This window comes from Oryx dammah, unplaced genomic scaffold (genome assembly GCF_014754425.2).
Source record: "Oryx dammah isolate SB20612 unplaced genomic scaffold, SCBI_Odam_1.1 HiC_scaffold_24, whole genome shotgun sequence".
In the NCBI taxonomy this organism is placed as follows: domain Eukaryota; kingdom Metazoa; phylum Chordata; class Mammalia; order Artiodactyla; family Bovidae; genus Oryx; species Oryx dammah.
The window spans coordinates 60951105-61239462 of NW_024070208.1; the positions used below are offsets into that span (position 1 = coordinate 60951105).

A 288358-nucleotide genomic window follows, 5' to 3' on the forward strand; every position below is an offset into this window, starting at 1 on the left:
CAGTGAGCAAAGAGGATGGGCATTTAGCTTAGACACAATCTAATATTTACAAGTCTAGTAAAGGAGGACAGAGAAGCAAGAGACATTGAGAATGAACAGCCAACAAAGTACGAAGGAACCTGGAGTTGATTGTGCTCTAGAAGCAAATGGAAAGGTTGTTTCTTAAAAGGGAAGGAATGATCAAGAGTATTAAATACTATTGCAAACTATGGTAGATGTGGAATTAATTAATGACAATATGATAATCATTGATGATTATGCCAAAAAATGCATTTAGTGAGTTATTGGAGGCAAAGTTGAGTCTAACTTGATGATAAATGATTAGAATGTAAAACATTGGATATACATAGAAATTACTTTGGCTGGGAAAGATATGAAATAGTAGTTGCTAAAAGAAAACTAGGATTAAAGGAACAATTCATTCTGTCTTTCCATTATCAACACTGGTAACCTTGAAATATGTTCACATTAGAGTTCTCATTTTGATTGCTCACATTAAGATACACTGTAATTCAATTTATGAGGACTTGGGGAAATTAAACAGATAGCAATCACAGAATTTGTCAGAAGTGATAGATTTTGACATTTTAAATGAAGGGAAAATTATACGCAAAGTGTAAAGTGTGGTATGTTCATAAAAATTAGCAAATATTTATTAGTAATATATTTTATAAATATAATAGCATAAAAGGGGCATTCATAAATTACTCAGAAGTATGAAAATAAGTTTTAAATTAATAAATAGATTGGTTAGTAACATGTTTTAGATTTATTATTTCAATATATATCATTTATTTGTAAACACAGTATGTTCAAGTCTGTGTGAATAACTAGAGAATAAAGGCTTTTTTCAGGAATATTTTGTTCACTTCCATAAATAAAATGCTGAACTGGATATGTGTATTTTAACAAGTGCTATGCAATATCTTTTACTGAAATTGGTTTTATTTCCTTTACCAAGAGAAAGGGTGATGAAAGGATGTGCTGCAGGCAAAGGCGATGTCAAGAGAAGACAGATGATCACCACCCAGAAAACAAGTGGACATTTTCTTGTTGACTTTTGTCTCTTCTGTCAGAAAAATTCCACTGAGGTTTGAGACTTTCAAAATATTCAACACAATATTTTCAAAATGGCTAACAGTGACAGAGAACACAGTTTAAAATATGAAATTTTTCAAGTTTCCAATTTTTATATCTCACTGTTAACTTTGCTCACTTAAAATACAAAGATGATTGCCTGACTTGAATATTCTTCTGAATTGTCATTTTGCTTTAAAAATCAAACATGTTCCTCCAATTAAAACATAAATTAAAATAGGAAAAAAAATAAAGTTATTTCACCAAGGAACATCAATGTGTGATAAGCATAGCAGATGGAAGTGAGGTAGGGAGCAGTATATTTATATACTCTCCAAATACCTCCACACAAATATTTATTAATTACAAAGAAAAAAATAGGAAATTTATGGTGGAGAATCCTAGCAGGCACCATCTTTCTCAAAAGATCAATGTTATCATCTGTAATTTGACTAATAAACATCACGTGCTAGCCAGCAGAAGACCATCCATAAAAAGAGCACGTCACTAATGTGATATCCCAAATGTGTACATCTCAAATCTGCCCATGAGGAAGAAGGGGCAAATCTATTTTGGGGGGCTCCAAAATCACTGCAGATGGTGATTGCAGCCAGGAAATTAAAAGACACTTACTCCTTGGAAAAAAAGTTATCACCAAACTAGATAGCATATTCAAAAGCAGAGATATTACTTTGCCAACTAAGGTCCGTCTAGTCAAGGCTATGGTTTTTCCAGTGGTCATGTATGGATGTGAGAGTTGGACTGTGAAGAAGGCTGAGTGCTGAAGAATTGATGTTTTTGAACTGTGGTGTTGGAGAAGACTCTTGAGAGTTCCTTAGACTGCAAGGAGATCCAACCAGTCCATCCTAAAGGAGATCAGTCCTGGGTGTTCTTTGGAATGACTGATGCTGAAGCTGAAATTCCAGTACTTTGGCCCCCTCATAGGAAGAGTTGACTCATTGGAAAAGACTCTGATGCTGGGAGGGATTGGGGGCAGGAGGAGAAGGGGACAATAGAGGATGAGATGGCTAGATGGCATCACCAACTCGATGGACATGAGTTTGAGTGAAATCTGGGAGTTTGTGATGGACAGGGAGGCCTGGCATGCTGCAATTCATGGGGTCCCAAAGAGTTGGACTCGACTGAGCGACTGAACTATACTGAACTGAACTGAAGCTAAGGCACATTCTACAAAATGACTGCCCTGTTTCCTTGATCTTCAGGAAAGTTAAGGGCATCAAACTCAAGCAAAGACTTAGTAGCTGCTCCATGTCAAGGTTAGGAGAAAGCTATGGCAAATGGGTACAACTTATGATCCCAAATGAGGTCCTTTTGTTACAAAGACCATGTCTGGGGCATTTGGCAAAGTGGCATGGGATAGCTAGGGGAAGGGTATGTAGGGATTCTTGCTACTTTTCTGTAAGTTAAATAAAATCTTTTTTTTTTTTTAAAGAAAAAATTAGTCAAACATATACTGTTCATTTAGTTCTCTGACAGCATATGTCAAAGATCTTATTTCAAGATAAAATACATTAATTTTCTCTGTTGTATGAAATATTTTAGATTTTTAAATTTATCTGAGGATTACTTGAAGTGACGTCGCTCAGTCGTGCCCAACTCTTTGAGACCCCGTGGACTGTAGTTTACAAGATTCCTCTGTCCATGGAATTTTCCAGGCAAGCGTACTGGAGTGGGTTGCCATTTCCTTCTCCAGGGTATCTTCCCTACCCAGGGACCGAACCCAGGTCTCCCTCATTGCAGGCAGACGCTTTACCATCTGAGCCACCAGGGAAGCTCTGAGGATTACTTATTGATCTCAAATAAAGTGAAAATTGTTTTTAAAAACTGGTTGATTGTCTAATAAAGGTCTTTGCTACATTGGTTTCTGTAAAAATAATCAATTCTATACCTGTGGTGGATGCATGTTGATGAATGGCAAAACCAATACAATATTGTAAAGTAATTAACCTCCAATTAAAATAAATAAATTTATATTTTAAAAAAATAAAAAGATATATTTTGATATTTCTTATTTTTTATATTTTCTTATTAAATGTTTCTTTCTATGATTATTTTGGAGACAAATATTTGCCAGTTAATCTCTAATGTAAAAAAGTTTTTTACATGATAAATAGGTGAACATTTTTTATTAATTTTTAATCAATCAGATTAATGAAAACAAATACAACTTAATATTAGGGCACAGAATTATAAATTGCTTAAATTTTAGCCTGTTCTTAGAATACTTAAATGTAATCTTGAAAATAAATGTCAAAGACTTGTGCAAAAGTCAATTAATTTTAACATCAACTTTTCTTTTTTTTTGGCAGCACTACATGGCACATAGGATCTTAGTTCTCCAACCAGGGATAGAACCCATGTACCCTACATTGGAAGCATGAAGTCTTAACCACTGCACCACCAGGTGAGTCCCTAGCACCTACTTTTTAAAATGTTAAAGCACTTACCACTCTAAAGTACCATCTATATATCACTTATCCTCTGCATTTATTGTCTGACAATTAGTGAGAGCTTTGTCTTTCCTACCAAATCATGAACTCTTGATCTTCAAATGGGTTCTAATGGGAAATTTTTGATTCAAGGAGGTATAGTTAGCAGGAGAAAAGTCATTTCTGGGCTAACTCTTATTTAAAACCATTCAGAATCCAGATCTAAAGAATCTGGATAACATTGTTAACTAGAATAAAATATTTTAGTTTAGTATTTTGAATCACCAAAGGAGTACAGATTGAGAAAATGTATGAGTGTTTTACAACTAAGGGCTTTTTGGTTTAAAAAATGCATTTGCTAGATTAAAAGGACCCAGAAGGATGGTACGGGGAGGGAGGAGGGAGGAGGGTTCAGGATTGGGAACATGTGTACACCCGTGGCAGATTCACGTTGATGGATGGCAAAACCAATACAATATTGTAAAGTAATTAGCCTCCAATTAAAATAAATAAATTTAAATTAAAAAAAAAAACATGTAAAGGCAAGTTATGGGTGACTGAATTCCTTGACTTAAATAATTTGGGGGCAATGGAAATTTAGTATAATTTTACTTTGGCTATATTTGTTTTGCAATATTATATTGGTTTCATTTGCACAAGAATTATTGGAATCAGAAACACAGGTGGTAATAATTCAAGCATGATATGTTGAGGTTCCAAGTCATCATGAATATATAAAGATTTCATAATGTTTGATAACCTTGAATTGAGCAGGGTAATTTTAAAAAAGGAAAATATTGCATGGACAGCCAAAAGTGTTAAAGGTTTTAGCAAAAAGAAAATCTAAGAATGGTGGTGTCATTATACTATGGAAGAACAAATTGGATCTTTGCTGACTAGAAAGTATGGAAATGACATATTTCTGGATGAAAGGAAACTAAATAATCACTATCTGCTTAACAACTGACAAGCATTTAACAAGTATCTTAAAATTATAACACTGTGTTGGCTCTATGGAGGACAAACTATATAAAATGCACTCATTTTAGAGTTAGGATAAGCAGGAAAATTAAAATAGATTTAATTATTCAGTGAAGACTTATTGAGAGCTTATTTTATGTTATACTATCTATTGGCAAGGATCTGAACATTACTGAATATATTCATTTCCATAAAGTGCATCAAGTTGAGTAAAGGATATAAATAAAGTAAGAATAAGTATATAAAAGAGGCACAAGGACTATTATAGTAGACAAGGTAAGAAAGGACAACATCAGGGCAGAAGTAGGGTATCAAAGTTATCACAATTGCTATCAGGAAGAAGCTAATTCATTCATTCAAAATGTTGCCTATTATCTATCAGACATTGCATTAGAATTATATTTAACTTTCTAGTTGTCTCAGACTTTATAGAGTTTTCACTGCGTTAGTTGCTCCATATTCTTGTCAACATTTGGTGCTGTTAGTGTTTTGGAATTTGGTTATTCCAATAGGTATATAGTGGTATCATCTTACAGTTTTAATTTGCAATCTCTAATGACTCATGTGATGCTGAACATGTTTCTGTATGCTTTTTTGCATCTGTGTATCTTCAGTGAGTTGTTTGGCCACAACTTTTCACCTCTGCTCTTATGCAAAAAATTAGCTATAGCTTGGGTTCCAATAAGACTTTACCTACAAACACTGAAATTTGAATTTCATAAAATTTCTATTTTTCATTAAGTATGGTCCTTCGATTTTTTCCCCATCATTTAAATATATATATATATATATATAAAGACTATTCTCAGCTTTCAAATGGAACAAAAGGAGAACTGATCTCTGAGTCTTAGTGTGCTGAATTCTGGCCTTAATCATTTATCTAGACAACAGCTAGAGGCAGGAAGAAAAAAAAAAAGATTTAAAAGATAGTAGAAAAGACGGTTACTCCAACAAGTGGTCGAAGTAGGTGGAAAAGTAAGAATATTTAAGAACTATAGCCAGCTATAACTCTTATTATTCTAGTTTTAAAATATTTTTTACTATGCTATATCATATGATAGGTCCATTACACACTTGATCGAGAAGTATTAATATAATAAGCAGAGTCTGAAATAGGTTTGGATATATAAAAGAATAAGCTGGAAAGAGAAAGCAAGAAAAAAATACAAAGGATCTTTGGAAAATTTAAAGAATAATCAAGTATTAATTTAGATGGTATTATTTGTAAGATCCTAGGATATATTACATTGGAGAAGGAAATGGCAACCCACTCTGGTGTTCTTGCCTGGAGAATCCCAGAGATGGGGGAGCCTGGTGAGCTGCCGTCTATGGGGTCGCACAGAGTCGGACACGACTGAAGAAACTTAGCAGCAGGATATATTATGGAAAAAAATAAGTGGAGAAGAAGAATATACATAAGAAATACAATAGAAAGTCTCAATATTTCATGATTTATGGGATTGTAAAGGATGGTGGAATTTTGTTATGCAGTAATAGAGGAAAACACTGTAGATAAAGACAATTCCATGAATAACCATGAGAGACTATTAATGTGCATGTATGTATGTTAATGTGAATTAATCTTGTTCTTCTGTTACATTTTACAGTCACAGCCCTTATTTATAATTAAGGATATGGGCTCCCTAAATGGTTGAGCATTAATTATGTTTATATTCAGTACCATGACCAGGTGTAATCCAGTAAATTATTGAGACTTGCTGCTGCTAAGTCGCTTCTGTCGTGTCCGACTCTATGCAACCACATAGATGGCAGCCCACCAGGCTCCCCCGTCCGTGGGATTCTCCAGGCAAGAACACTGGAGTGGGTTGCCATTTCCTTCTCCAATGCATGAAAGTGAAAAGTGAAAGTGAAGTTGCTCAGTCGTGTCTGACTCTTAGCGACCCCATGTGCTGGGGTCCAGCCCCAGTGGATCCAGGGAATTTGAAGGGGAGACGGATAGGCGAGGAAAACTTATGTATTTAGAGATATAAGATTAGATTAGGAAGAAATAGTGTAGTAGGAAAATTAAGTGGAGAAAAGAGGCTGAATAACTTGGTATGTGTGGAAAGCCAACAAAGTTCCAGACAAGGAACTTGCACCATCTATGTTAGGCCGCTGGTGCCCATTTGAATATCGGAGAGTGCCCTGCCTTGGGCTCTGTCTCTTACGGATCTTAGAACCTGGGACAAGTAAGTAGACATGGTGAGCCTCCACACCCCAGATGGGAATTCAGCCAAAAAAGGGGAGAAAAGAATGACATGGGGAAGCCCAGTATCAGTGCAAGACTCCAAAAACTATTTTTCAAAATCAGCTTATATACCCCAAGTTGTACATAAAGAAATAGTGGAATATGCAGTGTTATGCAGGGGCAGCAGTTCTGACCCTCATTGAGACAAAGCTTTCTTTTTGCATACCCTCCCATATACAAAAGGTCTCAGGTGGTTTACATTATCTTCTGGCCAAGAGGCCTGTTAACATTTTTTATGGCTCTCTTCCTGGATAATTGTCTATCAACCAGAAAACTCCTTTTCCCTAGAAGAGGTTTTTCTTTACTCTGCATCACCCTCAAAGTACTAAATAAAGTTACATTCCTGTAGAACAAAGGTGCAGTGGATTATAACAAAGAAAGTACTTAACTCAAAGATCTAGTGTTGCTAATACCAGATCTACTACCTGTTTTTCTATATACCAACTATATCTAAAAATAAAAGATATAAAAATTTGGCAGCAAGTATTGGCTCCACAAATGAAGCCTTTAATTAGTCCTATTCTAACAATTTTGACTCCTTGGAAGTCCTTACATTCCTAGGATGTTTTAAGCTTCCTGTGCCTCCTGCAGTCAGGAGGCCTCAAACAATCACATGCGCAGCTGTACAAGTCCTGCAGGCAGGCTAGAAAGCCATCAGAGGGGTTTTTGGATTAAAACACTCATATTAGGCAAAGGAGATTTATTATCTAAAAGCTCTAATTTTTTCCAGAAAAAGGTGGTGGGGGGACAGCCCCCTGTTAATGACAGAAGAGTAGGTGGAAAGCATAACACAGTAAGGCAGACAGACTCTGGTCTTGGGGGGTGGATGCTCAGGAAATTCCAGGGGACACCCCTGAAGTCTGATCATGTCCTTGCATTTTCTCAGGCTTCCTTCCGTATGACCTTGTCTCGGGCGGGATTCCTCCCGCTGGCCCCAGGCACCCATGGACTGCAGCCCACCAGGCTCCTCTGTCCATGGGATTTTCCAGGCAAGAGTACTGGAGTGGGGTGTCATTGCCTTCTCCTTATTGAGACTTAAGTAAATTCAATTATTTTAATATGTTTTTGTGAAGACCCTATTATAAGGCTGGTATGTTTTTCATTATTAAGTTACAGATAGAAGTACATAGTCTTGATTTCAGAGTTTGCAAACTATCAGAAGTCAGAAGACCTTAAAGTAGAATGTGATTGATACTAAATCAAGAACGTGAATAAAATGCAACATGGTCAATGAAGAACAGTTCTGTTCTAAACTGGGCAGGGGAAGGAGGTAGAAAAGTGAAACTGTTGGGCTAATGATGATACAATGTCTGGAAGTGATTTAATATTGAAAGTAAATATGGACTTCCCTGCGGGTCCAGTGGTTAAGAATCCACCTGCCAATGAAGCAAACACAGGTTTGAGCCCTGGTCCAGGAAGATTCCACATGGCCTGGAGCAACTGAGCCCATGTGCCACAGCTACTGAATCCTGCACACTCTAGAGCCTTCAACTACTGAAGCCCACGCATCCTAGAGCTCTTGGTCTGCAACGAGAAGCCACCACAGTGGGAAGACCATGCACCACAACTGGAGAAAGCCCCCATGCAACAATGAAGAACCAGTACAGCCAGAAATAGATACATAAGCAAGCCACTAGATTTTCCAAAGCATTTTGTCTCAGCTCTACTCTGTAATTATGTTCATTACGTAGAGTGGAAAGTCATTTTACATTTAGGTCAATTAAATGGCATTAAAACTTTAATTTGATACCTCTACTTACAGGATATGAGATGAATTTCTCCTGATTCTTTAACTCTTAAGTTATCATCTTACTGAAGAAAAATTATTGCCTTTGTGACGATTCTCTTTCTGTTCACTACATGGGAGAAAAATGGGATGCTCCACATAATTATGCCAGCACATACTTCAAAGCTTACACTATATTTCAGTTCTATAGCTTGTATAATTGCTTCCAATTTTAAACTGCTTAAGGCCAATTAAATGAATGATTATTACAATTTTATTATTTCAATTAACCTTTTGTAAACTTTCAAATATCTAAATTTTTCTTTATAATCCCTGATGATAGTAGGCCCATGTGAGCCTAATTCTAACTTAAGTTTTGGGGAGAGTTTAAAAAATGTATTTGTGAAATAATGTGTATACACACACACACACACACACACACACACACACACACACACACCTACTTCAATGATAACTGGGATTAAAGTGCTGTCATATTGTATTTCATAGATGCTTGTTTTGTCTTTTTTACAAAAATATATATCTTTTTTTGCTATGTTAATGCAAGTAGGCAGTTCAAACCTAAATGAAAATATGCATTTGCCATTAAAGAAAATGAAGTCCATCCAATTTCCACGGCAGTATGAAGTAGGTAGATGAGCTGCGAGCTATTTAAATTTTTAAGGTTCTTTCCAATTACTGTGTGTGTGTGTGTGTGTGTGTGTGTGTGTGTGTGTAGAGGGTGGATAATATTTCCTTAGTGTGTGGTTAAGACTGAAACTGTATATATCAAAATCATAATCATTTGCTTCTTTAAAAAATTTAAGCCCTGATTATTTGGCTCCTGTCTTGCGAATTTGTTGATAGAAACTAATGCTATACCTTCCGTAGACTTCATAATACCTTCTGCCTTCTAACTCCATCCAGCTTATATAGTTTTAAACATTATATTAAGTGTATATATATATATATATATATATACACACATATATATATAATACAATGAGTATATTTATACATATATATAATATCTTACAAATCACATGATTTAAATTAAAATTGTTTTTAAAGTTCTAAACATTTTCAAAAGAGAAGGGGTTAAAATAAACACACACACATATATATACACATATACATCCCTAAATTGAATATTTGAATTTTGAAATTATATTTGCTTTCTCTCATTTATCCCAAATCACAATCCTATAAAAACAAATTATGACCATTTCAATTCTTATTAAAAATGCATTTTTGTACTTTTTTTCTTGTGAAAAATAAGTTTCTAGTGATTAGATACACTTCCCACTAAAAAATGGTGAAAAATATAATCTTATACTTCGATTTTTCTCATAATTCAACGTTTAGTGCACAGCTTTCAAAGTAATCATAAAGATGTAGTTAGAAATTTGGAAAAATCTCAGACATAAGTGATCTGTCATTATCAGAATCTGAGTATTGGAAATGTGAAAATTAAAAACATACTTTTGAACAGAATTGTTGAATAATAAACTCTAAAAATAAATAAACTGTATAAGCAGTAAATACATTAGAATGTAAAAATATGCAAGATTGAAAAGTGTAGCAGTTATGTAGTGGCATCACAATAGAAACATCAAAATATATGTGCCTAAAAGTACAAGATAACAGAGGACTAAATTCAGAGCTTAAGAGTTACTTCCATGAAAAATTAAGGTGAACAAACCATCTTAAAAGTTAACCAAACCAAAAGTTAGCCAAAAAAAAAAAAAAAAAGGATAAAAAGCAGCAGAAAAAATAAACTCATCAAATGCAGATAGTTAGCAAATATTTATTAGAATAGTGGAGGTTTTGTGCTCAAATTACCACACAATTGCACTCATCTCACATGCTAGTAAAGCAAAGCTCAAAATTCTCTAAGCCAGGCTTCAGCAACACGTGAACCGTGAACTTCCAGATGTTCAAGCTGGTTTTAGAAAAGGCAGAGGAACCAGAGGTCAAATTGTCAACATCTGCTGGATCACAGAAAAAGCAAGAGTTTCAGAAAAACATCTATTTCTGCTTTATTGACTATGCCAAAGCCTTTGACTGTGTGGATCACAATAAACTGTGGAAAATTCTGAAAGAGATGGGAATACCTGACCTGCCTCTTGAGAAACCTATATGCAGGTCGGGAAGCAAGTTAGAACTGGACATGGAACAAGACTGGTTCCAAATAGGAGAGGGAGTACGTCAAGGCTGTTTATTGTCACCCTGCTTATTTAACTTCTATGCAGAGTACATCATGAGAAACGCTGGGCTGGAAGAAGCACAAGCTGGAATCAAGATTGCCAGGAGAAATATCAATAACCTCAGATATGCAGATGACACCACCCTTATGGCAGAGAGTGAAGAGGAGCTAAAAAGCCTCTTGATGAAAGAGAAAGAGGAGAGTGAGAAAGTTGGCTTCAAGCTCAACATTCAGAAAATGAAGATCATGGCATCTGGTCACATCGCTTCATGGGAAATAGGTGGGGAAACAGGAAACAGAGTCAGACTTTATTTTGGGGGGCTCCAAAATCACTGCAGATGGTGACTGCAGCTATAAAATTAAAAGATGCTTACTCTTTGGAAGAAAAGTTATGACCGACCTAGATAGCACATTGAAAAGCAGAGACATTACTTTGCCAACAAAGTTCTGTCTAGTCAAGGCTATGGTTTTTCCAGTGGTCATGTATGGATGTAAAAGTTAGACTGTGAAGAAAGCTGAGCGCTGAAGAATTGATGCTTTTGAACTGTGGTGTTGGAGAAGACTCTTGAGAGTCCCTTGGACTGCAAGGAGATCCAACCAGTCCACTCTGAAGGAGATCAACCCTGGGATTTCTTTGGAAGGAATGATGCTAAAGCTGAAACTCCAATACTTTGGCCACCTCATGTGAAGAGTTGACTCATTGGAAAAGACTCTGATGCTGGGAGGCATTGGGGGCAGGAGGACAAGGGGACGACAGAGGATGAGATGGCTGGATGGGATCACTGACTCAATGGACATGAGTTTGAGTGAGCTCTGGGAGTTGGTGATGGACAGGGAGGCCTGGTGTGCTGCAATTCATAGGGCCTCAAAGAGTCAGACATGACTGAGTGACAGAACTGAACTATACATACATTTATTATCTTGTCGTTTCTGCAAATAATGCAGAGACCTGCTTAGGGTCTCAATAGGAGGAAATCAAGTTTTCATCTAGATGACATTCCCATCTTGAGTTTCCAAGCTTGTTCACATTATTGGCAAAATTCGGTTCCAAGAACCTATAGAACTGAGGTATTTTCTTGCCAGCAGTCATTCTGGGTTTCTCTCAACTACCAAAAGCTGCCTTCACTACATAGCCAGATGGCCCTATCACAAGGAAGCTTATTTCTTCTAGGCCAGCAGGAGACTCCCATTTCAGTTTGCTATGAAGATATCATATAAGACCATTTAATCATGAGAACAACTATCTCATCACCTTTGTTACACAAGGTAAAGGAATGAAGTAAGCCACAGTCCCATCATATTCATAGGTCTTGCCCACCCTCAAGAGAAGGATATTAAACAAGGTGCATACATTAGGGGCTAGAAATCTTGGGGACCACCTTAGAATTCTGCATACCACAGCTTCATGTGTGGACCCACAGTTCTCTCACTAAAATGCAAAACACTGTCATCTCTTTCCAAAGTTCTCAAGAGTACAATTCTGTAAGGCATCAGCCCAAAGCCTCTGTCATCTCCTTCTATGCAACCAAATCTCATCATATCATCAGTACAAAGTCCAAAATCTAAATCAGATCCAGATGTGGGTAAACTCCAGGCTGTAAACTGATATAGGCTAGTTGATATATTACAAGTTCTCACTCTGTGGAACTGTGAACCTGAAGAAACAAGTTATCTACCTGAAGCTGTCCGAATAAATGGTGGAAAATTGGCTCTTTCTTAATTAGGTTTTAAAGCCTGGAAATACTATTTCATTAACTCTTGACTCTATCCTCTATGTTATCTTTACTTGCAAAAGTAAGTTAGAATGTGTTTTCAATAAACTGGAGTGTCTGACAGGCTTTTGCATTTTTTTTCCTGTTTCTGCATATCAACAACTTTATTTCTAAATTTCACAAACTTCAATCAGAATACTTTAAAAAATATTATTTTGCATGCACTTAACAAATCTGACAGAGGAGAAGGAGCATGTTAACTTGCATTATGCTATGGAGTTTGAACTGAACAGCCAATGAACACATATTTAAAATCATTAGGTACAGGTAACCATGAACACTTCACTGCATTAATCGGATGGCATCCTACCTCTTTGCACACGTTCATGTAACACTAATTACCCTGCAGCAGAGGCAAAATGGAGATGGAATCTCCCTAAAAAGCAAGTTTAAGGGATTAAATAGCATCATCTTCATCATTATCGTCACTACCAAGAACAAAGCTGCTGCCTGTGGACAAGGGCCCTTCCTCCTTAACATTCCCTAAACCACCCACAGTCCCTCTGTCATCAGAATCTTCAAACAATTTGTCACTGGAATCATCATCAAACAACTTCTCATTGGAATCATCATCTTCAAACACCTTTTCACCTATGTCTTCATCTTCCTTTACATCTCCATCTTCCTCATCTTCTTTTCCGTCTGAATCGTCAAATACCTTTTCATCTGCGTCATCTTCTCCATCCTTTTCATCAGCATCTTCAAGTTCCTTTTCTTCTGCATCTTCTTTGTCCTCTTTCTCATCTGACTCATCATCAAATACCTTTTCACATGCATCTTCCTGTTCTTCCTTTTCATCTGACTCTTCGTCAAACTCTTTCTCAGAGCCTTCTTCATCAAACACTTTTTCAGAGCTGTCATCTTCAAATTCTGATTTTTCAGACTCATTTTCTTCTAACTCTTTTTCTGGAATGTTTTCATTAAATTCCTTGTCAGAGGCATCTTCCTCAAAACCTTTTTCAAGGCCATTTTCTCCTAACTCTTTTTCAGAGCCATCTTCAAACTGCTTTTCCAAGCAGTCTTCAGACTTTTGTTCTGAGTCGTCATCTTCAGAAGCCACCTTTTGGGGGCTGGCCTCCCCCTCAGACTCCTTGCCAGGGCCTTCTTCTTCAGACTCCTTCTCATGGCCGTTCTTGTCAGGATCCGTTTTGAGTTTCTTCTCAAAATGGATCCATTTTTTCTTTTTGGATTCTCTTTCAGAGACAGTCTCTTTTGACTCTTTGTTAGGATTACCCTCTTCATGCTCTTTCTCAGGGCTACCTTCTCCAGACTCTCTCTCGGAGAAGTCTTCTTCATGCTCTCTTTTGGGACAGCCTGCCTTAGACTCTCTTTCAAGGCAGCTCTCTTCAGATTCTTCTTGGGGACCTTCAGCTTCTTTTTCAGGGCCACTTTCTTTAGCATCTTTTTCAGAAGAGGCTTCTTCAACTTCTCCCCCATCTTCCATTTTTTCAAATTTCTTTTCATCTATAGGTTCTTCAAATGCCATTTCCATTGCGGCTGCTTGAACATTTGTTTGAGATGTGCCAGGGTGCTCAGAAAAATGACTAACTCTAGAAGGCCCTGCCCTTTCTGGAGCACGGATGGAATCTGAACGCTGCAGGCCTCTGTTGGCCTCAGGAGCATTGAGGAAAGCCTCCCATCCTCTCAGCCTTTCCTCCCTCTCTCTTGTGGTCTCCTCCACCTGACAATCTGTAGTTCCATCCCATGCTTGAGCAGTGATTTGACGTCCACCAAACCACCTTCCATTGAGGGTTTGAATACAATAATCAGCTTCCTCTGGATTCCTAAAGGATACAGAGGCCACACCATCAGGGTGTCTATCAAAGACAAGGAGCTTCCTAATTTGTCCAAACTTTGAACACTCTACTCGAAGGTCTTCTCTGATTTCATTCAACACCAGTGGATCATCCTCAAAATCCATTGGATGAAACATGTTTTTGATGATGACAACTCGCTCATGGTGCGTTCGGGATGGGCCAGCTTGTCTCTCAGGTCTCCAATCCAACTGCTTTTGTTGCATAGACAGCTTCTTCTTGTAGTCTTTGCCCTTCTTCTTCTTCTTTGAGGCATCATATTCTCCCTTCAACTGAAATTTTGCCACCTCCACATGTAATTTGCAGCCTCTAATTTCATCTTCATCCAAAAGTTTTAATGCCAGATCCACAGATTCTCTCTTCAAATAACAGCAAAGTCCATCTCCTTTAAGATTTCCTTGATTATCTTTGTAAAGCTTGACCTTAAATTCTCCTGTTTGAGGATCTCTCATAATAATGCCAAACTTCGACATGAACTGTATAAATTCATCCACTGTAATGTCTGGAGGCAAACCAGACACATAAACATTTGTATTTCTGTCGTCTTTAACATGAAACCATCCTGGTTCAGTCTTTCTCTTTTCTCCTTTCTTTTTCAGATCACTGGGATCAGGGAGTTGTCTTTGCGGAGGTTCTTCTGCAGTCCTAGCACTGCCATTTTGGACACTTGCAGTAGAACTAAATGCACCAATGTTAGAAAAGCCATAATTGGCCTGATATGTAGCAATGAAATCTTCAGTGATCTTGGGGAACCAAGCCTTCTTGTCTACGTCCCACTCGTACGGGATGTCAGTCGGCTGATGTCCGAAATAATCGGTTTCTACACCAGGATCTTTCTCAGTGTCGTCTTCCTTGGTTTCTCCGAACAATTCTTGCATTTGCAACTGCTCATCAAACTCGTCGTTCGCATCCAAGTTGTTGCCGCTCATGTTGCCCACTTAGCCTAGAGGCAAGGTCCGGTCGAGCGAAGAGGCCGAGCTGATGCTGGAAAGGAACAGAGAAAAGGAGGTTGGCCACACTGAGCCCACTCCCCATCTTGCCCCACCCTGGCCCGCCTCCCCACGGCACCCCAGCAGCCCCCGGAGAAGTCAGAGCCACTCGCCGGCCGCACTGCCCCCCACCTCGTCCGAGGCCCAGGCTTTTGCATTTTATATTCCCTTTCACTTCAAGCCAACAGTGTTTCTGTCAATATAATTTTCTCAAGAACTTTGTGTGTCTTGCTTGCATTTTATTGAGATTCTTCACATTAGAGAAAATCCACACCCACAGATAACTTTAACAATCATTTCTCAGAAATTAATTGAACTTATATGCTTAGTTTTATTTGGGGGCTGTCTATTCTATTCCACTGATCTATGTGTCCATTTTTATGCTCCTTCTATGCTGTTTGGATTACTGTAGCATTATTATATAAAACGTTATACACCTTAAATATATACATTTTTACAAAAAACAAATGAAATGGCTGAGATAAAATATTCTGAAGCTTCCTAGAGCCCTCAGATTTGGTTGAGAAAATCTGTGAATTTCACCCTTAATCTCCTGAAGGGGCATTTTGATTAAATACTCGTGAAGTTTTGAACTAATGTTATATAGTAGCAAAAAAAAAAAAAAAAAAAAAAAAATAATAAAAAACTAATTTTTTTTTTTTTTTCTCTCTCTGCCCTTTTAGCACCATTTCTGCCTTGAAACATCATCTGGGAGGTTGAAACTTTTCAAAATTACCCACTACAGGTTCTATTTTGTTTAATGGTTATTCCTTCAGTTTATTTCTCTACTTTCACATTTTATTATAAGCAGCAAGAATAAATCATGCATCTTTAACACTAAACTTGAAAACTCTCTAATTATCTAAGTCCATTGTATACAAGTTCTGCTTTCCACATAATTATAGGACATATTTTCACTAAGGTCGCCATCACTACATCACAAGGATCCTATCTTCCCCTCTCTAATAATGGATTGCTTATTTTCTTCTCATCCCTAACCAACAGCATCTTTAAAATTCTTATTTCTACCAACAGTATATACAAGGCAATTTATTTTTTTACTTATTTATTTTTTTACTTTATTTTACTTTACAATTCTGTATTGGTTTTGCCATACATTGACATGAAAGGCAATTTAGATTTAGTCTATTCTGCTTCTCAAATTTCTTTCAGTATGTACCTTCTGCCTGCTTCCAGTTCCACTTAAGACATTGCTAGGTAATCATTATGGCAGCTTCCTACTTCTATATACTACAAACTTCACTGCCTAAAACAACATCAGTGTAGTATCTTGCATTTTCTGGAGGCTAGAAATCTGGGTGTGGTATAACTGGGTTCTCTTCTTAGGGTCCAGATGGTGTTATCCAGACTGAATTTTCCTCTGGAACTTAGGTCCTCTTCAAACTTATTTAGGTTTTTCACAGAATTCAGTTACATTTGGCTCTAAAGCTCTACTTTCTTGCTAGCATGAGGTTTCTGTCAGCATCTGGAGACCACACTTTGGTCCTAGCCACAATCCTTACTAAAACATGGCAACTTTCTTCTTCAAAGGAGAATCTTATTCCTGTTTACTCAGAGGAGTTATATAGTGTATTGCAATCAGGGGCATGGCTACTCAATAACCAATTCCACATATGTAGCCCATTCAAGAGAAGACTATCCATCATATTGATAGGTCCTGCCTATACTCACAAAGAAGAGGTTTTATAGAGCACAAACAATGAAGGATAGGAAACTTGGATGCCATCTTGGAATTTTGTCTACCACAACATCTTAAACTTTTTAGCTTACCTTCAATTAATTGTACTACTTAAACTCTAGAATAAGAACCTTGCACTAGTAATGTGTATTTTTGTGTCACTGGTGTATGCATTTTAGTATCGGATATATTACAAAGTCCACTGTGCACTGTATTACTTTTGCTTACCTGTCAATTGCATTTTAAAGACATTTAAACAATAAGAACAATAAATAGTTTCTATGTTTCCACATATTTCTGACTTTTGCTACACTTCACTTATCTGCATCAGATATCTATCTGGTATCATTTCTCTTCCTAACCTTCCTTGTTGTGCAGGTATTCCCTTCAGTAATTCTTTCAAGATTTGTATGCTGAAGAAGGCTTTCCTTAAGATACTATCTCTGAGTGTAGGATACAAGTAGCCCATTTTTTGTTTTCTATCAACATTTTAAATGTGTTTTCTGCCTTGCATTGTTTCTGAGGAGAGTTCTGCTTTGATCCTCATCTTTGTTCCCTTTGATGTAATTTGTCTTTATTTTCTGGCTACCTTTAACATATTCTCTTCATCATTCATTTAAGCAATTTGATTTTGAATTACCTTGGTAATAGTTTTCTTCAACATTTTTGTGTTTGAGTTTTATTAATATGCTTGGTTCTATAAATTTATAGTTCTTACCCACTTGGAAAATTCTTAGACAATGTTATTTCGATTTTTTTCTTGTTATCTTTCTTTCTCATTGCAATCCTTCAGGGACTCAAATTATATTTGAAACATTTAAGTATATTTAAGTATTTCAGTCTACTTAAAATTTCCCAAAGTACGCTAGAACATTTTTTCAATTCTATTTTTTTATTCCCAGTTCCAAATTTGATTATTTTACTTTGTCTTCACATTAACTAATTGGACTACAATGTCTAATCTGCTGCCAATAAATTTCTTTGCATTTGTCATCTTAGAAACTATATTTTTTATCCATAGAATTTCAGTTTGGTTATTCTGAAAATATCTATTTCACTACTTCATGTAATAAATCTATACTTCTCTGCCATTTTGAATATATTTAAAAGTTATATTAACTTTAATATCCTTACTTACTAATTCTATTTTCTGTGTTAATTCTGGATCTATTTCTATTTCCACTGATTTTTTAAGTCTTCATTATGGGTTATATTTTCAAGCTTACTTGCATGCATGTTACATGTTATTAGATGCAAAAAACTGAATTTTCTCTTTTTGGGTTGTGAATATTTTTATATTCCTTTAAATTTTCTTTAGTTTGTTCTGGGACTCAATTAAATTACTTGGAAACAGTTTGAAACTTTGAAGTCATATTCTTAATGATGTTAGGCAGAACCAGAATAGACTTTAATTCAGAGCATGCAGTGAACAGGAAAATGAAACTTTGGTGGGTCCCTTGATTCACAGGAGCTGTTTGATGCAGGACGTTACTTATCTCCTAGACTCTATCACTCAACTGTGTGTGTGTCTGTGTGTGAGTGAGGGGATGTATACCATCCCTTTTCCTAGTTCCAAATTCAAGCTGGTCTTCAGACCCAAAGGGATGGTATATGTCGCATTATAAAAGCTGATATCAACCTCTTCTTATCCACTTTTGACTTTTTTTATGTATAGAAAATTGAATTGCAAAATTATGTTTCTTCAAGTATATATACATTATTTTAAATTTCCTACGTCTATAGATAGAGATAAACATGTAATAAATAAAATGTAAATTTTTTATATTAATCACATTATAAATTGTCAGATAATAGACCACATCCAGTTCAGTTCAGTTGCTCAGTCGTGTCCGACTCTTTGTGACCCCATGGACTGCAGCACGCCAGGCTTCTCTGTCCATCACCAACTCCCAGAGCCTATCAAACTTATGTCCATAGAGTAGGAGATGCCATCCAATCATATTATAGACCATATTATCATCACAAAATTGTTTCAGCATAAGGCATTAACATAAGACAGACAGGGGTAAACTGTGTAATTATTCATCAGATTAGTAAAATATTCATATCTAGATTTTTAATAAGTTAATTAGTTTAGCATGATATTTCAACATTATCATTATTTCTTAGACAGTGGAAATATGAAGACTAATATAAAATTTTGAAAAGCTACTTAATATATTCAAAGGTTAAAACCGTTAGTGTATATGTTAAACACTGCTTAGTTTGCCTGTCAGTCTTTTTATTAATTCTTACATTTCAAGTAAATTCTCCATTGTTCCTTAGTACCTGTATCAATAGTCTTGAACTATAAAGTTTCTACACATTACTTTGATTCCAGTTAGTAACTGGGACATGTAAAGAAACTTATTATTACAGAGTCCTACTGTTATTAGTGGCTTTCCAGGTGGTGCTAGTTGTAAAGAACTTGCCTGACAATACATGAGACACAAACAATGAGGGTTGGATCCCTGAGTCTGGAAAATCCCCTGGAGAAGGAAATGGCAACCCAGTCCAGTACTCTTGCCTGGAGAACCCCATGGACAGAGGAACCTGGCAGGCTACAGATCATGGGGTTGCAAAGAGCTGGACAGGACTGAAGTAACTTAGCATGCATGTACTGTCATTAATAAATTTTCAGTCTCTGATAATAGAGTTAAATGAAACAATGTTCTTGATTTTAGGCATAGCATGTTTTTATCTATGATTTAGACTCAAAATAAAGTGTTTATTTATCTTATCAATGTATATTTACTAAGAAAAGTATTAATGAACATTTTTTAAGATGCTAAATGTTAGATTCTGCTTGAAAAGATATTCATATTTGAAAGCATCTTATTTTCCTTTTATGTAATAATTAATGTTTCAAACTCCAGAAAAGAAAATAGTATCCAGTGAATAATAAAATATTGCAACTTTCAAACAAAGTAGTCTGACAGTGTACTTTCATAGAAACAACTGAATATATTCAAAATTTATTACTCTCATGAAAGTTAAATGTTTCAATAGCACCAACTATTTTAAGACAATATATAATGTGGGTTTTTTTTTTCAATAAGTTTGACTGCAGGAGATTCTGCCTAGTTTATTACCCTTTTTATACAGTCAATATCTGTGGTGCTCAGTTCATACACATAAATCTTATATTTTATTCACATTTCTATTCCAAGACCAACTAGATATACTTTTTAATATGTCAATATATGTTTATGTTTGTCCATATTTAATAAGATATGCAAATAGCTGAAAATGCATACATTTTAATTTATCACACTTTGTTATAATCAAGAAAATATATTAATGGGAGACTTCTTTAATAACATTTAAAATATTTGTTCTTACACTGAAAAAATAAAATAAATATAATTTATTATCCATATTTACTTATTAAATGTGTCAAATAAATAGAATTTATAATTCATATTTTATGTGATATCAAAGTTATTTCAAATTCTATTTAAAAGTGAGATTTTTATCTTTTGTTGTTTTTTTGAGTTTGATTACCTTCCATTTCTTAAGACTCTTAAAAATTCTGATATTGAAAATGAGAGAAAGTGAAAGTGTTAGTTGCTCAGTCAGGTCCAACTGTTTGCAACCCCATGGACTATAGCCCACCAGGCTCTCTGTCCATGGAATCCTCCAGGCAGAAATATGGGAGTGGGTTGCCATTCCTTTCTCCAGGGGATATTCCCCACCCAGGGATCTAACCCAGGTTTTCCTCATTGGAGGCAGATTCTTTAACATCTGAAAGAAATGGTGCTATATGTTGTATAATACCAATCAGTTCGCTTTTCAAACAATGTGTCTATAATACATTGACTAAAAATATTTGCTTCTACAGTAGCTCAATATAAAATGTTTTGAATGAATCAATTTACTCTCTGCTTACCTTGTGGCTCAGCTGGTAAAGAATTCACCTGCAATACAGGAGACCTGAGTTCAATCCCTAGGTTGGGAAGATCCCCTGGAGAAGGGAAAGGCTACCCACGCCAGTATTCTGGCCTTGAGAATTCCAAGGACTATATAGTCCATGGGGTAGCAAAGAGTCGGACAGGACTGAGCAACTTTCACTTAAGCTCACTTAAGCTTATCATTTCATAAGGACTGAAGATATTCCTACATAGATCAAAGGAATAATTGTACTTGTTTCATTTGTCTGTGAATTATAACAGACCTTATAGACAGCTGATAATATACACTTTCAGTTTCATGCAGTTTGCTGCTGCTGCTGCTAAGTCACTTCAGTCGTGTCCAACTCTGTGTGACCCCACAGACAGCAGCCCACCAGGCTCCTCCGTCCCTGGGATTCTCCAGGCAAGAACACTGGAGTGGGTTGTTTTTCTCCAGTGCATGAAAGTGAAAAGTGAAAGTGAAGCCACTCAGTTGTGTCTGACTCTTGGCGACCCCATAGACTGCAGCTTACCAGGCTCCTCCATCCATGGGATTTTCCAAGCAAGAGTACTGGAATGTGTTGCCATTGCCTTCTCCATTCATGCAGTTTTGGTACATGCTAAATTGTAAACTATATTATGATTGGCCATTGTGGAATTTCTAACAACATAGCTCACTTAAAAAATACCTTGTTATGATATAAAGGCATATTTTATTTTACTTTTGTCATTAACATAGCCTACTTTAATGCCATATCTAGGTATTTATAGCCTGAATAATATTAGAAATGTAATTCTCATTCTAGCAATTAAATTACTCAACTGGTCATTTCAAATATAAAGTTCTAGTGTAATTGAAATAAATTTGGTGGTAAATCTCAAGCCCTCCTATTGTGAAATATTCATGCAACATATTTATGATCATAGTTGGAGCTATGATCATAATCATTTATGATTAATAGTTGTATATTAATGCTGGAAATTATGAATAGGAGACTGTATAATTACTTATTACATAAAAATATATTTCTGACTCTTGTACCACTCAGGAAATCTTGATATCATGGAAATATATGTTTACTTATTTCTTATTATTGTTTAGTTGCTAAGTCATGTCTGATCCTTTTGTGACCCACCTCCCAGCCCCTGCCCACCCCACTCCATTCCACTGTAGCTATCCAGCCACCCCTGTCCATGGGTTTCCCAGGCAAGAATACTGGAGTGGGTTGCCATTTCCTCCTCCAGGGGATCTTCCTGACCCAGGGATTGAACCTGCATCTCCTCTATCTCCTGTATTGGCAGGCTGGATTTTTTTGTTTTGTTTTGTTTTTTGTTTGTTTGTTTTACAGCTGAGCCACCTAGGAAACCCTTAAACCCAGTGCAAAACACTTTATAGGCATGCAAATACATATTAATATTACATATTTATTTTAACATTATGTAGTAACAATTTTGGAGAAGGCAATGGCACCCCACTCCAGTACGCTTGCCTGGAAAATCCCATGGACGGAGGAGCCTGGTGGGCGGCAGTCCATGGGGACGCTAAGAGTCAGACATGACTGAGCGACTTTACTTTCACTTTTCACTTCCATGCACTGGAGAAGGAAATGGCAGCTCACTCCAGTGTTCTTGCCTGGAGAATCCCAGGGACGGGGGAGCCTGGTGGGCTGCGGTCTACAGGGTCGCACAGAGTCGGACACGACTGAAGCGACTTAGCAGCACCAGCAGTAACAGCAGTAACAACTCATTACCTTTGGCCAAAAGTAGTGGGCTTCTTAAGGGAACAAAACTGTTAAGAGTCTTTCTCCTATTCTTTTAAAATTTTAAACCTCTAGGAAATGTAAATGTTTCCCAGGATACTGTGAAAACCCACATGTTCTGGCACCCACAAAGTCCTCTGGGGTCCAAAGGAAAAATGAGAGAACCTGGGTGATAAAGGTCTTACCTCTTCCTCTGGGGTTAGTCTAGTTTCATTTTCCTGTCACAGACAGTGAGCAGAGGCCTCACACCTAAGACATGGGATTAGTGTTCCCAGCAAAGAACCACTTCGAGCAACAGAGCACTTTGGCCAGCTGCCTGGTGGAGATACGCTGTCCAGGACACGTCAGCTCAAGATGGCGATGCCGACTCCACGCCAACGCTGTGCGCAAGGACTCTGCGCTCCTCACGTCAGCCTGAAGCTCCGTGCGCAGCACAGCTGTGCTCTGACCCCCTGACTCGCGAGAACTCTGCCCCGTCCTCCCTGACAGGAACACTGAAGAGCAGCCCCACCGCCGGCACGTCAGAGAGAGCTGTGCTCTAGAGTGGGAGTTGGTACCTCTCTATTCCTTGATGAAAGAATAGAGCTTACTTTTGCTTCTGACGGTAAAAGCATTTGCCTACAATGTGGAAGACCCGGATTCGATCCCTGGGTTGGGAAGATTCCCTGGAGAAGGAAATGGCAGCCCACTCCAGTATTGTTGCCTGGAAAATCCCAGGGACAGAGGAACCTGGCAGGCTGCAGTCCAGGGGGTCTCAAAGAGTCGGACACGACTTTACTTTCACTTTCACTTTTGCTTCTGAACTGAACTCCAAACACCCGCTAAGGGCTCAAAAGACCTAGGACACAAGGAGGCTTATTTGGGGCTGACTCAGGAGGTGACAGTGAGAGGTATGGTATTTTATAAATGCTTAAAAGAACACCATCTTGTAGAAACAGAAAATAATTTTTATAATCCTCTCTTGTAAATTCAGCATTTTACCCACAAATGTTTCTGAATGAAATAGGTTTTTCTATGACAGCCCTGGTTGCTCCTCTGCTTTATGAAATTCAAAGGATACCAAATGAAAAAGACTTTGTATAATGATTGAAGCTGTGCTGGTCACTGTCATTCCACAGAGTAAGCCTTCTGATAAGTGTTTCACTTTAGCTCTTAGGAAAAAGTTGTACTGGAAACAAAGAAACTCATGACTTTACAACAGGCTTCCCTGATGGCTCAGTTGGTAAAGAATCCACCTGCAGTGCAAGAGACCCCGGTTGGATTCCTGGGTCAGGAAGATCCACTGGAGTAAGGGATAGGCTACCCACTCCAATATTCTTGGACTTTCTTTGTAGATGAGCTGGTAAAGAATCCGCTCACAATGAGGGAGACCTGGCTTCAATTCCTGGTTTGGGAAGATGCCCCAGAGAAGGGAAAGGCTACCCACTCCAGTATTCTGGCCTGGAGAATTCCATGGACTATATGGTCCATGGGGTCGCAGCAAGTTGGACAGACTGAGAAACTTTCACTTTCACTCCTATTTTATGAAGTAAAACAATTGAATCCCTAACATTTAGAAAACGAAGATCATGGCATCCGGTCCCATCACTTCATGGGAAATAGATGGGGAAACAGTGGAAACAGTGTCAGGCTTCATTTTGGGGGGCTCCAAAATCACTGCAGATGGTGACTGCAGCCATGAAATTAAAAGACGCTTACTCCTTGGAAGAAAACTTATGACCAACTTAGATAATACATTCAAAAGCAGAGATATTACTTTGCTAACTAAGGTCCATCTAGTCAAGGCTATGGTTTTTCCAGTAGTCATGTATGGATGTGAGAGTTAGACTGTGAAGAAGGCTGAGCACCGAAGATGGATGCTTTTGAACTGTGGTGTTGGAGAAGACTCTTGAGAGTCCTTTGGACTGCAAGGCGATCCAACCAGTCCATTCTGAAGGAGATCAGCCCTGGGATTTCTTTGGAAGGAATGATGCTAAAGCTGAAGCTCCAGTACTTTGGCCACCTCATGCAAAGAGTTGACTCATTGGAAAAGACTCTGATGCTGGGAGGGTTTGGGGGCAGGAGGAGAAGGCTGGAGGACAGAGGATGAGATGGCTAGATGGCATCACTGACTCGATGGATGTGAATCTGAGTGAACTCTGGGAGTTGGTGATAGACAGGGAGGCCTGGCGTGCTGCGATTCACGGGGTAGCAAAGAGTCGGACACTGTCCATCACTCCCAGAGATCACTCAGACTCATATCCATCGAGTCAGTGATGCCATCCAGCCATCTCATCCTCTGTCGTCCCCTCTCTTCCTGCCCCCAATCCTTCCCAGCATCAGGATCTTTTCAATGAGTCAACTCTTCGCATCAGGTGGCCAAAGTATTGGAGTTCAGCTTCAGCATAAGTCCTTCCAGTGAACACCCAGGACTGATCTCCTTTAGGATGGACTGGTTGGATCTCCTTGCAGTCCAAGGGACTCTCAAGAGTCTTCTCCAACACCACAGTTCAAAAGCATCAATTCTTTGGCGCTCAGCTTTCTTCACAGTCCAACTCTCACATCCATACATGACCACTGCAAAAACCATAGCCTTGACTAGACGGACCTTAGTTGGCAAAGTATCTCTGCTTTTGAATATGCTATCTAAGTTGGTCATAACTTTCCTTCCAAGGAGTAAGCGTCTTCTAATTTCATGGCTGCAGTCACCATCTGCAGTGATTTTGGAGCCTAAAAAATAAAGTCTGACATTGTTTCCCCATCTATTTCCCATAAAGTGTTGGGACCAGATGGATACCATGATCTTCGTTTTCTGAATATTGAGCTTTAAGCCAACTTTTTCACTTTCCTCTTTCACTTTCATCAAGAGGCTTTTTAGTTCCTCTTCACTTTCTGCCATAAGGGTGGTGTCATCTGCATATCTGAGGTTATTGGTATTTTTTCCGGCAATCTTGATTCCAGCGTGTGCTTCTTCCAGCCCAGCGTTTCTCATGATGTACTCTGCATATAAGTGAAATAAGCAGGGTGACAATATACAGCCTTGACGTACTCCTTTTCCTATGTGGAATCAGTCTGTTGTTCCATGTCCAGTTCTAACTGTTACCTCCTGACTTGCATATAGTTTTCTCAATGGAGCCAGAAATCTATCCTAATTCTTGATTGTGGCAGATACTGTCTGGAAACACTACATCAAGTTCCTTAGCATATCTAGTGTAGGATTCTGCTTGAATACCCGACCCAGCAAATCCTTGTTCAGTGTAAATCTGAGTTGTGCATTGACTTTGCCAACTGCCAACTTAGTTGGCTGCATTTCCTGGGCTGCTAATGCAGTGACTGACCATCTAAGCATTTGCTCTTTAACCTCCAAAAGTTTCTCTTCCATTTATTCCCTGTTTGTCTTTTTTGCTTGCTTCCAGGTTCACACCTTTAAAAAATTATTTAGTGGAATTTTGGGAGAGTGTGATAAAAATGAGTATAGTATGTTTAATCTTATCCTTTAAAATCAGAAGTCAGCAGTGCATTTTATGCATTTATACTGAGGGAGACAACTATTTTTCAGGTAGTATTATAATGGGTAATTTATTTCACATTAGAAATGAATGCAAATGCATATCTGAAAGACAGAATAGAAATCCAACATGGAATAAATAAGATTTTCAAATTAAAAGCAACAGGAGGGTTTAAAAATACTGCAGTACTTACTAAGGTGAGCATGCTTTTTATTGCTCCCTTAAATGTTCATACTCATTAATAGTTTTATCATGGAATTCTTTGGTTCTCATTTAGTTTGCATTATAATTGATTTCTCATTCAAGCAGTACACAATATTCATTCACACCTTGTTATGACTCTGTCAAATTAACACCTATTAAGTGGAGCACAGATTGCTGGATGGTGAGCCATGGTTCAATAACAGACTGCAAGAAAAACTGAAATGGAGATGCTTATTACAAGTCCTGGAGGAAGTGGCCTTACAGGGCCACACAGGGTAGTCACGGCAGGGTACAAACAGACAGAGTCAGCACCTGGGGCACATGCTTTCATTAGAGTTCTCCTGTGAAGTAATTTGGAATTCCCAGGTTAGGGCCAGAATGGAAGATTCAAACCATAGGAGTGGAGTTTGGGTAAGCATCATGGAGGTCTTATTTAATGACATATAAAGGGAAGGTGTTACGAGACTGGGGAGCTTGTTGATCACAAGGCCTGTTGGGGAAGTCCCATCAGGGATTTATAGTTGCTTGTGACTCTGCCACTTGCCTGCTATCTAAGGCATGTGCTTGCATGAGAGAGCTAATGTCAGTTTAAGGTCCCCCAAGCAGTTTGGCCAAACATAACAGATGCCAAGGCAGCAATGCTGGTGAAGCAGCTTAGCTAAATTCTTCATACACCAGCTGGAAGAAAAGGTGACTGCTGTTTTTGTCTAAGGTAGATCCAGGGATTGTCAACCTCTGTGTAAATCCATAGATCAGTACTGTTTCCCACTTACTCATTTCCTAATCAGAAATATTCAACTTACATATTTTTTTTTTAACTTTACAATACTGTATTGGTTTTGCCATATATCAACATGAATCCGCCACAGGTGTACATAAGTTCCCACTCCTGAACCCCCTCCCACCTCCCTCCCCATAGCATCCCTCTGGGTTATCCCAGTGCACCAGCCCCAAGCATCCTGTATCCTGCATCGAACTTAGACTGGCGATTTGTTTCTTATATGATATTATACATGTTTCAATGCTATTCTCCCAAATCATCCTGCCCCCTCCCTCTCCCACAGAGTCAAAAAGTCTGTTCTGTACATCTGTGTCTCTTTTGCTGTCTCGCATACAGGGTTATCGTTACCATCTTTCTAAATTCCATATATATACGTTAGTATACTGTATTGGTGTTTTTCTTTCTGGCTTACTTCACTCTGTATAATTAGCTCCAGTTTCATCCACCTCATTAGAACTGATTCAAATGTATTCTTTTTGATGGCAGAGTAATACTCCATTGTGTATATGTACCACCGCTTTCTTATACATTCATCTGCTGATGGACATCTAGGTTGTTTCCATGTCCTGGCTATTATAAACAGTGCTGTGATGAACATTGGGGTACATGTGTCTCTTTCAATTCTGGTTTCCTCAGTGTGTATGTCCAGCAGTGGGATTGCTGGGTCATAAGGCAGTTCTATTTGCAGTTTTTTAAGGAATCTCCACACTGTTCTCCATAGTGGCTGTACTAGTTTGCATTCCCACCAACAGTGTAAGAGGGTTCCCTTTTCTCCACACCCTCTCCAGCATTTATTGCTTGTAGACTTTTGGATCGCAGCCATTCTGACTGGCGTGAAATGGTACCTCATTGTGGTTTTGATTTGCATTTCTCTGATAATGAGTGATGTTGAGCATCTTTTCATGTGTTTGTTAGCCATCTGTATGTCTTCTCTGGAGAAATGTCTATTTAGTTCTTTGGCCCATTTTTTTATTAGGTCGTTTATTTTTCTGGAATTGAGCTGCATGAGTTGCTTGTATATTTTTGAGATTAGTTGTTTGTCAGTTGCTTCATTTGCTATTATTTTCTCCCATTCCGAAGGCTGTCTTTTCACCTTGCTTATAGTTTCCTTTGTTGTGCAGAAGCTTTTAAGTTTAATTAGGTCCCATTTGTTTATTTTTGCTTTTATTTTCAATATTTTGGGAGGTGGGTCATAGAGGATCAACTTACATATTTCTTAAAGCAGATTAATCCCAGTTTTGACTGATAGTTTAATGAAATCGCACTATAAGGATTTTTATTTTATCATTATAATTGCATTATGATTGCATTAGAAGGATTCACATATTACGAACACAGATATTTGGCTATGTGATTTTTAAAATAATAAGTAAAATGATTTTTAGATAAATTTAAAATTGTTTTAAAGGAGCAATTTTATAAAAGATTATATAATTCAATTAAACCATATTTGAAGAGTATTTCTAATATTTGAATTTCCTATATTTCCTTCAATTTTTCAAAACATAAGATTTGTTCATAGTTGTTTGTGCTTGCAGTATTCTTTCCCTGTGACTTCTTTTCCTCTTAAATTAGGTCAGTGGATGGAAGGAAGAAAGAAGACTTCCATCCCCATCACAAAAATGCAATTATAACAGGGTCAGATGGAAAGTTAGTCAGAGATGTCCCAGTTTCTTGACTAAAAAAATTGGTTCTTTATACAATAGCACAATTTTCCTTAGAGGATTCATCACCAAAGAAGGATAGCTCTCCTTTTTGAGACTTTCTATTTAACATTTGTAAGGTCATATTTTCTATCAAACAACAAGAGATCCAATAGTAATTGTTTTGTCACTCAAAAAAATGAAATTTCTAAAACTATTTGGCAACACATAGCCACAGGGTTATCATAGCAAATTAAAGCTATTTCTGTTCAAGTACAAATACACCCAATCATTCAATGACAAATCTGCTTTATATCCAAATGGGATTACTCTTTTTAAAAAGTTTACTTCATATAATCTTGTTTTCATTACAGTGACTGAATCATTTTACTCTACCATCGATTTTACTTATCAAAAATAGTTCATTAAAACTTATATTTACACAAATTAATATTAAAATATTATTCTTAATAACAATGCAATTACTTATTAACTAATATTAAATATAAATACAATTCACTTAAATAATTCCAACTATAAAATATGCATTCCTAGTAAAATAATGAATGCATTATCCATATAGGTGAAGTTATTAAATTAAATCTAATTTAATACCAACATTAACACTCAAGCTTTCTTAATTGCTTGATAAGAGACTGTTATTTTTCCTGACAAAACTTTACTTATCTGAGTATATAAGGAGCCCATCAAAGAAAGGGATCATTCTCTCTAGAGAATATCTTTGATAAAATTTAGCCTGATATTTTATCATAGCAAATATGCAGACAAATGAAAGAAGATAAATTATTATAACTTAAAATAGCTGAATTTTAAGATGATGTGCTCTACAAAATTTTTGTGACAATAGCTGACAGACTAGGCACCAGCACATATTTCAGCCATAGATTCTCCACTTTAATACCTGTGTTTATTAGAATTCCAAAAAATTTCTTCAAAATAAGATACTGCTCCTTAAGGAAATATGAAACCATTGCTTTATGTTATGCTATAATTAACTCACTGCTACATCATGAAAATGTTTATCATGTTTACATATTTTATTTTTATCTATATTTCTCTAAAAGCTATAGAGGCTATAAAAAACTAATTCATAAACAGTTAAAGTGTTGCATAGATATTTTAGTGGTCTGTACACTTAAATATGCCATATCACTAAACTGCAAGAAAAAGCAGAGATTTTTGTGAGTAGAGAGGTAAATTTTGCCTAATTGTGTTTCTAAGCAGTTTATAGGAAATATGTGGAAACTAAAGTATGCAAAAAATCATTTTTCATTGATTAAAATGTGTATTGTCATTAACACAAATAAGCACCAAAGACCAAAACACAGCCATTTCTAAACTACTTTCCATAAAACTATGTGAATAAAGATACTCTCCTCTTAATTTAGTAATAGGAAGAGACACTTGAAGAAAAAAATTATTTGCAAACTTTTCTATTCCTTCTTCTTATGGCTGAAATATTTATTTATGGGTATAACCATAGCATCATAATACTTTTAACATTAAATAAACATTTAGGTTGAACATTATATAAATAACATTAATATTCCCCAAATAACCAATTATTGATTTAATGTATTCAACTATCTACTGAAGAAAACTCCAAAAGTAACCTATCATTGTCTTCTAGCAACTAGTTGACAGAAATATGCATTATTTGCTCTAGGATATGTTTGTACCTGTAAAATCTGTCAAAAGTTTTTCTTCCTCTTATTTAAATGTATAAATTATCTTTAGAGTGAAAACAATAAGTTTCTGCTTTCTCACGACTTGCCTGATATAGTCAAGGCTATGCTTGATTTTAATAATGAATCTCTGAACACTGCTAGCATCCACAATTTGGTTAAATACACATTAAGAGATCTAGCACTCTTTGAATTACTGTATATGCAAAATTAATTTGCATTTTTTATGAAACAGTTATGAAGCCCTTCTTATGACCCAGGTATTTTTAACTACTTGCAAATATTGACTTATTTAATTCATTTGCTCTTCCCAACAACCCTCTGAGTATTAAGAGTAGAAATAATTCAATGAATTTCTAAAAGTAAATGATATGAAGTAAGCCAGAAAGAAAAACACCAATACAGTATACTAACGCATATATATGGAATTTAGAAAGATGGTAACGATAACCCTGTATGCAAGACAGCAAAAGAGACACAGATATATAGAACAGTCTTTTGAACTCTGTGGGAGAGGGAGAGGTGGGAGGATTTGGGAGAATGGCATTGAAACATGTATAATATCATATATGAAACGAATTGCCAGTCCAGGTTCGATGCATGATACTGGATGCTTGGGGCTGGTGCACTGAGATGACCCAGAGGGATGGTAAGGGGAGGGAGGAGGGAGGAGGGTTCAGGATGGAGAACACGTGTATACCTGTGGCAGATTATGTTGATGTATGGCAAAACCAATACAATATTGTAAAGTAATTAACCTTCAATTAAAATAAATAAATTTATATTTAAAATAAATAAAAGTAAATGATAAAAAAACACCAGGAGCAATGATAATTTCTGACTCTTACTTGGATCAGTGTCAACACTCTTTCAGTAAATTCCGTAGAAATAAATATTTCCCTGGTGGCTCAGACAGTAAAGAATCTGCCTGCGGGAGATTCTCCACTGTGGGAGACCTGTGTTCAATCCCTGGGTTGAGAAGATTCCCTGGAGGAGTGCATGGCATTCCACTCCAGTATTCTTCCCTCTAGAATCCCATCGACAGAGGAGCCTGGTGGGCTACAGTCCATGGAGTCACAGATTCGGACACAACTGAGCAACTAAGCACACGGCAAGCCATAAAGTTTCTGTGGCAACTAAACTAAAGTCTACTTTAGTTACCACATTGCAGACTAAAGCAGCTGTAACAATACAGAAATAGATGGGCATGGCTCCAATAAAACTAATTTTTGAAAATGAAGTAATGGACTGGGTTGATCCAGTGGGTAATAGTTCGGCACTCCTAACTTAGATAAGTATTGGATATGATTCAGGTCATATGATTATAAGGGAAACTGATAATGCTTGATACTAAACACTCCAAACCTTGTTTCCTTGAGGCGTTCTCCTTTTTTGTTGTTGTTCAACCACTAAGTCATGTCCGGCTCTCAGCAACCCCATGGAATGCAGCATGCCAGGTTGCCCTGTCTTTCACTATATCCCAGAGTTTGCTCAAACTCATGCCCATTGAGTCAGTGATGCTATCGAACCACCTTCTTTTCTGTCACGCTCTTCTCTTGCCCTGTCTTTCTCAGTATCAGGGTCTTTTCCAATGAGTTCGCTCTGCATCAGGTGCCAGAGTACTGGAGCTACAATTTCAGCATCAATCCTTCCAATGAAAATTCAGGGTTGGTTTCTTTTAGGATTGACTAGTTTGATCCCTTTGTAGCCCAAGGGACTGTCAAGAATCTTCCCAGCACAATTTGAAAGCATCAGTTTTTCAGTGCTCAGCCTTCTTTATGGTCCAACTCTGCTCCTCTTTGGGGAACTATAAAAGCAATCTGTACTCAGTAAAAAAAAAAAAAAAAGGAAATGTGTAAAAGATAAAACAAAATCATATATGGTGCCACAGCTGAATATAACATTTAAGTCATTTTATTTTTGTATTATGTGAATTTAAAACAAACACTATTTGCAGTATATGAAAAAAAAAAGAAATGAAAGCTCATTTTGAGAAGAAGTTATTTAACAACAAAGCATTTCCACAGATCATACCTCTGATTATACACAATTGTTTTGTCAGGATGTTTGCTGGGCTAAGACTAAGTCATTGATAAAAGTAAAAATATCACCACAAATCTTTTTCTAATCTTGAATCTTAAAAAACACGATAACTCAAAATGGTAACAGCAGGGCTGTAACACTGCTTTTGTGTATAAAAGAGATCGCATTGTCTCCTTATTGATGAGTAATTTATGACTTCTGATATATTTGGCTAGCAGAAAGGAACTGAACAGCATGGCTCTGGTAGAAAGAATTAAATGCATCAGTATACTTATTATGCCAAGTAAATGGAGCAATTTACAGATTGGGAGCAGTGCAAAGTGTTGTCATTCTGGGCAAGAGTAACATCTATCATTTCATACAGAAATAGAACACTCTGTTCAGCTTGTTCCAGCCTTGGCTTTCAATTCCCAAGATAAATCTTAACCCAGAACAAGTCAGTGATAGGATACAGCAGAGAGCATAATAGAGAGCTGACAATGCAGTGATTAGTTAATTAACCTGGGTACTCAGAGACTATTTCATATGAGAGAATGTACAAAGGAAAAAAAAAAACCTGAATATATAGAAGCTTCCTATATTTGTAATGATTTAAATTCTGAATATAAAAAATAACTCTAGTGAGTTACATAAAGAAAAATAAAAAATTTATACGATCCCTGAATATGGCATTTTAATTGTGAATAGTTTGGGTCAGATTTTTTAAAAGTTACAAACTCCAATTTACTTGTGAAAAAATGAAAAAAAATAGATTGTTCATTTGACTCAATAACTTCTATGTGACCAAGTAATAAATTTTCCTAGGCTTTAATAAAACTTTGTTAACTCAGTTAACAAAGATAACCTCAAATTGGTTTATAATTAATTGTTTACATGCCTTTGTCCCTAGGAAGAACTTGAGCTACCTGGAGATACAAATTATATGTTTGTATTTGTATACCTCATGCCACAGTTGGCATGCACCCAGTATTCAGTAAGTAATTCTTTAATTACGTCAACTGAATATAACATTTTCTTGTTGTTTTGGGGATGGTACAGCGGAATATACACAAATCATTCTTTTCCTTCCCTTTCTAATTCTGACTTATTTTTAAAAGTTTACCAGTTTGATCATAAGTCCTTGACATTCAGATGTGTAAATTATGAAATTTCAGGAACAAGAAAAATTCTTACTATCTGCATGATGAATAATATAAAATAAAAATATTTGATTTAGGCTTTTCCTCAAGGCAAAAAGTGTTTTATTTTAAAACATTAAATTCACCTGAAAAAAAATGTATTCTAACAATCAGAGAGCAAGTATTGTAAGTTTGAGGAAATAATTCACTGAAATAGATGCATGAACCACAAGATGCATATATAGACCATTTGTTACAGTAGTATAACATTTTAGAGATCATTTGTGCTGAGTTTAATGTACATTCTAGTAAATAGAATGTTACTAGCATAAACAGCACAACTGTCTTTTGTTAATTTTAAACATAAAGAGGATAATGGAGAAAAGTGAGTTTTTAATTGACTGATAGTCCTCAGATGATCATACTTGATGGTGGCAGCATTCAAAAAGTACCCCCAGCAGAGAACATGAACAGACATTTTTTCCGAGGAAGATATAAAAATAGCCAACAGGTACATGAAAAAATGCTCACCACCATCAATCATCAGGGAAATACAAATCCAAACCAAATGGCTTATCGTTTTGCATCACACACATTAGAATGGCTATAATCAAAATGAAAAGTTACAGCAAATGTAAGCAAGGATATAGAGTAAAGAAAAAAATGTGTGCATTGTTGGTGGGAATGTAAATTGGTGCAACCACCATGAGAAATATTATAGAAGTTTTTCAAAATATTATTCAGACATAAAACGAAAGAAATGCTGTCATTTGCAGCAACATAGATAAATCTTGAGGGCATTTGACAGTGTTGTCAGTCAGAAAGAGGAAGTGTATGTGATCTCGCTTTTACAGGGAACCTAAAAATAGCCAGACTCATAGAAAGAGAGTCAATGACTGGTTATCAGGGACTGGAAGGTGGAGGAAATGGGGAAATAGTGGTCAAAGAATAGAGGTTTCCAGTTATAAGAAAAATGAGATTTATGGCTTAATCAATTGCATGGTGATTATAGTTAATAATACTGTATTAAATACTTGAAAGTTGCTGAGAGTAAATCTTAAATATTCCTTCCACACATACATAAAATTATGTAATTATGTGAGATGATGATCTTTAATTAACACTGTTGTGTTAATCATTTCACAATATAAATTTGTATCAAATCACCTTAAACTTATACAATGTTATATGCAATTACTCTCAGCAAAACTGTGGCAGAAGGAGTCACCAGAAACATGGGACACAGAGAAAATGCATAATGCTGTGAAATGATTTCAGTAATTTTTTTTTAGTTTTGTTTGATGGTTAGATAATACTCTTGGTTGGCTCACAATTAAGACAGACAAAGGTATACTAATAAATAAATAAACTATATAAACTCACAATGTGTGCTAGAAAAGCCATTAGCAAAAATCAAAATGAATTTTTTTGAATATCAGCAATCAAAACAATTTTTAATATAAATTTATTTATTTTAATTGGAGGCTAATTACTTTACAGTATTATATTGGTTTGTGCCCATTTTATGATCTTTTCTGAAAATATTTTCATAGGCAATATGAAGACATGAAATAAGCATTGACCATAAGTAATGAATCAGAGTGCAACTCTGCTTTCCACTACTTGCTATGTATATAAACTTAGGCATATTATATTATTTAATATCTCTGAGCCTGTGATCCCTAATACATGAAAATTCAAAATAAAACATTTCCTTTCTTTATGTTGCAATATTTAGCAAATGTATCACAAAACATGTACAAGGTACTAAAATGGTAGCCACAATTAGTTTTAAAATATTTTATTGATACCTTCATAACAAAACATAGCAAGCAGATATCATCAAAATCAAATGACTTGGTGTTACAATCCAAGTTATGACTCAAAAATTCATTAAAATACTCTGGTACTAAAGTAAATGTAGGTTATTGGGCCATAAAAGCATAAAAATCTGTGAAATAAGGTGCTAAAAATATAGTGAATATCAGATATGGATGCATACTTGATAAGGAAAAAGATAGTATAAAAATTTTGTGAACCTGAAGTAGAGGATCAGCTGATGGAAAGCTAACTCACAGTTACAACAATTAAGGAAAAATGATGATGTAATTGCATAATTACATTTGAGATATTATGTAAGGGTAGTAGAATTTGTTGGGAACAAGATATAAGGAATAGGATAACTCCAATATAATGAGCTCCCTGAAAAGGGGATTTTCTTAAGGAAACGGGGTAAGATATATGGAAAACATAAAGCAAATAAATGAGTTATTAAGTAGACTTTTTCAGGGTTGGGTCAGATCCAGCATAATTTATCTGTTTATCCATATTTCTATCTAAAACAATGGATACATTCAGAGGCCAAGTTTAGAACTATTCAATAGAATAAAACAATTAAAAAATTAAGCATATTGAATACCATTTCAGGTTTTCATTTTCTATGCATTAGTTTTCACTATGTTCAAATTATTGTAATCTAACTTGAGACTTTTATTTGTACCAAATAAAATATATGCAGCACATTTTTGTCTGCATCAACTCTGATAGGCTAAAAGCACAAATGTAGTAGTTTTGCATCCTCAAAAAATGAAGGGTAGATTTTTGTTTTCTGTTACTCCATGTGAAAGAGAAAAGAACTGCTAGTGGCTTTTATACCATAGTTTCAGATGACCATTGAACATCCTCTATCACTTAATTTATTCTCATTGCTTCTGGCCTAGTTCTGTCATTGACTTGAAAGACTTTTCTTATAAATGACGTTAATGCTCTTTCACACTGAGTGCTGGCAGACCACATAGGAACTGCATCTGAAAACTTTTTATCAACTTTCGAATTGTTTGTAATTTGCAAGTGAGTTCACTATGTGCTATCCTTGAAGTCTGAGAGGAATAAATCAGATTAATCACAGTTGGAAGAAAAATCAATATACTAATAATTAATATAAATGGTTTAAATGATATTAATATCAATATGATATTAATTGATAATATTAAAAAATAATATACATTATTAAAATAAATAATAAAATTAACATGAAATTTTTCTTCCCGGGAAAATCCCATGAGCAGAGGAGCTTGGTGGGCTACAGTCCATGGGGCTGCAGAGTCACTGCAATTAAGCACACACACACCCAGAGTAAATATTCAACATTGTACATGGAGGACTAGTTGTACATTACAACAATCTCTGAATTCCATCATGTGATTCAACTAGATAAACCTTGACTTCTATAGAAGTTCCAACCATTCACAATCATCTCCATTCAAAATTCACCCACAAATGGGTTATTTCCATGTCACATCAACCATGTAATTGGATCAGCTGGTCTTTTGCTAACTGCCATCTTAACTAATGACTGTTTCTTCTGTTCACTCCATCAGTTCTTTCATAGTTCCACTATGAATCTTATCATCAAATAAATCAAATTCTCTTTAACAATATGCTTTGAAATATCTCACTGTTTATACTATTCCTTTTGGAATAGTATACTTTGTCAGCTCTTTTATCAGGTTACTCAAGTCACTTTATCCAATTGTACCACTAAATTTCACAAGAATCACAACGTATATTTTTACTGATTCTAACACCTTTTTTTCCCCAAATTAATATTATACTGTTTTTTTCCCTCTATGTCCAGACTAAAATTGGTAACACAACAACAGTTATTTGGCTGAAATTATATGAATTCACTTATCTCCCTTTTCCTCAGTCACCACTGAAACTCAGCCTGTAGATAAACTCTATAATTTACTTTGTCTACATGGCCATTAAAATGAAACATCACAGAAAGCAATCAAATATGTTAAAGTTTAAAGTTGTAACTTCAGACTTCAATTTGGACTTCATGCTTTTTTTTTCTTTTTTTTTTTGGCCACAATGTATTGCATGTGGAACTTCCCCCACCAGGGATCAAACCTGTGTCCCCCTGCAGTGGAAGTTGCATGGGAACAGTTAATTCCCCACACTGGAGCTTACTATTAAGCTTTGTTAGGCAATACCAGAAAATAATTTAGTCTAGGCTAAATCTAAATATTCTACTCAATAAGCCTTGAATTATATACCATTCTACTTTGGCTGAGAGGAATAAATGCTGTTCATAGTTTTTTACAAATGCATATGATGGTTCTCTAATCATTTTAGATGTTCTTCTCTTGGTTTTGGGTGATTTCTTCACATGATTGTATGATAAGTACTTTGCTGAATTCTGGAGGGCGACCATATATGGATCTCCAGATTTCTCTCTTTGTACAAATATCTTCTTTTTATTACTCTGCTTTCTTTATAAACCTTAGTCACCCCAGACCTTTATTTAATCTGATTTGGTACTTATCTGGGTTTATCTAATGTCCTGCCTCCTATGCTATGGTCAGCAAATTCTCTCAGAGCATCGGTGCCTGTGCAATCATAGGGCTCACCTTGTTTGTTTCATTGCTCTTTGCTAACCAGAGACCAATGCCACAAAAATCATATATTTTGTCCAGATTTTTGTTCATATCATTCAGGAAGACATTAATAAATTTAATCCCTTTTATCACATGTTGGCCTGAAGTGGTACTCTAAGTCCTTTAAATCTATCACTTTAGGGTTGCAACACATATGTTTCACTGTTTTGTGTGTTGTTTAAATGACATGTGTGCTGTGCTGTGCTGTGCTTAGTCCCTGTTGTGTTCGACTTTTTGCGACCCCATGGACTGTAGTCCACCAGTCTCCTCTGTCCATGGGGATTCCCAGGCAAGAATATTGGAATGGGTTGCTATGCCCTCCTTTTAAATGATGTATCAGTTAAGCTCAGTCTCTCAGTCATGTCCGACTCTTTGCGACTCCGTGAATCACAGCACGCCAGGCCTCCCTGTCCATCACCAACTCCTGGAGTTCACTCAGATTCACATTCATCGAGTCAGTGATGCCATCCAGCCATCTCATCCTCTGTCATCCTCTTCTCCTTCTGCCCCCGATCCCTCCCAGCATCAGAGTCTTTTCCAATGAGCCAACTCTTCACATGAGGTGGCCAAAGTATTGGAGTTTCAGCTTTAGCATCATTCCTTCCAAAGAAATCCCAGGGGTGATCTCCTTTCCTCACTAAATTTTAAACTTAATTAGATAACTTCACTAGATATCCATTGATTCTAATCAATAGTTTACACATATTCGGTGCCTGGAAACAATCTCAACCTGAACATCTCTTTTGCTTCCAGAATTGAAACAAACTTAGGCATGAAACAAAAATGAGGAAGTATTATTCAAGTTAAAGAATTAAAGAACACAAAATAAAACGGTTTAATAAGGACAATTTAAAGTGTAGTTGAAATTATCATTGATGTAACTTTTGGAATTAAGTAGAACTCTGCAAGAGTTGATAAATAATGAGTTCATTTCCATTTCAAAAGAAACAACTCTTAATACAGCCCAATTGTGAAAAGACAGTCTCATGCTGACAAAGATGTTTTACACAGTGCATCTTTCTTGTCATCAGAATCAAGTAAGCCCAGATGGTATGTGTACAATTATTCTTTAATATCTGAGTTTCCCAATAGGAATAGTATGAGGGAAGTGCTGAAAGCAAGAGCTCATGGAGTATTTTCTTATCAGTTCAGTTCAGTTGCTCAGTCATGTCTGATGCTTTGTGACCCCATGGAGTGTAGCACACGAGGCTTCCCTGTCCACCACCAACTCCCAGAGCTTGTTCAAACTCATATCCATCAAGTCGGTGATGCCATCCATCCAACCATCTCATCCTTTGTTGTCCCCTTCTACTCCTGCCTTTAATCTTTCCCAGCATCAGGCTCTTTCCAATGAGTCAATTCTTTTCGTCAGGTGGCCAAAGTATTGGAGCTTCAGCATCAGTCCTTCCAATGAATAATCAAGACTGATTTCCTAAATTGGCCATCTTTTTTTTAAATCTTGGGGCTTCCCTTGTAGCTCAGTCAGTAAAGAATCTGCCTGTGGTATAGGCGACCCGAGTTAGATCCCTGGGTTGGAAAATCACTGAAGAAGGAACTGGCAACCCACTCCAGTATCCTTGCCTGGAAAATCTCATGGACAAAGGAGCCTGGTGGGCTGCAGTCCATGAGACCACAAAGAGTCGGGTACGACTGAACGACTAACACTTCAGTTCAGTAAGTTCAGTTCAGTTGCTCAGTCGTGTCCAACTCTTTGCAACCCCATGAATTGCAGCACGCTGGGCCTCCCTGTCCATCACCAACTCCCAGAGTTCACTCAGACTCACGTCCATCGAGTCTGTGATGCCATCCAGCCATCTCATCCTCTGTCGTCCCCTTCTCCTCCTGCCCTCAATCCATCCCAGCATCAGAGTCTTTTCCAATGAGTCAACTCTTCGCATGAGGTGGCCAAAGTACTGGAGTTTCAGCTTCAGTATCATTCCCTCCAAAGAAATCCCAGGGCTGATCTCCTTCAGAATGGACTGGTTGGATCGCCTTGCAGTCCAAGGGACTCTCAAGAGTTGTCTCCAGCACCACAGTTCAAAAGCATCAATTCTTCGGCACTCAGCTTTCTTCACAGTCCAATGCTCACATCAATACATGACCACAGGAAAAACCATAGCCTTCACTAGATGGACCTTTGTTGGCAAAGTAACATCTCTACTTTTCAATATGCTATATAGGTTGGTCATAACTTTCCTTCCAAGGAGTAAGTGTCTTTTAATTTCATGGCTGCAGTCACCATCTGCAGTGATTTTAGAGCCCAAAAAAATAAAGTCTGACACTGTTTACCACTGTTTCCCCATCTATTTCCCATGAAGTTGTGGGACCAGATGCCATGATCTTAGTTTTCTGAATGTTGAGTTTTAAACCAACTTTTTCACTCTCCTCTTTCACTTTCATCAAGAGGCTTTTTAGTGCCTCTTCACTTTCTGCCATAAGGGTGGTGTCATCCGCATATCTGAGGTTATTGATATTTCTCCTGGCAATCTTGATTCCAGCTGTGCTTCTTCCAGCCCAGCGTTTCTCATGATGTACTCTGCATATAAATTAAATAAGCAGGGTGACAATATACAACCTTGACATACTCCTTTTCCTATTTGGAACCAGTCTGTTGTTCCATGTCCAGTTCTAACTGCTGCTTCCTGACCTGCATATAAGTTTCTCAAGAGGCAGGTCAGGTGGTCTTGTATTCCCATCTCTTTCAGAATTTTCCACATTTTGTTGTGATCCACACAGTCAAAGGCTTTGGCATAATCAATAAAGTAGAAATAGATGTTTTTCTGGAACTCTCTTGATTTTTCAATGATCCAGCAGATGTTGGCAATTTGATCTCTGGTTCCTCTGCCTTTTCTAAAACCAGTTTGAACATCTGGGAGTTCATGGTTCATGTATTGCTGAAGCTTGGCTTGGAGAATTTTGAGCATTACTTTACTAGCATGTGAGATGAGTGCAATTGTGCGGTAGTTTGAGCATTCTTTGGCATTGCCTTTCTTTGGAATTGGAATGAAAACTGACCTTTTCCAGTCCTGTGGCCACTGCTGAGTTTTCCAAATTTGCTGGCATATTGAGTGCAGCACTTTCATAGCATCATCCTTCAGGGTTTGAAATAGCTCAGTTGGAATTCCATCACCTCCACTAGCTTTGTTCGTAGTGATGCTTTATAAGGCCCACTTGACTTCTCATTCCAGGATGTCTGGCTCTAGGTGAGTGATCACACCATTGTGATTATTTCGGTTGATGACACTTACTTACTTTTAAATCTTCAAGTCTATCGCCTGAAATGTACTAAATCAATTTCTTAGTTGACTAATCTGTATAAGCTATATCTCTGAACAGCACTGTGTACTGGGTACTTAATGAAGTAAGTACCAAAGATATAGAAGCAGATGATAGCTCCAGCCTTGGGGAGCACATCATAGGTTTGCTGAGATACTCTATAGTAACGTCCATAATAGACATGTGTGCAGTGGGTAATGGGAAAAAGTGATGAACAATAAATTCATCCTAGAGTAACAGTGCCTGTTTAGCAATACCTAAAACTGCCTCAGACAGTTTCATTTCCTAATATACAAGTTGGTTGAGGTTCAGTGAGTTTGCCCTGGCTAATATGCAGTTCCATAGTGAGAAATAATAATTTTAGCATCTTTCTGAAATTTACCTCTCTATCAGAGGTGAAGGCTAAATTTATGTAGATTTAGTATTTGTATGGATACAAAATTATACAAAGTTGTCCATTGGTTGCTCTTTTTAGTAAGCTCTTAAAAAGATGTGACTATTAATTTGTTTAAAAAATAGGATTGTTTGGTATAAATATATTGTAGCATTTATTTTTGTTATTGTAATACATTGGAGCAGTTTATGCCATTAAAAAGCAATTCTAATTGAAAACATGTTTACATTATGCCTTCTAAATCAAACTTGCAGCTATTTTATATATGCTAAATTGCTTCAGTTGTTTCTGACACTGTGCAACCCTTTAGGCTGTAGCCTATCAGGCTCCTCTTTCCATGGGATTCTCCAGGGAGCAAACATCTGCATCGGCAAGGAGGTTCTTCACCAGTAGTGCCAAATATTAGGTACTAGGAGAAGGAAGGAGAAAGTAATGTGGCACCCCACTCCAGTAATCTTACCTGGAAAATCCCATGGACAGAGGAGCCTGGTAGGCTGCAGCCCATGGGGTCGCTAAGAGTCGGGCATGACTGAACGACTTCACTTTCACTTTTTACTTTCATGCATTGGAGAAGGAAATGGCAACCCACTCCAGTGTTCTTGCTTGGAGAATCCCCAGGACGGGGGAGCGTGATGGGCTGCCGTCTATGGGGTCACACAGAGTGGGACACAACTGAAGTGATTTAGCAGCAGCAGGAGCAGGAGAAGGAAACGGCAACCCACTCCAGTATTCTTGCCTTGAGAATCCCAGGGACAGAGGAGCCTGGTGGGCTGCCATCTATGGGGTCATACAGAGTGGGACACAACTGAAGTGACTTAGCACCAGCAGCAGCAGCTAAACCAAGTTACTAAGCTTCTGTCTCTCCCTCCCTCTCTCTCTACCTCTCTCTCTCTCAGGCACACATTATATCCATGCTGATGATGTTAATTTAAGTGACTTAAGCCACTTAAGAGGAGTTAATATGTAAGTCAAAGAACTCATACTTACAAATGAGCATGTGACTTGTACTTGAACAACTTGATACTTCTGGTTAATGTTTGAAAATCTAAGAAGTTAATTAGCTAAAAAACAATAAGTGAGGGAGAGAAGGTGGGTACAATGTACACAGCATATACTTTATAATCCACTCTACATATCACTGGGAAATAAAGATGCACATTGATCAAGGTGCTGACCTGACACCTCTGTTCTACTTCTGCCACTTACCTTGGGTTCTTTCCAAGCCAACCCACATTCTGAAACATTCCTCCTCTCTCTATTTTTTTTTAACTATGCTATGTATGCAAACCCGGGAGCCATAGGCTGCCAGTGAAAGTGATTCCCTCATTATTGTCCTTTCATTCTTTTTATGAGAATAATCAAGCTTTTCACCTGGAGCAATAACATGTATCAGCTGGAGGTCTGTCTATGCCATGCATTGAATTCAAATCATTTATTCCTTAGATACCCTGCAGGATCGATATATTTTTTTTTTTCTGATTTAAAAGAAATCAAGACAGCAGGGAAAGAGAGAGAAAGGAGTGGAAAGAAACAAAATGAAGTAAAAACAAAGAGCAAAAATAAAAATACAAGACAAAATCAGCTCCAAGTATCTTCTCAATTTGCTTGCTGCTGCTGCTGCTACCAAGTCGCTTCAGTCATGTCTGACTCTGTGCGACCCCATAGACGGCAGCCCACCAGGCTCCCCCGTCCCTGGGATTCTCCAGGTAAGAATACTGGAGTGGGTTGCCATTTCCTTCTCCAATGCATGAAAGTGAAAAGTCAAAGTGAAGTCGCTCAGTCGTGTCCAACTCTTTGCAACCCCATGGACTGCAGCCTACCAGGCTCCTCTGTCCATGGGATTTTCCAGGCAAGAGTACTGGAGTGGGGTCTCAATTTGCTTAAAAGTAAGCTAAACCTTAATACTGATTTTTTTTTCAGATTTTGATATTATTATCTATGCAGTTACTTTCATAACATATGAGCTACTTTCCTCTCTCCTTATTGTAAAATAAATCTTTATTTCTTAGAATACAATGACAATAACTAATAATTAACTGAAAATTTACCTTTATATTGGGAAAACACTTTATAAACATTGCCTGATTGAAACTTTGGGGGAAAATAGTAAGGAAGAGGTAAATATTATATTATTGATGGAGTACTATATATTATATATAATATTAAATAATAATATTTAATCATTAAATATTAATAAATTATTAAATAATATTATTATATTATATTATAATATTATATATAAATCAATATTATATTATTGATTTTTATATATTAAAATTGGAGATAATATATGGGTAAATCATAAAAATTACACAATGTAGGCCATGGGTGTAACCCAGTGTTACAGAATCCCCAGTTATTTGAACAACTATGTTGCATGGTAAAGAATACATCTGCCAGTGCAGGAGATGGAACAGACGTGAACTCAATCCCTGGGTCAGGAAGAGTCCCTGAAATAGGAAATGGCAATTCACTTCAATATTCTTGCCTGAAAAATTCCATGAACACAGGAACTTATGTTTAAACACTACATTCATGTCATCTATATGGTTTCCAATTAATTATCTGTCATGTATTAAGAATTTATAATGGCCACACATATTGTTGAGAATAGTTATTTGTCCCTACTGTATATTAAGTGCTTTTGTAACTTTGTAACCTCAAAGAAAGACAAGGCAGATGGCAGGTTGATCTCAAGGAGCATGTGGTTTAGCAAGGAAAAAAAAATCACAAATGTTTTAATTTGTCAAAAGTCAAGTAGTGTAAAGTATAATGACTGTTTATGGGTTTAGTATAATCAGTAAAGGGATGCCTGAATTAGTAAAACTTCAAGTGAAATTAAATAGGGAGTATAAATAAATTGGTGAAAAGAAAATTAAAAGCATTTCAAAGTGGGGAAATATGCAGTTATCAGGGCTGGACAGAGCTTAACATATAAGTAATCAGAGGTCCAACTGAGAAATTGTCCTGCCAGATGATACTAAGTACACATTTTATTAAAAGGAAGTGGTTTACAGCTTAGTACAGGATACATCGAAAGTCTTTAAGAAGGATAAACAATTTTTAAAGGTATTATTTTGAATGCAAAATATTTTATATTTAGGCAATAATGTACTTTTTAACTGGATCTCATGGGAAGAGATTCACAGCAAACCAGCAAAGATTTCATCTAGGTGAAATTTAAAAAAATAACCAAGATGTATGTGATTTTTTTTTCAATAAATTTGTGTCATCAGAAGGGAAAACATTGAGTAAATAGAAATTACTATGCATATGTGCAAAGTCAGTATAGATAAACATTATTTTGTCGTGAACAATGCCACTGTGTTCTGAAGTGTTCTGTGAGGTAGGGAGTGATTCAATCGTTTTTTACTGGGTAGAAAGAGTTGAATTTTAATTTCACATTTGTAGTTTCCTTCTCTGAATAATTCTAGCACATCATTATAAATACATTTTGTCTCTGAATATCAAAATTCATTTACAGAATATCACAGATCTTTGTCTCCATGAAACTGTGAAACACTAGCCAAAAGTATATTAAAGGAAAAGGGAGACTTCTTCTTAACCATGAGGCTTGTGTTTAAACTGGATATACATGAACTTACAAAACATTTTAACAAAGTTGGTTTTAAGCAATAAACTTGATATTTCTAAGCATTAGTTACTTCATTTGTAAAACCAGGTGCTAACAATACCCACTCCATATGTATTCTACAAGAATTAATGATGCTATATGCAAAAGCACATAGGCATGCCTAAATCATATTGCCAGATAGGCAAATCCAAATCTGACTTAAAACTTTTTCTTAGAAAATGTTAAAAAACAATATCAGGAAAATATATTTGAGAAATGAGTAAACAATCTTCAGAATTATTTTTAAACTACTTTAGTATGTCATAATAAAGTCAATAATTGATTTAAGAAACTTGTTTAGTCACTAAGTCATGTACCATTTTGTAGCCCCATAGACTGTAGCACGCCAGGCTCCTCTGTCCATGAGATTTCCCAGGCAAGAATACTGAAGTGGGTTGCCACTTCCTTCTCCAGGGGATCTTCCTCATCCAGGGATCAAACCCACATTTAATAAATAGCCATTGACTGTGTATTTATATATATATATATATATATATATATATATATTCTTTTATACAGTGAAATAATGAGCTCTGATACCAGGGAACTACAGTCAAAGAGAGAGAGGGATATAGACTCTCTTGGATGAGGTATAAGTGATTTGTTATTTCCCTTTTCCAAGAAACTGGCAGTAGAATTCATGAGACTGCTCCTGGAGTTATCTCAGCATTTCTGATCCAGTACTGATGCAGGGCTTCTCTGTTCCATGTTATTTTTCAAACTCTTACCCACATGCTAGTCATCTCATCTGCTGTGCCTCTGCACTTATTCTCCAATAAGTCATGTTCTTTATAAAACACATGGTGTAAGTGAAGAGGCATTGCCTGTTTTCTGGAGAAGAGTGATTTTTTTCCCAACTGTGATAACATGTGGTTGGTTGGTTGATTTAGTTGCTAAATTGTGTCCAGTCCTTGTGATCCCATGGATTGTAGCCCGCCAGGCTTCTTGGTCCATGGGATTCTTCAGGTAAGGATACTGAAGTGGGTTTCCATGTCCCCCTCCAGGTTGACCTCAAACTAGGGATTGAAACTGCATCTCTTGGTCTCCTGCATTGGCAGGCAGATTCTACAATACCACCAATCCCCCGAAAAATAGAAAAATCAAGGTAAGTTTATATTACATAATTTGCTTTTCACAAAGACTCTTGTTTATAAAAAATCTCCCTTTTTGAAGGGCAGTGTAATACCTGACTTTAGAGCTCAACTGCTCAAATGATTCTTTTTATACAATTAATTATTAAAATTTAGAAATAGATGTATATAAAGTTTTTAAACAGATTTTATTTACATAAACTTCTAATTCTGTGACTCAACTTTTCTGATAATATTTTAGAAAATCCTCAGAATTTTTTTTCTAAAAGCCAAAGTAAGTGAAGTTTATTACAAAATATGGACCTGCCTCAGGTTAGAAAATACACAAAAAATTAAAATCATCCCCTATATGTTTTATTACAGTGGATTCTGAAGGTATTAATATAAAAAACTAGTTGTACTGAACAATATTTATTGGATTGTGAATAGCTTGTTTCTTTTCCTCTTGAACGTCATTTAACTCTTTCCCACTCAATTCTAAATCTAGACAGAAACTGGTTTTGCATACACCTTCGAATTAAGGAGATTGCAGTTAATAAACTGCTTAACCAAACGGAAGCTACATCATCAGCCATGGCATTAAAGTTAAATTGACTGAACATACCAGGCAGTAATACACCACACATTGCCTATTTTCAAGGTTTAGTTCAAAATATATATTCCCAATTACAGATTCAGAAACCAAAGCCACTATAATTACAGCAGTTAACTTATAAATCACATTTGCAGAGATTCATTCACTTACTTATGTATTTGTTCATTCTTTCATTCTTCAAACATTTGTTCATAATGCAAAAAAATCAGAGTACAATTTATTGTAATAAATAACATGTGTGGTGTAAGAGGGGCAATAGAACATTTATAACAAAAGTGAGGGATTTGGGTTTTTTTTTTCATTTAAATTATCTATTGTATTTTTACTTCTAAGATAAGAAAGAGAACATACACACACTTTTACATATATGAAAATTGCATTCTAAACTCTAAGTCTATGAATAGATTAATTATCTTATAATTATTGTATCTATCAACATAAAAAGTAAATATAGATGTTGACAGTTGCAGAGAGGGGAGATGGTTGTTATTCAGGGCCTAATATATTGGGATATGTTAGAATTAAAAGGTTGTATAATCATTATACAGCCTATGATATTATCCCTTCATCACTTTATGGACATTAACCTGACTCTAATAACAGTCATATAATATTTTAATGTATTTATAATACATACATATAATATTATTAATACATCTTACTTTTGGTTTGTTTAAAGCAAATTTCCCTCATGGACACCAGTTCAATTGGGAACTTCAGTGTGTTGACGCTGTGTGAATTTAAAAAAAGTGCCAAACAAGCTGTGGAAAATATGTGTAGACTTGCTTTAGCCATTGCCAAAGGCTTTCTGTGCCTGCCTAACTCCTAACCTCACTGAAACACTCTCCTTCTTCTGCTCCTTTACTTTCACTTTTCACTTTCATGCATTGGAGAAGGAAATGGCAACCCCCTCCAGTGTTCTTGCCTGGAGAATCCCAGGGATGGGGGAGCCTGGTGGGCTGCCGTCTATGGGGTCACACAGAGTCAGACACGGCTGAAGCGACTTCGCAGCAGCAGCAGCAGCACACTTGCTGTAGCTTTTAGGGCTTGCAGTTACTAAGGAACACTTCAGCCAATTCTTTCAACTGTTGACTCACTTCCTCACCTGAAAATAATTGCAGTTGTTTTCATTTTCCTCAGAAGCAGCTTTATAAACTCAAATTTCTGTTTTTCTGATTCTCAACATGTCATTCATGCTTTTCATGCTTCTTCATTTTTTCTCCATCTTTTACTCTCTGGTTTCCATTGCGCTGCACACATAGACTATAATCTACTCCCTTTTTTAAATAAAAAAAATTGTATTACATCACTGGAAATTAGACTTTATGGTCATTAAAATTTAGTTTTTAATTGTAATTATTTTTTATTGTTTCATCCAACTTTCCTCATTTGACACCTGAAAGTCTTTTTCAGTTAACCTTTTCCTAAAAGCCATCTCGGTTTGAAGCACTTGTAATACAAATTCTTAATAGTTCAGCACATAGATTGGAGGTTCTTCTTGCTTCCCAATGCAACTCCCAAGTCTTTACCTGCCCCACTTCTGGTAAATATCCCTACTGTCCAGAAGTTCAGTTCATCTCCAGTATTAAACTACTCTCCCTCTAGCTTTGTCATCTTCTCCTATACTGCTTACTTCCCACATCCACTGGGGAATATTTGGATCACTCTTTTCTTTACTGTGCCAACTGTTGACATTACCAAGAAGCATCAGTTATTATATCACACAAAACACACTGGGATATGGATTTCTTTATCTCTTTTCCAGTAATACCTTTATTAATTAACCCACCTCAATTCAGAAACACAATGGATCTCACCATTACTTACATTAAACATAAACTCTCAAGGGATCGTAGTCTGTTATTACTTCCTTTTTTATATTTATGTATTATCTGCTTATATGTATCTTCTCAAAATTTAGTATTGCCTACATCTATATAAATATATTTTTAACAGCATTTTTCAGACTTTAGTGTGTTCAGAACTTCTTGGAAAACTTCTGAAAACAGACTGATGGGCTTAATCCTCAAGTTTTTAATTAAATGAAAGTATGTTGCGTGCCTGTGTGCTAAGTCGCTTTAGTCATGTCTGACTCTTTGTAACCCCACAGACTGTAGCCCTCCGGACACTTCTCTTCATGAAATTCTCCAGGCAAGAATACTGGAGAGGGCTGCCATTTCCTTCTCCAGGATATTTTCCTGACCCAGGGGTCGAACGTAGGTGTCTCACGTTGCATGCAGATTCTTTACCTGAGTCACCAGAAATCCCTTTAATTGAGTACATACAGTCAAGTGCCTCTAGGAAAGCTTTCCTCCCTCCTCTTCCTCAGTTCTCACGACCTTCCCAATGTGCTGTGTGTTAGCCTCCATGCCCAACACTGTCGTGAAGGGACTCTTGCTAACATTAATATTGACGACATATTGTTGAGTCTAATCATACTTCTCTTCTTGGTTCTCAATTACTTGAGATCTCTTTACCTTTCAAAAGAATTGAGAATGTCCACATCATCAGGTCATCTTTTTCATTGACCTCAATGACAATATCCTTTTCAATCACTTTCATTTTTAAATATCATTTGCAGGTATAGTTGACCCTTGAATAAACAGGTTTGTATGGGTCTACTTACACAAAGGTTTTATTCAATAAATATATACTATATAGTACTACATGATCCACTGTTGTATAGTGAATGAATCTGTGAATACTGAATCATGGATACGGAAGGCAAACTATAAAGTTGTAATCCAATTTTTCACTGGCTGGAGTGATGTCACCCCTACCTCCCATATTGTACAAGTACAGAATCAACTGTACTTGTATGTCAGATGAAGTTTAATTTTGAAATTGCTGTAGCCTGTCACTTGAATATTTCTCTTATATAATTACTCTTTGGGGAAATACTTTCTGTAGGCTATGTTCTTAAATAAAATGAAAATTTAGAAAATATAGAGAAAGAAACTGGGAATGGTTATGAAAGGTGAAAGTAAAGTATGTGCTTTGAGATTATAAAATTTTAAATGGACCTACCACACTGAAATTGTGCATCATTTAGTAGGTGTACATTTTAATATTATTCATATGTTTAAATTAAAAAAACAATGGTAATTAAAGCATGTTGTCAAGACACCCTAGTACTTCTCCAACTATTTCCCTAATATAACAATTCTATAAGTGCAATAATAAATAAATAAATATATATATATATTTGTATTTTAAAATATGCAGTCCTAAAAATATATGATATATATTTTATATGGTTCAAATATGCTATTTATATCAAATTCCATAGACCATGAAGCAAATTCCTTCCTCCACTGAAAATATTATTGTTGTTCAGTTGCAAAATTGTGTCTGACTCTTTGCAACACCAGGGACTGCAGCATACCAGGCTTCCCTGTCCTTCACCATCTCCTGGAGTTTGCTCAAACTCATGTCCATTGAATTGGTGATGCCATCCTACCATCTCATCCTGTGTCATCCCCTTCTCCTCCTGCCCTCAATCTATTCCAACATCAGGGTCTTTTTGAAAAAGTCAACTTTTTGTGTCAGTTGGCCAAAGTATTGGAGTTTCAGCTTCAGTATCAGTCCTTCCAATGAATATTCAGGTTGATTTCCTTTAGGATTGACTGGTTTGAACTTCTTGCAGTCCAAGGGATTCTCAAGAGTCTTCTCCAACATCACAGTTCAAAAGAATCAGTTCTTCAGTGCTCAGCTTTCTTTATAGTTCAACTCTCACATGCATAATAACTACTGGAAAAACCATAGCTTTGACCAGACATACCTTTGTTGGCAAAGTAATGTCTGTTTATTAGTATGCTGTCTAGGTTTGTCATAGCTTTTCTTCCAAAGAACAAGCATCTTTTAATTTCATGGCTGCAATCACCATCTGCAGTGATTTTGGAGCCCCCAAAAATACAGCCTTTCACTGTTTCCATTGCCATGAAGTGATGGGACTGGATGCCATGATCTTAGTTTTCTGAATGCTGAGTTTTAAGCCAGTTTTTTCACTCTCCTCTTTCACTTTCATCAGGAGGCTCTTTAGTTCCTCTTCACTTTCTGCCATAAGGGTGGTGTCATCTGCATATCTGAGGTTATTGATATTTCTCCTGGCAATCTTGATTTCAGCTTATGCTTCATCCAGCCCCACATTTCACATGAAGTACTCTGCATAAGTTAAATAAGCAGAGTGACAATATGCAGCCTTAATGTACTCCTTTCCCAATTTGGAACCAGTCTGTTGTTCCACACCTGGTTCTAACTGTTGCTTCCTGACCTGCTTACAGATTTCTCAAGAGGCAGGTAGGTGGTCTGGTATTCTCATCTCTTTAAAAATTTTCCAGTTTATTGTGATCCACACAATCAAAGGCTTTGGCATAGTCAATAAAGCAGAAGTAGATGCTTTTCTGGAACTTTCTTGCTTGTTTGATGATCCAGTAGATGTTGGCAATTTGATCTCTTGTTCCTCTGCCTTTTCTAAATTCAACTTGAACTTCTGGAACTTCATGGTTCATGTACTGTTGAAACTTGGCTTGGAGAATTTTGAGCATTACTTTGCTAGCGTGTGAAATGATTGCTATTGCGTGGTAGTTTGAACACTCTTTGGCATTGCCTTTCTTTCAGATTGAAATGAAAACTTACCTCTTCCAGTCCTGTGGCCACTGCTGAGTTTTCCAAATTTGCTGGCATATTGAGTGCAGCACTTTCACAGAATCATCTTTTAGGATTTGAAATAGCTCAACTGGAATTTCATTACCTCCACCAGCTTTGTTTGTATTAATGCTTCCTAAGGCCCACTTGACTTCACATTCCAGGATGTCTGGCTCAAGGTAAGTGATCACACCATCGTGGTTATCTGGGTCATGAAGATCTTTTTTGGATAGTTCTGTGTATGCTTATCACCTCTTCTTAATATCTTCTGCTTCTGTTAGGTCCATACCATACCATTTCCTTGCTATCAAATAAATTTGATTCATACTTAGCCATATGTTTACATTCACTTCACTTATTGCTTAATAGTGAATTATATTCATAATCCACAGCTTATCTACCCTCCAATGAGAAATTCTTAGGTTGTTTCTGCCCTGGGAGGATAGATGTTGTGCTGTAACCTATACTTCTTCATATATACCCTAGTTCATGGGTTCCTTCATGGTTAACCCACCTAGATTTGGGATTGTTGGAACAGAGTATTTGTTCTCTCACTTTTTCCAGGTATTAGCAAATTTCATTTTAAAATATAATTTGTACTACTTCAAAAAAATAGTGCATCCATATTGTGTTAAATTTTACTTCCAGAAAGTTTTAATTTCTTGATAAATAGTGAGATTAAACACTTGTTAATATATTTATTTTACAGACAAGTCTCCATATCTGTGAATTACACTTTATTTTGAAAGCATACAGGTAACTGTGCAATTTTATACAATTAATTATGTAAGGTTCAACCTCTCCACCCAGTGGCAAACCTCTTGACAAAAGCAAATTTTCCTGTTTAGAACTTCACAGTTTAGCAACTAAGAGTCAATGTCTCTCTTACTCTCACTGTCTCTCTCCTTATAAATGATTATGTACACATATTATTTATTACACAAGTGCAAAATGAATAAATATGAAAAGTCAGATTAAAAATAAAGAGGAAAATAGGGATTTGCATGATTTTAAAGATATATAAAAACCAGAGATCAAATATGTTTAATTAAATTGATAGAAATGAGCACTGAAATTGAGTCACTAAGTTCACGCTTAAATTTAATCATTAGGTTCAGTTGATCAATTGCTCAATTATATAAATGGTGTCACCAAGAAGTAGTTTTCTAAATCATATTATAAGTAAGATGTGAAAGATTTTATTGTGAAATTCTAAACCAAAACCAAGAATTTGACACTGTACTACAGATATGTTAATGTTATGGGGTAGAAATTTAATTTGAATCAATAAATGTTGAATTAAACACATGCTTGGCTAGAAAGATATAAAATTCAATCAATAAAAATATAATACAGTAACAATTAAATTTCTACTGTCACTTTATTTATGTAGGAACCAAAGCCTTTGACTGTGTGGATCACAATAAACTGTGGAAAATTCTGAAAGAGATGGGAATACCAGACCACCTGACCTGCCTCGTGAGAAATCTGTATGCAGGTCAGGAAGCAACAGTTAGAACTGGACATGGAACAGCAGACTGGTTCCAAATAGGAAAAGGAGTACGTAAAGGCTGTATATTGTCACCCTGCTTATTTAACTTCTATGCAGAGTACATCATGAGAAACGCTGGACTGGAAGAAGCACAAGCTGGAATCAAGATTGCCGGAAGAAATATCAATAACCTCAGATATGCAGATGACACCACTCTTATGGCAGAAAGTGAAGAGGAACTAAAAAGTCTCTTGATGAAAGTAAAAGAGGAGAGAGTTAAGAAGTTGGCTTAAAGCTCAACATTCAGAAAACGAAGATCATGGCATCTGGTCCCTTCACTTCATGGGAAATAGATGGAGAAACAGTGGAAACAGTGTCAGACTTTATTTTGGGGGGACTCCAAAATCACTGCAGATGGTGACTGCAGCCATGAAATTAAAAGACGCTTACTCCTTGGAAGAAAAGTTATGAGCAACTTAGATAGCATATTCAAAAGCAGAGACATTACTTTGCTGACTAAAGTCTGTCTAGTCAAGGCTATGGTTTTTCCAGTAGTCATGTATGGATGTGAGGGTTGGACTGTGAAGAACTGATGCTTTTGAACTGTGGTGTTGGAGAAGACTCTTGAGAGTCCCTTGGACTGCAAGGAGATCCAACCAGTCCATTCTGAAGGAGATCAACTCTGGGATTTCTTTGGAAGGAATGATGCTAAAGCTGAAACTCCAGTCCTTTGGCCACCTCATGCGATGAGTTGACTCTTGGAAAAGACTTTGATGCTGGGAGGGATTGGGGGCAGGAGGAGAAGGGGACAACCGAGGATGAGATGGCTGGATGGCATCACGGACTCGATGGACGTGAGTCTGAGTGAACTCTGGGGGTTGGTGATGGACAAGGAGGCCTGGTGTGCTGCTATTCATGGAGTCGCAAAGAGTCAGACATGACTGAGTGACTGAACTAAACTGAACTGACTATTTTAATACAACTGAAAAAATTACTCCGTATAACATTTGCATAAACATAAATGACATTGTGCAAACAAATATAATTTGTAAACCAAATACATAATAACAAAGTGAATATTATTACTAGTGATGAATGTATCACTGTAAGTTTGTAATTGTTAAAATGTAGTTGCTTTGGGTACATAATTTAAACTCTCTAAGAAACAATCTGCTCATACTTCAAAGGACTTACAAGGAGCAACTAACAGGATTTGTGACTTAAATTTAGAAACAGATATAGTAGAGAGAGAAACATTCTTGGTGATAACAATAAAAAAGCCATGTTTAATGACATTATACTCAGCATTTATTTATCTAATGGAATTCAAACCATTAAAAAGAAATATTTATAAATAAAATGAGTAATCACTGATTACACAGCATCCATTTGATCCAATTTAGTTTTTATCTGGTTTACAGTTAATACAATTCTGATGATTCAATAAAATAACTATGATTTTAAAATTCATTTTTCTTCCCTGGTGGCTCAGACCATAAGGAGTCTACTCGAAATGTGAGAGACCTGGATTCAATCCCTGGGTCCAGAAGATACCTTGGAGAAGGAAATGGCAACCCACTGCACTATTCTTGCCTGGAAAATCCCATGGACAGAGGAGCCTGGTGGACTACAGTCCATAGGGTCACAAAGACTTGGACACAACTGAGCGCCTAACACTAAGATCCATTTTACTGTGGCTCTATTGGAAAGAAAGAAAGACATAATGTGAGTACTTTTTACTACATTCACTTTATCTAACCGTATTAGCTGGACTGCTGCTGCTGCTGCTGCTGCTGCTAAGTTGCTTCAGTCGTGTCCAACTCTGTGTGACCCCATAGACAGCAGCCCACCAGTCTCCCCCATCCCTGGGATTCTCTAGGCAAGAACACTGGAGTGGATTGCCATTTCCTTTTCCAATGCCTGAAAGTGAAAAGTGAAAGTGAAGTCGCTTAGTCTGTCCAACTCTTAATAACTACATGGACTGCAGCCCACCAGGCTCCTCCGTCCATGGGATTTTCCAGGCAAGAGTAATGGAGTGGGGTGCCATTGCCTTCTCCAATTAGCTGGACATATTCAAGCAAATTTTGACTACTAGTGACAGGAGATAAAAGCAGTTCAGTTCACTTGCTCAGTCATGTCTGACTCTTTGTGACCCCATGGACTGCAGCACACCAGGCTTCCCTATACATCACCAATTCCCAAAATTTGCTCAAACTCACGTCCATCAGATCAGTGAGGCCATCTCATCCTCTGTCATCCCCTTCTCTGCCTGCCTTCAGTCTTTCCCAGCCATCAGGGTCTTTTCTAGGGAGTCAGTTCTTTGCATCAGGTAGCCAAAGTATTGGAGTTTCAGCTTCAGCATCAGTCCTTCCAATGAATACTCACAACTGATTTTCTTTAGGATTGACTCGTTTGATATCCTGGCTGTCCAAGGGACTCTCAAGAGTCTTTTCCAACATCACAGTTCAAAAGCATCAATTCTTCAGTGCTCAGCTTTCATAGTCCAACTCTCATATCCATACAGGACTACTGGAAAAACCATAATTTTGACTAGACGGACCTTTGTAGGCAAAGTAATGTCTCTTTTCTTTAATATGCTGTCTAGGTTTATCATATTTTTTCTTCCAAGGAGCAAGCATCTTTTAATTTTTTTGCTGCAGTTGCCATCTGCAGTGATTTTTGAGCCCAAGAAAAAAAAGGCTGTCATTGTTTCTATTGCTTCCCCATCTATTTGCCATGAAGTGTTGGGACTGGATGTCATAATCTTAGTATTTTGAGTGTTGAGTTTTAAGCTGACTTTTTCATTCTCAGACTATCACTTTCATCAGAGGCTTTCAGTTCTTCTTCACTCTTCTGTCATAAGGGTGGTGTCATCTGCGTATCTGAGGTAATTGATATTTCTCCTGGCAATCTTGATTCCAGCTTGTTCTTCATCTAGCCTATCATTCCACATGATGTACTCTGCAAATAAGTTAAATGAGCAGAGTGACAGTATACAGCCTTCACGTACTCCTTTCCAGTTGGGAACCGGTCCATTGTTCCATGTCTGGTTCTAACTGTTGCTACTTGACATGCATACAGATTTCTCAGCAGGCAGGTAAGGTGGTCTGGTATTCCCAGAATTTTCCACAGTTTTTTGTTATACACACATCAAAGGCTTTGGCATAGTCAATAAAGCAGAAATAGATGCTTTTTTGGAACTCTCTTGCTTTTTTGATGATCCAGTAGATGTTAGCAATTTGATCTCTGGTTCCTCTGCCTTTTCTAAATCCAGCTTGAAGATCAGGAAGTTCTTGGTTCACATACTGTTGAAGCCTAGCTTGGAGAATTTTGAACATTACTTTGCTAATGTGTGAGATGAATGCAATTGTGTGGTAGTTTGAGCATTCTTTGGCATTGCCTTTCTTTGGGATTGGAATGAAAACTGACCTTTTCCAGTCCTGTGGCCACTGCTTTGTTTTCCAAATTTGCTGGCATATTGAGTGCAGCACTTTCACAGCATTGTCTTTTAGGATTTGAAATAGCTCAGCTGGAATTCCATCTCTTCCACTAGCTTTGTCCCTTGTGTTGCTTCCTAAGGCCCACTTGATTTTGCATTCCAGGATATTTCTCTAGGTGAGTGATCATGCCATCATGTTTATCTCATCATGAAGATCTTTTTAATATAGTTCTTCTGTCTATTCTTGCCACTTCTCCTTAATGTCTTCTGCCTCCATTAGATCTATACCATTTCTCTCCTTTATTGAGCTCATCTTTTTTTGAAATGTTCCTTTGATATCTCCAATTTTCTTGAAGAGATCTCTAGTCTTTCCCATTCTATTGTTTTTCTCTATTTCTTTGCATTCATCACTGAGGAAGTCTTTCTTATCTTACTTGCTATTCTTTGGAACTCTGCATTCAAATGGGTTTATCTTTCCCTTTCTTCTTTGCCTCTGGCTTCTCTTCTTTTCTCAGATATTTGTAAGGCCTCCTCAGACAGCCATTTTGCCTTTTTGAATTTCTTTTTCTTGGGGATGGTCTTGATCACTGCTTCCTGTTCAGTGTCAAAAACCTTCATCCATAGTTATCAAGAGATAAAATAAGTCCTGTCAAATGCACTCTTGCTTCATGTACCCACATCCTAAACTTCAGAAGCAACTTATATTTATGATTATTTTTATCAGTGAAACAGACATATTCACATTGCTCTCTATCACTCAGATTAGTATTTTTGTTTGTTGCTTAGCTCTGTAGGACTCTCTGGAACCCCACTGACTCTAGCCTGGCAGGTTCCTCCAATCATGGGATTTCCCAGGCACTGGAGTGGGTTGCCATTTCCTTCTCCAGGGGATCTTCCTGACTCAGGGATCGAACCCTGGTGTCCCACATTGCAGGCAGATTCTTTAGCATCTGAGCCACCAGGGAAGCCTTCTGTTGCTCAGAGATGTGAGACAAAACTAGGCTGAAGTGTAAAGTCATGTATTCATGTTTTCTTCAAATGAGAAGCAAAATAGGTTTAATGAAAACTTAACCTCTTCTTATTCATAATGTCTTTGCTTTCTATATATCAATTAACACCATTTTATAGGGGATTTCTCTGGAAGGAATGATGCTAAGGCTGAAGCTCCAGTACTTTGGCCACCTCATGCAAAGAGTTGACTCATTGGAAAAGACTCTGATGCTGGGAGGGATTTGGGGGCAGGAGGAGAAGGGGACAACAGAGGATGAGATGGCTGGATGGCATCACTGACTCAATGGACATGAGTCTGGGTGAACTCCGGGAGATGGTGATGGACAGGGAGGCCTGGCGTGCTGTGATTCATGGGGTCTCAAAGAGTCAGACACAACTGAGCGACTGAACTGAACTGAACTGATAGTAACTTTCAATTTTTATCACTGATGGACAGGGAGGCCTGGCATGCTGTGATTCATGGGGTCTCAAAGAGTCAGACACAACTGAGCGACTGAACTGAACTGAACTGATTGATCTGTATCCACCAAGAGACCGTGAGCTTCGTGAAAGAGTATGTATGATTTCTCTGAGATCACTCAGAAAATTACCCTTTATTTCTATAGTAGAATAAATTAAGGGTTTATTTTGAGTTTGCATAAAACTTAAGAATTGGCAATTAAAAAAAAAATTAAGAGTGTAGTATGACCAGATGACTATTTCCTCAGAAAATGTTTAAATGTAGGTTGTATTGAGATATCATGTTTTATATTATTGTGTATGCTGAGTCTTTCAGTCATGTCTGACTCTTTGTGACCCCATGGACTGTATCCCAACAGGTTTCTCTGTCCATAGGGATTCTCCAGGCAAGAATACTGGAGTAGGTTTCCTTGCCCTCTTCCAGGGGATCTTTTCAACCCAGGGATCAAATCCAGGTCTTCTGCATTGCATGCGAATTCTTTACTGTTTGAGCCACTTTTATTCAATTATGTTTCAGCTTTATGAAAGCAAGGACTATGTAATATAATATATCTTTCTTAATTTTAGTTTTTATTTTATATTGAGGTATAGTTGACTTACAATGTTATGTTAATTTAAGGTGTACATTAAAGTGATTAAGTTACGCATATACCTAATATGTCTTACATTTTGTTTTTGTGTCAAGCAAGTAAATCTAGTGCACTTGTTTAAAATTATTTATTTCCGATATTGCTATTTGCCTAGCATATAACAACAAACGTTCAGCTCTCATCTATATACAACTAAAATATGAAATATTCAAAAAGTATGAAATTATTTAAACCTAATTGTGCTATTATCTGCTTTATTTGTAATATCATTATTACACTCTCTTAATTTAAGGAAGAGATAATTTTCAAATTTTCTTACATTTTATATTAGTTTGACAATTATCTCATTCTTAAAGAGTAATTTTCTCAACTACAAATATGACATTAACTGCTTGATTTTATTAATAAGAATAGAAGAAAATTTTAAAGGATATTTAATATTTCACTTGGTAGATAATATTAGTGGTTTATTAATTAAAAGCTGTTAATTATTGAAAATAATTGATATTTTGCATGAAAAATGTTTAGATCATATAGAAAATACATTCAACAGAATGGCCAAAACAGGTCAAAATTTCTAAGGAAAAAATATTTCAATTAATGAAAATCCTATTTATCTCTTTCAATGGAAAACATATATTATTGCCTTAAAAACAGCTTAGGTATCGAGAATATAATTTCTCTAATAATAGTTCCTTAGCATCTTAACATCAGGGGCTAATAAGCCTGACAACACAGTAAAAAATTAAGCTGCTTTGAAAATTCACAGAAAGAGGAGGCTAACAAAATAAATTATATTTTTAAAGAAAATCAGTTATCTGATCAAATTTCCTTGATTGTTTTAAGGCATTTGGATTGAAGTTGTAACCTTTTAATCCTTTGTTTTTATCTTTTTCTTTTAAATCTAACAAAAAACTAAAGTGATTGAAATAAACAGCTAATTCTGTCTCTTAAAAATAATTTAAGTTACAACAATATATCTCACTAATTCTTTAAAACTTAAACATTTTAGAGAAAATGTAGCCAGAATGAAACAAAGGCATGACTTAAACCATGTAATGAATTTAGGGAGTATATATTTTTATGTATTGCAAAAATATTTAATTCAATGACTAACCTGGTTGTAGACATGCCATCTATAAAACTTACACCATCCAATAAAATGCAATACTTAATCATAGGTTTTAGCAATGCCTATAGAATTTTACTCCCAGTACTAAATATATTAAGGTGTGATTGATATACTTCAAGCATAATATTTGTTTTAAAGATATTATTAATATATTTTGCAAGCATCTTCTGAATCCCAAATAGTTTCTATTATGCAACAAATGCTTTTGAACTATGGTGTTGGAGAAGACTCTTGAGAGTCCCTTGGACTGCAAGGAGATCCAACCAGTCCATTCTGAAGGAGATCAGCCCTGGGATTTCTTTGGAAGGACTGATGCTAAAGCTGAAACTCCAGTACTTTGGCCATCTCATGCGAAGAGTTGACTCATTGGAAAAGACTCTGATGCTGGGAGGGATTAGGGGCAGGAGGAGAAGGGGACGACAGAGGATGAGATGACTGGATGGCATCACTGACTCGATGGAAATGAGTCTGAGTAAACTCTGGGAGTTAGTGATGGACAGGGAGGCCTGGCGTGCTGTGATTCATGGGGTTGCAAAGAGTCGGATACAACTGATCTACTGAAGTGAACTGAACTGATGCAACAAATAGTAGAGAGGTATCTTTCAACTTCTTCAGTGTTGTTTCTTGCATTCAAGACAGAAGCACCAACTTAGGTTCGATAAACTGATAAAGAGACTATGAGGAAGCATGCAAAACATATATCTAACAAGGACTTTTATTCACAATATAGAAGGAACAGTTCTAACTCAAAAATGAAAAGACAAAAAGAAACCAATTAAAAATGAAAATGCTATGAATAAATAATTTTTCAAAGTAAATATATGAATGGCTGGAAAAGCACATACAAATACACTCAACATCTTTAGCCTGTCAATGAAATTCATCTCAAAATTGTAATTGAAGAGTTCTTTACTCTATTAGGATGATGGTCATAATAATCATCACCAAATTACGACAACAATAATATAACAAGTGTTGGTGAGAATGCGAGAAAATCAGAATCCTCATGCACTGATGGCAAAAAATGCACACTGAAATGCAACCACTTTGTTAAATAGTCTTGTTATTTCTCCAAATGTTGAGTAGAGTTACTATGCAACCCAGTAATTTAACTTCAAGGTTATTTACTCAAGAAAAATGAAAACTATATTTACACAAAAACCTATTCATGAATGTTCAAAGGTGCATTATCCATAGCAGCGAAAATACAGAAACAACCCAAATGCTCATCAAATGATGAAGGGATAAATCAAATCTGGCATATGCATATGATGAAATGTTATTCAGCATTAAAAAAGTCAAATGCAGATATATGCAACTACATAAATGAACCTTGAAAATATTATGCTATTGAAAACAACAGTCAAATAACTGAAGTGAAGGCACTCAGTCGTGTCCGACTCTTTGCGACCCCATGGACTGTAGCCTACAAGGCTCCTCAGTCCGTGGAATTTTCCAAGCAAGAGTACTGGAGTGGGTTGCCATTTCCTTCTCCAGCGATCTTCCCAACCCAGGGATTGAACTCTGGTCTCCCTCACTGCAGGCAGACGCTTTACCGTCTCCATTTGCATGAAATGTCAGGATAAGCAAATCTATAAAAAAGATTGCTCTTTCCTAGAACTTGGGGTGTAGTGGAAATGGGTATGAATTGCTAATAGTGTGTTTCTGTTTGGAGAGATTAAAACATTCTATTTTTTTAAAATATAAATTTATTTATTTTAATTGGAGGTTAATTACTTTACAATATTGTATCGGTTTTGCCATACATCAACATGAATCTGCCACAGGTGTACGCATGTCCCCCATCCTGAACCTCCCTCCCTCCTCCATCCCCGTACCATCCTCTGGGTCATCTCAGTGCACCAGCCCCAAGCATCCAGTATCATGCATTGAACCTGGACTGGCAATTCGTTTCATATATGATATTATACATGTTTCAATGCCATTCTCCCAAATCATCCCACCCTCTCCCTCTCCCACAGAGTCCAAAAGACTGTTCTATACATCTGTGTCTCTTTTGCTGTCTTGCATACAAGGTTATCGTTACCATCTTTCTAAATACCGTATATATGCATTAGTATACTGTATTGGTGTTTTTCTTTCTGGCTTACTTCACTCTGTATAATCAGCTCCAGTTTCATCCACCTCATTAGAACTGATTCAGATGTATTCTTTTAAATGGCTGAGTAATACTCCATTGTGTATATGTACCACAGCTTTCTTATCCATTCATCTGCTGATGGACATCTAGGTTGCTTCCATGTCCTGGCTGTTATAAACAGTGCTAAAATATTCTAAGGTTGATTGTATTCATGGTTACATAACTCCATAAATACACTAAAGCTCATTGTCTTGTACAGTTTAAATAGATGAATTGTATAGAATCTGACTTACATTTCAACAAACAGTATAAATTTTTGAACAATTTAATATACAGTGGTCATATTCAATGCCTAAATTGAAAGCTGTAAAATACAAAATGAAAGAAAGTATAGTGTCATATTAGGTAAGATTGTTGCCAATAAATAACTAAATTTATTCACTTGAAATACAATATCATTCAGAATACTATATATATATAATCTGCATGTGTGTATACACACAAAAACACATGTATACTTCTGTTTGCTTTGGGGACATTGTTTGCAGTGACCCGCAGAGAGGTGAATGAACAAGTCTTAAAGTATACATTCTATCCATTTCTAAATGCACAGTTTTGTAGTATATTTAACCAATTAACTATTTTAAAATATTTACATAAGCTAATGCAATTGTGATAGTCAATTTTTTCAAGTGAAATTTGTGACTCAGAGTGTATTTAAGTAGTATCTGAAAAGGTACAAAGCTAGTCAGAAGAAAGCTATGATTAAACTTCAGTTCAGTCGCTCAGTCGTGTCTGACTCTTTGCGACCCCACGAATCGCAGCACGCCAGGCCTCCCTGTCCATCACCAACTCCTGGAGTTCACTCAGACTCACGTCCATCGAGTCAGTGATGCCATCCAGCCATCTCATCCTCGGTCATCCCCTTCTCCTCCTGCCCCCCATCCCTCCCAGCATCAGAGTCTTTTCCAATGAGTCAACTCTTCGCTTGAGGTGGCCAAAGTACTGGAGTTTCAGCTTCAGCATCAGTCCTCCCAAAGAAATTCCAGGGCTGATCTCCTTCAGAATGGACTGGTTGGATCTCCTTGCAATCCAAGGGACTCTCAAGAGTCTTCTCCAACACCACAGTTCAAACGCATCAATTCTTCAGCACTCAGCCTTCTTCACAGTCCAACTCTCACATCCATACATGACCACAGGAAAAACCATAGCCTTGACTAGACGGACCTTAGTCGGCAAAGTAATGTCTCTGCTTTTAAATATGCTATCCAGGTTGGTCATAACTTTTCTTCCAAGGAGTAAGCGTCTTTTAATTTCATGGCTACAATCACCATCTGCAGTGATTTGGGAGCCCCCGAAAATAAAGTCTAACACTGTTTCCACTGTTTCCCCATCTATTTTAGTTAGGTCTTAATCTTATGAGCTTTTTGGTTCTCTTAATTGCACAGATAAATTAATTCATAAAATTATTAATAATTTAAATAATATTTAAAATTATTAAAATAATTATAATTAAAATAACTAATAAAATAATTCTTCTTTTATTGAACATTTATGAATTTGTAAATTATTCATCCAGATCGATTGAAAACCATATGTTCCTGCTTCTTGTTATTTAGGTTATCTTTTTCAAAGCTCAAAATCAAATCAGTAAAGACACTTATTTGTTCTCAATTTAATATTCCCTCAATAAAATAAAAATTTTTAATACCCTAAATTGGTTATTTTAAAATCCTTTCTCAATGATTAAAAGGAAGCAAACATACATACAAAAATAAACTATTAGCACTGTAATTGCTCAAGGATCAAATGGTCAAAATATAAGTTTTATCTATTCAATTTATGACTAACACCAATATAGCTCTTTTGATGCCCTCTTAAAAATCTTCAAGTTCTTGAATCTCAAAAGGAAAAGATTGTATTATTTCAATAACATTTAACTTTATTTTGCTGAAGCAATGTTATTTTTAACTTTAACTCTGTAAAGCTTCTGATTTATTTAAAAAAAAAAAACAAGTAAGATAAATTCCTCCCTACCTAATACATACGAATGTTTCAGATTTTAAACTCTATATTTCTCAAGTCATGACTTTAAATAACTAGATATAGGAAGATCAGGCCTTTTAGTTGGACTTAAATAACATTAATAATTTACGGGTATGCAATTTCTTCAGATTGACCTAAACTGGCATTAAGGACATTGTCTAACCACTGTGAAATAAGTTTTCCAAAAAATGACATCTTAATTTTCATGAGTTAATTTTAATTTTCACAATATTTTTCTGTGTATCTAAGATTTCTGGATCATTCACTTGATATTTCAATCAACCTTGGTTTGGCAGTATTTTGATAATAACAACAGACAATTTCATAAGTTTTGTGTCATTATATGCAAAATAGATAGGAATATAGGCATAATATATGCTCAAAACTACAAACAACTCTGTTTCTTTTTGTATTTGAAGTGACATTTTACATTTGCTAATAATATTTAGATAGAAAAAATAAAAAATTATTGTACTTTAAAAACAGTGAATAGTATTTATGTCACTTTTATTTTAAGTAGATTACACTTCCATGTGTATCCATTATCTATCATCATTGATCTTAACATGTTTTAGTTTTAAGAGATATAGCAGTGTATAAAACAAAAAATCTTGATGTTAAAGGTGAAAGTCTCTCAGTTGTGTCCAACTCTTTGCCACCCCATGGACAATATAGTCCATGGAATTCTCCAGGCCAGAATACTGGAGTGGGTAGCCTTTTCCTTCTCCAGGGTATCTTCCCAACCCAGGGATTGAATCCAGGTCTCCCCATTTTAAAGGTGGATTCTTTACCAGCTGAGCCACCAGGGTAACCAAAGAATACTGGAGTGGGTAGCCTATCCCTTCTCCAGGGGATCTTCCCAACCCATGAATTGAAGCAGAGTCCCCTGCATTGCAGGCAGATTCTTTACCAGCTGAGCTACCAGGAAAGCCCCCTTGATGTTCAGTTCAGTTCAGTTCAGTCGCTCAATCACGTCCCACTCTTTGCAGCCCCATGAATTGCAGCATGCCAGGCCTGCCTGTCCATCACCAACTCCCGGAGTTCACTCAAACTCATGTCCATCGATTTGGTGATGCCATCCAGCCATCTCATCCTCTATCAACCCTTTCTCCTCCTGCCCCCAATCCCTACCAGTATTGGGGTCTTTTCCAATGAGTCAACTCTTCACATGAGGTGGCCAAAGTATTGGAGTTTCAGCTTTAGCATCAGTCCTTCCAAAGAACACCCAGGACTGATCTCCTTTTGAATGGGCTGTTTGGATCTCTGTGCAGTCCAAGGGACTCTCAAGAGTCTTCTCCAACACCATAGTTCAAAAGCATCAGTGCTTCGGCACTCGGCTTTCTTCACAGTCCAATTCTCGCATCCATACGTGACTACGGGAAAGACCATAGCCTTGACTAGATGAACATTTGTTGGCAAAGAAATGTCTCTACTTTTGAATATGCTCTCTAGGTTGGTCATCACTTTCCTTCCAAGGAGTAAGTGTCTTTTGATTTCATGGCTGCAATCATCATCTACAGTGATTTTGGAGCCCCCCCAAAATAAAATCTGCCACTGTTTCCCCATCTATTTCCCATGAAGTGATGTGACCAAATGCCATGATCTTAGTTTAGCTTTAGGCCAACTTTTTCACTCTCCCCTTTCACTTTCATCAAGAGGCTTTTTAGTTCCACCCTTGATGTTAAGGAAGCTTATATTCCAACTGGGCAAGTCAATCTACAGAGAAGTTTCAGTAGATAACACATGAACCATATTTCAACTAAGAAGAAAGTGATTGGCATTCAGGCCATTTCAAATAGTTTGAAAGAGGCATCTACTCTGAAGATGTGAAGTAGGTTAGACCCTTCAATAATAGTCATTGAAGATGTATAACTAGAAACAGGAAGTAAATATCACCAAAATTTAGCAATATTTTAATTCCTGAAAGATTGGCAAAATGGCTGTTATACTTGGACAAAGAGGAAAGTGGTGAGAAATAAAGAAAGTCATATTCACTGAGATCTGGTCGTTTGAGACTTTAAATGTCATGGTCACAGGTATGTAGCTCAGATGGTAAAGCATCTGCCTTCAGTGAAGGAGATTCAGGTTTGATCCCTGGGTCGGGAAGATCCCCTGGAGAAGGAAATGGCAACCCATGCCAGTATCCTTGCCTGGAAAATTCCATGGACAGAGGAGCCTGGCAAGCTATTCGTCCAAGGGGTCATAAAGAGTTGGACATGACTGAGTGAGAAACACACAGGTAATACCATAATCAGTGGAAACTGGAAAAATTTTAAGAAAAGTAATGCCATGTATGGTCTGAAATGTGTTTACTAATTACAGTTGGAGGGAAGTATGTTTGAAGAGGAATATTGAAGGCATGAAAATAAGAGATTTTATAAAATCCTAAGAGAGTCTTATGGTCGTTCAGAGCAGTGTGATAAAGTGGACTTGATAAAAATTGCTTCATATCTAAGGGCAGAATTAAGGGGAAGAACTCATAATAAAATGTGCAAGGGAAACAAATGTAAGGTGATTTATTTTCTTTAACCCAAGTTACATATATTTTCATTTACTAATATTGAGGATTAAAAAATGGAGTTTTGAAAGGTATAGGAAACATAATGAGTCTAAAATGCTTATTAGGAGTATACAGAAAATTATAGTGATGTGGTATTTGAATATTGCTTAGTTTTTATTTAAATAAAGGTGTGGACTATAGGTAATGAAGGTCATATAAAGTTTCATAAGATAATGACACAAAAACCTCTTTTTGAAAATATTTATGGAAAGTACCAAGAAGAGAAATCAAGAAAAAAGTTATTGATACATAGGAAATAACTCTAAAAATGACTCAGTAATGTTTATATTCTAAAAAATTCTAAAATCCGATTACATACAATATACGCACTGCACACACACAACCAAATGTATATACATACATACATGTACTAAAATTTGTATACAGAAGACACCAAAATAGGTGAGATTTTAGGTGTTCATGTGAAAGTATTTATGGACATAGAGGGGAAAACAAATAACTCAAAATAGTTCTTAAGGTTAATCTTCAATTAAAAAAATAAACATACAATGTTCCCAACCAAAATAAATATAGTCAATAAAAAAAGACAAAGAAAAGCAAAGCATGGTAAATAAAAAACACAATAATAAGATGCCAAAATCAATCCTAAATTTTTGTGAATGAATGACTGTGTGAGCCAGCTTAATTGCCTAGATCAGAAAGAACACACTACATATTCCAATTCATCATACTCACATGATATATTTATCAAAAGCAAGTAATTTGATGTGATTAGCAATAATCATGTAGACAGATTATGGCTAATTATTATAAAGTAGATATATTCTTGGGCTTTGCTGGTGGCTCAAATGTTAAAGGATCTGCCTGAAATGCAGGAGACCTGGGTTTGATCCCTGGAGAAGTGAATGGCTTTTAGGGGTTTCCCAAATTGGTGCTCTTGGTAAAGAATCCACCTGCCAATGCACGACACTCAAGAGGCTCTGGTTTGATCCCTGGGTCAGTAAGAATCCCCTGGAGAGGAAATGGCAACTCACTCTAGTATTCTTGCATGGAAATTCCCATGGATAGAGGAGCCTGGTGGGCTACAGTCCAAGGGGCTGCAAAGAGTTAGACATGACTGAGCCTCTGTGCACACCATCTGCAGATTATATTCTTAAGGATATGCTGATAAGCAAAGGCATTTGTGTTTTAAAGAGCAAATGTTGACAAACAAGGGTATTTGGTTTTTCATTCCATAAGTATCATTATGTCTTTGGGGAAAATATAAACATTTCACTTAGGATATTTCAATTATCCATGAATAAGATAATGAGCAAAGTATTTGAGACAGAGGTAAAATATTATATACTGAGGATAATTTAAGGAGCAATTGACACTATGAGCAGTCTGATTAAATGCTGGCAGTATAATAGATGGGAGACGATTAATTATTCATGTTTCTTCTTTAGACTATATAACATGACATTAAATAGATTAGAGTTTCCAGAAAACCCCTAAAAATGGGTGAGAGAGGCAATTTCTCATTGCTGAGAAATTAAAATTCAGTTTGGGGCATGTTGTGAAGCAAACAAGTATAGATATCCAATATAAATGTAGTATTTATGTCTTGATCTCAGAACAGAGATCACAGCTTGTGATTCAGATTTGAAAGTTGTAGAAGTTAACATTTGTTTGCCCAGATGTTTTTGTTCCTACATCTTTGATAATAGACCTTTATGATGGGAAATGTTCTCCTCTGAATGCACAGATCCACACCTTCACCCCCGACATATATATGACAAATTCCAGACCAATTTAATTATTTCTGCTAGAAACTAGGGCTTAAGTGCTGTAAGTCATTCTTTTAACCTCTTTGGAAAATAAATTAAAGTTTCTGTTGCTTAAATCTGCAAACTGCTTTTCCAACAAATCTTATAAAGGTCTGTGGCTAAGGTCTTCCTTTAATTCTACAAACTATTTCCATTTCTTTTTGCTATTACTGTTGGTTTCTGAAGCTGGAAAACAGAAAATCCAATAAATTATTGAAATTGGTTCCAAAAAGTGAGCTATAGGTATTATTCCCTGTGGAATGATGTGCTTGGAATTAAACACTGAGCTGCATTTCAGTGAATGGCAATAAGCTTCTGGTTCATATTTTCAAAATGTTAAAAGAACAACTTATTTTAGGAAGTTGAGAAATAGTTGCTCAAACAATGGTTGTGGTCATATAGGGCCATGAGTTTATTGAAAGAGATGCTCTGAGCCACAAAATAGTTTCTGCCATAGAATAACTTCAAAATTAGCATATGTATTGAAGCCTTGCTTTAAGGAAGCTAACTTGACATTACTGAAAAGCACAGTGAGAAATTTACACATTCACATATCAGGTGGAGAGCCTGGCTCCAGGTTAAAAATCTGGAGTTTTTCAGGTCTAACTGTAGGCAATGATAAGGACTTCACCTAGCAGTGTTATGCCTGCCCCACATCCCGTATAGTGCACAGCCAGTGCATTGCAAGTGTCTAAGGGGAATTACTGTCAAGAAGGCAAGGCCTCTAGCCAGTCATTTTCTTGGCTTATTTGCATTCCTAGCCCAGGCACCATTATTGCTAGGTTTCTTTTTGTGAATTCTTTTGGGGAAGTCTTCAAGTACCTCTTATGAGACCTTCCTATAAGGAAGAAGACAGAGAAAACTTCAACACAGGTTTCCTCATTCTGACCTGGTTCTTTTCCACTCCTGTCCCTTCCTCTCACTCCAGGGTTCATTAACCTTCTGGAAGTTGGCTCAGAGTCCCCCAAAGAAAAAGAAAATGCCCACCTCAGTACTTCCACTGATCTATCTCACCCTCAACCCATGCACTCTTCCATGAGAAAAAATGGAACAGGGATAGTCACCATTTTCTCCAGTTTCAGACTCTTGATTATAGCATTGCAGTAAGTGATTAATAAGTTTAACTCTTTCATTTTTGGCTGGTTGCTTTAGTCATCATCTCCCACATCTGGCAGCTTAGCTCTGTCCCTTTAGCTCAACAGAGCTCCTGACATCAAGATGCTCAGCACAAGACACAGAATGAAACCCAATGTTTTTCTGTATTCAAACTGAAAGATTCTATTATTGACCATGACTCTGAAAGTGAGATCATTTATTGGCAACCTAGATGGCTGATTCTGTAGGTTGCTACATTATAATGTCAGTTGAATTTACAACCTGCTGTTTCACTCTGTATGAACTTGAAGGCACTGAGTGATACTGAATAGGATATGAAACTTTAGAAGATCGCTATCATGATGAATATGAAAAGCTTGGAGAAATGTCCATACTGTGGAAACCTTGTCTGACAAAGCCATGTTCACTTGCAAAATAAAACTAATAATGGTCAAAGTCATAATTTTATAAAATTTACCTAAAACCTAGGATAAAAGCTCTATAATCTTTTGGGGTTTGGAGGTTAAAAGCAAGAATAACAAAGAGAAGGATTTTATTACAGAAAATCTATAAATTTAGCTTTATATAAGAAATCTTACAAATTCATGGATCTGCTTTGCAAAAGTAGATAAAATTATGGATATGAATTCATTCATTAGGAGATTTACATATACAAATCTAAGTTGCAGTATATATGCCCCTTAAAATATCTTTGCTTGTTTTTGGATTTATATGCTGAGTTCTGAAAAGAAAAGATTTAGAGTAGTAAGAACATTTGGTATAATATTAAAAAGATATCTGATGGTTATAGGCTAAGACATTTAGACTGGATCTATTATAGGCATGTGGCCAATGACCTGCTTAATTTGTCTACCTCAGATTCTGGTCAACTGCTTATTCCTTCTACATAATATTGAAGAAAGTCAGAATTTTTAAAACATGACAAAATCAGCAGGCCAGGAATGTTACAGGTTGTAGTAAAAATTGGAAACTCAATAGTGAAGATCAGAATAACTCTGGATAACCATGTTCCTATGGATAAACATGATACACAGAACCATATGATAGGAAACATTTAATCAGATATCAAGAAATGAAAATACAGGTCAGTTATATGTCTTACTATCTATGTCTAGTTATTTGACTTACATCAAATATAAAAACCAACAAATAAAACAGCTCCCATCTTACCAATACTAGTGAAAATAAGCCATGTTGGGCCATCATATTAAAAACTTACAGCCTTTCACTGAATTAGAGATTCAGTCTTTTGCCATATCATAACCGTAGAGCTGGTGGTAGTAGTAACACTAACAGTTATAGTAGTAGCAGTAGACAAAGCAACAGTAGAAGTTAAAATATAGTATCCTTGAAGAAGCATGTTATAACATGCTATATGTATTTCAAAGGCCATTGCAATGATTACCATTACCATCACCATCAAACACATCAAGGATATGGGTCAATCCTAGCACATTATAATTTAACTTGCCATGTTCAAAATAATAAAATATGTTGATAAAAAATTTTTTGGATACTTGTTCCAGTTATATTTGCTTTTCCAGATGTTGTCTCCCTGTTGGGGAAAATAAATATAATCCTTTACATTTGGAATAAGGCTACAGGTTTTTCAAATGCATTTCTCAATTCCAAGAAAAAAATGAGAAATTGAAAATTTTAAGATATAAAAATATCTACCATGACTTTTCAATAAGTTTCTAAAAGAAAGGGGAGACATGAACAGATTGTTTATCACAAGTAAACATGCAGTTACAAAACATACTTCATTTTATAGCCATGCATATAATGTCAAAAGAAAACTCACTGTCTTAAAAACAACAGAAGGAAAAAGTCTCTGCCATATACACGGGTCTGCTGCATGATTCTCCCATCCTTTCAGGAATGAGACCCTTCTCCCCACAGGTTCTGAAGTTGTGGGGAATGAAGACTCTCAGCTGAGTCTGGGGGTCACTTGATGTCATCACTTTCCAGAGCTACCAATATCTAGTGACTGAAATGCCAATATCTTATGACTGAGAAGCAAAAGGAAAGGGAGAAAGGGAAAGATATACCCAGTTGAATACAGAGTTCCAGAGAATATCAAGGAGAGATAAGAAGGCCTTCTTAAGTGAACAATGCAAGGAAATAGAGGAAAACAATCAAATGGGAAAGACTAGAGATCTCTTCAGGAAGATATCAAGGAAACATTTCATGCAAGGATAGGCATGATAAAGGACAGAAATGGTAAGGACCTAAGAGAAGCAGAATAGGTTAAGAATAGGTGGCAATATACAGATGAATTATACAAAAAGGTCTTGATGACCTGATGGTCATTAAGAGGTCTTAATAATCACAATGGTGTAGTCACTCACCTAAAGCCAGACATCCTGGAGGGTGAAGTCAACTGGGTCTTAGCATTACTTTGAACAAAGCTAGTGGAAGTGATGGAATTCCAGCTGAGCCTTTTAACATCCTAAAAGATTATGCTGTTAAAGTGTTGCACTCAATATGCCAGCAAATATGGAAAACTCAGAAGTAGCCACAGGACTGGAAAAGATCAGTTTTCAGTTCCAAAGAGGGGAAAGGCCAAAGAATGTTCAAACTACAGCACAATTGCACTCATCTCACATGTTAGGAGGTAATGCTCAAAATCTTTCAAACTAGGCTTCAAAACAGTATGTGAACCAAAAAATTGCAGATGTACAAAGTGGATTTAGAAAAAGCAGAGGAACCAGAGATGAAATTGTCAACATTTGTTGGAGCATAGAAAAAAGAAAGGGAATTCAAAAAAACATCTACTTCTGCTTCATTGACTATGCTATAGCCTTTGACTATGAGGATCACAACAAACTGGATAATTCAAGAGATGGGAGTACCATACCACCTTACCTGCCTCCTGAGAAACCTGTATGCAGGACAAGAAGCAACAAGAAACAGACATGGCACAATGGACTGGTTCAAAATTGGGAAGGGAGTACAACAAAGTTGTATATTGTCACTCTGCTTATTTAGCTTATATGGAGAGTTCATCATGAGAGGCTAGAAGAAACACAAGCTGGAATCAAGATTTCTGGGAGAATGATCAGTAATCTCAAATATGCAGATGACACCACCCTAATGGCAGAAGGTGAAGAAGTTTAGTTTTTTAAACTAAAAAGCCTCTTGATGAGGATGAAAGAGGAGAGTAAAAAATTTGGCTTAAAACTCAACATTCTAGACTAAGGTCAGGGCATCTGGTCCCATGACTTCAAGGCAAATAGATGGGGAAACAATGGAAACAGTGGCAGACTTTATTTTTGGGGGCTCCAAAATTCTGTGAATGGTGACTGTAGTCATGAAATTAAAGGCCACTTACTCCTTGGAAGGAAAGCTATGACCAACATAAACAGCGTATTAAAAAGCAGAGACATCACTTTGCTTAAAAAAAGTTCAGTTTAGGCAAAGCTATGGTTTTTTCCAGTAGTCATGTATGGAAGTGAGAGCTGGACCATAAAGAAGACTCACAGCTGAAGAACTAATGCTTTCAAATTGTGGTGCTGTAGAAAACTCTTAAGAGTCCCTTGGACTGCTAGTAAATCAAGCCAGTTAACTCTAAAGGAAATCAATCCTAAATACTCGTTGGAAAGACAGATGCTAAAAGCTGGAGCTCCAATAATTTGGGTACCTGATGCAAAGAGCTGACTCAATGCAAAAGAACTTGCACTGGGAAAGATTGAAGGCAAAAGGAAAAGGGGGTGGCAGAGGATTAGATGGTTATATAACATCACTGACTTAGTGGACATGAAATTGAGTAAACTTCTTGAAATAGTAAAGGACAGGGAGGCTTGGTGAGCTGCAGTTAATGGGGTTGCAAAAAGTCAGATATGACTTAGTGACTGAACAACAGCAACAACTGGTGAATAGGGTGTTTAATAGGCCCAGCCTGGTTGCCTCAAGACAGTGCAATTGTTTGGTGTATACTGCCAGATTTTCTGAGGTCTCTGTTGCAACCACATTACAGTTTTCTCATTCTGCCCAGTTCTACTTCCATCACCGTCAATCATTTTTTTTTTTAAGTTGGAGGATAATTACTTTACAATTTTGTGGTGGCCTCTACTGTACATCAACATAAATCAGTCATAATTATATGTAATCATTTGTATCAGTAGATAGCAATAGACAACCCAATAAACTTCCTAGATGCAAATTTTCATCCCAGAATCTTCTTCACAGACACATTAACTCAAGATTTTGGTGTGAGAAGTAATCTGAGCAATCACTTCTAAAGAATGAGATTTGGAACCTGACTGGCTAACGTTGAAAGCAGATGAAGCATGAAAAGTCCTTGCATGGTGTAATGGTACAGCTTTTTACTGGGACACAAAAGGAAGTGAATGTACTGACAGGTGCAGTGTTCTAAGCATTTGAGAAGATTTGGCAGAAGTAATAGTTGTAAAAAGCAAGAAATTTTCTGACTGCCCCTGGGGAAAATTCACAAGTTTGAGAAAAGCAATGAGATTCAATCCATCAACAATTGAAAGTGAAGCATTAATATAAAAGTTCTACACCTTCCTTGACTCTTATCTTCTGTGATCAGAAGACAGAGCATGAGGTCCAGGATATATTTTAGAGTATCAGAGCTTCAAAATAGGCTGAATTCTCAACCTTGAAAGCTCTGCTATGCCAAAGTCAGAAATTTGATAGGGAATAGTTGGGTTCCTGGGACATGGGATATATAAGCAGATAAATAGAGCAGTGTTCTCATTTGCAGAGTCACTACTTTTATTTGTTTCCTATTTTAATGTAGAAGACATTTAAATATGATTTTAATAAAATACAGTTACTACCCCACTCCAGTACTCTTGCCTGGAAAATCCCATGGGCAGAGGAGCCTGGGAGGCTGCAGTCCATGGGGTCGCCAAGAGTCAAACACGACTGAGCGACTTCGCTTTCATTTTCACTTTTCACTTTCACGCATTGGAGAAGGAAATGGCAACCCACTCCTGTGTTCTTGCCTGGAGAATCCCAGGGATGGGGGAGCCTGGTGGGCTGCCGTCTATGGGGTTGCACAGGGTCGGACACGACTGAAGCAACTTAGCAGCAGCAGCAGCAGCAGCAGCACAGCTTCAACATTTTCAAATATGAGAATAACTTTGTATTTGCCTTCAGGCCATACACTCTACATACAGTAATGGTTGTTACAGGAGAATTTATATTTAGTTGGAGCAGGACTCCGGAGAAGGCAATGGGACCCCACTCTAGTACTCCTGCCTGGAAAATCCCATGGACAGGGGAGCCTGGAAGGCTGCAGTCCATGGGGTCGCTGAGGGTCGGACACGACTGAGCAACTTCACTTTCGCTTTTCACTTTCATGCATTAGAGAAGGAAATGGCAACCCACTCCAGTGTTCTTTCCTGAAGAATCTCAGGGACGGGGGAGCCTGGTGGGCTGCCGTCTATGGGGTCGCACAGAGTCGGACACGACAGCAGCAGCAGCAGAGCAGGACTCAAATACCACATTCATTAATTCCAAACTAAGGTGCTTTGGACAAAGTTTCATAAACTTTTCAACCATTTATATCATCATTTCTTTCTTTAATTTCACAATTGAAATAGTTTCATAGTTGAATAAAATGATACTTATTTCACTAGACTACTTGTAGGATTAATAATAAAAAAGTGTGTTATTAGTTGCAGTGTCAGATACATAATGAACACTAAATTGTATTGGATGCTATTTTAGGTAATTATTTGCGTGGGTAAAACTAGTAGATTGTAACTGTGTTCTCTCAAAATTTCTGACATTGCTTCATTCTGTACCCAATTTTGAATACAGTACTTGATGAAAATTCAACTTATTTCTGTTTTAAGTTTTTCTTTCCAAATCTGAGTAAGGTTATTTTTCTATATTAAATGTAAATATATTTCCCTTTTCACCATTTTCATAATGGTTAGTAGTTTAAATACATGCCTCATTATAGACTGTGATATGTGTATAACAGAAAGTGAATTTGATATTCCTAATTTGTATCACAGGTTCCAATATATAAAATGTAATCAATAATATGCTGCCAGTCCACATTTAAAACAGTGCATGTAGAGTTTACAACAGATATAGATTCCATGACCCACATACTCCCCTTCCCTCAAATATTTCTATATTAATTTATTTATTGGATTCATATGACATACTATGCAATGTCCAATTCAACCTTCTTTTCACTTTATTTGTAGTCATTTATCTACTCTTCCATTAATTCAGTAAGCAAGCATATTTGGAAGTGCTTACTATGTGCCATCCTTGTACTATAGTACTATATGCAATCATTTTCTGGTAGTTGTAGGAGCAGAATCAATAAAAAATAGAGGTTGTCAGGATGAGGATACAATCTGAAGTAATCCCAGCACCAGGTCAACAGAAAAACACCTTTCTAATTTTTCATTTACTGCAGATGTTACGTTTCTGTTCTAGACAAGTATTTGCAGTTTTATAATTGTTATGGTTACAAATTAATGCTAATGAGAAGAATTTATTCATTGGCATGTATCAAAACACTTTTTGAGGAAAGCCAAGGGTCATAAATAGGTTACATACATTACAGACTATTCACTTCTATGGCAGAAAATGAAGAGGAACTAAAGAGACTCTTGAAGGGGGTGAAGGAGGAGAGTGAAAAAGCCAGCTTAAAACCAAATAAAAAAAACTAAGATCATGGCATCCTGCCCCATTGTGCTGTGCTTAGTCACTCAGTCATATCCGACTCTTTGTGACCCTATGGTCTGTAGCCTGCCAGGTTCCTCTGTCTATGGGGATTCTCCACGCATGGATACTGAAGTAGGTTGCCATGCCCTTCTCCAGGGAATCTTCCCAACCCAGGGATAGAACCCCAGCCATCCACATTGTAGGTGGATTCTTTACTATCTAAGCCGCCAGGAAGCCCAAGAATAATGGAGTGGGTAACCTATTCCTTCTCAGGGAATCTTTCTGACTCAGGAATTGAACCGGGGTCTCCTGCATTGGAGGAAGATTCTTTACCAGATGATCTATCAGGGAAGCCCTATCCAGCCCCATTACTTCATGGCAAATAATAGGAGAAAAGGTGGAAGTAGTGATAGATTTCCTCTTCTTGGGGTCTAAAATCACTGTGGATGGTGACTGCAGCCATAAAATCAGAAGACAATTGCTTCTTGGGAGGAAAGCTATGACCAACCTAGATAGTTTGCTGGAAAACAGAGACATTACTCTGCCAACAAAAGTTCGTATAGTCAAATCTATGGTCTTCCCAGTGATCACGTATGGTTGTGAGAGCTGGACAGTAAAGAAGGCAGAACACCAAAGAATTGATAGTTTCAAACTGGTGCTGGAGATGACTCCTGAAAGTTCCTTGGACAGCAAGGAGATCAAACCAGTAAAGTTTAAGGGAAACCAGTCTAGTCAAGGCTATGGTTTTCCCTGTGGTCATGTATGGATGTGAGAGTTGGACTGTGAAGAAGGCTGAGTGCTGAAGAATTGATGCTTTTGAACTGTGGTGTTGGAGAAGACTCTTGAGAGTCCCTTGGACTGCAAGGAGATCCAACCAGTCCATCCTGAAGGAGATCAACCCTGGGATTTCTTTGGAAGGACTGATGCTGAAGCTGAAGCTCCAGTACTTTGGGCACCTCATGCAAAGAGTTGGCTCAGTGGAAAAGACTCTGATGCTGGGAGGGATTGGGGGCAGGAGGAGAAGGGGGCGACCGAGGATGAAATGGCTGGATAGCATCACGGACTCGATGGACGTGAGTCTGAGTGAACTCTGGGAGTTGGTGATGGACAGGGAGACCTGGCATGCTGCGATTCATGGGGTCGCAAAGAGTCGGACACGACTGAGTGACTGAACTGAACTGAACTGAACCCTGAATACTCCTTGGAGGGACTGATGCTGAAGCTGAAGTTCCAGTATTTTGGTCATCTGATGTGAACAGTGAAGTCATTGGAAAAGTCCCTGATGCTAGGAAAGATTGAAGGCAGATAGAGAAGAGAGTGTCAGAGGATGAGATGGCTGGATGACATCACTGATGCAATGGAGATGAACTTGGGCAAATTTTGGGAGATAGTGAGGGATGGGAAAGCCTGGTGCACTGCAGTCCATGGAGTCACAAAGAGTCAGACATGACTGGGCAACTGAACAACAACAACAATTGTGACTTGTAAGTTAAAATAGAAAGCAAAGATGGAATATAAGTGACATTACCTAAAATCCTATCATAATTTTATTCATTTAATGTACACATGGCTGAAAATAAGGCAATTTTGTTAAAGATTTTCTTCCTTTCTTTCTTTTTTATAGGTTGTCTGAGATGATCAAGCTCTAAAATAACTAAAACGAATATTACTCAGTTAAGCAAAAAAAAAAAAATATATATATATATATATATGATTTGAATTACCACTCTGTTGACCTCAGCCTTTTGACTCTAGTCTGTAAAACACAATTATAACAACAAATTATTTCTATCTGATCTATATTAACTAGTTTTCTCTTGGCACTAGCATTATATGATGCTCCTAAATCTTCTGATAAGTATTGACTTGTCTCTGAGTTGTGTGTCAATTTCTGGGAGCTTGCAGGGCTGCACATATCATTTTAATCATGGTTTGGCATTAATCTTTATGAGTGATAAAAATGAGTGCCGTTGGAAAATAAATTGTTTGACTGCATGCCAATTATTGGATACTATACAAAGTACTTAAAGTCTTGTGCCTTGAGATTTGATATTACTATTTTCAACATATATATTTTGCTGTTTTAAGACATTTTTAGTATAGGTGGCACTACTGATGAAGAATTTGCATGCAGTGCAGGGGAATGCAAGATACCTAAGTTTGATCCCTGGGTTGGGAAAATCCCCTGGAGGAGGCAATGACAAACCCACCCCAGCATTCTTGCCTGGCGAATTCCATGGACAGAGGAACCCTGGAGGGCTATAGTCCATAGGGTTGCAAACAATAGGACATTAAGCACACTGCAACAACAACAATGTTAAATGACTTTATATTAACTTCTTCCCAGGTGACACTAATGGTAAAGAACTCACTTGCCAATGCCAGAGACATGAGTCGTGGGTTCAGTCTCTGGGTTGGGAAGATTTCCTTGAGGAAAGAATGGCAACCCACTCCAATATTCTTGCCTAGAGAATCCCGTGGACAGAGGAACCTGGCAGGCTAGTCCATAGGGTTGCAAAGAGTCGGACAGAACTGAAGCGACTTGGCAGGCACAAGTTAACTTTTTAGGTACAAGATTCATGCACTTTTTGCAGGAAATAGTGTATTTTTGTGTGTGAATAAATATTTGAAGAAACTTTTGATTGAAACTATTTTTAGAAAACATTTTGAATTGAAGCCTACTTATTTTCACTTTCATAGTCTGAAAGGCTTTAAGGAGAAGATTATAGAATTAATAATTAATTGACCTTATATCCAGGTAAAAATATTTCAATTGAAGATGAAAGAAAATCATAATCTATAGAAAAAAAAGTTTGTAAACTTTTTTTTCCCTTTAAAAATAAGCTGAAAGAAAATGGTGTATGAAATAGTAATTTTGTGTGTGGGTGGAAACCAAATATGCTCAGTTCCTAAGTCGTGTCCCACTCTTTGTGACCCCATGGACTGTAGCCTGCCAGGCTCCTCTGTCCCTGGGATTTCCCAGGCAAGAATACGGAGTGGGTTGTCATATTCTCCTCCAGTGGATCTTCCTGACCCTGAGATCAAACTTGCATCTCCTGCACTGGCAGGTGGATTCTTTAGCACTGAGCCACATGGGAAGTCCAAGTGGAAAACACAGTTAAGGGTTAAAAAGAACAAAGCTGATAAAAATTATTTCTCATCTAAGAAGAAATTCATAGGCATGAAGTCTAGAAAAATTATTGCATTTCTTGATATGCATTAACACCTTTTTATAAAATATATTTGAACTCCAAGGATTTGGCCAGGTATGTATCTGTGCAGCATTGTCTTGGCTATAAGAAAAACTTTTATAAGAAAAATCCTTGGAGTTAACAGAGTTAGCATTCAAATGAAAGAAGAAAATAAATAAGCAAATAAATGTGTCAGATGTCAGAAGCTGGTAAGTAGTTTAAGGAAAAATAATTGAAGGGTAAGGGGATTGAAGGGCAAACTCCAGGAGATAGTGAGGGACAGAGAGGCCTAGACTGCTGCAGTCCATTGGGTCACAAAGAGTGAGACACGGCGTAGTGTCTGAACAACAACAAGGGGATTGTGATAAGAAATTGCTACAGAGGGAACTGACATTATGTTTGAAAGCTGGCAATTAGTGGAAAGCAGAAAAAAACTGCTGAAGTAAAACAGTAGATATTTGGTGGAAGAACCTGGGGGCAGAAAGAACAATGCAAAGTCTCTGGAATGAGGGAATATTCATGTGCAGCAAAGCTAGTAGATTGGTGGAGGGATAGAAGCAACAGAGAAGGGTTGGAAGGTTTGGTAGGACAAGAAGAAGGAGTTCACACAGCCATAGAAACATCTGGATTTTAATATGGGTAAATATGAAGTAAATCATGGGATTTGAGCTGACATAATCTGGCTCTTTCTCAGGTCGATTTATGGAAAACAGAGTAAAGGGAATGGTTGTGTTTTTATATTTTTTCTTCCATTTTTCTGTGTCCAGTTTCCCATCCCAGTTGGCACATTTCTTCCCTTGTACTCCTTCAGGGGCTGAAAATTAATTAGCAATATCCTAAGTGTACTCCAGAATTTATATCTTTGGTGGGCTGGGATCCTTAACATTTGATTATGTGTATTGCAAATTTGTATACATCTTATTTGACTTTACCTTGAATACTTGTTTGTATTTACTAAGATGCAATAAACATTAAAATATAATTTGTTTTCACACATATGCACATATACACATTGATACTAAAAATAAACTATTCATAATCTTTATCCTCAATTATGACACAATTTTTTATTCTCTTATTTTTTAATTGCCAGATAATTCAAATTCAAATAATCCAAATTCAGATAGATAATTTATGAATGTATGTTAGTGGTACTTCTTATATTTTTATAAAATTCAGTTTGAAACAGCTGTGCTAATTTTCACACATATGTTTAAAAATTATTTAATATCTCTATCTCTGGAGAAGGCAATGGCACCCCACTCCAGTACTCTTGCCTGGAAAATCCCATGGACAGAGGAGCCTGGTAGGCTGCAGTCCATGGGGTCGCAAACAGTCGGACACGACTGAGCGACTTCACTTTGACTTTTCACTTTCATGCATTGGAGAAGGAAATGGCAACCTACTCCAGTATTCTTGCCTAGAGAATCCCAGGGATGGGGGAGCCTGGTGGGCTGCTGTCTATGGGGTCGCACAGAGTCAGACATGACTGAAGCGACTTAGCAGTAGCAGCAGCAGATTTTACTGTTTTGTTTCAAGCTTTCTTTTATTCCGTAGTGTATCTTTTAGTCTTTTGAAGTGTACATGAGCACTGTTTGTCTTTGCTTACTTCTAGACTGCATTGTTAGTTATATAACTGTGAATGAACTGCTAAGTATATCTAATTTTGCTTAAGCTACAGTTCCAAATATTCCATCTCAAATGGAGTTTTTTTTTTTTTTTAAATCAGTGGAGACCAAGAACAAATATATCTTGGATACTATGAATGTGAAATGTTTATGAGACCTCTTACAAGAAAAAAATACTGCATAAATTATATAAACTTGTTTGGCTCATTTCAATATAACTAAATTAGACCTTCTGTAATCATGTAATTCCAAAAAATATTCTTATATCTATCTGAGTTATTTTTCAGCAGTAACACTTTCCAATATACAATTTTTGCTGACAACAACATACTTTTCATTTGATCTCTAATTTCTTAGGGTTGAAAAACATCCTTACCATGTCATTCAAAACAATTGCATACACCCATAGAGAGCAAACTCTGAATGAAATGGCATGACCTACTAGCCTTATCAAAAATCTGATATCTTAGACTGACATTAGTGGCAGTCACCATTTAACTAGGTCAGTTTCTAAGGGAAAATAAAGTGGAAACAAAATTGTCCAATTTTTTTATATCAATGGAAATGTTGAGTGTGATTGGCAGAAGAAGCAGATTCACAGTAGTGATTCAATAAATGGATTTGTCTAACTTGACCCTGAGCACTCACTCTGGGTTACCTGGAAAATGAGCTACCTGGTGCTGGAGGAACAGGCTCACTCCCCCTCCCCCCATCCTCATAAGGGAATGCACTTAAGATAATAACTCCATTGGATTTTTAGTTAACGACACACTGGACCATTCCACCTTTGCCACAAATTCTCAAGAATAGAGCAGCTGGTGTTGTCCAAAGATCTCTTAGACAATTAACACTCCATAGTTAGACCGTTTGCTGTCCAGTTTTAGACTGCTTGATGTTACATAGTTCAATTTTTTTCCATTTAGCAAAGTTACTTTCACTCCTATGCCATAATGGGGGGCAATATGGCAGCAGTAGTAGTTACTGCACTGGGATATAAACCCAAGTTTCCTCTGCCTATGTCACAATAGACACAGATATAGGAACCCATAAGTGATAAGAAATCAATAACTTCTAGAAATTCATAGGTGGAAAAAAGTTTGTTATTTTGACCTGCCCAGATATCCTTGAATCAAAATTTAAAGATTAGAATAAGGATATGCGTATCTCTCTCTTCATCTATTCATCTAGATTATATAAAAATATACATTTATACATATATTATTATTTGGAAAACTCAGCAGTGGCAACAGGACTGGAAAAGGTCAGTTTTCATTCCAATCTCAAAGAAAGGGAATGCCAAAGAATGCTCAGACTACCGCACAATTGCACTCATCTCACACGCTAGTAAAGTAATGCTCAAAATTCTCCAAGCCAGGCCTCAGCAATACGTGAACCGTGAACTTCCAGATGTTCAAGCTGGTTTTAGAAAAGGCAGAGGAACCAGAGATCAAATTGCCAACATCTGCTGGATCATGGAAAAACAAGAGAGTTCCAGAAAAATATCTATTTCTGCTTTATTGACTATGCCAAAGCCTTTGACTGTGTGGATCACAAGAAACTGTGGAAAATTCTGAAAGAGATGGGAATACCAGACCACCTGACCTGCCTCTTGAGAAACCTATATGCAGATCAGGAAGCAACAGTTAGAATTGGATATGGAACAACAGACTGGTTCCAAATAGGAAAAAAAACTACGTCAAAGCTGTTTATTGTCACCCTGCTTATTTAACTTCTATGCAGAGTACATCATGAGAAACGCTGGACTGGAAGAAGCACAGCTGGAATCAAGATTGCTGGGAGAAATATCAATAACCTCAGATATGCAGATGACACCACCCTTATGGCAGAAAGTGAAGAGGAATTAAAGAGCTTCTTGAATGAAAGTGAAAGTGGAGAGTGAAGAAGTTGACCTAAAGCTCAACATTCAGAAAACTAAGATCATGGCATCCAGTTCCATCACTTCATAGCAAATAGATGAGGAAACAGTGGGCACAGTGGCTGACTTTACTTTTCTGGGCTCCAAAATCACTGCAGATGGTGACTGCAGCCATGAAATTAAAAGACGCTTACTCCTTGGAAGAAAAGTTATGACCAACCTATATAGCATATTCAAAAGCAGAGACATTACTTTGCCAATGAAGGTCCATCTAGTCAAGGCTATGGTTTTTCCAGTGGTCATATATGGATGTGAGATTTGGACTATAAAAAAAAAGTGCCAAAGAATTGATGTTTTTGAACTGTGGTGTTGGAGAAGACTCTTGAGAGTCCCTTGGACTGCAAGGAGATCCAACCAGTCCATCCTAAAGGAGATCAATACTGAGTATTCATTGGAAGGACTGATGCTAAAGCTGAAACTCTAATACTTCGGCCACCTGATGCAAAGAGCTGACTCATTGGAAAAGACCCTGATGCTGGGAAAGATTGAGGGCAGGAGGAGAAGGGGACGACAGAGGATGAGATGGTTGGATGGCATCATCAACTCAATGGACATGGGTTTGGGTGGACTCTGGGAGCTGGTGATGGACAGGGAGGCCTGGTGCGCTGTGGTTCATGGGGTCACAAAGAATCGGACATGACTGAGCCACTGAACTGAACTGATCATATAAAACCTTTGAAAGTATTATGTGTATATTTTGTATATTTAAATAGTTTTGGATATATATAGATGTCACACACATGTATACATTTATTGGTTTCCCAGGTGGCACTAATGGTAAGGAACCCACCTGACAATGCAAGAGACCTAAGAGATGCAGGTTCAATCCCTGGGTCGGAAAGAGCCACTGGAGGAGATCATGGCACTTCACTCCAGTATTCTTGCCTGGAGAAACCCCATGGACAGAGGAATCCTATGGACTACAGTCCATGGAGTCGCAAAGAGTTGGACACGACTGAAGCAACTGAGCAGCAATATACATTTATATAAAATATTATCATACTTTCATAAAACATTAATAAGCAGAAACCTCAAAATAGAGTTGGGAGACCAGAAAGGGGAGCTCTCATGCCCTACACAGAAAGCAGAAACCGATAGGAAGAAGAAAGAGTTGTCTTGTTTCCTGCTCAGGACTCAGCCAATGAAAGAGCATGGACTCTTTACTTACTATAGATCTCCTTTTCCCTCCCTATAAAATTCCCTTGCCCTGCAGGGACTTGCACGTAGCTCACTGTGGTTATAGGCCCTTATTTGCAATTTTCTGTTGATCCTGACCAAGCCCATCTTTGCTGGAGAAATAGCTGGCAATCTATTTATTGTAGATCAACGTTTCCTTATTATATTGAATTTAATGTTGTGGTTACTTTTAATATATTATTTGCCACTGCTTGTAAAGTATAGCAATTTTAACAGAGTTGTATTACAGTAATATTAGACCTAACCTCAATTTAGATCTGTCTTTGTATTGTTTTATCCTAACAGAATCTTTCAATACAAAAGTGTAGATATATATCATAGGGTTTCTAAAGTAATTTAAACACTGTTTTTTTATAGAGATATAAGTAATAGATAAAATAAATATTTTAAAATCTTATAAAATATTAACAATGATAGTATTAATGTCAATAACTTAATAGTTATCATTGTTGCATCTGAGCTTATAATGATGACTTAAACATTTAAAGTGTAGATTTCAAATAACATCTGTGATTTACATGTTATATAAAACCAAACAAGGCACTGAAAAATGACAGTTAAGTTCTACTTTTGACAATATCCAAAACCTAAAAGTATTTGCTTTATTGACTTTTGATTGAAAAATGCAGTAAAACCTTATATATATTGAATTCAAGATTCCTAACAACCTATATTTTCTCAGAAATATGCATAGCATGATAAAATTTGATGAGACCAATGTTATTTTATTATATGGAAGCTTCATCAATCTTCAAGCTTTTTAATAAAGATTTCCTAGTTCATTTGGTTAAGAATTCACATTATATGTTAAATCTGAACTCCATGCCTCCAGCAAATGCTCTTGAATATAACAAGTTTCAAAATGGAAAGTTGAAGTGTTGCTTGAATATCTTACAGTCAATTAGAGTAAATACAATTACCTTTTTAAATTAATAGGATCTAGTAGTACAAGTATCGACTGCATTGTGCTGTTTTAAATATAAATTGGTGTGATGTTAGACACAGGAGTTAAACCCAGAACTTTCACTTTCCTGAATTCTTTTGCTTTCTAAAATATTAACAAGTGGTATGTCAAAGTATCAGTACCTTCGGTAATTAAATAAACCTAACTACTTGTACAGATTGTGTTATATTGTCCTTTAATGAGTTCATGAAAAGTTATGAGATTGCACATTATCTGAATTCTTATTCATAGGTTGGGAGAAAAGTTCTTTCCTCCTTTTTACCTCCTAGACAAAATTAAAGGTTCTTTAAGGTCTAGTCAGACAAAAGCAAAAACAAGAAAACAAAATAAAACCCACAAACACATATATTCTTAGGTAAAATGTCAAATAATTTATTTTATTTCAGTACAGAAAAGCAAATTAATGATAATATATTATATTCCTGCTTTCCAGACAGATGAGGAATTGTCCAGTTTGAGATTATTTTGCAACTCTAATATGAAGATGCAAAGCCCAAACTGCCATATAAAATTTTGTGTATGGCCTGGCTATTTTAAAATTTTTATGTTTTAGTTTTTAAGTATAGTATATAAGGGTGATGATGTCAGTGAAAATGGTAGAGTAAGGAATTCTGAAATTCTTTCATAAATAAAATCAATGTGAAAACTTGCAAAATTATCAGAACCAATGTTTTCAAAACTCTAAAAATTACCTAAAGACTCACAAATCTGGAAACATTTATTCAAGAAAAAAAGTGCTGAACTTTGGTAAGAACTGTGACCTTTGTGGCATTTTAGTTTGTGCCATTTACATTCCTATTTCTCTAGCTCTTTTAGAAGTCTTATAAAATAATGCTCTGCAAGCATAGTGAACACCAGAAGCCTGGCAACCACTGAAATGGGATAAACAAAGTTGGCTCTTCTTCAAAGCTATATCCTCAAAGAGAATTATAGCTTATATATTTGGTGTTTCCTTGGAAGATCCCAGTTTCAAGTCTGCCTTTGTTTCCTCTGATTTGGAAGTCACCCAAGACAAAAGGCTTTTTATCCAGAGTCATTTATCAAAAATTGTTAGAGGCATTGGCTTGATGTTCCAGCTTCTTGAAAATGTAGATAACAGTTGGGGGCAAATAGTAGGCTAACTAAAAAGATGAAAAGCAAAAACTAGGAAGTGAGATGTCTTTATGCACTTTGAAAAATGCTGATATATTCTTGGAAATCTGGAAGGTCATAAGCAGGTACAGAATTCTGTGCAAGCCCAAGGCCCTGGACATGTTTAGGAAACACCTAAAAAAGCCCTAAGGGTCACATCTGTTTGGCCTTGAGCCTCCATGCAAGCAGGAAGTGAAAGCTATGGTATAATTGCTATTCATCTGGTTGTGTTAAAGACATACCATAAAACACACAGAGCATCTTGGCAAGCACTGGCGATCTATTGGTTCCACGTTTTTAATAAATTTTCTGTCTAGTAGTTAAACGACTAAGTTACTTAGTTCACATATGACAAAGACTGTAGATTTTGCAGACTAAATTTAGAAAAGTCAATAAACAAATAAATAATTGACATTGTCAGAGAAACTAAGGAAGACCTAAAAAATGTAAAGACATGTCATGTTGATGGATTGGAAGTTTTGATATTGTTAAGATAGCTAAATTCCCCTAATTTATATACAGGTTCATTGCAATCCATATCAAAATCCCACGAGTCATTTTTATAGAAATTGACAAACATATCCTAAAATTTATACAGTAAGGCAAAGAACACAAACAGTGAAATCAAACTTAAAAAAAGACCAAATTTGAAGAACTCATACTTCCTGGTTGCAAAAGTTACTACAGATTTACCATTATCAATATAGTGTACTTCTGGCATAAAGATAGACATATGGATCAATGGAAGAAGAATTAAAATCCAGAATAAATTCTTGATATCTTTGATAAATTGATTTTAGACAAGGTTGCCAAAAAATTCAATAGTAAAATAGTCCTTTCAACAAATGGTTTTGGGACAATTGGGTATCTCCTTACAAAAGAATGAAATGGGACTTCAAGCTCACTCTTTACATAAAAATGAACTCAAAATGCATCAAAGGCCTAAATATGCCTCTTGTGAGTGCTAAGTCATTTGAGTTGTGTCCAGCTTTTTGTGAGCCCATGGACTGTAGCCCACCATGCTCCTCTGTCCATGCGATTCTTCAGGCAAGAATCCTGGAGTGGCTTGCCATTTCCTCCTCCAGGGAATCTTCCTGACCCAGGGATCAAACCTTCATTTCCTGTGGCTCCTGCATTGCAGATCGACTCTTTACCACTTGAGCCAGCAGGGAAGCCCTCCAAAAGCAACTCATCCCCTTGCAACTGGGGCAGAACTCGAACTTGCAATCTTCTGATATACTTCTTAAAACCAGAGAAATCATAAAAAAAAAAGTCTATATGACTTTGAATATACAATGAATACTTACATATGATATATAAAACAAGAGCAAAGGGAAGAAAAAAATAGGTAAAGCAGACTTCAACATAAAAATTTGTGGTTTAAAGAACACTATCAAGTAGTGAAAATACAATTTATTATTGATGGTTGAAAAGGTTTACAAATCTTATATTTGACATGAGTATGGTACCTAGAAGATTAAAATCCAAGAATGATGAGCAACCCAGTGAAAATTTGAGCAAAGGTTTTGAATGGTATTTCTTCAAAGAAAACATGCAAATTGCCAAAAACACATGAGAAAACATTAAATATACCTAGCCACTTGGGAAATGCAAATCAAAACCACAGTAAAAACAATCCCTGGAATGGCTATAATAAATACGTAAAACACAAGTGCTGAGGAGAATGTAGAGAAATTGAAACCCTCCATATATTGGTTACAATATAATTGGTACAGTTATTTGAAAAATAGGCAATTCTTAATAGAAATTAATAGTTAAATAGCTACTACATGATCCAGCAATTCTACAACTGGGTACACTCCTTCCAAAATTGAAAATACATGCTTATGTGAAAACTTGGACATGAATATTCATAGCAACATTATTTACTATATCCAAAAGTTGAAACAGCCCAAATTCTCTCAGTTGCTGAATAGATAAACAAATTGTGGTATTTCTGTGCAATGGATATTTTTATCCATAAAAAGGAATGAGTTACCAATAAAGGGGGCAACATGGATTAACCTTTAAAATATACAAAGTTAAAGAATCCAGACACAAAAAGCCACATATTGTATGACTGCATTTACATTAAATGTGAAGAATCCATATAGACACAAAGTGGATTCATTTTTTCAGGGTCTGGGAGTGGTGAGTGAGGAATGATTGAGAATGGGTATTCTGTTTCTTTGGGGGATGATAGAAGTATTCTGAAATTAGATAGTGATAATGGTTATCCAGCTATGAATATGCTAAGAACCACTGAATTTTACACTGTGAAATTCAATTTTTCAGTGAAAATTGAATTATGTATTAATTTAACAAAAGTACTGATGCCAGAAAGACTGACTCTGCCATTCAACATTCTGTGATATTGGCTACTATTTATCATTTATCTGCTAAAATTCTGGATCTGCAACATGTCAGAACATTCTGTATAATATTGTTAGGAATAAATGAGGTAATACACATGCTTTTTTAACATACAATGTTTATGAAACACAATAAAATACAATAATTATGGATATTTATTGTAATTTTAATGTGTTCCATCCTTTCCATACCAGCATTACACATATTGAATAATGTTACACTTTCATATCTTACTGAGGAAAGTACTATTATTAATCTCATTTAATGGATAATAAAATGAGGGGCAGAGTTTTTAAGGAAATAGCCCAAGGTGACTCATGTGGGTGGAAGAACTTGGCTGCAAACTTGGGTAACCTAATCCCAATGTAAGGGACCACATTGACACAATCTTGATTCCATGAACAATGGGCATTGCTTCCATGGAGAGGGTAAGGGTATTTTTCTTTCAGTTAAGTTCAGTTCACTTCAGTCACTCAGTCAAGTCCAACTATTTGTGACCCCATGGGCTGCAGCACGCTAGGGTTCCTGTCCATGTCCAACTCCCAGAGCTTATGCAAACTCATGTTCATATCATCAGTGATGCCATCCAACCATCTGATCCTCTGTCATCCCTTTCTCCTCCCACCTTCAATCTTTCCCAGCACCAAGGAGACAGTACTTCACATCAGGTGGCCAAAGTATTGGAGTTTCAGCTACAGCATCAGTACTTCCAATGAATATTTGAGCTGATTTCCTTTAGGATTAACTGGTTGGATCTCCAAGGGACTCTCAAGAGTCTTTTCCAACACCACAGTTCAAAAGCATTAATTCTTCAGTGATCAGCTTTCTGAGCACTTTCTGTCCAACTCTCACATCTAACATGACTACTGGAAAAACCATAGCTTTGACTAGATGGACTGCTGTTGGCAAAATAATGTCTATGCTTCTTCATATGCTGTCTAAGTTGGTCATAACTTTTCTTTCAAAGAACAAGCACTTTTAAAATTTCATGTTCACAGTCACCATCTGCAGTGATATTGGAACCTCTCAAAATAAAGTTTCTCACTGTTTGCATAGTTTCCCATCTATTTGCCATTAAGTGATGGGACCAGATGCCACGATCTTAGTTTTCTGAATGTTAAGCTGTAAGCCAACATTTTCACTCTCCTCTTTCACTTTCATCAAGAGGCTTTTTAGTTTTTCTTCACTTTCTGCCATAAGGGTGGTGTCATCTGCATATCTGAGGTGATTGATATTTCTCCCAGCAATCTTGATTTTAGCTTGTGCTTCATACAGCCTGGCATTTCTCATGATGTGCTCTGCTTATAAGTCAAATAAGCAGGGTGACAATATACAGCCTTCACATACTCCTTTACCAATTTGAAACCAGCGTGTTAATCCATGTCCAGTTCTAACTACTCCTTCTTGACCTGCATACAGATTTCTCAGGAGGCAGGTAAGGTGGTCTGGTATTCCCATCTTTTTAATAATTTTGCACACTTTGTAGTGATTCAACAGTCTAAGGCTTTGGCACAGTCAATAAAGCAGAGGTAGATTTTTTTTTGGAACTCTCTTGCTTTTTTTGATGATCAGAAGGATGTTGGCAATTTGATATGTGGTTCTTCTGCCTTTTCTAAATCCAGTTTGAACATCTGGAAGTTCATGGTTCACATACAGCTGAAGCCTGACTCAGAGAATTTTGAGCATTACTTTGCTAGTGTGTGAGATGGGTGCAATTGTGCAGTAGTTTGAACATTCTTTGGAATAGCCTTTTTTTGGGATTGGAATGAAAACTGACCTTTTTCAGTCCTCTGGCCACTGCTGGGTTTTCCACATTTGCTGGCATATTGAGTGCAGCACTTTCACAGCATCATCTTTCAGGATTTGAAACAGCTCAACTGGAATCCATCACCTCCACTAGCTTTGTTTGTAGTGATGCTTCCTAAGGCCCAGTTGACTTTTCATTCCAGGATGTCTGGCTCTAAGTGAGTGATCACACTATCATGTTTGTCTGGGTCATGAAGATCTTTTTTGGATAGTTCTTAGAGAAGAACCTCTTCTTAATATCTTCTGCTTCTGTTCGGTACATACCATTTCTGTCCTTTGTACCCATCTTTGCATGAAATGTTCCCTTGGTATCTCTAATTTTATTGAAGAGATCTTTAGTCTTTCACATTCTATAGTTTTCCTCTATTTCTTTGCACTAATGACTGAGGAAGGCTTTCTTATATTTCCTTACTCAGTTCAGTTCAGTCACTTGGTCGTGTCTGACTCTTTGTGACCCCATGATTTGCAGCACGCCAGGCCTCCCTGTCCATCACCAACTCTTGGAGTTCACTCAAACTCATGTCCATCAAGTCGGTGATGCCGTCCAGCCATCTCATCCTCTGTCGTCCCCTTCTCCTCCTGCCCCCAGTCCCTCCCAGCATCAAAGTCTTTTCCAGTGAGGCAACTCTTTGCATGAGGTGGCCAAAGTGCTGGAGTTTCAGCTTTAGCATCATTCCTTCCAAAGAACACCCAGGACTGATCTCCTTTAGAATGGAATGGGTGGATGTCCTTGTAGTCCAAGGGACTCTCAAGAGTCTTCTCCAAAACCACAATTCAAAAGCATCAATTCTTCGGCACTCAGCTTTCTTCACATTCCAGCTCTCACATCCATACATGGCAGTGATCTGTGGACTTCCAGATGTTCAAGCTGGTTTTAGAAAAGGCAGAGGAACCAAAGATCAAATTGCCAATGTCTGCTGGATTATGGATAAAGGAAGAGAAAAACATCCAGAAAAGCATCTATTTCTGCTTTATTGACTACGCCAAAGCCTTTGACTGTGTGGATCACAAGAAACTGTGGAAAATTCTGAAACAGATGGGAATACCAGACCACCTGACCTGCCTCTTGAGAAACCTATATGCAGGTCAGGAAGCAACAGTTAGAACTGGACATGGAACAACAGACTGGTTCCAAATAGGAAAAGGAGGACGTCAAGGCTGTATATTGTCACCCTGCTTATTTAACTTATATGCAGAGTACATCATGAGAAATGCTGGGCTGGAAGAAGCACAAGCTGGAATCAAGATTGCTGGGAGAAATATCAATAACCTCAGATATGCAGATGACACCACCCTTATGGCAAAAAGTGAAGAAGAACTAAAGAGCTTCATGATGAAAGTGAAAGAGGAGAGTGAAAAGTTGGCTTACAGCTTAACATTCAGAAAATGAAGATCATGGCATCTGGTCACATCACTTCATGGGAAATAGATGGGGAAACAGTGGAAACAGTGTCAGACTTTATTTTTCTGGGCTCTGAAATCACTACAGATGGTGATTGCAGCTATGAAATTAAAAGATGCTTACTTCTTGGAAGGAAAGTTACGACCGACTTAGATAGTATATTCAAAAGCAGAGACATTACTTTGCCAACAAAGGGCCATCTAGTCAAGGCTATGGTTTTTCCAGTAATCTTTCCTTACTATTTTTGGAACTCTACATTCAAATGGGTATCTCTTTCCTTTTCTCCTTTGCCTTTCACTTTTTTTCTTTTCACAGCTATTTGTAAGGCCTCCTCACACAACCATTTTGCCTTTTTGCATTTCTTTTCCTTGGGGATGGTCTTGATCCCTGCCTCCTCTAGAATGTCAGGAACCTCTGTCCATAGGTTTTTAGGCACTCTGTGTATCAGATCAAATCTCTTGAATCTATTTGTCACTTCCACTGTATAATCATAAGGGATTTGATTTAGGTCATGCCTGAATGGTCTAGTGGTTTTCCTTACTGTATTCAATTTTTGTCTGAATTTGGCAATACGGAGTTCATTATCTGAGCCACAATCAGCTCCTGGTCTTTTCTGCTGACTATATAAGAGCTTGTCCATCTTTGGCTGTACAGAATATAATCAGTCTTATTTCAGTGTTGACCATCTGGTGATGTCCTTATGTAGAGTCTTCTCATGTGTTGTTGGTAAAGTGTGTTTGCTATGACCAGTGTGTTTTCTTGGCAAAACTCTGTTAGGCTTTGCCCTGCTTCATTCTGTACTCTTGAGACAAAACTTGCCTTTTACTCTGGATATCTCTTGATCTCCTACTTTTGCATTCCAGTCCCCTATAATGAAAAGAACATCTGTTTTGGGGTGTTAGTTCTAGAAGGTCTTGTAGGTCATCATAGAACTGTTCAACTTCCACTTTTTCAGCATTACTGGTCGGGGGATAGTCTTGGATTACTGTGATAGCTAATGATTTTCCTTGGAAATGAACAGAGATTATTCTATCGCTTTTGAGATTGCATCCAAGTACTGCATTTTGGACTCTTTTGTTGACTGTGATGGCTACTCCATTTCTTCTAAGGGATTGTTGCCCACAGTTGTCAATACAGTCAATGGTCATCTGAGTTAATTTCGCCCATTCCAGTCCATTTTAGTTCACGGATTCCTAAAATATCGATGTTCACTTTTGCCATATCCTGTTTGACTACTTCCAATTTACCTTAATTCATGGACCTAACATTTCAGGTTCCTATGCAATATTGTTCTTTACAGAATCAGACTTTACTTCCATCACCAGTCACATCCACAACTGGGTGTTTTTTTACTTTGGTTCCATCTCTTCATTCTTTCTGGAGTTATTTCTTCACTGATCTCCAGTAGCATATTGGGCACCTACTGACATGGGGAGTTCATCTTTCAATGTCCTATCTTTTTGCCTTTTCATACAGTTCATGGGGTTCTCAAGACAAGAATACTGGAATGGGTTGCCAGGGAACAATGGGTTCCCTTTACTAGGGCATCTTCCCAACCCAGAGACCGAACACAGGTCTTCTGCATTGCAGGCAAATTTTTACCATCTGAGCCACCACGGAGCAGAAAATAAAATAGAAACTGAATTAAAAACAATATAAGAATGAAATGTTTTGAATGGAAAGAAACTATAAACTTCCAAATTATATTGCAGTTTTCTGTATCACAGACATGATAATAAATCAAACTGTTGAAAGAAAATTCTTACACAATGGAGTACTGAAACTGTTTGACTTCATTTCCAGGGTTCCTAAGAGCTCTGGTACCACAGTCCTTTATATCTCATTGCAGAAAGGAATTCAGCAATAGGCAAAGTGATAGATTAAAAGCGATGTAATAGAATAGAATGCCTCTAAGGTTTATAAGCAATCAGGCAAGCATTGGTCTGCCTGAAGTACTCAGTGCATGTGTGCTGCTATTTTTATGATCAAAGGAAGACAGAGAAGAATGAGAAGACCTTTTCTGGCTTTCTTGAGTAGGTATCATGCTTCCATCATCAATTACTTTCCCAGGTTGGGCAGAGGAATTTTCTTGTCCCTATATGCAGCTCATTCTGAAGGAGATCAACCCTGGGATTTCTTTGGAAGGAATGATGCTAAAGCTGAAACTCCAGTACTTTGGCCACCTCATGCGAAAAGCTGACTCATTGGAAAAGACTTTGATGCTGGGAGGGATTGGGGGCAGGAGAAGAAGGGGACAACCGAGGGTGAGATGGCTGGATGGCATCACTGACTTTATGGACGTGAGTCTGAGTAAACTCCGGGAGTTGGTGATGGACAGGGAGGCCTGGCGTGCTGCGATTCATGGGGTCGCAAAGAGTCGATTCATGAAGTCGCAAAGAGTCGGATACGACTGAGCGACTGAACTGAACTGAACTGATATGGTCAGTCCAGGACTGTCATAGCACTTTGGAAAATTTCTTTCAAGTCTCAGTATAATGAGGGTCTTTCATTTTGGAAAGACACTTTGTCCATAAATGATTGTTTTTGTGTGTGTGCACAGATCATGTCCTGGGGGTCATTAACTTAATGACACCAATGGGCAAGTTGTAGACCTTATTCTTACTATTGGTTTATTGTTTGGGGGCATTCTACAAAGAACATATCTTAGGGGTAACAGAGCATGTTTGGGGGGTCTTTAACTCACTGAGCTCACTGGGCAGGATGTAGGTCTCATGCCACCATTGTTTTATTGGTTTGGGGTATGTCTCGTGCTTCTGTTGCATGATTTATTGCTAAGCAAATTAGCTGGATTTTATTGTTAAGCTAGTCAATCTGGCTTTGATGCCAAGCAACTTGTTCTGCTTTAGAAATCAAGCAAGCTTACATTATTTAAGGATTTTCCCATTGCTTTCTTGAGTGATCATTAATCTTATTGTAGTCTCCCAAAGCCCCCTAAAGTTCCTTCTCTAGCTAAAACTCCCTAATGGGGTTTCTAAGCCAACTATTTGAGTATCCTATTCTATCCCTCAGTACCATCTGTTTGAAATTGTGTTTACTATCATTTCTTAAAAGGTCAATCAATTTACCTCTAGAAACAATATCAATAACAGTACAGATGTTGTGGCAACTAATAAACACAAGCACAATCTTTCTTGAACTTGAATCTCTTTAATAATTTGCAAACCATATTTTACACACTGACAACTATCCTCTTTCTTAATTATAATGTAATGAAATAAAATTTATTTTCAAAAAAGCTGTTTGTAATAAAGTCAAACTACTAAAACTTTTAAAATCTCAGTTTTCAAATCTTTAAATTGGTGTCAGTCATACTTATTTTTCAGGGTGTGTAAACAGCTAAAAATGAATTCACACATGGAAAATAGTAGGCATCAAATGGGCAATTATTTAAAAACATTTCCATATTATAATAATACCTCAAATATTTCAAAGCATTCATTTTGCACCTTAATTTAATAGATACATAATTATATGTGTGCATGCTCAATCATTTCAGTTATGTCTTATTATTTGTGACCCTATGGATGGACTGTAGCCTGTCAGGCTCCTCTGTCTCTGGGATTCTCCAGGCAAGAATACTGGTATGGGCTGTCTTGCCCTCCTCCAGGGGATCTTCCTCACCCAGGGATCAAACCCGCATCTATTATGTCTCCTACATTGGCAAATAGATTCTTTACCACTAGTGCCACCTGGGAGGTCCCAGATTTATAATTGTAAATAGTTTGATATTTTGTATATATAACTATATACAGTTTTATAGTACGTAAAAAACATATAAAGGAACCAAATGTTCTACTTTTAACTGAAACATTTAAATCTACATTTAAATTAATTTTGATTTAACTTTACAATATTTATCCAGTTCTACACTAATAATGTATAGAATAAAAGACTTTAAAAATAAAAATTTAGTAATTTTTTCCAGAATTATATAGTTATGAAATGTCTATGTGGATCCAGAATTAATGTTAGATGGACAGATGTTTAAAAATCACAATTCACATTAATATTGAAAAATTGAGAATGTGTTCAGTAATGCAAAAGTTGTTTCTTTTAGATGAAAATATTTAACAACATTGCAAAATATACTTTTCATGGGTGTTCAAGAGCAATTCTTTCCATTCTATATAAAATAAAAACAAAATAAAAATAAATAATAAACACATACTACTTATAAACCACAATTTATCTCAATAAGAAAATTGCATAAAACTGCTTGATAATAATCTGAAATTTATGCCTATCTAGGAAATTTGCAAAGTCGGTTAAGAGCAAAATTAACAGAAAACAAAAGCAAAAACATGAGTTTAAGCTATTGATCAATAACAAAGAACAACAACAACAAAAATTAACACTTGGAACAACAAAATATCACTCATTTATGAAGGTTAATAACCACTAGCCACTGAGAAAAACCAAAGAACACAAGCAGAATTCAATCACGTCTTACTGAAGTTATCCATGGGAGATCTGCCCTACAACAGTTCATAGCAAAGTGATTAAATTAAATGAAGTTTAAGGAAGCTTACAGGAGCTTTGATTCATGGCTGTACATATTATATGTCAGTCAGGTATTTAGCACCTATATCAGAATGACCCCAAGAAGAAAGGGGAGACCCTTTTCTTTGTTTATTCAGATAAACAATGAATAAGGTAGTTCAGAAACTTACAACATCCTCCGGGCAATACGAAACCAAAGGTAAACTACGTTGTTTCACTGTTGGTGAGGAAACTAACCTGTGTATTCCCCTGCTATTCTAAATTTTCTCAACACTTCAACCAGACATAACTGTCCTAGGATGTCAACCACCATTTTTATAAACACCAAGTTTTAATGAAATGGAGCAAGGTCATTTATAAATCAACATTTTTTAGCAAAACATTTGAAAAGTACAAACATAGCCATTGGAAATGAGCCAGCACTTTTTTTCCTTTAGTTGTCAGAGAAGGACATGCCTTAGGCAATTTTGTAGTTGCTGTAGTATCTTGAAGAATTTTTTCTTTTATAACCAGACATATTACAAGTATATGCTATTCCAGACTGATATCATAATGATTTCGTGAGTGATATACATGGGTGTGTTCACTTCAGTTCAGTTCAGTCGCTCAGTCATGACCAACTTTTGCCACCCCATGGACTGTAGCATGCCAGGCTTCCCTGTCCATCAACTCCCAGAGCTTACTGAAACCCATGCCCATCGAGTTGGTGTTGCCATCCAACCATCTCATCTTCTGTCATCCCCTTCTCTTCTTGCCTTCAATCTTTCCCAGCGTCAGGGTCTTTTCCAAGTCAGTTCTTCACATCAGGTGGCCAAAATATTGGAGTTTCAGCTTTATGGTGTGTATATATGGGTGTGTATATGCATATAAAATTATTTACTTGTTTGCACATATGTGTGCTATTGTGTCTGACTCTTCGCAACCCCATGGACTATAGCCAGCCAGGCTCCTATGTCCTTGGAATTTTTCAGGCAAGAATACTGGAGTGGGTTGCCATTTCCTATTTCAAATACTTGTTTAGAACTGTTATAATAAAACTTAAACTTATTCATTGCACTCTTGATATACTAATTAATTTTTTATATTGGTATCAGGTAACATTTCAAGCAGAAGAAATGTTTTAGCATTATGCTATTTACTCATTTTTATAATTTCATAGATATTTATTTTATAATTATACTATTTTATAATACTGAATAGAGTGGTTACATTTACTATTATTTTTTAGTACTCACAATGTCAGCCTGGTGATTACTTTAATTGGTGAAGTTTCCAAGATTTAATTTCATGTGTATAGGCAATCAAGTAAACATATTTGTTTCCTCATTGTTAATACTTTGTGTCTACGACCAGAACTACACAATGTTTTGTGTTTTTCAGGATATCCTTTCTCTGAACTACTAAGTTGTAGAAAGCAAAGATTGTGTGTGTTGTGTGTGTGTGTGAGAGAGAGAGAAAGTGTAGGTGTGTCTGTACATTTTTGTGTCTCTGATTATCCAAGACCTCTATAACAGCTCATTTGTATAACATTGCATGCACTTACAACAATATAAGGAAGAAAGAACACTGTCTTTCCCAAAATGATGTAGAACCAGAAGTCTTCCCATTTGCCTCTGACTCCTTAGCTTTGCTATGGACAATTGACTTTTGCTTTAAGTAATGCAGATAATACTTAAAAGAAAGTGGTCATCTATCCATGCTTGAAAGATTCATTGGAACCACATTGCTAGCTATGAATAGATAAACACACTCAGTGGATTTTGCAGTGCTAATTAAAAACTGTTGATTGGATTATTTTGAGTTTTTTGCTATAGTGTTGTAGGTCTTAGATGAGATATGCAAGATATTTAGTTGTGGTATGCAAACACGTAGTTGCTGCTTGTGGGATCTAGTTCCCTGACCAAGGATTGAGCCTGGGTCCTCTACATTGGGAGGGTGGAGTCTTAGCCTCTGGACCACCAGGGAAGTCCCTTCACCAGTCTCTTAGCAATCCTTTCTGTGTTGTTATTTTCAGGTTTTTACTCCACTACGGCTGTAGGTTCTTGGTTGAGTTCTTGAGCCATGCCAAGGCTATTTTCATTCATGGATAGCTGTCTAAGTGTTCTTTATAATGGGGAAAAGAAGCTTGGTATCCCTTATTCTGTTATTTTGTTGACATTTTGTCCTTGGGCTCTAAGGTCTATTGATATATTTAATTTTTTTGTTAATTACAAGATTGTATATGTTTGTCACAGCTCATAGAACTGTGTGTGTAGAAATTGGATTTTATTGTGTGTAAAATATGTCTCATTAAATGTAATGTGTAAGGTCCCTTGAATTTTACATCAATATTTACCAAATTTCATTTATTCTGAATACTCACCAGGGTCCTAGATAGAAGAGATTTTTCTTATGCAAATGCTTAAAGCTACATAAAACTTCATTGTATGATTGACAGAAGCCTGCCCTTATAGTTGAATATGGTTTACTGGAGCAAAACACATACATGCAAGGTTGCTAAAAATGAGCTTTCTCAAGACACATTGAAACTAATAGTGTCACGTCCTCACACAGAGAAAGATCAACTCAGAGATTTTATTTTATATATTGTTCAGAAATTTGTCCTTTGACTGTCATCCATTTTATACATGAACCATTAAGTTTGCTAATTTCTCAGTATAAGGGTAAGAGGGCAGTACTTTCTTTGTCAACTATGATATACTTCCAAATGCTTCAGTACAGGAAAATGTAAAATGCTAATTAATTTCATAAATGTACATAATGCACGTTTGCTTTTATGCCACTTTTTTCTATCTTTCCATGGAATACTTACTATAAGAGGAAAAATATGATGGGTTTAAAAAATAACTTTCTAAATGTTATATAACTTTTCCTTCAGAAAGAATTTTAATGGCATGTTAAAACAGTATGACTACAGAATGAAGATTTCAAGAATTGTTCAATATTTTTATGATACAGGTAAAAATAACATTGGAGGTTAAAGAGGAGAAAAAGAAGGTAATTAGATTAAAAACTGTCTTTTATTATTATAATGATTACGTTTTCTCAGTTACTTTAATTATTATTTTTGTTTGCATTCAGAACATTTATATTTTCCCTTTCTAAATTCACCAGTATCATAATCACAAGTATGAGCTTCCCTGAGAATGTCCAAATTTTAATAATTTCCCTTATTTATGATCTTCTATCATGACATATGTTAAATCAACATATTCTTAATATTCTGCATGTTTGTAAAATATGTACTGAGATGATATAGGATTTTTCTATTCACAATAAACTGTGGAAAATTCTGAAACAGATGGGAATACCAGACCACCTGACCTGTCTCTTGAAAAATCTGTATGCAGGTCAGGAAGCAGCAGTTAGAACTGGACATGGAACAACAGACTGGTTCCAAATAGGAAAAGGGGTACGTCAAAGTTGTATATTGTCACCTGCTTATTTAACTTATATGCAGAATACATCATGAGAAATGCTGGGCTGGAAGAAGCATAAGCTGGAATCAAGATTGCCGGGAGAAATATCAATCACCTCAGATATGCTGATGACACCACCCTTATGGCAGAAAGTGAAGAGGAACTAAAAAGCTTCTTGATGAAAGTGAAAGAGAGTGAAAAAGTTGGCCTAAAGCTCAACATTCAGAAAAGGAAGATCATGGCATCCGGTCCCATCACTTCATGGGAAATAGATGGGGAAACAGTGGAAACAGTGTCAGACTTTATTTTGGGGGGGTCCAAAATCACTGCAGATGGTGACTGCAGCCATGAAATTAAAAGACGCTTACTCCTTGGAAGAAAAGTTATGACCAACCTAGATAGTATATTCAAAAGCAGAGACATTACTTTGCCGACTAAGGTCCATCTAGTCAAGGCTATGGTTTTTCCTGTGGTCATGTATGGATGTGAGAGTTAGACTGTGAAGAAGGCTGAGCACCAAAGAATTGATGCTTTTGAACTGTGGTGTTGGAGAAGACTCTTGAGAGTCCCTTGGACTGCAAGGAGATCCAACCAGTCCATTCTGAAGGAGATCAACCCTGGGATTTCTTTGGAAGGAATGATGCTAAAGCTGAAGTTCCAGTACTTTGGCCACCTCATGTGAAGAGTTGACTCATTGGAAAAGACCCTGATGCTGGGAGGGATTGGGGGCAGAAGGTGAAGGGGACAACAGAGGATGAGATGGCTGGATGGCATCACGGACTCGATGGATGTGAGTCTGAGTGAACTCCGGGAGTTGGTGATGGACAGGGAGGTCTGGCATGCTGCGATTCATGGGGTCGCAAAGAGTCAGACACGACTGAGCAACTGAACTGAACTGAACATAGGTTTTAGGACATTATTTATAAACCTCTAGTCAACTTTCATGATGAGAGTATTCAATAGTGATTATTTAAAATGTATATGTCTTTTATTAGGTAAGACCAATAAAGTTGGTTTAGTAAGAGTAAGAAATAGTCAAATCAGACTTCAAAGAATAGTGCAACAATGTTTTGTTGGAAGGTGAGACAACTAACCTTAAGGGTTTTCTACATATTTAAGTATAAAAATCCTTCATGCCTTAAAAATCTTAAGAATAATCAAAGTTAATCAAAGTTAATTTGATTATAAATTTGATTAATAATCAAACATATTCAAAGGTTGCTGCTGCTGCTGCTGCTAAGTCACTTCAGTCGTGTCTGACCCTGTGCAACCCCATAGACAGCAGCCCACCAGGCTCCTCCATCCCTGGGATTCTCCAGGCAAGAACACTGGAGTGGGTTGCCATTTCCTTCTCCAATTCATGAAAGTGAAAAGTGAAAGTGAAGACGTTCAGTCCTGTCTTGACTCTTAGCAACCCCGCGGACTGCAGCCTACCAGGCTCTTCCACCCATGGGATTTTCCAGGCAAGAGATTCAAAGGTTAAGAATAATCAAAAGAGATAATGAATTGTCCTGTCTTTGCCTAGACTGCAATACTCACATATGAGAACACAAACACATTCTATTTGTATACACTTTCTCTTTTCAATAAAATTTATAGTCAGTTTAATGCTTGTAAACAAGAAAGTTTATGCTGAAGTATTTGAACAAATGGAGCAAAATAATATTGAGAGTATACCCTCATGAGTCTCCTGCAACTTCATGAGGTGGCCTGTTTTATTTTGTTAGTAAAATAAAATAGGAGAAGGAATAGAAGGAGGATGTAGAAGGAGAGGATAGACAGAAATGAGAGAATGTGTGGCATAATTTGAGAAGGGTAGACAGAATGTAAGAGGTAATCATCTTCTACTCATGCTCATTAGTTATCAGGGAAAACGGAGTTCAGACTGCCATTTATGTGTCTGTCCTTCCCTTAAGAATTCCTCAGATACTAAGTTCTTCTTCACAATGGTTTAAAGATTTCTCTATTTGCATATTATTTTGTATCTGATATTAATCATGCATATTTCTGTAAACTAATTATTTACTTTGGTTTATATACAGTCCCAACATTTAGTATAAGTTATCTTTGCCCAATTTCTTGGATATTAAGTAATTTTGTTGTTGTTCTAGTTTGCATTTCCAATGTTTTGAAGAGGTTGAGAGTCTCTTTGTGTGTTTATTTGCTGTTTATAGTGGAGGTCTCTCAATCATGTCCTACTTTTTTGCGACCCCATGGACTGTAGCCTTCCAGGCTCCTCTATCCATGGAATTTTCCAGGCAAGAATACTGGAGAAGGTTGTCATTCCCTTTCCCAGGGGATCTTCCTGACCCAGGGTTGAACCTGTGTCTCCTGCATTGCAGGCATCTTCTTTATCATCTGAGCCACCAGAGAAGCCCAAAAAGTGTGTGCTTAGTCGCTATCATTCCAACCCTTTGTGATCCACTGAACTGGACCCATAGCCCTCCAGGCTCCTCTGTCTATGGAACTTGGACATTTATTTATAATTTATATAACCTGGACATTATTGCTATTTATAATGTTCTCTAAATTATCTGTACCTACTTTTTTTCTGTTTGTATTGATTTGTGTACTATAAATTGTTATGTAGTAAATGGTAGTGATCCTTCATTTTATATATTCTATATATATTAGGCCAAAAAGTTTTTCTGTAATATCTTATTGAAAAACCTGAATGAACTTTTTGCCAAAACAATAATTTATTCTGCTGTGTATTGTCATTCATTGTCCTCATATGTATTTTGAGTAATATTAATGTGGTTATGGTTTAAGTTTTGTTTTGACACAACATCCATTTTAGAAATAATTCTCTAAGATAGAATTTTATTGACATTTCCTACACTTTCTGATTCCAGTTTCCAATATTCATACTTCAGTCTTAATCATTTATATTTATTCTTGTGCCTAGATATTTAGTAAATTATTTTCCTTTCCTATAACTATTTTACACAGAATTGTTTTCTAATTGTTGGTTTAATGATATTTTCCTACTGAACAATCATACAGATTACTTTTTCATGTGACTACCCAGGACATTTGTCTGTTTTCTGTTGTGAGAATTTTATTCAAGTAATTTACTTGTGTGTCTTATATTTGCTTATAAGAATTATTTTTATATCCTGGTACAAATTCTAGGAAGTTTTAAATTCTATAAATACAGTATCATTAAATGAAGTTTTTTTAAGTGTATTAAAAAGTTAACATCACAATATTTTGACAATCATTGCTTACAGTATCTTGTATAAGAAATATTTAAATAACTTCTAGGTTGCAATGATGCTTTTGTGTGTGTTCAACTGGAAGGCTTAAATTTAAATTTTTAAATCTTTGCATTTAGGTCTCTAATACATCTCAAATTTTGAATAAAGTATGAGGCAGGTTTCTTTTTACCATATGAATATTCAGTAGTGCCATCATTATTTCATTAAAAAAATTCTTCAAATAAATTGTTTAGCACTTTCAAAAAAATATCCTCTTGTTTTTTAAGTATGTTTCATTATGTAGACTCGACATTCTGATCCATTGATCTAGTTTTCTTCCTTTATGCCACTGCCATATTCTCTTGATTTCTATAAGTTTATAGCTAGATTTGACACTAATGAAATGCAAGTTCTTCAACTTTGCCCTTTTTTGTTTTGGCTTTTGTTTTGACCTCCTAGTTCTTTACATTTCTATGTACATTTTAGTGTCAATTTCTCAATTTGTTGCTACTGTTCAGTCACTAAGTTGTGTCTGACTCTTTATGACTTCATGGACTATAGCACACCAGGCTCCACTGTCCTTCACTATCTCCCAGAGTTTGCTCAGATTCGTGTCCATTGAGTTGGTGATGCTATTTAACCGTCTTATCCTCTGCTACCCCCTTCTCCTTTTGCCTTCAATCTTTCCCTGCATCAGGGTCTTTTGCAATGAGTCCACTGTTTGTATCAGGTGGTTAAGGTGAAACTTCAGTGTGCTGCAACTATGTATCATTTTGGTGAATCATCTAATATATAAACATTTTAATTAACTTGCTTGACTTTATGACTTTCATCTTTGAAAAATATTAACAATAATATAATTAACAAATTTTCTGCCAGTCTCTTCCTGTCTTTATCTCTCTTTCCTCTCTTTATGGACTGTACTTATTATCCTGCTATACTAGAGTTCTCCGGAGAAATACAATCAATAGGATGAATACAGAGATCTAAAAAAAAAAAAAAAAAAAAAAGTGTGTTATAAGGAAATGACTCACACAATTATGGAGGCTAATAAGTCCAAAACCTGTAGTATAGATCCACAGGTTAGAGACCCAAAAAAACTGGGATTGAAATTCCAGTCCAGTGAAAGTCTGTTGAAGAGTTCCATCTTGCCTATGGAAGCTGAATTTTTTTTTTTTCTATTCAGATTTTCAGTTAATTTTGAGGCCCATATATGAACAATCAGCTTATCTTTTTTTTTTTTTGGCTATGCTGCGTGGCTTGTGGGATATTAGTTCTCCCACCAAAGATAAGACCCATGCCCTTGGCAGTGAAAACACAGAGTCCTACTCACTGAACCTCCAAAGAATTCCTTCTGCTTACTTAAAATTCACTGATTTAAATGTTAATCTCATCCAAAAACACTCTCCAAGTTGATACATAAAATTAACCATCATATCTGCTTTATCATCTGTCACAGTTTGCTTTCTTACATTTTTCCCATCTTAATTCTTTTTTGTTTCAGATAATCTTTTGATTTACTCTCAAATGTACTGATAGTTTATTCTGTTGGGTCTAATATGCCATTAAGCTCTGCCAGTGAAATTATAATAACATTTTCCATAAACAAATTCTTAAAAGTAAAACTCTTTGTGATTTAAATTTATGTATAATATTGTAATTGCTAATTACTAATGTTTGTCTTTGAATCTGTGAGCATTATGGAATTTCCCTTTTTTTCTTCATTTCATTATTTGGGTTCCTTACACTTAGATGGAAAAATCAGATGGCCCTGATTTCAGGTTTTACTCAGAAAGACAAATGCTAACACATAAAATGCTCTCTTATTTACTCAGTTCACAAAATATATTATTAAACCTTCTACATCTTAGATAATCTTTCCAGAAAAGCATATTTCCCAATATACATACTGTTGGAAAGAGTTTTCATCAGGAATCTTTTCAAATGGGAAATTAGACAAACTAAGCAATAAACAAGATCGCAAACTAATCTAAGAATTTGTCTTCACTAAAACGCCGTGTCAGGTGAATGGCAAAGAAGAAAATGGTAATTTACAAGTAAAGGGTCAGATGGTAATCTGCCTGCAATGCAGTAGACCTGAGTTTGATCCCTAGGTGGGGAAGATCTGGAGAAGGAAATGGCTACCCATTCCGATATTCTTGCCTGGAGAATTCCATGGACAGAGAACCCTAGCAGGCTATAGTCCATGGGGTCTCAAAGACTTGGACACAACTGAAGGACTTCTACTTCACTTTTTTCGCTACTAATAAAATTAAAGATTTTAAGTTTTGTAGCAAATTATAGTGTGGAGAATCCTGTATAGATAATCTTCATACTTGTCACATTTCTACCACCAGTGAAATCTAATATTTAATTCTCATTTAACTGTTGGTTATTCATAACTTCAGCTTTTGTTATAGGCATTTAGGAAAATCTTGCTAAGAACAGAATTAATTACAAAAATGAGACACAGATGCCACTAATTTTATATCCTTTGACTACTCTCAGTTCAGTTCAGTCATTCAGTCATGTCTGACTTTTTGCTACCCAATGGTTTGCAACACGTCAGGCTTCCTTGTGCATCACCAACTCCTGGAGCTTGCTCAAACTCATGTCCATCCAGTTAGTGATACCATCCAACCATCTCATCCACTCTAGCCATTGGTAAACTGTTTTCAGGTTGATCTTGGAAAGATTCTGATTATACAGCTTATATAGTCACATTACTACCCTAAACAAGCTTCTAGGAGTGACTCCACATTCTCCCATACTCACTAAGAAATTGTTCTGCTAGATTACTCGACTTTTGTTTTTCAGTCGTTCAGTCATGTCCGACTCTCTGAGACCACATGAACTGCAGCATGCCAGGCTTGCCTGTCCTTCCCCGTCTCCCAGAGTGTGCTCAGACTCATGTCCATTGAGTTGGTAATGCAATCCAACCGTCTTTTCCTCTGTTGTCCCCTTCTCCTCCTGCCTTCAATCTTTCCCAGCATCTGGGTCTTTTCCAGTGAGTGTGTTCTTCACATTGTGTGGCCAAATGTTGGAGCTTCAGCTTCAGCATCAGTTATTCTAGTGAATATTCAGGGTTGATTTTCTTTGGGATTGACTGGTTGGATCTTCTTGCTGTCCAAGGGACTATCAAGAGTCTTCTCCAGCACCACAGTTCAAAGACATCAATTCTCTGACACTCAGCCTTTTTTATTTTCCAACTTTCACATCCATACATGAATACTGGAAAAAACCCATAGCTTTGACTAGATGGACTTTTGTAGGCAAAGTAATGTCTCTGCTTTTTAAAATGCTGTCTAGGTTTGTCATTTCTCAGACTGTATTTTTTTAAATGTAGGTAATTTATATTGTATTGGATTATATTTTAAAAAGAACTTGGAAATTATTTAATTTTATTTAGTTAAGAATTTAATAAAGCAAAAAGTGAGACAAAAGAGGGATCTTTTACTTTTTTTAAAACAAATTATTAAGATTGCAAGTTTAATATGAGTACAAGGAAGAAAATATGATACCAGATTCTATTTTTAAAATTCCATTTAAAATTATAGTGGAGTATTAGTAGGGTTTCTTAAGTCAAACCACAGGAAGTAGTCAGGAACCTAATAATACTGAAATGCCTTTCAGTATTATTTCTCCCTTTGTAATAATTAGGTGCATTTCAAAGCTACTGCAACTTCATGTTAAAACTGAAATAATTATGATTCTTACCTACCTGAGTCCTTAATAATATGTGAAACTATTGCTAAATTATTTATTTCCACCATCTATAATATGAAGAAATGTTCTAACATTTACTGATAATTTATGGTGTTCAAATGATCATTTTGATGAGAAGATATGATAAAAATAGTGTCATTACAATAGTTACTAATGAAAAAAATCACATTAAAAGTAAATATTATCGTTTCAGAAGTATAGAAATGCATTTTGAAGCATTTATGTGGAATGACATCAATTTGGAAACTATCTGGAAGGAACCTATATACCGTTGAAGCTGGGGTTTTAAATTGTAAGTAAAGCATAATGTGGTCACTATAAGAATAGAAAGGAAAAGAAACATTTGCATGAGTGTAAGATGATTTAAATGTTTGTCAGTCTTCTGCTCTTCCATTTAGATTTATTCAAAAGTAATCATTATCATCATTCCATAAAGATGATGAAATTAAGCAATAAAATTTAAGCACTGTAATTTTAAAATTATTTTTATCCATAAGAATTTTAAAATATTCACAGTTCCTTTATGACTCTTCCCCAACTCAACACTGTGTTAATCTATAATATCAAATAATTTCATTATTGGCTTTGCTTCAGAATATTTATATGGCTTTCTCCCAGAAAAGCACTCTGATTTTTTTTTTTTTTTTTTTGCTTTACCCACTGAATTCTGATACATTTATAAAAAGCATTGAAAATTTATCCTGAGAATTAGAAAGAAAATGTCTTTGTTAATTATGTCCTTGAACAAATAATACATAATATCAAATTGATGCAGAAAAAAGGAGGGAGCAATAAATAAAGGAGCATTGTGAGTAAAAAGGGACTTCATTAAACAACTAGAAGTAGTTTGCCACTTATCATGAAATTGCCTGATGAACACTTCCAAAATTAATACTGAGCAAAAGTGTTATTGAAAGGTCTTTTAAGTGTTCTTTACATTACAATGACTAGATAGTAATAGAGTGGAAATTACCCAAAAGAGTTATAATAATAAAGCATACAATGTGATTTAATTTGGACTTTTATGAAGCAAATTATGTGGATGATATTGACATTAAAAACTAATTTGGAAAAAAGATTTTTTTTATGAATCAGAATTATATTTGGTGGTTTACAATTTCTCAGAAAACAGGAAGGCATAAAAATTAGAGTAGATCACTGACAAATATTTTAACATGAAAAATCAGCTCAGGTAAATCATTTTAAGCAAATAATCTCTTGAGGAATATGGATAATTTTTCTAGAAATCCTCCTTATGGGATATGTCATGTTTTTCTTAAGACATATTTTGAAATAATAGTTAATGAGTATAAATTAACCTTTGAACTTTAACCTGTAGTAAATTATAATTAGCATTATGAATCAATGGTGCAGTGCAAAGTTACAGACAATATTGTGTATCAAGATTATGTAGAAGCAGTTACTTATATTTTATGAATGTATATAAATTTAGACAATAGATCACCATTAGAAATGTTGGAATGCAACAGGTGCTGAAAACTGATTAAAATTTCTGTAGCCAGTATAAAGTATTATTCATACATTTTTCCAGTAATTTTATTTTATGGAAATTAACTATTTTACTTCAGTTTAGCAATATATTTTAAAATGAAAAAATAGCACTATTGTAAACCAAATATATATATTTTTCATTTCCTCTGGCCAGGTTGCAGAAGACCAATTAATCAGATATATGTTACAAAATCAAAGTGATTTAATGGTAAGCGATCACATTTTTTTATTTTAAAGACCTTGGCAAATGAGTAAAAATTTGTTATTTACTATAATTTACATTCTGTTTGGAGGAGCAGAATGAAAGAATTTCACAGAGCAATTTGAAAGGATTTAGAATTTCAATATTTATGATGATGTATGAAAAATATTTTTTGTGTGTCTTTTCAAGAGAACTATGTTGTTTGTTTAAATAAATATAATGCTAAATTAAGGGTGTTGTGTATGTCCTGTTAGCTTGCAAAAAGAAGGAAAACTATGTATATCTTGAATTGGTATTTGAATACGTTATTAAAGAGAGAGCGTATAGGATAATTTAAAACAGTATAACAAATCTGAAATGTCAAAATAAATGACAATTTTCTCATCAAGCAGAAGAAATCAGAATCTTGACAAATGATCTGTGTGACTCTGTGTTTTAAAATCTAACAGTTTAAATTTACCATAGTATTTTCATATATTTGCAAATGTAAGTCTTATTCTGGGGATACACACAGATTAGTAGATTAGTCTTTGAAACCAACAACAATGAAAAATAATTAAAAAAATAAATATTTACAAACAGAATCAGTATGTTATTCATTCATTTAAGCTTAAAAATGTTCATTGAGGTTCTACTTATTATGTTCCAGATATTACTGGTCATATGGCAATATACAAGAAACGAAAATCTCGTCTATCATGGATTCTACCATATGCAGGAAGATCCAGATGATATACAAATCTCTATTCAATGTAGCAAACATTATTAAGAAATTATATATAGGCACATATATGATACATGTATATACATATGTTATATGCACAATAGGGTATGTAAAATTGTGCAGAGACATATATATATATAATGTAGCAGACATAATGTTATATATAATATTAATTAAATTTGCTTTTGAGCTGTACGAATATCTGTGAAGAGTAGAGACAGTAAGTGCAAAAAATTTTGAGTTGAGAAGCTCTGTGGAATTCTTAAAGAACACCAAGGAGATCAGTAAGGAGCAGGAAAACCATTGAAGACTTCTGCGCAGGGAGTTCAGTGACCTTGTTTGACACTTTGGCTGCTACATAGAGAATAGTCTTTGTGAGGTTGGTAGACAGGGATGAAAGCAAGATCACTTTGGAGCTTAGTATTAGTTATGTAATAATGGAAGTGGTGAAAGAGAATGATATATGTATTTTAGATAGCTTTGAAATGTTTTGTAATGGGTTACATGATATATATAAAAAAGGAGTCAAGAATGACCGGTTTATTTAGCTTGAGCAAAACAAAATAAATAATGATATTAATTTTTGAGATGTATGAAAAATAGAGAAGTGGCATATCACAAGGATTATTCAAAGATTCAGTTGTGGACATTTTTATTTAGTATTGCTTATTTGCAAGGGTTATTAACAAATTGTGAGGGAAGCACACACCTCTGAAAATCTGTATCCAGAGGAATGTCAACCACCACAGTTCTTTATTTGAAATTTTCATAGTGATGACTCAATGAGTATTGTCAGAAAGTAAATATAGTTTTTACGCAAAGTATTTTATTTGGCATGATTGTTTGCTTCACCTCACAAAATCCTTTTAACTGAATGCTTTTCTCAGGTTTATTTTTCTCTCTCAAAATATTTGTGTGAAGTAGTCTATGTAAGTGCCAAAATTTATAAAATCAGAAATATGAAACACAATAATTTTTCACATAGCTTATATAGGCTACTTTTAAAATCAAAATAATCACATGTGAATTGTGTAGACTTTTTTATGTTTAGCTAAATTATCATCATGTTGTTAGTTCAATGTAAATATTGAAACATTAGTTGTGAAACCTATAGCCCAAAGACTCTGTACTTCAAATTGTTGTAGAAAATAATGTTGAATTCCCAACATCTCTAATCATTTCTCTTCTGAGGCATTCATGGACATTGCTCAGGCAGCAACCTAGCCAGCTCTGCAAGAATTGTGATTGGTTTAATCCATTTATTATTTTTCCCTTTTTTTTCCCCCCAAACTTTAAACTTTTTATTGTGTATTGAGACATAGCCAATTAACAATGTTGTAGTAGTTTCAAGTGAGCAGGGAAGTGACTCAGCTATACATATAAATGTATCCCTTCTCCCTCAAACCCCCCCCTCCCATACAGGCTGCCACATAACATTGAGCAGAGTTCCATGTGCTTATACAATATGTTCTTGTTGGTTATCCATTTTAAATACAGCAGTATGTGCATGACCTTCCCAAAGTCCCTAACTATCCCTCCCCTCCAACCATAAATTCATTTTCTAGGTCTAATGCACTTATATTTATGCTGGTATCACTTGAAACTGGGAGGGGGTGGGGGGGTTGGTTGTTGGTGGTGCTGGTGGTGATGGTAAGGGAATAGGGGAATGGAAATTGGCAAAAACACCTCAGGAAACATAACGTCCTGGGTCTGCTTCTTGTCCTTTGTCAGCCTGAAATTCTTTGGGGAAGTCTCTCTGGATTCTTTGATCCATAAATTATCCTAAGGGATATGTCATTTCTGGAATAGAAGCAGAGACCTCGGAATCTAATTCTGCCTCTTAGAGACTTTTGAAATAGTCTTCAAGTTCTTAGCTTTATTCTATACCCAGGCTTTGTATCATTCAGTGAATCCATATCTTAGGGTTTTCTTTAGTTTACGGGTAAAAATTATTAAGCTGCTTCTTGTCATTTCCTTTGGGAAAGAGCTTGATATTCAGTGTCTGCTGCTGCTGCTAAGTTGCTGCAGTCGTGTCCGACTCTGTGCAACCCCAAAGACGACAGCCCACCAGGCTCCCCCGTCCCTGGGATTCTCCAGGCAAGAACACTGGAGTGGGTTGCCATTTCCTTCTCCAGTGCATGGAAGTGAAAAGTGAAAGTGAAGTCGCTCAGTCATGTCTGACTCTTAGCAACCCCATGGACCGCAGCCTACTAGGCTCCTCCGTCCATGGGATTTTCCAGGCAAGAGTACTGGAGTAGGGTGCCATTGCCTTCTCTTGTTGGCTAATTCTTCATTTCCTTTTCATCTTTATGAAATTGGTTACATGCCTTGTTCTCCACTTAACTCCCATTCAGTTTTACTTTACCCATGTGCTTTTGAAACTTTTCATTATGTACTTTCATTTTGGTGTGGCTCTGGGAGGAAGAGAGGATTTTAAAACTCCTTAAAATTAAGTGAATATTTAATTAGAAGTGCCTATTAAGTGCTATTTATGAAACATTTAGTAGATTGGCAAAAATAATTAAGGAAACATTGTTACTATAAACAGAAAGCTAGTTCTTAAAGTTAGACATTTTCAAAATAGTAATGTTCAAACTGTCTTAATGGTGTAATTTAATTATGTACTACAGGTTACAAACCATGGAAAATCATGGAGTAAGTCACTAATGAGATTTTATCTGTTTCACTGATTTCAATTTCTAAAATTCATTATGCATTTTTTTCATGATTTCTCTTTAAAGCAATAGGAAATAAAAATTTCTGCCAGAAAAGGATATGAAATGTTGGATTGTGCTTCTAAGTCTAATTTCAATTTTGAATACTTCATTGTTGAGTGTTTATGTGATTTGTGAACTGCAGCTATATTGGAAATTAAAATGGAACCACTTTGGCAAAAGAGTTTCCTTATTTTTTATATATTTGTGCATATACATTAAATTAGTTTGGTGACCATGCCAAGACAGAATACAAAATGAGACTGTTTATGAACTTCAAATGAACCAAGTATGCTGATGTAAAAGGTCAATTAAAATTATATATAATAAAGAAAACTGGTGCTGTGAGAAAACCAGAGTCAGATTCATTCTGGCTGCAGTGGTGGTGAATACTTCTTCCTTTCAGAAGAAAGACTGGCAAAATTTCTAGTAGCATTGCGTGCCAAGTATATTTTGGTTTTGGTTTGAGTGGTATTGTTTTTAGCTGCAGTGGAACAAAAACGTTAAAGATTCACAGTAAATGACTTGTTCAAAACCTTTATGGTAACTCATAGCAAAGGGAGCACAAATATATAGAAACTGTTGATGTTATTGTCACATACAGTCCCCTGTGACTAAGTCACGATTTTAAGTTATATTTGTATTAAAAAAAAAAAAAACACAACAGAAATCAAGCAATGACCTTTCCAGCTTCTCTATCAGAACAAATCCATAGAAGTCAGAAGTTTAAGACTGCCACTTTGAATCTTATTTTTCTTTCTCCTCTTGGTTATCTTCTCTTTTCTCTAATGATTCAATATAAAACATTATTAATGGGCAACTGATCTTTCAGTCTTTTTATCCTAAGATCCTTACACCTAAGAGTCATCAGACTAAATTTTCAGATGCTGATGAAGCTGAAATATTTACACACAAATTAAGTGGAAAAGTCACTGTGTTATCTAAAAAAAAAAAATTTTTTTAAGCATGTAATGGGATAGGTTTTCATGAAATATGACTGAAATACAATGAAAACTTTCATACAAATACTTGTCTTAGTGATATAGCCAGTGTAATTTCCAAACTCACAAAGACTACTATGCATTCTCTGTCCAATCAGAATAATCAAGAAATGACCAACAAAAAGAACAAGAAACCTTGATGCTTATGTGCTAAATGACTGCCATGCCAAGTTCAATGTATGTTGTGTATACATCTCATAATCCAGAAGTGATATGGTTCAGGAATGATCTGGTTTGTGTGTTTGCTTAATAGTTTTTATCTCTCTCCTAACATAACCCATATTTTCAATAATATTTCCTTTAACTTTTCTGAATATTTATAATAGTTGCTTTAAATTAACTGTCAGCTGAATTCAACTTTAAGTATCTTGAACTAGTTTCTTTCTTTTTATTATTAGAGAATAATTGCTTTACAATATTGTGTTAGTTTCTGCTGTACAGCAAACTGAATCTGCTATACATATACATATATCCCCTCTCTTTTGGATTTCTTTCCCATTTCAGTTCAGTTCAGTTCAGTTCAGTTCACCACAGCACTGAGTAGAGTTCCTTGTGCTAAACAGTTAGTCTTTATTAGTTATCTATTATATATGTAGTAGTTTATATAGGCCAATCCCAATCTCTCAATCCACTCCACTCCCTCCCTCCTTGGTATCCATTTGTTCTATACATCTGTGTATCTATTTCTTTTTTTGCAAATAAGTTCAACTATACGATTATTCTAGATTCCACACATATGCATTCATATACAATGTTTGTTTCTCTCTTTTGGACTTCACTCTGTAGGACTGGTTTCTATAGATTGCATTTTCCTAAACTATAGGTCACATTTCCTGTTTCTTCACAAGTCTGGAATTTTTATTTCCTGCTCTTTATTGCATGAGAAGTTTTAGGCCTTTTGAGTTCTGCTATATTTTTTCAGGTAGGTTTCATCTTCTATTCAGCTCTGTTGAGTTATATAGTAGGCAATTAAAATTGTAATATATCTAAAGTGTAGAGTGTGGTGGTTTGATACAGAATACATTGTGAAAGAGTTCCCACAATCAAGTTAATTGGCACATCTAACGTCTCACATGCTTTTTTATGAGCAAACTTAATATCTATCTTCTTCACAAATTTCAGTTATACAGTAGAGTATTATCAACTATAATCACCATGTTATACATTAGATCCTCAGAACTTATCTTATACCTCAAAATTTGTACCATTTTACTAGTCTCTCAAATGGACTTTCATCTCTGCTGGGATCAGATCTCCAACTTCCTTCAGAGTTGTTCAGTCACAAGTGTTCCTGGCTTCTCTCAACTGGTCCATTATTTGAGGAGCTTCAGGGAGGCTCTTCCTGGATCTATGTAACCACATTTGGGTAATGCTTTATTTTTTTCTTTCAGTGTCAAAACTCCACAAATGCCAGTTCGCTCACCTCTCCTGGAAACTTTCCTTTGATCTCTCAGCTCCCTGGGAACATGGCAGTCTGCTTGGATTCCAGTTTGCTGTGCTGTTTGGAGAATTGTCCCCAGTAAGAGGTAGATGTAATACAAGACTTGCCTTGAGAACTTCCCTATTCTTAGGGATCCATCATCCAAATATGTGTTGGTTTTTTTTTTTTTTCACAACAGTTTCACATATTTTTTACAATGTGAGCACTTCTACTGTAAGAAATGTATGTTATAAATGGGTGATTTTCTTCTGGGAAAAAAATCCACAAATGGAGTGTAAATATCAATAGTTTACTATTTCTAGAGAAAATCCATTTTTACTGCTGGCTGATCACCTTAGCCAAATGAGAATGCACCACTTTTAATTTGATTTTCTCTTTTTATGAAAGATTATCTTCTCGTTTGCTATTTTCATGATATAAACAAAATCTGGATTGTTTATCGTGGATCTCTAACTTGTCCACACCTCAACTCTTGTTCTTACCTCCAAATTTTCATAAGAGGGAAAATCTTCTAAATCTTTTGGATCTTTACTTACTTTAGAGTTATCTTTACTTTAGATAACTTGTTATCTAAGTTAGTGGACATCACAATAATCTAACCAGAAACTGGGCTGATTCAAAACTGAGATTAACTCTTTGTGAAGGCTAGTGTATTTGTTTGGACTTCCCTGGTAGATCAGCTGGTAAAGAATCTGCCTACAATATAGAGGACCACCGTTATGTTCCTGGGTCAGGAAGATCCCCTGGAGAAGGGATAGGCTGCCCACTCCAGTATTCTTGGGCTTCCCTGGTGGCTCAGACAGTAAAGAATCCACCTGCAATGGAGGAGACCTGGGTTAAGAAGATCCCCTGGAGGAGGGCATGGCAACCTACTCCAGTATTCTTGCCTGAAGAATCCCCATGGACAGAGGAGCGTGGCAGGCTACAGTCCATTGGGTCACAAAGAGTTGGACATGACTAAGCACAGCATAGTATATTTGTTTAACCTTGCACCTCAGATATATCTTCTCACAGATTCCAAGCATATATCATAGGTGTTTGCTACTTTCCTCCCCCTCACATGGACCTAAGGCTCATCAGTTTATTCTAACATGTAAGACTGTAAATATGTCTCTTCAGCATCTCTGCCTTTCCCTGGTTATGTTCAAATTACCAATTGGTTCAAGGATAGTTGGAGCACAGAATATCAGGTTCAGGCCTTATCCTTGGTACTGACCCCTCAAGTTTCGGTTGCGTTGGCAACTCTTTAAGGCCTTCAGACAGGTTTTTACTATATATTCTATTTGATTTTCCTAGTTGTTTTCAGCAGGTTTATTGGTCTGTTTCAAGCTAATTTAGCAAAATCAGAAGCAATGTTGTTGTTGTTGTTCAGTCACTAGGTCATGTCTGATTCTTTGTGACCCCATGTATTGTAGCATACTGAGCTCATCTGTCCTCCACTATCTCCTGAAGTTTGCTCAAACTCATGCCTATTGATTAAGTAATGCCATACCACCATCTCATTCTCTGTCATCCCTTTCTCATCCTGCCCTCAATCTTTCCCAGCATCGGGGTCTTTTCCAAAGAGTTGGCGCTTTGTATCAGGTGGCCTAAGGATTGGAACTTTAGCTTCAGCATCAGTTCTTCCAGTGAATATTCAGGGTTAATTTCCTTTAGGATTGACTGGTTTGATCACCTTGCTGTCCAAAAGACTCTAAAGAGTCTTCTTGAACACCACAATTCAAAAGTATCAATTCTTTAGTGCTGAGCCTTCTTTATGGTCCAACTCTCACATCTGTACATGACTCCTAGAAGACCCACAACTTTGACTATATGGTCCTTTGTCAGCAAGGTTATGTCTCTGCTTTTTAATACACTGTGTAGCTTTGTCATACCTTTCCTTCCAAGGAGCAAGTGTCTTTTAATTTCACTATTTGCAGTGATTTCAGAGTCCAAGAAAAGAAAATCTATCACTGCTTTCATTTCTACCCCATTTATTTGGCATGAGATGATGGGACCAGAAGTCACCCTCCTCCAGGAGCATATGTTGAAACATCTAATCCCTGCTTCTTAAGTCTTAAGAATTTAAAGTGTATTTTCTTCATTGGTCTAAAAAAAAAAAAAATCTAAGTAAGCCAAGATTTTCTTCTAATTTCACCTTCAGTGTTCCAAATGTTTTCTGAAATTGAACTGACCTCTCAATTTGAATATCTCTGAACTTGCTGGTATGCTACTCTTATGGTTATGAAAAATATCAAATTGGGCACTGTTTTTGAATGCTAAGGTTTCATCTGAAAATTTCAAATGAAATTTCCTTTCATTTTCCACTCATTTGGGTTTAGGGACTCACTCAAATGAGATAAGTACTTCTCTGTTCTCATTATAACTCTAGGTATTTCCTTTTGCCTTCTCTCTCAAAATAATCCTACATCATTTGAAACCCTTAAGCTTTTTCTTTTCCCTAGAACCTACTTTTGGATTTACTCAAATCTGTGTTCCCCAAATTGTAATTAAGAACTCTAAATAAACTTTTACTTGTATTTATTTATTTATTTTTCATTTGTAGCCCTCTGCTTTGTTATGGTTAGCACAACCACATTGAAATCTTAGTAATGTCACTTTTCATAAAGATTATGCATCTAGCACTTTAGTCTTTAAGTCTCTTAATCTCAAATTCTAGTCATGTCCCTCTATTGCCTGATTTCAGCCACTCAGTTTCATGGCTGTGGCTTTAACCATACCTTTTCCAATAACTGTATGTCTTTAAAAGCTTGATTTCAAAATTTCTAATTATATACACAACCACTTATATTTTCATGTAATTCATTTCCAATTTAGTATAATTTAACACATGCATGTCCTTTAACTTGATGACCACATTGTTTTTCACTAAACTTCATAATCCTTTTTCCATACATATTTGACTTAAATTCTAAGTTCTATTGCTAAATTTATTATCTTCAGCTAAAAACAAAAGAGGATGTTAGGATAGTGGTTTGGGACCTCAAAGAGGAGGAAGATAATTGACATGAAGATAGAAAAGCAAATGTTTGGTAAGCAAATATTTACTTGGCCATACAGAGACAATGGAACACAGAGAGAAATTTTAATGAACAGACTTTGCTAGGTTTTTCCTTACTACACTTACTCTATACTCTATTTATTCTGTCTATTCTAATAATAAATGCTTTCCTGAAACAGGTTGTCTATTTATATTCTTTTAGGCATTCAGCAGAAAGTTCAAAGTTTTTAAGTCTTTTGTGCCTTAAAAATAATCAACCCTAAATTAATCTTCATACCTAAAGCAACACATTTTGGTGGGGGGGGGGCAAATTTTGTTCCCCTGAACCATAATACTCTATGTGTTTCCAATGTGTTGTCTTCTCTGCTCTTACAAGTGATGCAGTTGAAATGTTTATCATATTTCCTGTATGTTAGCTTTCTTTCACAATTATCCTATAATTTGGAAGAAAGCATATAACTAAATTGTGAATAAAAATGATTTTTGTCACAATTGGGACAAGGCAACTGAAAGTCAATATGCCTTCTTTGTTTCTTTATTCCCTTCAATAGTGATTTTAGGAGCCATGTTATCTAGACAGTTACAAAATCATATCCTTCACATCAGTTTGAGCCCCTGAATAGTCGTTTGGAGCCGAAAGCCTGTCAACGCCTGAGGAGAAAAAGTTATCATATGAACCTACTGAGGTTCTGGAAGGTGACTGTTGAGGCAGTAGGTGTTAATTATGTTAACCAGTATGAATGCTGCAGGCATTTTTGTAGTTATTCTTGTGTTTATTTCAATTTTCTCTCCTCTATCAAGAATCTCTTTTCTACATCATTTTAAAATGCTTACAGATACATTGTCTGTAAGATAAAATAAGAATTTTGAGTGAGATAAATACTCATATGATTTTACATTCTCTCTTGCATGAAATATTCCTTTTTTTAATTTTTTTAAATTTATTTATTTATTTATTTATTTTTTATTTTACTTTACAATTCTGTATTGGTTTTGCCATACATTGACATGAATCCACCACGGGTGTACATGCATTACAATATATTGACATGGGGTAATAAATACTGGTTACTGAAAATAGTGTGCTAGAGGGAAAAAATGTCAAAATTAACATGACAATTATCTCCAACTTGTAAACTTCCAAAAAGTAATCAAACATGTATTTTATATTTGGTGTTATATTTGGTATCCAAGAGAAAATAAACACCTTGGCAAAATCTGAAAGTAAACAGTTAATTAATTTAAATTTCAGTTGAATGTGTTGAAGTATTTTTGTGTATCTAAAATGCTGCTAATGGAAATATTTAAATATGGAAGAGGGCTTAGAAAATGAAAATAGAGTAACATGGAATGGACTCCTATATATTATACCCTTGATATATGCCAGTGTCCAGGAAAAGCATTGTCCCTTATGTTCTTAAATACTTTTATATTTATGTTTTCTGATGTATGTTGTATAAATTGGAAATAATTGGTGGGTGGATAATTCAGTTTTACAATTTCACATGACCTATCAGATGTTAACACTGAAATTTCTATCCCTCTTTACCTATCTCAATATACTAGTTCTTGCTTTAGTTTATCAGAGCCGTAGATAAGTAATTGGGGCCAAAGTTCTTATTGTCTCTAATTAACTAGAGAATGTTTAGGGAATTTCATAATTATTACATATATGAAATTTGATAAAAGTGTCTCCATTCATCCACCAGAGAAGGAAATGTCAAGCTAGAGAATCCTGTGGAGAGAAAAGCCTGGTGGGCTGCTGTCCATAGGGTCGCACAGAGTAGGACACGACTGAAGCGACTTAGCATGCATGCATGCACTGGAGAAGGAAATGGCAACCCACTCCAGTATTCTTGCCTGGAGAACCCCAGGGACAGAGGAGCCTGGTGGGCTGCCGTCTATGGGGTTGCACAGAGTCGGGCACGACTGAAGCGACTTAGCAGCAGTAGCAGCATTCATTCACAAGTAATTATTGTCCAACAGGGCATAAGTCAGTCTTTATAAATAAGTGAGCAAGAGATTAATTTATATGCTTAAAAAACTGAAATCAAGTGAATCTAAATAACTCATCTGCCTCTATCTGTTTATCTGTTATCTATCATCCTATCTGAAGATACAGTTTTCGGGAAAACAAGAAGAGAAATGCATAGACGTTGAGGTGGCATTTGGGTTTTTTTCAGCACACCATGTTAGGGAAGCATGCATAGCAAAGTCAACAATGGGAGGATGGACACATAATATGGAGAAGCTGTGTAAGACTTATTGGCCACTTGCTTGAAGATAATTATGCCAGAATTTGAACTTAGCATTTCATACTTAACATAAATCTCTTAAATAGAGGTCCACTCCTTTGAGGAATGCTATATCATTATCTCAACTTGAAAATTTTGTAGAATTTTCCAGGTATCATTCTGAGAAAATATAAAAGGTTTAACATATCTTGAGACACTAGTTGATGGTTTTCTTCCTCTTGAGCTCTTTTAGTTCTATGTTGAAAAGCAGATGGATATTAATGTTATTTTTTTCTGAACTAAAATAAAAAATTAAGGGCATTTTTCATCTATTTTATTGATATGTAATTAAATATGAGTTATTATTATATGTCATTATTTCTATATCATTTTCTATGTAATTATTTCTATGTCATTTTCAATGATCCTAAGTTGTTAAACATTATTTCCTGTGTTTTAAGAATCCCAATATAAAAAAAAATATTGAGCTTGTTGCCATAAATATTTACCACTTAGCAAATTTTGTGCCATAATGATTACTTTTTTCGTAAGGTGTCAAGAGTATTGTGAAATAGCATTAGCAGTAACTATAATACATTTTAGAAACTATATGAAATCTGGAACATCTTTTATGTTGTGTAACATCTTCAATATAGGTATTTAATAAAAATAAATAAACATCTCTGAAATACTATTGACTATCAAGGGAAAGACTAGTTAATAAGTATCATAATAGAAAATTTATAGATTCCTATGAGCACAGATGTCTTATTTTTATGCCAAATAATCACAATTTTTTATAATTATTATTGAATTTAATAATAAAATCTCAGTAGTGTAGCTTTTCACAAAAACATTTTTAATGTCTGTATTCTTTATGAGTCTTATAACTTGGAGAAATTGTCATGAATAATTTTTGAATGGCTAGGATTTAATCAGAATTAAATATTTTGTATTCATTACAAACTTTACAGTCAATAATTATTAGATAATACAAAATATGATAATCAGTATCTTTATCAGTTTATAGGGAATGAAATATATCAATCTGTGAACACAAAATAGATTAGCAACACTTGTTAATATGCTGTGCACTAACCATTTTTGTTCTTTTCAATTACAAGTTAAGAACAAATTACATACAAACAAAAGGTGATTTATGCATAATCAGATAAAATTTTGGGATAAATAGGGGCTATTTAGGTAATAATTCATTCAAGGCAATGATGATATTGAATTAGAGATATCACTTCACAGTTTTCATCTCTGAACACATCCCAAATCAACAAGGAGGGGAGAGAAAGAACAAAAGGAAAACTCTGAAACCAAAAGTCATCTGTAACTCTCAACTTTAGTTTTGAGAACTGCTATTTGTAGAATGAACAGCAAAGCAGAAAACAATAAAGAAGTCAGGAATTATTGTAGGCCTGTCAAGGAATGCTCAATACTCATATGGAATCCTCAGCTGGAAATATGAATTTGAAAATAAGGTCAGATTCACTAAGGAAATGCATATATACCACCTAAGAATTCCAACCAACCTAAGCCAATCCAGTTGACCAATCACTGACTAGCAAAAGAGCTAACTCACCAAATGAACAAAGACATCTAAAAGCATTTGTCTTCCTCTGTGACATACTCAAGAGGAAATAGACGTTAGTTAACTTACCAGCTAAATTTCCTAGTGAAAGGAACTGAGGTAAGTACTGGAAAGTCATATTCAGTCAGTTCAGTTCAGTCTCTCAGTCCTGTCCGACTGTTTGTGACCCCATGAATCACAGCACACCAGGCATCCCTGTCCATCACCAACTCCTGGAGTTCACCCAAACTCATGTCCATCAAGTCAGTGATGCCATTCAGCCATCTCATCCTTTGTCGTCCCCTTCTCCTCCTGCCCCCAATCTCTCCCAGCATCAGGGTCTTTTCCAATGAGTCAACTCTTCACATGAGGTGGCCAAAGTAGTCATATTAGTTATCTGTAATACACTTACCTTCATTCTGACCCTCACAAATGTCTTTTTGGATAGGAAAAAGATATACATCCAAAGCAGAGAATCTGTGCAATGGTATTCTGTGAGACGGTATTCTGTGCCAAATGTAAATGACTTGCATCCCAATTCACTCCATGGGGTGGTCATTTCTACAGTATTACAAATGAATGACTCTGAATAAATGTTACATATTGTATGAATAATGACAACTAAATGGACTGCATCATGGGAACTACTCAATTGCATTAATAAAATGAGCAGCAAAGCAAAATGCAGATGGAAAATGAAGTAAAATTTATTCCACAAGTTAAATTTATAAACAAATACTTGTTTCAATATCTTAGAAATTCAAGAATGTATTCAAAGAAGAGATGCTAAGACTATAGAAGGCAATGCATATTAAGGCAGCAGTACTCTATATGTGGGGCTTTCCCAGTGGAGCTAGTGGTAAAGAACCTGCCTGTCAATGCAGTAGACTTAAGAGGCACAGCTTCGATCCTTGGGTCAGGAAGATCCCCTGGAGAAGGGCATAGCTATCCACTCCACTGTTCTTGACTGGAGAATCCAATGGAAAGTGTAGCCTGGTGGGCTGCAGTCCATAGCATCACAAAGAGCCAGACACAACTGAAGTGACTTAGCATGCATGCACACACTCTAGCTAGAAACAAAAGAGAGAAAGGAAATGAATATATAAAAGCTAATTATAAGCAGGCATAGGAGCTTGAACCGCTTCAGACAACACACAGGAAATTATGCAATACAAGAAATTGATATAGATTAGATAAAATTAAGCAAGACTCTTGGAGAAGGCAATGGCACCCCATTCCAGTACTCTTGGCTGGAAAATCTCCCTGGATGGCAGAGCCTGCTAGGCTGCAGCCCATGGGTCGCTAAGAGTCAGACACGACTGAATGACTTCCCTTTCACTTTTCACTTTCATGCATTGGAGAAGGAAATGACCACCCACTCCAGTGTTCTTGCCTGGAGAATCCCAAGAACGGGGGAGCCTGGTGGGCTTCCGTCTATGGGATCGCACAGAGTTGGACACGACTGAAGCAACTTAGCAGTAGCAGCAGCAGAACCCAGAGAGGTGGGGTGGGGAGGGAAGAAGGAGGGGGATTCAGGATGGGGGGACACCTGTACACCCATGGCTGATTCATGTCAATGTATGGTGAAAACCACCACAATATTGTAAAGTAATGAGCCTCCAATTAAAAAAATAAATAAATAAAAATTTAAAAAAAGAACAGTGCCTGCACACTTATATCTCACATGAAGAGATGACAATGAACGGATGACAGGAGAGGGAAATACACGATAGAAGATAAAGTTTCTTAAGTTAAAAGTAAGGGTATCTTATATCTGCAGATTAAAAAGACAACCTCCACGACAAAACCAAAACAAACAAAGAAACTTCCTAATTTTCATTCTTCAATTAAACCATGATAACATCATTGTAATTCAATGGTAAAGATTTCTGTCTATATTTACCTAGAAAAAACTCCAAGATATTTAGTTATATAAAATATTTGAATTATACTGTTTTCATATTTTTCTACAACCTAATGTGGCCAAAACATTTTGCTTCCAGTCATACTGCCATTAAAACTTGTAGGAAATGAATGAGAAAGTATTATCATGAACTGTACCCAGAAACATAAAACTATATATTGTACTTTTACCTAATCACTATTCTTAGAGGATTCATGCTGCTGCTAAGTCGCTTCAGTCGTGTCCGACTCTGTGCGATCCCATAGATGGCAGCCCATCAGGCTCCCCCGTCCCTGGGATTCTCCAGGCAAGAACACTGGAGTGGGTTGCCATTTCCTTCTCCAATGCATGAAAGTGAAGAGTCAAAGTGAAGTCGCTCAGTCGTGTCCGACTCTTAGCGACCCCATGGATTGCAGCCTACCAGACTCCTCTATCCATGGGATTTTCCAGCCAAGAGTACTGGAGTGGGTCGCTAAGTGATGCCAAAAACTTGGCTTCTGTAACCAAAGCACAAGTCAAATCTTAGAGATAGAATTTTGGGTGAAATAGGAAAGAACAACTTTATTGCTTTGCCAGGCAAAGGGGGACACAGTGGGCTCCTGCCCTTGAAACTGAGTTATTCTTTTTATTGGAATGCAGAAAAATGGGTCTTTCCAATCTAATACAGTGAGGTATTCATAATCTCCAGGTATGGTTGGGAGTAAGGTATAAGGGTTTGGATCAGAAGGGTGAATGCCCTTAACTTTCATTTATGGCTCGCAGATCCTGAACAAATCTGTAGTCAATGGTGTGAGGTTTCTTGACAGGGAGAATAGGAGTATCATAAGGAGACCTGAAGGTCTAATTAGTCTATACTTAAAACTGGCTGAGTTCCTCATATGGCCTCTTTCTCAAGAGGGTGTTCTTTATTCTCCTTGGAAATGAAGCTCCCATTTTTACAGTGATAGAGACTGGGTTGGCAAATTTGCTGTGTCTGAGTGCCCTATCAGTCCAGGCAGCTTTATTCTCTTTTGCTGTGGTCTTCTCTGGAATCAGCTCACTTTTTTCTTCCTCTGATGGTTCAAGCAACTGTTGGAATCTTAAAAACATTTTCTGGAGGTACTTTCTGACATGAAAGCTGCTTTTAATTTTCATAGTTTTGGGGGCTTTGGTGTCTAAATAGGTGCACTACCCATAGACCTGATATGCTTGTTCTAAAAATGCTGAGGGACTTTAGTTCAGGTCTGCCTGCACTCTGTTCAGACACTTCAGTTTGGTTTCAGATACCTTTCTTTTCCAGTTTGTTCCCATTGGTTACTGGTGCAGTGAGACCTGTCTTACCAGTTTGCTTTTCCCCTCAAAGGGGTGTTCTGATGGGGCTTTGCTGGGGATATCATGCTGGCTCCTGGTTCATAACCTGGAGATGCTAAAATGGATTCTTCCCTTTCTGCTATTTCCTTTATTGGGAAAAGAGGAAAGATGTGTGCAGATATTCGTGGTGGTGATGGAGGTAGACGTGAGGGGTCTGAGGCCACCTGTCTAGAGGAGGCAGCCAGTAAGGGCGGGGCTGGCAGTGCTTGGTAGTTTTTCCAGATAATTTAAAATACTAATTTAATATTTCTCTAAGATGCCCCAAGTTTCTTCTGAAGCATCTGAACATAAGTTCAGTTCAGTTCAGTCACTCAGTCGTGTCCGACTTTTTGTGAGCCCATGAGTTGCAGCATGCCAGACCTCCCTGTTCATCACCAACTCCCGGAGTTCACTCAGACTCACATCCATCGAGTCGGTGATGCCATCCAGTCATCTCATCCTCTGCCGTCCCCTTCTCCTCCTGCCCCCAATCCCTCCCAGCATCAGAGTCTTTTCCACTGAGTCAACTCTTCACATGAGGTGGCCAAAGTACTGGAGTTTCAGCTTTAGCATCATTCCTTCCAAAGAAATCCCAGGGTTGATCTCCTTCAGAATGGACTGGTTGGATCTCCTTGCAGTCCAAGGGACTCTCAAGAGTCTTCTCCAACACCACAGTTCAAAAGCATCAATTCTTCAGTGCTCAGCCTTCTTCACAGTCCAACTCTCACATCCATACATCATCACAGGAAAAACCATAGCCTTGACTAGACGGACCTTACTCGGCAAAGTAATGTCTCTGCTTTTGAATATGCTATCTAGGTTGGTCATACCTTTCCTTCCAAGTAGTAAGCATCTTTTAATTTCATGGCTGCAATCACCATCTGCAGTGATTCTGGAGCCCAAACAAATAAAGTCTGACACTGTTTCTGCTTTTTCCCCATCTATTTCCCTTGAAGTGATGGGACTGGATGCCATGATCTTCATTTTCTGAATGTTGAGCTTTAAGCCAACTTTTTCGCTCTCCTCTTTCACTTTCATCAAGAGGCTTTTTAGCTCCTCTTCACTTTCTGCCATAAGGGTGGTGTCATCTGCATATCTGAAGTTATTGATATTTCTCCCGGCAATCTTGATTCCAGCTTGTGCTTCTTCCAGTCCAGCGTTTCTCATGATATATTCTGCATATAAGTTAAATAAACAGGGTGACAATATACATCCTTGACGTACTCCTTTTCCTATTTGGAACCAGTCTGTTGTTCCATGTCCAGTTCTAACTGTGGCTTCCTGACCTTCATACAGATTTCTCAAGAGGCAGGTCAGGTGGTCTGGTATTCCCATCTCTTTCAGAATTTTCCACAGTTTGTCGTGATCCACACAGTCAAAGGCTTTGGCATAGTCAATAAAGTAGAAATAGATGTTTTTTCTGGAACTCTCTTGCTTTTTCCATGATCCAGTGGATGTTGGCAATTTGATCTCTGCTTCCTCTGCCTTTTCTAAAACCAGCTTGAACGTCAGGAAGTTCACGGTTCACGTTTTGCTGAAGCCTGGCTTGGAGAATTTTGAGCATTGCTTTACTAGCATGTGAGATGAGTGCAATTGTGCGGTAGTTTGAGCATTCTTTGGCATTCCCTTTCTTTGGAATTGGAATGAAAACTGACCTTTTCCAGTCCTGTGGCCACTGCTGAGTTTTCCAAATGTGGTGGGATATTGAGTGCAGCACTTTCACAGCATCATCATTCAGGATTTGAAATAGCTCAATTGGAATTCCATCACCTCCACTAGCTTTATTCATAGTGATGCTTTCTAAGGCCCACTTGACTTCACATTCCAAGATGTCTGGTTCTAGATTAGTGATCACATCATCATGATTATCTGGGTCTTGAAGATATTTTTGTACAGTTCTTTCATGTATTCTTGCCACCTCTTCTTAATATCTTCTGCTTCTGTTAGGTCCAGACCATTTCTGTCCTTGATCGAGCCCATCTTTGCATGAAATGTTCCCTTGGTATCTCTAATTTTCTTAAAGAGATCTCTAGTCTTTCCCAATCTGTTGTTTTCCTCTATTTCTTTGCATTGATCACTGAAGAAGGTCAAAAGAACTGTTCAGTTCAGTTCAGTACAGTCACTCAGTCATGTCCGACTCTTTGTGACCCCATGAATTGCAGCACACCAGGCCTCCCTGTCCATCACCAACCCCTGGAGTTTGCCAAACAACATATGATTACTTAACAAAAGTGAAAAGATTTCAAAGGAAAATACAAATCACTTAAAAGCCAAAGAGATTGATTTCAGTTCAGTTCAGTCGCTCAGTTGTGTCCGATTCTTTGCGACCACATGAATCGCAGCACGCCAGGCCTTCCTGTCCATCATCAACTCCCAGAGTTCACTCAGACTCACATCCATTGAGTCAGTGATGCCGTCCAGCCATCTCATCTTCTGTCATCCCTTTCTCTTTCTACCTTCAATCTTTCCCAGGATCAGAGTCTTATCTAAGGAGTCAGTTCTTCCCATCAGGTGCCAAAGTATAGGAGCTTCAGCTTCAGCATTAGCCCTTCCAATGGATATTCAGGACTGATTTCCTTTAGGATTGACTGGTTTGATCTTGCTGTTCAAGAGTCTGATCACACCGATTGATCACACCATGGTGATTATCTGGGCCATTAAGATTTTTTTTTTTTTTTTTTTTGTATAGTTCTTCAGTGTATTCTTGCCACCTCTTCTTAATATCTTCTGCTTCTGTTAGGTCCATACAATTTCTGTCTTTTATTGAGCCCAGTTTTGCATGAAATGTTTCCTTGGTATCTATAATTTTCTTGAAGAGATCTCTAGTCTTTCCCATTCTATTGTTTTCCTCTGTTTCTTTGCATTGATTGCTGAGAAAGGCTTTCTTATCTCTCCTTGCTATACTTTGGAACTCTGCATTCAGATGGATATATCTTTCTTTTTCTCCTTTCCCTTTCACTTCTCTTCTTTTCTCTGCTATTTGTAAGGCCTCCTCAGACAACTATTTTGCCTTTTTGGATTTCATTTTCTTGAAGATGGTCTTGATCACTGACTACTGTACAATATCATGGACCTTTGTCCACAGTTCTTCAGGCATTCTGTCTATCAGATAGAATCCATTGAATCTATTTGCCAGTTTCACTATATAATTGTAAGGGATTTAATTTAGGTCATACCTGAATGGTCTAGTGATTTTCCTACTTTCTTCAATTTAAGTCTGAATTTTGCAATAAGAGCCATGCTCACTCAATCTTTTTATGTAACTTCTATGCAGAGTACATCATAAGAAATGCTGGACCAGATGAAGCACAAGCTGGAATCAAGATGGCCAGGAGAGATAGCAATAACCTCAGATATGCAGATAACACCACCTTTACGGCAGAAAGTGAAGAAAAACTAAAGCGCTTCTTGATGTAAGTGAAAGGGAAGAATGAAAAAGTTGGCTTAAAACTCAACATTCAGAAAACCAAGATCATGGCATCTGATCCCATAACCTCATGGCAAATAGATGGGGAAACAGTGGAAACAGTGGCAGAATTATTTTTTTGGGCTGCGAAATCACTGTAGGTAGTGACTGCAGCACTGAAATTAAAAGACGCTTACTCCTTGGAATAAAACGCTTACTCCTTGAAATAAAAAAGACGCTTACTCCTTATGACCAACTTAGACAGCTTATTTAAAAGCAGAGAAGTTACTTTGCCAACAAAGGTTCCCCTAGTCAAAGCTATGGTTTTTCCAGAAGTCATGTATGGTTGTGAGAGTTGAACTATAAAGAAAGCTGAGCGCCGAAGCATTTATGTTTTTGAACTGTGGTGTTGGAGAAGACTCTTAAGATCCCTTGGACAGCAAGGAGTTCCAACCAGTCTGTCCTAAAGGAAATTAGTCATGAATATTCTTTGGAAGAACTGATGCTGAAGTTGAAACTCCAATGCTTTGGCCACCAGATGCGAAAACTGACTCATTTGAAAATACTCTGATGCTGGGAAAGATTGAAGGCAGGAGGAGAAGGGGACAACAGAGGATCCGATGGTTGGATAGCATCACCGACTCAATGGACATGAGTTTGAGTAAACTCCGGGAGTTGGTGATGGGGAGGCCTGACGTGCTGCAGTCCATGGAGTTGCAAAGAGCTGGACAAGACTGAGCCAGTGAACTGAACTGGACTCAGTTAATCTTTAATCCTATTTTCTGTTGATGGGTTGGGCTTTGTTCCCTCCCTGTTGTTTGGCCTGAGGCCAAACTATGGTAGGGGTAATGGTGACCTCCTTCAAAAGGGCTATGCCAGCACTATTGTATTCACTGCCCCTAACCCCACAAAAGGCCACTGTAGACCCATGCCTCCATTAGAGACTCCTGGACACTCACAGGCAAGTCTGGCTCAGTTTCCAGTGGGGTCACTGCTCCTTTCTCCTGGTGGCCATAAGGTTTTGTTTGTGCCCTCCCAGAGATTGTTTCCCAGTCCTGTGGAAGTACTGTAATCAAATTCTATTGGCCTCCAAGGTCAAATTTCCTGGGTGTTCCCAGTCCCTTTGCAGGATCCCCAGGTTGGTAAATCTGTTGTGGGTCCTAGAAATTTCATAAGAGTGTGAGAACTTCTTTGGTATACTTGTTCTGCAGTTTATGGGTCATCTGCTTGCCAGCACTATGGTGGGGCTGCTGGCACCTTCTCCAAGAGAACTTACACCACATGCAGTTCCTCCCAGGCCTACTGCAGCCAGAGTCCCCATCCCTGTAGCAGGCCACTGTTGACATGAGCCATGGCAGGAGATACTCAAACACACAAAGGCAGATTTGTCCAGTCTCTGTGGAGTCTCTGGGTTCTGGTGCACACAAGGTTTTGTTTGAGCCCTCCAAGCATCTTTGACAGGTATGGGGTTTTGATTCTAAACACAGTTTTTGGGGGGCTCATAAGCTGTTGTTGAAAGCAGCATTCCAAGAAAACTTTGGAGGGAGAAACCAAATCTGATCTTGTCCTAGACCACTCCCAACAAAATCCATTAACTTAACTATTTTAAATCCAATCTTAAAAAATTCTGATCATGTACAATTCTTTTATCACTGTCCCTTTTCCACTCTTGCCTGGAAAATTCCATGGACTGAGAGGCTCCTCAGAGCCTGGTAGCAAGAGCCTGGTAGGCTACAGTCTATGGGGTCACAAAGAGTTGGACACGACTGAGTGACTTCACTTTACTTTACTTTTCCATAAACTTTCCATTGCCTTTTTATCCAACTGGTTCTAGGACAAAGTTATTTTCTTTTATCTTTCTGCCATCAGCCTATTACCTAGCTATTCACTCTCTTTATTAGGTAGTGCTTATGGAACTTCTCCTGTCTTTCTATTCCTGTGACAAAACAACTGTAGCTGAAGGATAGTATAATAATTTAAATTACCTTTCTAAGACCACCTTAGTATAGTCTCCCTACCTTTCTTGAACATACATTCAAGAATGTATATTGGTCAGACAAAACTGGAATAGAATTTTATCTTCTTAGTCATTGGCTTATAACTCTAAGTTTTAGCCTTCCAGGATTTTCCCCAGTCGGCTATCAGCTGGAATTCATGAAGAAGCACTTCCATGTTTGTTCAGTAGAATATTCATGCATGATCTAAGGATAAATCAAATCCTCACCAGCAATAGAAGCCTTAGACCAGCCAGAGACCTATTCCTGCCTTGGAATTCCAGATGCCTGGATGGCAGAAGGGGTATGACTGGGGCTTGGCCTCAGGCAAGTGTCCCAGATGATCTGATCTCTAAAGGAATTCTCCAGTCCTCCACTCTCCTCAAAGAGGCTGAAGTGAAGAAAACCTCAGATCATCTGATCAAGACAAGAAATCCCCATGGGACCAACTCTGAGTCAGCACACTGACTGTATGTTAGTTGCTCAGTCCTGTCTGACTCTTTGCAACCACATGGACTGTAGCCCACAAGGATCCTCTGTTTATGGAATTCTCCAAGCAGGAATACTGGAGGAGCTTGCCATTCCCTTCTTCAGGGGCTCTTTCAGACTCAGGGATCAAACCCAGGTCTTATACATTGCAGGCAGATTCTTTACCATCTTAGCTACTGGGAAACTATCTGAGTCAGCCCCATGTTGGGTGTGAAAACTGTATATCCCAACCCAGGGGATTTGGTGTGGAGTTTTATAGCAATCAGTTCAAGGCTGGGTTTACTGATAAGATTAGGATGTGTACAGGATTTTAATCTGGTCTCAGGTACACTGATGAATGTCTGTGGTTCCTTAAATCTGACTTCAAGTGATCTTCTTGAAGAGTTTCTCTGGTTCCTTTGTTGTTGTTCAGTTATTCAGTCATGCCTGACATTTTGCAACCCCATGGATTGTAACATGTGAGGCTTCCCTGTCCTTCACCATCTCCCAGAGCTTGCTCAAACTCATGTCTACTGAGTCGGTATGTGATCCAATCATCTCATCCTCTGTCATTCCCTTCTACTCCTGCCTTCAATCTTTCCCAGCATCAGGGTCTTTTCTAATGAGTCAGCTCTTTGCATCAGTGGCCAAAGTATTGGAGCTTCAGCTTCAGAATCTAGTTCCTTTAATCTGGCATAAAGAATGCTGACATCTTTATTTTGTTAGGATTTTTAGTTCTGTAAAGAACTTAAAGATATCATTATGTGTATCTCTTGAGGCAGAACCAGGATCCTGCCTTTAGGCTGCACTATTGTTTGTTGGTTCCAAATAGGAAAAAGAGTACGTCAAGGCTGTATGTTGTCACCCTGCTTATTTAACTTATATGCAGAGTACGTTATGAGAAATGATGGACTGGAAGAAACACAAGCTGGAATCAAGATTGCTGGGAGAAATATCAATAACCTCAGATATACAGATGATACCACCCTTATGGCAGAAAGTGAAGAGGAAATAAAAAGCCTCTTGATGAAAGTGAAAGAGGAGAGTGAAAAAGTTGGCTTAAAGCTTAACATTCAGGAAACGAAGATCATGGCATGCGGTCCCATCACTTCATGGGAAATAGATGGGGAAACAGTGTCAGACTTTATTTTTATGGGCTCCAAAATCACTGCAGATGGTGATTGCAGCCATGAAATTAAAAGATGCTTACTCCTTGGAAGAAAAGTTATGACCAACCTAGACAACATATTCAAAAGCAGAGACATTACTTTGCCGACTAAGGTCCGTCTAGTCAGTTCAGTTCAGTTCAGTTCAATTCAGTTGCTCAGTCGTGTCCGACTCTTTGCGATCCCATGAATCGCAGCATGCCAGGCCTCCCTGTCCATCACTGTCTCCCAGAGTTCACTCAGACTCACATCCATTTCCAGTAGTCATGTATGGATGTGAGAGTTGGACTGTGAAGAAGGCCGAGCGTCGAAGTATTGATGCTTTTGAACTGTGATGTTGGAGAAGACTTTTGAGTGTCCCTTGGACTGCAAGGAGATCCAACCAGTCCATTCTGAAGGAGATCAACCCTGGGATTTCTTTGGAAGGAATGATGCTAAAGCTGAAACTCCAGTACTTTGGCCACTTCATGAGAAGAGTTGACTCATTGGAAAAGACTCTGATGCTGGGAGGGATTGAGGGCAGGAGGAGAAGGGGATGACAGAGGATGAGATGGCTGGATGGCATCACTGACTCGATGGACACAAGTCTGAGTGAACTCCGGGAGTTGGTGATGGACAGGGAGGCCTGGTGTGCTGCGATTCATGGGGTTGCAAAGATTCAGACACGACTGAGTGACTGAACTGAACTGAACTGGTTCAAAGTATGAAAAGTGTGTGTTATGTCTAAGATTAGAATTGACCTTTTGGGGGTTATATATTTTTTTTTCTTTTAGTCAAAGGAATGTTTAAAATAAATTGACCTTCAAGAGGATGCCATGTCTCATTGAAAATTGGGTAACTTATTTGAAAAACATGTTTTCCCAAAAGCAGTGTAATACCTGTCTAAAAAATAACACAAAATCAGAGTAACCATTTAATAACCAGCTTTTTAAAATATCTTTTATCGTGGACAGTTTTAACAAGCATGCTAATGATACTTCTCATTAATGTTAAATGCATATATACGGAAAGAAAAAATTCATCATCTTGGAAGATAATTAAAAGTACCAAACAAAATCAAGACAGTTCTTAAAATATATTTTAAATCCTTCTCATTAATCAGTTGTTTTTCAAATGTAAATCATCCAAGGAACATTTGATTGACTGCTGTGTTCAAGATTGTTGACATTATCCTGGTTCATTACTTTAGCTTTCCCTGCAAGCAGAGTCCAAAACAAGATGGAAGTGCAGGTAGTTAAGTGAGAAGTGTGTATGTGTGTGGCAAGAATGGGACAGGACAGAGTTAAAAGTGAAAAACTATCATGACCAATGAAGCTCATTGTTGTAGTTTGTAGGAGTTGTTTCTTCCCACATCTGAGAAAAGTACATAATGAAATCCACAAGTATCCTTCTGAAATACTGATGGCTAGGATATTTATTTACTAGCTCTTGGCCCTCATTTGATTGTTGCCACTAGAGTTACTACCTTCTACAGGCGTGGAGCTTGATAGGCTTTAAGGGTGCAGTGGGTTTGTTCCATGTTTCAGGAAAGAACCCTAGAGCAAATGCAGAATGGCAAGCAATAGTCACTCCAGGGAACAAACGGGCAATGCAAAAGGAGCTTGAAGCCACATAAAACTTTTCACTACCTCTCACTGAAATCAGTTGTAAGCTAGGGGGATGTAATGCAGGCATTGTGGGGATCTGCCAGTCCTGAACGCATAAAAACAACCAAAATGCATTCACTGCCAGAAGCAATTACAGAAGATACTGGCTTTTAAATGAAGAATTACAAAAGGAGTGAATCAGGTAAAACAGATGCAATAAAGAGTAAAATAACTGGTTGGCTTGATGGGAAGTTATTAGTTACTTGTTAACAAGTTTATTAACTTCTTATTGCTGCTGTAACAAGTTACTACAAATTTCAGTTCAGTTCAGTCACTCAGTCGTGTCCGACTCTTTGCGACCCCATGAATCGCAGCATGCCAGGCCTCCCTGTCCATCACCACTCCAGGAGTTCACTCAGGCTCATGTCCATTGAGTCAGTGATGCCATCCAGCCATCTCATCCTTGATTGTCCCCTTCTCCTCCTGCCGCCAATCCCTCCTAGCATCAGAGTCTTTTCCAATGAGTCAGCTCTTCGCATGAGGTGGCCAAAGTACTGGAGTTTCAGCTTTAGCATCATTCCTTCCAAAGAAATCCCAGGGCTGATCTCCTTCAGAATGGACTGGTTGGATCTCCTTGCAGTCCAAGGGACTTTCAAGAGTCTTCTCCAACACCACAGTTCAAAAGCATCAATTCTTCGGTGCTCAGCTTTCTTCACAGTCCAGCTTAGTGACTTACAACAAGACAAATGTATTATGCCACATTTCCGGAAGCTAGAAGTCCAAACTCAATTTCACCTGGCCTCAGCTCATCGTGTTGACAACGATAGTTTCTTTTGGAGGCTTTAAGAGAACCTGTTTCTTTGCATTTTTCAGCATCTAGATTTTGTCTTTATTCCTTGGTTTATGCCCCCATCTCCTCCCCGGCAACCCATCTTTCAATCCAATCATTGTGGCATCTTCTTTCCAGACTTCTTATTCCATTTTTATATCTTCTCTCTCTAACATTACTGTCTCCCTCTCATAAAGACCCTTGTGATCATATTATGTCCATCTGGATCATCCAAGATAATCTCCACATTTTAAGATTGTTGGCTTAATCACATCTGAAAAATCCCCTTTTCCACATAAGATAAAATACTCACAGGTTCCTGGGATAAGGGTGTGGAGAAAATTGGGAGGCAGCTATTCAGCCTATAATATCTGATAAGCTTTGAAGCAAAAATATAATTTCAGGACTTTACGAGAAATTTAGCTACTTCTAAATACCCTGATGGTCTATGAAACTTACCTGTAATTCTACCTACTTCCCAAAGTTCTTATTCAATACAAACTTTTCATGAAGTACAAACATCTTGAAGACACACATGAGAAGGAAAATATAAATAAATTACTCCAGACCCACTGAATGATTCTCTCTGGGAGAAATAGTTGCTTGGATTAGTTCAAATGTAAGCTTGTGCATGAATAGTTAGGCTGAATACTCTTTAACAACCTCTTCAAAATACATCATTCTTTTTGAGTTGATATGTAACAACTGCTTAGAGTTACATATAGATTCCCTCATCCACTTAGGATAAAATGTTTCCTGTTTGCTATAATGAATGCTAATGCCATTTATGTATTACAATGACCTACAGTCCAAAGGGTCACAAAGAGTCAGGCACAACTGGATTACTAAGCATGCATGTACTCTGCTGCCTCATTTTGGAGTAAAATGATATTTGGAAAATACCTGTAAACTAAACATTTTGGAAAAGCTCTTTCTCTCAGGCAGGGTAAAGCAGCCTTAGATGCCAGAAATGTATTTCAGTTCTATGTCTAATTACCATAGTAAATGTCAGGAAAGAGTGGCTTTGAGTATATTTTCATAAAGAGGGTATAATGTGCAGTGGATCTCATTATCTTGACTAAAGGGTGCTTTTTGTAGTAGTTTCAATGACTCAAAGCCAAGCTATCTTTCAGTGATTTATAATTCTGATTACCAGGACATTCTGCTTGACGAGCCAGCCATTTCATCACATAGAAAGTTCTCAGTGGTGCAATTCTCTATCAAACCTGTTTGCAGAAAGATTTAAGAAAGCATTCCAAGTTTTTCAAAAAGCATAACACTAAATCTATAGTTGCAACCTCCCCTCTCAGCAGATTTAAAGGTTACAATTCAGTTCAGTTCAGTTCAGTTCAGTCACTCAGTCGTGTCTGAATCTTTGAGACCCCATGAATCGCAGCACACCAGGCCTCCCTGTCCATCACCAACTCCCGGAGTTCACTCAGACTTGTGTCCATCGAGTCAGTGATGCCATCCAGCCATCTCATCCTCTGTTGTCCCCTTCTCCTTCTGCCCCCAATCCCTCCTAGCATCAGGGTCTTTTCCAATGAGTCAACTCTTCTCATGAGGTGGCCAAAGTGCTGGAGTTTCAGCTTTAGCATCATTCCTTCCAAAGAGATCCCAGGACTGATCTCCTTCAGAATGGACTGGTTGGATCTCCTTGCAGTCCAATGGACTCTCAAGAGTCTTCTCCAACACCACAGTTCAAAAGCATCAATTCTTCAGTGCTCAGCCTTCTTCACAGTCCAACTCTCACATCCATACATGACCACAGGAAAAGCCATAGCCTTGACTAGACGGACCTTTGTTGGCAAAGTAAGGTCGCTGCTTTTGAATATGCTATCAAGGTTGGTCATAACTTTTGTACCAAGGAGTAAGCGTCTTTTAATTTCATGGCTGCAGTCACCATATGCAGTGATTTTGAAGCCCCGAAAAATAAAGTCTGACAAGGTTACAATTAGAATTTGCTAAATAAAACTGTTTATATCTTGTCTTTCAACAAACACATGTAGCACATACACATACTCAAACACAAGCACACGATTATTCCTCCAACCATTAAATATTATTAAAGAAATAATATTATCCAGGTAATTCCCATAAAATTATTACTGAAAATAACCTTACAATAGCAGATAAAAGAGCAAAACCATATTGAATCAAAGTTATGCAAATAAATAATAGCTAAAATATTTTTTGATAAAAAGACACTCTACTTCTGAAAAACCCCAAGATTAAATTTAAAAATATGATTATTCATAAATTTAAATTTTTATTAATACAAAATTGTACACATGCCATAAGGAACTGAATTTTAACAAACTGAACACACCACCTAGATTAGGCGCTAGCAGCATAGAAGTTTCTTAGTGCTCCCTTTCAGTCACAATCCCCAGGTTAACCAGTTCCAGACCTTTAACATTATAAATAATTTTCTTTTGTTTTTTATTTAAATGAAACTCTTTAAAAGGTAATCCTGTGACTGGATTCATAGCCTTTAATTATGCTCCTGGTGAGTTGAAAGCTTCTGTCTTCTGTGTCTGTAACAGAGGATGTTACTCATTCAAGGAATATTGCTTTTGTGATACAGAATATAACCACTGAGTAAAAGAAAAGTGTCTTTATTATAATATATATTTAAAAAAAAACCTTCAAAGTAATCAAATTGTTGCAAGAAGGGGGACCCTTGTGGGATCAGAGAGTGGGCTCTTGTCTAACACTCAGAAACAGATTATCTGAGGAGACATACTGACAAAGCAAAAGACTTTATTGGGAAAGTGGATGGTGGATGTCTGAGTTAGGGAACCCAGGGGAACTACTCTGCCAAGAGGTTCACAGTATCAGGTTTTATGGTAATAGGGTTAGTTTCCAGGTTGTCTTGTGTCAATCATCTTGCTAAGCCCATATTTGGTCTGATTCAGGGTCCTTTCTAGGGCTTCCCAGGTGGCACTAGTGGTAAAGAACCTGCGTACCAATGCAGAATACACAAGAATCCCTGGGTCTGGACGATCCCCTGGAGCAGAGCATGGAAACCAACTTCAGTATTCTGGCCTGGAAAGTCCCATGGACAGAGATGCCTGGAGAGCTGTAGTCCATGAGGTCACAAAGACCTGGACATGACTGATTGAGCACTCACAACACAGCACAGCAGGATCCTTCCTGGTGGTTCATGTATCTCTTAGCCAAGATAGATTCCAGCAGGGATTCTGAGAGGTTGGTAAACATATTATGGGCTGGTGTCTTCTTCCTCTTCTTTTGGCCCCTCCTGAGTTTTCCTAGTAAGTTTTCAGTGGCAGCACCATGTTCCTTATCAGGATTTCTTGTTATGCGATAACTCATAATCATCATCATGGTGCCTGCCCATGGGAGGTGGTTTTAATCAATGTTTCCCTAACAAAATGATATACATTTTATATATGCAAACTAATTATTAATTTAATATATAATTGTACCTATAGGATGTTAGGGATATCACACAGATTACAAAGTTACATTCTCTAAAAATACATGCTGTAATCAAGAAGAAAAAATGTGCACATATGGTATTAGTGATTTCAATATATTCAAGACAGCTGGGCTTTTAGAAAACTATTCAATCTAATTTTAAGGGATTTTTGAAAAATAATATTCTTTTTAATCTTCTCTTCAAAAAAGCTGAGTGCCAAAGAATTGATGCTTTTGAACTATGGTGTTTGAGAAGACTCTTGAGAGTCCCTTGGACTTCAAGGAGATCCAACCAGTCAATCCTAAAGGAGATCAGTCCTGAATATTCACTGGAAGGTCTGATGCTAAAGCTGAAATTCCAGTACTTTGGCCACCTGATGCAAAGAACTAACTCATTGGAAAAGACCCTGATGCTGGGAAAGATTGAAGGCTGGAGGAGAAGGGGATGACAGAGGATAAGATGGTTGGATGGCATCACTGACTAGACGGACATGAGTTTGAATAAACTCCAGGAATTGGTAATGGACAGGGACATCTGTTATGCTGCAGTCCATGGGGTCACAAAGAGTTGGACATGATTGAGCAACTGAACTGAACTGAATTGAGTCCTTTGCAATAGATAAATGCCTGTCAAAAGACCCCCAAATACTTTAAGTGAGCCTGGAATAATTCCAAAATATTTTTTAATAACAGCATATTGATCAATATTGAAGATATTTTAGCATATTTTTATTAAGGGATTTCTTGGAGCTTGACCCCTAATTGGTAAGAATTTTTTTTTTCCTAAAACACTATGTCAATAATGATACATGCAGTTTCTCTGCACTTGGTCATATAGGAACACACATGAGATATGTGTTACTATATCTATGTACTATAGTACATAGATAAAGCTCTGTATAGCTGGGATAAATCAACTCTGGCTTTCTCAGGTATCACCCAGGAACACTGAGAGCAAAGGAGATAAATAATTCTGGCACAACTGTCATCAACTGGAGGGTACTCTGATGTCCTCTTGAATATCCACTGTGAAACTCTAGGCTAAAGCCTTGCTATTCAGTATGGTCTGGAGAAAGGTGAGCTTTGCAATCACTTGGAAACTTGGTAAAATTTGGAAATTCAAGTCTCACCCCATCCATGCATTTTAACAAGGTTTTGGGTGATCCATTTAAATATTACAATTTTACAAGTGTTTCTGTAAAGAAAGTAAGAGCACTGACTATAAGCTTTGGTGTGAAATGGGAGATTAGGATACATATATTTCTTTGGTAGAATGGAATATTTATGATAAGAGGACATGGATGTTTTATTTGCATCTTTGTATAAATATTTTTACCATGAAATAGAATCATCTTTATTCAAACCGACCATTTCTCAGAAATGGTTTCATAGTGGAATATATATACCTCTCTTTTTCTCCTTTCTGATTTATCTGTGAACTAGGCATTAATTTAGTCACTGGAAAAACCGTTTATCTATTTTCCTATTAAAAACATATTTAAAGAGGGAAATTAGGTTTAAAAGTCATATTCGGTTTTTCTCTGACTCTCTGTGGTTTCACACAAAGATTTTTTTTTTTCCTTTTGTTTTTCGGACTCTATCTCTTTCCAATTCAGTCATGTTTCTCAGTGTACCAAAGGCAAAGAGGAAACTCTATTAACTTTTGTCTTTGGAGAGATTCTTAGGTAGAGTTGTGAAAGGAAATGTGTGTTCTGCAAACAAAGTAAGTTTGCCTATTTTATGAAAGTCAATATTTCAGATGTATTTGCCAATAGACCCCAGGGCACTGTTTAGCAGAGTTGCAGTTCATCTCATGGAAGTTTTGCACCCCACTGCTTCCAATGAATCTGAAACATCTGATGTTCCCCACTGGTTAGCAGATTTCTGTATTGAGATTCTGTTCTGCTGCTTCATAGAAGTACTTATATGTTGCCTTTAACTTTTTAGCCAATGAATTCTCAAAAATATAAGTTCAGCAATGTATGGTACCTAGACTCCTAATGATTATGAAAATATGGAGTTTAATGACTCATTTTTTATGTTGCACCATTCCAGGGCCATTATTTCTGTAGATAATGTTTATGTTAATTCTGAGTTACTCATAAATGTACAATACACAAGCTCTCTATTTTTTTTTTTTTATCTTGACTACTGACATTTTCTTGAAATTGCATACTTTTGTCCCCAAAGTACCTATTATAAAGCAAAATCTCCACAAAACATATGGTTGGAAGAAAATAAAAATACAAAAGTGATCTATTTCAGAAAGTGTTATTTAAAATCTCTCCATCATATTTTTTTCTAAGTAAAAGTTTTCTGACAAATTAATAGCAATTGTGTTTATGTCTGTATTTAACTATTGAAGTAACTATATGTTTGGTGAGATAGCCCTTTTAAAAATATTGAGGCACTTTGTACTATGTGGAGATTTTCACGCTACATTTTTAAAATTTAGATTTTAGAGCTCTGACGTTGTAATCCATATTTAGAAAATTATACATTTTCCATGTATGCAAAGAGAAAATATATAACGAACCATAAAATAGGGTTATAGTTAGCTATACATTGAGCTAAACACAACACACATATGTGTGTAATCATATAATAATGCATATATATCATATGCATAACCATGTGTGTACCTGTGTTCATGCCAAACTTTTATAAGTGATTGAAGAGACAGAATCCTATTTGGCAACACATTTTTCTTATCATCTTCACAATTTAGGTGGCCTAAGTTAGCCTAAGTTTGTTTTTGTTTTGTTTTTTCATGGAAGTTTAGTCTTATGTTAGGAAAAAGACCAACTTGGGCACAATAATTTCAAATGATTTTATAATTTGCTTAGTTACTAGCACACAGGAGGTAGATCTCCAAGGCAAAATGTTTGAATATATGTTCAAATACTCATCAATTTGGATAGTGCCTTGCTTGATTTTACTGAGATATTCTCTCATTATCTATGATAAGAAAAATAAGGGTAATTAAGTTGATGTTTCTTGTTATCAGAAATGGGGCCACAATATATATTCTGACTTAGATACATCTTAATAGATTTACTGGCCCAGAGAATGTATGAGCTATTTTATTCTGTACACAAATAATTCATCTAGGTGACCATACAAAAGGTTGAAAGAATGGTATATGAAATACAGACTAATACAAAATATCCTGGTTAAAAGTCATATTATACTCAAATGAAATATTTAATATTTCACAAAATCAGAAATGTTAACATAAGGACTGATCATGAATATGAGATTCATTTAGAAATAGGAATAATACAATATAGTAGGCAGAATTATAGCTTCAGAATAAAAGAAAAAGGCAACCCACTCCAGTATTCTTGCCTGGAGAATCCCATGGGCAGAGGAGCCTGGTGGGCTACACAGTCCATGGGGTCACAAAGAGTCGGACATGACTGAGCGAGTCTCACACACACACACATGTGTGTGCATGCACACATACAAATCAATATCAAAATATTTATAGTTTTAACATCAAGTTTTAAAAATTAGCCTTTTGCCCATTTTTGAAAAGTAAAATCTACAAATAGATACCTATATTTTTTAATTTGTTATTGTTGTTTCATTGCTGTCATGTCTGACTCTTTTGTGACTCCATGGACTTTAGCCAACCAGGCTCTTCTGTCCATAGGATTTTTCAGGCAAGATTACTAGAGTGGGTTGTCGTTTCCTCCTCCAAGGGATCTTCCTGACCCAGGGATCAAACCCACATCTCCACTTCTGAACTGCAGGCAGATTCTTTACCTCTGAGCCACCAGGGAAATTCTTTTAATTTCCATTCCCTGCTAGTGAACTTCACCATGTCCTTGCTGTTAATGTATTGCCTGGAAATGGGATAAAGAAAAGTTAGTATTCTGATAACAATCCAGCTGCTCTGCCCCACCTTGCTAGAGACAGGGTCACCCTGGTCTTGAGGGGAGCTAAGTATGATAAAAATTCAATTCCTTTCAAAGTTATTCTGAGGGAAACAGCACCTATTTTAAAAGCTCATCTTCAGTCTGAAGTAAATAATTAATAGAAAGAAACATGTTGGATTTTTAGACAAAGGATGCCTAAAGGATCTTTTATCCTCTGAAACCTCTTGAGAGTTAGAAAGGTGGTCTGGCAAGGGGGCCCAGGGGTTTTGTGACTTGTCTTACTGGGACATGATTTGCTGAAGCTATGGGCACTCCCTTGGTATCTTAGTCTTGAATGCTAAGGAGAGTTTAACCTCACTAGGTTCAATTCACTTTTTGCCCAGCCAATAATACAGAGGGAAAGAGGCAGACCACTGTCGGTACGTGCCAGCCTGCCCCCACTCTCCAGCCTTCATGGGCTCAGGACATTGTCAGCTAACCTGGTGCTATCTGCAGGTCCAGGATTCTGGATGGAAGATGATGTTACCTGAGTGGTGGAGCACCCTAGGTCCTGGCAGCCCTCCTCCTCCCCTAGGAGATGCCATCGCCATCAAGAGTTCTAAGGCAGGAGAGTGGAACTAGGTATTTTAGAACACACAAACAGACTATAGAAAAATCATGTGCTATAAACATGCGTGACGTTATCATTTATAAATTTCTTAAAATCTATACAATCTGGCATGGTTTCACCATTTTTTTTTTTTTTTCCTTAGATACAGATTGGCCATCATCTAGTAACATAGCAGCTTCATTTAGACCCACACAAGGCTTTGTTGGAGGGCATGGTCTCCATCTGTGCTTTTCCCTATCTGAGAGCTGTGCTGTTTGTATTTGTTAACATTCGAAGTCTACACATTACATCTACAATTCACAACAATGTACATTTTATCTTGGTACACATTTACCTACCAGAAAGCTCTTATTTGATTATCATACCTAAGAATCCCACATATATTTTATTAATTTTAATATTATGCCTTCAACTTTCTTTGACAGTCATTGTATAAAATGTCTTACAGAATATTTCAGAAATATTTCTGAGTGTGATCTTTCTAAATATACCTACATCCTGACTAAATATTCATCCAAGAACTTTCTTTTGAAATTCAATGCTAAAAAAGTGGTCTTTCTGTGAAAACATTCCTACTTTCTGTCAAAATAAATGTTACTGTTGCTGGTGGTGGTGTCCTATTTCCCTTTGAAAACAAAGAAATTCATATATATGAAATATCTTTTCTTCCTAATCTTTTGATGCTGTACTTCTTTAAACTTGGATCTGATTTTCTAATTTGATGTCATTTTATGACTTTATCATGAAAAATAGAAACAACTACTTAAGTTTTTGCAGATAGATTAAAGAAAACAGCTTTTCACTTATTTTTGTGGGATTAAAGAACACACACTTAAATTTATTTGGGGTTCTATCATTTTACATGATTATGTTCAAAATAGCAGTTTATCAAATTGTATTTCAATGTATTATATAGTGCCAACAAAAAACAACAGTAATTTAATTCTGATCAAATTTGAAAAAATGATTGTGTTAAATGCAGACTAAAATTTGTGAATTGTCTTTAAGAAATAACCTGAGAATTAATAAAAATATTAACAAAATATTTTAGATTCATCTGCTCACGCAAAGAAAAAGATGAGTAAAATTTGAATTTAACCTTTATTTTATTGAAACATTTTAACCCTCAATACAATAATTTTAATTTGTATCATTATATTCTAAATTTACTAATTTTAGGTATAGTTTAAAATAAGGCAATGATAAGAATAGTCTCATTTATCATGACAAAAGAGCTGAACATTTAAAAAACCCTTTCAACATTCTTGTGTCTATTAATTGACTCAAGAGAAAATAATTTATGACCTCTTAATTTAACACAATGACTTCCCAGAGTTTGCTAATAGAAAATGATATAAACTTTCAATTAATTGAACACATTGTCAGGAATGTAAATAAAATCCTTTACTGAACTTTAGTCATCTTGATTTTTTTTTTTAATACCACAGTGATTTTAAAGAGATTGGAAATGACTGTTTCCTTTTATAGGTTGATTTTTTAACCATTCATTAAGTCAGAAGTGTTTATTGTGTACCTACTTTGTGCCAAGAACTCTTCTAGATGCTGGGGATTCAGCACTCAATTGGAGAAACCACCACCCATTTAGATTATGAGGGAGTGATCAGAGGACATTCCCCTCATTTTGGCACCACTGATGAATTAGGAACTCCCTGGAAACTGTTCCCAATTGTTTTGGTCAAAGAAGTTGTATTTCCCAAAGTGATGTGTCTTCTCTGGGCATCCTCATGTCAGAGCTATCCTAGGATCAGCTACAGCCTCTGTTGCAACTGCATCAGTGTTCACTGTAAGAAAATCATCCTGTGCTTAATCCCATTCTTGCTTCTCTCACCTTTTTTTAGATATATACCTGAAAGTCCAAAACACATCCCACATGCAAATATCCACCTCAGAGTCTAATACCTAGGAAGTTGATTTAAAATGAAGTAAAATTTGCACTGGGTGAGGATACTGTGTAGATTTATTGAGGACTATTAAATACTGGGTCTGGGTTAACCTGGATAACAGATCATGCAAAATGCAGATTAATCTTAATACCACTAAAAGGAGTACAATAAATTCTATTAATGCTAGTGGGTCTCTAAATCCTGGATCTCATCAGTGGTGGAGAGGTGAGAAAGATGTTTTCTTTATGGAGCATCACTGACCTATATAATAAACTCTTATTTACAGTAGACTTAGTGGCTTTGGCTATCTCATACCACTGACTCATATGAGCTTTGTGTCCACTAAAATGTCACAATTTTTTAGTGAACAATTAGTAGTCCAAAGAACAACAAATAGCACAAAATAAAAACTACATATAATGACATTCATAAGCAATGTATTAGTATATTTCAGAATGCAAATCCATGTGAACTGACATTTTCACCATAAAGAGGACAGTTTAAAAGTGTCTCACGTCATGTATCGATTTTCTAATGCTGTGTAACATATTACTAAAATTTTAGAAGCTTAAAACAATACCCACTTATTGGCTCACATTTCTGTAGATCAGAATTCCTGATGGTCTCGAGTGGGTTCTCTTCAGTAGGGTTGCAAAAGTCCTAAGTTGCTTGTCAGTTAGAAATGGTTCCTATCTGGGAACTGTGTGGAAGAATTCACTTCTTTGTTTGTTTGTTTGAAGAATTCACTTCTAAGCACATTCAAGTCATTGACCAAATTCAGTACCTGGAAGTGTAGGACTAAGGTCCCCATTTCTTTCTTACTACCAGACAGGGACTGTCTTGTATCATTTAGAATATGCCTGAATTTCTTGGCATGTGGTCCCCTCTATCTGCTAAGCCAGATATTTAATGCCCATTCCTCTCTATCTCACTTTGGTTCAAATCTTTCTAACTTCCTTTTTTCCTGACTACCAGTCAGGAAAATCTCTGCTTTTAAAGGTTCATGTGATCAGATTATGTCCATCTGGATACTCAAATCATGAAATGATCTTATGATAGGCATAATCTCTACCCACATTTAAAGAGAAGTAGGTTATGCTAGGGTAGTGAATACTCATGACTATTAGAATTCTTCCTACCATATATCTTATGTGCAGAAATATGTATATCTGAAAATATGCTCTCAAAGGGAAAAGAGACACTCATGGAGAATTTTCTTTCAATTTTCATGTTGATAGAACAATGCTGTATAGTATTGCTGTTTGGTTGCTAAGTCCTGTCCAACTTTTGGCACCCCATGGACTGGAGCCCTCCAGACCCTTACATCCATGGGATTTTTCCAGGCAACAATACTGGAGTGGGTTGCTACTTTTGTCCACTACAGTATATCTAATTTTTAAAAATGTATGGAATGAATAAATTTAATTTATGTCTATAATATTCTGCTGCTGCTGCTGCTGCTAAGTCGCTTCAGTCGTGTCCAACTCTGTGTGACCCCATAGACGGCAGCCCACCAGGCTCCCCCGTCCCTGGGATTCTCCAGGCAAGAACACTGGAGTGGGTTGCCATTTCCTTCTCCAATGCAGGAAAGTGAAAAGTGAAAGTGAAGTCGCTCAGTCGTGTCCGACCCTCAACAACCCCATGGACTGCAACCTTCCAGGCTACTCCGTCCATGGGATTTTCCAGGCAAGAGTACTGGAGTGGGTTGCCATTGCCTTCTCTGAAGTTGGTTCTATTCTTGGGTTGGGGAGATCTGCTGGAGAAGGGATAAGCTACCCACTCCAGTATTCTTAGGCTTCCCTTGTGGCTCAGCTGGTAAAGAATCTGCCTGCAATGCGGAAGACCTGGGCTTGATCCCTGGGTTGGGGAGATACCCTGGAGAATGTAAAGGCTACCCACTCCAGTATTCTGGCCTGGAGAATGCCATGGACTACACTCCTTGGGGTTGCAAAGGGTCAGACATGACCGAGTACCTTTCACTTCAAACTTCACCTTCAGTTCAATAAAGAAAAGTTGTCTTCTTTATTTTAAATATTTTCAAGGTAATTAGATATCATACTACAATATTAATTAGAAAGTAGTTAATTAGAAATTAACTACAAATTTAGTAAGAATTTTTATGTCAAGCTGTTTTATTTTTTAATTTTTTCCCTAGGAAATTTTAATTTTATTAAATAGAATTGGCATGCAATTAGATCACAGTATACTTATTGATAATTCAACAGCGAAACGTCTAATGCTGTACTGTGTGACATATTATTATGGCGTTAAAAGTTATAGTAATGGGTAATGTTCAGTGAATAATTTCTATGTACCTAGCAATCTGCTAATTATTTTGCATAAATTATCTCTAACCTTTGTTACACTTCTGCAAAGTAGACATTTTATCTGTGTGCCCAGTCATTCAGTTGTGTCTGACTCTTTGCAACCCCATGGACTGTAGCCTGCCTGGCTCCTCTGTCCATGGGATTCTGCAGGCAAGAATACTGGAGTGGGTTGCCAGTTTCTTCTCCAGGGGAACTTCCTGACCCAGGGGTTGGACACGTGTCTCTTGTGTCTCCTTCATTATCAGCCCTAATTCATACCTGGAAAAAAAATTAAGGTGAGAGTAGTTAAGAAATTTGTGCAAAGTCACAGAGAGTAAGAGACACAACCCACTGATTACAAAGCATGTTTTTTCCACAATGCTTTTTGCTAGGGCCTTTGGAAGTAGCTAAGTGCTCAATCTCTGCAAGCAGAATGCCCAGGTTTATTCATGGTTCCTTCACACTGTGGCCCTTGTATTTGGGAAAATAAATCACATCAGGCTGCTTTAAACTCTGCAGGTCTTTGACATGGAGTGGTAACATCTTTAGTCAGAATCTGAGGTTCTAGTCATAATTAGCTACTTTGTAGCTAATTAACATTAAGTAGAAACTTAATCTAAAATGCAGTTTCATCATCAATTTAAAAATAATTTTATAAAATGCTACATAAATGTAAACTATGGTGATGATGATGATGCAACGATAATCTCGCATTCTGCAATACACGTGTGATCTGGAGTTGATCAGTTCTATTCTTGGGAAACCATTCTAACAAGAAACAGAGTTTTTCTTGGAGTAATACACTTTGATGAAGTTTCAAATAATACAGTCTTTGAGTACTCACAAATTCTGAACATCTGACTTATTTTCACTTTATCTTTTTCTGCAGGCTTATTCATGTGAGGAAAATTGATGGTGATAAGACCGCCAAAGCAACCTGTGTATGAAGAACTAAAGAAAACCAGTTGTGCACCAGATGGTCATGAGAACTCCTTCAAGGGCATGTTTGAAGCATGATTTGAATCAATATGATGGAGCTGTCAATATTAGAGAAGCCCAGACTTAAGTGCCCATGCAGCAATGTATGAAGGCGTGTCTCAGTCAGAACAAAATGCTGTTAGGCAGCAAAGAGACAGAACTATCAACAACAAACTGTGCAAGTGGCAGCCAGTCATTAAAGCTGAGATAGTTTATATATATAATCAATGTTGTGGAAACTTCAGTTTATTCATTAGGCCATTTGAATTTCTAGCCCAGGTTTTTGCATTGGGTGCAATTTGGTGGCATTAAAGGAAATATGTATTTTTCAGTCACTGTTTCAAAAAGGAAGACAAAAAAGCTTTGTCATTGCATATGTCCCTATTATTCCTCTGAACTCCTAAAATGCAGGGAGGGTATTGTGTTTGTATTGTTTTAGTACTTAACACGTGTAAAAATTCATACTAATTACAAGTAAAAAGGAATATGAAATATTTCTGAAATTTATTCTCTCATTCAATCATATTTTTTGAGCAACTACCACGTGCCAGACTGTGGAGATAAAATAACAGACAAGACACATATAGCATTTTCTTTATTGTTTTAAAAGGATAACAAGAACAATGACGGGCGATTACATGGATGTGTGTATAATGCTATGTCAAAGTAAAGCCTGTGCTGTCCTTAGTCGTTCAGTCGTGTCTGATTCTTTGTGATCCCGTGGACTGTAGCCTGCCAGGCTTCTCTGTCCATGGGGATTCTTCAAGCAAGGATACTGGAGTGGGTTGCCATGCCCTCTTCCAGGGGAATTTCCCAACCCAGGAATCAAATACAGGTCCCCTGCAATGCAGGATTCTTTACCATCTGAGTCACCTGGGAAGTCTAAATACTGGAATGGGTAGCTTATCCATTCAGGGGATCTTCCCAAGCCAGAAATCAAACTGGGGTGTCCTACATTGCAGGTGGATTCTTTACCAGCTGAGCTACTAGGGAAGCCCAAAGTAAAGCATGCTGCTGCTGCTGCTGCTGCTGCTGCTGCTAAGTCGCTTCAGTTGTGTCTGACTCTGCGTGACCCCATAGACAGCAGCCCACCAGGCTCCTCCATCCATCGGATTTTCCAGGCAAGAGTACTGGAGTGGGCTGCCATTGCCTTCTCCGAAAGTAAAGCATAGCATAACGTAAATTCTGGAAGAATCGAATCCAGTCTACATAGTGTCTGAGTGTTCTATGAGAAAATATCTCTTCCTTAGCTAGAAATCTCCCCAAACTGCTTTGTTCCTTTATTCAGAGTTTCTCAAACTGTAGTCATAATTCCCTTTAGAAAGATATAACAATATTATTTAAATATGCCCAGTCATAAAGCTTAGAACAAAGTTCCTGGGGTTTCAGTTCTTTTGCCACTTTAAAATAAAGCATATTGGGACTTCCCTTGATCCGATGACTGAGACTCATGCTTTACTTTTTGAAATCTAATAATTACTCAATATTTAAGTTATCTTTCCAGGTGAAGGTGATGAAGAAACAGCAATGGAAGAAAAGAAACAGAACAGTAAAAAATAAGCAACAACAACAACAAAAAAGGCCAGGGAGTTCCTGAGGTCAATAGGAGATACAATGAACTTAAACAGTTTCACTCTCACCCTTATGTCAAGAACAAAGCTGGAGAAACAGAATATTGACTTATTCTGAACTCATCAGAAAACTGACTTTGCAGGGCAAGCAGCTAACCTGAAAACTGTAGGGAGATAGACCTGCATTGAGAAACAGGATTCCTTATCTTCTTACCTAGGACAAATGCTGCCAAAGGCCACCTAAACAGGAAAGAAGATTCAGTTTATGTAAAAAATGATAAAGGACAAGAGTAAGATAGAGTAAAGGTGAGAAGCCCCTTCAGATTTCAGACTTGGGAGGAGGGTTGCACCTTCCTACAGGGTTTCCTTCCAAGAAATCCAGGATGAACTCAGGGAAGACCTGGGAGAATCTCAGAAATTTTTGCTGTGATGCTGGCTGAGGAAGAAGAGCAGCCACTAAGCAAACTCCCTCATCACTGCTTCTTCTATTTCTCCTATAGAACAAAAGACTTCATTGACCAAATATTTAAGGAAAAGTAAACACACACACACACACACACACACACACACACCCCTATTATGTAAAATCTCCTCTAGAAAATACAAAATGTGGGAATGGTACCCAGCTGATTTATAAGACTAGTATTACCCTAATGCCAAAACCAGATATTTACAAGATATTATAAGAAAACTACAAGCCAACTCTGCAGTGGATAAACCTGGCAGATACCACCTTAACCCAACCTAAGGGTAAAGGCTAAGTGGAACAGGCCCTTGATGCCAGGATGAGGTCATGTATCCACTGGTATGATGCAACTGAAGATCACTTTCCATCTGTAATATTCTTCCCCCTAAACCTATAATCCCAAAATAATTATTAGAAAACATTAGAACAACAAAAAAAAGAAAACATTAGAACAAAAGCTAGCTTTGGTTCTACAAAATTCTTGAGCAATACCCTTGAAAAATGCAAAAGTTAGTTAAAAAAAAAAAAAAAGGAAAGATGGAAAACCTGTCACAAATTTGATAGGAGACCTGATGACTAAATACAGTCTTTTAACAAGCACTTGAAATTTTAATGTCTGTACTGTACTTTACTGAGGCTTCCCAGGTGGTTCAGAGGCTAAAAGCAGGAGATGCACAAGACACGGATTCAATCCCTGGGGCAGGAAGATCTCCTAGGACAGGGCATGACAACCCCTTCCAGTATTCTTGCCTGGAAAATCTCATAGAGGAGGCTGGCAGGCTATAGTCCATAGGGTTGCAGAGTCAGACGTGACTGAAGTGACTGAGCATGCAAACACTAACTCTACTAGTACTGCACCATTGTTTATGCCTTGATTTTGATACATGTGCCATGGTTATATCAATATAAAGTATTAACATTAGGAGGAGTTGGGTGAGAGGTATACAGGAAACTATCTGTGGTATCTCTGCAACTCTATAATCTAAGTCTAAAATTATTCAATACAGAAAAGTAAAAATACAAAAAATGAGCTTATACTTCCACACACATCAACATTCAAAACAAACAATTATAAGACTTTTACATCACAAAGTGGGGTAAGAAATTATTACTAGAATTAAGCCCTCACATATGGGAACTTGTGTCAATTCATTACCTCAGGAAACAGACCCTGGGATAAACTTAGGCATTCAGAAAGGTTATTGTATTTAATGTCTGCAAGGGGAAAAAAAAGGAAAGGAAGCAGGTTTGCACAGGGAAAAACTTCAGAATACAATGAGAATCTGAAACCTATTAAATGAAAGATGGAAGGAAACAAGATGGACAGATAGATTAGTACACAGATCTGACAACTCTTTGCCACCATGATGATAAGTTCTGGAAAAGATATTGCCCAATAAAAGAGTTGTGCAGTGGACAACAGGTGTCAACCTTGGCAACCTTGCTATGTTCACTCATTGGCTGGGTACTAAGCAGAAAGCATGTGGTCTCAGCTGAAATGCCGGGAAGGTGCTACAATTGTAGACTGCCAGCTACCTGGCTATTTTCACAGCTGAATGCAAGTTCTTTTCTGAAGGGACATAGAGCAAAGCACCTGAAGAAGAGTCAGGGTAGAACTAGATGATGACAGCTTGGAGAAATAATCATATAGCTTCATATAGACATCCATACGGAGATATTACAGATATTTGAAAAAATAATTTTATTTCACTTTAATTTGCCCTTTACATATGATGATGTTTAATAATTTTCTTCTAAATGCCTATGAATAGTATGAATAAAATACTTTGATAAATAAAATATATAATATTATATATATGGTATAGAATTTTGTGAAAAAAGTAGAAATAAAATCTTACTTAATGAAACAAGAAAAATAGTAAATTGCTAATGTTCAAAATGTTGTCTGTGATGATGGGTACTATTAGGATTCATTTTATACATTTAAATTAATTGTGTAACCATTTTACATAGTAGACCAAAAATACAATGTGCTGGAAATCATATTATATTCAAGTTTTTAACTTTACATGGAAAAACTATAATAATTTGAAAGTCTACAAAGTATCATTTATTCTTCAAAATCCATTCAAAGGTCACAGGAGCAAAACACATTGATGATTTCTGGCAAATAGTTTTATAATTCCAGTAAAAGAAAATGCTGATAATGAATCAAAATATGTTATCTCTGGAAAAAATTAGCTTATTCTATTCCATAAAAGCTTTGATAACATCACTATTGACAAATATATGTTTTTGATTCAAGTATACAATTCCATTTAAATAAATAGAAAAATGTCATAAGCTGAATTCTCTCACCATTATTAGTATGCTCACAGCACACATTGTACATTACCTATCCATCCATCCATCCATCCATCCATCTTCACCAGAAGACCTCATGCATTTTTTTCTGATCTGAGAAATATCTAATTCAAAATGTTGGACTGAATATTGGGTGTTAATTTTTTTCCTAATCAAATTTGCACTAGCGTGAAGAGAATCACTAGATTATATGTGCATATATGGAAAGTTGAATCCTATTCTTTTCCTGAATTCTTTGTAAATTTACTTGTATAGTTTGATTTAATGAGAAAAATTAAATAAATGTGTGTACATTGTAAGTATCCTAGGTGACTTAGAGTAAAAACCCAATGCTAAGAAACCTTATAAAAGCATTAGTGCCAGAAGAGGATATAAGTAAGTCACAAGTTACCAGATAAAACTTTTTCTAAATGAATAAACATTACTTCTACTGGAAGCTACTAGAAATAATTTTAACTATTCCAAATTTTCAAATTTTCCATATTTCAAATTTTAATTTTTTAAACTCTGTTCAGCATATCAAAAGATAAATTAAATATCAAATATTTTGTATTAAATTAATAATGAAGTGATATTGAACTTTTAACATATGTAATATATAAAAATTAAGGATAGCAAATTAATTTAAAAACTGTTTGTGGCCAGCTTGGAACAATCAGGTAATTGATAGCTAAAAAAAAACACAAAACACAGCATTACTAACTTTGTCAGTTTATAAGGAAAATCATGAGTTTTGTATTAAGGTCCAAATTACAGGCAGAGTCAATCAATATATGTGGCAATTTTTCCTCTATTGGATTTTAGAGTAAAAGCTTAAAAGCATTCTGAATACCAAAAATTAGCATTAATTATTTATCTGGTAAATTGATGTGCTCTTCTAAATTTAAAAATAAAGACTTTCTTGAAGAACAAAAATAAGGTACTCTAAATGAATGCTCACAAATATAGCAAGCTGTCAAGACTCACACAGAGGCAAGTAAAGCTATAAATGATAATGATGATAGAGAAAGCATAATTGCATTTCTGAGGCTAATAAAATATGACAAACCATAAGAAGTGCTGGCAGCACATAGAAAGAGAGAGAAGTCAGACAAGACCATCTGATCAAAATAGTGTTTATTTCCTCCTGTTATTTTGTATATTTTGCATATTAAGTTTTTCAAACTTAATAAATATATCAAATTAGGGTATGAATCTCCAAGTTCAGTCAATATTTTGTGTGATACAAAATTTGGACAGTGTTATATTAAAAGTAAAATATAAAATTTAAATAAGATTGTTTTATATAGTGGCAAACTGAATCAAACCAATTAGTGAAAATAAGGAATTCTGTTGTTTGAAATAATCTGCCTACTGATACAGATAAAAATGCTGCTATTTGGAAATAACAATATATTTGAATACATTAACATTTCTCCTTGGAAGCTCTAACATTTTTGTCAAAATAGGTTGTGATTTTATTTTGAAAGAACATGAGGTTGAGATTTTGCTTCTGATATATTTATGTATAATTTTATTTTAAGGGAAATAATATGAAATGTATTATAGTCACTTAAGGTAATTTAAAGCAATATCATTTTCTGCATTAAGAAAAGCACAGTTTACTTTACTTCTAGGTATTATTGACTATAGAAAAAGCCAAATTGCATGTTACCCCATTACACTTTGAGGTCTCTGATGGTATATTATGTACTCTCTTTAAAAAAGTATTCTTTATGTATTTGGCTGCACCACGTCTTCGAGTTGGGCACATGGGTTCTTTGATTATTGTTGTAGCATGTGGGATCTATCAATTGTGGCACGTGGGATCCAGTTCCCTGACCAGGGATCAAATCTGGACTTCCTGCATTGGGAGTTGAGTTTCAGGCCCTGAACCACCAGGGAAGTCCCTACTTTTTGTATTCTTAATCACTAGCCAAGAACTTGGCATATTGTCCATTTGGCAAGTCAATGAACAGCAAGTTCATAATGGCAAACTCGTGTTTCATGGTCAACTGATATGTTCTGTCATTTAATATTTATAGTCTAAAACCCATCTAAGTCATTATTTCTCAAGAGAACAGTAATTTGCTAAATAAAGGCTTACATCAATAACCAAGAATCTTCTTCTATGATATTCTGCCCAAGGAAAATCCAAACTGCCTTAAATTCTGCAGGTATATTAACTTAAAAATGACCCACATGAATCAAGCAGAACAGCTTATTCTGCCACCAATTAAAATTAAGAGCCTTATCTTGCTCCAGGAGACACTGGATACTAGTAACTATTTAGTATGATTGAGAAAATACACAAACTCTTTGGATACAACCATTGCCTCCAAAATTCAAGATTACCTTAAAGCCACTGTGCAAAAATAACTGCAAATTAGTAAATAGTAGCAAATTAGTGAAATCCAACTTTTGTCAGAACAAGAGGATTTTCTGATTATAAAGATCAAGTTGATATTTGATACTATTTAATCTCTGTTCCATGATTTCCTGATCTGTAAAATAAGGATACTATTATCTAAATTATAGTTATGAAAAGCATGTGTCATCTGCTAAGGACTCTAAGTTGATCTTAATGATAAGCTGCACATCTGATGTTTAGACCCAGAGACTTCATAATCAATTAGACCACCTTTGCCTGAGATCTCTAGAACACAACTTGTAGTAAAGCTAATTTATAGATAGTTTATTGGACTGAATGTTCCCATCACAAAAAGAATTAAGAAAAATGTAAAATAAGGTGGTGTGTCATTATGCTGACCATAGTTTCTTAAAACAAACAAAACAAACGAAGCCATTTGCTTAGGCATTCATTAATTCTTCTATTCATATAGAACCACTGTGCCTCTAAACAATCTGACGGCAAGAAGGAGGAAGAATGAGAAAGAAATTTATTCCCTAGTACATTTTGACATTTTGTTTATTTGTTTTTAAAATAGCAATACTATACATTTAGTCATTGTTTCCTAAGGTGTGAGAACTGTCCTCTCCTGATTTAGGTCCACTGGGCTTTGTGAGCATTCACTTGGGTAACTGTATTGCTCCTCTGAGATGTGACATAATTTCTGATCCTAAAGCAATTTGGTCCTTAGGTCAAGATGGACTGGAGTACCACAGTTGTTGACGCTCTGGCTATGTTCTGCTAAGTATGTTATGCCCTGAGTCCGAGTCCCCAAAACTGAGAGAATAAGACGTCCACAGCAATGCAAACGCAAAAAGGGAATTTATTGCTAGCTCGAGCCAGGACCCAAGTTTCATCCAATGCAGTGGAGTGGAACAAGGGCCCTGAGCCCTGAATCACAGCAGTATTTATAGGGTTAAGACAAAGACAGGGAGTTGGCAGGGGCGGATTGGTTGCAAGGGTCCCTTAGCATCTGCTAATTGGCTAGATTTTCATGAGCACGGGCTTTCTCGGGGGTGGGGGGGTGGGGTGTTTTCCTCCTTGTCCTGATAAGCTTGGACCAGGCTACAGGGAGTATACTGATTGGTCGAGTCCTGGTGCTGGTGGAGGATGATCTCAGCTCCTCCTTGGCAATAACTCAGCCCCTCTGTAAAGGAGACTTAGGCCTACCTTGGCCCCCTGAAGCCTGTCATGGCGCCTGTTTGGTCCTAACAAGTAGAGCAGAGAGACCTCTCCTTACCTCAGAGTATTCTAAAAGAGTGAGTGAGGACCAGAAATTAAATCGTGATGGCAGCAGGGGATGATTTTTATTGACCAACATGAGCAAACTAGAGAAGCCAAATTAATCAAAGGAGAATCATGACTCAGATCAGTGTATCCCTGGCAACACTCAGACCAATTAACATCCTTTTTATAGATTTTGGCTCTCTTCTAAGAATCTGTTAATGATATGCACACATGCATTCTGTGATAGGGTAAATGAAAATCTGACCCTTCAAAGAGGTGGCCAGTTGCAATTTTTAAAAACATTAAAGTGAGATAACAACTCAACCTATGGCCAACTGCTGAAAGTAATCCTAAAAGCTGTAATTGATATTCATCATTTCTTGACTCAGTCATGCATTTAGAGCTTACTGACACCAAAGTAACATTTCAGATGATTTTGTGTATTTGCTTATAGGCACTGAGCCTTTGAAGCTGTGCTGTTCTGAGGCAAAGAATGCTGCAATTCATTATTGAAAATTAGAATGTAACATAAAGTGTAAAGACACCTCCCACTGAAACTCCTCAGCTTCATATATGCTCTCTCCCTGTCCATTTTATAGTAGCTATTCTAGCTTTTCATTGAAGTCATGGTCAGTGTCTGTGCAGGCACACTGATGGATCCACTGGCATTTGGAATCTGAAGTTACCAGTTTAGAATCACAGCTTTCCATCCACATAAGTAAAGTCTTAACCTTCTCCATGGACAGAAATGCCCTGCACTTCTCGAGAGATCAAGAAATATAAAATGCCAAGATCTTAGGTTTCTAGGATGCAACACAAAATGTTCAGAAGTGGGTCCCTAAGCAGAATGGTGAAAGGAACAAAGCTTTCTTCAGTCTCTTGATTTCTGGACCCTGTTTATTGTGGCATTTAAGGCTCAGTACTATATATCAATTGATTATTCAGGACATACATGTGGTTTGAAGAGTAGAATCTGAATCTTTCGAGGGTTTTTTTTTTTTTTTTTTCCTTTCCTGTTTTTCTTTAATGGGCCGTTATACAGCCCTAGGTTTGCATATAGCCCTAGGTTTAATATGCATGCTGCTTTCTTGTAATGTGATAGATAGTAAGATCAGTGACCCACATAAATAGGAACCCATTGTTTTATGGTAAAATGAATCTCAGCTTTTATGGTAAAATGAGTCTCTGGATCTAAAAAATGCATTCTGTAAACTCTCAGACTGTGTTACTTAAGAAGCTACTTATTTGGGGAAATCGTTCCATGCTTAGATTCAGGAAAAGTACTGCTGATAGATTCAACATCTACTAGTGATACCTTTAAATAACCCAGACTAAAATGGAAACTGTGGAAAGACAATGCATTGCCATCACTCCAGCTATTATGGACAACCTCATTCGTTTGCCTATTGTGCATATATAGATGGGCTCACTTCACTAGATCATACTGTCCACCTGATAAAATTCCCTACATGATGGTATCTGGTGGACATGAATGTGAGACAGTAAGATCATAAACCCCTTTCCATCTCATTGTTCCACTCCCGTTTCCTCCTGTCTTTTACCCCCGGTGCTCCAGCATCATACTAAGTCCCATGCTATCCAGAACAAGCTACTAGTTCCCTGACTAGGGCGATATCGATGGTAAACCATGCATCAAGCTACTTCTCCCTCCAATTTGCATGAAACAATGAAGTATATTGCTCACAGCTCTGGCCATTGAGAATTTTTTTTTTTTTTAACCACAGTTTTTCAGTACTTTCACTGAATGGAATGAATTGCAACTGCTTTCCATTGTGTGCTACTACCATTATAGTTGAGGACCTGGATGTGAACTAGGTTCAAGTCATTCCCTCACCTCCTCAGTGGATCATATATATGTTTTATATATGCCATAGAAAAAAGGAGGAGAGTTGAAGGGCAGGTCCTGATACAAAAGTAACTTGGGAGTGTGAGTCTCATTTTTCTACATCTGTTTAAAGCTACCTCACATGTACCGCTTCTATGCTACAGTGGATTTTCAGTGTGCTTGCCTAAAATTATGAATCAGTGGATTCAATAACACTTCATGCCTAGTTGGAAAGCTATGGTTACACAGTCAGTAGGTGCTCTATGATCAAGTACACAATCTACAAAGTCCCAGTGACATCCTATGAGCTATTTCTAAAGAGAACATTTATTTGTTTTCTGTAAGAGAGCATGGTCTTGCTGTGGCCCCTAGGAACCTGAGAAGCTATCCTTTCAATGAACTATGACGCAAAATCCACACAGCTTACATGTCAACAGCATATACCTGTATGGCTTTGATTCTGCTGGGTCTGTGGTCCTAAAGTAAAACAATAGATTCTGCAGCCTGTTCTTGCTGCTGATAATTCTTTTGCTTTGGGTCACATTCTGACCCAGCAGAACTTCTAGTCACTAATTAAATAGGTGAGGTTAATAGCCTCATGAATGTAATATACTGACTGCAAAATCAAGTATCTGTTTCTCAGTGTTAGAAGCCAATGTATTGGGATTATAAGGAGTTATACCTTAGTGAGGATATCTAGAGTGTCCAAAATTCTGTACCCATAACAAATTCACTGATTTTTAGTCCTTTTAAACTTATTCAAGATCATCTTGATAGTCTGGCAAGCATGTGTTTGTTGGGAGCCAGCGTGAGGAACTCCGCCCATGGCAAAGGTCATGAGGAAGGAAGCTTGGCATAAGCAAAGGCGTGATCAAGCCTCAGGAAACCCCCTGTTCCCGAGCATCTACCCCCAAAACCAGAGTACTTTATGCGGGGCTCTCCCCCATAACCATTTCTCTCAGAGAAGGAGTTAACTTGCAGCTCCAGTTAATAAAAATTCCTGGGCGGAACTCTGAAGGTTCTCTGGCCTGCCTGATCAGGCTCGTCTGGCCGCGTGTGATTGTTTACAGCCTCCCAACCTTGAGAAGCATGAAATGCTTTAAAACTTTCTAAATACAGACTCTCTTGAGAAGTTAGAAAATTATTCGTATAGTATAGTGGGTTGATTAGAAATTATATTGGTGAAGGGTTTTTTCATTTGTCGTGACAATAACTACTGCTAATTCCCTGCCCTGGGTGTGACAAGGATGTCTCAAGTCAAACCTCTCTGCTGACAGACTAGCTTGTGTGACAACCTCTCAACCATAAACAGCACAGAGAGTTTGGAGTATTAGCATAGGGCTTTTTTTCCATTGATGAGTCAATGATTGCTGCAAGGCCTCCATATCCTTAGGCACCTGGGAATATATTAATCAATGTATTTGAAATATAGAAAAGGAAATATAGTAGTTTTTTGATGTTAGCAATACTAGACTTTTTGAGTTAATGAATCTTCTCTTTTGTTATAGATCACTGTACTTTGTTATAAATCACTATAAATCACTATGCTATGTAAAAATGTAACTTTATCACTATCTTAAGACAAAATAGATCTTAAGGGGAACATTGGTGAACGGTTTACATTTGTTGACCCAATATTTGCTGCTAAATCTCCATATTCCTGCCCTTATAATGAATATAACTAGCATATAGGAGAAATAAGTATTAACCTTTAAGATTAATCATGTTAAACCTCAGGTTAAGTAAATTCCTTTCTTGACTGTAACTCACTACACCCTAACCCTATAGGAATGCAACTTTATTTGGAGGGCGGCACCTGATTTAAGAAAAAAATCACCTCTGGAAAAATAAGTTTTCTGATTAACTGACCGGTATCAGAAAGGGCCATAAAATGTCAGCAGACCTCATGGCCAGAAGATGAGGAAACTCGTAAGACCTTTGTATAATTTTATATGAAGCACCTGATTGTGACAAGGGTCAGGTCTGCTGACCCCCGCGTGACTCTGTATTCATCCCTATGTATAACAAAAAGGTATATAAACAAACCTGAAAAATAAAGAAATTGGATCAGTTTCTGGAAAGACTGACTCCCCCGTGTCGTTTCTTTCTTGCTCCCCATTTTCCTGGCTGAATTCCCATATGAAATGTGGGGACTCACCAAGCCTGCTAATTCTGCCTGGGCTTCTGAGATCGGACCGGAGAGGTCTCAGTGCCTCCTCTCCTTTGGGAGAATGGAAAGACGCCTGTGGCCTACTTAGGTGGTGATTGCTATTCCATGTAAACCAGTTATTCAGCCTCTTTTCTCCACTAATTCTCCTACTACACTATCTGTTTCTAATTTCCCCCTATATCTCTAATTAAATAAGTTTTTTCCAGGACGCCGATTCCGTCCCCACCTTCGAGTTACCCTGGATCCACCGGGGCTGGACCCCGGCATGTGTTTACTAGAGAATTTAGGGTTCTTGTCACTTCCTATTCATCAGATAAAAAAATCACAATAGCTTTAGCACGGAATATCAGTATTATCAAGGACCCTGAAGAATATATTATGTACAAGAGCAAAAGAACCAACAGAGCCCTGCAGCAGGACACTGAAGATACATGGCTGAATTTGCCTTGTAAAGATGAATTTTTTTTTATCCTTCTTGTTGGAGTATTAGCAGCAAAAAAATATTCACTAAACTAAATGCTACAAACAAAATATGAGAGGCTATATTGATCTGTTCCAGATAAAATATAACACCTGGCACTTTGGTCTGTACAGTGATTAAGGTTGAGGTACTTTTCTGCTTTCCATACAGGTTCAGATAGTGAATTACAAGGAACAGTGATGGATACAAGTCTCTCTGCCTTTTTAAAATCCTTAATGTTGGTGTTTTCTGTTTAAAATTTCTAGGATATTGTTTTGCTTTGGATATAGTATCATGACCAAAGGATTGGTAGTTTCAAGGACATCCTTTAGGGCCTCTTAGCACAAAAGTCCAATGTGGGACCAATGGGAGGCTTCTTTACGCTAGGTATATCTATCCTGAATATCTACTTGGGGACTGTAAAAGAAACAGAGTATCCAGTGGCACATTAGACATTCTATGGATAAGTATAATCCAAAACCATTTATTACTTGATGTTCATATGTTAGTCAATCCAGAAGATTATTTTAGCATTTCATGTAACTTGATTTCTGTGTTAGGTCAGACATTATACCTGAAAATAATTTTTAACATTCTAGAAATTTTTCTTTCTCTGGTGCACGGTTGCATTGGCATATTACAGAAGCCACACTTGAAGGAGAACAGAGGCATATATAGTGGCACTGAAGGAGCCTTTCTCAACAGGCCTCTCCCCACTTCAATCAGTGGAAAATGACTTAGGTTGGGAAGCTGTATTTACCACCAAGGTGACTTGGGTCAGCCTTCACACCTTCCGTCTTACCCCTTAGAATACTGTTTCCTATTAAATGCTTTCAGGACAAAGCATGCTGATTGCCACTACTGTCTTGATAGCCATTATAGAAATACTCATTTACCATCAATAGTTCTGTGCTGCTCTCCAGATTTCAACATTCCAGAACCCCTTCATTCTCATCGACATTAAGATTCATGCAGTATCTTATAGGGTTAGTTAAAACTTAGATAATCAGCATATAACTTCTCAAAGATGATGTATTATACCACACTTTACTGTGCATTCCAGAATATCTTAATGAAGAGAATACCTTTTTGTTTCTCTCAGAAAACACAGATTAGTGGTAAGCATCTGTTATGGAAAGAAATGTGTCTCCAAAATTCATATCTTAAAGTCATTGTGTAATATCTCAGGATGTGGCTGTAATCAGAAACAGGATCTTTAAAGAAATAATTAAGTTAAATGAAGTGATTAAGGTAGACTCAGATGGTAAAGAATCTTCAATGCGGGAGACACAGGTTCAGTCCCTGGGTTGGGAAGATCTCTTGGAGAAGGGAAAGGCAACCTTTTCCAGTATTCTTGCCTGGTGAATCCCATGGACAGAGGAGTCTGGTGGGCTACAGTCCGTGAGGGTCTCAAAGAGTCAGACACAACTGAGCCACTAACACTTTCACATGGAAAAACCATAGCCTTGACAAGACAGACATTTATTGGCAAAGTAATGTCTCTGTTTTTTAATATGCTGTCTAGGTTGACTACACTATGGTAGAACTAATGAATAAGAGGGAGTAAAATAAAAAATGAAGTCATTATAAGAAGAAATAGCACAAAACCAGATTTATTGTGTACTTTGTAGGTCACTGTAATAACTACAGCTTGAAATGAGATGGGAAGACAGCAGATAATTACAAGCAGAGGAGTGATAAGATCTGCCTTAAATTTTAAGAGGATTATACTAGCTACTGCATTAAGAAGAAATGAAAAGGGAGCAACTTTGAAGAAGAGATATACTAAGAGGATTATTGCCAAATCACAGGATGAATATGACAATGTGTTGGAGCAGGGTGGTAGTATGAGGTGATGAGTGTTATCTAGATGTTTTCAGATATTTACCACCTACTTTTAACTCCTACATCAATTATTAAACATTTAACTAAAATATTTTTAAAGGGTGACATTTAAATAGATTGGTTATATTTTCATTTCCTTAAATTCTGCAAAATTTATTATCAACTTAGGCATAATTAGTACTGAGAGATAAATTATATATGTTGTATATGTTTATACTTCTGTAATAAAAAGCTAGGAGGCTATAAATAACATCTAATTTCTTTAATATTAGTATATATGTAATGAAAACTCCACAGATTACATGTCCAAATTCATTTTTTTCTGTTGTCTTTTTAAATGTTATTTTAAAAATTATATTTTGTCTATATACATGGATAGCAAAGATGTCTATATCATAATACATATTTTTCAAATTCTCCATAGAAAAACATTTTTAAAGTTATGAATGTCATTAATATGAAATTTGTTTAAAGTTTATGGTAATTAAATATTTACTTGTCTATATATGAGTGAGTTTCTGTGAAAAAATGTGTTTAAAATATTTGGATTATAATCAGAGAGCTCTTGAACAAATTCCTGCTTCCTTCGAGAACATATTGGAATGCACAAGTTGATTTACCTAATTTTTTTAATCACATTTGGAATCTCCATGTTAATTTGATAGCTTTAGATTATTATCTGCCCAAGTAAGTACAATATACATTAAAATTCATTTATAAATATCCTTTTGCAGAAATCTCAATTTGCTATTTGTCCCTGTCTGCTAGTAGCCTTAGCATACACTATTCAGATGAAAGATTTTCCTTTCAATAGTCTGTAGGAAATCTTATATAGTTTCCAGATCTGCTAAAGAAAGCCTTTGATAGTAGAGGTGATTTAAATTAGTGCTAATTTAGAATCCTTTTCAGAATATTTGCCTGACAGCACGGTGCTTAACATGGAACTAATTAGAGCTATTTGCCCACAAAAAATGTTTGTTAAGTCCAGCAACAATACACAATGAATGATTAAAGTGCCCACAGAAGCAGAAATAGAAATGCAATTTTCATTAGAGAGTATTTTCTTTTCTGCTTTTGACCACATAGATTAGATTTTTGAAAGAATAATACCTCCTATTCAAGATATGGGGCAGGGCAAAATGACTGGGTTGACTTCTAGAACTAGAATAATAAGGAATTGTGTATGTCTCTTCTAAAGATGATATATTTTATAAAGCATATTCATTTAGTAAAACCATACATATTCATATTTTACAGTTAACGTATCATTGACATTTTAAGGGGAATGAACTGATAACTGCTTACTCTTTTTTTTTTTTACCACATTAGATTTTTTTTAACTAGATGAAATTCACCTAACATGGAATGAACTATTTTACAGTGGGCTATTCAGTGGCATGTAGCACATTCACAGTGTTATATACAATCACCATGTCTCTGTAGTTTCAAAACTTTTTCATTACTTCCGAAGAATATCCAGGGCCTATTAAGCAGTCTCCACTGAGACTTCCTACACTTTAAGCTGAGGCAGCTCTCTCTTATTATTTGCAAGAAATGGTGAATATCCATTTGTCTAAATAAACTGTTTGTTTTTTTTTTTTTAATTGTTGCTGTTGTTTGCTTTTTTTGTCCAGAATACAGTACAGGGATATTCCTGGAAATAAAGAAGAACTTTGACTTTTGAAAGTGGTGACAGTGGTGAATCTATAAATTGTCAGAGAAATAAGAAATTCTCTTATGCTGCTTCTTTCTCTGTGCAGAAGGTTTTCACTTATATGCAAAGATTTTTTCCCCCTTGAATTAAACATCTCAAAGTTTTTCCAGTTTTCTTACCTCTAAAGTGAATTTTGATTAAGGAGGAATTTCAAATTGTGTTAGTTATATTTAGGGAAACTAAGTTGAGATAAAGAGCCATATCTAATAGAAGGGTTATAGTCACCTTTCTTATTCCTACATTTGTGCCAATTCCAAGATTTTTCTTGGCGGGGTGGGGGGGGAGTGGGCAGTGCAGGCGACTTCTAAATTTAGCTGCTATGCATTATTTCACTTACAAACAGTCTTCCTGGAATACATGGCAGATTGACTCTTTCTGTCAGTTTCTCCATTTGGGATAGATTCCCACTTGATATGTACTTTCTTTCTTCTTTTGCATTTTTTGACTTCAGTGTCCCTTTCTTAACCTTAGCCCTGGAATGAGTATTCTTGGCTTTGAACTTCTCCTAAGTATACAACTCCTCCATTTTGTATATGTTATTTTATAAGACACCATTTTCAATGGTATCTTTTAATTGCTGAATGTTTTCAATTCAAAAATAAATAATTATTAAAGTTAGTGCTTTTCTCTATTTTATACAGTAAGTCTTTCCCTGTATGATATCATAAGGATAATTTATTTGAATGCTGCTGTTTAAAACAATACATTGCTAATATATTTGTCTACCTACTAAATGAGAGGCAATAGGAACGTTCACCAAAAAGCAGACTGATTTATGGTTTTTTTTTCTTTCAAGATGGGCAGATCGCATAACCTTCGCTGGCCTGAGTTGACACATTTTCAAGGCAAGTATTCATAACTGAAAAAACTTATGAATTAACCATATCAATAATCCATAGAGAATTATGAATCTCTAGTGATTTAATGTATGTAAAATGCTTAGAACAATGACTAGCACAGTGTGCTCTCATTATTTTTACTAGAATGATTCAACTTATTTTTCCTAATCAGGATGACTGACTAATTTATTTTAAAGGTGATTATCTGCTTTGTTCATCTATTATATTTATTTAATTTCTACTTTTAAAAGTTTACATATACAACTTATATAACAATGCATACCTTTATCTACTAAGATACTTTTTATAGTTTTATTTTTATAACACTCAGTTTATAAATAAAATTAAGTAATTTTATTTAATAGCTAAAGTGCCAGGCTATAGTTAGTTAATTTTTTTCTTACTCTCTATTATACATATATTTTAATGTAAGAAAATAGATAATTTTCTCATATGAGACTATAATGTATTTTTCATGATTGGATTATCAATAAAAATATTCCTAGGTTCATTGACCACTGCTATTTTTTCCTCAATACAGTCTACATTAGCATGCCTATTTGGATGGTGGCAGACACTATTGAACCACAGTGAAAGTCTCAGCCTCTAAAGGCAAAGTGAATGGTTTAAAGATTACATTACATACCTTATGTGTTATGTGTTCCTGTGTCCTATGTAGATATTTAATTTCTTAAGCTTTGTTATCCTCATTTGGAAATTGGTAGCAATATTTTGTCCACATAATGATTGTAAGAAATGAAATACATATTATATGCCAAAGACAGAACATTGCTTGGTAAAATATACATAGTAAATGCTGACTATATGCATCTTAGTCACTCAGTCCTGTCCAACTCTTTTGCAACCTCATGGAATGGAGCTCCCCAGGCTCCTCTGTCCCTGGGATTATCTAGGCAAGAATATTGGTGTGGATTGCCGTTTTCTCCTTGAGCAGATCTTCCTGACCCAGGGATTGAAGCCACGTCTCCTGCATCTCCTCCACTGGCGGCTTGAAGCCCATCAGGCTCCTCTGTCCATAGAATTCTCCAGGCAAGAATACTGGAGTGGGTTGCCATGCCCTTCTCCAGGAAATCTTCCCAACCCAGGGATTGAACCTGGGTGTCTTGCATTGCAGGCAGATTCTTTACCATCTGAGCTACCAGGGAAGCCTATGTAATTATTATATAGTTCAATATGATTTTCATGGAGCTTATAAATTATATAAGAATTTCCCTCAAGTATATGCTATATTTTTAAACATTTTAGCATCCTGTGTTTTGATTTTGCTGATTCATGAATGATGGTGTTATATTGGACTTTTTCCTACTACAGATAGCCTGTTACTGGATAAAAGGAACTTGACATAATCTTTTAAAAATAGCCTTCTCTTCCTAGCTTACATTGCATAAGTATAACACTGATTTGGTTATATTTCCATTGGTATTGACTTGCTCTTGAAATTCAGAATATTTTATGTTTTTTTTTGTGGGTTTATAATGGTGATTAGAGATGTAATCAATATATACCTAGGTGTATGTCAACATCATATTTCATTTTATATTTATGTTCCAACTATTTCTGTTCCACTCCTTTCATCAGGGACTCCTTCATTTTGTAATTAGTTTTTTGAATTCATGCACTTCTTTGCACTTTTGGTATGATAAGAGATACTTCTTTCATTTGATGCTTTACATCTCTGTTAATTTGTTTCTTCATATTTTAATTACTATCTTTACAGTATTTCAACTGGAACTCATCTTAAGCTATTGTGTGTTAAAATAAAATGTCTCTCCACATTGACATTTACATTGGAAATCTTGATCAGAAAGTCAGTATTCAACATTGAATAATTAAAAAAAAATCCTATTTGAGATATAAACCTAACAAAAGGATTGCCATAGCAAAATACTAAGTACTCTGCTAACTTTGAAAATCTTCAAATATGTTCCTATTTTCTATTTTTTTCCAATTTTACTGTGGAATATTTCATGACAAGGATCATTGCTTCTAATGCCGTTTATGCACATTTGGTTCACTTATATTTAATAAATATCAGGAATATGAGAAGTGTAAAGTAATCTGTGCCATTTAAACTAGTTATATTATATAATATATATTGTATATATATGCATGCTAAGTCACTTCAATCTTGTATGACTCTTTGCAACACTATGGACTGTAGTCTGCCAGGCTCCTCCCTCCATGGGACTCTCCAAGCTAGAATGCTAGAGTTAGTTGCCATGCCCTCCTCCAGCAGATCTTCCTGACCCAGGGATCAAACCTGCATCTCCTACGGCTCCTGCATTACAGGCGGATTCTTTACTGCTGAGCCATCAGGAAAGCCCCATAAATATATACATATATGTTTCCTGGTGGCTCAGATGGTAAAAAATCTGCTTGCAGTGGGGATACCTGGGTTTGATCCCTGAGTTAGAAAAATCACCTGGAGAAAGGAATGACTAATCACTCCAGTATTCATGCCTAGAGAATTCCATGGACCGAAGAACCTAGTGGGCTAACGTCCTTGGGTTAACAAAGACCAACTAACACATGGGAGCCGAGCAACTAACACACACACACACACACACACACACAAATATCCTATACATACATATGAACATATATAGTATATGTATGTAGCATACATACGTAAGCAGGTATGTTCAGCATAAAGCTTTTGTTCGGCGTAAAGTCTGTGTCTACGTCTAAGTCTGTGTCACTTCTTTGATAAACAACAATCGTAGCTTAAGGCTGTTTTGTGAGATACAGTCTACTTATTTGCTTCATGAGGTGTAATAAAATCTTGATTGTGACCGAAATATGAATACATATGATATATATTCAAATGACGTGATTAAATTTAAGAAAACACTTTTATTATCTGTAATCTAGCAGTTCAGTTCATTTCAGTCTCTCAGTCATGGCTAACTCTTTATGACCCCATGGACTGCAGTGAAAACAATACAAAGTGACTAATACTGAATGAGGTTTTGTTATAATCCAGAACACAGGTATATGTTCTAACACTATTTCAGATATCATTAAGCATATATAACATTAACTGTAGCATCTTATTAATGTAATATTTTTCCAAATACTTTTGATAATAGAAGCATTCTTCATTGTATAATTATTGACATTTTATTTTTATTCTATTCCATAGCACTTTTATTATGCTATTTTATTATTAAATCAAATTAAAACAAATTGCATGACTTGTAGGGAAAAATGAGTTTTTATAACTGATACAGCATGGCAGTTTTTCCTTTAGATATTAATATTAAGTTATAAGTATTAATATACATTTATGTTTGTTTATATATTTATAAATATTAATGAGATTTAATATTTAAAATATAAACAATATCTTTATAATATTAAAAAGATTTAATAAATTTCATATGCATTAACTTAGTCTTCAGTGCAGATAATGCACTATATTTCTTGATTTCAAATGGCAATGTTAATGCAGTCATTCTTTTATCAGTTCCAACATTTATTCATTTTATATATACTTATTGACTAACTATGAGTGAAGACCAGTGCTTACGTATTAGACAGCACAAATCTCAAGTTAGTGAAAACCTAGATACTTGTTGAAAAACACTCAAGAGGGTGTGGGAAGTTGAAGAAAATAGAAAAGTAAGGAAAGGCTAATAGTGTGGCTATAATGTGAGTGTATCTTTGGAAAAACATGGTACTTAAACCACTTTTTATATTGCTCAGAGGTGTCTCATAAAGAATCATAAAGATGGTAGAGAACCCACCTGCAATGCAAGAGACCTGGGTTTGGTCCCTCAGGTGGGAATATCCCTGGAGAAGGGAATGGCTATTGACTGCAGTATTCTTGCCTGGAGAATTCATGGACAGAGGAGCCTGGTGGGCTACAGACCATGGGTTGGCAAAGAGTCAGGCATGACTGAGTGACTAACATTTTACTTTCACTTCAGCTAAATCTTAAGCAGAAGCACTTATAAACAAGAAAGGAGTACAGAGAAGTGGATTGTTATATTTGTATATTTGTATACATATTTTGCTGTAATTGTTGACACTGTTGTTCTTCCTTCTGGATTTCTTTCATTTGTTTGAATAAAATACTTGGTACATTTGCAATCATTTCATCTGTAAGTGATATCACTTACAAAGGGTGAGTATAATTCAGAAAAATGAGTTTCTTCATTCTATGATGGATGTTAAGATAAACATGTGTTGATGTAAAAAGATAGCTGATCATGAGTGGAACAGGAAATTCAATTTTACTGAAGCCACTGGCACTACGAAATTATGAATTGCAAATGACTGCAAACTTTACTCTCATTCAGTATTTCTGTTTTAAATAGTCCCATACATTTTCATGAGTTAACATTTTTATATTGGCTTATTACACTTTTTAAAAAATTTTTCTATTGCTAATGAAATTTATGAAAATATATGGTTCTTGCTAAGCCAATTCATCAGTGAATTAAGATTAATAGCAAAGGAGAGGGATGACAGTGGGGCCTATTTCAAGAATATTTCATTTAACAGTGTTATTCTTGGCAGGTAGATACATTTGGCATAAATGATAGGGACTATTTTTAGTTTATAGCCTATTTCATTTTGTCAGAAAATGATTTAGGCATGAGCAAAAAATTACTTCAAATTCTGCCATTCCCTCTTTCCTCACCTCAAATTTAAACTGAGTGTCAAACTTAAGCATAGTTTGGCACTTTGATTTTTTTTAAGTTTATATTTTTAATTATTCTCAGATCTGTTTGAATATATTTACTGACTTTTAAAATTGTTTCATGATACGTAGTGTATGTTTAACTCCTAGTGTGGTAATGCATAAATTGGTGATTAAAAGTACTAAATTGATAGTATAAAAATTACTTTCCTAAATACAGTTTTTGTTATTTCTTGTCAAATATAAAATATTAGTAAAGTAGGGGTAACATTGTGAGTTTTAACTTTCACTATGCTTTCATTATCCCTCTATAAAAGTGTCTCTTCATTAGATCATTTATTTCACTATTCTTTTCTTTTATTCATCATAGAAAATGTATTTGCTAACTCATTTCCACTCAATAAAAAATTATGCTGATGGCCAACAGTATACAAATGTGAGATTTCAGTCACATTTTATGCTTTAGCCTCTAAAAAAGCATATGCTTTCTCCTGATATCACTGTAAAAATAAAAATAGAAGTAGCATTCATATATAGAAAACTCACTCTTTTCTCAGTCTTTATTTAAAACATTCCTTTTGAATATTATCTTATTGTTAATGAATATTATGAAATAATTAATACTGTAATTTCTATTTTAAATATGGGAAAATCAAAAGATAATGGTTGAATGTGCTACCTAGAGTCACATACTTAAACAATGGGATTGAAAGTCGAACCTTGAAAATTTGGTCAAAGAATTTGGGCAAGCAAACACTAAACACTTTATCTCCATGATGGTCACAATGATTGCCTTAGTGAGGCAATTGTATAGTTTTTCTCCTACACTGTACACCAGGGCTGGCTGTCCCCTGTGATCAGTGGATTATGAGGCTAACATTAAAGTATTGAAACTTCCAGTTTGTTGCTTGAAACTCTTGCTCTGATGTTAGCTAGTTTCCATGCTGAGATGACACTTAAATAACCCCTTAAAGAGGTCCACGTATAGAAGAAGCAAGGCTCCTAGCCAACCACCAGCACCAACTTCCCATGTACATGAAGTTACTTTTGTATGACTTCTGTAGCAATTGATCCTACAGATGTATGTATGATATAAAAAGACTACAGTCAAGATGATACATACCACAGTCTCGTGGAGGTCCCCTAGCCACAACCTCACAATCAGCCAAAATCAAAATCCCATACCTTATTAATATGTAAGACAATAAATGAATTTTTTAAGCCAACTCATTTTGAGATTTGTTTCATAAGAATAAATACATAATGTACTCACTTCTTTTGAACTTTTGTTCTAAAACTCAATGAATTTAAAAAGTCAAATAATAATTATGTTTCTATTGGTACAGTTAGTGTGAGAGGCTTGGAGACTAGCTTTTGTGCAATTTCATTCCTCCCAATGATATATTTCATTCCAGTTAATAGTGCATGAATAATTAGAACTTCTGAATAATTAGAAATCTATGGATTAGTTTCAAAGTCTTAGTTTTAATCAATTAATCTGACTAGTTTTAATAAATTATAAAATATAATAGGAATAAAACATGCATTAAGTGAACAATATCACATCAACTTCACAAATGTTACATAAAATATGATAGCTACCAATGATTTTAAGAGGTTTAAATTTAGATGCAAATTTAAGTATTATATAGAAAATCCAAAATAATATAATAAAAACTATTACAGAATAAAATCTTATATACACTGCTTTTAGTTTAGTGGTAAGATAAAAGAATTTTCAAATATTTGATCCATTTCTGCCAAGTGATTTTTCTTTACTCTGGTAAAAATATTTTTGAGAAAAATATTACATAACTACTTAAGTGGAAAAATATAAGTAATGGATAAAAATGCTATTGAAGTTAGGATAGTAAAAAAATGATATTTTGGGAGTAATCAGTCTGTTCTCCATAAAGTATGCTTAATTAGGGACTCCTCTTAATTGGGACTTTCCCATCTTATCAAATCGAGCTTAATGACAGGCAACTGTAAAGACAGGTGTTTAATTGGGATAGTAATTCTAGATAATTGGGGTGCCTGCGGGTGATCAAGAGTAGCTTACATCAATCTGATTTCCAGAAATTATGTCTTTGTAGGTGTCTCCTGCTGTGCCTGTTTATTAGCTCTCTAAGAATGACCTCTCCACTGTTAAGAGAACAAATATCTTTTTAGCACTAACTGCTGCAATTTTTGGTTCCTATCTCAGTTCTTAATCATATGATAATTCTTAAATTTTCTTTCTTCTGTAAAACAACTACATTGTATATAGGATAACTTTAATATTACTTAGTGTTTACAATTGAATATTAAAGCAAATAATTAACACACTAAAACCCATGAACTCAAACATCATAAATTACTGTAACACACTAAATTATAAGAAATAGTAATAATTTGTCATGTGTAAATAAATTACTTTACTTGAAAATCTTTTGTCATTTCATTCTTAACTACTTAGAAGTTGTCTGAATTTAAAAATACATATTTTATTATATTTAATTATATGATTCTAATTACATTGCTACAGCAGTGTAATATATAGTATTGCATTTTGTCCAGATATAATATAGACACATGAAAATTAACAGAATTTTCTGTACATGAACTTCTACTTAGAGAAAAATTATTTCTTTACATCTATTATTCTTTGGAATATATTTTCAGTAGGAGTAATGCTAATATCCATATTATTTCTTTTAAATGAAGATATATATTTTACAACTAAACTTGAAACTTTTTAAGACTCATAGAAAAGTTATACTGAAACACAATAATTCTGTAAAATTAAATTTCCAGGAATCTTTGCAGATGCATTTTTATTAGATTGTGTCCAAAGTATAAATTGTAATAAATTTTCAATGGAAGGTTTTAGGTAACCCATTTTTCTAGGCATGAACCAGCAGGCTAAGTTACCCAGTACCAAGTCCTCCTGAAGCAGACCCCAGGACCAGGTCATCTGTCAGCTGTTAGCAGACCTAGGAAACAAACCTGTCCAGAATCTCTAACCAGGCCTACTGGTGAAAGGTTTCCCCTGCTGAACTCAGTCTGTAAAGACTAGAAGATGTGAACACTTCATGAAACACAGAAACCAATGCAAGACTACAAGGTTTATAAAGAATCAGGGAAACATGAAGCTACTAAAGAAATAAAATAGAGTTATCAGTCCTAAAGGGTATGCCTGGCAAAGGGTTAAAATAATCATATTCATGAAGTTCGGTGAGGTTCAAGAGAACCCATGAAGACATGTAAACATAATCAGGAAAACAATAGATAACATGAGAAAACCAAACAGAAATTCTGGAGCTGAAGAATACAATAACTGAACTAAAAAATGGAAAGATACTTTAACAGCAGACTTTATAAGGCAAAATAATCAGCAAACTCAAATACGGGTCATCTGAAATTATGTGGTGAGAAGAACAAAAAGATTAAAGAATGAAGGTCATCTACAGAACTTAAGGGTGATCATTGACCAGTGTATTTCTTATGGTAGTCCCAGAAGGAGAGGAGAAAGGAACAGAAAGCTTTATTTAAAGAAAAATGGAAAACTTCACAAATCAAGGGAGAGGAATGGACAACCAGATTCATGAAAGCCAAACTAATCAAAATATGATAAATCAAATGATAAGTCAAGTTTACATTCAGATACATTATAATCAAATTTATTATTTGAAAAGGTAACTAAAATTGATAAAGCATTAGCTAAAGTAAGAAAAGCAAAAAGAAGACTCAAAAACTGGTAAAATCAGAAATAGAAGAGATATTACAATTATGTAATGGAAATTTTAAAAATTGTAAAAAAGTTTTATAAACAATTAGATGCCAACACATTGAACAACCTAGAAAAAATTAATAAACTCCTAGAAACATTCAACCTACAAACACTGATTCAAGAAGAAATATAAGGCTGGAACAAACCAATTAAGAGTAAGTAGACTGAAGCAGTAATCAAATACATCCCCACAAAGAAAAACCCCAGAGCAGATGACCAGATGGCCTCACAAATCAATTCTAATAACATTTAAAGAATAATTAATTCCAATTCTTCTTAAACTCTTCTAAGAAACAGAAGAACCACTTCTAAACTTATTAGGAGGCCAGTATCACACTGATATCAAAGCCAAACTAAGTCATCAAAAGAGAATTACAAGCCAATATTGCTGATGTACATGGATGAAAAATTATTAACAAAACATCAGCAAAATGGAAATGGATTCAACAGCTCATTAAGAGCATAAGCCATGATCAGGTGTTGTCCCCTGAATGCAATGATGGTTCAATGTATGCAAGTAAAATAGTGTGATATGCTACATTAAGAATGAAGAATAAAAATTACACAATCATCTCAATATATGTAGAAAAAGAGTCTATTGATTTTTCTGATATTTTAAATTGTAATTAATGATTAGATAAATTCAACATCCTTTCATAATAAAATTCTTAACAAAGTAGGTATAGAAGAAATGCATCTTAACATAATAAAGACCATACATGAAAAACTAACATCATACTCAAAAGTGGTAAAAAGTTGAAAGCTGTTTGTCTAAGACCAGAAATAAGGCAAGGATGTCCACTTTCATGATTTCTATTCAACATAGTACTGAAAGTGCTAGTAGCTACAGCAATTAGATAAGAAAAATAACTAAAGACACCTGCATCGGTAAGGAAGAAGTAAAACTATCTCTGTGAATGACATTATCTTATAAGCAGAAAGTCCTAAATACTCTAAACACACACACACATCACACACACACACACACACACACCATAATAAAGAGGGATGAAGAAATTTTGGGGGTGATGGATATGTTTATGACATAGATTATTATGATAGTTTCACTCATAAAAATAAACTATTATATATATGTATGGAAAAAGTGAAAGTGTTAGTTGTTCAGTCCTATGGACTGTGTGTTTCCTCATACAGTCTTTGTGACCCCATGAACTGCAGCCCACCAGACTCTCTGTTCATGGAATTTTCCAGGCAAGAATACTGGTATGGGTAGCCATTCCCTTCTTCAGGGGATCTTCCTGACCCAGGAATCAAACCTGGGTTTCTTGCATTGCAGATGGATTCTTTACCATCTGAGCCACCAGGGAAGCTTATATATATATACATGAACATTTACATATATAGAATACAATATACAATATAATATATTATATTAAATAAATACATACAATATAATTTATATATATTATCTTTACCAGATCCATTTGTGTTACCTATAGATTTATGTGTCATCCCCTTAAGAGTAAATTTACTTCACTTAAAGTCTAGCCCAAATGTTTCTGCTGCTGCTAAGTCACTTCAGTCATGTCCGACTCTGTGTGACCCATAGATGGCAGCCCACCAGGTTCCCCCATCCCTGGGATTCTCCATGCAAGAACACTGGAGTGGGTAGCCCAAATGTTGACTGCTTTATAAATATTTTTGACTATGATTTTAATGGTTATGTAAAACTTGTTTAGCACAATTTGATACTCAAAAGGAAGAAGGAAGAAAAGAAGGAATGAAGGAAGGTAAAAATTAAAGAATACAAAGATGAAAACAAAAGTGAAAAAATAAAAATTAAATTATATTGCTGTGTTTTGAAGTGGTGAGATATTACAAATCATTAGAAAATATTTGACATATAAAGAAGAATTTAAAGATTGCTTCATTGAATTATTAGAAATACCTGAATATTCATATTAAATTGCAAAATATTGTTTCAAGAACTTAAGGTGTAGAAAGATACTTCAAACACAAAATAAATAGTAAATATATAACAAAGATAGAAAGGAAGGTAGGAAAAAAGGAAAAATGGAAGGAAGAATAAAAAAATAGAAAGATAGATAAATGCAATATTGAATGACATACTGCAACTTTGTCTTAATATAGCTGCATATAAAAATATGTGCATTTTTATTTAACCAAAGTATGTGTTTCAAACAAAAGATATCTTCCATGACATCTTCTAATTACTGTTGGTCAGATGACTATTACAAATAAATGTTAGTACGTTTTATCAATCTAGAAAATACTGGCCAAAGATACAAACTTTCCAGAATAATTATTAGTAGCTTGGAGAAATTGTGGAGAGGGAAGGAAGAAGGAATAAAGAGAGGGAGTTAAGGAGAAGAGACAGAGGGAGAGAGAGAATGAATGGGAATGAGAGAGATTACTGATCAGCTGCGACTGTTACACCGGGTTAGCCCATGTACCAGATATTTGAATGAAGAAAGCTTATTGCATATCAGACTGAATTGTACCTTCAGGTGACTTTTGACTGGAAGTGTATGAGAAAGATTTGAGAGAGAAATCAGCTGTAACTAGTCAATGATTTAAGCTATATTCTGGGGAGATTTTTTCTCTATTAGACATCCTGAACAATCTGAGAGGGGATGCGGGAAACTGGAAAACTATAACATTGGAATTTCTCAGCAAATGCTTGTCATTTTTACTAATAATGATAAGTAACCACAAAGAAAGCAGATACACTCTTCATGTTAGATGTTCAAAAGAAAAAGACTAAGAAAAATGCTTCAAAAAGAAATTTTAAAGTGGCTAATATATTAAAATTTTAGGTGACAGTTCATTAAGTTAGTTACTTAATGTAGTAGACAAGTAAAAAAGTACATTAATCATTTAAGTATTTGTAGTATAAAAATAATTATGGATTGAAAATGAGGCTAGATAATTTTTAAACTGTTATTTTTACATGTTAAATTAATTGCTCATAAATTAAAACATATTTCAGGTCATATAGATATTTTATAGCTAGTATCTTAAATACTACAGATTTGTATATTTCTAATACCCAGTTTAAAAAAGATAATTGCTAATCAAGTTATTTTACTTATAATTAAAGATTAATATAACTTCAAATCAAATATATGGACTTTAGTAATAAAATGTTGAAGTTACATAAATTCATAAACACTTTTGCATCTTTTTGAATTAAAAAATCAGATTAAAATAGTGAGCATTGAATATTTTAATACTTATTTAGTTTTCTACAATGTGTGAACAATGCTCAAATATAATACTTAAATAAGTTAATATTTTTAAAATAATATAATAGTTTTGAAATCACAGTGTAAAGCTTAGTGGAAATAAAACTGTCAACAATATACAGTATTTTATTAAGTAGATTTTTTACTATTGTAAAAGTTCTTTTTATTGACAGCTTTCATGATATTGTAAGTTTTTGAAATCTTTAAAATAGATTTAGCATTTCACCATGGATATTTATATCTCTTTTAATAATCTACTAATTTGGGTAATAGTGATTCATTTTCATCCCTTAATCAATTTTATCAGATTGGATCATGTGACTTGCAACATGTCAAATCTTATTCTCACATATTCCTCAAATAAAAAAAGTAGCAGCTGCTAAGGATGCATTAATAATTCCTTGGGTGGGAGTTTAACAATCATATATGCAAAATCTGTTTCAGTATGTTTGTGCATACTGACTTGAAAAACTCCTTGAAACTTACATTTTTCTATTGACACTAACATTTTTCTACTGACACTACCTGAATTACATGCACATAAAAGTGATTACATACAATAGTAGCAATTTCGATTTAAAAAGTACATCCTAACCAATAGAAGAAAGCCTGATGTATCATTTTACATTCCAATGAGCACCTCATTCTAAGGTTTTGCATACGAAGGAATTTAATAATGGAAAAGGTATTAAAATTTTGCAAATTAATCTATGGATTGCTGAATTAGAAGAAATTAGTCTTACAGTTTTTTCAATCAAGTTTCTACATGACTATGAGGTCATCTTGGTTTTATAATGCTTATCATTAACACAGAATTTCCTTAATACCTATTAAATGCATGGCAGATTCTTACTTAATCCTTACAAAAACATAGTACATGTTACTGATACCAGGATAATCCTCCTCACTCATCCCCAATTCCCTCATTTTTTGTTCATAGTTTCTCAAGGTAAAATGTGCAAACACTGAACTTTCCTTTGTTAGTTATAACTACCATTAGTCACACAACTTTCAACCTAATAAAGCTCAGGTTCTTGATATTTCATTGAAGAAAGAATTCAGGGAAAGACACAGTGATAGGTAAGAGGCAGATTTGCTTGGATTCAGAATGAAGCACAGTCCACAGAGTGTGCCATCACAGAACGTTAATGTGGCAGCCATGAAATGTGTGGTTAGTTTTTGTGAGCTGGGTGATTTCATATGCTAATGAGTAGGAGGATCATTCTTACAACTGGGGAACCGCCCATTACTTGGTCTTTTGATAGTGCCTGGAACCAGAGATCAAATTGCCAACATCTGCTGGATCATGGAAAAAGCAAGAGAGTTCCAGAAAAAACATCTATTTCTGCTTTATTGACTACGCCAAAGCCTCAGACTGTGTGGACCACAATAAACTGTGGAAAATTCTGAGATGGGAATACCAGACCACCTGACCTGCCTCTTGAGAAACCTATATTCAGGTCAGGAAGCAGCAGTTAGAACTGGACATGGAACAACAGACTGGTTCCAAATAGGAAAAGGAGTACATCAAGGCTGTATATTGTCACCCTGCTTATTTAACTTATATGCAGAGTACATTGTGAGAAAGGCTGGGCTGGAAGAAGCATAAACTGGAATCAAGATCGCTGGGAGAAATATCAGTAACCTCAGATATACAGATGACACCAGCCTTATGGCAGAAAGTGAAGAGGTACTAAAAAGCCTCTCGATAAAAGTGACAGTGGAGAGTGAAAAAATTGGCTTAAAGCTCAACACTCAGAAAACAAAGATCATGGCATCTGGTCCCATCACTTCATGGGAAATAAATGGGGAAACAGTGTAAACAGTGACCAGTGTAAACCTATGACCAACATATATTAAAAAGTAGAGACATTACTTTGCCAACAAAGGTCCGTCTAGTCAGGGCCGTTGGTTTTCCAGCAGTCATGTATGGATGTGAGAATTGGACTGTGAGGAAAGATGAGCACCGAAGAATTGATGCTTTTGAACTGTGGTGTTGGGGAAGACTCTTGAGAGTCCCTTGGACTGCAAGGAGATCCAACCAGTCCATGCTAAAGATCAGTCCTGGGTGTTCATTGGAAGGACTGATGCTGAAGCTGAAACTCCAATACTTTGGCCACCTCATGTGAAGAGTTGACTCACTGGAAAAGACCCTGATGTTGAGAGGGATTGGGGCAGGAGGAGAAGGGGATGACAGAGGATGAGATGACTGGATGGCATCACCGACTTGATGGTGAACTCCGGGAGTTGGTGATGGACAGGGAGGCCTCACGTGCTGTGATTCATGGGGTCGCAAACAGTCGGACACGACTGAGCGACTGAAGTGAACTGAACTGAACTGGAAATGTCATGGTGCCTCTGGGCGTGTCCTTTAGTTTGCAGATTGAGGAGCAAGGTTTAGTTGAATTTGACTTGTCTGCCATCTTGGACAGACTTGATTTTAATCGGTTTATGTTTTGCCCTTGGGCTATGTCATTCTTTCAAAAGTGTGCCATACCCTTTCCCTCCTGTTTCATGCTCTTTTCCTGAGCCCTGTCCAGGCCCACAGTGTTGCCTATATAATCTTCTGGAGGGACAACCAGAAAATAGCTGGCTCTTAGAAGGAAAATACTGTAAAATATCCAATCACTCTAGATATTCAGGCCTTCAGCTTCCATATTTCCTACATGTGCAGCAGCATCTCTCAGTGAACCTAGTAGGGCGGGTGACAGGCACAGAATGTCTGTTGGTGGTATTCCCTTCAAGCCTTCAGGGGATAATTTTTGCCACTTTGGGAGTTAACCCTGCAGGCCGTTTGGGCCCAAACCCTTACCACCTTTCTCCAAAAGTTACAAACATACTCTTGGATCAAATCTCTACTCCACTTTTATGGAACATCTGGTCTGTTGCCTCTTAACAATTTGTCCTCAAGGCACTTATAACCAGGACCGTGCTCCCTTGTAGGCAACATCATTCCACCCTACTTATTGCTAAAATACTCTTAAAGCCCCTAACACTCCTTTGTCATTACTTCTGTTATTACCTACAGTGGGTCCATGACAATGAAATGTTTACCATTGGAAACACTCTAAGCTGCTCTTATGGAGGGCTAGAGGAGGAAATCAGTGACTTATATTCCCTCAGAGCAATAAGGCATATGGCTATTTCATCAGGTTTCCAGTCTCAGGGCATAGGCTTGGATTGCTTTACATCATCGTATCTATTCCCATCCGTGGTGGACAAATCAGTAATCAGTTAAGATTACAACCCCTTAATCCTACCCAGCACTGACCATGCTAGAGACCTTGGGGATGCCCAACTCCAGCCTGGGGTTCCCAGGAGGTCGACCAGCTTCAACCTGCCTAAGGATCCAGTCTCCAGGAAGTTGTCAGACCTCAGTCTGCTCAGGGATCCACCAGTCCGTGGGTCCCAGGAGGTTAATGTGCCTTGATCTGCTTAGGGATATCATCCTTGAAAGGTTGTCACACCTCAACCTGCTCAGGGATCCACCAGTCCAGGAATCCCAGGAAGCTGACATCCCTGGACCTGCCTGGGCATTCGATCTCTAGGAGGTTGTCTGACCCGAGGATGCCCAGCGCTCAGGTTGCAACAGTACTCTGTAGGATAAGCTTCAGAAAGACACACCCTAAGGAAGTCCACACATGGAAATAAAAAGAAGCCTATTAATTGTGAGACTGTACCTGGTCTCAACAATAACTCAGTAGTCCAACGAGAACGCTATTGCCTTTCTGGAAAGTCTAAAAGAGGCCCTCCAAAAGTTTACCAATCTGGATTTAGACTCTTACAAAGGACAAGTGATTTTAAAGTACAGATTCCTGTCCCAGTGTGCATCAGACATGAGGATAAAGTTACAACAGCTACAGTAGCAGGACCCTGCTGCCTATTTAGATGAGATGGTCCAGACAGCCACCAATACCTTTTATAACAGAACAGGAGATGGAGGAAAAGCCCCAGGAAAGGGAGAGAAGGAAAGAGATAAGACATGCCCAAATGCTGGCTCCCCTCCAGGGAAGCCATATGGCAAACTTTGAGTCCTTAAAGGACAGGCACAAGGCAAATGCCTAATCTGTAGACAGATGGGACCATGGGCCAAAGAGTGTCCAAACAGTGGCAAGTCTCCTCAAATGACTTCTAACAAATGCCATCAATTGGGACACTGGGCAGCAGTCTGCCCTCAGGACCCAAGAACCTCAAGGTCAAGTGCCAAGCCTTTCCTCATGATGGTTCAACAGGACTGAAGCAGGCCACTCCAGCCAACCTGCCTGTCACAGATAACCATCATGGGCCTGGAGCCAAAGGTTCTACTGGATGTGACAAGTAGGTCTGAGAATTTCTTATTTGACACAGGGGCTACCTACTCTGTCCTGACCTCCTACTCTGGAGCCTTCTCCTCCCAAACCTGTACCATTTTGAGTGCTACAGGAATTACAAGAAGATTCACCTAAGCACTTCTTTGCTGCTGGCTAGATAAATATTTTCCCATCAGTTTCTGGTGGTCCCTGAGTCTGACTCCCTTATTTGGTAGAGATTACTTTTTAAATCTTTCAGCTATTGCAGTCCTAATGGAAGATGCTTTAAAACTCTTTTGGCGGCAATCTATTTTTTACCAGCCACCAAGTGAAACAACTCCTCAATGGGAGAGGACATTTATGGATGTCTGAACAAAGGATCCTCAGATATCAGGTAGTGCTGATGGAAAATACAGGCCTCACTATATCCCCTTGTGAGATTCTTAACCCAGCTATGCTCCTGCCTACCCCCAAGGGGTCTCTCCCCTTTTACTCTTGCCTAAAAACTTTGGACCACTGGACAAAACCCCAAGAGGGATTGTCAGAAGATCTCTGACAAATCCTGAGGAAATCTGACACACTGATGGAGGCAACTTTGTCTTGGATGGAAAAAGAAGAGCTAGATATGCAGTAGTCTCCAATTTTGAGACCATAGAGACTAAACCTTTGCCACCAGGTACTTCAGCCCAATTAGCTGAGCTCATAGCTCTGACTCAAGTTTTAGAGATGGGAAAAGGAAAAAGAATAGCCATTTACACTGATTCCAAGTGTGCCTTTCTGATGCTACATACACATGCTGCTATTGGGAAAGAAAGAGGCCACTTGACCACCCAAGGATCCCCAATCAAATATGGTGATAAAATCCTTAGGCTCTTGGAGGCAGTCCATCTGCCCACTGAGGTTTCAGTCTCCCACTGTAGAGGACACCAAAAAGGCAGCATAGAAGTGGCATGAGGGAACCAACCAGTTGATCAGGCAGCTAAGAGAGCAGCATTACAGAACAATGACCTAATAGGAGTTGCCACCTTAGTTCTGCAGACTAATTTGCCAGAAACTCCTTCATATACTGAATGTGAGATTCTTAAAGCTAAGAGTGAGGGCTTTCAAGAGGATCATATGGAGTGGTTCCAAAAGGAGAGACTCCTTTTTCTGCCTGGAAACCTCCAGCAGAAGTTGGTTAACTCCTTACATGCCACACCACTCATTTAGGGGAGAAGGCCATTCAAAGATTACTAGAAAAGTCCTTCAGAGGAACAGGCCTTCAAGTGACTATAAGGCAAATGGTCTCCTCTTGTTCCACTTGCCAGTTAAACAATCCCCAAGCAGCTTGAAGACCCTAGCTGGCCCAGCCCATCCAACGGTGTGTTACCTACCCAGAAGAGGATTGGCAGATAGACTTCACCCAGACACCAGTTTCTCAAGGGTATAAATACCTACTAGTCATGATAGATATATTTACAGACTGAGAAGGCTGAGAAGGTGGTAAAAAACTGCTCCAGTAAATCATTCTGAGATTTGGTCTCAGAGTCTTAATTAATTGACATTAATTTAAGCTCCACTGCAGTCGAGAGTCGGACATGACTGAGCAACTTCACTTTGACTTTTCACTTTCATGCATTGGAGAAGGAAATGGCAACCCACTCCAGTATTCCTGCCTGGAGAATCCCAGGGATGGCGGAGCCTGGTGGGTTGCCGTCTATGGGGTCGCACAGAGTCGGACACGACTGAAGCGACTTTAGTAGTAGTAGTAGTAGTAGTAGTAGTAGTAGTAGTCACTGAAGTTAAAAAAAAAAGTTTTTGAAGTCACGTTTTTGAGTGATATTTATGTTAAACATGCTTTGGGTATGTAAAAAACTAAAACCACATAAATTGACCCACAAACCAGGGTAAGTGTTCTTAGCGTGTTTAATATGGGCTAGTCTAAGCTATGAGGTTCAATAGAGTGGGTATATTAAATTTATTTTTGACCTACAATATTTTCAACTTACAAAGAGCTTATTGAGATGCAACTCCATGGTAAATTTCAGTTCGCTTAGTTGCTCAATAGTGTCCTCTCTTTGCGACCCCATGGACTGAAGGATGCCAGGATTCCTCGTCCATCACAAACTTCCAGAGCTTACTCAAACTCATGTCCATCAAGTTGGTGATGCCATCCAACCATCTCATTCTCTGTTGTCCCCTTCTCCTGCCTTCAATCTTTCCCAGTGTCAGGGTCTTTTCTAGTGAGTCAGTTATTCGCATCAGGTGGCCAAAGTACTGGAGTTTCAGCTTCAGCAGCAGTCCTTCTAATGAATATCCAGGATTGATTTTCTTTAGGATAGACTGGTTGGATCTTCTTGCAATCCAAGGGACTCTTCAAGAGTCTTCTCCAACACAGTTCAAAAGTGTCAGTTCTTCAGCACTCAGCTTTCTTCATAATCCAACTCTCACATCCATATATGACTACTGGAAAAACTATAGCTTTGATAGGATAGAACTTTGTTGGCAAAGGAATGTCTCTACTTTCTAATATGCTGTCTAGGTTGATCATCACTTTCCTTCCAAGGAGCAAGTGTTTTTAAATTCCATGGTAAATTTAGGTGATCTGTATTCACTCAATCAACAAAGTACATTGAACACAGATTATATAATCTGCTTTTGTGAATTTCATGTTAATGAAGTCATGAACTAGCTTTAGAATGTTAAATTCCAGAGGCAGAGATAATTGAGTAGTTGAATACATTATATGCAGACAACAATGGGTGAGAATAACTCCCATTTAATAAATAAGTATGCTATTTGAAGGTAGAGGAGGAAAAAATTGCAATCCTTGATTGGGAGCATTTAGAGATGGCTTGATAAACTTGGCTTTATTTGAACTTTAATGAAGTCTGCAGTTTTGTTTTTTCTTCTCTCTCCTTTTTTTTTTTTTAAATGTATAGTAGAGGGATATTCTACAACTGTTTTTATTAATTTGTTTCACTTTTATATAATTTACTTATTTTAATAGCTATTGCATGTAATAAACTCATAGATTATTTATTAAGGCATAAGTTAGTCTCCCCAGTATGCACTGAAAACCAAAGCTTGAAATATAAAAACCTGGCCTGCAAATATACATATTTTTAAATAGCAAATGGACAATTATATTTTACTATATGAACCATCGGGTTTCCCAGGTGACTCGTTGGTAAAGAACCTGCCTGCCAATGCAGGAGACATAAGACATGGATTAGATTCTTGGGTAGGGAAGATGCCCTGGAGGAGGAAATGGCAGTAGAACACTACTGACCACTCAGGCATATAAACCATTAGCTGCTCCTTCCTTTCATTTTGCAAAGCAAAGTTAGCCCAGATTACTCAGTGCAAGCACCTGAGCTCATGGATTATTGCACTCTAGTTGGAAAACTGGCCCATAAACAAGGGGAATGAGAAACCAAAGAAAGAGGCAGACCACTCCAGACCAGTAACTGGTGGTTTTAATAAGCAAGGGAACTTACATACAAAACTTGGGAGGCCATAGGAGAAGTAGATCACTGTGCTCAACGTTCAGAATCTTAACAGTTTATACAGAGGCCTTGACTGGGTTCAGTCATGTACACCAGAGGTCTTCAACTTTTTGGGCACCAGGGACTGGTTCCATGGAATACAAGTTTTCTGCAAATAGGGGTGGTGATGGTTTTGGGATGATTCAAGCACATGACATTTATTTTGCATTTTATTTCTATTAGTGTTATATCATCTCCACCTCAGATCATCAGGCATTAGACCCTAAAGTTTGGGACCCCTGATGTATACAATCCATACGGTCTCTATAACACATTGTCCTTGGAACAGCTCCTATTGTGGGAGTTATGGGTGGACTGTACATTTCAAGGTCAGTGGAGGGCTGAGGAGCCTCTGACTTGGGTATATCACACAGGTGAACCCACAGTCACATCCTCTTGATGACCTCTTCCAAATTATCACGTCTTTTTCTTTCATAATAAGTGGTCATAGACTCACAAAGCATGTATACATATTTTTTCATTTAATGGCGGCATCTTCAGTTTCCTCTGTATTTTAGTTTTCAGAGTAAAATTAATCACTGCTTACATAACATGTGGAATGCTCTCCAAAAAATAATTATTTTCTATATGTATATTTTCAACCATCATAGTGATGACTCTATGAGTTTCCCAGAGGTGTTGTAGAAAACTGTAGTAAATATTTGTGGCTGAAAACAACAGAAACTTAGTGTCTCACATTTCTGGTGGCTAGAATTCAAAAATCAAGTTGTTGGCAAGGTCATGCTCCTTTCTTGCCTTTTCCAGACAGCTGGTAGTTGCTGGCAATCCTTGGTGTTCTTTGGTTTGTAACTACAACTTATTTCAAACCACTATAGTCATCAAAAATGATATGAATACATATGATAAAATGTTAATTTAAAATTATGCAAAAGAGCCAAAATCTCTGTAAAATTGTATATATATCATGCTATTTAATTCTAATATATGTATATTTATATTATCTAATTATGATCTTATATTGAAAATTATTTTTCTAAAGTGCTAAATCTCTTGGTAAATATAAAAGTATGTTCAGATGTATTACCTTTCTTATGTTTTTCTTTTCTTTCTTTTTTTTTTTTTTAATATTTTTAGCCTCTCTGGGTTGCTGTTTGGATGAATTTTTTTCTATATATGGGGCATTTCTGTGATATTACATTTATATGTGAAATATATCAATTTTAAAAATAAGCTATTTATAATTTGATTTTTTTGATAATTTTAAAATAATATTCAGTTCAGTCTGTCCGACTCTTTGCAACCCCGTGAATCGCAGCACGCCAGGCCTCCTTGTCCATCACCAACTCCCGGAGTTCACTCAGACTCACTCAGTCCATTGAGTCCGTGATGCCATCCAGCCATCTCATCCTCGGTCGTCCCCTTCTTCTGTCCCCAATCCCTCCCAGCATCAGAGTCTTTTCCAATGAGTCAACTCTTCACATGAGGTGGCCAAAGTACTGGAAATTCAGCTTTAGCATCATTCCTTCCAAAGAAATTCCAGGGTTGATCTCCTTCAGAATGAACTGGTTGGATCTCCTTGCAGTCCCAGGGACTCCCAAGAGTCGTCTCCAACACCACAGTTCAAAAACATCAATTCTTCAGTGCTCAGCCTTCTTCACAGTCCAACTCTCACATCCATACATGACCACAGGAAAAACCATAGCCTTGACTAGACGGACCTTAGTCAGCAAAGTAATGTCTCTGCTTTTGAATATACTTTCTAGGTTGCTCATAACTTTTTTCCCAAGGAGTAAGCGTCTTTTAGTTTCATGGTTGCAGTCATCATCTGCAGTGATTTTGGAGCCCCCCAAAATAAAGTCTGACACTGTTTCCACTGTTTCCCCATCTATTTCCCGTGAAGTGATGGGACCGGATGCCATGATCTTCGTTTCCTGAATGTTGAGCTCTAAGCCAACATTTTTGCTCCCCTCTTTCAATTTCATCAAGAGGCTTTTCGCTCCTCTTTGCTTTCTGACATAAGGGTGGTTTCATCTGCATATCTGAGGTTATTGATATTTCTCCCAGCAATCTTGATTCCAGCTTGTGCTTCTTCCGGTTCAGCATTTCTCATGGTGTACTCTGCATATAAGTTAAGTAAGCAGGGTGACAATATACAGCCTTGATGTACTCCTTTTCCTATTTGGAACCAGTCTGTTGTTCCATGTCCAGTTCTAACTGCTGCTTCCTGACCTGCATATGGATTTCTCAAGAGGCAGGTCAGGTGGTCTGGTATTCCCATCTCTTTCAGAATTTTCCACAGTTTATTGTGATCCACACAGTCAAAGGCTTTGGCATAGTCAATAAGGCAGAAATATATGTTTTTCTGGAACTCTCTTGCTTTTTCCATGATCCAGTGGATGTTGGCAATTTGATCTCTGGTTCCTCTGCCTTTTCTAAAACCAGCTTCAACATCAGGGAGTTCACGGTTCACGTATTGCTGAAGCCTGGCTTGGAGAATTTTGAGCATTATTTTAATAGAGTGTGAGATGAGTGCAATTGTGTGGTAGTTTGAGCATTCTTTGGCATTGCCTTTCTTTGGGATTGGAATGAAAACTGACCTTTCCCAGTCCTGTGGCCACTGCTGAGTTTTCCAAATTTGCTGACATATTGAGTGCAGCACTTTCACAGCATCATCTATCAGGATTTGAAACAGCTCAACTGGAATTCCATCACCTCCACTAGTTTTGTTCGTAGTGATGCTTTCTAGGGCCCACTTGACTTCACATTCCAAGATGTCTGGCTCTAGATTAGTGATCACATCATCATGATTATCTGGGTTGTGAAGATCTTTTTTGTACAGTTCTTCCGTGTATTCTTGCCACCTCTTCTTAATATCTTCTGCTTCTGTTAGGTCCATACCATTTCTGTCCTTTATCGAGCCCATCTTTGCATGAAATGTTCCCTTGGTATCTCTAATTTTCTTGAAGAGATCTCTAGTCTTTCCCATTCTGTTGTTTACCTCGATTTCTTTGCATTGATCACTGAAGAAGGCTTTCTTATCTCTCCTTGCTATTCTTTGGAACTCTGCATTCAGATGCTTATATCTTTCCTTTCCTCCTTTGCTTTTTGCTTCTCTTCTTTTCACAGCTATTTGTAAGACCTCCCCAGACAGCCATTTTGCTTTTTTGCACTTCTTTTCCATGGGGATGGTCTTGATCCCTGTCTCCTATACAATGTCACGAACCTCATTCCATAGTTCATCAGGCACTCTATCTATCAGACCTAGGCCCTTAAATCTATTTGTCACTTCCACTGAATAATCATAAGGGATTTGTTTTAGGCCATACCTGAATGGTCTAGCGGTTTTCCCTACTTTCTTCACTTTGAGTCTGAATTTGGTAGTAAGGAGTTCATGATCTGAGCCACAGTCAGCTCCTGGTCTTGTTTTTGTTGACTGTATAGAGCCTCTCCATCTTTGGCTGCAAAGAATATCATCAATCTGATTTCAGTGTTGACCATCTGGTGATGTCCATGTGTAGAGTCTTCTCTTGTGTTGTTGGAAGAGGGTGTTTGCTATGACCAGTACATTTTCCTGGCAAAACTCTATTAGTCTTTGCCCTGCTTCATTCCACATTCCAAGGCCAAATTTGCCTGTTACTCCAGGTGTTTCTTGACTTCCTACTTTTGCATTCCAGTCCCCTATAATGAAAAGGACATCTTTTTTGGGTGTTAGTTCTACAAGCTCTTGTAGGTCTTCATAAAACCGTTCAACTTCAGTTTCTTCAGCGTTACTGGTTGGGGCATAGACTTGGATAATGTGATATTGAATGGTTTGCCTTGGAGATGAACAGAGATCATTCTGTCATTTTTGAGATTACATCCAAGTACCACATTTCGGACTCTTTTGTTGACCATGATGGCTACTCCATTTCTTCTGAGGGATTGTTGCTGCAGTGGTAGATACAATGGTCATGAGTTAAATTTACCCATTCCAGTCCATTTTAGTTTGCTGATTCCTAGAATGTCGACATTCACCCTTGCCATCTCTTGTTTGACCACTTCCAATTTGCCTTGATTCACGGACCTGACATTCCAGGTGCCTAGGCAATATTGCTCTTTACAGCATCGGATCTTGCTTCTATCACCAGTCACATCCACATGAAATTAATACTTAGTAAAAGAGACAAAGCACAAGAACTCAGTGATCATAAAAACAGCATATTTTTTTGGTGATCTAAAAAATCCTAGACCAATATCATGGCATATTTTTGGTGTCACAGTTCATTTCACATGAAAGCTGTTATCAGCAACCTAAGGGAAAACTAAGGAACAGTGAGTGCCTAAAATCACAGGTTTTTAAGGAGGGGATTTTAGTGCAAAGAGATAGATCATCTCTTGACTGAGTAGTTTGTTACAAACTCAGCAGTCTACAAAACAAAATGAATCAAAACTGTAATTCACCTGGGTTATTCAACATTATTCAGATTGCATCATAGAAATGATGCTCTCTTTAGCCCCTGAAATCTTGAAAGTTATTAAAAGTAAAATTATAGATAAGTGGAGTAGTTTCCTCATTAAGTTCAATTCTACAAAGAGGAAAGGCAAAACTTGTTTCTGCCATCAGCTGAACCTACAAATATATCAAGGGAAGGTTCCAAAACAACATTTTTTCTTTGTTAATGTGTTATAACAACACTAGTAAAGCAAAGGACAAACATGCTTCTGTAAAATAAGATTTTTTATGTCCTATATATTTATTTTTTGATACAACAATCTTCTTAGTGTACTTATGAATTGCACACACACCCTTGTTGCACCAGAAATCCATTGCATCCACCTTCACTCTTTACCACTCTCTCCATGTCAATCATAAAATCATTTATGCTGTGAAGGTACTTACAGACAATAATTGAAGCAATTTTATAAATGTCTGCATGTGCAATACACTGCTACTTGAACTTGTATTTGAAGAGCAGCTCTCCTAAACTGAAAATATTTTATTTTGGAAAAAATATACTGGACGTATTTCCCCAACTTTTATCTTTGTTGAATGTTTCTGTTAACTCTGCCTACCAATTTTCCATCTCTTCTTTTAAGGAGAGTGACTTCCCTTTCCAATCCACTTTCCTATTTCAACCATAAGTTTCTAACATTAGCTTTTCATGATATTACTTGGAATTTCTGTCTATATTTATTTGTTCCAGACGTGAACAATAAAGCCACTGTTTCTAGGAACTGCACAAGTTTATGTTCAAATCACATGGAAATAGCTTGTCTGAAAAACACAGGAAGAAAAGTGGAATTGAAAGGTAGATTACTGACAACATTCAATTGCTGGTGCCAAATGTTTTAGAAATGCAGGCTCATATTACAAACTCATAACTAAATGAAATTAACCATATATTTTACTCTTTGTCTAAGATACTTCATGATGAATTTCTTGTATTTCTTTCATTTTTCTTACTAACATACTTCTATTTTTCTCACAAGAGAGATAAAGATATTTATCATGAAAATACCAAAAAAAAAAAAAAAGGCAAACTAAATCATTATTAATAGCATCCTTTATTGGAGGAAGTGATTAAGGTATTCTTAAAATATTGCTTAGGTTAACAAGCAACAGATGACAAACATAATGACAGGGATTTGAAAGTAATTTTATTAGAAGTAGTTTTCTAACTAACTGTTACTTTATCTTTTGATAAGCATATTAATTATTAATTGATGTTTCTTACTTCATAGTGTAAACATTTTGATGGGATGATGGGTTTTGACATTATAAATATGAAAATAAATTAAAAATCATTGGCTATTTTAAACAATTTGTTTTCCTTAAGTAAATATTTGTGTTTTTAACCAAAAGACTTGTAGAGAAAAATCAATCATTTAAGAACGTTTTATAATACGTCTACATTTTTGTTTGCTTCATTAATCAGTACATAAATAATTTAAGGCTTATTTTGGATAAAAGCCAGGGAAATTAATATACTAGTGTCTTTCCCCTCACGTTTTCTAATGTGCTCCAGTGCTTTCCATTGGTTGACATCAAAGTGAAGTCAAAAGTATGGGAACACATCAATATGTGTCACAGAAGTCCTTCTTCTCAGGAAGTGAGCAGGAATGAGGCAACGAGAGTCCATATGTAATGTCAAATAGAAAATATTTGTTAAAATCACTCTTTTCCCTTTATCATCAATTCTGTTTCTAGTTCAGGTAAATAGTGTGCATCCAATGAGCAGAATTCACACAGATCCACCATCATAAATCTTCTTATTGATATGTGAATAACAAACAAGTCTTACTCCAATCTAACACCTAACATATCAACAATTACTATGTTCTTTCTAGGACTGCAAAAATAAATAAGTAAATAAACACATGAATAAATAAATAAATAAAGGTATTTGGGTCATTAACAATCCTATGAACATAAATGTCACATACCCCTTTTAAAGTTTGTCACAGCTCTACGTTGGTAATCTTCTCCGACTGCTATAATTTATTTTATATTCTCCTGTCTTCTATTAGCACATCAGTTATAAGTGGAAAAATTCAGTTACTTATTGCTTCAGAATATGAGGGCTTACTACTGTTGTCTTTATCCTATCTCCTTAGTTTTCATCTCCCTGAATTATTGTAGTACTTAAACGAAAAACCTGAGAAAATTTTGGAAAAACATATTCCTCCCTATTCTGATTGTATTTCAGCAAAGCAACATTGGTATAGGGATTAATCATTTCATCTACAACAGCCATGTCCTTAGCTGCTTGATATCCCAGCTGCATGCTGAAAATGAAAGTGAAGTTGCTCAGTCATGTCTGACTCTTTACCACCTTACATACGGTAGCCCACCATGCTCCTCCGTCCACGGGATTTTCCAGGCAAGACTACTGGAATGGGTTTTTGTTTCCTTCTCCAGGGGATCTTCCTGACCAATGGATAGATCCCATGTCTCCTGAATTTTAGTCAGACTCTTAACTGTCTGAGCCACCAGGGAATCTCTGAAAGCTAAACCCAAGATATTCAGAAGTAGTCTTGACATCTAGTTCATGAAAACTCTAATGATGTTTCTTAGATGCTTCCCATGTGGTGCTAGTGATAAAGAACCCTCCTGCCAATGCAAGTAGACATGAGACACATATGCAATTCCTGGGTTGGGAAGATCCCCAGGAGGAGGGTATGGCAACCCACTCCAGTATTCTTGCCTGGAGAATCCCATGGAGAGAAGAGCCTGGTGAGCTACGGTCCATAGGGTTGCAATGAGTCAGACATGACTGAAGTGACTTAGCACACAGCATTATGTTTCTTAGTGGAATCATTTGTCTTAGAATATCCAAATACCTTGAGCCTAAAATATTGGCTATGAAAGGTAAAAATGTTTTCCATGGATTATTACTTTGGCAATGAGTAAGAAATTTTGTCAGCCAAGGACTGAAGTGCTAACAGAAACACTATAAACAAAGAAAGCAATCCAAGACAGTCAACCCACTACCAACCAGGTAAACAAACATCCTGTGGCATGGCGCCATATCAACAGCACAGGATTTATCTCTGTTGTGGGCTGGTTGAACCCACAGCTGTGACAAAAGCCCAGCGTGATAGTTGAGGAAAAGAGAAGGTCTATAAATTCATGCCTTTCACTATGGCCATTTTTGTGTGGGCCCAGTGATAAAGAGTGAGTTGGATAGGGAAGAAGCTGTATATATCCAAAAAGAAGGTAATTTGCCCACTTAAGTATTTAGGACCTATGCTGACACAGATGAAAATTTGTATGCATTTACTTTAAATGGAGCATGCTCATATCTTGCGTCCCACTCTTCCCAGCCTCTTAGAAACCTTATAAAAAGTACTGATGATTTTTTTCTTTTTTCAAATATATTTTTAATTGGAGGATAATTGCAGTGTTATGTTAATTGCTGCCATACAACATGAATCAGCTGTAAGTATACATATGTCCCTTCCCTCTTGAGCCTCCTGCCCACCTCACCTCCTCTTCTCCCCATATAAGTCATCACAGAGCTCCAGGCCAAGCTCCCTGTGTTACAGAGCAACTTCCCACCAGGTATCTATTTTATGCACTGTAAACTATATATATTACAATGTTACTGTCTCATTTGTCCTACCCTGTCCTTCCCTCACTCTGTCCATTCTCTAAGTCTATGTCTCTATTCCTGCCCTGAAAAGCAGGAGCTTTTCTTCCAAGGAACAAGCCCCATCAGTATCATATTGTTAGATTCCATATATGTGCATTCAGTTCAGTTCAGCTGCTCAGTCATGTCCAACTCCTTGGACTGCAGCACACCAGACTTCCCTATCCATCACCAACTCTTCAAGCTTGCTCAAACGCATGGCCATCGAGTCATTGATGCCATCCAACCATCTCATCCTCTGTCATCCCCTTTTCCTCCTGCCTTCAATCTATCCCAGCATCAGGGTCTTTTCCTAATGAGTCAGTTCTTCCCATCAGGTGGCCTAAGTGTTGGAGCTTCAGCCTCAGCATCAGTCCTTCCAATGGATATTCAGGACTGATTTCCTTTAGGATTGACTGATTTGATTTCTTTGAAGTCCAAGGGACTCTCAAGAGTCTTCTCCAACACCACAGTTCAAAGTATCAATTTTTCAGTGCGCAGCCTTTTTTATGGTATAATTCTCACATTCATATATGACTACTGGAAAAACCATAGCTTTGACTAAATGGCCCTTTGCTGTTAATGTCTTTGATTTTTCACATGCTGTCTAGGTTGGTTAGAGCTTTTCTTCCAAGGAACAAGCCTCTTTTAATTTGAAGGCAGCAGTCACCATCTGCAGTGATTTTGGAGCCCCCAAAAATAAAGTCTCTCAGTTTCCATTGTTTCCTCATCTATTTGCCATGAATTCTTGGAACTGGATCCCATGATCTTAGTTTTTTAATGCTGAGTTTTAAGCCAAATTTTTCAAGCTCCTCTTTCACCTTCCTCAAAGGGCTCTTTAGTTCCTTTTCACTTTCTTCTGTGAAGATGGTCATCTGCATATCTGAGGTTATTGAGGTATTGCTGAGGTATCTCAGCAATCTCGATTCCAGCTTGTGCTTCATCCAGCCCAGGGTTTTGCATGATGTACTCTGGTTATAATTTAAATAAGCAGGGTGACATTATATAACCTTGATGTACTCCTTTCCCAGTTTGGAACTAGTTCGTTGTTCCATGTCCAGTTCTAACTGTTGTTTCTTGACCTGCATACAGGTTTTGCAGGAGGCAGGTACAGTGTTCTGTATTCCCTTCTTTTTAAGAATTTTCCACATGTTGTAATCCACATAGTTAAAGGCTTTAGCATAGTCAATGAAATTTTTTTTTTTCTGGAATATTCGTGTTTTTTCTATGATTCAACAGATGTTGGCAATTTGATCTCTGATTCCTCTAATTTTTCTAAACCCAGTTTGACCATCTGGAAGTTCTCAGTTCACATACTGTTGAAGCCTTGCTTGGAGAATTTTGAGGATTACTTTGCTAGCTTGTTAGGCAAGCCAGGCAAGTCTGGCTCAGTCTCTTGTGGGGTCACCACTGCTTTCTCCTTTGTCCTGTTGCACACAAGGTTTTGTTTGTGCCCTTCAAGAGTCTATTTACCCAGTCCTGTGAAAGTTCTGTAATCAAATCCCACTGGTCTTCAAAGTCAAATTCCTTGGGGTTTCTCAGTCCCTTTGCCAGATTGCAAGGTTGAGAAATCTGTTATGGGCCCTAGAATTTTGCAACAGAGAGAGAACTTCTTTAGTATAATTGTCCTCCAGTTTGTGGATCGTCTGCTCAGTGGCTCTATGGTGGGGCTAATGGCAACCTCCTCCAAGAGGACTTATATCATACACCATGCCTCCCTGGTCTGTTGCAGCCAGAGCCCCTGTCCCTGTAGCAGGCCACTGCTGACCCATGCCACTGCAGGAAACACTCAAATACTAAAGGGTAGGTCTAGCTCAGTCTTTTGTGTGGTCCCTGGGTCCTGGAGCACACAAGGTTTTGTTTGAGCCCTCCAAGTGTCTCTGGCAGGTATGGGGTTTGATTCTAAACACTACTCCACCCGTCTTACCATCTTGTTGGGGTTTCTCCTTTGCCCTTAGATATGGGGTATCTTTTTTTGGTGGGATCCAACATTTCCCCGTCAGTGGTTGCTCAGGGTTTAGTTGCAATTTTGGAATTCTTGCAGTAGAAGATGAGAGTTAATATGTGCATTAATATACCATATTTGAAGCTTTTGTCTTTTTCGGTCTCTGATAACTTGGTTAACCCACCAATCAGTCTCATAATTCCAGGTAGATCCTAAATTCAGACCATTTCTCTTTTCATGCAATGTAAAGGACCAGAAAAGCAAGTCAAATATCTGCTATGTGGTGAATTTCTTATTGAGGCTCATTTTAGGAACATTACTGATATGAGTGTTAGTTCAGTGGCTATCAATTAAAGACTTCCAGCTAGCATACTCATTTGATCCATCTTGGGACCAGGATCATGAATTTTCCTTCTACTTTACATGTTTGTACTGCACTGCCCCTCAAGTCAAATATTTTGATTATGGGAGAAGTGGAGAATCAACAGGAAAAAAAAAAAAAATTGTAAGGGACTCTGAGCTAAACCAGAATCCTACTCAGGTATTCTATACCCAAGCCATTTCTAGTATTAGTATTACCCATTCAAAAACAGATTGAATACTTGAAGAAAGCAAAGTTGAGTAGAGCTTATTTAAAACAAGTAATCTACAAAAGTGTGGGGATAGGTATTTTAGAGACAAGATTGTAACTTCAGAGATTGGTAACTTGAGAGTTGTTAAGACCTCTAGAACCTGAAATGACAAAGGGAGGGAAATTTTCTGAAGAACCAAAGAAATTATTTGGACAACTTGAGAAGAGCCATAACTTACCCAGTTTACACAAACATCTCATGGGTCATGCTGAGAGGGACCTGCAAGTAGAAACACCTTATTTTTATTCTTCCACTATTTCTAATTTCCTGCTAGTCCTTGCCACTATCCAGGGAAATCACATCAAACAAGAAGTCATTGATTTGGTTTCCTAAAGGCTGTCCTAAATGTCAATACTTTAAATATATACATCTATACACACAGAGGGCTTCCTAGGTGGTGCTAGTGGTGAAGAACCCACCTTCTAATGCAAGAGATGTAAGAGATATGGGTTTTAATCCATGGATTGGGAAGATCACCTGGAAAAAGGCATGAAAACCCACTTCAGTATTCTTGCCTGAGGAATCCCATGGACAGAGGGACCTGGCAGGCTACAGTCCATAATAACACAAAGAGTCAGACATGAGTGAAGCAACTTAGCATGCACACACATACAAAGAAACTTAAACATTCAATAAATATCACACATACTCATACTAAAAAGCTTTCTTTTATAGGGCTAATCCCACAAATGAGATTGTTAGTAAATTGCAATAAGTTTTAGTCCTAAGAAAGCTTTTCAAATATCTCATTCACAACTTCTAAGAATCAAAACTTTTATAGTAACAAAGATTTTTCTGTCCAAAAGCTACAATTCTTTTACTATTATCAAACATTTTCTAAGTAAATAAATCATATACTAAATAGACTTTATTAAATAATCAATTAATTATCCTAGAAATAAAAATACCAAGTGATTATATTTACTAGTGTATTTTTTTAGCTTTTTTCCTAGCCTTTAGAATTATGCATCTATCATATATAATCAGTGTTGTTAAATCAGAACAAGTACAGCTACATAGTGATTTGATTATTACAGTATTTCAGATATATATTTAATCAATGATATCATATTTTAGCTTTAGTAATTGCAACCAGGTATCAGGAAAATTATTACTTACTGAAATACTTCCCTATCCTCATCAAAATGTGAGATTGGAAATTGAATTACCATAGTTAAAATTTGTGTTATGTGGGGGAGTGAATATTAACCATGTATTTATGCTTGCTTTGAATTCCCTATTCAGTAACATGTGATGTCACTCAATGTGTTCAGACTTTATTGTAAGCTTTCACTTAGTCACCGATTTAGTTTTTCACATTGTTCTTAGGTATACATTTTGAATGATGAATTATAGTGTTTTTAGGGGTTTTACATTTTTATTGAAAAATGTAGATATTTTATATTAATCTGTACACATTACTCCATATTGCTACTTAATGTAAACTTAAATAGTTTTATAAAGTAATTTTTCACATGCATTTTCAATATACTTATTGAATAATATACTGATTGAATTAATAGATATTGTGACATTGAACTTCATATTCATAAATTTACCTTTCTGCTTCATAGAATACAAGGTTTATAAAGTATTATTAGATTTATGTGAAGCTAATGCTATATAAAATATTTTGTGTTATTTTTTCTATTTTAATTTCAATGTTAGAAAATTCTTTTCTTAAAATAAGTAGTGTGAAGTTATTTGTCATTTATTTTCTGTGATTATCTGAACCTAGACTTTCTGGAATTACTGAATCATCTGATATTGACATATTTCTGGCAATTTAATAAACTTCTATTTTTTTTCTATATTTGTTCTTATACTCACTTCTCTGTTCATAACATTTTCCTCCTGGAAATCAACATCTCAACAATTTTATTTAACAATTTGCCATGGAATTTTCTTTAGGTCATTCTTATAAATTTTTGTAGTTATTTTCCTATCCATGCTTATATTCTCATGAAACTATTGAGGTTGAATCCAAAGCTCTTAAAATTTTCAAGTCCAATTCAGAAGATATATTTTAACAAGAATTTTTATTGTTATTATTTTTAAATTGGCTTTTTATTTATTTATTTGGCTTCATTGGATCTTAGTTACAGCACTCAAAATCTTGGTTGCAGCAGCAGACTCTCTAGTTGTGCCTTGCAGCCTCAGTAGTTGCAGTGCACAGGCTTAATGCTCTACTACATGTGGGATCTTAGTTCCCCAACCAGGGCTCGAACCTGTGTCTCCTGCATTGCAAGGTGGATTCTTAACCACTGGACAACCAGGAAAATCCTAATTTTAGGCCAAACATTCATGACACTGTGGACAAAGAATGTTACCTGCCATCCCAGTAAACAACAAATGTTACCCATCATTACACTATCAACCACTAAAGCTGCTTCCAACAAGTGTGTCTTGAGGGGACTTCATGGTGGAGAAAAACAGGATACTAAGCTCTGGATAGTTAAAATGCATACTTAAGGGATAATTTCAAGGAATCTGTTTTTCTTTTTTTTTTCCTCTCAGTTGAAAACTCCTAGATACCCTGGCTTCTTCTTTACCTCTTTGGAACAGTTCCTCGGGTATCTGAGAGGCTATCTCCACAAGCTGTAGTTTTCAGTAGGTCCCCAGATGAAATATAATTCACAACTTTTAGGTTGCATGTTTATCATCAGTCAATAACAATATATTTTTAGAGTATATTTCCTACTTGGAAAAGAGAATGGATAAGAACATTGGAGAAATATTAAGCTGAGTAGGTATCTGGTTTCTCTTCTGTACTACACTGAACTACCCATGTCTTTAAAATTTGTAACTAATCAAAATTCATTTTGTGCATTGTTTATCTTAGAGTAAACATGTTAAACAGAAAAATAAAATAAGTATAAAATTTGTTATTAATCCAAATTTCATCTCAGCAGTTACTATACCAGATATATGTTCTGAGTATGAGAGAGATTTTTAAGAAACAACAAAAGGTCTAAAAATACACTCTATTTCTCTTTTAACCCTACCAGCTGTATTTTTAAAGATATTTTTCTTTTTTGTGTTCATTAACATATAAAGTTCTTAATAAAAATATTTCCAGTTTCAATGCAATTATATTTTAACTATCTTTATAAAATATGTCTAGCAAGTAAATTCATTTTTAACACATGGGAGAGCACAGATCCTATCTACTGCATGTAATGAGTACTTTTCTGTATGAATATATGTATGAATTTGCCACTACTCAAGACTGAAGTTTTTCTTTTGAAGTATTGCTAGAAACTAGAAAACTGTGTAAGAATTAAGAAATAAATGTGTTTGCTTTATTTATTTTCACATAAGCTATGTGCTAATGTTCTCTTCCAAAATGTGCTCATATCCTACTTTATCTCTCATTTTTTAGTCCTATCTATATTTATGCTTTTGTTTTTTTAATGCAAATAGATAGTAATACTGGTAATAATGAGAAAAATGAGAAATAAAGTAGCAGTTGTAAAAACCGTATTGAGAAGAATGAATATTTTTTCACAATAGTCAGGTTTTAATATTGAACAAAAAATAAAAATTGGTTCACAGTATTTTTATTTTAGCATTATTAGGCTTTATATTTTAAAATTATTTCTGGAAGAAAAATATTAACTATCCTCTTTGCATAGGATCTGTAACAATTTCTCAATAACCATATAAATCATGCCAACATTTTCCAAGTTGTCTACCATGGGATACTAATTCTCTTAGGAAAAAAAAACAACAACTCTGAGCTAATGTATATATTAAAAAATAGACATTTAGCTTGTAATAATTACTTGCTTGAAATTAAACCTATACAAGGTATATAATGACCAAGATAGGCTTAATGTTCTCCTCAGCTTGACTAAAGCAGATTTCTTCCTGACTCTAGGCTCCTGACAGATAGCTCTTTTCTTAAAGCCTTTACTTCAGAAAACTATTAATTTACCATTGTCCCTTTAGGTTTAAATCTTCTTCCAGCCTCTTTCTAGTTTTACACATCAGGAATAACTTCTCAAGAATCTTGGAGCCCTCTCTTTGAAACATATGCATGAAGAAAGACAGGGCTCCCATTTCCCATCTCTGTGAGAGAACAGGAGTATAAATTGATGAGCCAGTTAGCAAAGACCGAAAGTCTAATCACATTGGCTAACGCGTCGCCTCCCTTGATGATTTTCATTACTTTTTCACTCTTCACCTCTGTTTTCAAATTTTTCAGTTATCCTTCTCTTTCAGAGGAGTTAAACTCAGTCACTTCGCCCTTCTATTGCAATAGTTTGATCCATTGAAATGGACTTGAATATGGTCTTCTTTACCTATTTATCTGGTCCACTACAATTTTTACTTGATATTGATGTGGTATTTGGAAAGAACTATAAAAAGTACATGTTTAAAGTCATATCTCTCAAAACATCATAATTTTGACAACTCAAGCTCTGTGAAGTATAATTTACAAATATAGATTGATGTAAATATGTTTTATCTAATATGTAACTATTTCAGTACATTGATATAGCACTCACTGTCTATGAGTAAAACCATATTCATAGTATTGGAGTGGTGCAAAAATAAACATGACGTTGTATCTACCACAAATTGTTGCATGTTAGAAATTGAGATAAATATCTACATTGAAAATTATAAAGCAAGGCATAAAATTATGCTTTCTAAAACTTACAAAACATGTCCCAAATGAAATATTCTAATAATTCTCTGGGGAAAAAATGCAGAGATTCCAGAAACACCAATTTGTCTCTTTATCCCATCAGGTAATATGTCTACATCAAAGCCAGATGTACAAAAGCAGTTTCCACACTTGCTTAAGTAGCTATTTGTAAAAGTGCATGAGTGGGGGGATCCTGTGAATACATTGAAACACTACGATAGAATTTTGTTATTGTAAAAATCATGTTCCCACTTCTTTTCATCACCTGAAAAAACGGATGCACAAATATTTTTTTAGTAACTGACTATTCTGAAGACAAAATTGGGAAAGATCTTGCCAAAAGCATGAGATATTGATGCTAATGGATATAAAAGTCATTGTCAGCTAATGAGGAAATGGATTATGTACTTTCATATCTATTCAACCAATGGAGATATTATCTTCTTAGCTTTCCACAATAACAATGTCTACCAAGCTTCATTTATTTTTTTGTTTGTGAAGTTTGTGGAAAGGACATTTGATCACTTTGTGAGGATTTGAGTTGCTCTTTTGAGTTCTCTTTTCCCTGGGCTGAGCAGCCTTATTTCTATCAACTTTACTTGGATTTGTTATAAGATTTAAATTGGATACTCCCTTTTTTCCAAGAAAAGGAATTTCCTTTTCTGCTCAAGTCTGAGTGCTCAAAGTATAATATGGCCTGGGAACTCCTAATCTAGAACCATACACTATTGTACAAATCAATGAAATGGAAAAAGAATATCAGCGACATCTATAGTTTTTTATTCTGAAAATAGAATTTAAAAAAAATAGCCTTGCATCTGTGGCAAAGACTTCCCTCCCACAATAATTATTGAATTGAGACGAATCAAGATACTGTTTTGTTGTTTGTTTATTATTGGTTTTCTTTCTTTTTAGATGGAGGAAGGAGAAAGTACACAGCAAGGATATGAGAAAAAGATTTTAGGGTAAAAATGATAAAATTTAGGAATATTTCTTTACACCAAATTGTCAAAGTTGGTTGTGGCTGACAGTTCCTCAGGGATCTTTCTGTGGCTGTCCATTTTTAAAAGCCTGGTTTTGGTCTTCCCATTCCCTTCCCCTGTAAGCAATGTTCCCCAAAGCTGTCTTTAAGGCAGTCTAATGTACTGGCTATTGAATTTGAATTGTGGGAGAACACTGATTCAGCTTTGGGATGTATCAAACCAACATTATAAGAATTATCTTCATCTCTCCCCAAAATTATTCACTTTTGCTCCTGCCCTGTGTGTGTGTTGTGTGCATCTGTAACATCAGGAAATGGTAAAAGAATAATAAAATAAATCTTTGAAAATGGAGGACAGGCCTAAAGAAGTTAACATTTCCTTTTAGAGAAATACTCTTAACCTCTATGATCTTTTGCAAAGTTTACATAAACTTAATTGTTAAAACAAACTAGAACAGTATATGTAAAAGGAAGCTAAAAACTGAAATAATTCCACTATAGATGTTCATGTAAAAATCCTAAACACATCTCAGAACAAGCAAACAAGGTATTACAGTGTTAAAATTCATCTGGAAAAATTAATTCCACATATTCACATATTTTGATTTAAAATTTCCATGAATATTATTCAACACTTTACAAACTTCATCTGCCAAGTACATATTTAGTATTGACCATATTCTACACATATGCCAGCACATTTGGAAAACTCAGCAGTGGCCACAGGACTGGAAAATGTCAGTTTTCATTCCAATCCCAAAGAAAGGCAATGCCAAAAATGCTCAAACTACCACACAATTGCACTCATCTCACATGCTAGTAAAGTAATGCTCAAAATTCTCCAAGCCAGGCTTCAGCAATACGTGAACCGTGAACTTCCAGATATTCAAGCTGGTTTTAGAAAAGGCAGAGGAACCAGAGATCAATTTGCCAACATCTGCTGGATCATGGAAAAAGCAAGAGAGTTCCAGAAAAAAATATCTATTTCTGCTTTATTGACTATGCCAAAGCCTTTGACTGTGTGGATCACAATAAACTGTGGAAAATTCTGAGAGAGATGGGAATAGCAGACCACCTGACCTGCCTCTTGAGAAATCCTTATGCAGGTCAGGAAGCAACAGTTAGAATTGGACATGGTACAACAGACTGGTTCCAAATAGGAAAAGGAGTACATTAAGGCTGTATATTGTCACCCTGCTTATTTAACTTATATGCAGAGTACATCATGAGAAATGCTGGACTGGAAGAAACACAAGCTGGAATCAAGATTGCCAGGAGAAATATCAATAACCTCAGATATGCAGATGACACCATCCTTATGGCAGAAAGCAAAGAGGAACTAAAAAGCCTCTTGATGAAAGTGAAAGAGGAGAGTGAAAAAGTTGGCTTAAAGCTCAACATTCAGAAAATGAAGATCATGGTATCCAGTCCCATCACTTCATGGAAATAGATGGGGAAACAGTGGAAACAGTGTCGGACTTTATTTTGGGGGGCTCCAAAATCACTACAGATGGTGACTGCAGCCATGAAACTAAAAGACGCTTACTCCTTGGAAGAAAAGTTATGACCAACCTAGATAGCATATTCAAAAGCAAAGACGTTACTTTGCCAACAAAGGTCCGTCTAGTCAATGCTATGATTTTTCCAGTGGTCATGTTTGGATGTGAGAGTTGGACTGTGAAGAAGGCTGAGCACCGAAGAATTGATGCTTTTAAACTGTGGAGTTGGAGAAGACTCTTGAGAGTCCCTTGGACTGCAAGGAGATCCAACCAGTCCATTCTGAAGGAGATCAACCCTGGGATTTCTTTGGAAGGAATGATGCTGCTGAAGCTGATACTCCAGTACTTTGGCCACCTCATGTGAAGAGTTGACTCATTGGAAAAGACTCTGATGCTGGGAGGGATTGGGGGCAGGAGGAGAAGGGGACGGCAGAGGATGAGATGGCTGGATGGCATCACGGACTCGATGGACGTGAGTCTAAGTGAACTCTGGGAGTTGGTGATGGACAGGGAGGCCTGGTGTGCTGCGATTCATGGGGTCACAAAGAGTCGGACATGACTGAGCGACTGAACTGAACTGAACTGAACTGATATTCTACATATTGCAATAAGAGTTGAAGTTCAATTGATAAAAAAATTACAGATAAAATAAATGATTATGAAATTATAAAGAATGATATTAAAAGACAATGAAATGCTCAGCAAACTAGAATAGAAAATTATTACACATTTCATCGAATGCAACTATTTCAAGGGTATCAATAATCAGAATAATCAAGCAGAGTAGTAATATCTATGAAATTTTCAATATATAAAGTTTGATATAAGTAGTTTTATTAAGCAACGAAAGATTTTTAAAATGAACCAAAATAAACTATGGAGAACAATGTGGAGATTCCTTAAAAAATTGGAAATAGAACTGCCATATGGCCCAGCAATCCCACTGCTGGGCATACACACCAAGGAAACCAGAATTGAAAGAGACACATGTACCCCAATGTTCATCGCAGCACTGTTTATAATAGCCAGGACATGGAAACAACCTAGATGTCTATCAGCAGATGAATGGATAAGAAAGCTATGGTACATATACACAATGGAGTATTACTCTGCCATTAAAAAGAATACATTTGAATCAGTTCTAAAGAGGTGGATGAAAATGGAGCCGTTTATAGAGTGAAGTAAGCCAGAAAGAAAAACACCCATACAGTATACCAACACATATATATGGAATTTAGAAAGATGGTAATGATAACCCTGTATGCAAGACAGCAAAAGAGACACAGATGTATAGAACGGCCTTTTGGACTCTGAGGGAGAGGAAGAGGGTGGGATGATTTGCGAGAATGGCACTGAAATATGTATACTATCATGTAAAAAATGAATCGTCAGTCTATGTTTGATACAGGATACAGGATGCTTGGGGCTGGTGCACAGGGATGATCCAGAGAGACGATATGGAGTGGGAGGTGGGAGGGGGGTTCAGGACTGGGAAGTCATGTACATCCGTGGCGGATTCATGTCAATGTATGGCAAAACCAATACAGTATTGTAAGGTAAAATAAAGTAAAAATAAAAATTAAAAAAAAGAAAATAAAAGAAAATAAAAATGTGATATACATAGATAAATAAAAATATTAGATTGTGTTCTACCAAAAACTAAATTCATACAGCAAATGCTATAATATAATTGAGTTCTGTTGGGCTGCAGCACACAGGCTTACAAGGTCTGTGATTTCCCAGTCTCAAGACTAAAGAAAGAGACCAAAGACAGCAACATAAACATCAAGGTTTAATGAATGGAGGATCTTAAATATTTGAAGCCAGGTCCTGGAACAATATCCCACCATGTATGGCACACAGTGGGCAGGAATGTCAGCAGTCTTCACTTCCAAGGGGAGATGGAGATTGCCAGTTATAGGGGGAAGAAAGAAATTATGATGAACATTATCTTACAAAGATAAGAGAATAGACCCCAGCTCACAGATCCTAACAGCTTGTGAGAACTTTAATTCTAATTAAGAGAGGGCTAATTTTACAAAAAGAAGCCATAGCAGGTTGACTTTTAAAAGAAAAGAGATTGAATTTGCTATGGAAAAACCATTCCAGCCACTTGCACATTCATCTGTTCTATAAGCCTCTATATTTTCTAACAACATGTCTTATGTTTGTAGACTTGAAAATATCACTTTTGAAATAATCATTGTTTTTATCATTATATTTCATTTTTCCTTTTATATAATCAGAAATTTTATTTTAATTTCTCTATTCAAAAATGGATAAGCTCCACTGTCCAATAATGCTAAACTACCACAGCCATCAGATAAAAGAAACAACATAAGCCAGTACATTAGAGAGCTGATTACACATTTTTGTTTGTTAAATATATGACTCCGGGGATCTAAGCATCACCATTACTTGACACATTAGTCATCTGGCGTTGTCATGAGTTAACAAAACAAAAATTCCCAGAGTAAATTTTACAAGCTTCAATAGTTTGGGAAGTCTCGTCTTGTCATATTTTTTTAATAGTTTTAACATTTAGTACAGAATACAATTATAATTATTTATTTATTCAGGCAAACTAGAACCTTAGGCAAATACAACAGATATGACCGGTATAATTAAGAAAATATGAGTGTTTTGAAGAGACATGAGAGTTTGATTTGCCCCAATATCCACAGAGAATTCTTTAATCCATAAACAACTAAGAATATGCTAATTTTAAAATTGTTACCCATAAAAAAATAACAAAGACTACAAATAGTAAAATCTAAAACTGATGAGTATAGCTAAATTTAAACATATAATATTATAATGTATAATATTAATAATGTTTCATGTAAAATTTGTGAGTTTTAAAAATTTAAGGTACATTTATTTTTAATTTTTTTACTAGATAGTAGAAAATATAAATTCATATCAGATGTATATGACATGCAAAACTATAGGGACAAAATACAACCTCAATCTCTGTCTTATCACCCCTCTTCCTTTCATCCTTCCCTCCCTCTCTCTGTTGATTTGCTATCTTTAGAAAAATATTTAGTTGAATCTCAGGAATGAGTGAAAACCTATATGACAAATGTAACCAAGGAAGTGGGTGGAGAATAGATACTGACATTAGTAACTTTAAAAATGAGTGGAGTAAGAATAGTAGCAGAAGAACTGCATTACACATAAGCACAGAAATTAGTTGATATAGATACTTGCTACAGGGATATAAGATAATAATTCTGATATGGCCATACATGCACACTGGAAATGAATGATTCTGTAAATCGATAGCAGTTGGCAGGAGCGAGGTTTCTTCCTGTTGGTGTCAATGAGTGGAAGACAGAAAATCCATGTAATCATAAACTAAAGTTTGATGCACTTCATACATCACATGCTTATTTCATCCCTGTGTTATATGAGGGCCTAAGATGAAAATACAATAGCAAGGATCACACATAGTACTCTGATCTTATGTTTTAACACCATTCCCCTTTCAACCAACTGAAAGGGGCTACAGAACAAAAGCGATACTGAAGTACAACATTAAAAGTATTGGATTCTATCCCAAAGTATAACATATACAACAAAGCATAGAATAAAAAACATGGTATCACTCACATTGATATAGTAGATGCATGTCTCACATTCTACTAGTGCTATTTTCCCTCTTATTTCAAATAAATGTGTGTTTGTGAGGAAAAGGTTAATACAATTGAGATTAATCATAATTTAAAAGGTAAAACAGCACTATCAGAAGTGTGAAGTAAACAAACTAACCAAATGGCTTTATATTGTCTAAGTAAAAAGACCATTAAAAAAAATAAATTGCTGTCAATAAGTTTTTGAAACAAAATATATTCTCACAATTTTCTTCATATTCTATGTAATATACTTGCTGAAATGGAGTCCTTAAAGGTACCTTAAATTATGTTAAATTTAAACATTCTTCCAGGTGTTATAAGATATTAAATATTCATTTCAGAGTAATATTTGTTATGAATATTCCTTATTCAGTATAATTGAAAGAATTATAGAATTAGAAGAATTTTATATTTAAAAAATAAATAACTTTATTTAAAAAATAAATTTAAAAATTATTACTAATTCAGTGTAGTAACTGAGACATTTAGCTTTAGGTATTTAAATATTTTATCTAAATAAAAAGCATATAAAAGTTTCAACTTTGTTTTCAAAAGTTGTGGCATTCTTATTTGATAAAATTAAAATGTTGAAAGAAAAGTTACTGCAAAGTAGTATCTTGAAGAAACAGAAGAAAATACTGTTTTGGAAATTTTTCATTGCTGAATATCTACTCCACTACAACAGCTAGATCATCCTGAAAGTTGAGGGAAAAAATTGAAAGCTCAAAAACACTTAAGTTTCAAGCAACAGATTCTCACAAAAAGAGACAATTTGCACTTGTCTAGGATTCAAGAGCTGAAGTAGTATCACATATTTATGTCTAAGAGAACACCACAATAAGACCAAAAATGATATCTCTACATATTTTAAAGTATAGAGATTGCAACATCCAGCAAATCTCCACTCCTATTACCATCACTTGCTATGTTTTTCTCCAGGATATGTTGAAATGGTATCAATGTTTTCTTTTCTTTTTTTAAAAAATGTATTAATTGAAGTATAGTTAGTTTCCAATGTTGTGCTGCTTTCTATTGGACAGCAAAGTGATTTAGCTATACACATATATTATATATAGATATAGATAATATGTGTGTGAGTTTGTGTGTGTGTGTGTGTGTGTGTAGGGCTTCCTTGGTGGCTCAGATGATAAAGAATCTGCCTGCACTGAAGGAGAGACCCAAGTTCAACCTCTGGGTTGGGAAGATACCCTGGAAAAGGGAATGGCTACACTCTTCAATACTCTTGCCTGGAAAAATTCCACAAGCCAAGGAGCCTAATGGGCTTACAGTCCATGGGGTCACAAAAAGTTGGACATGACTGAAGGACTCAGCACATGCATACACACACACACAAAGACACACACACACACAAACACATACACATTCCTTTTCATATTCTTTTCCATTTTGATTTATCACAGATATTGAATATAGTTCCCTGTTCAATACAGTAGGGCTTAGTTATTTATCTATTCTGTATAAAATAGTTTGTGTCTACTAATCTCAAACTCCTAATCTATCCCTCTTCCACTTCTCCCTCTCCCTTGGGAAACACAAGTCTGTTCTCTCTGCCTGTCTGATTGTTTCATAGATAAGTTCTTTTGTGTCATATTTTAGATTCCACACATAAGTGATGTCATATGGTATTTGTCCTTCTCTTTCTGACTTACTTCACTTACTATGATAATTTCTCAGTCCATCCATGTTGCTGCTGCTGCTGCTGCTGCTGCTGCTAAGTTGCTTCAGTCGTGTCCGACTCTGTGTGACCCCATAGATGGCAGCCCACCAGGCTCTGCCGTCCCTGAGATCCTCCAGGCAAGAACACTGGAGTGAGTTGCCATTTCCTTCTCCAATGCATGAAAGTGAAAAGTGAAAGTGAAGTTGCTCAGTCATGTCCGACTCTTAGCGACCCCATGGACTGCAGCCTACCAGGCTCCTCTATCCATGGGATTCTCCAGGCAAGAGTACTGGAGTGGGTTGCCATTGCCTTCTGGAGTGGGTTGCCATTGCCTTCTCCAATCCATGTTGCTGCAAATGGCATAATTTCATTCATTTTTATGGCTGAGTATGCTTGCTCCTTGGAATTCTAGCAGAACTATTTAAAATCCTAAAAGATGATGCTACTAAAGTGCACTAAACTCAATATGTCAGCACATTTGGAAAACCCAACAGTGGTCACAGGACTAACAAAGTCAATCTCTATCCCAATTCCCAAGAAGGATAGCACTAAAGAATGTTCAAACCACTGGACAATTGCACTCATCTCCCATGCTATTGCTTTCCTCATAGCTCAGTTGGTAAAGAATCTGCCTGTAGTGCAGGAGACCCTGGTTTGATTCCTGGGTCAGGAAGATCCACTGGAGAAGGGATTGACTACCCTCTCCAATTTTCTTGGGCTTCCCTTGTGGCTCAGCTGATAAAGAATCCATCTGCAATGCGGGAGACCTGGGTTAAATCCCTGGGTTGGGAAGATCCCCTGGAGAGGGGAAAGTCTACTCACTCCAGTATTCTGGCCTGGAGAATTTCATGGACTATATAGTCTATGGGGTCACAAAGAGTTGGACATGACTGAACAACTTTCATTCACTCACCCATTCCCATGCTATTGAGGTTATTCTCAACATCCTCTAAACTAGGCTTCCACATTATGAGAACTGAGAACACCTAGATGTTCAAGCAAGGGTTAGAAAAGGCAGAGGAACCAGAGATCAAATTGCCAACATTCACTGGGTCATAGATAAAGCAAGAGAATTCCAGAAAAACATCCACCTTTATTTCATTCACTGTGCTAAAACCTTTGATTGTGTCATAATAAACTGTGGAAAACTCTTGGAGAGATGGGAATACCAGATCATCTGACCTGTCTCCTGAGAAACCTGTATGCTAATCAAGAAGCAACAGTTAGAACTTTGTATGGAACCACTGACTGGTTCAGGCTTGATAAAGGAGTATGACAAGTGTGTTTATTGCCACCTCGTTTACTTAACTTATATGCAGAGCACATCATGTGAATGCTGGGCTGGATGAGTTACAAGCTTGAATCAAGATTGCTTGGAGAAATATCAACAGCCTCAGATATGAGGATGATACCACTCTAATGACAGAAAACAAAAAGTACATAAAGAACTCCTTGATGAGCGTGAAAGAGGAGAGTGAAAAAGTTGGCTTAAAACTCAATATTAAAAAACAACAACAACAGAAAATGAAGAACATGGTATTCAGTCTTGTCACTTCATGGCAAATAAATAGGGGAACATGGAAGCAGTGACAGATTTCCTCTTCTTGGGGTCTAAAATCACTGGTTGGTGAGGGCAACCATGAAATTAGATGATTATTTCTTGACAGGAAAGCTATGACAAACTTACACAATGTGTTAAAAAGCAAACACATCACTTTGCTGACAAAGGTCTGTATAATCAAGGCTATGGTCTTTCCTGTAGTTGTGTAGGGATATGAGAGCTGGACAATAAACATGACTGATTGGTGAAGAATTGATACTTTTGAACTGTGGTGCTGGAGAAGACTCTTGAGAGCCCCTTGAATAGCAAGGCTATCAAACTAGTCAATCTTAAAGGAAATCAACCCTGGTTAATCTTCAGAAGGACTGATGCTGAAGCTGAAGCTCCAATACTCTGGCCACAAGATGTGAACAGCCAATTCATTGGAAAAGACAATGATGCTGAGGGAGACTGAGAATAAGACGGCTAGATGGCATCACCGATTCATTGAACCTGAACTTGAGCAAACTCTGGGAGACAGTGAGGCACAGAGAAGCCTGACATGCTTCAGTCCATGGTGGGGGGGTCACAAAGAGTCTGACTTGTCTTGGTGAATGAACAACAACAACATGCTTGCTCCTTGGAAGAAAAGCTATGACAAAACTGGACAGCATATTAAAAAGCAGAGACATCACTTTGCCAACAAACATCCAGATAATCAAAGCTATGATTTTTCCAGTAGTCATGTACAGATGTGAGAGTTGGGCCATAATGAAGGTTGAGCACCAAAGAATTGATACTTTTGAATTGTGGTGCTGGAGAAGACTTTCCAGAGTCCAGGGTATATCAAACTAGTCAATTCTAAAGGAAATTAATCCTGAATGTTTATTAGAAGGACTGATGCTGAAATCGAAGCTCTAACATTTTGGCCACCTGATGTGAAGAGCCAACTCATTGGAAAAGACCCCGATGCTGGGAAAGAGTGAGGGCAGGAGGAGAAGGGGGTAACAGAGGATAAGATGGTTGAATGGCATCATCAACTCAATGGACATGAGTTTGAGTAAACTCTGGGAGATACTGAAGGACAGGGAAGCCTGGCATGCTGCAGTCCATGGGGTTGCAGAGTTGTACACTACTTAGCAACTGAACAACAGGAATATTCCACTGTAAATATGTTGGTTTTTCTTTTTATCTTTATCATTTTCAAGTTTAAATGTACTAAATGAAGAGATTCATCATGACAAAATAAGGCTAGGAAAAAGAGAAATAATTAAATATTAGATTTAAATAATTGACTCTTACAATAATGTAGATTCTACTCTTTGAGAAAAGTTGATGCAGATTTAAACTATGAAACAGAATAAATTGTTAAATACCATAGGAGTTTGAGATTGTGCTTTGCTTGAGGAATTTTAAATGTCTGGTCAGTGTGTTAACATTATTCAAAATGCATATGTATTGTACTATTAAAAATAACCATTCAGTAAAATATTTAAAGCAGACAACCCCTGTTGTTGATGGTATTGATCAAGCTCAGATCTTTCCCCATCCAGTGGATAGTTTTTAAAAGTGTAATTTAATTATTCAACAGAAAACTACAGAGAAATGAATATGAACAAGTGGCAATTTCAAATAAACAAAAAGATGATATCTCTATACAGTCTACCAAAAAAAAAATACAGAAAATATTACTTGCCCTATAGCTTCATCTATAACAAATGCACATTTTTGCAAGAAAAATACTTGCAAAGTATTAATAGGAGCAAAGTACTAATAATGCTAAACTGTAAATATGCCTATGTATCCCAGGCTGATTTTTAGAATATCTGTTAACACAATTTAGTTCTAAGAAATATTTGTGGGAAACGAAGGTGCAGTCTAATATTTACATGAAAATGCAAAGGATGGTGATAGCCATAAATATTACCAAGTTGAATAATTTAGAATGTTTTATACCAACATATAATTTCAGGGGAAAAAAGCTTAGTTATGATGATATAGAAATTAAGGCTTTGACAAATTAACCAACGGGCATGATGAAAGGATAAAAGAACTTCTGAAGTTTGTCCTAGAAAACAGTGAGGAAATTAAAAAAAAAAAAACAACAAACTATCAAATAAACTCTGTTGGGTCTATTGTGTTATTCATATCAAGAAACAAGGCAACATGACTCCTGTCGTCCCATAAATAAAATAAACTCCAGATAATTTGTAGAGGAAATGTTTAAGGTAAAAAAAAAAAAATCCTAGAAGCTAATATAGGAAAATATCTTCCTTAGTTTTCTATCTAGTGATATTGCCTAAACTGGTCATATAAATAGTAAGTATAAAAGAAAATGCTTGTTAATTAATATGCCATTAAAATAGTGACAATGCAAACTATAATGTGTCTGAGATATCTTCAACATATGTAAATAGATGTTAAGAAAATATAATTCTAAAATAATAAAAATACAAACTTATAGGAAAATGAAAGGGGGCTTAAAGTGGTACTAAAATTTTAAAATATTTGCACAAAGTGGTTTGTAGATCTAAATGTATCTGCTAAAACTAAAAACAATTGTTAGAAGAAAATCTTTGTAACCTTGATCTGGCAAAGCTTTACTAATTTTGACTCCAGAGACTATAATACAAATGAAAAAAGATAAGTTGGACTATCTTAAAATTGCAAAGGTTTTGCTTTAAAAGTTATTATCAAGGAAGTAAAAAGACAATTCATAGTAAGAAAAATAGCTTTAAATTATGTATTAAGTGACTTTTATGTTGACTATACAAAGAACTCTTACAACTCAATAATAAAAACAATAATATTTAATATTGTGAAAGTATCTGAACTGAAATTTCTACAAAGAAGATATATAAGTCCGTAAGTATATTAAAAGATGTTCAACATCTTTGGCTGTTAGAGAAATGCATATTGAAATCATGCCATATTACACCCACTAGGATAAGTGCTGTTGGAAAAAGGAAAGTGATTGCTAAGAGGTATGGGATATTTTTTTTGAGGTGATGAATGTTCTAAAATTGATCGTGGTGATGATTACAGCACTCTGTATATACTAAAAAACCTGGAATGGTATGATTTATATCTCACTAAAGTGTTGTGACAAACGTTTCAGTATGGTAAGAATGAAATATAATAAAGAGAATCTAATAATGTCTTAGGGAAATTAAGTATAGATAAGAGATCCAACCAGTCCATTCTAAAGGAGATCAACCTTGGGTGTTCTTTGGAAAGAATGATGCTAAAGCTGAAACTCCAGTACTTTGGCCACCTCATGTGAAGAGTTGACTCATTGGAAAAGACTCTGATGCTGGGAGGGATTGGGAGCAGGAAGAGAAGGGGACGACAGAGGATGAGATGGCTGGATGTCATCACTGACTTGATGGACGTGAGTTTGAGTGAACTCTGGGAGTTGCGGATGGACAGGAAGGCCTGGCGTGCTGCGATTCATGGGGTCGCAAAGAGTTGGACACGACTGAGCGACTGAACTGAAATGAACTGAAAGGTAATTTCAAAAATCCAAGGTTGATTAATAATTTTAAGTTCATAATTAAAATGCATTAGGCCTCTCCTCCTCCTGGCCAAGAAGGGAAAGCCTCTAGGTCTATAACCATTTGGAATGTAAAAGAGTGGCTCCATGGGAGACAAATTTGCAAATGTATCACACTTGAGGTCTGTATTTAATTTCCAAATGTTGTTTATCATTGAAACAGCCTTTTCCTCAGGTTACCAGCGGTCTGTTTAGGAAATCCAGACTATGAAGAAACAAGACTATTAATGAAGATTTGTCTCCTGATAACTCTCACACAGACAGATACTTGCACACAAAAACATTCATTAGTAACATAAAATACAGCTGATACATGGAGAAAAATATGTTAGTACACACCTATAAGAGTATCTAAATTAAAAACAAAAAGAAGCAAAAATGAAAGTAGGCAATGATGTAGACCAATGAAAACTCTTATCATAGAGGGTTTGTATTGCCTATCTCAGTTGTTCAGTTGCCAAGTAATTCTGAATCATTGTGACCCTATGGACAGAAGCACACCAGGCCTCCCTGTCCCTCACCATCTCCCAGAGTTTGCCCAAGTTCATGTCCATGGCTATATTGGTGATTGGTTTCAAATGGAATGGTGGAGAGGTTCTTATGAAAGAAGTTTAAATTTTGTGTGCTACTGTGATGATTTGCAATTCAATCATAATTAACAATTACAGACATAACTAGAAATAAATTTCTTAAGCTCATAGATTTAATGCCGATAAAACATAATGTTTGTTTACAAAAATATCTCATATAAACATAAAAATAACAATAAAATTAAAATTAGCATCACTTTAGTGTGACAGATGTTGTTTGGCTTAAATTAATCACATCCCCAAAGTAAAATATATTTCTATTGGTGAATTTCAATTGCAAATTATCACTCCAAAAAAGATTTCTGTCTTCCTAAATGGTAAAATATTTCAACCTGACAACAGTAGCAGATGCTTTTAATAGTGATCAGTTTGTTTTAATGAAATTAAGACATTCCAACTTAATTCTGCTGCATATATATTCATATATATTTCCAAACATGAGCATAATATTCTTTTTTTTTTTTTTGTGGCCACACTATGAAGCTTGTAGGCCACATAGTTTCTTAGTTCCTGGCCAGGAATCCAACCCAGGCCCTTGGCAGAGAGAGCATGGAGTCCTAACCACTGGACCATCAGGGAATTCCCAGCACTATATTTTTATACCTTTTAAAATTATTATTATTATTACTCATTAACAAGTCAAACAATTCAATAGAGACTAACACATCACAAATTAGAAGTTTAACATGTTTGTATTTTAGATAGTTAAATATGTTTGTATAGAGCTTTTTTCTTAAAGAGAATAAAAGAATATGTATACCAAAGTATGAAACTGTTAGTCGCTCAGCTGTGTCTGACTCTTTGCGACCCTACAGACTGTCTCAAAGCCCCGTAGCCCTGTCAGTTTCCTTTGTCCGTGGAATTCTCCAGCCTAGAATACTCAAGTGGTTTGTCATTCCCTTCTCCAGGGGATCTTCCCAACCCAGGGATCAAAACTGGACCTCCTGCATTGCAGGCAGATTCTTTATCACCAGAGCCACCAGGGAAGCCCATGTATATTAAAAAACAAACAAACAAACAAACAAACTTGTAAATATCCAGTGGTTATTGGAAAATTTCAGCTTAACCATTTAGCAAAGAAATGAAGGGCTGGTTTAGTGTTAATAATACTAAGCTGACTAGACAATTATTTAGGACATCATAGGAAATTGACCTTCTTATTCCTGGGGCATCAATCTGAAAAGAGCTTCTCCCACAGATGAGGGGTCTCAGCCTAGTTCATGTCAATGTTTTCATCCTGGAAAATATTGGTCAGGTAAAAGATGCTTACTCCTTGGAAGAAAAGTTATGACCAACCTAGATAGTATATTCAAAAGCAGAGACATTACTTTGCTGACTAAGGTCCGTCTAGTCAAGGCTATGGTTTTTCCTGTGGTCATGTATGGATGTGAGAGTTGGACTGTGAAGAAAGCTGAGTGCCGAAGAATTGATGCTTTTGAACTGTGGTGTTGGAGACGACTCTTGAGAGTCCCTTGGACTGCAAGGTGATTCAACCAGTCCATTCTGAAGGAGATCAGCCCTGGGATTTCTTTGGAAGGAATGATACTGAAGCTGAAACTCCAGTCCTTTGGCCACCTCATGCGAAGAGCTGACTCATTGGAAAAGACTCTGATGTTGGGAGGGATGGGGGGCAGGAGGAGAAGGGGACGGTCAAGGATGAGATGGCTGGATGGCATCACGGACTCAATGGATGTGAGTCTGAGTGAACTCTGGGAGTTGGTGATGGACAGGGAGGCCTGGCGTGCTGCGATTCATGGGGTCGCAAAGAGTTGGACACGATTGAGCGACTGAACTGAACTGAAATGAAACCCTGTACTCTTTCCTGTTCAACAGTCACCCTGATTTAGGAGGTCTTCTCTGAAGATTATCACAATCATCCTTGATTTATAATACACAAAAATAAATACACAATAATTCTCCATAAAAATTAAACAGACAAGGATGCTCTTACCTTAATTATGGATTCTCAGTCCCTATGGTGTATGAGTTAATTTAGCAACTTGTTATAAATTTATGTTTATAATTCTTCTGAAATTAGTTGTTTTAACATCAATTCTATTTCAGATTTTTGTTTATATATTTGTCTTTAGTTAGGAAGTTAAGACTTGAGCATATTATTTCAAAAGAGGCTGCTATGAGTGAGATCTAGGTAGGCAAGAATTACAAATTAGAACTACTAAGCAACAAAATTATACAAGTAGAAATTCTTTTTAGATAACTTCCCAATGGCATTTTAAGTTATTTTCCAGTTCTACCAATTGATCACATCTATTCTTCACTGAGTTCTCTTGGGCTCAGTGGCTAAGTCATGTCCAACTCTTTACAACCCCATGGACTGTTGCCCACCAAGGTCAGACTTTGTCTATAGGATTTCCTAGTCAAGAATATTGGAATGGAGTTCTTTTAGATGTTGTTTTTTAAAAGCTTACTACATTTATCACTCAATGTTGTAAACATATGAAAGATGTTTCTTTTCCTTAATTTTTCTAACTGCTACTCCTTGTTTGAAATTTCTTTATCTTAATTTTTCTTATCATCATTTCTCAAACGTTTCTGGTCTGCTTTGAACATAACATGCTCTGATTAAAATTTTTTCTCTCATTTTTGTTTTCCTGTTATTCAACTATTTTTGCTCTCAGAGTAAGAGGAGACATATACTTTTTCCAGAGAATACAACAGCTTATTGGAGAAAATACTACTTAATTACAGTGTCAACAAGCAAATAGATGAACAAAATAATGAATACATTTCAAATGCTTTCTGAAAAATTATTCTTGTCTAGCACTGTTAGGTTATGAAAATGAAAATGCAGTTTTAGCCTCTATTTCTTAAATATGAATGTTACTGAATGTCAACAATTTGTGACAATGTCAGTGTTTTAGTTTTCTAAGTTTTCCATAATACAGACAGTATAACTTAACCAACAGAAATATAGTTCTGAAGGCTAGATGTCCAAGCAACCCATCAGCAAGTTTTTTTTTCTCCTGAGATCTCTCTCCTTGGCTTGCAGATGACTGCCTTTTGGCTATGTCCTCATGCAGTGTTTCCTCTATTCATACACATGTGTGCCTTAGTCTTTTTCATCAGGGTACCAGCTATATTGAATTAAAGTCTACCCATAGGACCTCATGTTACGTTAATTACCTCTTTAAAGGCCCTGTCCAAGTACAGTCACCTTCTGAGGAACTACTAGATAGGACTTCAACTCTGGGACTTTGGAGGTACACAATTCAGTCCACAGTGGACAGCTATTAAATGTAGCATAATTACTGACCTAGTACTTGTTGCATATTCATATTTATAGAGCTGGAGATTAGCATATCTCATGAAAGCAATAATTTAATAAGATAACCAAGTGAAGTGATATCACTCTTCAGTTTTTTAATGGCTAACATGTTGAGCATTTTAATTTTTCAACCTCTGTAATTCTTTCACTGACAAGTACTGACACAAAAGATAAGCAAGGGAAATCAAAAATTCCTCTCTGGCTCTAATGGTAACACCAATGCCAGATTATCCAAAAAACCTCTCTGATTTAACCAGTTAGGACTAGTGCAGGCAAAAAAATAAATTTAAAAAGAAAATATTTATATTCATATAAAAATGGGAAGTATGTGTATATATATGTTCATGCATATATGCACACACACACATACATATATGATGTTTTTTTTTCAAGTACAGCCCCAGAATGTGATTGCTACCTATGATGACCTATCTCATCTCTCCACCATCTTTAGCATGCTATTACTGATATAAGATGGTGTCTGTAACTAGCATTTTTGCCTATGTTCCAATCACAAGGAAAATTTGAAATACATGAAAAAGATACACTTTTCATCTGAAGAAATCTCTTAGAATGACCACATGAATGTGTTGCTTAGTCAGTTTATAACTTGACCATATGGATCAAAATAGGTTTGAGAAATATAGTGTTTTATCTAGATAATTGTTTTGAAATTGATTGTGTCCTTTTAATTCATTTATTGACATCCTAAGTCCCAGTGTCTGAGTGTGACTGCATTTGAATATAGAATCTTGAAAGAAGAAATTAAGTTAAAATGAAGTCACTAGTGTAGGACCTAATCTAATATGACTGGTGTTCTTGTGCCAAGAGGCAATTTGGACAGAGACATATTCAGAGAGAAGACTATATAAGAGGATATGGAGAAGACTGCCTTCTACATGTCAAGGAAGAAGGCCTCAGAAGAAATCAACCTTGCTAACACTTTGATCTCAGACTTCTAGCCTCCAGAATTGTGAGAAAATAAATTTCTGCTGCTTAAGCCACCCAGTCCATTATGGTAGCCCCAACAAATAAATATAGCAAGGTACTTTATACAGCAGAACTGCCACTTCTTGAATGTTGACTGAATTTATCACTGTATAAAGACCTAATGTCAGGTCTGTGGTACGAGAGCAACTGATGAGGTTTTATGAATACTTTTTCACATATAAAAAGATTTTGAATGGCCAGAATTCAGTGTCATGATAGAAGAACAGAATCTTGGATGCAGGCAATACTAAATACAGTATATGAAATACTTTGTAAGTGCTTAAAGCAGCATTAAACTGTACTTTCTAGCAGTTCAGATACTGTACTTCTACTTGAAAATTAACCTCAATGATTCTTTGTTACATGATAATTGAACCTTTCTTCTTATGCTGTTCCTACTCTGAGATATCAACCACCTTTGGGAAGGCTTTATTATCACCCTTTCTGCAGATTAAATCATTTCTTCAGAATTTACAACTTCTGTTGTGACACAAGAGCAGATGGAGATGGGCTCTGAGAGACAGAAATACATGTTGTCTCCCCTTAGAAGTTCTTCAGTCCCATATTTCAATGAATACAAATCTTTAGAAATATGTTAATATACAAAAATGTATAAAATACATAAATCCCAGAGTGATTTAGATCAAGTTTCATCTTATCATGCATTCATGGTGGTGTATACATTTAAATTATACTGTTTTTCTACCTTAATCATCTTAACACTGAAAGTTTGTACCTTTTTACCAACCTCTCTCTATTTCCCCCACTCTGAAGTTTTACTATTTAAATATTTGAAATGGTATATTAAAATGTTTCACAGGAGTTTGCAATATTAAATTACCTGTTTAACAGTTGAAAATGTGTGTCAACTAGGAAACTCATTGAAAGAGATAATCCTAAATAATAACAATAGAATACTACCAAGAAACAAAATTTTGCCATTACTTGAAAAGTATGGCTTTGTCTAATAATGTAAACCAAACACTAGTCTTATGTAACCATTTACATGAAGTTCTAGATTAAAAAATGCATTGTTACACATTATATCTTATACCAAAAAAGTGAAGTCACTCAGTCATGTCGGACTCTTAGTGACCCCATGGACTGCAGCCTATCAGCCTCCCCCGTCCACGGGATTCTCAAGGCAAGAGTACCAGAGTGGGGTATCAAGATAGGTGCAAAAACCAAAATCGTTTTTCTTACTACTTTTTTCAACGTTAGCATTGTAAGAACATTTTGTCTCCATTCCACTCTGAAAATTCCATTAACAACAGTAAATTATGAGACTGGATACACATTTAAGTTACTATAAACGAAAACAAGAGAATTATCCATCAAAAACAGTTGTACACAAATAGGTATCAACCCTTCAATTTAGCAAGGAGGGTAGTAGTGATGTGTGAGCTTGCATGCTCAGTTGCTCAATCATGTTGAACTCTTTGCAACCCCATGGACTGCAGCCCGCCAGGTGCCTCTGTCTATGGAATTTTCCAGACAAGAATACTGGAGCAGGTTGCCATTTCCTCCTCTAGGGGATCTTCGTGATCCAGGGATTGAATCCATGTCTGGGGAAACCCAAAATATCACTCCTGCCAGCTGAAAACCAGACATTATTATCAGCACATGTAAGGGGACCAAAAATAGTCATGCCAAAAAACTGATTACAGAGTAACTAAATGTAGCCAGTGGATAGACAAGTATTTTAAAGAATTGTTATTATCTTCAATATTCATATCCATTCAAAAAAGAGACCCTTGTGAAAAATAGAAATCAGAACACAGAAAACTAAGAAAATTAATTGCTATTATTGAAATAAGGAATGTAATAGGCTTTCAGCTCGGGGAGAGGCAGTCCGTCGCTGCCGTGTCAGCGGTCGCGCGGGGAGAGCGGGCCTCGGAAAGGTCTCGGACAGCACTCACGGTCCCTAAGGGGCTCCTCCCTCGTTACCTGACTGCTGGGCCAAGCCTGCCTTTGACATTTCCAGGGCTCCTGGGCGCGCTCCATCGGTGCTATGCGTCTTTGCTGTTGGTTTCCTGGCGTTTCCTGTTTGTCCTTTCCAGATTGCTCCATCCGGTTTCGATTCTGGTACCCGTGCTTTCAGTTTCCAGATGGGGGAGGTTCAGGGACACACGATGCCCTGTCTTTGAACGAAGTGCCCAGCCGACACTGGGAACTTTCTGCTTTGGCTAGTGAGGGTTTTTTGGGGGGAGGGGGGAAAGGTTGTTTAGGTTTTTTTAATTTGTTTTGGACAGGTGGATGGGACTTCAGGCTTCATTCAATGTGAGATCTTGACCTTGCTTAGTTCCTGTCCGAGGAAAAACCGAAACTGATGGTTCTGATGAATTTTCCAGTACTGCCTGTGTTTTTCTCAAAGAGAAACTGTGAAAACAATGCTCATGTCCTTTGCGTTTAAAACTTGTATTAACGTTATATCTTACCTCCTTTCTGCTCTACAGGGATAACTGCTTTAAACTTATTTTTGGTTCTGAGTGTCATGGTTGTTTGCTGTATTGCTTTTGGATATATCTGTTGAATTGTAGCTATTAGGAGTAGTTACTTGTACAGGCCCCCACCCCCGACCCCAGCCCCTAATCAGTGCCTTTATTCTTCTACCGATAAACTATAGCATTAAGTAATATATATATATTTTTCTTTTTCGTCTCCTATACAGAGTACCCCTTGACCCTTCACATGCAGAGGTTAGGTATTAACCTTTCTACTCCTGCTGTCCTTACTCCTCATGCAAAGCTTGCCAGCTGTGCTTTTTGCCTTGTTGGCATCCAGGATTAAATTGTCAGGGCTTTGGCTGTACAAGTTTGTTTTAAAAGCTGAAAAATCAAATAGTATTGGTGATTATTGTCACTATGTAGATCTAGGTTGTGTACTAGGAATCTGTTTCTTTTCTGCTACGTTTGTCTTTTTCTCTGCTGCCTGTTTTCCACTGTACATGGTTCCCCATCCAGACTCTTATATCAGATATTCTATCAAGTCCTCTTTTTAATTGGAGACTGCTTGAAGTCTGTATTTCTGCTGCTGTGGCACCTGGTTATGTAGCCTTGCTGGAAAGCTGCTTCTTGATATTTTTAAAAATTTCTGCAGTTGGAAGTACTGTTTTTTAATCATTTTTCTTGTTTTTTGTTCTTACTTGAGTTCTTAAGAAGTGCTGTTGTAGTATGTGAGTTTTCTAAGTCCATTCTTCCCTTGTAATCATGAGTAATCATTAGCTAGGCAGAGGTTGAGTTTGAAAATTGCTTTCCCTCAGAACTTGGAAAGCATTGTTCTTTTGACTTTTGTCATCAAAAATTGTGATGAAAAGTTTCACGTTAATGCAGTTTATTTATTTGGCTAACACTTATGCAGTATTTAGTAGGTACTAGGTATTTCACCAGAGAAGGCAATTGCAACCCACTCCAGTACTCTTGCCTGGAGAATCCCATGGATGGAGGCGCCTGGTAGGCTACAGTCCATGAGGTCTTTAAGAGTCAGACACGACTGAGCGACTTCACTTTTGCTTTTCACTTTCCTGCATTGGAGAACGAAATGGCAACCCACTCCAGTATTCTTGCCTGGAGGATCCCAGGGACAGAGGAGCCTGGTGGGCTGCCGTCTGTGGGGTTGCACAGAGTCAGACACAACTGGCACGACTTAGCTGCAGCAGCAATAGCAGTAGCAGCAATATAAGTTAGTCTTGGAAGAATATTTCAGGTGTTCTGAAATGGTAGTTATTAAATTTTTTGCGGATATTAGAATCAGCTATAGAGCATCTTCAGTGACTACATTTTAAACATAGCTATTCAAAATTGTCAATGATAACAAAATGGAAACCGAGAAAAATGTGTTAAGAGGTCTAGGACAACACTCCTGGAAGCTAATATTTACCTTCTAGAGTGAGAAAGAAAGAATTTAGAACACAATAAAGAAAAAACTTCAAGTGAGATAATAAAAATAGTGAAGGAAAATTTACCATATAAGAAAAACTTGAATAATTAGAAAAATAGTGCCAGAAGCTGCTGCCCAGGAATTTTATGAAATCTCAAATCTTAAAAGTTCTTTAAAATTATTAGAATTAAATATAACACTATAACAATTTATAACATAGAATTATATGCCTCAAATATCAACCCTTTAGGAAAGAAAATAATAAGGACATATTCATACATTAACACATACACACACAGATTGATTTCAAATATATTCTTTTTGAGAATGACCTCATTTTAACACTACCTCTGCAAATTAAAAATGGAACTTTCTAAGTAAGAAGTTGTCATAGTTTCCAGGAGAGTGTACTTATACACAAACAGGACAGTGACAATCATCTCAAGATAAATGACCACCGTGTTGAAAAAGGAACTCAGAATATATCATATCATTCAACATACAGTAGTTGCGAAAGGTCTGGAACTTATAAATGATATGTAATGGACATGAGCTTGAGCAATCTCTGGGAGGTGGTGAAAGACAGGGAACCCTGGCATGCTGCAGTCCATGGGGTCAAAAAGAGTTGGACACAACTGAGTGACTGAACAACAATGAAGGTTTAAAGATGATGCTGCTGGAACAAACTCAGTTAGAGGAATGCCATAAGAAACTAATGGGTCAAATATGTATATCTATGGCTGATTCATGTTGAAGTTTGCCAGAAAACAACAAAATTCTGTAAATCAATTATCCTTCAATTAAATAAATAAATAATACGAAACATACTAGCTTATAGAATGCTTATCAGAATACTTCTGACAATTTTTTGACATATAAGAAAAGAAAGAATATTGATGTTTGTGCTTCAGTTTTCTCCTTTGAAATTTAGATTTCATGATACCACTTTATTTATGGATCTCTTAAAACCATACAGTTGTTGATATTTCCCTAAACTGAATCATGCAATCACTATTTATTAACTTTAAAAACCTACCTAAGGTAAAGCACAGAAGAATTAATTTTATAAGAATATAAATAGAAAATTAATATCATAGGTGAACATATATGGAAGTGGGGGAGATACTAAATAAAAAAGTAAAAGGAAGAACAAAATTTTTCTGATATATATTGAGAGTTTCTTAAAATTTGTGATTCTGAAGTACAATTTTAAAAAGTGTCAGAGAAGTTGAGATATAAATCTTTATCCCCCAAAGGCAAAAAATATGATTTATGCTGGTGGTTTGGTGCTTTAGTCGCTAAGTCATGTGTTACTCTTGCGACCCCACTCTTGCGACCCCATGACTGTAGCCTGTCCAGGCAAGAATACTGGAATGGGTTGCATTTCCCTTCTCCAGGGGATCTTCCTGACCCAGGGTTGGAACTTCAGTCTCTGTCACTGCAGGCAGATTCTTTACCAAGTGAGCTACAAGGGAAGCCTGTATGATTTATAAAAGCACATAACTATTTCTCCTCCCAAATAAGCTATATTTTTGTGCCTTAATATATCATTTAAATTCTAGTTTCTAAGTTTAACGATTATTAAAATATTAGCATTGTCTCTGAATATTTCTTATATTATTTGCTTTTGCAATCTAGGTCCATAATAATTTTTCCAAAAGTAAGACTCAGTAGAATCTTTCAAAGATTAAAAAGTATAGAGTGATATTTCATCCACTTTGGCATTCTGAGAGTTTGTAAAAGCTACTAATAAAAATTTATTTCATTGTTATTTAGTCCCCAGTCATGTCTGACTCTTTTGCAACCCAATGGATTGAGATTGTTTTAGGCAAGAATACTGGTGTGGGTTGCCCTTTACTCCTCTGGGGAATATTCTCCACCTAGGGATTGAGCCTACATATCCTGCCCACGTCTCCTGCATTGCAAGCAGATTCTTTCCCCCCAAGCCACTTCAATATTTTCCTGATTATTTTATTTAACCTTTCTCTAAATCAATATTTATTTCAAAGATGTATTATGCTTATATGGATTGCTGTCTTTAATTTTCACTTTAGTTCCACTCACCACCATTTTTCAGATGAGAAAAACTGAATTTCAATGATTTTTCACCTTAATGTCACAAACATGTTTTTTGTGAGTAGCTGGAATTTATACTCAACTAGATGCTTTCAGAGACCATACTAATAACAATATACCTAAACCTATTATGATGTTAGCATAATAAAATCAAGGGCCATATAAGTTTAAGATAATTACTCTCAATGGAGCTAAATTAATTACCAAGACTCAAAAATATGATCCAAATTCATTATCTTAAACTTATGTTTTACTCCTTGAAATTTATTAACATCATAATTCTTCATCTCATCATTATATCCATCATTCATTGTTACCCATATAACTATATTCTATTTTCATAAAAAAAAGCATAAAATAAAATCTCCAAGCTATTTCAAAACTAGCATCACTTTTTTAAAGAAATGGGGTAATATTTTCCAAGTTGAGCTCTTTTCTAGCAAGAGAAAAAAATTCATATTTCTCAAATCCAAATCCTGACTGTAACCATTTTCTAACCATTAGTGATAATTCAGTATAATTTAAGAATGTCAAACTATTTTTGAAAAGCCTGTATGTAGATATTATACTTTCAGTTTATATAGAAAATTCTGAAGATCCAAACTCAGAAATCAAATTTATTCATTAACAGGTGCCATTTTAGTAGGTGGCATGGGATTCTCTTTGAGTCATCTGCTTCACTGGTGAAGTGCATGCTGTTATATTAGCAGCCATGATCAAGCATGAAAAGTAATTTTGTTCTTTAGAGACTCTTCTGCTAGTTTAGAGTATATGACAATCAAAAAAATAAAACTAAAATGTGATAAATACTGAAATGTTGCCACTAAAACATATGCTTCTATTTCATCATGTTTGTTTCTCATTTTGATGCTTAGGCTGAACAGTTTTACAAGTAGTTATAACTGGTTGGTTCATATTTATTCATGAAAGGGAGAAAAGAACCCCCCCTGGAATAGCTCTACCCAGGAAAATTTCCCTCAAACAGCTCTGAATCTTGAAGCTCAGAACTGAATAAAACCCAGAGCAAGCCATGAGCAGTGATAAAGGAATTTGAACCTCACATGGGATTTTTTTTTTCTCTCCTACAATCTGTATATGTTATATCCAAATATGTCTTTCTACTGCCATACGATGTATATAGTCATATTGCTATAACACTCTCATAATCTAGAATGGAACTCAGTTATACCTACAAGCTTTGGATATAGTTTATCATATTCAACTAATATCTCTTCTGTGAATATTTATCTGATTTTAATTGTATAAGATATGCATTTATACATAATAGGTAATTAATACAATTTTTATAAAATGTTAAAAGCTCCAAAATGCAAAATATGTTCTCTAGTTAGAAAATTATATATTTCTGCATGTTAAAAATGATAAATAAAATATTAAATATATAGACATGGAAGAACAGACTAGTTTCTAATAGGAAAAGGAGTACGTCAAGGCTGTATATTGTCACCCTGCTTATTTAACTTATATGCAGAGTACATCATGAAAAACACTGGACTGGAAGAAATACAAGCTGGAATCAAGATTGCTGGGAGAAATATCAATAACCTCAGATATGCAGATGACACCATCCTTATAGCAGAAAGTGAATAGGAACTAAAAAGCCTCTTGATGAAAGTGAAAGTGGAGACTGAAAAAGTTGGCCTAAAGCTCAACATTCAGAAAAAGAACATCATGGCATCTGGTCCCATCATTTCATGGGAAATAGATGAGGAAACAGTGGAAACAGGGTCAGACTTTATTTTGGGGGGCTCCAAAATCACTGCAGATGGTGACAGCAACCAAGAAATTAAAAGATGCTTACTCCTTGGAAGAAAAGTTATGACCAACCTAGACAGCATATTCAAAAGCAGAGATATTACTTTGCCAACTAAGGTCCATCTAGTCAAGTCTATGGTTTTTCCTGTGGTCATGTGTGGATGTGGGAGTTGGACTGTGAAGAAGGCTGAGCACTGAAGAATGATGCTTTTGAACTGAGGTGTTGGAGAAGACTCTTGAGAGTCCCTTGGACTGCAAGGAGATCCAACCAGTCCATTCTGAAGGAGATCAGCCCTGGGATTTCTTTGGAAGGAATGATGTAAAGCAGAAAATCCAGTATTTTGGCCACCTCATGCAAAGAGTTGACTCATTGGAAAAGACTGTGATGCTGGGAGGGATTGGGGGCAGGAGGAGAAGGGGACGACAGAGGATGAGATGGCTGGATGGCATCACTGACTCGATGGACGTGAGTCTGAGTGAACTCTGGGAGTTGGTGATGGATAGGGAGGCCTGGCATGCTGTGATTCATGGGGTCGCAAAGAGTCGGACATGACTGAGCGACTGAACTGAACTGAACTGAAACAGGTAATTATAGTGGGCAAGTTAAAATTGCTTCCCCAGTGGCTCAGATGGTTTGATTCCTGGGTCAGGAAGATCCCCTGGAGAGGGAATGGCAACCCACTTCAGTATTCATTCTTGGGAAATCCCAAGACCATGGGGTCACAAAAGAATGTGATATGACTGAATGACTAAACAGCAAAAATAGCAACGTACATATACTAGCAGATACTTTATTCTAGTCTCCTAGTATAAAGAAACAGTTTCCATCACCTGAAACAATAATATTCTTTCCTAGATATTTATCTTCAACATATCCAGGGGACAGCAATAAGTTCTTCACATTTCCTTTTCTGGATATCTTCCTAGAGTGCAAGTCTCATCCTTTCTTTTATTCTCTTCATGAATTATATTTTTGGGGGCCATTGTTCTATTCTGTTCATGTGACTACCAATCACAAGATCATTCATGAGTGCCTATAACAAGGGAAGTCTAGTTACTATTAAAACTCTGCCTACATGGTTGAATCCTAGAAATAAACTGAATCAATGTCCCCTGTTATGTAGACATTGAATTAAGAAGAAAAGATGAGTGGTAGAGGAGAGGATGTGTATATGTTTCATATATGTGTTGTAGGTGGTACATATAATTTTCTTATAAAAGTAAAAGACAGTATGCTAGAGATTCTAAAATTTAATAGATGATAATAGTCATCATTTTATATTCCAAAAAGAAGGGATTGTTTTATATAATTAACTAGTATCATTTGTAAAAATATATTTCTTTTGGACTTGTTTTTTCAAATATAATTAAATCTTTTACATATCTACATATTAACTAGCAATATCAAAAAATAAGAACATACTCAAGGAATTTCTTCTTATATATTGGGAAAGATTTTTGATAATTTGGTGTCATTTAGGACTATCTTTGTTTTGTTAATTGAACATAAGGCTGGCATTCTTAAGCATTTTTAAAAGCAAAATTCCAAATAAATTCATTCACACATATCATTTTTATACATATTTTAATATGGATTATGTTTATGTTTTAAAACTTTTTTATGAGTACTAACATATAAATATCAATCAAGTAAGTTACCAAAACTATTAAAAGCTACTTTTTTAAAGGTTTAAAATTATATTTCTCAGTAGAGTACTTCAATATTTATCCTCCATTAAGATTTTAATGACAAATGAAGAAAATAGATTTTCATATTCCTACATACACTTTATTCTCAAGTATTGTGGATGTCTATGCACTGATTTGGAGAAGGCAATGGCACCCCACTCCAGTATTCTTGCCTGGAAAATCCCGTGGATAGAGGAGCCTGGTAGGCTCCCGTCCATGGGGTCGCGAAGAGTCGGACACGACTGAGTGACTTCACTTTCACTTTTCACTCTCATGCACTGGAGAAGGAAATGGCAACCCACTCCAGTGTTCTTGCCTGGAGAATCCCAGGGACGGGGGAGCCTGGTGGGCTGCCATCTATGGGGTCGCCACAGAGTTGGACACAACTGAAGTGACTTAGCAGCAGCAGCAGCAGCAGCATGCACTGATTTACTCTGTATTCATATAAGCATTCATTCAGTAATTCAAATGATTCTATATGAAGAAATTCTGATTATCACTGCATATAAAGTGATACAAGTTTCTCATATATATTACCATATGTCAAACAGATAGCTAGTGGGAAGTTGCTGTATAACACAGGGATCTCAACTGGGTGCTCTATGACAACCTAGAGGAATGGGATGGGGTAGAGTGGGAGGGAAGTTCAAGAGGAAGGGACTATATGTATACTTTTGGCTCATTTACATTGTTGTATGGCAGAAACCAACACAACATTGTAAAGCAATTATCCTCATATTAAAACTTTCTAAAAAATGTTATACAAGTTTCTAACTTCAAAGAGCATATCACCAAAATTTTAATATATATACATATTATTTAAAAATTTACAGAAGGATTTTAGTATTCTTGTAGAAAGTGAAATTGATTTAATGTAGCTAATCACTGCAGATGGTGATTGCAGCCGTGAAATTAAAAGACACTTACTTTTAAAAATAATATTTTTAAAAATTGCTCAAGAAAAAGTTTTATTAGTACAATTGTTTCAACATTTTTATACGCTTGCAATTATTTAGAAATAAATGAAACAATTTTGTGACAATGTTTCAGTTTTCATTTTTTTAGATTCATTAATCATTACATATGAGTTTTTCTTTCTTTTGGAAGTGCTACTACCTGTACCTCCCCTAAGAATTCCTCCTCACACATGGAATTGAGAAATGCCATTCAAATGTGTCTAGAGCTTTGAGTTTTTCCAATAATTTTTCCTGGGTCATTATGGTAGCATTGTCAAAAAGGACAACTTAGGCCTTTATCTACATTCCTTGTATTTTCTGTTTTTTTTTTTTTCCCCCATATAAATTACATCTATTACCTATCACATATCTCTTTTCTACATCTCTGCTAATACTAGTGTTTATGATTTTTCTTTAATCTAGCAGCACATACTATAACACAAGTTCATTATCTATGGCATGAATGCATAATAAAACAATACAATGATTAATATTGTTTGAGAAGATAATATTTTATAGACTTTTAGGTCGTTCTTGTTGTCATATGTGTATATCTTTTAAAAAGCCCTCTGGTTAAGCTGTGGATAAAATAAAAACTATAATTTTATAAAATAAAAACAGCACAACATTTTTAAAATGTAGCTCTAAACTTTCCTTTTAATTATTACTCACTGTTACCATTTACAGAGCTGTGAAATATTATCTCTCTTATTAGCCTTCAGTGATGACAGGAGCTATATACTGAGTTATCTCCCAAAAGGTTTGCACAGACTGGCAGAAACAACCCAATAATTCAAAATGCTATTACAATGCACTGGAAGCTTATGTAAGCCATCAAGATTTAATGTCTTTTTTGCCACCTAATATTTAGCATTCTGAGCTTTTAATGAATGTATGTAGCTTTCTTCAGAGTAAAAAATTGAAATAGACATATTTTTTAAAAATCAGTATTTAATCAAATTTCTTTTACGTGACGTTTTTCTTTTTTTCCTAAGATTTCATCTCTAAAAACATTCCTTGAATAATCTTTAGTTTACTGTTGTGTTGTAAATTACATTTATAGAAATAAAACTGTTACTAAATTAAGAACAGATAACAATGTTAATTCTAATAGTCACAGTCTAGGCAATAAGATAATTATTTTCTATGTTGCTGTTAATTCATTCAATTGCCAACTGGCATTTACTTGTGAAAGGTACTATTGTAAACGTGATGATTCAGCACGTCATAAAACAGAAAAAGCACTACTTTCCTTGGCTGCTATTACAATAAATAACAGATAATAACATTAAGAATAAGGCAGCTTTAATCAATGTCACTTATTCTTTGAAAATGAGAAAGGTAATGAATTAAAGTGTGGAAATCTAAAACATCTGAATGCTGAACAAGGCTATATTTCTTCCATTTTACAAGTTAACTAAATCAAAGTTTCTAAAAACATAAGTTATGTAGTTATCAAGTAAATATAATTTCATATATATTAGTTATAACATTCCTCCTTTATTAATGTAACATTAAAGCTCAGTTCAGTTCAGTTCAGTCTCTCAGCTGTGTCCGACTCTGCGACACCATGGACTGCAGCACACCAGGCCTCCCTGTCCATCACCAACTCGCTGAGTTTACTCAAACTCATGTCCATTTAGTTGGTGATGTCATCCAACCATCTCAAGCACTGTCTTCTCCTGCCTTCAATCCAGTATCAGGGTCTTTTCAAATGAGTCAGCTCTTCGCATCAGGTGGCCAGAGTATTGTAGTTTCAGCTTCAAAATCAGTCCTTCCAATGAATATTCAGGACTGATTTCCTTTAGGAAGGAATGGTTGGATATCCTTGCAGTCCAAGGGAATCTCAAGGGTTTTCTCCAACACCACAGTTCAAAAGCATCAATTCTTTGGCTCTCAGTTTCTTTATAGTTCAACTCTCACTTCCATACATGACTACTGGAAAAAACATATCCTTAACTAGATGGACCTTTGTTGGCAAAGTAATGTCTGCTTTTTAATATGCTGTCTAGGTTGGTCACAACTTTTCTTCCAAGGAGTAAGGGTCTTTAAATTTCATGGCTGCAATCACCATCTGCAATGATTTTGGAGCCCCCGAAAATAAGTCTTACACTGTTTCTCTATCCATTTTCTGTGAAGTGATGAGACTGGATGCCATGATCTTAGTTTTCTGAATGTTGAGCTTTAAGCCAACTTTTTCACTCTCCTCTTTCACTTTCATCAAGAGGCTCTTTAGTTCTTCTTCACTTTTTGTCATAAGGGTGATGTCATCTGCATATCTGAGGTTATTGTTATTTCTCCCGGCAATCTTGATTCCAGCTTGTGCTTCATCCGTATTGGTGCTTCTCATGATGTACTCTGATTTAAGTTAAATAAGCAAGTTGACAATACAGCCTTGACATACTCCTTTTCCTATTTGAAAACAGTCTATTGGTCCATGTCCAAGTCTAACTGTTGCTTCCTGACCTGCATACAGATTTCTCAAGAGGAAGGTCAGGTGGTCTGGTATTCCCATCTCTTTCAGAATTTTCCAGGGTTCATTGTGATCCACACAGTCAAAGCCTTTGGCATAGTCAATAAAGCAGAGAAAGATGTTTTCCTGGAACTCTCTTGCTTTTTTGATGATCCAGCAGATGTTGGCAATTTGACTTCTGGTTCCTCTGCCTTTTGTAAATCAGCTTGAACGTCTGGAATTTCACAGTTCATGTATTGTTGAAGCATGGCTTGGAGAATTTTGAGCATTACTTTATTAGCATGGGAGATGAGTGCAATTGTGCAGTAGTTTGAGCATTCTTTGGCATTGCCTTTATTTGGGATTGGAATGAAAACTGACTTTTTCCAGTCCTTTGACCACTACTTAATTTTCCAAATTTGCTGGCATATTGAGTGCAGCACTTGCACAGCATCATCTTTTAGGATTTGAAATAGATCAGCTGGGATTCCATCACCTCCACTAGCTTTGTTTATAATGGTACTTCCTAAGGCCCACTTGACTTCAGATTACAGGATGTCTGGCTCTCAGTGAGTGATCACACCATCGTGATTACTGGGTTGTGAAGATCTTGTTTTGTACAGTTCTGTATATTCTTGCCACCTCTTCTTAATATTTTCTGCTTCTGTTAAGTCCATACCATTTCTGTCCTTTATTCAGCCCATCTTTGTATGAAATGTTTCCTTGGTGTTTCTAATTTTCTTCTTTGCATTGTTCACTGAGGAAGGCTTTCTTATCTCTCCTTGCTATTATTTGGAACTTTTCATTCAAATGGGTATATCTTTCCTTCTCTCCTTTCCTTTTGACCTCTTTTCACATCTATTTGTAAGGCCTCCTCAGACAGCCATTTTTCTTTTTTGCATTTCTTTTTCTTGGGGTTGGTCTTGACCCCTGTCTTCTGTACAATGTCACGAACCTCCATCCATAGTTCATCAGACACTCTGCTTATCAGATCTAGTCCCTTAAATCTATTTCTCACTTCCACTATATATTCGTTATGGATTTGATTTAGGTCATACTTGAATGGTCTAGGACTTCCCTGGTAACTTAGATTGTAAAGTGTCTGCCTGCGATGCAGGAGACCCAAGTTTGATCCCTGGGTCATGAAGATCCCCTGGAGAAGGAAATGGCAACCCAACCAGTATTCTTGCCTGGAGAATCCTATGGACAGAGGAGCCTACAGTCCATGGAATCACCTTGGGATACAAAATGAAGCAGGGCAAAGGCTAATAGAGTTCTGGCAAGAGAATGCACTGGTCATAGCAAACACCCTCTTCCAACAACAAGAGAAGACTCTACACAGGGACATCACCAGATGGTCAACACCGAATTCAGATTGATTATATTCTTTGCAGCCAAAGATGGAGACGCTCTATACAGTCAGCAAAAATAAGGCCAGGAGCTGACTGTGGCTTAAATCGTGAACTCCTTATTGTCAAATTCAGACTTAAATTGAAGAAAGTAGGGAAAACCACTAGACCATTCAATTGAAAGAAAGAAAAAAAGTGAAGTCTCTCAGTTGTGTCCAGCTCTTTGCGATCCTATGGACTGTAGGCTCTTCCATCCATAGGATTCTCCAGGCAAGAATACTGGATTTTCCAGGCAAGGATACTCAGTGTCCCCAACCCTGCACCAGTATATCTTGTGGAGAACTGGTCTCTTGCTATGAACCTTATGTTCTCGAGCAGAAGTGTCTGTCAATGGTGGCCTGCTGCAGGGTTGGGGGCACTGAGGGTAGCAATACATGCATGGAATCTTTTGAGTGAGGTCACCATTTTCTTCATTGTTTCCACCATAGTTTGGCCCCAGGTAAATAACAGGGAGGGAACATAGCTCCAACAATCCACACAAAATTGGGTTAAAAATTTACTGAGCATGGCCCCACCCATCAGAACAAGACCCAGTTTCCCCTTAGTCAGTCTATCCCATGAAGGATTTTCCATAAGCCTCTTATCCTTCTCCATCAGAGAGCAGACAGTCTGAATACCACAATCACAGAAAACTAACCAATCTGATCACATAAGCCACAGGCTTGTCTAACTCAGTGCAACTATGAGCCATAACTGGTGCAGGGTCACCCAAGATGGACTGGTCATGGTGGAGAGTTCTGACAAAATATGGTCCACTGGACGGGAATGGCAAACCACTTCAGTATTCTTGCCTTGAGAACCCCATGAACAGTATGAAAAGGCAAAAGGACAGGATACTGAAATAGGAACTCCCCAGGTCAGTAGGTGCCCAATATGCTACTGGAGATCAGTGGAGAAATAATTCCAGAAAGAATGAAGAGACAGAACCAAAGCAAAAACAACACCCAGTTGTGGATGTGACTGGTGATAGAAGCAAGATCCGATGCTGTAAAGAGCAGTATTGCATAAGAACCTGGAATGTTAGGTCCAAGAATCAAGGCAAATTGGAAGTGGTCAAACAGGAGATGGCAAGAGTAAATGTTGACATTCTAGGAATCAGCGAACTAAAATGGACTGGAATGGGTGAATTTAACTTAGACGACCATTATATCTACTACTGTGGGCAAGAATCCCTTAGAACAAATGGAGTAGCCCTCATAGTGAGCAAAAGAGTCTGAAATGCAGTACTTGGATGCAATTTCAAAAATGACAGAATGATCTCTGTTTGTTTCCAAGGCAAACCATTCAATATCAGTCATCTAAGTCTATGCCCCCACCGGTAATGCTGAAGAAGCTGAAGTTGAGCTGTTCTGTGAAGACCTACTAGACCTTCTAGAACTAACAATCAAAAACGATCTCCTTTTCATTATAGATGACTGGAATGCAAAAGTAGGAAGTCAAGAAACACCTGGAGTAACAAGCAAATTTGGCCTTGGAGTATAGAATAAAGCAGGGAAAAGGCTAATAGAATTTTGCTAAGGGAATGTACTGGTCATAGCAAACATTAAAGTAGAATTATTTAAATAACTGCATGAATCAAAATACATTTTTTTTTCTTTCTGTATCTTAATCGTGCACACAGACACAAATTTTCTTCATCTCAATCCTTTTTCCTTTCCCATTCCTTCAATCTCTTGCTTTGAAACAAACCATTAGGTCTTAACATCATGGAAGAGTTTGGAAGAGGTTTTTGCTGCATTTAAAAGGGACAGAGTTGGCAGAAAATGTGCTCTTCCTGTGGAGAAGGCAATGGCACCCCACTCCAGTACTCTTGCCTGGAAAATCCCATGGATGGAGGAGCCTGGTAGGCTCCCGTCCATGGGGTCGCGAAGAGTCGGACAGGACTTGGCGACTTCACTTTCACTTTTCACTTTCATGCATTGGAAAAGAAAATGGCAACCCACTCCAGTGTTCTTGCCTGGAGAATCCCAGGGACGGTGGAGCCTGGTGGGCTGCTGTCTATGGGGTCACACAGAGTTGGACACGACTGAAGCGACTTAGCAGCAGCAGCGGCAGCAGTGCTCTTCCAGCAGTCACCTCCTTCTCCCTGTCTGTAATATGAATGAGACACCTAAAGCACAGGAAATTATCTTATGACCATAAAGTTATAGTTAAAAAATAGTCAATATCCAAAGGGAAAAAAAAGGAAATGGTTCCAGATTTATGTTTAAAGAAACAATAAATATCATTTTTTTAAGGTCACTATTTACCAGACTTTAAAATATATATTTAAATATATATGTATGTTATAAGTATGCGTGTGTGTCTGTGTGTGTGTGTGTGTGTGTGTGTGTGTGTGTGTGTGAATTTCTTCCAGAAGTTAAACTATACATTGTAGAATTTATTCTTTGGGAGAAGCCAATACTGCTATGCAGAGTACATCATGAGAAACGCTGGACTGGAAGAAACACAAGCTGGAATCAAGATTGCCGGGAGAAATATCAATAACCTTAGATATGCAGATGACACCACCCTTATGGCAGAAAGTGAAGAGGAACTAAAAAGCCTCTTGATGAAAGTGAAAGTGGAGAGTGAAAAAGTTGGCTTAAAGCTTAACATTCAGAAAACGAAGATCATGACATCCGGTCCCATCACTTCATGGGAAATAGATGGGGAAATAGTGGAAACAGTGTCAGACTTTATTTTTTGGGGCTCCAAAATCACTGCAGATGGTGATTATAGCCATGAAATTAAAAGATGCTTACTCCTTGGAAGCAAAGTTATGACCAACCTAGATAGTATATTCAAAAGCAGAGACATTACTTTGCTGACTAAGGTCCGTCTAGTCAAGGCTATGGTTTTTCCTGTGGTCATGTATGGATGTGAGAGTTGGACTGTGAAGAAGGCTGAGCACCGAAGAATTGATGCTTTTGAACTGTGGTATTGGAGAAGACTCTTGAGAGTCCCTTGGACTGCAAGGAGATCCAACCAGTCCATTCTGAAGATCAACCCTGGAATTTCTTTGGAAGGAATGATGCTAAAGCTGAATTTCCACTACTTTGGCCACCTCATGTGAAGAATTCACTCATTGGAAAAGACTCTGACGCTGGGAAGGATTGGGAGCAGGAGGAGAAGAGGACGACAGAGGATGAGATGGCTGGATGACATCACTGACTTGATGGACGTGAGTCTGAGTGAACTCCGGGAGTTGGTAATGGACAGGGAGGCCTGGTGTGCTGCGATTCATGGGGTCACAAACAGTCGGACACAACTGAGTGACTGAACTGAACTGAACTGAACTGAATATTAAATTGGGTCAAATTAGACATATTTTAGTGTTTTTAAGAAACTGGGGAATTTTTTCCTCACTATTGCAAGTGTATAAGTATGTAATTGGTGCTTCCCTGGTGGCTCAGTGGTAGAGAATCTGTAATACTGGAGGCACAAGAGACATAGGTTCAATCCCTAGGTATGGAAAATCCCCTTGAGTAGGGCATGGCAACCCACTCCAGTATTCTTGCCTGGAGAATCCAATGGACACAGGAGCCTGGCAGGCTACAGTCCATAGCGTCTCAAAGAGTCAGACACAAATAAGAAAATACACACAGTTTGATTCAGAGAAACCTTTTCTAGGCTCTGAAAGTAATTATTAGGACATTTGAGGACCATCTAAATTCTTTTGGAGATCCAAGATGCTGTGAATATTCATGGGAAAAAAAGTGATGCAAAGTCATTGCCCATCATATTGATCACTTTTTAAATTAATTCAGTGTAGCAAAACCCTATATTAGTACACTTACTATATTTTCAATGGAAAGTGGCAATGTGAACAAAATTCTATAAATACCAAATTATTTTGTTCATTACTCCCAGGCAAGAACTAACTAGACAACATCAAATACAGGATGGCATATGTAAAAATCTCATTTTTCATACATTTCATGCTAAGTTCCATTCTGAGGAATAGAAAGATTTTGAAAGTATTTTCAAAAGCAAATGTTTTAAGTAGCAGGACACAAATGTTTTAAGAATGTCTTCAAATAACCTCTTCATTCCTTAAGGGAATTCCATTCTGGGAGAGTTAAAAGAACTTCATTAAACATGTTGGTAAACTTCTGTTGGAACAAAAAGACCATGGCACTGTGTGTGGCCTTCCTGGCTCCTGCATATAGATCAGTTTATTGAATGAACTGAACTACATTGGGTGCCAGCAAGAAACAACTTTCTTCTTTGGCAAAACTATCCTGGCATTTACTCTCTCTTGTTTTTCTCACCCAGGATGAAATATATGTTTTTGGCAGTAAACAGAACACAATAAATTGTCTTTTGTTCAAATCATAAAATACAGTCTAGGAAAATGTGAAAAATCTAAACTTGTTTAAGTGAAATTCAAGGCTATCCTGAACCAGAAAAATCACAATGGGAGCAAGAACATGTTTGGTCTTTTTTTGTTTTTTTTTTTTTCCTCACTTAAGGTCATCCTATGTTCTAGCAGTTTTGGGCTTCAACACATTTGGGAAAAGAGGACAGCATGCAGTATGGTATAGGACACATGGACAGAAATAGTTGACTCTTCACTTGTGGTTTCTAATTATGGTATGCTTCCAATTCTAATTTCTTTCTTTTGTGGGAGTGTTTTCTATAGGTTCTTCAGAAAAGCCTCACCAGTGTGATCTCTAGCTTAGAGTTTTCTTGATGTAAGCAATGACTGTCACAAGTGCCTTCTTTAAGAGGCATCAACTCTAGCTTCCTGCCTCAGTTCCTCATGTGGTCTCATGTGGCCAAGGAACATGTCTTGTTGTGTTGCAGTCTGGAAGAAATTGCCTTTCTCAAGCCTGTCTCCTATCCGCCTGACTAGCAGGTTAACAATCCACTTTCACTTCAACATCCTGCATTTCTCCTCCATAAATAAATTTCACAAAACAAAACAAAGAATAGATGCACTGACTTGCCTTTATTCAAAACAGATGTCCAACAAATATATCACTGATAAAGCTTAATAAAATGTATCTACAGATGATAATTGTAGCTCATATAAATAGCAAAGCATAGGTATCCAGAATCTCTCTCTCTCTCTCATCATCCATCTATCAATAAAGTGTGTGTGGGTGGGTGGGTGGGGGACATCTTATAAAGAATGAAGAGAAGTTATTAACTGACAGTGTGTAGAAAATGAATGAAATGATAAAATAAAATTAAAAATCTGCCGGGGTCCAGCCCCCATGGATCCAGGGAATTCGAAGGGTGGAAGGCGTTGGCGAGGAAAACTTATTTATTGATTGATATAAGATTAGATTAAGAAACAATAGTGTAGTAGGAAAATTAAGTGGAGAAAGAGGGCTGAATAACTTGGATTACGCAGACCAATAAAATTCCAGACAAGGAATTTGCACCATCTAACGTTGGGCCACTGGCACTCGCTTGAATATCTAAGGGTGCCTCGCCTTAGGCTCCCTTTCGCGCGGGTCTGAACAGCCAGGGCAAGTAAGTAGACTTGGCGAGCCTCCGTGCCCCAGATGGGAATTCAGCCTGAAATTAAAGTAAAGAGGAAAAGGAAAAAGAGAGAGAGAGACACGGGGGGAACCACTCCAGCGACTGGCTCCAGCCCCTATTGTCTAGAAAGGCCTTTTATACCTTTTTTTGTACATAGAAATCAATGGGTAATACAAAATTATGCAGTGTTAGCAGCCCAGACTGTTATCAAAACCAGGCTTTTCTCTCTGCATACCTAATTGTATACACAAGTCTTAGGTGATTTACATCATCTTCTGGCCAGAAAGGGCCAATTAACAGTTTACAGCCTTTTTTCTGATAAGGGTTTGTCAACCAGAAGACTTATTTGTGTTGATCTTCCCAAAGTCTGGTGCCACTCTCAGAAAGCACTAAATAAAGTTACATTCTTACATAGCAGAGATACAGCAACTTATAACAAGTAAAGGGAGTACAGTGATTTACAACAAAAGAGAAGCAATTAACTCAAAATTCTAGTGTTGCTAACATTAAAACTACTATATATCTTTTTCCATATCCCGTTTACATTGATTAACATCCTCTCAGGTGCCTAAAAGATAAAGAATATGGAGGCCTGGCAGCAATCATTGAGTCAACAGTGAAAACCCTCTACCAATATAAGTTTTAACTCTTTAGAAAAGGCTCTGTATCTTTAAGATGCTTTTAAGCTTTGTGCCTCTCGCGGTTGGGGGGCTGTAAACAATTCACAAGCTGTAAGAGGTCCGGGGAACCTGTTAGGCAAGCTAGAGAGCAATCAGAGGGGGTTTAACTGAAACATCCCTTTCAAATGCAGAAGACTAAAGTCCTGAGTTGACTTTTTCCAGAGAATGTCAGAAGAGTGGAAAAGCAGGCAGATTCTTATTTTTTGGGGGGGGGTACATGCTCAGGAAATGCCAGGGGGCCCCTGAAGTCTGATCACGGCTTGCATATGTCAGCTTCCTTCCTCATGACCTTGTCACGGGCTGGATTCCTCACACTGGCTTCCGGCAAAAATCCACCTCATTTGATTTCAGATAAATGAAAATTCTACTAATATGTATTTTCAAACACAGAAGACTTTAAGGTAAATAGTAAAATCAAATGATGACAGATTAAAAAAATAAGAATTGTCCTACTTGCTAGTGGGATATGTAATAAAGACTCTTGGAAAAACAATTTGCTAATATCTAGTAAATATGAACATATGCATATCATTTGATTTACAATTTTACTCCTTTATTTACATTGGGTTGGACAAAAAGTTCATTCGGATTTCTCCATGAGCTGTTACATGCATAAATACAATCTTCTGTATATGTCCAAAGTGAAAGGCCCAATAAGTGAATATTTATTACAGCATTATTTTCAATTACCAAAAAATATTGAGACACTCTAAACATCCATCAGTAGAAAATGGTATGGCTGAATTTTCAACCATAAATCAACATAAATTGAAGCATATCTACTAACATGTATTCTATTAAATTATACAGTAATGAGTGAAGAGAGTACATTTACTAAAATGTGATGTTATTTCTGATTTATAAATATATATTTAGCTAATGTTTAGGTAAATGTTAACATATACATGAAAAAAGTAAACATCATATTAAGAATGCAATAAATGTAGGGAAATAAAGGAGGAGAATTAGTTTGAATACTTCAAATATGACTGAAAAGCTTTCTTATTTCAATTGTAAGGAAATAAAGTTGACCCTTGAACAACTTAGAAGTTTACTGACCTTCATGCAATGGAAAATCCTGTGATCACTTTACAAATTGTTCTCTGTACCCAAGGTTCTGAACCTTCAGATTCAACCAACTCCAGATCATGTAGTACTGTGCTAAGTATTTATTGAAAAATATTCACATTTAAGCAGAATTGTGCAGTTCAAACTCATGTTCTTTGAGGGTCAGCTGTATTACAATATTTAAGCCACAGCAACATGGAATGGTGGATCATAATCACCCTAGCATAATTTGTTAATATACAGTATGCTTGAAATTATCTCAAGATAAAATGAATAAAATCCCCAAAATGATGAATGTAAATTCTCATGTAAGTTTTTTTATCTGATTTATTTCTCCATAAGAGTTTGTATTTATTTTACAAATTGAATATTTTTAAACATAAAGAATACTAGCATATTTTATTGTTAAGCATCTTATATATTGTATTTCCTCTGTAAATATGTATATTAGTTTTCTAGTGTGCTCAATTGCTCAGTCCTGTTCAACTCTTTGCAACCCTATGGATGGTAGCCCACCAGGCTTCTCTGTCTATGGTATTTTCCAGGCAAGAATACTGGAGTGGGTTGCCATCACCTATTCCACGGGATCTTCCTAACGCAGGGATCAAACCTGCATCTTCTGTGTTTTCTGCATTGGCAGGTGGGTTTTCTTTATCACTGTACCAGCTTTCACCAATACACAGTGGTTTAAACTGGCACACATTTCTATCTCATGATTCTCTAGATTTTTCTGGATGTTCTGACCAGGGTCTCACTGCACTAAAATAAAAGTGCCTGCAGTCTTCTTTCTTTCTAGATTTTCTAAGAAAGAATCCATGTCCTTACCCAATAAACTTGTCAGCAGATTTTATTCTCTTGCAGTTACAGGACCAAGATCCCCATTTTCTTCTGGCCGTTCCCTGAGCATTATGCCTAGCTTCTACAGATCAGGGCCTTTCTTGGTTCACAACCTCCATTCTCCAGGTTCAAATCCAGCAACAGTGGTAGAGTTTATCTCATGCTCCCAGTATATTTTTTGAATCTGGACAAGAATTTACTCATCAGAACATTCACCAGAAAATTTGTGGTGTGTAATGCACTATTCTATTTTTGAGGGACTGAATGACTACCCTGGCCTCCCCCAAATTCTTGTGTTGAAGTACTAACTTCCAGTGTAATAATGTTTGGAGGTGGGACCTTTGGAATTAAATAGGTTTACATGAGGTCATGGAGAAGGCAATGGCACTGATCCCTGCGTTAGGAAGATCCCGTGGAATAGGTGATGGCACCCCACTCCAGTACTCTTGCCTGGAGAATCCCAGGGACGGGGGAGCCTGGTGGGCTGCCATCTGTGGGGTCGCACAGAGTCAGACACGACTGAAGCGAGTTAGCAGCAGCAGCAGCAGCTCATGAGGTCATGCGATTAGGGATCTTACTATGGGATAAATGTCCTTGTAAGAAGAAGAGAGACCAGAACTCTTTCTTCCCCTTGTCTCTTTCTCTCTTCTCTTTCCCTCTCTGCCATTTGAGGGCTGAATGAGAACATGGATGTCTGAAAGCCAGGAAAAGATTCTCACCAAGAACCAAATCTGCTTGTTCCTTGATCTTGGACTTCCTGGCTATGGAACCATGAGAAATGTTTATTGTTTAAGCCATCTGGTTTATGGTATTTTGTATAATAGCCTGACTGTTTTCATTCCAGTTCCATCTGCCAAATCCAATGATTTTTCAATTTCATACATTTCTACACTAATTTCATATCTTTCTTCACTTTTAAGAGGTAGTTATGTTTGTTGAAGAGGCCTAATCTTTCAATTGTATTCTTTTATTGATGCTTTACTAACTGTTGCAGTTGTCCACTTTTCTGTTGCTTTTGATGCATATCTTTACTTAATTTTACTAAACTGAATGCTGCATCATACTTTGGAGACTTTCTAAAAGTTATTTGTAATTCAAAAAAAGATCTCTCATGCCTTAAACCTCATCCTTTCTATGAGATAACCTGGGTAAATGGAGACAGGCATTTTATGATATTGTAGAATATTATCAATATAAAATGAAGCATTTATATTTTCATTCGTAAATAATTTTTTTTTGTGTGTGTATGAAGTTGCTCAGTCATGTTTGACTCTTTGCGATCCTGTGGACTGTAGCCTACCAGGCTCCTCCATCCATGGAATTTTCCAGGCAAGAATACTGGAGTGGGGTGCCATGCCCTCCTCAAAGGGAATTTTCCATACCCAGGGATCGAACCCAGATCTCCCTTATTGCAGGTAGATGCTTTACAATCTGATCCACTAGGGAAACCCAATACTTGGCTCTAAATTTATGTCCAGTATAGTTAACTCAAAATATACAGTTTCTTTTGTTCTCCTTTTATACTATATGGGGTTTTACAAATAAATAAATATTCAATTGACAATGAACTCAGTTTTAAAATCACAAAAGATATTTGATATGTAAATTGAAGTTGGTAACATCATGAGTAAATTTGCACCCCTAGCATAGATATTCCACTTTTTAAATAGGATATATTCTGGAAGAGTATGATTAGATCTTTTAATAATCAGCACATTATGATTATATGAGATTATTGCCAAAAGTATATTACTGGTGAATACCTAAGCTGAATTCTTATTTCCTAAGAAGTGCTGAAATATGTTAGGCTTGCTTAAGTCTTGCATTTTAGCTTTCCAATTTTTCAAATTATTCTTTTTCTTGTTTTCTAAATGGAGAGCATTTGAGTGGCAGCTCAATTGCATCCTCTGCCAATCAATCAAATATACATTTCATATGATGACTAAAAGGATATTGCATATATGACATGGGAAATCAGACTGGAGCTTATGGGAGCACAGGGAAATAATGAATAGTATGAGATGGGGTAAATGATATTGTAATGGTTTTTGTGAATGCCAGCTTCAATAGATCAGGGTATGTTACTCAATCATTGTGAAATAGGCTGTTCCCTATTTAAGAAAATAGGTCTTATTCATTTAAGATATATTTAATAGGATTATATGACATTTTAAATACATTGTTCTATAGTATAATTTTAAAAACATTTTTATTCATAAAATGTGTTAATAAATAGACACTATAGTCCTTTTTTATCTGGTAATAACATTTAGTTGAAAAATTCTGATTGATTTTTTCTTTATAAAATGATAGTTTTTATCTAAGAACTAAATGAATGTATAGGTACCTGCTTGAGAAATGTTATTGAACAAAAATTAGTACAAATTATAAATATATAAGAGGATTCCCTGATGGCTCAACAGTAAAGAATCCTCCTGCAATGCAGGAGATGCAGATGTGGGTTTGATCCCTGGGTCAAGAAGATCCTCTGGAGGACAAATTGCTACCTGCTCCAGTACTACCAAGAGCTACCGATTCTTGCCTGGAGAATCCCATGGACAGAGGAGCCTGGTGGGTTACAGTCCGTGGGTTGTGATCCAACTGAGCACACACACACAAAAACGCATAAATTTCAGCTTTTACTATTATTGTCCATTTAGAAAGCTGAATGGACTTATTCATTTGATCATTCTTATCATCAAAATTTATATCAATGTTTTTACTTTACTTCACTCTACACAATTAATATATGTCTTACCAAGTTTAGTCAATTGTTTTGTTAAACTGGATTAGAAATAGGAGCATCAATATTTTCTTTAATGCTTTTACATATTGGGTGAATAATTTACATTACTAAATATTTATATATATTTAAAGTATCTTGTAGTTTCAAATTTGTATAAAATATATTTTACATGAAATTTTCTACAAATATGAAAGTTGTAAAAATTGTATTTTAGTTTATTATTTATATAAATTGCATTTTTATATTATTAAAAATTAATTTTTCAAATTTAACAGTATGAAGTCATTTCACATTTAGGTAGAAAACATCAACTGTTCATTTAGTATACATACCATCATTTAAAAAATGTTAGCAAAAATGAGTATTTTGTTATCATTTTGACTAAGATACATCTCAATATCACTCATGACACAGTACCAATTTAAATCTCTTATCCTTACAAAGACAGACTCATTTAAAAGTGGAAACTTTTCAGCACAATAGTAGGAGTTTACTATAGATTGTAAGTTTTTCCAATTGCATTTTTAGCAATCAATAATTCAATGAGTCCAATCTCTTTGCAAAAGGACATATTTATTGAAAAGTTTTCCTCAAGTGTCAAGAGACAGAGTAAATATTTATAGCACACCTAGTAAGATTTTACATAAAATATCAACTTCTTTAAATATAAACAATGAACAATAAACAATCTAAGTAACTAACAATAACAATAAAATATAAAGTATAAAAGTTTAAAATAACAATAAACAATCCAAGTAGTTTAAAAAAGAAAATGAATAATTTACAATGTTGCATGGAACTTAGAAGTTCTATTTAGCCCCAGACACCATAGGACAGAGCCAAACTTTGAATTAATTAAAAACATGTTAATAATGTATTAATTATTTCTTCCTACAAAGTTAAAAATTTTTGATATGAAGATTCATGAAATGAATTATTTTTAGAATATTATAAATGTATATTTTTTACTGTTTAAAAATTTTTATTGAAATATAGTTGTTTTGCAATATTATATTAGTTTCATGTTTATAATACAGTGATTATTTATATATATATATCAGTATATATATGTATATATATGTCATATGGTTTCCCTGATAGCTCAGTTGGTAAAGAATCTGCCTGCAATGCAGGGGACACTAGTGTGACTCCTGGGTTGAAAAGATACCCTGAAGAAGGGATAGACTACCCAGTTCCATATTCTTGGGCTTCCCTTGTGGCTAGCCAGTAAAGAATCTGCCTGCCATGTGGGAGACCTGGGTTCAATCCCTAGGTTGGGAAGATCCTCTGGAGAACGGAAAGGCTATCCACTCCAGTATTCTGGCCTGGAGAATTCCATGGACTGTATAGTCCATTGGGTTGGGAAAAGCCGGACCTGACTGAGCCACTTTCACTTTCATATATGTCATATATATATTCTTTTCTCCATTCTCTTCCATTATAAGCTTTTACAAGATATTAATTATAGTTCCCTATGCTTTACAATAAGTCCTTGTTGATTATCTGTTTTATATATAGTAGTGTGCATATTTTAATCACAAACTCCTAATTTATCCCTCTTCCCATTTGATAACCACAAGTTTGTTTTCTATGTCTATGTTTGTTTTCATCTTCTTTATACATTCATCTGTCAGTGGACACTTAGGTTGTTTTTATGTCTTGGTTTTTGTAAATAGTGCTGCAATGAACATTGAGGTGCATATATATTTTCAAGTTACATTTTCTCTGAATGTGTGTCCAGGGGTGGGATTGCTGGATCACATAGTAACTTTATTTTTAGTTTTTTTTTTAAAGAACCTCCGTACTATTCTCCTTGGGCTTCCCTGGTGGCTCAGAAGGTAAAGAGTCTGCCTGCAATGCAGGAGACCTGGGTTCAATCCCTAGGTCAGGAAGATTCCCTGGAGAAGGAAATGGCAACCCACTCCAGTATTCTTGCCTAGAAGAGCCCATGGACAGAGTAGTCTGGTAGACCATATTCCTTGGGATCACAAAAAGTCAGACACGACTGAGCTACTTCACTTCTTCACTTCTTCTACTATTCTCCTTAGTGGTTGTACAAATAGATATTCCCATGAACAATGAAAGAAAGTTCCTTTTTCTCCATACCCTCTCCTGTATTTTATTGCTTGTAGATATTTTTGATAATGTCCATTAATGACCGGTATGAGGTAATATCTCATTGTAGTTTTGATTTTCATATCTCTAATAATTAAAGTTGAGCATCTTGTCATTAGCCTTTGGTCATCTGTCTTTGGAGAAATGTCTTTTTAAACTTTCTGCCTATTTTTTGGTTGGGTTGTTGCTTATTTGACCTTGGACAGTGTGAGTTGTTTGTATATTTTGAAGATTAGTCCCTTGTCACTTGAATTATTTACAAATATTTTCTTCTATTCTGTAGATTTTCTTTTTGTCTTGTTTATGATTTCCTTTGCTGTGTGAAAACTTTTAAGTTTAATTAGGTTCCATTTGTTTATTTTTGTTTTTGCTTCCATTACTCTAGGAGATTCAAAAAGGTATTGCTTAGATTTATGTCAAAGAGTGTTCTGCCTATGTTTTTCTCAAGGAGTTTTATAGTATCTGGTCTCACATATAGGTCTTTAATCCATTTTGAGTGTATTTTTGGTCATGATGTTAGAGAATGTATATAATCATACACAATATTATGTTTTCTTCATAAATTATTGATTTCAGTTTTTGGAGACAAAGACAAGGTTTTACTTTTAAATACAAAAAGAAAACACAGAAGAGTGTATTTTTATATTTTATAAAATAATTTGGGCAGTTTTAAAAACATTATGCCAACCAAAATAACAATTTATCCTCGAGGCAAGGCAAAGAGAAATTTTTCTTTCTGTATGTCAATGGAGGAGACTGCTAATTTGCTTTTTGAGCTAATCTGTTCAGGAGTTGGCAGACTTATGCTCCTGGCCAAATCAATATGACCCCTGTTTTGTGAGTTAGGAATGTTTTGTTTTATTTCAACATTTTAAAAAGACTGATTTTAAGTGATTGTGTAAGCCCTTGTAAATGATAGTCTCAATTTTGTTTCTTGGTCTATAAGCTTGATATATTTACTACCTGGCTCTTTTCAGAAAATATTTGTCAACCCTTGGGACCTGAAGCATAAAGTGAGGCACTGTTTAAAGATTTAAATCCATATGTTGACATGTTTCTGAAACATCTTTCCTGGATTTTTAAAAAATTCATGTAAAACAATTGCAAATAAATATTTGCATCTATTTTGTTGTTTTTCTTTGTTATTGTCCATATCTGAATGGAATATTTATTTCCCTCTGTTAGTTGTAAAGCTGCTAGAGAAGTAACATAATGAAAATATCATTTACAAAAATAATTAAATGATAAGTACATATAGAATGATTGGATTCATGAATTTAAAAATATAATAGCTTTTTAGTGGCACCCAGGGATTAAAAAATATATTTAAAGCATGAAAATGGTTATCAATCAATGCAATGAGGCAAAATAGTGTTTAATAAAGTGATGATATAATGTACACAAGCAAGTCATCAAGGATGAATAGACTATATTATCTCAATACATACCTGAAGTCTTTGGGAATGCATGATATCAAGTTGGGTTAACTTACAGGTGCATTGAAATTTGCCACAAAACATAAAAATATAACAAGTATCCCAATATATCATTGGAGAAGGCAATGGCACCCCACTCCAGTACTCTTGCCTGGAAAATCCCATGGACAGAGGAGCCTGGTAGGCTGCAGTCCATGGGGTAGCGAAGAGTCGGACACGACTGAACGACTTCATTTTGAATTTTCACTTTCATGCACTGGAGAAGGAAATGGCAACCTACTCCAGTATTCTTGCCTAGAGAACCCCAGGGATGGGGGAGCCTGGTGGGCTGCCGTCTATGGGGTCGCACAGAGTCAGACACGACTGAAGCGACTTAGCAGCAGCAGCAGCAGACATAGTGGGTGTGACAAAATGTATTCTTGTTCTTGAAACTACTTTTTGATGTTAATATTTCATATCTTTTGCAAAATCAGTTCAGTTCAGTTCAGTCGCTCAGTCATGTCCCACTCTTTGGGACCCCATGAATCGCAGCACCAGGCCTCCCTGTCCATCACCAACTCATGAAAATACAAATAAGATTAGTGTAATCTCACTTTTAAAGGATTATTGTAAGAAAATGTAAATTAAAATATTCTTTTTCTAAAGCTTCAATGAACAACTTATTGCTTTTTATTCTAGAAAATTTACTAAACCTTCTTTCTGTGCATCTATATCATTTTGTACATTGATCTGCTTGTGTGTAATTTCAATTATTGGTAATGAAAGTGAAAGTATCGCTCAGTCCTGTCAGACTCTTTGCAACCCCATGGGCCATGGAATTCTCCAGGCCAGAATATTGGAATAGATAGCCTTTCCATTCTCCAGGGAATTTTCCCAACCCAGGGATCAAACCCAGGTCTTCCACATTACACGTGTATTCTTTACCAGCTGAGCAACAAGGGAAGTCCAAGGATACTGGAGTGGGTAGCCTATCCCTTCTCCAGGGCATTTTCCCAACCCAGGAATCGAACCAGAGTTTCCTACATTGCAGGCAGATTCTTTATCAACCGAGCTATCAGAGAATAGATAATGGTAAAATGATCATCTTTTGAGACTGGATTTCTGGATTCCAATCCAGAGTTCAATTTCTTAGTTATATGAGCTCGGAGAAGTTATTCAGTCTCTCTGTTCCTCAGGTTTCTCATCTGTAAAATAGGAATGTTTCATATATATGTCTGGTATAGTTGGTATATAAGGTGAAGAATTTATATTCACTACTTACTTACAACATGATACTGCTCAGAACATTACTCAGAATCACAAATTGTATTTTGACAGATATGTGTGTAATTTTTATAGTATAATGGTATATCATATGGCACTCCTCTTAAATAGTATAATATGACTATATTATTAATAATATGGTCCTTTCACTTATGATTGTCTTGGAAAGAAAATTCTTTGGAATATCAATGACAACCATTATTTAAAATAAATGTAATATATAATATAGATATTAATATTTTGGCAAATAAATGTTTAAAATTTATGAGATCATTTTAAAAATTTACTGAAAGTTTACTTTCACTCTTGATTTCTTGGTTTTACATGAAACTTGAGCTGTCCATAAAACAAATGCACCCAGGCATAGAGCACACTTGTAAATACTATTTTTTCACTATTATGTCAAGAACACCATTAGGAAAATTAAAATATCAAAGTATCAGACATATGTTTGCGAAACTATCTGATATGCTTTGCTGCTGGAAAAAAAAATAGGTTTATGTTCATGAAATATTTGCATTTATTTTCACAGTACATTTTAATTCTTTTAATGAAGATAAATGGCTATTCTCTTTGTAAATATAAATTTAGTGATAAAACGTAGAATAAGTTATTAGAAACTTCCAGACATTTGCTTCATTAAAGGTAACATATATTTTTGAAATTATTTTAACTTTTTAAGTTGAAGTAAGTTGATTTACAGTGTTTCAGGTGTATAGCAGAGTGATTCAGAATATATTCATTCTTTTTCAGATTCTTTTCCATTTAAGGTTATTACAAGATATTGAATACAGTTCCCTGTGCTATACAATAGGTCCTTACTGATAATCTATTTTATATACAGTAGTATTATATATTAGCCCCAAACTCCTAAATTATCCCATTTGTTAACTGTAAGTTTGTTGTCTATGCCTGAGTCTACTTTTGTTTTTTTAAGTCAGTTTATCCTGTGTTATCTTCTTAGATTCCACATAAGAGCCTTATAATATGTTTCTTTTTCTCTTACTTACTTCACTTGCAACTGAAAATGTAAGAAGTCTCTCAGTTGTATCTGTTTGTGACTCCATGGACTGTACCCCACCAGGCTCTCTGTCCATCAAACTTTCCCAGCAAGAATACTGGTGTGGGTTGCCATTCCTTTCTCCAGGGTATCTTCTCAACCCAGGATTGAAGCTGGGTCTCCTGCATTGCAGGCAGATTTTTACCATCTGAGCCATCAAAGAAGCCCCTGGTACATAATATCTAGGTTCATCCATGTTGCTGTAAATGGCATTATTTCAGTATTTTATTCTTTTAGAATTAATATAAACTCATATGTATATATATATATTATATTATATATATATATACTGAGTCATATACACATACATATGTGTATGTGTATATATATATGTATTAGCAAAGTGATTCAGTTATACATACATAATATATATATTCTTTTTCAGATTATTTTCTATTATGAGTTATTATAAGATACTGAATATAGTTCCCTGCAGTATACAGTGAGTCCTTGTTTTTCATCTATTTTATATATAATAGTGTATATATGCTAAACTCAAATTTAGAGTCTAGTATTTATTATTTGTAGACTTTTTGATGATGGTTTTTCTGACTGATGTGAGGTGATACCTCATTTAGTTTTGATTTGTATTTCTCTAACAATTAGTGATGTTGAGCATCTTTTCATGTTCTTATTGGCCATCTATATCAATTCTTTGGAGAAATGTCTATTTAAGACAATATATTTTTAATACTTGTGGCAACATGATAACTTAGCGTAGTGAGGGTTGGTTAAAATCATGGTTATCTTTCTCATCTTTCATATTGACACTCTTGTGTTGACCTCAAGTTGGGATGCCATATTAGTTAAAGAGAAGATTGAATCAATACAGTAAAATTTTAATTTTACTGGTTGGGATACAGTTTTCTGTGTGGTTAAAATAAAATACAAAAAAGGATACCAAATTTGAAGATTCCCTGAGAAGACAAAATCAGTTAAAGATACATAAGTGAAACAATTTAGCTTAGTCTCCAAAATAAGGGATGTGTAACTTGGAATATTTCTTTTAAATCCCTCTGCAAATCATAAATGAAACTATACCTCCCTACAAATTAGCATGTGGTAACCACTTTCAATCAATCTCCTATCACTATAAAAACTCTATTTATAGCTGATCATTTTATAGAATAAACAGTCTTTGCATTCTCACTTCATTGTCTGACAACAATATACCTCTAAGTCTCATTCAGCTTTTGATTTCAGAGTTCCCAGTTCACAAACCATTCTTGTATGCACAACAAATTCTTACCAAATACTGTAATAAATGGAGCTTGAAGTGGTCCATTTTCAGGGCAAAGTAGCTGGCCTTGGGTGGTAAATCATTAACAAATGGTTTTCCCCTCAGAGCTAGCTAGTTTTGTCTTTGAAAATTACTGGCAACTTAGTCTTGCTTAACAGCTTACACCTGGAGAGACCCTAAGCTAACCAGATGGTTGGGAAGGGATAAACTAAAGTACTCATTGAGAAATGGAGACTCAGGATAGGAAGGAAGAAGAAAGAATACACTATGAGACTTAGGGGACACCTAAGGAAGATTGTAACTCCATAGTGCTCAGCCACTGAGAAACTGGGGAGGGATCTGTGTGCCAGGGAATAGGAGTGCTTGCTGTAACTATCCTGGGCATGCCTGCCCACCAGACATCTGATCACACAAAACCCAATTTCCCAAGACCGTCATTAAAGGTCTCACTGTCGCTGTGCTTCCTGTCTCCGAGTTCAACCCTTGGTTTTGCACTGGTGAGCACTTTCTCACAAATACCATTTTGCTGATGTGGTGGTTTTATTTTTAATTTTTCTGTATTTGTGACAGTGTTAAGTCAAATTCTTCTATGTCATAGATTTCTGTTTTAAATTTTCTTCTTATTGAAATTCAAGCTCATACTTGTTTTCACCACATTGACAATGAGAACATTTTAATCAACCAGTGGTCATTTAGGCCACCACAATTTCAGTGTACTAACATAAACCAGTACACCTGAATTGCACATAAGCAACACAAGAGAAAATCTTAATAATTCATCACATTAATACAACAGGAAAGTTATTTACTTATCTTTGCAGGAGTATAGTTACTTTTTTCAGATATGTCTTTCCATCTGTATGAAAAAGGTATTTTTTAGTATATGCTTTCCTCTTTGTAATCGAACCTCTAATGATTGCATCTCTGTTCCACGCCACATTCCTCTCCTTCTTAACCATGCATTTGCAGGTCAGTCATCCTGCTTCTGCCTGCTTCTCCCCCCTTCCCACCCCATCTGTTTTAAAACCTCTTCTTTTCAACCCGCTAACAACCAGTGTCCTCAGATATGTTTTCAATACTTTTCTGTTCAGGAGATCCTCTCATTGCAATGTCTAAACCTTTGCTATTTTTCTCCTTTTCTGCACAGTCTCTACTTGATCTTAGACCAGGCATAGGCTTTGTAGTTGGCTCTTCTGGTTTCAGATATTTACTTTCATAGTTACAAGCAAAGTAATCTTCAATTTACTGTCTTCCTCCAACCTATGATGCTGGCATAAGTTTTGAATGGCTTTCTGACTCTCCTTATAAATTTGTATGTTTTGAAGTATTAGTGAAAAAAATTAGGCAGCCTCTGTTACCCTACAAGAGTGGGCAGATCAGCTCTAATGACAGTCCCACTAAGGCTGTTCACAATGTGAATAGGTAATTTAATAATTGAAAATCAAATGGTACTGTCAAAAAAGAGGAAAGAATGAATAATTTTGTCTAAAACTGATAATGAACCACTACATATATTGATACTATTGTCAGTTATTGGCTAAAGTATAGCTATAACTCAATTATCTAAATTCAGGACACTGCCATTTGACTTCCATTATTCAAGTGTTAAAATCTGCCCCACCCTAACGAGCACTCCCCACTTCTAGTAGACTGCATAATACTAATGAATCACTGGTTCAACCGTGGCCATCCCTATGAAGTTGAAGCTATTTTATCAGTCATTTCCTTTTTTGTTAGGTGATTTTTATTCTTCTCTTAGACTTCCATTAAAGTGGTTCCAACACACTACATGGTGAAGCTATTAAAAATAATTCTTTCAGTGTCAAAATTTAGAAAGTCATAATTGAGAATCACTTCTTACTTATTCTGTATAAAACAGATACATTTGAAAGTTGAAAAGAACTAATTACCTATCTGTCATTCTAACCTTTGAAGTTGAATGGTAATTCTCATTCGTCTTTTTTACTGGCAGCCCACAATATTCACTTTAAGAATATTTCTAGATTTAAAGTTAAGTGTGAGATGACTTTTCTGATCTTTATGCAGTATGAAAAAGAATGAGGCCCCGTTAAGCTCTGTGTGGCCTTCCCTGGTGGCTCTGTTGGTAAAGAATCTGCCTTCAGTGCAGGAGACCTGGGTTAGATATCTGGGTTTGGAAGATCTACTGGAGGAAATGGAAATGGGAACCTACTCCAGTATTCTTGCGTGGGAAACCCCATGGACAGAGGAGCCTGGTGAGCTCCCCACTATGGGGTCCCAAGAGTCAAGCACAACTTAGCAACTAAACCACCATGATCACCACTAAGCTCTGAGTGCCTCTATCAAAGCAGTTCTGAGTGCTTCCAATTTGGCATTTCTTTTTTATTTTAATTCTATTATTCTACCTGTACTGTACATCATAGTCAACTTTATTTAAAGCTCTGATTCAAATATTATGTGCAACATTAATGGGATAATTCTGTATAACTTGCTATTTTTTATTTTCTAATGATTTCATGCTACCATGAATTTTACTCACAATAAATAAAAGGTATAAATTCAAGAGGAACAGGGTTTGTTTTGGAGAGAACATAGGAGAAGGGAGAGCCTGAATAGGAGTAAAGCATGGGGTAAAAACCTTGAACATCAGAAAAGTCAGTCACAATACAGGAGACACACATACATGTCTCAGTGGCTGCTTTGAGAAAGGATAAGAAGGGGAATAAAAGATGCAGATCAGAGTTGACACAATCATTTGGAAGATTTTGTACCTGTTGGAGGAAAACAGAGTAAAGAAAGAAGAAACACAATTTATTAGTTTTAAATATGGATATGCTCCCTAAATATATGAACCAATTTTTAGAAACAGCATAAGGAATTCATATGGCTTTAAAGTATTTGTTTTTTATTTGCAGGGAAAAATGAACAAATGAATGACAAATTTCAGGTAAAATTTACAAGATTTATCACTGTACCTACATAGCCTCAAAAAATGGAAGATTATCTGTCTTTGTTTCTGTCTGATTTGGTTTCATTTTGGATTTTCTTCCATCTACGAATCTGCTGTTTTTCTCTTCTTTGTATGGGCATGATGCTGCTCCTTACTTGCCTCTCTAAATCAGGTTTTAAAATCATTCACATCTTTGAAGCAGAGTGACAATATACAGCATTGACGTACTCCTTTTCCTGTTTGGAACATCAGTTCAGTTCAGTTGAGTTCAGTTCAGTCGCTCAGTTGTGTCTGACTCTTTGCGACCCCATGAATCGCAGCATGCCAGGCCTCCCTGTCCATCACCAACTCCCAGAGTTCACCCAGACTCACGTCCATCGAGTCAGTGATGCCATCCAGCCATCTCATCCTCGGTCGTCCCCTTCTCCTCCTGCCCCCAACCCCTCCCAGCATCAGAGTCAGTGAGCCTCAAAGGCTGGGCAATTAGAGTTGGGAAGAAAAGTAACACTGTTGCTCTCCAAATTTTTAAAAGCTAAATATGAAGAAGCAAAGTGTAGAGTTATAAAGAAGTTTTGGAGTCATCATAACTCTTAATCTCAATTGTCTGTATTACAACATGAAAGAACTTGGGTAATGTATTTATTTTATATAATTTATTTTTAATGATTGATATAGGTAGATATTTGTTGATTCATTCATTCACTCCTTCAACACACATGTCCACTTTTTCACAAAAAATAGAGTTAATCAAAATAGGCATGCACCCTGACTCCCTATGTTCACTGTACAAAGAACAGTAACATTTAAGCAACCTAACTTACAGGAATAATATGAATAGTTAAATAGACAATATTTTAAAAACATTAAAAATTCACAAAAGGTCACATACAATGTTAGAGGTTCTTGTATTTTAAGAGTTGTATTTTCTTGAGAACAACTGTATTACTACCAGTGCCAGCTACATAAAATGCAGGACTCAGTATAAAATAAAACTGTGGGAACCTTCATGTAAAAAAAAAAAAAAAAAGGAAAAAGTGCCATTACATTTTTCTCTCTTTCTAAGTCTCTCTTATGACTTGTAATTTTGATTTATTTAATTTATTATTTAACAGCATTCACCTTTGCATATGAGGACACTTGTTGGGTAAATGCAGATCCTTCACAAGCACACCATGACCCTATCCTGTAATTCTGCTTATGCACTCTCTGGGGCACATTGCTGCTGCTGCTGCTGCTAAGTCACTTTGGTCATGTCCAACTCTCTGCAACCCCATAAACGGCAGCCCAACAGGCTCCCCCGTCCCTGGGATTCTCTAGGCAAGAACACTGGAGTGGGTTGCCATTTCCTTCTCCAATGTGTGAAAGAGAAAAGGGAAAGTGAAGTCGCTCAGTCGTGTCTGATTCTTCACGATCCCATGGAGTGCAGCCTACCAAGCTCCTCCGTCCATGGGATTTTCCAGGCAAGAGTACTGGGGTGGGGTGCCATTGCCGTCTCCACTGGGGCACATTGGTCACTCTCAAACTCTGGTGCATCAGTGATCCTAAAGAGAAGGGTGAGAAGCTTACTCCCCCACATTCACTGCCAAAGACTTTGGCAATGCCAGCCTGGGTTAGGACAGGTGCTGGAATGTTCCAAAGTGTCCCTGGCCCTTTCCAACCCTTCCTGGGCTCACAGACATGTCCCATGGATCACAGACATGAGCCCACCTGCTACTTTCTTCCTCCTATGCCTCTTTCCCCTTCAATTCATGGTTCACCAAGGCGCAGGAAAGAATGGTGATGGGGCAGATGAAGGGAGGGACAAGGGAGGCTCTGAGGATAGGTACAGCCTGAACCCATCAAGAGAGACCCAGAGGAGCTAGAAATGGATTAGTATGCTAGCAAGGCCACTGGTGCATGTTAACATCTTCCATCAGACTTCACTTACAAAGCACAAATTCAAGGATAAAAGTTATTCAGAATGACCAGTGTCCACAGTATTAAATTCCCCATTGTGGGGACTCTGCAAAGAGTTCTGTGCTATGGGATTGATCCCACACCTATGAAGCTATCCCCAACTACCATCTCTAATGTACAACAAGAAAGCCCAAACTTCTGAGCTCTGTATAGAAATCACCTTGAATCTATATATCAATCATTATAATCAATTCTTCCAAACATGTGTTAGAATTTAAGATTACCTATATCTACTTGATGGTGATTGCAGCCATGAAATTAAAAGATGCTTACTTCTTGGAAGGAAAGTTATGACCAACCTAGATAGCATATTGAAAAGCAGAGACATTACATTGCCTACAAAGGTCCATCTAGTCAAGGCTATGGTTTTTCCTGTGGTGATGTATGGATGTGAGAGTTGGACTGTGGTGAAAGCTGAGCACTGAAGAATTGATGCTTTTGAACTGTGGTGTTGGAGAAGACTCTTGAGAGTCCCTTGGACTGCAAGGAGATCCAACCAGTCCATTCTGAAGGAGATCATCCCTGGGATTTCTTTGGAAGGAATGATGCTAAAGCTGAAACTCCAGTACTTTGGCCACCTCATGTGAAGAGTTGACTCATTGGAAAAGACTGATGCTGGGAGGGATTGGGGGCAGGAGGAGAAGGGGACGACAGAGGATGAGATGGCTGGATGGCATCACCGACTCGATGGATGTGCGTTTGAGTGAACTCCGGGAGTTGGTGATGGACAGGGAGGCCTGGCGTGCTGCAATTCATGGAGTTGCAAAGAGTCAGACACGACTGAGTGACTAAACTGAACTGAACTGATATCTACTTGTGAGCTTCCCTGGTAGCTCAGCTGACAAAGAATCCATTTGCAATGTGGGAGACCCCTGTTTGATTCCTGGGTTGGGAAGATACCCTGGAGAAGGGACGGGCTACTCAGTCCAGTATTCTTGGGCTTCCATGGTGGCTTAGACAGTAAAGAATCCGCCTGCAATGCGGCAGACCTGGGTTCAATCCCTGAGTTGGGAAATCCCTTGGAGGATAGCATAGCAACCCACTCCAGTATTCTTGCCTGGAGAATCCCCATGGACAGAGGTGCCTGGTGGGCTACAGTCCATAGGATCACAAAGAGTCAAACATGACTGAGTGAATACGCACAGCACAGCACATATATCTACTTGATATATCTACTTGCATCTTTTAAATTACTAATTAAAAGGGCTAGGAGAACTAAATTATCTTTTTTATGTTCTTGTTTATTTATAGTCAATATTACCTCTTCCATCCCTAATAGGAGTCTTATGTAAATAGATTAAAATATTATGAATTAGAATATCAATAAAACTGTATTATAATACAGTGTTTTTCTCAGCTTTGGAAAGTTTGACAATATGCTAATAAACAGAAGGAATTAAATAAAATCTGTTGCCCAGCTCTCTATTGACTTAAATGGGAATTTCATGCATTATAATCCAACTTCAATGAATTAGTTTAGTGATAACTGCATTCCAGGAATTTTTATATCCTCAAAATATTTTAATCATGTTTAATAGCTTGTTAGCTTCATTAATTACTTTATCACATATTTTTACTGCTTTTATATATCTTAAAAAATGAATAACAGGTATATGGCATATAATTACAAAAACTAGAATACACCAGTAAATATTCTTTGATATGTGACTAATTTGAAGTGAGCTTGAAATGCATTTAACAAACGGATTTGAAGAATCCAGCATATAGCATAGTGACTGGAATATAAAAGGCATTCCAAAATATCTGATGAAGAAAGCAGAAAAATGTTAATATGAAAAGAGATTGAGATTAGGAAAATAGTAAAATATATGTATGAAGATCACTATGTATTAAAAGAAGTTAATTGTTTTTTTCCAAACATTAAATAATAGCATTCACTACAAGAATATTTTCTATTAAGAAGTTTAAAGTTCTATCCAATTCCTCAAAAGAGTTTGGAATTGATATTACTATCATTTTTTATTTATGAAATATAAATGAATAGGGAAAAATTCTAAGTAAATCTGAGTTAGGTCTGAGTCCCTATTCTGTCATGAATTTTTTTTTTTCTGTCATATTGAATAAGCTGCTTACTCTTTCTGAGATTTAAATGCTTTATCAGTCAAAATACACTAAGCCATATAACATTCAAAGTTATGAAAGTTCAGTGATATATATTTTTAGATTTTCATATAACATCATTGAATTATATGCAATTTTCACAATTAGAGGGAATACCTGTAAAAATAGCATGCATAAAAATAAAAATCAGTAGTCATGTAAGCTTAGAAGAAATTCTTTGTTTTTCAGCTAACCTTCTTTCTTCCCCATAAAGCTGTTATGACACATATCTCATAGATGAATGTCTTGTTATAAGTACATATTTTTATGAGACATGAAAAAGGGTAGTCAGTGAATGATTTAGTATATTTTCTTCACCTAGTATCATGGCTTATTCTACAAGGAAAACTTGGATTAAAATTGCTAAATCACACCTTGACTTTGTCTTCGTTTGTGGCTCATAACTAAAAGCATTTGCAGTACAGGACTGACTCTCAAAATGGTCATTCTGGGAGTTTTAAATCTAACAGAAATTCAATGGCCAGCCCAAGTGAATAAGGAAATTAATAGTTGATACATGAAGATCTAGTACTATGCTCACTTTTTATTTTCAATCAATTGATATAACTATGCTTTAAAACTTCTTAACTTATAAATGGAAATAAACTAAATAAACCAAGTCAATGAAGATGTGCCTAAAGTAGTAAATATTTTATATATGTTAACCATTTCTTTACAATCCAGTATTTACTGCAAGGATATGCTTTCCATTATGGCCTATTTTCCTTACCTTTCTGATTTCTATCTCAATCCTCTAACATATCCAAAATAAAATGTTTATTTTAATCCAAATTTGCTCTTCTTCCATTGTTCCAGAATTAATAAAATAAATAAATAAACCAAACTAAAAGAAACCCCAAACTATGCATTCATTTGATCATGGCATAACACCAGAAGTCATTCTCCCATTATCCTTAGCTCTCACAGACCACAATGTTAAGAATGTCAATTCTAACTCAAAACATATCTCTTGATTCAACCAGCCTCCTTCCATTTATTTTGCCACCTACATCTAAAAAATCAACACATCTCCTGAAGTACTACAAAATAAACTTCCCTGGACATCCTATTTTCAGTTTTGCCTTGCAGTGTAAAGCACTGTAAAGCACTTTCACAAGCAGATAGAGTAACTTTTAAAATGGCAAATTAGGTATGTCACTTTCCTGCTTAAAAGCCATCTGTAGATTTCCATTGCCCTTAGAATACTTCTCAAACATTTTGATCCTTGAACAGTATCTGCTCTCTGATTACTGTCATTCCAATTTCTTCTTGCTTATCTCTCACTTAATCAGTGGCTTCCAATATCAGTAACCTTTTATTTCATTCAATAGATCAGTTTTCCCCTTCCTTCAACTGTGATCCATTGGAATTATTTTATTTATAAGGTACAAGACTTAGATTGAAGGTCATTTATTTTCCTTATGGATATCCAATTCTTTCTAGAAGTATTTATTGGAAAAGTTATTTGTTTACTGAATCACCTTGAAAATGTAGATCTAAATTTGGAAAGAAATAAATCTCTCCAAACTTTGAGAAAGACAAAAAGGAAAACAACCCTATACTTCATTTATTAGTATATGCAGAATAGAACCTTTACCAGAACATTTGGTGTCCATGAGTCTGTCCTGTACAGGAGGATGAAGGGCCTTCCCCTCCCAGTAATATGTAGACAAACAGCTTATTGTGGGTGGTTGTACAGCTGACACTAAACAACTGCTGATAACTGTTCATAAGAGCACAGGGAGAGCATCAGTCTTGGTGCTGGCTTAGAAGAATAGAAAGCAAAAAACAACTAACTGAATTAAAAACCCAATAAAAGTGTAAGAACCCCAATTCCCTCCTGCCCTCAGAGCAGTTAATTATCCTACCACATTTATTACAATTTTAGGGCCTATGTTCACCTTTCTGATGATCATAGTGCAATGAATGGGACTTCAGAAGGAAGTTAAATATAAATTGTGATTATAAGCTAATTTGTCTTTTTTTTTTTCCAACTGCTGATATCCTTGGCATTTTAATCTCCAATATATATTTGCTGTAGATACCGAGTATATAGATTTTAGACAAATGTGGAACAGACTCTTATTTTTAATTTTGTATGTTGGATGGATATTTATCTACTCTTCTGAGGAAACTATTTGTTAACTAATATTGCTTTGCTTGCTTTTCCTCTATCTGCTTCAATTAAATACAGTATTGTGATCTATATCACTAATCCATCCTTGCATTTTTGGAATATGACCTACTTGTGAATCTATTAATCAGAAAGTATAACGACAGGCAACTTTGTCAGTTAATTTGAGTAGTAGTGAACTTAATGTTCTGTATCATATAGTTGTTAGAATTTCAGGGAGAGTACGAAAATCAAACTGTGCTTCTCATCTAGTAACAACTCAGCAGGAGGAAATGTCTAACTAGCCCACTGTCCTCTGTAGTAGGTAGATGCCTGCTAAATCACCTCAGTCATGTCCAACTCTGTGCAACCCTATAGACTGCAGTCTGCCACGCTTCGCTGTCCATGGGATTCTCCAGCAGGAATACTGAAGTGGGTTGTCGTGCCCTTCTCCAGGGGATCCTTCTGACCCAGGGATTGAATCTACATCCTTATGTCTCCTACATTGGCATGCAGGTCCTTTACCACTAGCACCACCTGGGAAGGCCCAAGCAGATAGAAGTCATCCCAACTGTTACCTTTCTTCCTATCATAAATTCTAGGAACTGAATAATGGTTCATTTACCATAAGTGACTCATGATCATCAAACATTACTTTTACAAGAAACTAACCACCCCATATGTGACCACCGATTCATATCTCTTACTCCCATTTGTATCTTTCTTTTGTATTTCTGCCTGGCAAACCCAGGTCATGTGAATTCAGGATGCAAGGGATTTATTGAATACAGTTAGTTGAAATGAATACTAATGAGCCAATATCCAGTAATCAGCAGTAAATGAAACATTTGCCTCTGAAAACTCTATAGACAGGCTTCTTCCTACTTACAGTTTTCCACTATAGACACATCAACCAATATGCTCCCACACAGCATAACATTTTTTTTGTTGTTGCTCTTTCAAGAAATGATAAGTACATTAACCCCTTAAGAATGAAGATTGACATAGTATCAGTAATCACATCCATCTTTGCATGTATGCTCTCTCAGTCACGTCTGACTCTTTGTGACACCATGGATGGCAGCTGGTCAGGCTCCTCTGTCCATAAAATTTTCCAGGCAAGAATACTAGAGTGGGTTGCCATTTTCTACTCCAGGGATATTCCCAACCCAGGATAAAGCCCATGTCTCCTGTGTCTCCAGCATTGGTAGGCAAATTCTTTACCATTGAGCCACCTGGGAAGCACACATCCATCTTCAGGCATGCCTATATCACCTTTATTAAAAAACAGAATTAAACTTTATTCTCTGAACTAAATTTCCATCTTGATCAAGTGCTATCGTGAAGAGTAAGTTAAATAAAGCCAGCAGTCACAAAATAGAAGCATATGTTGCCAACAAAGCTCAGAGACCATTAAGCATTTCCTTAGTCTTGGGGAGACAATTTGTATGTGGTTGTCTTACCTTTTGTGAAGGAAGCCTAATATACTCTAGACAGCAAGACCTTCCAGTGAGGTGGGTGATGGAAATGTTCAGCTCGGTTCAGTAGTTCCGCTTCTGCTACTGCTGCCAAGTCGCTTCAGTCGTGTCCAACTCTGTGCGACCCCATAGACAGCAGCCCACCAGGCTCCTCCGTCCCTGGGATTCTCCAGGCAAGAACACTGGAGTGGGTTGCCATTTTCTTTTCCAATGCATGAAAGTGAAAAGTGAAAGTAAAGTCGCTTAGTCATGTCTGACTCTTCGCGACCCCATGGACTGCGGGCTACCAGGCTCCTCCCTCCATGGGAGTTTCCAGCAAGAGTACTGGAGAGGGATGCCATTGAAGCTCAGTCGTGTCCAACTCTTTGCGACCCTATGAACTGCAACATGCGAGACCTCCCTGCCCATCACCAATTCCCAGAGTTCACCAAAACTCATTTCCATTGAGTTGGTGATGCCATCCAACCATCTCATCCTCTGACATCCCCTCCTCCTCCTGCCCTCAATATTTCCCAGTATCAGGGTCTTTTCAAATGAGTCAGCTCTTCACATTAGGTGGTCAAAGTTTTGGAGTGTCAGCTTCAACATCAGTCCTTCCAATGAACACCCAGGACTGATCTCCTTTAAAATGGACTAGTTAGATCTCCTTGCAGTCCAAGGGACTCTCAAGAGTCTTCTCCAGCACCACAGTTCAAAAGCATCAATTCTTCTTCCTCAGCTTTCCTTATAGTCCAACTCTCACATCCATACATGACTACCGGAAAAACCATAGCCTTGACTAGATGGATCTCTGTTGGTAAAGAAATGTCTCTGCTTTTTAATATGCTGTCTAGGTTGGTCATAACTTTCCTTCCAAGGAGTAAGTGTCTTTAAATTTCATGGCTGCAATCACCATCTGCAGTGATTTTGGATCCCCGCAAAATAAAATCAGTCACTATTTCCACTGTTTCCCTACTTATTTGCCATGAAGTGATGGGACCAGATGCCATGATCTTAGTTTTCTGAATGTTGAGCTTTAAGCCAACTTTTTCACTCTCCTCTTTCACTTTCATCAAGAGGCTCTTTATTTCTTCACTTTCTGCCATAAGGGTGGTGTCGTCTGCATATCTGAGGTTATTGATATTTCTCCTGGCAATCTTGATTCCAGCTTGTGCTTCTTCCAGCCCAGTGTTTCTCATGATGTACTCTGCATATAAGTTAAATAAGCAGGGTGACAATATACAGCCTTGATGCACTCCTTTTCCTATTTGGAACCAGTCTGTTGTTCCATGTCCAGTTCTAACTGTTGCTTCCTGACCTGCATTCAAGTTTCTCACGAGGCATGTCAGGTGATCTGGTATACCCATCTTTTTCAGAATTTTCCACAGTTTATTGTGATCCACACAGTCAAAGGCTTTGGCATAGTCAATAAAGCAGAAATAGATGTTCAATGTAAAATAAACCCAAGTAAAATGGTAGGCACTGAGAGAGGGCATCAGAGGTAGATAGACTGAAACCACAATCACAGAAAACAAGTCAGTCTGATTACATGGACCATAGCTTTGTTTAATTCAGTGAAACTAAGCCATGCTGTGTGGGGCCATCCAAGATGGACAGGTCATGGTGGAGAGTTCTGACAAAATGTGGTTCACTGGAGAAGGGAATGGCAAACCACTTCAGTATTCTTGCCTTGAGAACCCCATGAACAGTATGAAAAGGCAAAAAGATAGGACACTGAAAGATGAACTCCCCAGGTCAATAGGTGCCCAGAATGCTACTAGAGATCAGTGGAGAAATAACTCCAGAAAGAATGAAGGGATTGAGCCAAAGCAAAAACAAAACCCAGTTGTGGATGTGACTGGTGATAGAAGCAAGGTCCAATGCTATAAAGAACAATATTGCCTAGGAACTTGGAATGTTAGGTCAATGAATCAAAGCAAATTGTAAGTGGTCAAACAGGAGGTGGCAAGAGTGAACGTCAACATTCTAGGAATCAACAAACTAAAATGGACTGTAATGGGTGAATTTAACTCAGATGACCATTATATCTACTACTGTGGGCAGGAATTCCTTAGAATAAATGGAATAGCCATCATAGTCAACAAGAGTCTGAAATGAAGTACTTGGATGCAATCTCAAAAATGACAGAATGATCTCTGTTCATTTCCAAGGCAAACCATTCAATATCATGGTAATCAAAGTCTATGCCTTGACCAGTAACACTGAAGAAGCTGCAGTTGAACAGTTCTATGAAGACCTACAAGACCTATCAGAACTAACATCCGAAAGAGATGCAGATGGCAAAACTCAAAATTTCCCAGGGTGTATACATCATCCTCTAGAACAAAGATGTTTTACAATGACATCCTGTGTAGCTTATACTTGCTATCCAGCCAGTTCCACAAACATAATTCCATCATTAGTGGACCAGCATGACTTCTAGTCCCTGTGAATAAATTACAACACATGTCAGGAGAGTTGCTGTGGTGCTGAGACAGAACAATGAAGGCATATTCCCACACATCTAGGAAAGACTGAACTTATTTTATTGTTAGCTGAAAAAGCATTTGGTACTTACTATATGGCTGCAAAGGAGAGTCCGGGGGACTGTTTTGATTTTCTCCTGCAAAGAGAACATAACTAGAATGGCAGCTACTATATTGGAGACACCATCTAATTAGGAGGATAATAATGTATTGCCAGAATCTGAAGACCATCTGATATCAGAACAGCCCCAAATGGGGCAAATTAAATGGATAAGGGATAAAAACTGCCACTTTTGAATCATTTATTCTTTTAGTAGTGATGTTCCTATTGGTAGTTACTTCATTTAGTGTTTTTTAATGGTAGCAAATATTTGGATGCAATTCTGCTTAAGTTGAAATTTTGAAAATAGAGTGTGAATAAATGAAAACATATTTATAAGTTGTGAATGATCTAAATTCATTTCCCTGGTCAAGTCTTGCTCATGAAATTTATGAAAAGGCTGAGGTTTATAGCAAGGACTTTTAAAGTTTTGCTTGATGATGAGTTCTCTGTATTAGAATGAGCTCTAACTCATTTCTATCTCTAATGGGTTTGCAGGAATAATGTTGGTGTGATTGTTAAGGAGGAATTAAGTGTCTCATGTGAGACAGCTACTGATTCTGTAAGCAAGATAGAAACAACATCATAAGAGAGAAAGGAAGAGTCCCATTATTTCCAACTGAATCTTACTAGTGTTAGGAGAGTTCCGGGTAATCAAAACCTAAATTTTCATAAATGTTTTCATTCCAACTTTATGGTTTCCAAATGTCCTTAGTTAATATCCCAAGTTCCACTTACCAGTTTTGTGAGGCTTTGACTACACTGGTCTCATTCAGTAAGACTCTCCAGAATCAGACTATTGGTTATGTAAAGTCAAAGATTTTAGATGATAAAGGTTAATCTGGAGCAGGCATTGAAGATGCTAAGTGTTCTGGCCATGACTTGAGCAGAAGATTTAAATCTTAAGCATATATTTTTCATTCTTTTTCTAAGTAGTCTTTTATCGTCATTAAAATATGAATAAATAGAGCTCAAAGTTAAATGACTTAATAGTACATTATATAAAATAAATAAAGCAAGTGTGTTCCAATAAGCATTTTCACCTCTTTAAGGACTTATGTGTTCTTTGAGGGCTTCCCAGGTGGCACTAGTAGTAAAGAACCTGTCTGCAATTGCAGGAAACATAAGAGACACAAGTTCGATCCCTGGGTTGGGAAGATCCCCTGGAGGAGGGCATGGCAACCCACTCCAGTATTATTGCCTGGAAAATCCCACAGACAGAGGGAACATGGTAGGCTACAATCCATAGGGTCACAAAGAGTCAGACATGACTGAAGTGAGTTAGCACACACGCACATATCCTTTGAGAAATGAATAACACTTTTACTGAAGACAATATATATGACTTCTCATCTAAGTCACATCTTCGTGCATCAGTGCATGACAGACCATGGATATTTAGTCCAGGGAAACAATGGAGGGCAGGAAGCCTCTCAGTGCTGGAGAAGATAAAATGGATAGCTTTTCAAATCGATAATCTAATTTTATTTCATAATCAAGTTTTCTATTTCTTTTTTCTATTTGATCTTTTTATTTTTATTTATTTATTTATTTTTATTTTTATTTTTTATTTTACTTTACAATTCTGTATTGGTTTTGCCATACATTGACATGAATCCACCACGGGTGTACATGCGTTCCCAAACATGAGCCCCCCTCCCACCCCCCTCCCCATAACATCTTTCTGGGTCATCCCCGTGTACCAGCCCCAAGCGTGCCATATCCTGCATCGGACATAGACTGGCAATTCGATTCTTACATGATATTATACATGTTTCAATGCCATTCTCCCAAATCATCTCACCCTCTCCCTCTCCCTCTGAGTCCAAAAGTCTGCTATACACATCTGTGTCTTTTTTGCTGTCCTGCATACAGGGTCATCATTGCCATCTTTCTAAATTCCATATATATGTGTTAGTATACTGTATTGGTGTTTTTCTTTCTGACTTACTTCACTCTATAAATGGCTCCAGTTTCATCCATGTCATCGGAACTGATTCAAATGTATTCTTTTTAACGGCTGAGTAATATTCCATTGTGTATATGTACCACCGCTTTCTTATCCATTCATCTGCTGATGGACATCTAGGTTGTTTCCATGTCCTGGCTATTATAAACAGTGCTGCGATGAACATTGGGGTACATGTGTCTCTTTCAATTCTGGTTTCCTCAGTGTGTATGCCCAGCAGTGGGATTGCTGGGTCATAAGGCAGTTCTATTTGCAATTTTTTAAGGAATCTCCACACTGCAAGTTTTCAATTAGTAGGTCAAATTAATATTAAAAATACAATGAAGTGTAGAACATCTCATTGGTACTGAAGTTGCTCTAGAGGCATACTCCTGGGTCTTTTCTAGAAAAATAAAAACATCTCCAATAGACTCAGGTTTCATCTAAATGCTAACACATTTTCTGTTAATTTAATGATAGGTCAAAAATCAGGTCTAACTGAAAAGCTGATAGATGAATATTTCTACATTTACTTTTATAGAACTAAAATAAAAGTAAACATAATTTTCTTTATTCCTTGGAAGCTTTTACCTTATTTAATGGTGTATTTGTAAAGAAATAAGATAACATTCATTATCCTCATATCAGATATAGACTAGTGTTCATATCTAGTTGAGTTTAGACAATGAGAGAGATGATCTAAATAGTTATATATATATATATGTATATACATATATATACATAACATATGGATGTGTGTGTATATGGATAATAAATATGTGTGAATAATATGTGTAAATAATAAATATGTTTAAATAATGCATAACTGAATATTATATATGTATGTATACACAGTATTTTTAACAGCAAATTAAATAAAGGAATTTTTAAAACATTTAGTAGCAAATTTAATCCTTTCCATTGATAAATTTGCTTTCTGGTAATATATTTCACAAATAACTGCATAAAATTCTTTTTCAGTAAGTTCACTTCAGTCGCTCACTCGTGTCCGAATCTTTGCAACCCCATGAACTGCAGGACGCTAGGCCTCCCTGTCCATCACCAACTCCTGGAGTCCACACAAACCCATGTCCATTGAATCGATGATGCCATCCAACCATCTCATCCTCTGTCGCCCCCTTCTCCTCCTACCCTCAATCTTTCCCAGGATCAGGGTCTTTTCTAATGAGTCAGCTCTTCGTATAAGGTAGCCAAAGTATTGGAGTTTCAGCTTCAACATCAGTCCTTCCAGTGATCACCCAGGACTGATCTCTTTTAGGATGGACTGGTTGGATCTCCTTGCAGTCCAAGGAGACTCTCAAGAGTCTTCTCCAACACCACAGTTCAAAAGCATCAATACTTCGGTGCTCAGCTTTCTTTTTAGTCCAACTCTCACATCCATACATCGGAGAAGGCAATGGCAACCCATTCCAGTACTCTTGTCTGGAAAATCCCATGGACAGTGGAGCCTGGTAGGCTGCAGTCCATGGGGTTGCTAAGAGTTGGACTTGACTGAATGACTTCACTTTCACTTTTCATTTCATGCATTGGAGAAAGCAATGGCAACCCACTCCAGTGTTCTCGCCTGGAGAATCCCAGGGAAGCAGAGCCTGGTGGGCTGCCGTCCATGGGGTAGCACAGAGTCGGACACAACTGAAGTGACTTAGCAGCAGCAGCAGCTCATCCATACATGACCACTAGAAAAACCATAGTCTTGACTAGAAGGACCTTTGTTGGCAAAGTGATGTCTCTGCTTTTTAATATGCTGTCTAGGTTGGTCATAATTTTCCTTCCAAGGAGTAAGCATCTTTTAATTTCATGGCTATAATCACCATCTGCAGTGATTTTGGAGCACAGAAAAATAAAGTCAGCCACTGTTTCCACTGTTTCCCCATCTATCTGCCATGAAGTGATGGGACCAGATGCCATGATCTTCGTTTTCTGAATGTTGAGCTTTAAGCCAACATTTTCCACTCTCCACTTTCACTTTCATCAAGAGGATCTTTATTTCTTCACTTTCTACCATAAGGGTGGTGTCATCTGCATATCTGAGGTTATTGATATTTCTCCCAGCAATCTTGATTCCAGCTTGTGTTTCTTCCAGCCCAGCGTTTCTCACGATGTACTCTGCATATAATTTAAATAAGCAGAGTGACAATATACAGCCTTGACGTCCTCCTTTTCCTATTTGTAACCAGTCTGTTGTTCCATGTCCAGTTCTAATTGTTGCTTCCTGACCTGCATACAGGTTTCTCAGGAAGCAGGTCAGGTGGTCTGGTATTCTCGTCTCTTTCAGAATTTTCCAGTTTATTATGATCCACACAGTCAAAGGCTTTGGCATAGTCAATAAAGCAGAAATAGATGTTTTTCTGGAATTCTCTTGCTTTTTCAATGATCCAGCAGATGTTGGCAATTTGATCTCTGGTTTTCTGCCTTTTTTCAAATCAGCTTGAGCATCTGGAAGTTCACGGTTCACATATTGCTGACACCTGGCTTGGAGCATTTTAAGCATTACTTCACTAGCGTGTGAGATGAGTGCAATTGTGCGGTAATTTGGGCATTCTTTAACATTGCTTTTTTTGGGGGGTTGGCATGAATATTGACCTTTCAGTCCTGTGGCCACTGCTGAGTTTTCCATATTTTCTGGCATATTAAGTGCAGCACTTTCACAGCATCTTCTTTCAGGATTTGAAATAGCTCCACTGGAATTCCATCACCTCCACTAGCTTTGTTCGTATTGATGCTTCTTAAAGCCAGCTTGACTTCACATTCCAGGATGTCTGGCTCTAGGTGAGTGATCACACCATTGTGATTATCTGGGACTTGAAGATCTTTTTTTGTACAGTTCTTCTGTATATTCTTGCCACCTCTTCTTAATATCTTCTGCTTCTTTTAGGTCCATATTATTTCTGTCCTTTATTGACCCCATCTTTGCATAAAATGTTCCTTTGGTATCTCTAATTTTCTTGAAGAGATCTCTAGTCTTTCCCATTCTATTGTTTCCCTCTATTTCTTTGCATCGATAGCTGAAGAAAGCTTTCTTATCTCTCCTTGCTGTTCTTTGGAATTCTGCATTTCGGTGGGTATATCTTTCCTTTTCTCCTTTGCTTTTCACTTCCTGTCTTTTCACAGGTATTTGTAAGGCCTCCTCAGAAAGGCATTTTGCTTTTTTAAATTTCTTTTTCTTGGGGATGGTCTTGATCCCTGTCTCCTGTACAATGTCATGAACCTCCGTCCATAGTTCATCAGGCACTCTGTCTATCAGACCTAGTCCCTTAAATCTATTTCTCACTTCCACTGTATAGTCATAACGGATTTGATTTAGGTCATACCTGAATAGTCTAGTGGTTTTCTCCACTTTTTTCAATTTCAGTCTGAATTGGGCAATAAGGAGTTCATGATGTGAGCCACAGTCAGCTCCCAGTCTTGTTTTTGCTGACTGTATAGAGCTTCTCCATTTTTGGCTACAAAGAATATAATCAATCTGATTTCGGTGTTGACCATCTGGTGATGTCCATGTGTAGAGTCTTCTGTTGAGTTGTTGGAAAAGGGTGTTTGCTATGGCCAATGTGTATCTTGGCAGAACTCTATTAGTCTTTGTCCTGCTTCGTTCTGTAAACCAAGGCCAAATTTGCCTGTTACTCCAGGTGTTTCTTGACTTCCTACTTTTGCATTCCAGTCCCCTATAATGAAAATGACATCTATTTTGGGCATTAGTTGTAACAGTTCTTGTAGGTCTTCATAAAACTGTTCAACTTCAGCTTCCCTGGCATTACTCATGAGGGCATAGACTTGAATTACTGTGATATTGAATGGTTTGCCTTGGAAACAAACAGAGATCATTCTGTCATTTTTGAGATTGCATCCATGTACTGCATTTCAGACTCTTTTTTTAACCATGATGGCTACTCCATTTCTTCTGAGGGATTCCTGCCCACAGTGGTAGATATAATGGTCATCTGAGTTAAATTCACCCATTCCAGTCCATCTTAGTTCACTGATTCCTAGAATGTTGACGTTGACTCTTGCCACCTGTTTGACCACTTCCAATTTGCCTTGATTCATGGACCTAACATTTCAGGTTCCTATGAAATATTGTCCTTTACAGCTCAGACCTTGCTTCTATCACCAGTCACATCCACAACTCGGTTTTGCTTTTGCTTTGGCTCAATCCCTTCATTCTTTCTGGAGTTATTTCTCCACTGATCTCCTGTAGCATTCTGTGCACGTATTGACCTGGAGAGTTCATCTTTCAGTGTCCTATCTTTTTGCCTTTTCATACTGTTCTTGGGGTCTCAAGGCAAGAATACCGAAATGGTTTGCCATTCCCTTCTCCAGTGGACCACATTCTCCCAGACCTCTCCACCATGACCCATCATTGTGGGTGGGCCCACACGGCATGTCTTAGTTTCATTGAGTTAGACAAGGCTGTGGTCCATGTGATCAGATTGGCTAGTTGTCAGGTACTGTAGTTTCCATCTGTCTGCCCCTGATCCCCTTTCAGTGCCTAATGTCTTACCTGGGTTTCTCTTACCTTGGATGCAGGATCTCTCTTCATGGCTGCTCCACAAAGCACAGCCACTGCTCCTTCCATCAGGCATGGGGTAGCTCCTCTTGGCCATGCTTGTGTGCCATCAAAGCCACTGCACTAATAAAATTAGTAAGTTTATTCATAATCTTGTAAAAAGTATAAGTATACATCCAAGATTTCAAATGAATCAGAATTAATTTTTCCCATATGTAAAGAGCAATATGACCTAATTTTATTTAATTAAATCATTTATTATTTAGTAAGAATAATATTTTTCAGAAGAACAGGTCATACTTTGGTGGGTTATATTTTAAAAAGCAAATACCATAATGTGGATGGAGAAGAAAGCTGTTTTTAATAAATGCAGCCCTATTATCTTTGGGGAAAAGAAGTTAGGCTATTTCTATATGGAAGAAATAGTCAATGTCTTTAACATTTGTCTGAGTTCCTATATGCTGAGTGAGAAATGTGCTTGTTTAGTAAACCACCTCAGATTTATGTCTGCCATGGCTAAGTACATTTACAGAAAGAGCTTTAATGTCAACTGTAATACTGCATTTGTCCACAATATAAATCCACAGTAGGATATGTTTTTAGATATGTAGCTCCAAGTTTTCTTTCTGGGAATACATAGGGATAAAGATAGAGTAAAGAACTTGAGAGGCAGTCTGTTTTAAATCCCAGGTTCCAATTTAACAGCATCCTGACAGGGTGAGTTAGGATAAAATAGAAGACTTAGTGAGGATGAGAAATAAAGCAAACAGTAACCTTTTAAAAAGTTGATAAACATATGGAGAGTTGATTAGAATATATACAGAAAAAATATATTTACATGTTATTCAATAGATATAGACTATTTTATTTTATTCTCAAATATACAGATTTGGATCTCCCTTAGTTCACATGTTGTTTAAAGGTAAATTGTCTTTGTCTTTAGCTTGTTCTTTAAATTGTTAAAAGAGCTGTCCCTAGTACAGCTCACCTCTCACTCTCCTTGCATCAGAGACTGTAAACTAAATGTCTCTTGTAGTTCACACCTTGTAACATCAGGAAAGCTTTCTCATTTCACCAAAGTGCATATACAGCAATTACATTGAATCCAAGGTTGCTTCATTAGAAATTTCTCAAGCTTCACACTTCGAATCACTGACTTTTTTGTTGTTATGTTTACTTAGCAGTTAAATGAAAGTTTGAAATCAAAGAAATGCATCTGTGTTTAATTGAAGTTGCCTCTGGGATTTCTACTGAGTGTCCAGGATTCTAGAGCACTAATATTTTGTGGAAAAGAATAACTTTCAAAGGCAAAACACTCCTGAATTCTAGTCCTTTTCATATAAATTATTAATTTAGACAATGCATAATTCTTGTCGCTCTTCATTAAACAGTGGTGGTGTTGCAGCTATGTTAGTTTTATTGCCAATTGTATGTCCACATGTGTGGCTATGTGTGTGTGTGTGTGTGTGTGTGTGTGTGTGTGTGTAATCTCACTAGATGAGGTAGTGAGATAAATAGCCCAACATCCTAATATAAGTGTATAAGTAAACATATTCAGAGGTTAATAAAAGTCAACTCTATTAAAAGAGATTGTATCATGTTTCTCAAGATTTCTTGTTTCTAGAGTCAAGCAGCCAGGTCATAAATTTTGATTTTAAACATTTCTAGATATTTTAGGTGTCTGGTCATGGACATACCACTCAAAATTTTTATTTTTAATTATTTCCATCTCTAAAGTGAAAGTAATAATAACAATTACTTTATTAGTGTGTTTTTAACCTTTAATAGGATAACCTGAATAAAACATATTATCTGGGGCATGGTAAACATCTGGGGTTGCACATACATATATGCTCTTTTTATATTTTTATAGACATTAGATACTTTAATTTTATTTTTTAAAAGAAGGTTCATTTTACCATACTTTACTAAGACCTTCTAGGTCTTCCCTGGTGGCTCAGGGGTAAAGAATCTGCCTGCCAGTGCAGGAGACATGGGTTCAATCCCTCACCCAGGAAGATCACCTGGAGAAGAAAATGGCAACCTACTCCAGTATTCTTGCCTGAAAAATCCCATGGACAGAGAACCTAGTGGGCTATGATCCATGGGGTTGCAAAGAGTTGGACACAATTAGCAACAAACAACAACTAAGACCCCCTGATAGGAGACTGATAAAGTTGACAAGACAATTGTAGACAATTATGTCTGTGGCTATTGTCTGAGACTCAGTGACTGCACAAGCTGTCCTGAGCTACTTCTCATTAAGCCACCTCTGCTCCAAGCTCTCATCCTGAGATGTGTTACCGGCTCCAAGGAACCTGGAGTTCTCAGCTGGACACCGAAACCTGTCTTACACCAGCCTCTTAAATGACTAAGCTTGTGCCCTTGATTTCTTTTCAGCTTCTCACTAAAGCCTGTTCCTTTCAGCTTCTGATTTTGTCAGCTCATTCTCTCCTCTCCCTGCTTTACAATTGACTTTCCTGACATTTAAGAGGGAAACATTTTCATAATGTCTTTCATGTAGAATTTAACAAAGCTTAGTGGCATGTGTCAACTTGTGTAGAATTTTACAAAGGTTAGTGGCATGTGTCAACTTTGTGGAGAATTTTCCATTACATAACCTCAGCATATAATCAGTTCTTACTCCCTCCTTTTGTTGGCTTCCTGGTTCATATTTGCATCTAACAGAGTGCTTCATAAATTATTGTTAATAGCTCTACTTGTGCTTTTAATTTTTATTTTGCAAAGATTATTGATATCCGGTTACACAAATTAGGCCATATTTTAAGATCCAGATTTACTGGATTACCCTAGTTCTTAGTACAGGAATAAAAGGAATCAACAATTCTAATTCCTATTTAAATTCCTTTAACATGGGTAGAATTAATATACAAATTCATAAGTAGTGGCATGGTTCCCAACATATGCAATTGTTTTTACAATGACTTGGATTATATATTCACTACCCTAACTAATAGTATTTTCCCATTCTTGTAAATTGCAAACATTTTTCTAGGATAATAATTATTTATATACATATATATGTGTGTGTGTGTGTGTGTGTGTGTGTGTGTGTGTGTGAAGTGAAGTCACTCAGTTGTGTCTGACTCTTTGTGACCCCATGGACTATACAGTCCATGGAATTCTCCAGACCAGAATACTGTAGTGGGTAGCCTTTCCCTTCTCCAGGGGATCTCCCCAACCCAGGGATCAAACCCAGGTCTCCCACCTTGCAGGTGGATTCTTTATTAGTTGAGCCACAAGAAAAGCCTAAGAATACCGGAGTGGGTAGCATATCCCTTCTCCAACAGATCTTCCTGACCCACAGATCAACCTGGGGTCTCCTGCATTGCAGGCTGATTCTTTACTAACTGAGCTATCAGGGAACCCCATATATATGTATCAGAACATTGTTCCATCATTTCTTACGTCATAGTATCAACTGCTTAGAAATAGGAAGCATATCTTATTCACAGGTATATTCCTAATACATTGTATTATAGTATATTACATTATATTATCTATATTTCATGAGTAAAATTAATTTCTGAATCAAATAGTTAATATATGCCAGGAATTCTTGCTATGGTTTCTTAGTTGTCAAAAGACATGTTAAACTATGGATACAGGAAGATTGAGCGACCAGATAGAGGGTAACAACAAAATTATATGTCTTTGTGCTTTCTTGGGGGTACATTTGGAGAAATGAGAGAAAACTTGAATCTCATTTTTTTTCCTGTCTCACTGCAAGAATTTTATCTGTAGAAAGGATGCAGTATTCTTAATAAACATCTCAGGCTACAGAGCAGCAAAAGTAGGCCTAAGGATATTTCAAAATTATATTGAAAATATCAATAAGTGATAATAATTATGAAAAAGGATGAGCTATCAGAAAATAATCAGCTATCTAAGAAAAAGAATTAAATAGGATCACAATTGTCCATTTAATTGTGCATTTGATTATTAGAGATTTTAGAAGTCATGTTATAGGGATTTTTTTTTTTTCTTTTGATATGTTCCTAACCAACTGGGACTGTGAAACTGTTGGATAGTCACTGCTGAGCAAATGAATGCTTTGTTTTTAGAATAACAGGTCAAGAGTTTTGCCCCATAGTAGTAAAGCTACGATATTCACTGGAAAGGGTCAGACTGTGTCACAGAAGCTAGTGAGACTGGACTCACTGTAGCCTCTGGCAGATCATGAAAAGGTGTGAAATATTCTTAGATCCTCAGATGAAAGGTAATACAAGGCAAATACGAATGCTTTGAAAATGAATCAATTTATATTGTAATTTTGCACTTTAAAAACACTTCAAAAAGTGAAAATCAGAACAGATACTTTGCACATGAATTTTAACATACCTCTTTTCACTAATTAAAACTAGTGTGACAACAAATCAGTTTTAGAAATCCTTTAATATCACTTTTTCCTTTTATATTTATTAATATGAGACATTTTAGAAATGATTTACATAATTCTGGCCCATGGGTATTTTTGATTCTAAACAACCACCATTTAAAACTGTGACGGACTTTAAAATATATTACAGGTAGTCCAACCAGTCCATTCTAAAGGAGATCAGCCCTGGGATTTCTTTGGAAGGAATGATGTTAAAGCTGAAACTCCAGTACTTTGGCCACCTCATGCGAAGAGTTGACTCATTGGAAAACACTCTGATGCTGGGAGGGGTTGGGGGCAGGGGGAGAAGGGGATGACAGAGGATGAGACGGCTGGATGGCATCACTGACTCGATGGACGTGAGTCTGAGTGAACTCCGGAAGTTGGTGATGGACAGGGAGGCCTGGTGTGTTGCGATTCATGGGGTTGCAAAGATTCATGGGGTTGCGATTCCAACATGACTGAGTGACTGGACTGAACTCAGTATACTTGCATTTACAGATTAGGAAATTAGTACTTAGACTACTTCTTTCATTTTCTCAGTCACATAACTGCTAACCTTCAGTTAGCCCAGTACTTGTTTTCCCACACCTTGGATATTTTCATGACTGGGTATGAACGCAATGATGATTATAATGATTTGAGATCATAATATGTTTGTCCTTGAATGTTTTGCCCTATTTTTCCCTAGGATATATTTACTCAACTTAATAAGGACAAAGACCCATTATATTCATGGTTTGAATGAGATTCTTTCTTTTAAAATTTCTCCCAGAAATTTCTCACATTCTTTGTTATCTTCATCTAAGATTTTGTTTTCCATCAAGGAAAGCCAATGAATTGTGGAGTACCACCAGATCATTTAATATGGGTTTATGACCTTTTGTGCATTTAAAGCATGCCTATTTTTAATAAGATGTTGAATTACAATTAATCCAGATTATCCAGTTCTTAACATATTTCAATGAAAGTGGTAATCCTTTATCTCTACACTGAGTCTCCATCAATGCAACTGTTCAAGCCAGTTGCCAAATAATTACTCTTGACACTTCTCTCTCCCACAACACTTTTCCTACAACTGTTGCTGGACAAAAGGACTTGGAAAGACTCTTTAAAATTTTCTTAAACAGACAAACTCTGTGTCTAAACATGTAGTAACTGTAAAAGCTCCTCTTCATTTCCACGTCTATCACCATAGGAAAAATCATTAGCTGTGGTACTGAGATAGCTACAAAATAAACCACCTTATTTATTTAACCCAAATGACCCACATAATGTGTGCACATGAACACCCCACCACACCCACACACACAGCAACTTGGTCAAGATGTTTAAATGTAAGTTTTATTTGACCATAACTTTGTAGGTGTTGAGCTACACATTGGATTTGATGGTTATCACCTACATGGAGGAGTATATGTTTGTTTCCTGTGGGTTCTACAACAAATTAGCACAAGCTTGCTGTCTTATAACAACAGAAATATATAATTATACAGTTGAAAGTCAGAAATCCAAAATAGTCCTCACTGTTCTATAATAAAAGCATTGTCATAAGTGCACTCCTATTGAAACCTCTAGGGGTGAATTCACTTTATTACCTTTCCTTACTGTTACAGGATGCCCCATTCATAACCCCTTCTGTTTTCAAAGTCAGTTATGGTCTGCTAATTGCATCTTCCATTTTACTTTTGCCCCCTTGTTCCACATTTAAAGATTCTTTATTTCGCTGAACCCATCAGGGTAATCCAGAATATTCTACATATTTTAAGGTCAGTGACAGGAGCCTTAATTTTATTTGTTACTTTCTCTTCTATCATGAGACACATGAACATGTTCCAGGGATTAGCAGGCAGGCATCTTTGGGGGGCCATTATTCTGCCTATCACAGCATATAATAAAAAATCCATAAACCTCCAAATATGAAAAACATGAAGTTGTTAGTCTCAGTGCCCTCTCTCCAACTACTTGTGTGACTTTATTTCATACCCCTCCAAAGTTTTACTACTTACTAAGATAGGGAGGCCCACTTGACTTCACATTCCAAGATGTCTGGCTCTAGATTAGTGATCACATTATCAAGTTCTTCTATGTATTCTTGCCACCTCTTCTTAATATCTTCTGTTTCTTTTAGGTCCAGACCATTTCTGTCCTTTATCGAGCTCATCTTTGCATGAAATGTTCCCTTGGTATCTCTAATTTTCTTGAAGAGATCTCTAGTCTTTCCCATTCTGTTGTTTACCTCTATTTCGTTGCATTGATCACTGAAGAAGGCTTTCTTATCTCTTCTGGCTATTCTTTGGAACTCTGCATTTAGATGCTTATATCTTTGCTTTTCTCCTTTGCTTTTCACCTCTCTTCTTTTCACAGCTATTTGTAAGGCCTCCCCAGACAGCCATTTTTCTTTTTTGCATTTCTTTTCCATGAGGATGGTCTTGATCCCTGTCTCCTGTACAATGTCATGAACCTCATTCCATAGTTCATCAGGCACTCTATCTATCAGATCTAGACCCTTAAATCTATTTAACTCAGCAGTGGCCACAGGACTGGAAAAGGTCAGTTTTTATTCCAGTTCCAAAGAAAGGCAATGCAAAAGAATGCTCAAACTACCACACAATTGCACTCATCTCACATGCTAGTAAAGTAATGCTCAAAATTCTTCAAACCAGACTTCAGCAATACATGAACCATGAACTCCCTGATGTTCAAGCTCGTTTGAGAAAAGTCAGAGGAACCAGAGATCAAATTGCCAACATCCTCTGGATCATGCAAAAGCAAGAAAGTTCCAGAAAAACATCTATTTCTGTTTTATTGACTATGCCAAAGCTTTGGACTGTGTGGATCACAATAAACTGTGGAAAATTCTGAAAGAGATGGGAATACCAGACCACCTGACCTGCCTCCTGAGAAATCCTTATGCAGGTCAGGAAGCAGCAGTTAGAACTGGACATGGAACAACAGATTGGTTCCAAATAGGAAAAGGAGTACGTCAAGGCTGTATATTGTCACCCTGCTTATTTAACTTATATGCAGAGTACACCATGAGAAATGCTGGACTGGAAGAAACACAAGCTGGAATCAAGATTGCCAGGAGAAATATCAATAACCTCAGATATGCAGATGACACCACCCTTATGGCAGAAAGTGAAGAGGAGCTAAAAAGCCTCTTGATGAAAGTGAAAGAGGAGAGCGAAAAAGTTGGCTTAAAGCTCAACATTCAGAAAACGAAGATCATGGCATCTGGTCCCATCACTTCATGGGAAATAGATGGGGAAACAGTGGAAACAGTGTCAGACTTTATTTTTTGGGGCTCCAAAGTCACTGCAGATGGTGACTGCAGCCATGAAATTAAAAGACGCTTACTCCTTGGAAGAAAAGTTCTGACCAACCTAGATAGTATATTCAAAAGCAGAGACATTACTTTGCCGACTAAGGTCCGTCTAGTCAAGGCTATGGTTTTTCCTGTGGTCATGTAAGGATGTGAGAGTTGGACTGTGAAGAAGGCTGAGCGCTGAAGAATTGATGCTTTTGAACTGTGGTGTTGGAGAAGACTCTTGAGAGTCCCTTGGACTGCAAGGAGATCCAACCAGTCCATTCTGAAGGAGATCAACCCTGGGATTTCTTTGGAAGGAATGATGCTAAAGCTGAAGTTCCAGTACTTTGGCCTCCTCATGCTAAGAGTTGATTCATTGGAAAAGACTCTGATGCTGGGAGGGACTTGGGGCAGAAGGAGAAGAGGATGACCCAGGATGAGATGGTTGGATGGCATCATGGACTCGATGGACATGAGTCTGAGTGAACTCTAGGAGTTGGTGATGGACAGGGAGGCCTGGCATACTGCGATTCATGGGGTCGCAAATAGTCGGACACGACTGAGTGACTGAACTGAACTGAAGATAGGGAGATCATGAAAGCTACGGTGCAGCCATGAAATTAAAAGATGCTTGCTCCTTTGAAGAAAAGCTATGACCAACCTAGACAGCATATTAAAAAGCAGAGACATTACTTTGCCAACAAAGGTCTGTCTAGTCAAATCTGTGTTTTTTCCAGTGGTCATATATGGATGTGAGAGTTGGACCACAAAGAAAACTGAGCACTAACGAATTGATGCTTTTAAACTGTAGGATTGGAGAAGACTCTAGTGAGTCCCTTGGAGGGACTTCAAACCAGTCAATCCTAAAGGAAATCAGTCCTGAATATTTATGGGAAGGACTGATGCTGAGGCTGAAGCTCCAACACTTTGGCCACCTGATGCAAAGAACTGAGTTATTGGAAAAGACCCTGATGCTGGGAAAGATTGAAGGCAAGAGGAGAAGGGGACAACAGAGGAAGAGACGGTTGAAAGGCATCACTGACTTGATGGACTTGAGCTTGAGTGAGCTCTGAGAGTCATCAATGAACAGGGAAGCCTGGACTTCTGCAGTCCATGGGATCACAAAGAGTGGAACACAGATGGGCAACTGAACTGAACTAAAGATAGGGAAACAAATGAGGTAAATCATTACTTTGTGATGATATTTAAAAGTTTACTGATAAGGATAGAGTGGTATAGAGTGGATAGGAGAGCCCTTAAGTTCTTCCTAACTTTACCTCCACTCTGTGAACACTGCACAAATATCTATTAGCTTAATTCTGTTACCCCTTCTTTCTGTGGTCCTGATTTTTATGTTCTTATCCAGTGGAGCCATATATTTGAGTCTGCACCTTCTTGAAATTCCCCAGCAAACTCAGAACAATCTATTTGATCTTCAGTCTTCTTGAACACAGAGAGACCTCAAGCACACCTCTAACTGTCTTTGTCCTTAAAGTGTTTGGAATCAGGATAGAGGGAGAAAGAGGAATCAAAAGGTGTAAAGGAAGAGAGTGGCTCCACACCCTTAAACATGGCTTTAAATACATTTTTGGTTTCAAGTGCCATGATGAAGGCTCATAACATAACCAAATACACTTCCAAATGTTTTTGTTCTTCATCAGGTGATAAGATAATGATGACATTGGCCATCTATTTTAGCTTTAAGAAACCTGAGAAACAGCTACCATAGCTATAATACTTTCTGGCTTGAACTACATTAGTTCATTGTTATTTTTGTGATTTTGGAAGAAGCACTCTTAAGAAAGGCTAAATCCAAGGCATTTGCAATCCCATTCCCAAAATAATGTGTTTTGAGTCCTTGCCTGGGGACAAAATAATGACAGGGGTATATTTCAGTGTGTGGGGGGCTGACTGTAAGATTCTATTTAGATTTCTTTTTGTTAGTGTCTAATTATTGAGTGTGTCAATTTAATCAGCATAGTAAACCCAATCTGGAATGATAAGAACACAGATACTAGTCAATGTCTCATTTCTGTTTCCCCACAAGAGTTTATCACAGGAAAATCTCCCAGAAAAGACAACAATATTCTTGTATCAACCAAGTCCCACTGGGAAAGAAAAGAAACAAACAACAAAAACTACACATCCAAGAGAAATCCAAGAGAAAAAAAAAAACCTTGTGAGATGTAGACTCTCACCTTTTCAGGTTGATATACGGTAGGTGTGACAGACTGTAAGGGAGATTAGGTAGCAAAACTTCCAAGTTGCATTTTTCTTTAATGTACATTACACACTCCATCCCCTCATTTCTCAAATAAGCTGATTTGAAGTTCTATTAAGTGGTCTTGTTTCTGACCACAGTAGTTGTGGACCCTCCTCCTTTTGAATATAGTGATGTAGGTTGGTAATTTGATCCACAAATTGGTCAGGAAGTTATTCCCACCTATGATAAATCTTTGTCCTATTTGATAAAATGAGGTGGACCTGAGACTGATCATCAGATTATCAAGAAAGGTCTTCCAACTCCCAAAAGTGTTAGCATATTCAGAGTTACAGTTTTGGCAACATCTTTATTGAACCTTCCTTCCCATAACTTGCCACATTCACCTCCCTGATTCCTCCCCACTAGAAGACAACAAATTCAAGGGCAATTTTTTGACTGCTTCAGCAGAGAGTTTGATTAACATATTCACTACTTTATTCCTATGGTCTTCTTTCAAATCCCAGTAATTAGTCTGCACACCCCTTGAACTTTTTTTCCAGAAAGTCATGTTTCTTTCAGCACACTATCATTGTCACCAGCTATCAAGGACTGTAAAGGGTTGAAGCTTTCACCTACTTGCAAGTTAATGAATATGAGGAGAGAGAAGTCTCCAGGATTAGAGAGGAATTTCGGTATATTTGTCCCCACAGTCAAATAGCAATAGGCAGAGTATTTTCGTCCAAAGTTTCCTGAGCACAAATTCCCACTTAGCTATGAGAGGTGGGTCAGATGGCACTTGTATATTACAGAGAAAGACTGAGCTTAGAGAACTTGAATCTTTTCTGATGGGTATTACATGAGTCTGTTCTTCCCCTGGTAGGACATATCACTTTTGGTTACCTGTGCATGCTAAGTTAGTTCAGTCATGTTTGACTCTTTGCAACCCTATGGACCATAGCCCACCAGACTCTTTTGTCCATGGCATTCTTCAGACATGAATACTGGAGTGGGTTGCCATGCCCTCCTTCAGGGGATCTTCCGAACCCAGGGATGAAACCCACATGTCCTGTGTCTCCTGCATTGGTAGTCAAGTTCTTTACCACAAGTGCCATCTGGGAAGCCCCCACCTTTCTTATACCGGACAGTAATCATTCATGTCACTCATGCTGAAGGGAGGTGCTCTTTTTCTTCCAAGACCGTTTGCTGTAAAAGAATTCTTTAAACATTTAATTTGGAACAAAGGATAGTCTGTGCCTCACTTGTATGATATTAAGAAATTTAAGAGTCTTGTGGAGAACACTGTCTCAGTTGAAACTGAGCAGGGCCTTTCAGGAAGAATGTCCAGGATCTGAGCATACACCCTGCAATGTTTGCTACTAATGATGCCTTGGGAAACTTTTTGCTGAAAGCCATTGGTGAGTTCTGGCTTTTCAAGCAACTAGCTGGCCTTTTTCCTTGCTTGGCACTGTCTTCCTCCTTTGCAGTAAGCACTGTCCTTTTTTTCACCACAACTAGGTGTCAGTGTTTTGGCTTTGCTGCCCATCCCATGAGAGTCCAGATGGGTAACACATGGGCTTACTTAAATAAAATCATAGAACCAATAGAAGCCTCACTGATGATGGATATTCATGTACTGTGAATATGGCAGTGGTTAAGTAAATGTGTATACTTGAGAAAAATTATACATTTATTTATAAAATAAATTCATGTTTATTAAATATAAAATGGATACATTTTATTATATGCAAATTATATATTGAGTTATATTTTTAAAATCATACAGTAGGTGAGGTTAATAATTGCATGTATTAAAGCTTTTGAACTGGGAACTCAGAAAAACAGTTCAAGTATACCATTTCAAACTTGCCTTGTACTGACTTAAGCAATTGTTAATAAAATTGTACACGGAATATGTCTGAAGTTAGAAGACTGTAGTAATTATTTATTGAATTTAAATCTAGGTAATTTCAATTGCCTAGTAAACTAGTTTCAAAACTGTGATTTGTTTTTTTAATCCCATTTCAAGACTTTGAAACACATGACTCCCTTCCCATCCCTCATCCTCACTTACATTAATTATATTCATCATGGAGAGTACAAGCTACATAGTACTTTCCAATAGAAAGTTTTCCTTACAAATCTGCTCTACACTTCCCCTAAGATTACTTTGGATAAGCTTTCAGAAAATACTACCCTTCTCCTTTGGCTCACTTATTCAAATAAAAACTATTTATTTATTTATTGCCTTTAATTTTTATTTTTCCTGAAACTAAAATTATGCCTGGGTCATGTTCAGTTCAGTTCAGTTCAATCGCTCAGTCATGTCCGATTCTTTGCAACCCTATGAATCACAGCCCACCAGGCCTCCCTGTCCACCACAAACTCCCGGAGTTCACCCAGAGTCATGTGCATTGAGTTGGTGATGCCATCCAGCCATCTCATCCTCTGTCATTCCCTTCTCCTCTTGCCCCCAATCCCTCCCAGCATCAGGGTCTTTTCCAATGAGTCAACTCTTCTCATGAGATGGCCGAAGTACTGGAGTTTCAGCCTCAGCATCAGTCCTTCTAATGAACACCCAGGACTGGTCTCTTTTGGGACAGACTGGTTGAATCTTCTTGCAGTCTAAGGTACTCACAAGAGTCTTCTTCAGCACCATAGTTCAAAAGCATCAATTCTTCAGCACTCAGCTTTCTTCATAGTCCAACTCTGATATCCATACATGCCTACTGGAAAAACCATAGCCTTGACCAGACAGACCTCTGTTGGCAAAGTAATATCTCTGCTTTTCAATATCCTATCTAGGTTGATCATAACTTTCCTTCCAAGGAGAAAGCGTCTTTTAATTTCATGGCTGCAATCACCATCTGCAGTGATTTTGGAGCTCCCAAAAATAAAGTCAGCCACTGTTTCCACTGTTTCCCTATCTTCTTCCCATGAAGTGATGGGACCAGATGCCATGATCTTAGTTTTCTGAATGCTGGGTCATGTTAGGACCCAACAAATAGCTTCCAAATAATAAATTGATGCTGTAATATGGGTATACTTTTAAAGCCTTTCCTGATTGATATATTTACCCTTTTAAGATTGCTTTCTCCTGGAAACGTGTTGGTTTCTTATGACCTTGGTGTCCATAGCCCTTACTTTACAGGACTGCTTATGAGTGACCTACTAAAAGTTCATATTTTAGTAAGAAGGGCCATTTATATCAGAACATAGAAACTTGAAGACATTTATGAGGCCATTTTTTAAAAAGAGAAACAAAAATTCTTTGCCAGTGATGACCTTATTCAATGCAGAATTCTAAATGATATGTTTATGGTATGACATTTCTTATCAAAAGAACATTGTAGTCATTGTCATTGTTGCAAATCTCTAAGATTCTTCAGAGAATATCACTGATGCCTAATGCATGAATACCTTACACTTAAAGGTGGATGTTTATTAAATTGGTGTCTGGATAAACAAGATATCATGGACCCCTTACAATATAATTGTAGAAAATGTATAAACTGCTTTAATACAGCTAATTAGATCATCCTCATAGGCATGATAAAACATACCGACTAAAAATTTAGGCTGACATTTTTCTTTTCTTTGTAAAAAGTTAGACAATATTTAGAAAAAGTTACATTCTTGTGACAATGGCAGACAACATTTTACTTACCCTGATATTTAAGGCATTATAATGAATACTCGAGTGGGTAGCCATTCCCTTCTCCAGGGGATCTTTCTGACCCAATGATCTTCCTGACCCAGAGATCTTCCTAACCCAGGCATCTTTCTTCCTCAGGGATCGAACCCCAGTCTCTTGCATTGCCAGCAGATTATTTACTGTCTGAGCAACCAGGGATCCCTACTGATAATTATGTTATTCTCTAAGTTATAAGTCCCTTGCAATTAATTAATTTCTACTGATGACTCATTGAAAAATAAAAAGTTTTCATATAATATGAACCATCAGATTGATGACATTTGATTTTAAGTTGGTGCTGCATAATAATTGGAGTATTACACCAACTGATGACAAAAATGGGTAAATTGCATAGCCATTTTTAGTAACCTTAAAATGTAATATTTTTAAGAGTACAATTGGAAATATTTTTGTTTTGCATTATTTTAATTAATTCTGTATTGGAGAGTGAGGAGTTTGAAAAAGAAATTAAGCCAAATTAAATATTATGATTTAACTTTGCTCACATGATTATGACATTTAAATTTACATTTCAGCTTAGAGTTTGCATTCATTTCTTTTCATCTATTTATTTTTTTTTTAATATTCATTGAATGCCTAGGTGTCTGGCCCTGGTTACACAGTAATAAAGATTTATGCTATAACTAATGGCCCAAAGATGTTTATTATTTTACACAGATAAATTATAAATAAGTTGATGTTAGCAAAAAAAAAAAAAACAGTAAAACCAAGCAGAGTTGAGAATAAGTAAACTAACAGATATACTTATTCCATTTTTTGTTAGTTCAATAAAATATATTTTGCAAAGTATTGATACATGACAGGTAATGTGTTAGGCACTGAATACATATCAATGAGAAAAAAAAATTAGAAACAATGTTTTATTCACTCAGCTTACTGTGAAATAAACTGAAGTGCAAAATTAATGAAAGAAAGATGTAAGTAAAATCCATCACATATGCATTGAAGGGACAAAAATAAATAGAAGAGATGATTTGAAAAATAAATATTTTTCTCCTAGAAAGGAAACTTAAATGATGAGGTGATGTCACCCATTTCAAATAAATGAAATCATGTCTGCAAGTTGAGTGTTGCAGGCATGAGGAGAAAACATGAAAAATATCATTGTTTTTGAAGGTGGTGAGACAAGGCACTGAACATGTTAAAGCATGAATTAAGAGTCTCATTTATTGTTTAAAATGCATGCTTTTTGCCACATAGATAGGAATTTGGAGAGTGGACTAATTTTAAAAAATGCTTTTAAGTATAGTATGTATGAACTATAGTTATGCATTTTAGTTGTGCAGTTTGATGAGTTGAAAATGCATATCCTCTCATGTAACCAAATCCACAATCAAGATATGGAATATTTCTATCACCTCAAAATATTTTCTTGTGCCTTTGTGCAATCAATCTCATTCCCATCCCATTCCCCACAACCCATCTCTCTAGAAATCATGTTCTAGAATGTCTTATAAATGGAATTGTACAGGATACATTCTTTTTTCTGTCTTTTTTCACTCAGTATAACACTGTTGAGATTGATGTCTTTTGTCATTTTCATCAGTAGATGGTTCCTTTTTATTATCATTAAATAATAATATTATTTATTTCATTTGATGGTTACAATTGCAGTAAGGATATTTGCATGTATGTCTTTTATTTTGTCCTATTTGATTTGATTTTAAGATTGATATTCCTTAGAACTCAGTGGTTAACAAAACAGATTTACTATTTCATGGCTCTGTAGGTCAACAATTTGGTCTGGTCTGACTAGTTTTTCTGGTCAAAGATTGACACAGCCAAAATCAAGGTGTTGACTGGTTGGGTTGGTAAGGGGAGGCTCAGTTAGGTTGTGGGCAGACTCTGGTTCCTTAAAGCTGTAGAAATAAGCTTTCCATTTCCTAGCTGTCAGACTATAACTTCCCTTAGCTCTAGAAGCTTCTCTTTATTCCTTACACATGAGCCCTTCTGTCAGATTCAGCTATGATATCTCAAATCCTTTCCACAGATGGAATCTCTGGGTCTTCGCTTTTGCCATACCTTTCATCCTTCTAGGATGAGAAAGTTCTGGTGTGATTATATTGGACCCCCACCTGGATTATGCAGGGTTATCTCTATATTTAAAGGTCTAACTTTAAATAGGCACAGATCCTTTCTCCATGTAACATAGATATTCACAGATATCAGGGATTAAGGCATGGCTTCCTCTCCCTCTGCAGCTCCATTAGGCCTACCACACCTTCCGTATTTATGCCATTTAGTGTACTCAGTTGTGTCCGACTCTTCATGATCCCATGCACTGTAGCCCACCAGGTTCTTCTGTCCATGGAATTTTTCAGGCAAGAGTGATGGAGCAGGTTGCCATTTCCTACATCAGAGGATCTTCCCGACCCAGGTTTCAAAACAGTGTGTCTTGCATCTCCTGCGTTGTCAGGCAGATTCTTAACCACTAGTGCCACATTTCCTTTTTTGAGGGAATAAGACTTCAGGATTGTGGCTATTGCTTATTTTCAACAGAGTTAGAGTTTCTTTCTATGTAACATTTATTTTAACTAAGTCATAGTATTTCCATAAACTTGTAGGTTTCTTAAGGCAACATTTTATGACTCACTTATCTTTTACTCACAATATTGTAAAAGCAGATGTTCACTTAGTAAATAATTTTGAAAGCTAATCGATTATTTAACTAAGTGATAAATGATTAATGCCTATTTATTACTAGAGTAGAAATTTTAAATATTTTATCTGAGCATAACACGTGCTGTTTGAGCTAGTTGTATAAATATATGTAAGAGATCTCTAAGGAGCAGAATTCATCCTTTGGGAAAACAAGCCCTGTATTTGTTTCTGTCCTTAGTTTCATCTCACTTATTTAACTGCTCTTTTTTTTTTTTTGATATTCAGTTTCTTCATTTCCACTATTTTCTTCCTCAAGTGAAAACATGCTTATTCTATCTATGCTAAATAATTGTGATAGACAGGATAATGCCACCCTACCTCCAAAAGATGCCCAAGACCTATGCCCCAAAATTTGTGAATATGTTATGTTGCATGACAAGGGAGAATTAAGATTTCAGGTAGCATTAAGAGTACTAATTGCTAAAATAAGGTGATTCTGGCAGACCCAAAGCAATCACAAAGATTCTTTTTTTTTTTTCCAATTAATTATTTTTTTGGCTGAGTCAGGTCTTAGTAGCTCACATGGAATCTTTTAGTTGTGGCATGCAAGCTCCTAGTTTGGGCATGTGGGATCTATACCCCAGACCAGGAATTGAAACCAGGGCACCAGGAAAGTTTGCACATTTTTTTTTTTTAAAGTAACTGTGCATAGGTGACAATTAGCTGTTTCAAATTATTCACTGATACTTCCCCATCCCACCAATTTTGTTGGTAAATTTACCATCAAGGTATCTTACTATAAATACATATTTATACATGTCTTGTTACTTTGTACATAGGTTTTTTATTTGTTTTATTGTTTTTTTATTGATTCATTTTTATCTTCTCAAGTCATTATTTAATGGAGGTTGTATTTGATTAATTATTAGAAATGCATGGGTTGTATTTAATATTGTTTAGGTTTAAGATCTCTTTCAAGAATTACTTCATGTCCAACAAATTGTGAAACCTCAATTTTCACTTTTCACTGAGACTTATTGACCTGTTGAAAATGTGTTTTTTTTTTCCCCTTGTGTCAATTACCCACCTTTTAACATCTCCATTGTTGCTGTTCCATAGCTGTACTTTCTTGCTCATTGAGATAGCCCACTATTGTTCATTTGTTTCGAGCGTTATCCATATATGTATTAGGAAGAGAAGATCATATTATAGTTACATGGAGTCGATCTTAAAGTGAATTTTAACTCTTTTCATGAAAAACCTTTTCTCAAACATCACTTTGAAATGCCCTCATGCTAACTTCACAGATTCAATTTCTTTTCACAGTTTGTAAGCAGACTTAAGTTCCCTAGAACAAAGGATTTTGAATATTTTCTATAGTTTTATAAAATAGACAACAGCAAACTTTCAGAATCAATTATTTATGAAACAACCAATTCCTTAATATAGAGCTGACTTTTCTGTATATTTTACTCATACTGAAACAAAACAAAGCAAAAATTACTTGGTAATTTTAATTTTTAGTTAAAAAAAAAATCTCAATATCCCTGAGATTAAAGCTTTTACCTACCCCTACAAATATTCACCTTTGAGTAAATGGTTAATATATATGAAATATTTTCTCCCGTGGTGGCTGAGTTTACTGACCCTGGATGATGGATGAACATTTATGTACTGCCTTGATTGACCAGCGATGTTTTCCAGATTGAAGTTAAATGACCTTGACTTCTTCCCCTGATGCCAACCATCAATGCCATTAGGAATGTGAATGATTGGGCAGTTTATGATGTCTACCCAGCCTTTCTTCTTTTATGGCTCAAACTTCTATAACTATAATTTATTGTTTGAGTTTACATTTCACCACACTTCTAGATAACTTTTCTAAATTATCACTGAATCAGTTTCCCAGCAGTTATTCCTTGAGGAGTCTCCAGCTCTCTGCCTGACTGTCATATAAGCACTCCACACTGAAAGACAGTGTCTGCTTTTGAAAGGTTAAAAAAAAATAAAACTTCTTACACTGAATTTCTCCCGACAGTTCAGGGTCTCCTCAGACGATAACTAATCTATCCACTAGTACATGAAAATTATTATAGGACACGCTAATGCTTCCATATACTATAGGATGCTCAGCCACTTCACCTTTACAGTCTTTTGCATTGCAATTCACTCACTCAAAAAATCATGCTTCACTCACCTGGGAGTTATTTTTCACATTTTGTTTTTTGTTTCTGAATCATATTTCTTTTCATCATTTTCATTAACAAATAAGCTTTATTGATAATCATGCCCATATTACAAAAACAGATGTTTTTACATTTTTATATCTATTTTTGTTTCTCTAATGCAATATATTTTTATTGGCCTCAAAAATTTCTGAAGTTATGTATTTTTTAAAAATTTGCACTTTGAATTTAAAATACTATTTTAAATAATTTTACATTGCTTTTAAAAAATCATTTATATATAAAATCATATTTGAATCTTCCAATTACAAATTTCAAATGAAATATTATTCCATATTTGTTTACTAATTATAATCTTAAAGATCCAATAAACATCATAATTATCATAATTTTCCTCACATTTAAAAATAAAGTTACTGAATATTTCAAAATTAAGTAATCTAAGTAAATGTATATATTATAATCAAACATCAGATTTTTCTATAAACTGCTTTCTTGGTTTGACAGAAACATACAGTAAGCTTAAAATATGTTGATAAGCAAATTTATTTTCAGTATTTGTTTACAAATCTCACAGGAAGAACAACTTTTCAGTAACCATATTTAGAGATGATATTTGAAATTTCTTTCTTTGCTTTTGTGTCTTTTTCTGCTCTAGAGACTGAAAATTTGGAGTGAACTTTTGGGTGATGACAAATAGCATGCATGCTCTGCTGGGAACACAGGGGTGTAGTAATAAATAAAAAAATTAAAACTTGAAGTAAGCAACGTAACACTAATAAACTCATGACTGATCATATACTATAATGTAAAACTGGCAACTACTTGCTCCCACTGATATTTATAGCTAGTAATCTTTTAGCAGATGTTATTTGGTCTAAGATGAATCCTTCTAGTTTTACATGAAAGGCAAGTGACAAGACTTTTAATATTAATAAAGATTAATATCATTTGATAAATTTTATTTAGCATTGATTATGTGCCAGTCATAGGTCGGTTGGTAAAGAATCCACCTGAGATGCAGGAGACCCCTGTTTGATCCCTGGATCAGGAAGTTCCTCTGGAGAAGGGATAGGCTACCCACTCTAGTATTCTTGGGTTTCCCTTGTGGCTCAGCTGGTAAAGAATCCACCTGCAATGTAGGAGACCTGGGTTCGATCCCTGGGTTGGGAAGAACCCCTGGAGAAGGGAAAGGCTACCCACTCCAGTATTCTGGCCTGAAGAATTCCATGGACTACAGTCCATGGTGTCACAAAGAGTTGGACATCACTGAGCAACTTTCACTTTCATGGGCCAGTCATAACTAAACATTTACCATGAATTAGCACATTTAGTCTTCACAACATCCTTTGAGATTGGATATTATCCTCTTTTTAGAAATGAAGAAACTGAGGTATACAGTTTAGTTAACTTGTCATATCAGACACTGAGGAAATGTCAGGTCCTAATTCACACACAGACAATCTTATCCAACTGGCAGTCTTCCATGTGTCTTAAAAGGAATGTGGATGGGAAATATACTCAGAATGTGTTGGAAAATAACAATCCCACATGCCAGTCATTGAGTCCTTCTCAGTCAACAGAAAGTGAGCCTTGAGCATGGAGCATTCTTATGAAGAGATAGAGTCCACACAGCCTGCGTTAGGCTTCTTGTCTTGTGTGTATCTTTCTGTTTCAGTCTCACAGTATGCTCCTTTGTTATGCTTCAGGTTATATGTCAATGGCCCTCAGGCATGGTCCCAGCTTTTGGTATTTCAGATTCCTTCTACCATAACTTGAGAGGGATGTATGGAGGCAAATAGGCAATTGCCCTGTGCCAGCTGCCAGCAAAGACTCTCTAACCATGAGAGACCTATGCCCATTATCAGAGCTGATCTTGCTCTGTCTCTTCTCTGTGTGGGCAAAGAATGGCTCCATCCAGTGTTTTACTGTGCTGTGCTTACTTTTCTGACTCCTATACCAAGATGCAATGAGCAAAAGCATTTGAATTCACTCCTGGGATTAGGAAATGTGCACA

The 288358-nt window shown here is 36.5% G+C and overlaps 1 protein-coding gene across 1 annotated transcript; it reads right to left on the minus strand.

The window, feature by feature from the left end:
- Positions 1-12577: 12577 nt before the first annotated feature.
- On the minus strand, positions 12578-15329 carry LOC120883284 (HIV Tat-specific factor 1-like). Its single transcript, XM_040267327.1, has one exon. The coding sequence runs from the start codon at positions 15201-15203 to the stop codon at positions 12858-12860; it is 2346 nt and encodes a 781-aa protein (XP_040123261.1). The 5' UTR covers positions 15204-15329; the 3' UTR covers positions 12578-12857.
- Positions 15330-288358: the final 273029 nt, after the last annotated feature.

Excerpts from the sequence above, each read along its gene's own strand:
- LOC120883284 (XM_040267327.1), bottom strand. The coding sequence starts at position 15,203 with ATGAGCGGCAACAACTTGGATGCGAACGACGAGTTTGATGAGCAGTTG.